Source organism: Rhinopithecus roxellana, chromosome 3, assembly GCF_007565055.1.
Source record: "Rhinopithecus roxellana isolate Shanxi Qingling chromosome 3, ASM756505v1, whole genome shotgun sequence".
Taxonomy (NCBI): Eukaryota; Metazoa; Chordata; class Mammalia; order Primates; family Cercopithecidae; genus Rhinopithecus; species Rhinopithecus roxellana.
The window spans coordinates 151,474,290-151,762,647 of record NC_044551.1 but is presented as its reverse complement, the minus strand read 5'-3'; the positions used below and the strand labels follow the sequence as shown (position 1 = coordinate 151,762,647).

Here is a 288,358-nt window from a genome sequence, read left to right as displayed (position 1 = left end):
CACTGCACTCCAGCCTGGCGACTGAGCGAGACCCCACCTCAAAAAAATAAAATAAAATAAAAAGATCTCACCAGCAAAAACAGTTCTGAAATTTTCTTCTTTAGGAAAACCCCAGCTCATACTTTACAGAATTTCATTCCCAAGGGATCTTCTGATTTGGGGGATGAGACACAAGGGAGGTTTTCAGGAAAAACTTAGAAGTCTTCAGAATGTAGCTGAGAGTCATCAAGCTCAGGGCCTTGGAAACCAAGCGTCTCCTCCTTTCTTCCCTAATCATCTTGGGTCCAGAAAAGAAAATGTGATCACAAGGTTCAGAAATGTGGCTGGCACCAGTAAACAGAATAGGGAACCCAACTCCTTCCACCAACACACATAGACATACACTCTCTATTTCAGCCTGTCCTTAGCATGCACTCAGATGGAGTGATCTCTGAGCCCTGATCAGCCACAGCCACTTATGAGGCATCCCAGGACATCCATGTGGGAGCCATGAGCCCAGGATCCTCAACTGAAAGTAAGTCAACGATGGACAGAGGGATCATGGCTGTGATGGGGCCCTAATATCATCTCCCTTTGCATGGAGACAGGGATGACCTTAGAGGATAGGCCAGGACTGAGAACAGTTTTTAGGGAAAGGAGTCAAGACACCCTCTGGCTTCCCAGCCCACTGCCAGGGCACAGAAAATCCTGGGGCATCATGGACAAAATCCTGGGAAACTCCATACAGCTCGTAACTGGGCTTCGTCTCCTCATTCCCTCTCCTGGCCCTCCTTCTCCCCTGAAAGCTGCCACAAACCTTTCAGCCTGGACCTCTGAGGAACAGCCATGTTCCTTCCTGCTTTCCCACTTTAAACCCCCCACCCCGGGAAAGAGGCATCAAAACCTGGGGAAAGCAGGGGACAGTGTGGCTAAATGAGAACCACGCAGGAGAAAGACACAGGAGTGGGTGCTTGATGGCCACAATACCACCCAGTCACAGCAGGCTACTCCAAAATACTTTCACTTCCACGTGGCTCAATCACTTCTCAGAAAGCCGAGGGCTCCCTCCCCACCCGAGGACCCCCATTGATAGTCATGGCTCTGGCCCCAAGGGGCATTTGCACAGCCATGGCAAGGCTGCTGTATTGCACAAGATCCAAGTGAAGTTCGATTTGGAATCAAAAAATGCTAAGTTGGAAGAGCCACACCCCCTGGAACATGAGCCCTCCCACCCCAACCTACAATTCCAATTTCCCCAAGAGATAACCTGGATCTCATCTGATGGTGCCATTGCAGGGGTCAGCTCAGAGAGACTGAGGGTCTTCTGTAAGATACAACAGGTCCCTGCATTGCTCCTGTCCCAGAATGAAGAGGCAGCAGCCAGGAAGAGGCACAGGCCTTGCTGTACACAGAGAGACAGCCTTGCTCCCATCTCCCCCACACACATGCAGCACCCCCAAAGCAGCCCTATGTTCCCCTCGAAGGACATCCAGGTAAGATGCTCAGGTCCGAGAGGGGTGAGCACATCAGTCTGTCCATTCAACCTGTTTGCTCAGCTTAATCTGCCCTCCCCATTTAACAAGGGTTCAAAAGAGGTTTCACCAGCTCCCACCGCCCAATCGGGCGGGCGCCTTTCTCAAACCCCACACTGGCAATTACTTCCAATTACACGATGTGACAAGGCTTTGGGGCCTGGGCTCTTAACTCAGGCCCTGCATTATGCAATGTTTTTAATCCTCTTACTTAAGGTGGAAAACCGATATGGTGCTCTGAGTTCACGTGAATGACTAGAAAAAAAATTCTAAGAAATAAAAACATCGCCATTAATATCACCTTACAGGCTCCCTGAAAGGATTAAAGGATGCATACTTTGAATTTTCAAACACCCCTGCTGAACTCTTTTGCAGCCTTTTTGATGCAAACGTTCCTCAGAGGGAGACGGACCAAGTGGGGATTCCCTGGTGAAGAGAGTAGTCCCTCCATGGCTGTGGGGTGAGGTCCATTAGCAGGAACCCTGGATCCCACCAGCCTGTGCCCACGGCCAGAGCCAGGGCTGCGTGGGCCTCGCGCTACCCCAGAGCAGCCGGGGTACACAGACTGGAGCTCCCCTATCCATGCAAAGCTGCCCAGAGCCAAAGCCTACACGCCCCTTGTCCCTAAGGCAGGTCCCACCTCACTTGGCTGGGAAAGATCCCTACCACCCTGCCCCCAGAATGCCCAACCCTCTGGACATTCCCACAGACCCCACAGGCCACTGAGATAACCCACTCAACAAGGATGGAGGAGATTTCTTGAGTAGCTCAGGCCCTGACAAGGTGGGAAGGCCCCCGCATTCCCATTAGCAGGTCCTTAGCACACAATGGGCTCCCTGATTTCTTCACCATGAGCTCTGCTATCAGTCCTTGCCAGGCTGCCATGCCACAATGAAGTCATGCATTGGCCAACCAGCAATAGGTGGGCAGGGCAGATGGACAAGCACCCAGGACCTGCCCTTCAATGCCCAAACCCAGCCCAGGGCCTGGCCTTTGAATGGAAGGGAACAGCCCAAGACCAGCAGGTACAATTACAGTGGCTGGGCCCATTAAACCCTGGGAAGAAAGAGCTGCCTGGTAATTACCCCTAATCCCCTTCGAGTCTTTGTCTGCTAGCAGCACTGCTGTAAGCCTAATGGTGTGAGATAAGTGGCCAGACTCCCCAGCCTTCCCCAGAGCTGCCTCAGGCAGGGCTAAGGTGGGGGCACCCATCAGCACAAGTCCACCAGGATGCCATTCCTAAAAGGCTCCTGTGACAGGACCCTCCACGAAGAGGCAGTTCCCACAGGACAACGAGGTCCCCGGGGCTATAAGATGGCGCCAGAGTAGGAGGAGGGTCCCAGACCCTGGAGGGGCCAAGTGTTTGAGCAAACAAGACTCACGTCACCTGGACTCCACAGCCATTTCCAAAACCATATTCTGATTATGCTGGGACCTAAATCCTGTACTCCAGGAGCCATACACAGGATGAGGCTTGTGGTACGGGGCAATTCACCAGAACAGTGTGCGGCCCTCAGAGCTTTGAAGAGTGAATGACCTGCCTGCCGCAAGTCATTCAGAGGCTTCCACAGGTGGGAGCTGGCCCTTCTGCTCTTCATAACAACCCAGAATAGAGGGGGTACTTATGGACACATAACATGCCCTTTATCCTCTGGCCCCCATGGCCCCATTCAACACTTGCATACTGAGGTGCAGGGGTCCCAAACTCAGAAGCTCCTGGGCTCAGCTGTGACACAAAGAAGTGAAGTCAGCCCAGGGTGCATCTCAACACTGGCACAGGAAAACATGGCTCTACATGTACTGGCTCGTTTCCCTGAAACACAGTTCTCCCAGCCTCTCCCTTCTTCTCTAATAGAGATTTTGGTCCATGCCCATTTAAAGAAGGTTGCTCTTGGTGACTACCAAATCTTATTTCTCTAGAGAAGTCAGAAATCTAAATTTCTAGCCAATTATCTCATAGCTTTTTTTAAAAACAGATTCCAATAATTTTAAACACTGGATGAACCAATCAAATGTGTCTGCAGGACCCTAGTTTACAAGCTCTGCTGTCCTGGATTTGCCCGTTTCGGGGTCCCTCTACCCCTACCTCAAACCAAGCTCCTTGAGAAGAAAAACCACATCATGTTCATCCTTATAATCCCACCACCTAGTCTAGGGCCTGGCACACATCGGATACTCATTAAATGTTAGGTAACTGGTTGAATGAATAGTGAGGAAACTAAGGGCAGAACAGTTAACTCATCTGTGCAAGGTGACCCAGCTGGTGAGCACAAAGCAGACATGGGCAGCCAAGCCCAGGCCCCTGGCCCAGTGCACCTGCCACAGCACCTTGTTGCTTCCCTCAGCCCTAGTCATTCACATTCCTGGAAATAGCCCTTCTTTCAGTCCACAGTTCTTATCCACAGTAGTTTAAATTTTGATGTTTCAAATGATGTTTTACACAGCACCCCTCAACCCACCCCACCCATTGACAGCTTGGCTGCAGACCCCTTGCAAGCATGACAACTGGGGGTACATGCATAGTCTATGCGTTGGGCAAAAAGGTTTTCAGACCTCAGCAACCCTATGATGCAGGAAGAATGACCCCTCATGAGGGAGAGTACCTCCCTGAACCTAGGAGGCCCCTCTTGTCCAGTATTCTGAATTCTGTAAGAAGAAATGTAAATGAGGCCTTGGGACAACAGAATCCTGAGAAGTTCACTGGGGCTGGACATTCCACTACACATGGTTACCAGGCCCAAGAAGCCAAAGCACTAGGGCTAAACTTCCAGTTCAACACAGCAGTTCATCTCCTGCCTATATTGGTTATCTATTGGTGCATAATAATATCCTCACAAACATGGCAGCTTAAAACAATACACATTCATTGTCTCAGTTTCTAAGGGTCAGGAGTCTGCTCTTTCTGGGTCCTCTGCTTCAGAATCTCATCTGAAAGCTACAAAAAATATGTCAATGAGGCTGCAATCTCATCTCAAGGCAGAATATGGGGAAGGATTGAGATTGGCACCACCAATCTCATGTGGGGTTGCCATAATTCAGTTCCCGATAGCCCAAAGAACTGAAAGTTTCCTGCTGGTTTTCAGCTAGAGGCCACCCTCAGCTCCTCGCTGGGTGGTAGGTGGAGACTGCCCTCAGGTCCTTGCCATGTGGGCCTCCCACACTGCTGTTTGCTTCATCAAAGCCAGCAAGGGAGGGAGTCTCTGAGCAAGGCTGATGTTATGATCTGATGTAACATATCATGGAAGTGACAAGATGTTCTACTGGTTAGAAAGAAGTCACAGGTTGTGACCACACTCAAGGCTGGGGGAATTACACAAGGGCATAAGTACCAGCAGGAGGAGATATTGGGACCATCTCAGAGTGTCCACCACACTGCTGATATGGTTTGGCTGTGTCCCCACCCAAATCTCACCTTCAATTATAACTCCCATAATCCCCACGTGTTGTGCGAGGGACCCAGTGGGAGGTAATCAAATCATGGTGGCAGGTCTTTCCCATACTGTTCTCATGATAGTGAATAAGTCTCATGAGATCTGATGGCTTTATAAAGGGCAGTTCCCCTGTACATGCTCTTGCCTGCCGCCATGTAAGACGTGCCGTTGCTCCTCCTTCGTGTTCCACCATGATTGTGAGGCCTCCCCAGCCATGTGGAACTGTGAGTCCATTAAACCTCTTTCCTTTATAATCTACCCAGTATCACATATGTCTTTATTAGCAGCACGAGAGTAGACTAATACAACTGCTAACACAAAGTAAAGGGATTTTTTTGTTGCATAAGTCCTAGAGGATCAAGAGAAAGGAAAAGAAAACAAGAGCAGATAAGCGATATCAACACTATTGTGGAAGCCAGCAGGTAAATGAATGAGTGATACTGACTTAGATTCCAGCCTGCTATACCTCCAGTGGGTCAGCCTTCAACAAGCAAGCGGCTATGTGTGAAGAATCTCACAAAAACAAGAGAACTGGAGCCAATAGGTGCTTGGAAGGCAGAGGTGCGGCTGGAACAGAAAACAGACTGGCTTACAATCTTTAGAGTAATCGTTAGATCCCCCAGGTGCCTTCCCTCAGCCCTGACAACCAAGTAACAATTTATTCTTCAAACTTGCAGGAGAGATCCCTCTGGATCCAGGGGAAAAAAAAAAAAAAAACACTGAAGACTATGGTGAGATGCTATAACCGGGGATTCTATGAAAATGAACATACTCAACAACAAAATCCCCCAAGTTCCTTTTCTCTTTGGTTCTAAAAGTTATACGCGTCAGGCAGAAGACTGGATGATCCCTCTTCAGAAACTAACCAGTCCCTGAAAAACTCCTAAAGATGCCATTATTATTATTATATATATATATATATATTTTTTTTTTTTTTGAGATGGAGTCTTGCTCTGTTGCCCAGGCTGGAGTGCAGTGGCACGATCTCAGCTCACTGTAACCTCCGCCTCCTGGGTTCACGCCATTCTCCTGCCTCAGCCTCCCCAGTAGCTGGGACTACAGGCGCCCACCACCACGCCCGGCTAATTTTTTGTATTTTTAGTGGAGATGGGGTTTCACCGTGTTAGCCAGGATGGTCTTGATCTCCTGACCTTGTGATCCGCCCGCCTCGGCCTCCCAAAGTGCTGGGATTACAGATGTGAGCCACTGCGCCCGGCCAAGATGCCATTATTTGAGTGTTCCTCATCAAAAGAGGTGGCTTCCTATCCAATACCGTTATGTAGAAGCCCATTAGCCAACAGGTCCTACCCATGCCCAGAGAGCTTCCAACTAGCATTTTGGTGCCTTGTCTCAAACACAAACCAAGAATCGTTAGACATTGAGAAGAGTCTCCAACACAAAAGATAAGACTAAAACCAAGAGGAAATAAAAAGAACCCAGAGGAAAGATACAATATAGGGAGCAAAGGAAAACTTCAGAAAAAACTACAATATCTTCAGAGAAATAAGAAAACATAAAGCATATATGAGAATTGAAAGTCATGCAGAACAAACAAAAAGCTCTAAGAATTTAAAACTATCAAAGCAGGAGAAAAAAAAAAAAACCAACAGAAGATTGTAAGATAAAGTCGAAGACTTAGTCTAGAACAACAGTTCTCAAAATGTGGTCCTCAGACCCCAAAGGGCCCTGAAGCCCTTTCAGGAGGTCTGCAAAGTCAAAATTATGTTCATAATAATACTAAGCCATTATTTGCCTTTTTCACTGCATTGATATTTGCACTGATGGCACAAGAGCAATTGTGGGTAGAGTTGCTGTAGCCTTAACAGAAATCAAGGCAGTGGCAGCAACTGCACTCATAGTCACTACATTCTTCACTACCACACACTCACAGTAAAAACAAATCAGTCCCACTAAATTATGTACTTGTTGAAGCAGCAAAAGTTATTAATTCTATTAGATATCAAACTTTACACATATTTTTTACTATTTTATGTAACAAAATAGAGGACATAGAAAGCACTCCCATAGCACACCATGTAGGATCAATAGCTATCTCAAAGCAAAGCACTTTAGCGACAGATCAAGTTGCGAGATAAACTAGCCACTTTTATCACAGGGTACTATTTTTACCGAGAAAACAACTGACAGTCAAGTGACAGTTATTCAGACTTGGGTATTTGGCATATATTTTTCTAGAAAATGAACAGCATACACCTGTCAATTTCAAGGAATGTAATATTTGTTACTTAATGTAACTGTAGTATTTGTTACTAATGATAAAATTTGAGCTTTCATGCAAAATTAAAGCTCTGAAAAACTTATCTGCCACAATGAGCTTGAGAACTTTCAAATATGTGCTTTTCAGCTGAGATCAGGGGCAATATTTACAAGTCTGATTGTTTGATATTGTATCAAGAAATGTGTCAACATTTGAAAGATCTGTATAACTCAGTGAACCAATATTTTCCAAATGACCAATGAATGTTACAAACACAGCCAGTTAAAATTCTATACCACAACTAACCTTTAAGAATGTACTATTGTTGAGTTCTGGTGTGGTATCAAAGGATATCTACAATTAACTTAAAAGCTTATTAAAATACTCTTTCCCTCTTACAACTACATATCTGAACAAAACCAGAGTTTCTTCAGATACTTCAAATCAAAACAACATATCACAATAGATTGAAAACAGAAACAGCTGAAAAGACAGCTGTCCTCTATTAAGCTACACATTAGGAAGAATTGCAAAAATATAAAACTATTTTTTCACTAAATGTTTTCTTTGGGGATGTGTATCTACCTTTTTTTTTTTTTTTTTTTTTTTAAGAGTCTTGGGCTATTGCAAAGGCTGGAGCACAGTGGCACAATCTTGGCTCACTGCCACCTTTGCCTCCCAGGTTCGAGTGATTCTCATGCCTCAACTTCTCAAGTAGCTGGGATTACAGGCGTGTGCCACCAGGCCCAGCTAGTTTTTTGCGTATTTTTAGTAGAGATGGGGTTTCACCATGTTGGCCAGGCTGGTCTTGAACTCCTGGCCTCAAGTGATCCCACTGCTTCAGCCTCCCAAAGTGCTGGGATTACAGGCATGAACCACTGCACCCAGCTTATATCTAAATTATCATAAAATTATATATTTATCTTAACATATAATTGGTTTATTATTTTACATTAATATTCTAAGATGTTCTCAGTATTAATCTCTACTATAGTAAATATCAATGGATAGAATCCACAGAAGTTCTTCGGGATTCTCAACGATTTTTAAGAGTGTAAAAATGTCCTGAGACAAAAGAAGACCTGAAACCAAAAGATATGAGAACTGCTGGTATCAAAATGACAAAAAGATGGAAAAGAGAAAAGGTTAGTGAAACAATCAATTCAGGAGGTTTAACATTAAAAAAGAACAACTCCAGAAAAAGAGAAAACAGAGTGCATGAAGGGGGCAAATTTTATCAAATAAATAAGACAAACCCCTGGAACCGAAGTCTGGAGATTTAAAAGGAGCTGCACCAAGTGCCCAAAACAATGAATTTAAAAATTCATCTTGAATGATGAAAATGCTATATTTCAATACCCTGGTTATAAAGGAACTCTCAGAGTTTCTGGGTGGGGGTGGTGTAGAAATTATCATGTTCCAAACATATGAAAAAAAGCTCATTATCACTGGTCATTAGAGAAATGCAAATCAAAACCACAATGAGATGCCATCTCATGTCAGTTAGAATGGTGATTGTTAAAACGTTAGAAAACAACAGATGCTGGTGAGGCTGTGGAAAAAAATAGGAACGCTTTATACTGTTGGTGGGAGTGTAAATTAGGTCAACTTTCACGGAAGACAGTGTGGTGATACCTCAAGGATCTAGAACCAGAAATGCCATGTGACCCAGCAATCCCATTACTGTGCATATACCCAAAGGATTATAAATAATTCTCCTATAAAGACACATGCACACCTATGTTTATTACAGCACTATTCACAATAGCAAAGACTTGGAACCAACCCAAATGCCCATCAGTGATAGACTGGATAAAGAAAATGTGGCACATATACACCATGTGCATATTGAATACTATGCAGCCATAAAAAAAGATGAGTTCACGTTCTTTACTGGGATGAAGCTGGAAGCCATCATTATCAGCAAACTAACAGAACAGAAAACCAAATACCACACGTTCTCACTCATAAGTGGGAGTTGAACAATGAGAACACACGGACACAATGAGAACACACACAGGGGCCTGTCGGTGGGGTGGGGGGCAAGGGGTGGGAGAGCATTAGGACAAATACCTAATGCATGTGGGGCTTAAAACCTAGACGACAGGTTGATAGGTGCAGCAAATCACCATGGCACATGTATGCCGTGCCTGCTACATAACAAACCTGCACATTCTGCACATGTATCCCAGAACCTAAAGTAAAAATTAAAAAAAGAAATTATTACATTCCAAAGACTGGGACACAGAGCAGCACGCAACTTCTCAACAGTCATGCAGGAGGCTGGAAGACCAGTTTCTAAGGGAAAGTAATTTCAACACAGAACTTTACATTCAGCCAAACTATTAATCAAGTATAAAAGTAAAACAGGCTGGGCATGGTGCCTCGTGTTGGAATCCCAGCGCTTTGGGAGGCCAAAGCAGGAGGATAACTTAAGGCCAGGAGTTTGAGATCAGCCTGGGCAACCTAGCCAGACCCCATCTCAACGGAAAAAACTTTAATTATCTGGGTGTGGTGTTGTACACCTATAGTCCCAGCTACTTAGGAAGCTGAGGCAGGAGGATGGCTTGAGCTTAGGAGGTCAAGGCTGCCGAGAGCTAAGATCACACTAATACACTCCAGCCTGGATGACAGAGCGAGGTCCCATCTCATTAAAAAAGAAAAAAAAAAAAGTAAAATAGATTTTCTTTTTTTTGTTGTTATTGAGACAGAGTCTCGCTCTGTCACCCAGGCTGGAGTGCAGTGGTGCTATCTCGGCTCACTGCAAGCTCTGCCTCCCAGGTTCCCGCCATTCTCCTGCCTCCGCCTCCCAAGTAGCTGGGACTACAGGCACCTGCCACCACGCCCGGCTTTTTTTTTTTTTTTTTTTCTTTTTGTATTTTTAGTAGAGACGGGGTTTCACTGTGTTAACCAGGATGGTCTCTATCTCCTGACCTCGTGATCGGCCCATCTGGGCCTCCCAAAGTGCTGGGATTACAGGCGTGAACTACCATGCCCAGCCATAAAACAGATTTTCAAACATGCAAGATCTCAAAGATTTTGCCTTCCATGGACCCTTTCTTTGGAAGACACTGGAGGATGCACGTCTTAAAAGTGAGGGAGTAAATGGAGAGAGAGAAAGGCCCAGATTTCAGGAAATGGGCAATTCAACAGGTTTCCCCGGATGATGGCGAAGGGAGGACTCAGATGAGTAGCTGGGCCCAGAGAACAACTCCCACCCAGGGAAAAAGGAGCCACCTGATGTGTTTGAACATATTCAGAAAACATCTCCAGTTCAGCCAGAATGGGAGGATAAATACGTAACAGAAAACTAAGCAAATGACAAAATCAGGTACTATGTACCTAATTCCAAGGAAAACAAAACATCTTTGAGGAAAAAGAAAATGTGATTCCAGTACACTACACAGCTCCACCGTGGGTACTTGCACAGTGAGGGCTGGAGGCAGCTGTGCTTTGGGGAAGGGGGAGTGTGTGGGTATCTATTTGGTCAGAAGAGAACTGGTATGAAAAACTTACTCCCTGTCCTCCATAATGGAAAGTCCATCGAAAATAACTAAAATGTAAAAATCAAGAAAAAGGTGAGATAAGCAATCTTTTTTAGAAATATGGTAAACGTCAAAAACACTAAAAGGATTAAAAAAAACTTAATTTAAAAAAAGGATTAAACAGTTACCTATAGAAAGCAGAAACCAGGCAGGGAGGGGCAGGGGCCCAGCGGGCGGCTGCTTCTCATGAGGAGGTTGTTGCCGCTGGGCTATGAATATGTACTCCTTTGACAAAAATCAAAAACTACTAAGGCAGCAGAGGAGCCTAACTTTCCTCCTCACAGTCTTAGCCTAATAAACATTCAGTGGGTTTTTACTTACTTCTACCCACTAACCACAGGGCCAGCCAGGACTGAGTAGAAAGTATGGCATGATTGGGAGTGCAGGAGTTCAAGTCTCTCATCTAAAGGCACCGCCTCCTGCGGCTGATACCTGCAGCCGCCCAACAAGCCCTGTCGTCATCCTCACCCTTAACTGAACTCCAAATACAGGGCTGGCTCATAGCAAGTACCCGGTAAACATGACATCACCCCAAGACCTAGGCACTATTGTTTATCTTTTTCCAGGCGAGGCTGATACTCAGAGAGGTCAAGAAATGTGGCCTGCCGTCTAGGCTTACTGAGTTTGCAGGTTTCAACCTAGGTACTCAGTGTATCTCTCAGAACCACGTTAAACTTCAGAGCTGGTCCCTGCCCCTCCCTGAGGCTTCCACACCCTCACCTCCAAACCTCAGGGCCACCTGCTCGCCGGACACCCTCAGCATCCCAGGCGCCCTCAACAATTCACGCACGTGTGGGAGAAATTGAGGGCATGTCCCACTGGAGCTTCCCCATCGTGAGAGGAAAGGGGCAGGACAGACATCATCACACCTCATGTGACAGAGGAGGAAACTGGGGCCAGAGAGAAGGAGCCTGCCTGAATCATGTAACAGGAACCCAGGCGGCCTGACTCACCTTCTGGCACCCCTTCAGTGATCCTCCAAGTAGGCTCCTCCTTGTCCCCATCTAAGCTCTGGGCTTGGCCTATTTTCAAGGAAGAACTGCCCACAAGTCCCCAAAGTCCAGCTGTGTTTACTCTTCAGTGAAAATGGTGGCAAATGTATGCAAAACAGATACTGTGACGTATGGTGTGTTGTCAAGAGCAGAGGTCAGAGGGCAGTAGGACTTGTTTGCAGGGGGCAGGACTGAGGTCCAGTAGCCAAGACATTCAGGGTGGGGAGTCTGCTGGTACCCACAAGTTTTAAGGGAAACATCTTACTTCCCAGAGGGGTACAGAGCTGTTCCTGGAGACCAAGGTGGAGCCAGGGATCGGCAGGTGGGGAGGGCACAGATGACAGCCAGCATCCCCATGCCAAGTACTGTGTCATGTCTCCGTCCCATACCCCCACAGCAGCCAGCCCAGCTGAGCACAAGGAAGTACCCCACCCCCACCCTTGTTAGAGTCACTGGTGCTGGAACCATTCCGCCTGAGCGTCTTTCCCGATGCTGAAGACACGTCATACCCAGGGCTGGGCCCAGAGTAGATGCTGGCGGATGCCTGCTGAATGAATCTGCAAATCCACAAAGCCAGGCACTGCTTCGTGTGGCAGCAAGCCGGCTCTGCCCATATTATAGGAGGCTCCAGCTTCCTTCTCAAAACAAGGAAGTGGTTCCGTGGATATCGTGAATCCACTTTCATCCTCTCAAAGGCATGAATTACAAGTTCTCAGACCCAGCAAAGTTGTGTAAAGGATTCCCACCAAAGCCCATGCACTTCCCTCTGTCGATCAGTTGTCCTCAAAGTGCGGTCCCTGGACCAGAGTCAAAATGCAAATTTTCAGGACCCACCCCAGACCTAATGAAGCAGAAACTCCAAGGGTGGGTGGGGACCAGTGATCTGCTTTAACAGGCCCTGCAGATGGTTCTACGACATGCTAGTTTGAAAACCACTGCTCTGAATAAAATCCCCCAAAATAATACCCCTTGTGCGAAACAGGGTTCTTGCTTCAAACAAGTGAAAAAATAGCCGATATCCCAGATCACTCATCATTAGCATCAAATTCCTCCAAAATCAGTTATTCAGCATCTGTTCTGCATGTATCTGTGTAAACCTACACAGAAATGTGAGTGCATATAAGATACGACAAAGGGAGGGAAAATAAATGAGTTCACAACTTGTTACAATTAGGCATGTATGTTTATGTTTGTGTGTTTTCCTATCTATTCACTGAGATCTCAAACTTCCTGAGCATAGGACTCAGCTTTCCTTGGAACATCAGCCCAGTCCTAGGGACTTTGCAGAGAGGGTAGCTCAGTCCACTGTAGGGGACCCAGCAGAGTTCCAATCCAGACCTTGCCCCGAGGGGCTTACACCAAGTCTTGTCTGAAACTCCTCCAGAGGATGTACGACTCTTCCCTCCTCAACATTTCTTGCTGCACTCCTTTACCGTCTTCCCACTCAATGAGTCACATCACATACCCTGTTATTGTGAAATCCCAGAGCGTATTTCTCCTGTTCCACTTTCCATCCGCAGCCTCTGATTGGGCCTCTGCACCTGGCTCCTCCCACCTCTCTTCCCTGACCAACCTCTCCCCGTAAGCTTCAAGAAGCTCGTGGTTCAGGGTGCTTCACTGTCCTAGGGTCCAGCATTGTATATCCTTGTTCCCATTTCACACTCTAATCCATTACAAACCCATGGGAATTGGAGGAGGAGTCGGCCCCCCGCCTGTGTTTTCCAAGTGGGTCCCCTCAGGAGCATGCCACAGGCAATCCCGGCTGGAGACCTGCGCCTGCACCATGGACCCCTCTGAAAGCCTCATGAAAGCATTCCAGGATGTAATAAACCCGTCAGGCCCTGGCTAATTTATATCGAAGCAGATGATTTCCCATTTTTTAGAATGTAAATGTTTAGATTGCAGCATTCCCCTGCCTCGGCATCCGGGGTCCTGGCACGTAAGTGATGAAATCGGCCACTTTTCCAGAGGGATCCTTAGATGGAAGAGCCACCCATGGGAAAGATCCAGCTCTCAACAGGCACATGTACAAACCCCACACCAAAATCAGTACACCAGCATTTGCTTAATGTCAAGAAGTCTCATCTGGCTTTCGCAGAGAATGGGAGGAGAAATGGAGCTTTCAAAGGCAGGGCTTCAGAGCAGAGACAGCAACTCAGATTAGCTAGGTATTCCAAGATCTCGTTCCTTTTATGCTTCTTTCCAAAAAGTTCCTCATTTACTCTGGCCTCAGATACATGTTATTAGATCTCTGTGTTGTATAAACAGGCAAGAGGAGTAGATTAGTGGAAATAAATATAACACAACCCAAGAAAACAGTCCAGCTTGGCCAGTCGAGCCCTGCGCATCCCGCTGTTCACTCTGTCCTGGGCTGTGTGCACTGACCCATGAGACCCTGCCACCCAACACCCTGGGTGGTCCATCCATGAGGCAGCCTCCACCAAGGGAGCTGCTAGCCCAGGGAACCACAAGTGTCTTCTTGGGTTCCAGACACAGGAAAACCAGTTTCCCAAGACCAAGGGAACTCAGAAATGGCCCCTGTAATGAACCACTAGCATCCAAGGACTCCAACTACTTCAACCAAAATACATCCATTGTCCTGGCACCATTTTCTATAGACAAGTGCCAATTTGTGTAAAATGTGAGCCCTACAAGCCACTCAGCCTTTTAGCTTCTTCACTGGCCAAGTGAAGCTATCCTCTCCATCTCCTGACAATGATGTAAGAAGTCCAGATATGCTGCAAGGAAGGCTTGAGGGTCCTAGAAGGAACTCTAGGCTCGGATGGCTGCTTCACCCATCAAGAAGGCAACAGAATGCAGTACTTGGACTTGGAAGTGAGTCACACTGCTGAGTTCCAGTCCACTGCCTCTAGGCTATATGTCTTTGGGCAAGTCACCTCACCTCTCTGAGCCTGACTTTCTTTATCAATAAGATAGAGATAATATAGTATCAGTCTCTTAGGTTGTTATCAATAATTAACATGTATTGAGTATTTACTATCCTAATCCAGGTTAGATCACCTGACAGCAGACTTCCTGCCTGGCCAAATGATCCACTTTCTTGAGCTCTGGATGGTGCCAGATGGTGCCAGGCAGCATTTGAGCAATATTTTCCAACATGAGACCTGCAGTATACAGCTGGGCTGGGAGGAGGGCAGACACGAACCAGACCTGCTCCTTCATTTAAGCAACAAGCTGTGATTCACCTAGAGGGCCAGGACTCAGCCCGTGGCTCTCAGCTCCAGGCCTCTGCCGCCCTTATCAGGAGTAGTAGTGGCAGAAGGTTGGTAAAACAATCACTATGATCTACACAACCAAGGTGCCCCACCTGTCCTCAGGACCTATGACAAAAACAGGAGTCAAGGCAAGTTTGGGCTGCCCATTTACAGACATAGCACCTGAGCTTCTCTGAATCACCTGAGGGCAAGGTTTTCAGGCAAATGCTCAAAAGTCCCTCAAGTTCCACCTCAGCTTTGCCCCAGGTCTGAGCTCACTGGCAGCCTCAAGGAGCTGAAAGGCTCACATCCACCTCTGCAGGATGCCAAATCCAATGCCCCTCCAGCCCTGAGGTTGACGAGGAAAACAGTGCAGCCTGGGGGTCCTACAGATTCGCCCTGAGCGGAGGCAGGAGGACTTGGTGGCAAGTCTCCTAGCTTGAGTCTCTGCAAACCAAGCCTTGTCCAGCTTCCCGCTCAGGCTCATTCCCTCCTGCTTCTGAGTCAAGGGGGAAATGCTGTGAGAATTAGCAAGGATCCGTTCTGGAGCCCCAGCCCATCATTTGCAAACAGGCAGGGGCTTTCTCCCTTCCTTCCAGTATGACTGCCCCAAACAGCTCCCGGCCAACCCTGGCCATGCAGGAAAAGCTCTGCCTACTCCATCATTGGGCAGCCTGGCTAGAGATTTTATTCCATTAATTTTCATCCTGATAATTGGAAGCAGCTCTCCTCCCTGCTTCTGTAGGGTTTAATGAGCTACATAACGTCACATTTCCCACTGAGGCTGCTTAAACCTGCATTTCACTCCAGGGACACTGCCACCCCATCCTGCCCTATCCCAAGCTACCCCAGGCCCTGACGGTAGCCGGCTCTTCTTCCTCCCTGGGGTCAAGCCTCCTCAGAGCAGGGCCAGGAGCTCCAGCCTCCACAGGGGCCTCCGACAAACCCCTTGGTAGAAAGCAGAATCGAATCCTCTTTGGACCCACGTCTACATTATGGGTAATAAAGGCCTTTATGTGCCTATAAAGCAAAATTCCTGCAAAGCCTTTCCATCTCAACATGCCACGTGCAATAAAATGACTGCTGCTTGCACACAGCCCTTACACGTGCCAGGGTCTACCCATATGCACTGCGACCAGGTGATGCCTGCACCCACCTATGTATGCATGGGGTGCCAATCCCAGACCCTGGGGCCTACCAGCTAACTAACATGAGCCCATCACTTCATCTCACTGAGCCCTATTTTCCTGCTCTGGAACATGAGATAACGGAAGCACTTAATCCACCAGACTGTTGCAAAAGTCCAAATTGCATTTTATTAATTCATTCCATTATTGAACAAACACCTGGTGAGTTCCTACCCTGTGCCATGCATGTTCTGGGCACAGGAAATACCACACTGATTGTCAAGATCCATGCCACCACAGTGCTTCCATCCTAGAGGGAGGAAACACACACAAAACATGGAATGAATGAATGAACTTATATCTGAGATAATGAAGAGTGCTATGAAGACAATGAAACCAGGGCCAAAGAAATGTGGGGGGGTAGAGGGGGGAAGGGGGATGGGGGGCTACTTCAGACTGAGGATTAGGGTCACATGAGTTTATGCATGGCTAGAACAGATATCTACTATAACAGTATACTATTATGCTGTAGATGAGGTGCTATCCTGCATCACAGCACAACTAGGCTTACTGAATTGGGAGGTGCCTGCAAGACCCAAAAACTCGGGACGCCTCGTGGGAGCTGATGGCATGCCTAGGGCTTTGCTACTGCCACTCCATTATCTGGAATGATTTCTGGGGGGTTTATCCCAGAGATATATTATACTCCTCCCACCCCTACCACTGCCACCAAGTCCTCCTGCCTCCACTCAGGGCGAGTCTGTAGGACCCCCAGGCACTCCCCTGGTGATCCGTAAGGGCCAGGCCCATGTCTGTCCTGCTCAATGACCAAAACACAACAGGTGCTCTGCACAGGTGAAGGAGCTAAGCTTGACTCAGGTGGTGCTGCAAGTGTGACACAGCTCAGTCCCCAAAACAGACCCACCCCAGATGCAGGGACAGAGGAAGGAAGCCACATTTTGTCCAGAACAACTGTAATACCCAGATAGGGCAAGAGACTCATGTCACATCATATGCTGGTTGCAGTGCCAAGTCCTTCTGGCTCCCCTTTCAATAATCCAGGTTACTTCTGGCCCATCTTTCTTGTTGAGTCAAGCACCACCCCCCTCCCACCCATTTCCCACTCTGCCAAGACCGTGTCATCCACCTCAATAGCCAGCTCTGACGGCCCTCCAGCTCACCACACCCCAGCAATAGGCAGTGGGCCAGACCCACTAACCCCATGCAGCAGCTGATGCAACAGAGGTAGAGCAAGGTCACCAAGGAGCCACACCAGCATGCAGCATGTCCCAAGGGAGATGCCTTGGCCCATCTGAATCTCATCTCCTGCAGCATCAGGTAGGTCCATCTGGCCCGGAGTGGACAGACTGGCCCTCCACTGCATGTTTGGCCATGGGCTGAGCAGCACGACAGGCATGGGGCAAAGCAGCTCTGCTCCTGCTGTCAGTGGGGGGAAGATGGCGATCGTGCCTTCATTTGGCAGACATCCTAGATCAACATCACAGGGTCCCTCTGCCAGGGGAAGTAATGCACAGCAAGAGTTACCTGTGAGCAGACCAGGAGAGAGTGTAAAAGGTGCACAAGTGGAAAGAAAGGGGCATATTTAGGAGGTAGGGGTGTCTAGGCTGGTGAGAGGAGGTTAAAGGTGGGATTGGCACCCCATGCGTACACAGGTCAGGTGGGTGCAGGTATCACCTGGTCGCAGTGTGTGTGGGTAGACCCTGGCACATGTAAAGGCTGTGTGTGAGCAGCAGTCATTCTATTGCACATGGCATGTTGAGATGGAAAGACTTTGCAGGAATTTGTGGGCCACCAACAATGCTGGCCCCAGCCTGACAATGCTGACAAGGGCTGAGCTGGATGTGGCATGTCAGGATGCAGCCACCCAACAGTTAACGCAGAGTGAGCCAGACAGGGGACAACAGCACAACAGCACAGGAGGACAGGAGAAGCCTGTCCTGAAGCCACACACAGAACTGAATCCCAAGAGTCAAGAGCACCAGTCTTCACAGAGCCTGGGGCGTGGGATGTGTGGTGGCACCGAGCCACAGGGATGCTATCCTGTGCCAGCCGCTGCTGTGTTGGGACGCTCTTCCTCTCCTGCCCTAGTGACCACTCAGAAACCCAGAACCAGGGGCGGGACTACAGCTGGTCATCCATTTGCCAGGGGGACCCCCAGCTCAGTGGGGAGAATAGGGTGGCCACTTCCCTCAGGAAACCCCACCAGGGCACAGGAGAGTGGATCTACTAAAGGGCACAGGGCCAGGGCATGGCATGGCATGGCCCTGCCCAGGTTGCCCAACCTGCTGCAGAGGACACAGAACAAGCACTGTCACAGCCTCTGTGGGTTGGGCACCCTTCCTTTCCAATTTCCAGTGCTCTGGACAGTTTGACAAAACTGCCTCACCCCAATTTTCAATGAGGTGAGGCCTCATGTGTCAGGGCACAGGCACCCATCAGGGTTGGACCCTCAGACCACACCCCTGTCATCTGGCAAACACCTGAAGCCCCTTGACAGCCACCTCAGGTCACAGCTGCTCTAGACCCCAGTCTGCAGGGTTCAGAGAAAACTCTAACAACTAACTGGAAAAACCTACACCTCCCCTTTGTTTCTGGAATAGAAGGGCTGGGGTCAGGCCACCCCTACTAACACACTCCCAGAGATAGGAGGTGGCCCCAAAATGGTCATGCCCATGGATGGATACTCTGATGGGCAGAGGTTCCTCCTCCCTGTGAACTGGCATCGGTCTGCATAGAGCTTCAGCGAGGCAGCCTGCGTCCTGCCCCTGAGGCCACAAAATCTGCAGCTTCCTCTTCCAGCCGAGAGCCCTTCAGCTCCCTAAAGATTCTGTGTCCCTTATCGCTCCATAATCATTGACAGGGTAGGGGCCACGTGCCGGGCAGTGAGTGAGGAGACACAGGGAAGACAGATAAGGGCCCTGCCCCAACCGTCCGGCGGGGAGGACATGAGCCAGGAAGTAACGCAGGTTGGCAAGATAAGCACGCCCACATACAGTGACCAACACCTGTGGGAGCAGAGAAGGGAGCCACAGACTCCCAGGGGTCAAAGGTGGCTTCACAGAGGCAGCCACACTGGGGGTGGACCTGAGTAAAAGGAACAAGTCACCACGTGGCAAAAGGAAGAGCAAGTATGCAGCCAGGGCTGGTGGGGGAGACTGAGAACCAAGATCAGGGGCCAGGCAGGAACAGGCCTGGGAGCCCCTGTCCCTCCTCTCACTCACCACACCTCTGCACCACTGAGTCACTGCTCCAGGCCCCTAACCCTTCTCCAAGGCTCCTGATCAGCCAGAGATCCTCCAGGGGTGGAGTTTACTAGCTGTGGTGGTGCCCGGCATTCATTCATTCACTTGCTCCCTCATTCATTCACTCACACACACATATTCAATCTCTCTCACCCGCCAGAACTGTCACAGGGCCCTGCTTCACAGCCTGGGAGGCTTGTCCAGCCTGTCATGCCTCCTCTGTCAGCTCTCTGGTCCCTTGTGACAGCTAAATTGAGATGGGGTGGAGGGAATAGTCCAAGTCACCACCCTAGTCACAGCAGCTTTTCTGGTCCTTGCACTTACAGAGCTAGCTGGTGGCAGAGAAGAAAGCAGGGGCACTGCAGCTCCTGCCTGTGGGCAGCACGTGGTCTTCTCCCATGTTCTGAATTGGCACCACCCCCTCCCTGCCAGAGCTCATTCACTCAACAAGTATTTATTAAGTTCCTACTCCATTGTCAGCACTGAACAAGTATGTTTTAAAGTTTCCACCCTTAGGTCACTGCAGTAAAATCTCTCTGCATCCTCACACCTTCCAATCTAAGTAATCATCAAATGCCTACAGGCCTCCCGTCACTGGGCAGCGCTGCTGGACACACCACCTGTGCAGCTTTGAACCTGGTGACTGGGGTCCTGGCTGTCACAGAACTGAGTGTCTAAAGGGGAGACAGACAGTAAACAAGTGCACACACCAGTGCTATGAAGGCAAAATAGGGGAACTTGACCGTGTGACATGAGAGTGGGAGCGCTTTATACTGGGTGGTCAGGACCAGGCTCTCTAAGAGGTGATGTTGAGCTGAGACCTGAGTGGAAGTGACACATGTCTGTTCATGCTCTGTTGGCCCACACCAATCACATGGCCACACTCAACATCAAGGTGACAGGGAAGTAGAATCCTACCATGTGGCCAGGAGGAAACCGAGACATTTGGTAGGCAGAACATTTGTTGGTTGAATGGACTCTTGGGGTCAATGAGGAAGCAGGCCTATGATCTGAAAGAACACCCTCGTCATGACAGGTGCTGATGCCTCTGAGGGAAGCCAAGACTCGGTTTGGAAATGGGAGTGTAAGTGGAACCGCACACCAAGCGTAGCTCCCCATTCTTTCCCACTGTGAGCATGGCCTTTGACCAGGTCTTCTGCTGTGATTCATACCCAGTCACGAATGCCCTACCTTGGAAGTTCTACACATATCAGATTCGTGTCCTCCAGCCTCTCCCCCCTGCCTGGATTGGCCTCCAAACACACCATCTCAATTCTTTCATGAGGCACAAGGTGCCACAAAGCAGCAGCCTGAGATTAGAAAGGTGTCCCATTTCCCCATCCTTCCTCAAAGGCGCTGGACTAGATCTCTTTGCTCTTCTCTCCCTCTGGGGCCATGAGGAAAGGACCTCAAATTCTGATGCAACCATGGCTCCTCTGGGCGAGGCCAAGAAACTTCCAAAACCATAAAGATGTCCAAACATTGGCCCAGCTTCCTCCAAACAGACATAAAATGCCTCGCTCACATCCGGGCCCACCACACCCCTCCTCCGGGCTCCAGGCACCATCTGGCACCTCCATCCTCATAGCTGCATGGGCGGCAGAAAGTGGGGCCCAGAGAAGAGGGGCTCAGCCACTCCCAACCCCAGCTCCCCCATGACTCCAGGGGTGGGAGGCCTTTGATGCCTATCTTCACCCTTTGGCTGAGCAGTGACAGCCTGCACGCTAGATTTGGTGCCAAGCCACCCCAAATCCAGTTATTTTTAGTCTGTTTATTTATCCCATTTCAAGCTAACTCTGTGTCACCACTTGTTATCATAACAGAGAGCACCTGGACGTGTCTCGGAAAAGCAACAAATAAGCTTTGGAGAGTGCTGGGGATTGCCGGGAACACCAACTGTGCTTCTAGCCTGGTGCCCAGTTGTGACAAGGCAGATTCCTTTCTTCCCTCCACATGAAGGGCCTAATCCAGATAAGCCAGGCAACAATGGCTGCCTGGCTTCCCAAGCCCTTCCTTCCCGCTCATCACCCCGTGCCTAGTGGCAGGATTCACGCTTGGTGACATCAGCCCCATGGGCCTGAGTGCAAGTCCTGGCCAAACACCAGGTCCCAAGAATATCTTAACACTGAAGGCACTAGCTTAGGCCAAGAACAATCTTCCCTTCCACATGCCAGCCTCAGGCCGGCCTGTCCACCAATAGCCAGAGCAGCTGGGTACTGGGTCAACGTCTGGAGGGGCAAGTAAGTCGGTGACATGGTTGCCCATTTGGATAAGCCAGGAGGGCACAAGAATCATCATCTGACCATGTCCTGCCAACCCTGTCCACGGAGAGGTCACAGAAAGTTACAGCACAGCAGGCCTTCTGCTAATGTGGCTGGGTGCTGGAGGTCACACAGCAACCCCAGAGGGGCTGGGCAGAGCGGATGGCTCTGGGGGCTGATCCAGAGTCTTATCCTCACTCTGATTTGTCCTTTCTCAGCATGACTTCTACCATCACCATCACAAAGCTTCTATTAGCTAAGCACTCCCCACACCCAGACTGCAGGCTAGGCTCTGTACACATAGTACCTTCAGCAATGCTCATGGTAATCAGCATCATCATCATATTAGACAGACTAAACAACTTTCCATGGCCACCATGTGGAAGCAGCATCCAAACCACTCTGCCTGCAAAGCCACCATCTCTGTCCTTCTCTACCTGGTTCTCACCTGTGATTGAAGAGAGGGAAGGATGACAGAGTGCCCACTGGGAATGGCTTTCCACCCAGTTCTCACCAGGATTCATGGCCCAGGTCAGCTCTAGGCCAGCATCCCCTGAGCACCTGCTGTCTACTGGCCTGTGTGAGCTGCTTTACAGAAGGACACACCAATGGGAAGCAGCAGGCCTTCCTTCAGGAGGGCCCAGCCTGGGACAGAACTGTGCCTGGCACTCGGACAGAGAGGCCCGGGAGGCATCAGGTGGAGTGGGCCCCTCCTTCCTACCCCCACTGTCCTCCCCGACCCAGGCCCTCCTTCCCTCAGACTCTCTCACTGCCTTTGAAATGGATTCCTCGTTTCTAGTTCCTCCTTACCCAGCACCAGTGATTCTCTCTGATCTGTCACTCTCCTGCTCAGAACCTTCAACGCTCTCATCATCCCCTTGTCCATTCACGCAGCAGTTACCGAGTGCACACACGTGCTGGGTATATGCCAAGAGCTGTGGCCGCAACAGCAGGCAGGACCTACAAAGCTGATGTGGGAGGTAAGGAGGCAACCCTTGCTCCAGAGTGAAGTTGGATCTCCAGCATCCAAAAGCACCAGTACTCAGGCAGACCCACAACTCTGAGTCTCACTGCTGCCGCCCAGCACACACGCTGACCATCACCGCTGCAACAACCACCACCTGTACTAGTTCCAGGAACCGCGGACACTGACCCCAGAGCAAACCCTGGGGAGAGAGCACATCCGTGACTGGGGAATGGCTCCATCACAGTCTGTGACCTCAGTCTCCAGCAGTGGAGAGGAAACTGAGAGAGGAGAAAGATCCCAGTCTAGGTGAGTGGCTTGAACAAAGGTCACAGAGGCCAAAAGGCACAGAGTCTGTCTGGGGGAGGGTGAGTGGGTAGATATGGAGGGAGACTGGATTTGGAGACCAGAGCAGGAGGCAGGGGCCCCTCACAGAAGTGACCGTGACTGGGCTTTGTTCTCCTGCGAGGCAGGAGGAGCAACACCCAGAACTGCTATGAAGGGGCAAGGAATTAGCCAAGGCAGCTGTAGTGGTTAAGAAGGATGAGCTAGGGAGAGACTGCAGCCCGGGAGGTCAGAGAGGAGCCTCAGGTGATGTGCTAATGCGCTGCCCTTGCATTGGCGCACGGGGAACAGAGGCAAGGAGGCAGAGCATAGAGAACCGACGGCTCTTAATGAGATTGCTCACTAGGCCAGGGACAGGGAGAGCAGGTCCACACATCGGGCTGACACCAAAGAGGCATACCACCCCGTAGGCACCGCAGCACAGAACGCCGCGGGCTGCGAGGATGCCCGGGCCTGGAGCCCAACAGCTCAGAAAAGAGCTGTGTTCCACAAGCAGCTGCCCTAGCTGAAGTCCTGAGGGTGAGAACGCTCTGAGAGACAATGCAGCATCTATTCCCCTGGCCGCAGGTGGGACTCTCCTCCAGGCACCGCAGGGAGATGGCTGCCTCACTTTCTTTCCTTGGTCTGGGGGCTACTCTGTTTCTCTGTCACCATGGACAAGTGGAATCACAGCCATGTCCTCCCCAGCACTCCAGGCAGCAGCTTCTCACCTGGCCCTTGGCCTCCTTGGCCCCTTCTTGCTGCTCAGCACATGTTGCTGAGTGCACATGTACTGGTGAGAGCCCTCTGGAGAGTGCCGACCCACCTTGCAGGCCAGTCACACAGCACTCCCTCTGAACCCGCCTCGGGAACGGCACATGTGTTCACCACACAAGCTGTACCCAGCCACACACAACCAAATCAATGCAAAACAAAACCACAACGAGATACCATTTATCATCTATCAGATTGGCAAAGATCCACGAGTCTGATAGCACTTTGTGTAGGTGAAGATCTGGGGAAACAAGCCACTCATACCTCGTTGGTGAGGAAAGAAATTGCCTCAGTCTCCTGGCAAGGCAATAGGATAGAATCAAACCAATTTAAATGTGCATATACATTTTGACCAGCATTTCCACCTCTAGGAGTCTCTCCCGGGTGCATGTGGTTACTGAGACATTTGCTGCAGCAGCATTATTTATTATAGCAAAAGACGGAAAGCAGCCAAAAAGCCCATCAATAGGGCACTGATCAAAAACTCATATGGAGGCCAAGGAGGGAGGACCATGAGGTCAGGAGATTGAGACCGTCCTAGCTAATACGATAAAACCCCATCTCTACTAAAAATACAAAAAAATTAGCCAGGTGTGGTGGCGGGCACCTGTAGTCCCGGCTACTTGGGACGCTGAGGCAGGAGAATCACTTGAACCTGGGAGGTGGAGGTTACAGTAAGCCGAGACTGGGCCACTGCACTCCAGCCTGGGGCACAGAGACTCCATCTCAAAAAAAAAAAAAAAAAAAAAAAAAAAAAAAAAAAAACTTGTATGGTCCATCTACAATGGAATAATATACAGCTGTTAACAGGAACATGGTGGCTCTATATAAGATTATACGAAATGAGGGCCAAGATATACCAAATGCTGAAAGGAAACAGCAGGACAGCTCAGCATGTGGAGGGCACGGATATTCACATAAAAGCAAAACTTTGGGTACATGGAATATACGCTTAAGCACTGACCCCTACGTGCTTGAATGAGCACACCTCTGGGAGGGCACAGCCGATGCACTGGTGACAGTGGTTGCCTCTGGGGAGGGACACTGGTGGCTGGAAACAGGTGGAGGGGTACACACATCACCACATACCCTTTTGTAATATATACTCTGTGACAGTTTCACCATGTGTCTGTTTTACTTTAAGGAAATCAACACACAGGTCTGCTTATGGGACAGTGCTTCTCCTGCCTACATCAATTTAGGTTAGATTATTCCCACCCCTACCCCAAGATCCCTGACAACTTACCCATTGTGCTATTTTCCCTGAATCCTCAGTTCCCAACACTGTGCTTAGCAATGAGGTACTTGGAAAGGGGATTAGTGGGGAGGGGCCAGCACTTCCTGTCCAAGGGTCTCCACTTCTCCCTGGCGTGCTGGAAGAGGCCAGAGCTCAACTGTCCCACCCAGGATCTATGGGACTAGGTGTGGGGCAGTGGGCCAGGCCATCAGCCCCCAACTATGTGGCTCTGCAATGAGCACAAATCCCAGCCCTGGAAGCGCACGCCTGAATCGAATCCCGAACTCGGTGTCCGAAAAGACACTCCCGGCAGGCACGGCGCCTGCGCAATGCCTGCAGTCAGCTGCCTGTGGTCCCGGGAATGGCCTCTGTTGACTAATTTCTGTACATAATTCCACCCAGGATGAGTCAACAGTCAGGGCAGGCAGGACTCTTCACAGGCTGGCCCCAAAAGCCTTTGAGAACGATGAAAAGCAGAGCACAAGGTGCCTGAGCCACTGAGATAGAGGATGGGCACCCCCTCGTTGGATCAGGCAAGCTCCCTCTGCAGGGGCTTTTGAGAGACTCCCCAGGCCCCACCAAGGCGTCAACCATGCAGGATGGGGACAGGGGTACCACAGCCTCTCATTCTGTCCAGGGCCTCTGCTCCATCTACTGGGTTGGGTCAGCACCACCCCACCTGATTCTTATTAACCACCCTCTACAGGCAGCCATCAATTACACAATGCTGCCATTTATCAAGCCCCTTGTCCCCACACAAGTCACCGTGACCTGGCCAGGGGCCCAGGGGCTGACCCTTCCCATCCCTGCTAGGCACCTGCCTGAACAGGCAGGCTTTTCCAGTCTCTCAGATCCCACCCCATCACTGACTGGGTCACCTGGGGCCAGTCATGTCATTTCTTGTGCCCTTGCCTATAAAATGGGCCCATGACACATCTCCCTCGGGGTTGCTGTAAGGATCAAATGGGATGACCCCAGCACACTCCACACAAGATAAGGGCTCAGGAACTGGCAGCTGCCATCAGAATTGTCATCGTAAGAGGCCACAGGAAACCCATTCCATTCCATCCCCCAGGCCCTTCCCTGCAGGCAGCACTTGGTTCTGGGCAGGGAAGGGTGAGAGAAGGTTCAAGGAAAGGAGAACCACTCCCGCGTGGGCTTGGCACCCTGCAAAGACCAGTAGCAGCACCACCTCCCCCACCTTTGTTTGCTCTCTCATCTCCTCTCTCCTGTGCAGGCCTTCCCATCCCCAGTCCCTGCTCCTGCAGCCACGGCAAATCTTTGTCAGCAAACAGCACATTAATTGCTTCTTGGCCACATTTCAAAGGATATCACAGAAGCAGGCTGCTCAATTTGAGCGAATGGAAAGGAAGAAAGAGGGGCACCCGGCAACTCACACAAGAGCCAGGGATGATGGGTAGCTCTAGTTACTAATTAATTGACTGCTCAGATAGAATCAATCTGAAACCCCAACAGGTCGGGCTGGTGAGCCCTGGGCTCCCCGCCAGCCCCCTTCATCAGAGGGAAGCAGAGCTCTGGTCCTGACCACCTTCAGGAGGGGAGCCTTGGAGTCCCGCCGCCCACTGCCCAGAAAAGCTAACAGAGGCTCCACCTCAGTGACCACGTCCTGACCACTCACAGAACCACTCACTCACTCACTCACTCACTCAGCCAGCACACCTGAGCTCCCAGGCTACCACTAGACTAAACTCCAGAAGGGTGGGGATGCGAATGCAGGGCTCACTGCTGCACCCCATTCCTAACACAGCACCCAGCATGAAACAAAAACAAGGAGTACCAAGTATGGTGTTAGATTCTAAGGGTATAGCACTGAACGCAAGCCCTGGCCTCATGGCACTCACATTCTAGTGTGGGAACTGCTGCTAACCAAATAGCCAGACAATGACAGCAATATTGCAACCATAATAGATACCATGAAAGGGAGGCTGCCAAAATAAAGAGAGTGGTGACAGTGGAACTTGTCCCCATGTGGTGGCCAGGAGGAGCCACTAAGCGGGAGAGAAGCTTACCACCACCCCAGTGTGCTCATCACATCCCAACTCCCTGAATTCCAACACCCCTGTACCCCATCACCACAGAAGACCACCAGCATCTCACCCACCTAAGGTGGGGCAGGGGGCAGCCCAGGGAATATGGGAATGAGATTGGCTGGAAAAGGTCTCCTAGAGCAATTGTGCCTCCTCCCGAGTACTGCCTGCTGCAGTGGGGGCCACAGGCACTAACAGACACATACAGCCCTGCAATGCCCAGGCCTTGTGGGACCCCAAACTGCCATGCACTTTTCTTCATCTTCTAAGAACGCCCAAGTCACCATGCCCAACTGAGATCTCTCAGCCTCTCGATGCCTGAATGTTAAGATGTGGACACCCAGCCCCATCCACCTGGCACTCCTGGACATGGTGTGTTTCTGAAAGAGCGTATTTGGAGAGGGTGGGACACAGACCTGAATTTGAGCCTCAGCTCTGTTCCTTCCTAGCTGTAAAACCTGGAATAAACTATTTAGCCATCTCTTTTCTGAAAAATGGGGGTAGAACTGTCAGCTGAGGGGCAGCAACCGTGTCATGAATACAAAAATGGCAAAGGCTCATACAAACCCAAGGCTGGCCCTCAGTGATTTTCCTCCCCTTGGCTGCCTTTTCTAATTATTTTTGAGGTAGAGTATGGGAAACCATTCTGGGCCCCAATTTCTGCTTTTCTCTATGGTCTTTCAGCCTGTGCCATCTTTTACTACTCAGGTATATGTAACCAGCTGCCAATCTGCCTTCTTCTCCTGAACCAAGAAGCATGCACCATAGATCCAGGGTCTTTTTCCACCCAGATCTGCCAGACAGTTAAAAAGTGGCAAATTATTTTGAAATGTTATTGTCTACACCAATATTAATCCCTAATGGCTCCACAATTTCTATAAACAGAGGCTCGAAGGTGGCCATCTGCTTAGAAGTAGGGCTAGGAACTTGTCTGGAGGCTGCATTTGCATAGAGAACACACTGTTTTGCATGGATTGTGTTTCTTTGGGATCTCTTTGGTATAATATCAGTAACCACCACTTCCACTAATTGTATCAAGCACTGTGCCAAGAGCTTTACATACATAGTCTCATTTAATCTTCTTCACAACCAGTGAGGTATTATTGTCTCCATTTTACAGATAAGTAAACAGATTTGGAGAGGCTAAGTCACTTGCCTAAGATCTTGCAGTTGGCTCAGGCCAGAGCCAAGACTTGAACCTAGGTCTGTCAAATGCCAACTCCACTGTTGCTATGAAATAAACTGCTGCTCTCCTGGTCACACTCCCTAGCTGTCCCACGCGACACTCTCCTTCCACTCGAGGACACCCACCCCACCCCGCCCGACCACCCAAGCTGCCTGTCTGCAGCTGGAGGGCTTCAAACTTCAAACTCCCCACAAATGGATTTCTGAGCGTGATTTTTTTTTTCCTGGCAGGAGTCTGAAAAGGCCTGTTCCTCTCAGTTACTGCTGTCTAGGGCTTTTGAAAACATTAGGGAGGCTTAGACCAACTCAGGAAGCCAGTATATGCCCGCAAAGGTCTGAGCCCCTTGCTCAGGTACCTCCCCCAAATGGAAGTAGTACAGGGGGCTGCTCCAAATTCCACCCGAAGGAGTGTGCTCCCTTCCTCGACACACCTGACAGATTCTCTTCCACAGATGCCGGCCCAGCCCGAGGCTGCACCTCACAATAAGCCCCCACCTGCAAAGAATGTCTGTAAATCCTGGGGCTCTGCGCAGGGCAGCCAGATCGCAGGGAACGGCAGCAAATCCCAGGATAAAAGCAGAAGCCATCCTGTTGACAATTCATTCGTGTTTCTCCCCCAAATCCATCCACAACAGAACTGTTAAGCTCATGTTTCCTCTCCTGTTGCAAACAATTGTAAAAATGATTGGTATCTGCCCTCAGTGTAGAGCCTGTCTGCTTCTTCCCCAGGCTAAATCTTTCTCAAAGGGCTGCATGTGTGAAAAACACGCATTCCCAAGATGTGCAGATAATGGTTGCTCTTAGAGACCCTAATCACTCAGCTCAGAGAAGAGAAATGCAAAGGCTGGTCAAAATAACCGATGACTTTCTAGAAACCAGAGGTCTGCTGCAGATGCTGAGCTGGGCACCTGAGGGCGGGAAGGCTCAGGGTCACCCTGGAGATGGAGTGGTCCCACAGGGTTTCATTCTGCTACTGGAGCTCCCATGATGAGTCCTCTATCCTCCTGTATTTATCTCCTGTCTTTGTCTATGGCCCTAAAACCTCTTCTCAAAGTAGAAATGGTATCAGGGAGTGGGGGAAGGTATAAGGAAGAGAGCTCAGGCAGTGGCCAGGACACCTGGTTCTGATCCTGGCTTTAACACCAACTGGCTGTGCCTTCACCTCTCTGGGCCTTGGTTTTCTCATCTGGACATCTGGAACAAATGACCTCAAAATTGACAACCCATGAATGTCACATGCAGATTCAGAGCTGTTGAAGTCAGACAGCACTGCAGAGCCCAGTGCCAACAGCCAGTCCCAGTCAAGCCAGGAAGCTGGCATCTGTGGGGCAATATGGCTGCAGCTAGATACACACTACGAGATGACACATATGGGTCTGTGGGAGCTCAGGCAGACAAGCCAAGAGGAAAACATCCTTGCAGCCTGAAGGAACCTAGAATTGATGCACTGATGCACAGATTTTCTAAAATATATATTGTTAGCTATGATGAATATACTTATAGTCCTCCCCATATCCATCTTCCCTTCTTCTAGCAAAAGCTCTAATTTTGTTGGAGAATCCATCGCTCCACATCTCAATCCACTTGGAGCACAAGTCCCACATCTAGGCCAATCAGTACATGGCATTGCCCTGGCCAAGTAATTAGTTCAGAGGCAGGCACATGACCATGCCAATCCAATCAGAGTGAGCCACAGTCCTCTGCTAGGAATGCTAGGATAGAGATTCTCAACCGATCCCACTGGATCAAGTAAGATAGGATGTAGGGATAGAGCTGTGGCAGCCATCTTTTAACCACATGGGGACTGAGAACAGAACCTACTTAAGGGAACCAAGGAATGGGGAGAATTAAACACTGTCATGGAGAGAGTTTGGGTGCTGGATCAAGCCACACCTGATCTATCTATGGACTATTCAGACAGAGCTACTAAGGAAACATCACAACCAATTCCTCAACATTCCCAATCCTCTATTTGAAAGAATCTTTTGCTGATTGAAAGATAGGATAAGACCTAACAAGCACATCCAGCCAATTCTCTGGGTTGGAAATGGATTCATCCAATCATCTACTGATTTGACAAATATTTACTGAGTAATTATCAGCTTTATGCCGTTAATGGTGATCAAGGCACAGACTCTGCCCCAAGAGCTCTCTGATTGTGGCGCCACCACAAATCACATGTTGGTGGTTTTACTTCAGTGTGATGATGACTGTAATAGAGCGAGTATAAGCGAGCTGTGGAGACACTGCCTCTAAGCCACGAGGAGGGGGATCAGGGAAGCCTTCTCAGGAGGCTTCCTAAAGGCAACCATGATGCCCTTTTAGATTCAGCACTGATAAACCTCAGCAGTCGTCAAAGCAACACTGTGTCACAGACTTGGCAGGAATTTCCATCCCTACGCAATAAAGAAAGCAACAGAGACCTAAGGTCCAGGCTCGCGCAGCAAACTGAGGCTCAGCAGAGAGGAAGGGACACAAATCTCCTTGCCACCCTGTGACAGCACAACCCCTTTCTGACTTGATGGCTGCATGGGACCCCAAAGTTGGCATCAAAAGGACCGACACACAGGATGTCTGGGGTGCAGGGGAGGCGCTGCAGGGAGTCAGAGACAGGCACACACCTGCTGGGCCAGGGACAGGGCTCTGTGTGCCCACAGCCACAGCGGCAGCACTTCTGGACAGACCAGGCCAAGCTCCTGGGTAGAGTATCATCATCACTTGGGTCCTACTGGGAAAGGGAAAGTTTTCCAGAGTCACAAATGCTTCTCACACAAACCTCAGCAGAGCCCTGAGCAGTTGGACACACCTCGCATTGTCCATAAGAACGGCAAAGGGCCCGTGGCTGCTGACCGGGGTGGAGGAGTCAGTGCCTCGTCTCAACGCACCATCCTCACTCTACAGGCCACGAGGTCAAGGAGAGCCATGCCATGAAATCCTCTCTTACCTTTTTGTACCCAGATATGATGAAAAACAAGAGAAAATAAATCTCTTAGAAGAGATTAAGAGCATGGACTTCAGAGGCCAGAAGTCTTGAGTTTAACTCCATTTACTAAGTTGTGTAACATGTTTCTTTAAATAATCACAACAAGTAGTAATAACAGTCACTCAGGGTTTCTGAAACTCAATTTCCTTATATGTAAAATGGAGATAACACCTACCTCCTGGGACTTATAGGCAGTACATGCAAAGCACAGAGGCATGCACAGTAAGCGGCATGAATATCTTTTATTTTTTGAGACAGAGTTTTGCTCTTGTTGCCCAGGCTGGAGTGCAATGGTGTGATCTCGGCTCACCGCAACCTCTGTCTCCCAGGTTCAAGCAATTCTTCTGCCTCAGCCTCCCAAGTAGCTGGGATTACAGGCATGCGCCCACCATACCCAGCTCATTTTGTACTTTTAGTAGAGACAGGGTTTCACCGTGTTGATCAGGCTGGTCTTGAACTCCTGACCTCAGGTGATCCGCCCACCTCGGCCTCACAAAGTGTTGGGATTACAGGTGTGAGCCACCGCGCCCGGCCACAAGAATATCTTTTGATTATTACTATTCCCATGTAGAAATGGCCACGCTCCGCCTATCCCCACACATAGCTATAGAATAAAGCTGAGGACACACCCACTGGAGACAGCAGAGAAAGAGCCTAGGGTCTAAAATGAAGCTCTTCCACAAAAGCAAAACACAAGCACAAAAAATATCTGAAAAGCAGCCATGGCCTCAACAAACCTCCAGAGGCCATGACTAGAAAACCGCAGCCTCACTCCCCACTCGAACCCTCTGCACGCAGCCAAATGAAGACCTTTCCCATCAAGAGGCATGAGGCCAGAGCTCAGAACCCTCCCTTTCTTCGCCTGCGAGGGGGCTCCAGGCCGCTTAAAAGAACCCCCCTAATCCCCTCAGGACATTAGAGCCCCATGCCCACTGGTCCTAGGACACGGTAGTGCTGCTGCTGCCCCTGCAAGCATCCCCAACAACCCTGTACCCCCGCCCCCCCAACTCCATCAGGGTAGGGTAAGACCTGGTAGGTTTTCCCACATGAGGCTTCCAGAAGCCTCACCTTTCTCCTTTCAGTTGTCTTCTCGAAAAGCAAGTCTGGCTAGCCATGGTGCCAGCCTCACAGAGGATTCTGCCTGTGGGTGTCAGCCCAGTTCCCACTGGGAACAAAGAGCTCAGCTGTGGGGCCCAGGGCATGGTGGCAAGGGCACCCTTCAGGCCCTGCAGACATTAATCTCAATTCACAAATCATATCACTAGGCCCTGGGAGGGCACGCTGGAGCCTTTGTGGCCCACTTGGGCTAAGCAGGGTAACCCAGACTCAAATACCCACCTTGCCTCTCTCTTCTCACACGTTCCTCAGAACAGGGGTTGCAGGCTCCAGGCAGCCTGAAGTCCCAACACCATCTTTCTCCTGGCCCCACCTCAGATGTCGCTCCCTAAAGCAACCCGAGCTCCCTGGGCAGATCCCCCATCTGCCTTGTACCTTCTTGGAAGGCACCGATTCCCTTGCAAGGGTGGGCCCCTCAGCTCCAAACAGGGCCTGTTTGCACCAAGGATGACTACACATGGTCCCATCCCTCAGGAGCTCATAGGGTGGTTGTAGCAGTACCAACAATGCCAATAACATCACAATAGCTACCACTGAGTGCCTCCTATGTGCCAGTTACTATCCCAGCTGGACCTCAGTTAACCTCGCAACTCCATCAGTTAAGCATTACATTCCCCATTATACAGAAAACTGAGGAGCCAGCTAAGATAACTTCCCCAAGGATACATAGACAGCAAGTGGCAGGGATCATACTGGGGTCATATGCGCACCCAGGATTGTCTATGCAGAAAGAACATTGACTGTGAGCTTGGCCACTTGCACTATGCTTTTTTTCCTTTTTGAGACAGAGTCTCACCCTGTCACCGAGGCTGGAGTGCAGTGGCGCAATCTCAGCTCGCTGCAACCGCCGCCTTCTGGATTCACATGATTCTCTTGCCTCAGCCTCCTGAGTAGCTGGGATAATAGGTGTCCACCACCACACCCGACTAATTTTTGTATTTTTAGTAGAGACGGGTTTTCACCATGTTGGCCAGGCTGGTCTTGAACTCCTGGCCTCAAGTGATCCGGCTGCCTCACCCTCCCAAACTGTTGGCATTACAGGCATGAACCACCACACCCAGCCTGCACTATGATTTGTTCAATGTTTTTCTTTAAATACTTTTAATGAGAGTAACAACAACAGCTAACACCAATCAAGTCCTGATTATATGCCAAGCACTTTGTAAATGCCTCACATGCATTAACTCAATTCTCACAAGAGCCCTAGGAGGTAGGAGCTATTATTATCCCCAAGTTAGACAAGAGGAGAAAGTAAGCCCAAGGCCTCACAATCCATAAGTGGCAGAGCCAGGATTTGAAGCAGGCAGTCCGACCCCTCCCTGCTCTTGCCAGCATCCTCTGCTGCCACTACAGACCTGGGGTCTCATCCTTGGTTCCAATATCTGAGAAAACACGGTCTCACGTGTTGGTTAAAATTTTCTAATAGGCATCAAGCATAACCATAACTATTAACTTCAAAACAAGTTCCCCACAGGACCTCCCAGAGTCATCGGGGGTACTATTGGTCATACACAAACCACACTCCAGAAAACCCTGCCTTGGTGAGGAGAGGGCCAGGTGACAGAGGGTGGCCCTGAAAAGCCTGGAGCCATCACAGGTCCTATCATCACTCTGGTCCTGGGTGGACCAGTCCAGAAGGAGAAAAGAGCCAGGAGGTAGAGACAACGGGCACTTGGCCCAGCAGCTCAGAGAGAAAGCGAGAAATCAAGGTGCTAATGCAACACAGCCCAGTATGCTCTGCCCTTTGCTGGGGCCTTAAAGGGGATTGGCAGTACAGAGGCTGAGTCCAGGAAAGAGATAAACGAGACAGAGGGAACACAGGGCACAGGGCTACCCCTCAGACCTGCCCTAACACCTCCCCGAGAGGAGGTCCCGCCACCACATGCCCTGCCCTCTGGCTGTTTCCATGGCATCAGGAAATGATTCTATGGATAAGCCAAGAATTGTTTTTATTTCTCTTGAAGGACACCTAAAATGAGCTGCCTCTGCCTGCCCTCTGTCCGGGTGATTTTTCAAGCCCTGAAGGCCAGTCGCCACATCACCCAAGCTGACCTTTCCACCTCCACAGTTGAGACACGGGTGTCACATCACACACAAGGGCACCCACTACATCTGTCATCAGCACCAACTGGCAACCAACAGAAACAAATAACGGGAGCTTTGGCCAGGTACTCCTTTTTCCTTCTCCTCCACTGCTTCCCGGCTCAGAAATCACACAGGGGGCCCCTCAAGTCATTCCCTGAGTACCAGAGGGCTACCAGACATGTGACACGTCCCTGTGCCATTCCTAGAGAAGACCAAAACCCTGTTAAAAGGGAGAACATAATTAAGTTGTAAGAAAAAAAGGCAAATGATATTATCTATAGAGCTCTACATTTATCACTTTTCCAGACATACAGATGTCCCTGTGTGTTACTTTATTCTTCAGATTCAACAACTGCCTTCTCCCAGCAAGTCTCGTTTCCCAAGCTCTCCAGGCGGCAGTTCTCACCAGGACTCCATCTCCTTGCCCCACTACAACTCTCCCAACAGCCACAGACCCTAAATTGAACGTTCCCCAATGAGGAGGAATCAATCTGCTTTGACCAAATGTCCCCAAACCACACCCTTCCTACAGATCTGGAGGTTTTCTGGGTGATGCCTCAAATTAGAAATGCTCAAAACTGGCCGGGCGCGGTGGTTCAAGCCTGTAATCCCAGCACTTTGGGAGGCCGAGACGGGTGGATCACGAGGTCAGGAGATCGAGACCATCCTGGCTAACACGGTGAAACCCCGTCTCTACTAAAAACTACAAAAAACTAGCCGGGCGAGGTGGCGGCGCCTGTAGTCCCAGCTACCCAGGAGGCTGAGGCAGGAGAATGGCGTGAACCTGGGAGGCGGAGCTTGCAGAGAGCTGAGATCCGGCCACAGCACTCCAGCCTGGGTGACAGAGCGAGACTCCGTCTCAAAAAAAAAAAAAAAAAAAAAAAAGAAATGCTCAAAACTGGTGTCTCATTCCATCACCACCACGTCTTCCACCATCACACACCCCTCTAGCCTCTCTCCTCCTTCCTGTCCCAGGCCAGGTCCATCTACTCCTCACTGGGCTAATACACCACACACTGGGGTCACAATCCCAGCATGGCCAACTGCTTCTCAGACACAAGTCAGTCAGATTGTCTGCCAGCATTTAAAATAGGAATAAATAATGGTCACAGCAGGGGTGCAAAATCAGAACCCGACTCATTTGAAAGCTTACTGAAGGAGAGCAGAATTAGCAGAATTGGCTTGGGAGAAGGGTTCAACAGCACCTACTTCCTGGAGAGTGGCCCCTGCAAAAGACAGGAGGAGGGCACAGAGTGGCCTCAGTCACTTAACTCTTGCCCCAGCTCTGCCTCCCACCTTAGGATGAGGCTCTTGGCCTTGGCTGGGAGGAGCAGGTGCTACACTTTCCTTAGACAGCAGGCAGCAGCGGTGCGGCCCACAGCTCTGTATCCCAGACTCTGCCTGAGATGAAAGCCTGCTCAGCCCCGGGTTTGGAGAGTGGCAGGTCACATCCCGACCTGCTCCACTCTCTCGGCCCCAAACACTATCATGCTCATCCCTGGGCACAGAAGGAAAACGTCCAGTTCAGAGTGTTCAGCATAATACCAAGTTCCCAGGGAAAAGGCTGCAAAAGGAATAGGTTTAGTACTGGGGTCTTCTTTACACTAATACAGTGGCTAAAGGCCCATACCTCTCGAGCTGGACTGCCTGGGGTCAGAACCCAGCTCCACTGGCCTAACTGTGACCCTGAACAAGATGTTACCCCCGACATTGGTAAAATGTGTCTAATACTATTGACCTCATAGTTTTTTTGTGAGGGTTAAGTGAGTTAATACCACAAAGCACCTGGAACCCTTTCTGGCATATTTCTAAGCACTGTATTAGCTTTATAGTTTTTTCATTTTTCAGCTTAATTATTATTACCACTAGCCCCCAGAGTACAGGGCCCTACGACAAATGGCCTCTGCATTTTCAAAGTAAAATCCTAACTTCTGTCCTCCTCATGAGACATCTTGGAAACCACAGCTGACCTAACTTCACCTCTTTCTCTGCCGGCCTCTGCCCCTGCCCCCACCCCAGCATATCACACAGCTCTGGGCACACAGCTGGTGCCTAGTCAGTGTTTCCTGAATTGAACCAATCAGATTCCAGGTCCCTCCCGCCCCATGAACTTCCTCTCAGTGAGTGTTGCTTTATCTCTGTCCCCTGGAAAAGGAGACATCAAAGCTTATGTGGTTCCTTTATCTCTGGAAGCCCTTAAAAATACTAAACAGAGCCAATGAGGAAATGAAAGTTTGGGAAACAAGATGGTGATCATGAACAGAGCCATGGGGACAAACCCAAAGTGTCCTCTTTCCACTTGCAGAAGTCACAAGGCCCATCTCCTTACAAGAAAGACACGTTTAGGAACTGAAATTGAAGTCCCAGGAGTCAGCCTGCAGCATCACAGAGACCCCCTCTCCACCTACCATAGGCTCATCACCCAACAAATCATGCCAGGGAAATGGGGCTGTGGGCGGTGCAAGTAACACTCCCAGAACCACTTCCCCAGTGGGAGACACACAGGCTGGAAGATGCCAGAAAGAACTGCGAGTGCCCACATGTCCACACCCTGAAGTAGTAACAGAAACAGAGCCTGCCGGTGTCAAGGCCCCACATTTGTACAGACAGGCACCTGAGTGTTTACATAAGGCCTGCAGGCCCTCCTTGCATAAGGCAAGATGCCACCAGCAGTGGAGGTTTCCATTGCATAAGAATTCTTAGGGCTAGACCACAGGGGCCCACATCTCTCTTTTCCAAGGGGGGGATCCCTCAGGGAGTCACACAGACTTTGGGTTGGGTGAGCCTCTTATAAAGCAGCTGGAAGGCAACTGCCCTGAACGAGGGACCTCTTTCCCCTTCCCATGTGCCTTTATAGGGGCTCCTGCCACTAATGAGCATTTGAGTAGAAGAAAATACGAAAAAAGAAAGAAACCACATTGAACTTCCCAGAGCCACAGACTAGTTTCTAGACCAGCCAGAACCCAGCACATCAGGGACGTGAAATCAAGAACTTGGGCTCAGAGAGGCATCCTTGATAATAAGAACTTAACCTTAACCCTTGCTGAGCCCTCAGACCACGTGATAACTCCTAAGAAGTGCCAGTTAAATACGTTCAACTGAGAAATTGCAACTAGTAGAACCAAGTCTTTGCCATTTTATTCAAAAATGTTTACTTCATGTTTCCCTATTAAATATAAGCAATTTCCCCTTGTTTATATTTGCGCCACATTCACACAATGTGTTCCCCATCAGCATTTGAATTATGGGTACAGGCCCTGAAATGTTAGTTTTGTGCTAAGATAAATATTGGAATAATATTCCCTCTGCTTTTTTGAAGTAGTCAACATTACAGTTTGTGAGTGAAGAGCAGAGGCCCCGTTTGCTTTGTTAAATAACAAAAGGATAACCAAGCAATCCCCTTGGGGAAGACAGATCAAAATGGCCCCCCAGAACACTTTCACTGCCTTTGTCATTGCTTTATCTGCTAACAATAGACTAGTCCCAGCTTCTCTGATGGCACTGGGCAAACACCTTGAGCTTCCAAGCCCAGCCCTGTGAGGATGATGGTGTCCACTGTGTGCCCAGCACCTGGCACCACAAGCCCTGACACCATCACCAGCACCCCACATGGAAGCCCCAGCACCATCACCAAACCCAGTATGGATTTCCTGGCAATATTGCTTGGAGTTCCAGAAAGAAAAAGGAAGAGAGAAAGTAAAAGGAAAAGAGAGAGGGTGAGCTTACATAAGGCCCTGGGGATGAATTCCTATTTGGGGCACACTGGCTGGAAAAGTGCTGGTCCTCCCTTCACACAGTCCCATGCCTCTCACAGATGACTCACCTGAAGGTTTGCCTCCATGGGCTGAGGAGAACAAGAACCACTGGGGAACAGCTCAGAAACACAACATTCTCAGCTCTGCCACACAAGATCCATACAATGGCCACATCTGGGGAAAGCCCCAGAGCTCAAATCTAGGCCACCCCCAGTCAGAAGCCCCGGTTCTGGTGATCCTGATCATGCTGGCCATTTTGAGAAGCTCAAAATGTTTTTGGGGTTGAGGCCAGCAGCTTCCCATCACAGGTGAGTGTGCCCTGGGCTGATGATCCTGACACCCTGGCAGCAATCTGTGGGGGCCCTCTCCCCTGCATTAATTATCTCTCTGGTGTCACAAACCAACTCTGGGGGAAAACAGGGGAGGTACCAGAATCCCCATTTTACAGATGTGAAAACTGAGCCTCAGAGAAGCTTACCTAAGATCAGTTGGCTGATGGCAGAGGTCTCCCAGTCCCCTCCAGAGTCTGTCTATGAATGGCAGCCCTGGAGCCTTCCCCTCTGTGTTCTGAGAAGGCCGAAAATCTGGATCCAAGGCCTGTCATAAGCCATCTTACAGCCTCTCAGAAGCTCAACTGTAAATTAAGGGGGCTGCCCTAATGATCACTATGACTGTTACTGCTATCAAAAGTATTAGCACTTGGTGGCCACTTCCAGCTCCAGCTTTCACTCTTGCCCTGAGTGTCCTTTTACAATCCAGACAGCCATGCCCAGCTGAGAGCTATGGATCACAGCTAGGCAGCACCTACTGTCTGGCCCCCTCCTCACAGCCCCTCAAGGTCCCCAGCCACATGGCTGCAACCCCTAAAACTCAATCAACAGGACATTGCAGTGCATGAGGTTGGTGGCTTCTCTCTGCCCTGCCAAATATACTCACTTACCCATAGGAAAAATGTGACGCAGTTGGATCTGACTTGGAGAGCATTAGGTTATGATAATTTGAGCTGTGTTCAATTATTGCTATTAAATGCATGAGCAGACACTGTAGCTGGTGGGCTGGATTCTCAAGAAAAATAAGTGGGTTTATATTTCAAGCTGGAAGACATCTCTAACCAAAGGATCCAAACGAATGAAGTAACTTTAGACCTTTTCCTCTTCGGCCATGCTTTGCTCTGAAGAGAAATGTGCCTTTCAAACCAGAATTCCAGGCCTATTCTGGTGATCTGCTCGGCTTCAATCCAGCTAATTAAATTAAGCCACAGCCACCTCACTCCTAGCCGGGCAAGAGGGGGCCCATAAATTACGCTGCCCTGAGCTCCCCAACAAATTGCCTCTCCCCAAAGAGGGTTTCGCCATTTGAGAAAATGCATCCATAGGCAGTGCGTGGCGGTGAGGCCCTGATAATTGGTCTTCCCACTCCCCCGCCAGTGGAGAAATAATGAGCGGCCCAAGCTTGAGGGAGCCCAGCCAACAGGGCGAGCAAGGTGTTGGGCTCCAGAACTCAGGCCAGCTGGTTGGCCAGACTTATTCCAGCTAGCCCAAAGCACCACAGGGCAGGGGCAAGGGCAGAGGTAGGCGCAGGGCTGGACTGGGATGGAAGGACAGGAACCTCCTCCTGGGGGGTGGCCTCCCTGCTCTATTTTAGACACACTTCTTGTAGCCTATGACCCATACCAGCAGGTGGTGACCCAGACAGTTGGCAGACAGCAGATCCTATAGATATCTCCTCCAAGCCCAACCAACTCCTCAGACTGCACACATCCAGGGGTACCACATGCAAAGTGTTCCTAGAGTTATGCAATAGGAGGGCCCTGATACTCTGAGTCCCAGAGTGGCAGCTCCAACTCTGCCCATCAACTCTCACAAATTGCTACGGAGTTGGGAGCCGAGGTGGGCGGATCACCAGGTCAGGAAATCAAGACCATCCTGGCTAACACAGTGAAACCCCATCTCTACTAAAAATACAAAAAATTAGCTGGGCGCGGTGGTGGGCACCTGTAGTCCCAGCTACTCAGGAGGCTGAGGCAGGAGAATGGCGTGAACCCGGGAGGCGGAGCTTGCAGTGAGCTGAGATCCGGCCACTGCACTGCAGCCTGGGCAACAGAGCGAGACTCCGTCTCAAAAAAAAAAAAAAAATCGCTACGGAGTAAGTAAAGCAGGCAGCACTTCCTGGAGGATGAGGAGGAACAGAAATGACCCTTGGGAGTCCTGCACAGTTACCTAGAGGGACCTGACCCTCCAAGGCACCCTCACTCGGCTCTTTGCAGTCCTTCCCAAAACACCCAGGGGAACAAAGCAGAGGGAGTTGTTGCAGCTAACGTCTCTGCCTCTCTGTCTTTCCAGCAGAAGTTACTCTTTTCCTGCCAGAGCAAAGGAAAAACTCTCCATCATTTTAGCAATGGGAGTGGCCCCTATTATGTGTGGGGAAATCCCCTGGGTGTGTAGGGAAGAAGATCAGCAAGAACCGTGCAGCAGGGAAAGTAAAAATGCAGGCAGGCCTGGGATGGGAAGTTTGCAGAGCGCTAATCCCCCCGCACCAAGGGACTGATTTTAACAAGGCAGGCTGTTTGCGAGGGGATTCGGGCTGACTCACATGTGCTGTTGTGGCAGGCTCTTCTGCTTTGTTCTGCATTCAGAAATTTCTCATTTTAGGCTTTCTTATCCAAAAATGACTGTGCTGTGAAAACCAGCTCCATATTGGACAACTCCTCAATTTAAGGAACATTTTTTAAACGTCACTTCTCTGTAGCACACTGTCACTCAAACAGGCAGGGTGGAGAGGGTAATTTCAGTCTAACTCCCCAACCACATCTGTCTCTGCTCCCTGATGAGCTGGGGCAAGGACCCTGGGGAGGAGGCTGAGCTCCTCAGCTAAGGAGCACACCAGGTAATTGGGCTCTGCAGTTACAAAACCCTGAAGGCCACAGGGGAGCTGAGTAGGTCCCTGCCCACACTGTTTCTCAGACTGCTCTCCCAGGATTTGGACGATAGCTATAATAGCGAACATTACTGAGCACCATGCACCAGGCACTGTGCCAGGCCCTTTACATGCACCGTTTCATTTAATCCTCACAGCAACTCAGTGAGGTGGGCACCATTATCCCGTCTTACAGACAAAGAAACTGAGGCTTAGAGATGCGAAGGAAGTTGGCCAAGGGCCCAGAGCTGACTACAGAGAGAGATGGGTTTCCAACGCAGCGTGGGCCCCCAAGCTCCTCCCCTTCTTGGGCCCAGCAGGCATCTGCTCTGCCCTGTGCTCAGGTTTTGGAAGGCAGAGTGCAGGATGCCGGACTGGGAAGAACTGGTGAACATAGACAAAGAAACCTAAGGCTGCTGGGTCTCCCTGCTTTCCTGGTAAGTCAGTCCCAGCACATTGCCAGGAGGGTGGATTCCCACGTGTACCTTAGACAAAACTGCCACAGTGTGTCAGCAGAACCAAGACCCAAGTCAGGGGGCACTGTGAGACCTTGCACACAGCCTGAGGGGTGGCGTCTGATGAAGTGCCGGAAGAAACTGGGACATTAGAAAGCCCTCCCCCTGAACCACCCAACAGGTCTACCAGAGTGCTGGAGGCAGCCGGCTGGGCCACTTTCTGAGTCACAGAGGGGTGTGAGTGATGCCAGGAAGCCGAGCTGAAAATTGACCTTCTCCCTGAGGTCACTGCCAACACAGCGCTCGTCACATGGCAAGCATTCACCAATGGCTTAACCCGCTGCAAAGGGGAAGAGGGCAATTCGATGGGCATGTGATATGAGACTAGCATTGGAAAATCCACCAGGCCCTCTCTCCTAGCAAGAAGGACCAGCAGACAACATCCCCAGCAAAGCCAACACCACATGACAGAGGCCAAACCCAAGTGCGGGCACCCATTCCGACTGTTCTCAGTAGCTGGCACGCCAAGATGAGGCAGCCACACCTTCCCCCGCCAGCATCACTTCTCAACTCCCCTAGATAAACACATGCTGATTGGCACTTGCTTTGAAATCTGAATCTCCGAGATGGAAACCCAGGTTGTAAGCGATCAGACTTTGTTAATTTTGCCAGGCATCACCCACAGGACTGAGCGCGGCTCTCAGGGTGTGGCCACCATCCGCCAAACCAGCCACATCTGCTTGCATTTCATCACCAACATGGTAAAGCTTGACTTTCAGCTGACCTTGAAATTCACAAATTCCAGCAGGGGAGGGGGTGGAAATGGGGGGAATAGGAGCCAAGTGAAAGCCGCTAAAAGGAAGCAGAAATAAAACAAGCTGGTGCTGCCCTGTGTCCCCCCAAATTAAAACCAAATGAACATATCAAAGGACACTTTCCCCAGCTATTTCAGCTCTAACACTCCTCAGCTTTAATCAAGTCGCTGGGAGAGAAAGCCTCAAGTGGCTGTAATTTCCTACCTGCCTTCACCTGCATAGCTCAGGACTGAATCTGGGAGTTATTTGGGGCTGGTTTTCCCTAAATGCACAAGCCCTTCCGAGATGCTGTCTCCCCAAGCCAAGCCTGGTTCCCTAGGCTCTGACAGGGCATCTGCTGGCCCAGGCTTTCTCAGCCCTAAGCAAAGCAGCAGGATGAGGAAGAGGTTTGCAGTTGCCTCTAGGGTGTCTGGAAGGACCTCGATGTAGGCCCTGGCTCAAAGACTAGGTTGTTCAGACAAAGAGGACGCAGTCGCCACTGGCAAGGGCAGGACATCAGACCCCAGGGGTGCTAATAGCTGTGGATACACCTTTGTCTTCTACCTCCTGGTGCTTGCAGAAAGTAGAGGCAGGGAGAGCACGTGGGGAAAAAAAGGCTGCCTCACAATCCAACCCCTACGTCTCTCTCCTTTCTTGTGGGACCACAGGCCAGCCCCATCTCTTTCAGAGTCCCAGATGCCCCCTCAGCAGAATAAGACTGGAAAATATAATAAATGCAGCTTTTCCCAATACGGTTGCACATATGTTAGCAAACATACTTACAGCTTTTCACTTCACAAAGACTCATTTCAACTTCACAAGAGCCCCAAGGGGCAGAAACTGTTGAGCCTGCTCAGAGAAGGGAGGTGGGCAGCACCCCAAGGCCACACAGCTGGCAGCTGACAGCTGAGATGAGACTTCGGTCTGTCTGGCTCCTCAGTCTATGCCCGTTCCATGCTGCTTCTGCGGACCTCTCCAGCACTGGCGTTCTCATGTCTATTTAAAGACGTCCCTGAGGTTTGCTCCTGGGGAATCTCCTCCAGAGAAATTACACTGCCTGTATTCTAGAGCGAGCCACAGAGGCCCAGGTGACAGAGCAGAAGCTAGAACAAGCAACACGCATTGTGAAAGGGGAAGGGGAATGTGCTCCCCAGCTCCATCTACAGAAAGAAGGGCCACCTGCACTTACTGAGCTCTCACTGCATACCAGGTGCTTTCCATCCTTCATCTTATTTAATCCCCCCCAAGCCTCTGAGATAGGAACTATGGTAACTCTCACTTTACAGATTTGTTCTTTACTCACTCAATAAGTGTTGGCAGTTGCTTACCTGTCAGTCACCAGATGAGAAAACTGGGGTTCAGAGAGAAGCAGTGACCTACTTACCCCAGGCCCACTTCAAGTTGTGGTATAACCCCAAACACACTGATGGCATCTGGGTGTGGGGCCCCACCAGTACTCCATCTTTCCTTCCGGGGCTGGCCTTCCCTCACCCTGGAAGCTGCCTTTCTGATGGTGCATTCCAGGGAGTATGCACTGTCCATGGAAGGAACTCTGGGTAGATGCACATGGCCTTGCCAGCCTCAACTGGACTCCAAGGCCGCTGGCCTGCCCATCGACTGCCTCTGGGCTGGCGGTGGGACAGCTACTCTGCCATGGGGTGCAGATGGACCGTGTCAGGTTGGCCTTATGGCTGGCCAGCCTGATGCAGAGCCCCTGCCTGGCCTCCTGTATTGCAGCACCATCAGGGGGCAGCCCCAGCACAGCAGCCCTATGGGGCCAGGCCAGAACAGCCTTAGAGCAGCAAGGCCAGCCGCAGAGGGTGAGGGCCCCTTACTCCTCCCTGGCAGGCCTTCCTTCTCCAGCCTATCCTCTCCCTGCCAGGCACCCTGAACTGTGGGTTACATGGGAGCATCTTGGACCTTCTTCACAGAGGACTTGACACCCACAACAGCCAAATGATGAAGACTCTCAAGGTTGGCAAGACCTTCAGGCTGACAGAGTCCTCACCCCTAAGCCCAAACCTGTCACCCCCAACATGTAGCCCTGCCAGAAGGAGAAATACGCCTGTTTGAGGTCAGACTGCCTGAGCTTAAATCCTGCTCTGATCTTAGCCTTTCTGAGGATTGGTGTTCTCATCTGTAAAATGGGGATGTTGACGGGGAGGTGGGGTTGGGCTGGCTAAGCCATCAGCCTCGGGGAGAGGAGCTGGGAGAGAACAGGCTGCAACAGGTGAGCAAGAAAATCAGGACACCTGTGACAGAAATGGAGGCTAGGCATGTGCAGTGCTGGACCTGCCACCAGTGTTGGTAGGTGGCTAAAAGAGGCCCCAAGCGGGTGAGACCACCACGAGGGAAGAGGAAGGAGTAAGGCAGTCTAGCAACAAGCACTCATTAAGCATCTGCCAAAAACAAGGTGCAGTAAGAGGACTAGAGAGAAATCAAACATTCAAAAGCAACAGCCAACGCTGTGGTGCTCCTGGCTCAGTGGCGCCTCCCTGACAAAGACAGATGCTCAGCCTGCCCCACAGAGCCTGGAACCCCACTCTGAGGCTCATTTTAAAGAGTCCAAAGCATTGTCTGACTCCCAGTCAAGGAAGACCCTGAGCTAAGCTAGTCTCCCACATGGCTCTGCCCTCCTTGGCCCAGCCCTGGTGGCCCAGCCCTGGTCCCCCAGCTGCAGCATGAGCCTCAGCAGGTGTCTCCAAGCTCTGCGGTTACCTCTGCCCAGCTCCAGGACAAACCCCTGCCACACTCATGGAACACTTCTGGGCACTCGCTGCCTGCCTGGGGACCTCAGTCTTGAGGCAGCATCAAGAGTGGAGTGGAGGTGAGGACATGGTGGGGGGCAGGGATCCTGTGGGTCATGAGAGCTCTTAGAGACCCAAAAGGCCCCACTGCATACCCAACCAAGACCACCTTCCTACAGTCAGGAGACCCCGCAGATCCCTCAAGGTGGCCAGAAAGGCCTTGATCTACTGCAGGAAATGAAACAGTCCTGTCCTGGGTTCAAGTTCTGAGCCTGGCACTTAACCAGCTTCCAGTAGGCCCCTGGGTTGCAGCTTCCTTTTCTGAAATTAGTGGGGTCGGGCTGCACAGGGTTTCTGTGAGGAGCAGAGATGAAGTGATCATCTAGGGGGTATGTCAGACCCTTCTCTCCGTGCCTGAGTCCTCTCGCTGCCCAGCCATGCTGGAGGCAGAAGGTCACTGGCCCCAGAGCCAGGGCAGTGCTCTTTTGTAAGGTGAACAAGAATCAAACCAAAATCCGTCAAGTGGGAAGATTCCTGGCAGGAAGGAGGCCCTTGCATCCCCCTATGATGGGGGCCAGGAGGAACATCTTTCCCAGGTGCCACCAGGACAGAATTCCCTCTTTGATTAAACTCTCTCTAGGGGAGGAGGAAAAAACCCGTCTCCCCTCAGGCCCCAGCAAACAAGGTTGTGCCAGCCAGGACATACTTCCACAGACCGTAAACCACAGCCCAACCTGCTGCAGAGCAGGGCATGCTGCAGTGCGGGGCGAGGCGACCTCGACAGCTGGATGGCTTCTTGACAGTTATTGGCAGGGCCTTGCTACTGAGGACGAGCGGGGGGAAGGGAAAAGGAAGAAAGCCAATTTTGTTTCGATTGCTGCTGACAGCTGTCCATAGGAAAGCGGAGGCGCGTGCCCACGTAATCTAAACTCAAGCAGCCCAGGTCTCCCCTCAACCCAGAAATGAGCTTGTTAGAAGAGCCTGGATCCCGGCCGTTTCCCTTGACAGCTTCCTTCCCCTAATACACGCAGCAAATTGGCAACCTGTCCTCGGGCATTTGCATCCCGTGTCCCTGGAGGGAGATATCTCTATTATTCTGTTTTGGATAAAGGAGGCTGTTTGAGATGACAGGTAGCAAAGGCCTCTTTAATAAACCACGCAAGCAGCCACAGAGAGCTAGGCTGCGGAGAGGGACTTGACAAATAGGTAGATTTGCAACCCGGGAGCATTAGCAGGGCCAGTTGGAGCCATGAGCAAGGGAATGTTGGGGCTGAGATAAATCACCCCCTTGTTATTCTGGTTTAACCCTCTCACTGCTGGAGCCTCTGTCCACTCCCACCTCCATGAGGCAGCCTCAGGAAATGGACTCACACATTGCTTTCTGGCCCCAGACGTGCAAGCTGCAACTTGATTCTCTGAGCTCATCTCCTAGCCATGGTGTGGCAAGACTTCCATGGCAGTCTGCAGATCTTTAACAAATGGCCCCTGCCTTTTCCTCATCTCTATCCCAGTCTCTACTACTGCTAAATCTGTTTTTTCAATAATCCCAATTTTAAGACAAATAAACATTTGCTGAGCACTAATCACGTTCCTCTTGTCTTGCCTTAAGTCACAGAAGCTCATTCCCCTCTCTTGTTTCATTTCCCTTGATGCAACTATTTACTCCATTGTACAAACAGCTTCTCGTTCAATTTTCTCTTTCTGGGCCCCATCTTCTCCCCCTTTCCTTAATCCAAAGGAGCTGGGCCTAGGATTTGGGTTCCCTCCAGTGGCGTGCTGGTAAATGTTTAACAGCCAGCTTTCTGAGAAAATAAACACCTGATTTGCAGTGTTTGCCAATTTCTGTGGTGTAAATACTCCCACTGTGGCTGGTTTCAAGCTTCCAATGAGATGTCACTGAACTCAGAGATGGGAAGAAATATGCGTAATCTACATGTGAGAGCTGGCTCCAATACCCAACTGATTCTGTTTCTCCTTAGTCCCATCTCCTTCCCATCAGCCCACAGAAAAACAGCCAACCCTGGAATTCAGTGAACACACACACACACACACACAGAGAAACCTCTTCTGCCAACCCCAGCCATATCCTCCCACAAATGACTCCACCCAAATGAACAACAAGCCCTTCACCAGTACCACATGGAGAGCTCCTCGCCTCTGACATCCCAGATTCAATTCACTGCTCTATCACTTAAGAACATCGCTGTGACTTTGGGTACATTCCATAACCTCTCTGTGCCTTAGTTTCGACACCTCTAACGGAAATCTTAGCTCATGAGGGAATGTGAGAGTTAAATGAGGCCATGCATGCATGGCACAGTGCCTGGCACACAGTAGGTGCTCAAGAATGTTGGCAATCCTCTTCGCCTACCTGAAGATGGTATCTCTGATCTGAACACAGCAGGATGCTCCCATTTCCTTACCCAAGGGGTTTGCCACAACCCTGCCAAGGGTTGCCCAAGCAGGACCACGGGTTTCTTTGCTTCTCAAGGGCAAATAGATGCAGTTGTGCTTGGGCCCAGGGTTGAACCACGAATTCCTGCTCACCTTCACTTCCTACAGTACCCACTCTCCCAATGTGGCTCTGTGCAAGGTGCTCACCATGGCTGTGCATTGCAATCACCTGGGAATCTTGACAAACTACTCATGCCTGAGCTTCCTATCCCCGCCCCATTCTGATTGAATAGGTCTGGGGTGCTGTCTGAGCATCGGGATTCTTTTTATCTCTCCAGCTGATTCTCATGTGCAGTCAGTCAATGCTGAGAACCTGGTGAAGATTGATGTGCAGGACTACTCAAAGTAGCAGCTTGACACGGCTGGGAGAGGTTGGCTTTTGCTCCCAGCAGGCTCTGGCCTGAGGCCACCTTTGGATGTCTTCTTCCTAGTGCCATAACTTCAGGCCAGTGGGCCCCTGTGGCATGGACCCACAGATGCTATGTTGCAGACGAGATTCCAACAACCAATGGAGCCCAGGAACGGAGGTCTGTAAGGACTCCCTGACCAGGAATTCTGGGGCTTCATGCAACCATCCGTGTGTGTCTAGCTCAAATGCCTTGTCCCTTTCCTGCTCCAAGAACCAAGGCTGGGCTGTAGTGGTGTGAAAGTGCTGTGGGGAATTATGCCTGCCCATCCTACCTGACTCTATACTACGGCCTCACTTAAGGGCAGCAAATACAAATACAGGAGACTGGGGCTAATTTTCCAAACTCAACCAAGAACAAGTCTTCCAGAGTCCTCCCGGACACTGTTTGGGCAGTTGGCCAAAACTCAAAGTGTCCCCTGTGAAAAAGGGAGTAGCATTGTTGGTGTCCCATGTTTTCTACAGATTGCTATAGTTCTGTAGATGGTCGTCAGGGATACAGGATTCAAATATATTTGAAGGAAGCTAGATAAGAGAAAGTTAAATCAGTTTCTTTACTGCAGGACTTCTCACAGTCTTTGATATAATAATGTGCATGAGGACTCTCCAAGACAGTAGATAAGATACAGTATTTTCCAAACATATTAGACCATGGAACCCTTTTCCCACATAGTATCTCCCAGGACCAGTGACCCACAAAACATCTGTGAAAGGCTCAAGAATAGCTAAGGTGGGCCGTGCGTGGTGGCTCACACCTGCAACCCCAGCACTTTGGGAGGCCGAGGCGGGCAGATCATGAGGTTGGGAGATTGAGACGATCCTAGCTAACACAGTGAAACTCCGTCTCTACTAAAAATACAAAAAAATTAGCCAGGCGTGGTGGCATGCGCCTGTAGTCCCAGCTACTCGGGAGGCTGAGGCAGGAAAATCGCTTGAACCAGGAAGGTGGAGGTTGCAGTGAGCCGAGATTGCACCACTGCACTCTAGCCTGGGTGACAGTGAGACACTGTCTCCAAAAAATAAAATAAAATAAAATAAAATAGCTAAGGTGGCTAACACAGGCATCGCCGTGGCATCAGGCAGAAGATGAGCCTGACTGTCCTCCTCCCCACCAAAGGACAGTCACCAAGAGGAGAAGCTGCTCTGGAAGCACAAGGGGAAGACTCTAAGGCAAGGGTCCACTCCAGATCCCACAAACAGGCTTTCACAGGCTTGCGCAAAGTGTGGATTATGCAAATATGTATTTAGGGACTTTTTAAACACAGATTATTCACCCAATTAACTCTAATGGCCCCTTGGAGCTGAGAGAAACTATTGTGTAAACATGTAGGGCTGAATGTGGCCTCAGCCCCAAGATTTTCTCAAAAGACGGGGTTTATGAGTCCCCCATAAGGGTTCCCTCTGGGCCCCAACTTGGCAGATAAGTTCATTGCCCGGAAGGGAATTCTTGCCTAAAATTTGAAGAGGGTAAGAATAAAAGAAGAATCCAGTCCCCTGTAAGTGAGCAGGGAGCTCTCTGGGTACAGATTTTATATATATTTTCATTTGTCATAAAACATACATTATAAGACACAGAACATCTGGTAGCCTCTGGTAGTCTAGCTCTTTCCCAATAATGGGAGAAATTGTAGATTTCTCTCCTGCGGCCACTTACACTCACATATTCCAAACGTTTCCTGCTGGATACAACACAGCCGGTAGGGAGGCCGACCCATGTCTGCCTCAGTGAGGTGGTGAGAGCCCCACACACAGGCGGCTCTGCCTGAGACCAAGGAGGCCAGCACACCAGCCCCAGCATGGAGCCCTGGAGGAAACCGGGCCTCCTCCAGATGGGCCAGAGGCCAGCCCCCCAACACGACCCCCGAGGTCAAGTCTGACCCATAGTCAAGTCTGCAGACCGACAGGGAACCCGGGGTTAGTCTTCCAATTTCAACCAAGAATACATCTTCAGACTCCTCCTGGGTACTCAAGGGAAGGATGAGAGTCTGAGGGCCGACCCCTCACAGATCTGCAGGGAAAGAGCGGAGGGCTCATCTTCCCACAGCCCCCAATCCGCTCTCCACCCACCCACCCATCCAGTCACACCAGCTGGAAACCTGGGAGTCATCGTTTTCCTCCCTCTCCCTCACTACCATGTCCCACCCCTCACCACGCCTTGGCCTCCTGAACTCCTGAAGTTCTCTCCACGGCCCCCATCCCAACCTGCCAAGTCCCTCCCTGGGACAAGTGCCCCTCCTCACTGGTCTTCCAGCTTCCTCTCTGGCCCTTGTCCATCCATTGTCTACTTTTTCAAATGCACATGTGATCTCGTCCTGCTTTGGCACCGAATGCCCCCTGGCCCTCTCAGGTCGACTTTGCCATGGCTCATGCTGACTGGGTGCCACTCACCCTGCTGCTGCCTCTGCATGAAGTGCTCTTCCCTCCCACTTTCTCCAAATTACCTCCCACAGATCCTCCAGAGCTCAGCTCAAACGTCACTTCCTCCAGGGAGCCTTCCCTGATTCCTGACAAGCTGAGATCTCTCCACCCACTAGGGCTCTCACAGCACCGTGTGCCTCCACAACTCCTTGCTAGCAGACACCCAAACAAAAATTATTCCCAGTGTCCAGTACCTGGCACACTGTTGTTGTTCAATAAACATTTGTGGGGTGAAAGGGCTCCACCGAGAAAAATAAGCAAAGGAATAAGGCATCTCTGTGCCTAGCACTAAGAATGGTGGTAGAAGCTAAGAAAGGAGAGAAGAAAGTACAGGCACACCCTGGGCAGGTGACATCCACAGTCTCCCTCGGTTTAGCCCTGCGAGGTTGATGCTGTTAAGTGCATTGTAAACAAGTGGTCACGTCAGGATTTGAACTGACATCTAGCTGACTCCAAAGCCCATGCTCTTTCTCCTACAGGAGTCTACTCAGGAGTATAACAGGATAACTGGGGCATAGTCCCATGATGATAGGTGAAGAAGACAGGGTGGGTCCAAGCAGAGGACTCAGCATCAGCAAAAGCATAGCAGTGTGAGAAAGGCAGTGAGTTTGGAAAATGCAAGAGGTTCAGCAAGGCCAGAAGAAGTTCTACAGAAGAGAGAGCCCAGAGCAGCCTGGGGTGCCTGGGGAAGGAGGTCACAGCATGCTAGCCTTAGGAACCTGGGTATTATCCTGGATGGCAGAAACCATAACGTTAGACCTCTCCTCCATGCCAGAGACAGTCACCACCTGCTCCAGCCTTGTAAGAAGGTAAGCCCCATTAGAGCTTTTCAGCAGATCAGATCACATCACCAGCCTCGGCACAGAGCGAACAAGCAAGCAATGAACAGCAAGCACAACGTGCTTCTGTCTCAAAAACAGACCCTGGGTCAGCATCAGCAATGAGCATCCCTCTAGGATCCAGGTTAAGTATCCCCTACACCTGGTACAATCTTCTGAGGGCTCACAGGACTGGAAAAGAGGAAGATGTGAGCCCAAAGAGAGTCCTTGAGAATAAAATACATGCCACTGCCTAGCTCGAAACCCTCACTGCTCCTTCTCCAGGTGGGTTTCCAGGTGAAGGGAGCAGCCAAGTTCTCCTAACTTTGCTCTGCCTGGGAGAGCCACTTCCATGCCCCTTTCCCTCTTCACTGCCTGTGCACCCTTTTCCCACTGCACGGGAGAATAAGAACCTGCACTGCCAGGTTTTTAACACCAGCTCCATGTTACCCTGTTAATCCCTAGTCCTCAGTGATCCCCTCTCTCCCATCACCGCTGCGACTCTCTCTTTATCCCTTTGAAAGGGGGCCGGCTTGTGCAGGCAGGAACCTAAAGCCCACTTGGGCCTGAAAGCATTTCAGTTCATGTTTATGTGTTGGCTAACTCCAAATCCACCGGGCCACCAACATTTCCTGAGGGCCTACTATGCAACACACACTGCTGAGAACACAGAAATATGGGAAATCTGAGTTCACCGCCTCATTGGATCAACAAATTCCATCTCATGGAACATTATTACAATATAAGGTGTAAGGGAAAGTTCAGGAGAATGGCGTTCAAAGGCAGCCTGTGCTTAAGGACCACATGAACAACACACAAGAAAGAGATCAGCATTCAGAAGAGGAAAGGAACCCGACCTTTGGATGAGGCCAGGTAGAGAAGACTTCGAAAAAGAGCCAGAGGAAGATTTGAGCTGAGCCTTCAAGATCAGCCAGAATTTCCATCTGTGGAAAAAAGGGAGATATCAGTGCTGCTGGGCAGAAGGACCAAGGCAAAAGCACCGAAGCGCGGCCTACAGTGCAAAGAGGCTAATGATGGAAAGCTGCACCCACAGACCCAGCCAAGTGATTCTACGATTTGGCCCAGAGAGTAGGTTGGGGTCCCAAAGACCAACAGCTCTATGCACATGTATAGAGGTGTGCACGTACACGCATGCCCGTGCACGCGCGCGCACACACACACAGCATCACTGGCCAAGGTGATTATGCAAATAATGGGACACTGGGCTGCTTCTCTCATGGGAACCAGCCTGCGGGCAGTGCAGTACTTGGGGCACTGAAAGTGCAGTCAGGAGGTGCCAATCTCGACAGTGATCCTTATCATGCTCTTGGAAAACACCCATGGTGTCAACCACGAAGACCATAGAACAGGAAAGGCCCAGAGAAGGAGCCTTCCCACAGCAGTTTAGCAAGGCCTATCCTCAGGGCCACCCCAGAGTTCCAGGAGATTAGGCTTTGGCTTTACCTAACACCTCCGTACCACTGTCCCTGGCAGCCAAGAGCTGTCCCGGCTGCAGTGCTTACTCAATAGGCTTCATTCCAAGGTATGGATCTTAGAGTGCGCCCAAGCTCATTATAGCATGTAGGAAATGACATTGCTGTCCACGTGGCAGGGGACTTTGGGAAAGTTCTCTCCCATCTTGGGGCATCAGCTTCTTCAACTAAATGTGGCAGCACTGGACTTTGCGATCTTTAAGGACCAGTGTATTCTACAACTCTAAGACCCAAAGGAATCACTGAATTCCCATCTGCTCAGCAGTGGGGCAAGAGCTCACCTGGGCACCTGCCTGACCTGCTTATTTCTACAAGGGAGACCGTCAGTCAGCCGTGTCTGCAGTGAAATCTTGTGTAACAGCTCTGAGACTAAGCACACATAATCCCATCACCATGCCAAGAGGTCAGCTCTGTGCTGACCCTGTTTTGGGGATGTGAGGTCAGTGGGCTAAGAGTCACAGACCTGGCTCTCCTCTAACCATACCTGTGGTTTGGGGCAAGCCTCTGCTCCTCATGGGCTCAGAGTTCAATGATCTGAAGTGAGGGCCAATTACCTTCCAGCTAGTATTCCCTTTTTTCTTTTTCTTTCTTTCTTTCTTTTTTTTTTTTTTTTTTTTTTTTTTTTTTTTTTTTTTTTGTAGAGATGAAGTCTCACTATGTTGCCCAGGCTGGTCTTGAACTCCTGGCCTCAGTCTCCCAAAGTGCTGGGAGGGATTACAGGCATGAGCTGCCATGCCTGGCCCCAACTGGTATTTTTTAAGCCCCCTCTCCCACATGCCCTGGAAGGTGGGAAAGAGGGGGAGTGGGAAGGGCCCGGCTCAGGGCCCGGCAACAGACATGAACAAGTAATTCATAAAACAAGAAATATCAATGGTTACCAACCATCAAATAAACGGAAACAGACACTAGATGTCATTTTCTACTACCATACTGGCAAAGAATAGGAAGATTAACAAAACCCAGATTGGTCAGAAACAGGCATTCTCTGTAGTCAGTGCCCTGTGTAGGAGCCAAGTTGGTACCATGTAGCAGAATGATACACATGTAACTCTCAGCCCCTGCAAAGAGATACTGTGACAAAGATATTCACTGAAGTTTGTTTATAATAAAGAAAAATTGGAAACAACAACCTAAACAGACATGAAGGGAAAGCTAGCCGAGTAAATTATGATATTCATGAAACACTATAACTCTGCAAACGGGCCATTCTACTTCTGAGGCTGAGATGATGGAGATGGTCACTGTTCCCATTCTACACATCTACGGTAGCACCTCCTTATCAGCAGTGTTACTTTCTGCGGTTTCCATGATCCACAGTCAGCCATAATCTGGAAACGTTAAATGGGAAAATTCCAGAAATAAACGATTCATGATTGTAATCCCAGCACTTTGGGAGTCTGAGGCAGGCAGATCACTTGAGGCCAGGTGTTTGAGACCAGCCTGGGAAACATGGCGAAACCCCATCTCTACTAAAAATACAAAAATTAGCCAGGCATGGTGGCACACGCCTGGAAACCCAGCTACTCAGGAGGCTGAGGCACGAGAATCCCTTGAACCCAGGCGGTGGAGGTGGCAGTGAGCCGAGATCACAGTGCCACTGCGCTCCAGCCTTGGCAACAGAGTGAGACCCTGTCTCAAAAAAAAGAAAACAATAATTCGTAAGTTTTAAATTGCACACTACTCTGGGTAGCATGATAAAACCTCGAGACATCTTGCTCCTTCCCACCCAGGAAATGAACTGTTCCTTGGTCCAGCAAATCCACGCTGCAGATGCTACCTGCCTGCTAGTCACTTAGGAGCCATGTGGGTTATCAGATCAACTGCTGTGGCAGTGCGGTGCTTGTGTTCATGCAACCTCTGTTTTACTTCACAAGGTCTCCAACACACAAGAGTAGCGATGCTGCATATTGTCATAATTGTTCTATTTTATTACGAGTTATTGGTGTTAATCTCTTACTGTGCCTCATTTATAAATTGAAGTATCATAGGTATGCATAGATAGGAAAAAACACAATGTATATAGGGTTTGGTCCCATCCACAGTTTCAGACATCCACTGGGGGTCTTGGAACGTGTTATCCTTGGAGAAGGGGAAAGATACTGTGTATCTGAACATTTTACAGTGGGTGTGTACTATCTTCCTAATCAGAAAAAGATGTTCAAGGTATAAAATACCCATAAAAATATGATCTTAATGAAGATGGACAATCTACCACATAGGTTGTGTGGGGAAAAAAATTACAAACAGCGTAATACACTATATACAGGTGCATGTTCATGGGATTTTCAGCAAAATGTCAACATTTCTGGTAGTGGAATTTCCATTTTGTTTAACTTCCTTATATTTTTTTCCTTCCTTTGTACTTTTACGTATAGTCTGAGAAATTTTAAGTAAGCAGATATCATTTTTAAAAAATAATATTAACTCTCACTTTACTTCCCTAACCCAGGAAAAATCCATAGCAAGGAATAGCTTCCCTTTGGTTGTCTTTTTAGTTTACCATTATAAATTCAGAGTTAGTAAGTGTCTGGTACAGAGTAGGTCCAAAAAGCAGTGGAGGTTTTTTTATTAGCAAGAACATGGAAAGTCATTTTGTATTATTATTATCTTATTTCAACAGCTTTGGGAGTACACGTGGTGTTTGGTTATCTAGTGAATTATGTAGTGGTGAAGTCTGAGATTTTGGTGCATTTGCCACCCAGGTAGTGTACACTGTGCCCAACATGTAGTTTTTTATCCCTCACTCCCCGAACCTTCCCCACTTCTGAGGCTTCAGTGTCCACTATACCACTCTGTATGCCTTTGTGTACCTATAGATTAGCTCCTACTTATAAGTAAGAACATATGGTATTTGATTTTTCATTCTGAGTTACTTCATTTACAATAATGGCCTCCAGTTCCATCCAAGTTGCTGCAAAAGACATTATTTTGTTCTTTTTCATGGCTGAGTAGTATTCCATGGTGTGTATATATCAGATTTTCTTTATCCACTCATTGGTTGATGGGTACTTAGGTTAATTCCATATATTTGCAATTGTGAATTGTGCTGCAATACACATACATACACAGGTGTTTTTTCAATATAATGACTTATTTTCCTTTGGGTAGATATCTAGTAGTAGGATTCCTGGATTGAACGGTAGATCTACTTTTAGTTCTCTGAGAAATCTCCATACTGTTTTCCACAGAGGCTGTACTAATTTACATTGCCACTGGCAGTGCGTAAGCGTTCCCTTTTCACCACGTCCACACTAGCATCCACTGCTTTTTGACTTTTTAATAATAGCCATGCTGGCTGGGGTAAGGTGGTATCTCATTGCGGCTTTAATTTGCATTTCCCTGATGGTTAGTGATGTGGAGCATATTTTCACGTTTTTTGGCCATTTGTATATCTTCTTTTGAGAAAAGTCTATTCATACCATTTGCCCATGTTTTAATGGGATTATTTGTTTTGTTCTTGCTGATTTAAAAAACAGTGGTTTTTGAATGGCTAAAAAATAAAAGTCAACTCTGGTTCTCACATATCTGGGAAGGTCCCCACCCACATCAGTAGTTCTGCCAGCTGGTACGAGAAACACCTGAGCTGCCCACAGGTGCCTGGACACCTGACTCTAAATCACCCCAGCCTTCTCCTAATAGATTCCTCTGATCCTTCCTGGACCCCATCACCACCTTACACTGATTTTGCATTCTGAACTTGGCTCCCAAAAGGAGCTCCCGCTCACCAGATGCTCTGAACACATAAAAGGCAACCTGGTTGGCAGGCCCCAAAGGGGAGATGGGTGGGGCAAGGCAACCACCATCACCACCATTATCCCAGATGCCTGTCACTGAGCACCCGCTCTGTGTCAAGCACAGTACTCTTCATGCACAATTTGTTAGTCAGTATCCCTGTTTAACAGATGAGGATACTTGGGCTTTAAGAAATCAGGTCACCTGCCCAAGGTCACACAACTGGAAATTGGGATTCAAATCCAGACTCCATGACTCCAAACCCTGTGCTCTCAACCACTACTGTCAAAGGATGGGGCAGACAGCTGAGAGGCCCACAGCCCCATCAGCAAACGCCACGAGAGCAGCAGCAAGATGGAATCCTGGGTAGGAGGGGCCCGGGGGAGCAAGTCTGAGCACAACTCTTGGAAAACAATGGAAAGGCTCAACATTGCCCACACTGTGAGAGGTGGCGGACAGAGTGGCCTCCACTGAGCCCTGGGGATCCAATCCAGAAAGGAGGCTGCACATGCCAGAGGGGAAGACCTCCACAGTCTAGGATGGAGGCAGGGGGGCTTGGGAATCCCACCCTGGTTGCCTGTCCTCTCCAGAGTGAGGAGGCAAGGGTGGGTACTGTGACTGTGCCCCAACATCTCAGTCAGGAAGACCCCCCTACCCCCAGGTGAACAGGTAAGCACTGAGGGCTCAGCAACTGGGTGAAGACGCAGTGATTTAGGAGCCAAGCCAACCCCCAGGCAGGCCTCAGTCCACAAGCCACACTCTGGCCAAGACACACACAGGATGAACCTGCTGCACTGGCCATGCCTGACATCTTCAGGTCACCTGAATCCAGGCTTCGGCTTGGGACCCACCACTGACAAAGGACAGGGGTCACCTGGCCTGTGGCACTAAGGGACTGCAGTGGAGGTCAGGGAGAAAGCAAGAAGGAACCCAGGACATAGAAGAATCTGGCAAGGGAGTTTAGGAGGTCAGATTCACTAGCCAGGGATTCTCAGGCCTTCTCTAAGCAGGCCTAAGCAACAGAAATCTGTGTTCAAACAAAAGTTACAATGAAAGCCCAGGAGGCGGTCACACAGGGAAGAAGGCTCAGGGGCCAATGACCTGTTGTGTGCCAGCTCTGAGTTTGTTCATCCCTGAGAAGAGAAAGAGGGGAAGAGCCCTGCCCTCCGGAAGTAGTATAAAACAAGGACTCCCGAGGAGGGCAGGGAGGGGCCAGTGCTCACTTTGGCCCCCAGCTGGCTGGAGTCAGAGTGGTTTCCTGGGCCAGGGAGATGGAGACAGTTTCAGGAAGGTCTGAAGGTCCAATCTGGGGAACAAGCACGTTCAATTTAGGAATGTGGGGAAGAAATGACCATAGGACAAGTCTGAGAAGATGTCCCTTCAAGAAGCAGCTGAGCCTATTCTGGTCAGAGCAGAGGCAGTGACAAGACAGAGCAAGGGAGAGGTAGCAGACCTGGGGAATGGCCAGGAGCTTGAAGGGATCATTGTTTACCAATTCTGCTTTAACTGAGGAGTTCCAGGATTGGACCACAGTGTGTCACTCAGCCCCACACTCTTGTGGCAACCTGTGCACGTGCCAGGCCTGTCCCCAGCTAAGCAGCAAACAGTTACCCCAGCACTCCATGGGGCTGGGCTCTCAGCAAACATGAGGGAGGGGATGTCAACAGTCACAGGTCTGGTGTTTGGGGCCATCCCCAGGCAGTGACATGGGGCAAACAAAGGACAACCCCCACAGCAGGTCTCAACACCTCATCTCCCAGGAGAGCAGGGCCCCTTCCAAACCTGCCAGGGATCCAGAGCACACACCAGCCCCAGGCAGAGGAGGGTGAGGCTACAGGGAAGACACTCACTTAACCCTGGAGGCAGGTGCTGGAAAGCTCCAAAGAGCTTTACAAAGGCTGGCCTGACTTTGGCCAGGTAAAGGCAGGGCATGTGTGAGAGGAAGAGAAGAGGTTTGGCAGGGAGACCACATGGGTGGGTGAGCAGCAGGAGGCCAGACCCAGGCAGGGGCCATGCTTAAACAATCAAGAAATACTTCAGAAGCAGAAGGAGTGGCAGCATCCTCTGCCTGGGCTGGAAACCCAGGCCTTTCTTTTTCTTCCCCATGCCCTTAGCCTAATTGGCCCCAAAAGAGAGCTTTCCATGGGAGGGGCAGCAGACCTGGGGAAGAATGTGTGGACAAAGACTGCAGCGTGAGCCTGGCCCTGGGGAGCATCCACTACTGGGCAGGACACACCTTGTCCTGCTGGGTCACATGTCCTCAGACATCTTGTCCCCTGGACTGTGTCTCCCTCAATGTCCTATCCCTGAGCTGAATGCCATGCCCATGAGAGTACACAGTAGGCACTCAGCCTGAACTGACTGAGTGAAGAAAGGATGCCCAGCAGGCAGCTGTCAGTCTGTCTCTGGAGCTCAGGAGAGAGCTCTTGTCTAGCAAAAGCGCAGGGAATGATCAGCAAAGAGCAACAGTGGCCTGGGCTGAGTGCTGGCTGCCTGTTGGGCACTGTTCTAGGAGCCTCATGTCGAAACTCAGTCAGTGCTCATAACCACCTTAAAGGTTTACAGGTGAGGAAACTGAGTCACAGAGAGGTTAAACAACTTGCTTAAGGTCACACAGCTAGGGCACGAGAGAGCCAGAAATGGACTCAGACAGATTGGCCCTTCTTAATTGCTATGCTAGAAGTTGCAGCCAACAACAAACATGTGAAAAAATGCTCAGCATCACTAATGATCAGGGAAATGCAAATCAAAACAACAATGCGATACCATCTGACTCCTGCAAGAATAGCCATAATCAAAAAACCAAAATATAACATGGTGGGGATGTGGGGAAAACACTTTTACACTGTTGGTAGGAATGTAAACTAATACAACCACTACGGGCAACAGTGTGGAGATTCCTTAAAGAACGAAAAGTAGATCTATCATTTGATCCAGTAATCCCACTCCTGGGTATCTACCCAGAGGAAACGTCATTGTACAAAAAAGATACTCACACACACGTTTATAGCAGCAAAATTCGCAACTGCAAAAATATGGAAGCAGGCCAAATGCCCAGCAATCAACAAGTGGATACAGAAAATGTTTTATATATATATATATATACACACACACACATACACACACACACACACACACACACACACACACACACACACACCATGGAATACTACTCAGCCTTAAAAAGGAACAAAATAATGGCATTTGCAGCAACCTGGATGGAATTGAATATCATTATTCTAAGTGAAGTAACTGGGGAATGGGAAACCAAACATCACATGTTCTCATTCTTAAGTGGGAGCTAAGCCATGAGGATGCAAAGGCATAAGAATGATACAATGGACTTTAGGGACTCGGGGGAAAGGGTGGGAGTGGGGTGAAGGAGAAAATACTACACATTGGGGGCTGGGCGTGGTGGCTCACACCTGTAATCCTAGCACTTTGGGAGGCCAAGGCGGATCACCTGAGGTTGGGAGTTTGAGACCAGCCTAACCAACATGGAGAAACTCAGTCTCTACTGAAAATACAAAATTAGCCAAGTGTGGTGGCGCATGCCTGTAATCCCAGCTACTCGGGAGGCTGAGGCAGGAAAATCACTTGAACCCGGGAGGCGGAGGTTGCCCTGGGCAACAAGAGCGAAACTCCGTCTCAAAAACAAAACAAAACAAAACAAAAAACACTACACACTGGTACAGTGCACACTGCTCGCGTGATGGGTGCACCAAAATCTCAGAAATCACCACTGAAGAACTTATTCATGTAAACAAACACCACCTGTTCCACAAAAACCTATTGAAATAAAATAAATAAATAAATTTAAACTAATCAAGATTTTCTAAAAAAGAAAAGAACTGCAGCCAAGAGTAGATGGAAGCATGAGAAGAGGGAGAAAAGAAAAGGACCAAGGACAGAGCCCAGGGCAAGGAGCAGCCTGAGGAGGTGAGACCCCAGGGAGGAGAAGAGAGGGGCAGAAGGAAGTCACCGGTGTCCCTTTCACAGTGAGCACTCAATAGGTGCTTGAATGAATCAGTGAGCCATGAAGGCTAGTGAATGGGAGTGATGTAGACCACGAAGCAGACCGGGGTGAGGAAGGAGAGGGTGTATGGTCAGCTGTGCCCACTGCAGAGAGGCAGGGGGTCCTCAATTTGGAATTGATTAGCAGCTGCCAGCTCTGGCCTATCCCAGCCCACAGGGCCTGCTGCTCAGCCTGGGGCCAGCCAGGTAAGAGAAGGCCTCAATCCACTCGACACAGCTGCAAAACTATCACTCTCTCCATCCACTGGGACCCTTCCTCTAGGCCACGTTCTTTCAAGTGGGGAAAGGATTCGCTACCCAAGTAGTTCACAGCTATTTCTAAAGCTCACACTGCTAGATGTTACCCATTTATAAACAGAAATTCCTCTATAATCAAACTGGACACACAAACGTGGCAACTCCATATTGCCTTTGATTTTGTTTTAAATAAGAAGAGCTCAGAATTGCGTCCTTGACTGTATCCAAGTTACTCCTTTTCCCCATATATGGCTGGATCCACTGTTTGCCAGGACAAGCCGTGTTTTCCTTATTAAGCAATATACAAAGTTAGCAAACAGAGACTGCTTACTGCCCCACATCCCAATCCCGGCTGTCACCACAGGAGCAAGGGCCTGAGCAGGCTGCAGAGCATCAGAGGGCCCCCGTGACAGTAGGCACAGACCAGAACTCTGGGCTGTGGGTCAGGGAGCCTGTCCCAGTCTGGCCATCACTGACCCAGGTGCAGCCTGGACACCCACAACAGTAGCGCCTGCTGTGTGCCAGACTCCAAGAAAAGTCATGTGAAATCCTCATAACAACCCTAAGGTGTGGGCATTATTCTCCCCATCTTACATATGAGCAGAATGAGGCACAGAGAGGCCACATGGTCTGTTTATGGTCATCCAGCTGGGATGGCAGAGGTGGAGAGGGTCCCGTTCTGTATGACTGCATGGCCCATCTTCACGTTTCTATGGGCCATCTCCTGTTTGCACTCTGGTTTACCTGTTTATTAACTGAGATGGTTGGAAAAAATATTACTCAAGCCCCCTCCAACTCTCCTGTCAGCACTTATTCTGTTATGGGGTATCAGACGTTCCACTGGGCGCTTTGATCAAGGTCTGGAATGGGTAACACAGGTCCTGTGCACTCCAAAGCAGATTCCAAAGGCAGCAGCTTGGGACCTATCTGGAACTCAGAATAGAGGCTTGCTCCTTTCTGCTCACAGGGTTTTCCCAACCCTTCAAGGCCTCCTCCTCCAGGAAGCCTGCACAGGTTTCACCATGACCCTGCACAGCCTGCACCATGACCATGTCCATGGCTGCTGTCTGGGCCTCACAAGACAATCTTTGATGCCCAGGCCTCTGGTATTTGACAGCGGGAACATACAAAGTGGCAGGAAATGTCTATCCTCCCAAGGGCAAGGATCCACTGTGACTGAAGCAGACAGAACCCATTCCCCACTTGGCATCTTTGGAAAATGCACGACTGGGCTGACTTCTCTATGGGTCCCACTACTCCTCAGAACCACCTAGGGTGGGTAGCTGGGTAAACCTGTGGGACTCCAGCCCAGGCTTCTAGGTGTGAATCTTGGGGGTGGGCCCTGAACCTGCAGACTTAACTAGCACAGGATTTTACAATGGCATCAATGAGACCCACTGCCCTAGGACAATACATGCTGGTCTCTTCCCCTGTCCCTCCCACCTCACATCTTTGTTCCCACCTCCTACCTCTTCCTCTATATACATGAATCCAAACATGTAGCCTGTGGGAGCCCCACAAAATGCCACATGCCTATGATTTTCCTTTATAATTGCACTTTTTAGTGCTTTTCACATTAATCTGACAATAATAAACATAATAAACAACCAGCATTTCAAGCTGCTTTTCATACCCCCAGGAACTGGAGGATTTTAAGACACATGGGGGTGAAAAATGCACTGTTTCTGACTCACATCTTCTTGGGACCTGCCTTCCATCCATTGCCTTTTGATGTATGTTTTGCAGAAGTTAATATCAATAGATATTAGCTAAACGAATACATGAATGAATAAATAACCTTTAAGCAAGCCAGTCTCAAGCAGTTGATTTATTTCACATTGGTAGAATTTTAAAAGATTAGCAAATGTTCCAAGAAATGACTGTTACCCTTGGATGGCAGAAGTGTTTTAATCCGTGATGATAGTTTGTCTTGTATTATAACCTGACATACCTTTTCCAACCAGGCGTTGACTGGGTGCTGCAGTTTTTTGAAGACACCTCACTGCCCACTGCAACCAGATACCCCTGACCCGCTACAATTCAGAGTCGTTTCTTGGAGCTTAACCCCACATAGCCCATCACCACCCAGGTACTTCAGACACCCTGTCTTCTTTTTTGTTTTGAATTAGAGCAAAATGTTTATCATTTTAATTAGTAGTATGTATTTTTGTAAGAATGTCAAACGATACCAAAGTAAATGAAGTAAACTATGACAGCTCCAACCCCAGCCTGAGCACTGTGGGCAGACAAGGAGGCCTCCTCCTTTCTTCTCAGGAGACCCTATGGCCTTCAACACTGCTGGCTCATTTGAAGTCACTGAGTACTTAACAGTTAGCACAGTTCAGTTCCACCTGCAACTACCGAGAACCCAGTCATCACCGGGTGCTTGGTGACCCTCCAAACCACTGTCCTCAACACCAGGACATCTCTGCCTGACTCCCCACAGCCACCTCTCCCCCATCCAAACCATCTCACTTATGGGACCCGATCATCTTTCTTCAACTTTGTTTAACATTGACATCAAATATAGCAACACACCTGTTGGCCATTTGTGTGTCCTCTTTTGAGAGATGTCTGTTCTGGTATTTTGCCAGTTTTTAATTGGATTATTTGGTTCTTTGAGTTCCTTGTATATTCTGGATATTAATCCTTTGTCAAATGAATAGGGTAATAGTCTCTTCTCATGCTGCTAATAGAGACATACTCAAGACTGGGTAATTTATAAAGGAAAGAAGTTTAATTCACTCACAGTTCAGCATGGCTGGGGAGGCTTCAGGAAACTTACAATCATGGCAGAAGGGGAAGCAAACACATCCTTCTTCACATGGCAGCATCAAGGAGAAGTGCCGAGCAAAAGGGGAAAAGCCGCTTACAAAAACATCAGATCTCGTGAGAACTCACTGACTATCAGGAGAACAGCATGAAGGTAACCATCCCCATGATTCAATTACCTCCCACTGGGTCCCTCTCAATACACATGGAGATTATGGGAACTACAATTCAAGATGATATTTGGGTGGGGACATAGCCAAACCATATCAAATGGATTGCAAATATTTTCTCCCATTCTTCTGATTGTCCCTTTACTCTGTTGATTGCTTCCTTTGTGGTGCAGAAGCTTTTTAGTTTTATATAATCCTATTTGTGTATTTTCACTTTTATTGACTGTGCTTTTCAGGTCTTCTACATATGGCCAACAGGTATATGAAAAACTACTCAACATCACTAGCCATCAGGGAAATGCAAATCAAAACCACAATGAGATACCAACTCACCCCAGTTAGAATGGCTATTATCAAAAAGACAAAAGATAACAAGTGTTGGTAAGGATGTGGAGAAGGGGGAATTCTTTTACATTGTTGGTGGAAATATAAATTAGTACAGCCATTATGGACAACAGTATGGCAGTTCCTCAAAAAACTAAAAATAGAACTACTGTATGCTCCAACAATCCCTCTTCTGGGAATATATCCAAAGGAAGAAAGATCGGTGTATTAAAGAGATACTTGCATCTCCATGTTTATTGCAGCATATTCACAATAACCAAGATATGGAATCAACCTTAGTGTCCATCAGTGGACACAGAGAAAATGTGATATATATCCACAATGGAATACTTTTCAGTCATAAAAGAGAATGAAATCCTGTCACTCAAAGCGACATGGATAAGCTTGGAGAACATGTTAAGTGAAATAAGCCAGGCATAGGAAAGACAAATACCACATGTTCGCATTCATGTGAGAAGCTAAAAACGTTGATTTCCTAAAAGTGGAGAGTAGAATAGTCATTATTAGAGGCTGGGAGGTGGGGGAGCAGGAGACAGACAGAGGTTGATTAACAGATACAAAATTACAGCTAGATAGGAGCAATAAGTTCCCATGTTCTAAGCACCATAGGGTGGCTATAATTAATAACAATTATTGCAAATTTTCCAATAGCTAGAAGAGCAGACTTTGTTCCCAATGCAAAGAAATGGTACATGTTTGAGGTGATGAATATGCTAACTGCCCTGATTTGACTGTTACTTATTGTATGTGTGTATCAAAATATCATACTGTACCCCATAAATATGTACAATTGTGTCAATTAAAAATAATAATAAAAGCAAAAAACTTGTTAAACATAGCAACACACCTCACTTCTCAACACTGATAAGAGTTCTCCATCCCCAGAAGGAGTTCTTCCATCCCTCCAACACTCAGCCCCTACCTGCTTTTTCAGACAGTCTCCTATTTCACTTCTGCACATCATCTGAACATCCCCTGGTCCCTTCTACAAGTCCCCACTTTCCTGTCTTCTTAAAGTTGCTCAAGACCATCCCCCTGGAAGTCTTTTCCACCCAACTTTGCAGGACCAAATCACTTCCTCATGAAATCACTTCCTCACTTCCTCCATGAAGCCTTGCCTGATGCTACCAGCTGGAAGCAATGATTGATTGCTAAGCAAACCTCACCCTGGAGCAAGGCTCCTGAGACAGCTGTGCTCTCTCACCTGGCCTGCACTATGCTCCTGGCCAATTCAGGTGCTGTGGTTGGTGCCCCAGCATAAGGCTCTGGACCAAGATGACTGATCCCTCTACAACCCCCCTTGCAGGCTGGATCCTCACTGTCAAAGTGGACTCTCCTGGCCAGGCACTGCTGAGGGTTAAGGGAAAAATGCATCTAAAATCTTAGCCCAAAGCCCTATCCAAGGGACTCAACAGAATACGGCTTAACATGGCCAATTTTTGTTCCTCTGAACAGCAAATGGATGCAGAGCCTCCCTCTCTGCCAAAAGCTAAAGCCAAGTCCACAAGTCCACATTGTCCACAGATTGGCAGGAGCAGGGGCCGAAAAGGGGGAGAGTTAAGCTGCCCCACACCCTGTAAGGTCCTAAAACACCACCCACACCTAAATAGCTTAAATTGGGTTTGGCGTGCACTGAATTTCAGCTTGTACCCCAAAGTTCTAGTCCCCCGGGGGATACTGGTCTAATGAGGCAGCCCTCAGGCTAATGGTCAGAACACCATCCCTAAGAGAAGTGAGTCTGTCAAACAATCCAGTCACAGGGCAGAGCCTAGGGGCTGGGACAACCCTCCTCCCCTCAGCCAGTGCCCAGGATCCACCAGCATCCGTGAGGAGCCTAATCCCATGCAGCAAAATTCATCTTTCCGGGGCAAGTCCCTCCTTGCTCCTGCTTGCTCTTCCCTACTCTACGTCCAGCCCCTTCAACCTAACTTCAGCTGGAGCTATGCCAGAGCATCCACTACACACTACACACACATGCACACACCCCACAGGTAGACACAGGTGAGCCGTGGCAGTCTCCTGGGCAGGACCACCCTTTGGCCAGGTGGGGCTGGTCCAGGTGACTGAAGAGCAACAGCTTAGGGGAAAGAGCCAGAGGTAGGCAAGCAGACATGGGTGGCTCCCATGCTGGTGACTCCCACTGCTCTGCCCAGACCTCCCTACCGAGCCCCATCCAAAGGCCCACTCCTCACCTCCTGCTGGATGAACCTCAAACATGGCTCATCCAAATGGAACTCACTTCTCTCCCTTCCAGACCAGCTCCTCCACCAGCACCTCCAACTCTGGAGTGGCTCTGCCCTCACGCAAGCCCCTCCTCCTCCCTCTCCTTTAGCATCCATCCCATTGGCAAGTCCTGCCCTTCCTACCCTGCTTCTCTTCATGCCTCTGCCACTGCTCTCACCAGGATTCCCACAAGAACGACTGAACCAGTCCCCCCTTTTAGACCCTTCTTTCACACGGTGGCCAGGGTGATCTTCAAATGCAAATCTGACCCAGTGTGCCTAAAGCCAAAGCCCCCTCCAGGTACAGTCTCCTGGGCAGCTCACAGGGGCTGCAGCTCCAGCCCCTCTCACCTGCCCCCGCCCCCGCCAGCTCTCACACCTCCTCCTTTCACTCTCTTCTCCAGCCATGCTGACCTTACCTGCACCCCCTCATCACGAGGCCCCTGCACATGCTCTTCCCCTGCCACAGTCAGTCTTCCCAGCCCCTTGGCCTGGCCCGTAGTCTCCGTGCTTCAGGTCTGCGTTCATGCAGGGTGCCTCCCTGGCCACACTGCTCCATGCCCAGCCCCACATGCCGCCCTGCTTGTCCCTCCATCCCCCTCACTGCACCACCCAGTACCAGAGAGACCATCCCATCCTCAGAGAACTTTCCACTGGACTGTGAGCTGCCTGAGGGCAGGCATTGGACTCTGCCCTGCTCCTCGCTGCTACCCCATGCCTGGCTGACAGTAGGAAACTGTGTGGGGGCTGAACAAGTGAAGGAGCCGCTGATAAGGCAGGAAGCGGAAGTGGGCAAGCAGTGTGAGGGCCGAGGTCCATCCACTGTGTGTAGGGGCTGCCCCTCAATGGTCCCGGGCATTCCCTCCTGCAGGCTGGTCACTGGAGGAAGATATCCCCTCTGGGGATGCACCATGGGGCTGGTGCAGCAAATGGAGGTGAACTATGAGACAGGAGATTCTCTCCGCCGGGCCCCAGCCCAGAGTCAGGAGCACACAGCACAGGCAGGTCCAGTCTCCCCTCAGCTGCTCACAGGCCCGTCCAACCCACCAGGAAAATCTTCCGTACAGAGGACACTCCTAGGAGAGGAGGAGGCTGTGCTCACACCACATGGCCTTGCCTCTGGGAGTCAATGCCTTGTGTCTGACCCAAACCCAAACCAACCAATCTGGCCTGCCCCAGAGCTTCCTGCTCTGGATTTCTGGGCTTCTCCTGCTCCTACAGGTTCCACCCAAATTCCTTAGGTCCGAATATTCCTTGAGTCTATCAGGGCACAAGTCAAGAAAGTAGGGCTGAGAGGTAAAGCACAAGTCACAGACTCAATGCCCCTTCCCCACAGACCAGACCCCAGCCCCTACCTAGAGCCCCCACACCTGAGTGGTCCTCCCATGACTCAGGGATGCCCTTCCCCAGCCAGAGACCTGGGGTGGGCTGGAGGGTAACATCAGCCCAACTGTCAAGGGCAAAGTGCCAGCTCCACTTGCCATGGTATTATTAAAAGTCAACTGTCTCCCAGGGTGGTGGTTACATGGTGTTTGCTTTATAATAATTTGTTAAACTGAACATTTTCTGTATGTGTTATATTTCACAATTTTGAAAAAAAAAAAAAAAAAACAAAATTTTAAAGGCAACTGTCTTCATGGAATGTAAACCCTTGTGAATGCCAAAACTCAGGCCAGTGCCAGAACCACCAACTAGGCACTGATGGAGCCATGTGTGGAGCTGCCTAAGAGGGCCACACTGCCCTCAGGGCCTGTCACTGCAGGCCAGTGCTAACAGGGGAGAAGGCTGTGCTGACTCCCGATTAAGCGACTTTGTCCCAGGAAATCAGAGAAATCTGGGAGGGTGGCACACACTGCTCTCTAGACTACCCCACCCCCACTCCATGCCTCTCCCCAGTATCCACGCAGCCTCTGGACCCCAGAGGCCCATGACACCCAGGCAGCAAAGTCAGGGATGAAGCAGGGACTGAGGCCTCCCTTCTGGAAGAGAAAAAGCTGCAGAGAAAGCCAACAGTTCACAGGGGTGTCACACTGGCCACAGACACACAGAAAAAGGCTCAGCCCCACTATTCAAAGAAAGGCAAGTCAAAGCACAATCAGATATCCTTTCACCCAACTAACTGGCAACAACTAAAAGAGAAGTAAAGACAGGAGCAGGAAAGGAGGAAAGCCCTCTCATATGCTGAGGAGTGGAGTACATGCTGGCCCGCCTCTCTCGAGGGCAATCTGACACTACCCTAGCCATGCATGCCCATCCAGCAATCCCACTTCAAGAAAATGCTAAAGGAGATAAAAGGACGGGTTTGCAAAGATATGGGTACACTCACATTCAGAGTAGCAAAAAGTCAAAAGGATCATAAGTGTTCATTAATAAGAGACTAGGCATGTAACTTATGGTATGATAGAACATTCTGCTGCTTATTCAGAAGAAAGTAGTAACTCCTTAAGTATGATTGAAAGATGTCCAAGATTTCGTGTTGGGGGAAAAGACTGGTTACAGAACAGTGTAGTATAATGTGATCTCATGTATATCTGCAAAGTGTATGTGTTTATATATGTGAGTATTCATTTCAGCATACACATGCATATAAGTCACAAAGGCAAAACTATCTGGAAGGATAAATACTTAAGAGTAGCTATGGAGAGGGCATATTATGAGGGAAATTCACTTGCTCTGGATGGTTTTGATTTTTATAATGACCATGTACTATCAAAGAAGGTGATAAAGACATCCCATTAAAATAAAGCACTATGTACCCCCAAAAGGCCTAAATCCACAAGGATAGGAAGAACATAAGAGAAAACCATAGCAACAAAATGTTGGAAACTGGAAAGCAGATGGATGAGGGGAATTGACTTAACAGACCTAAGTAAACTAAATCCTAAGTCAGCAGTGAAGAAAGCCAAAAAGCCACCTGACATTTGCCATAGAATTATACAAAGCCTTAGGAATTAGAGGCACCAGAGACCTGTGGAAGGAGGGGTTGAGAGCAGGAGGGCCAGCTGAAAGCCCTTATCATCAGCCTTTAGAGGTACAGATGCCCTCTCCAACTCCCTGCAGCCAGGTGACTGTCCCCCTCCCTGCTGATAGAAGACTAGAGGATTTTCTGGGAAGAGTTAAACAGAAGGACTCTAGTTTGGGGGACACCAAGCACAGATGAGAGGTAAAGTACCATACTGAAAACAGAGAAATTGAGTGAAAGTTTACATTCTGAATGTCAAGGCCCCCTTGACTTTTTCCCCCATCAGACTCCCATAAGGCTGGCAGCCAGGTGAATGTCCTTAAATCTGCAGAATGGGAGGGGGCTTCTCCGAGTCCTCCAGCCAGCCCTAGAAACGAGTCAGAAGTTCCCCAAAAAATATTGCTGTTCTGTGAACAACACACACACAGTGTTCCAGTTTCTTAGTGAATATGAATGAACAGGCAAGAAATACAAGACATTAGAAGAAATTATCTAATATGAAAGACAGAGAACAAAGAAAACAGAATAACAAAGCAATTTGGAGGAAAGATTCAATGCAAGGAGAGAAAACTTTAAAGAATAATAGTGAATGCAATGAGAAGTGATCTTGCTTCCATGAAACCATAAAGGATGCTACAAGGCAACAACATCATGCAGAGAACCAAAAAGAGTTCTTGGAAATTAAAAATATGATAGCAGAAATGAAAAACTCAGTAGGAGGGATAAAAGATAGTGTTGAAAGACTCTCCCAGAAAGAACAGTAAAAGGAAAATTAGAGGACTATGCTAAGAAGTCCAACATCCAAACAATCAGATATATCAATTATTGCCACAAAAATTCTTAATAACAACAATTTCACAGTGTCTTAAAACAACAAACATTTATTGCTCATGTATCCAGATATCTGCTAATCTTGGTTGCTCCACCTGTCTCTCATACCTTCCTGGAATCCAGTGGGCTAACCTGGGCATGTTCTTCTCACGGCAATGGGGGCAGGCAAGAGCAAGAAAGCTCAGTCACTTTCAGTGGCTTTCAGTCCTCTACTTGTATTGATTACCAACACCCCCTTAGCCCAGAGGAAGACATATGGCTGAGCCCAGAGTCAGAGTAGGAGAGGCCACAAAGTTACATGGCAATGCGCATGTAGACAAGGAACAGGCTGTTTTTGCAATCTACCACATAAGAGTTCAAAAAGGGAGGCAGAAAATAGAAAGGATAGAAAGATAGATAGATAGATACATAATTCTAGTAGATTTCCTAAAACTAAAGGACATGAGTTTCCCAACTGAATAGCCCACTGAGTGCCTAGCAATGAAACAAAATAGAATTATACCAAAATCATACCAAATGTCAGTTTCAGAACATTGGGAACTGATATGATTTGGCTCTGTATCCTCACACAAATCACCTCTCAAATTGTAATCCCCACATATCAAGGGAGGGACCTGATGGGAGGTGATTGGATCATGGGAGTGGTTTCTCCCATGCTGATCTCATAATAGTGAGTTCTGATGGTTTTATAAGTGTTTGGCAGATCCTCCATCATGAGCTCTCCTCTCTTCTACCACCTAGTGAGGAAGGTACTTGCTTCACCTTCGCCTTCTGCCATGATTGTAAGTTTCCTGAGGCCTTCCCAGCCATGTGGAACTGTAAGTCAATTAAACCTCCTTTCTTTATAAATTACTCAGTCTCTGGCAGTTCTTTATAGTAGGGTGAAAATGGACTAATACAGGTCCAAAAAAAGGTCCTAAAAGCCTCTAGAGAGAAAATAATAACAGGTTTCAGTATAGGGGAGTATCATGAGGGCATGGGATGGAGCATGTGGGTGAGAAGTATAAAAGAAAGCTGGAGGCTAATCTCCCACAGTGAGAAGTCAATAGGTAATGCTCAAAACTAAACCTTTTTTTTTTTTTTTTTTTTTTTTTTTTTTTTTTTTTTTTTTTGTATTTTTAGTAGAGATGGGATTTCACCATGTTGGTCAGGCTGGTCAGGCAGGTTTCACACAAAAGATCAGGAATCAAAATAGCATCAGAATTTTCAACAGCCACATCAAAAACTAGTAGGTAATGGAGAAAACCTTCAAAATTCTTAAGGAAAATTACTTCCAAATTGGAATTCTATACCCAGCCAAACTATCAAATTAAGTGTGATGGGAAAGTAAAGAGTTTATAATATGTAAGTGCCTTTAAAAACATTACCTGCAATGCACCCTTTCTTGGGAATCCACAGGGAGTATGCTCTGACAAATGAGGGAGTAAACCAAGCAGGAAGGCATGGGATTCAAGAGACAGGAAATCCTACTTGGAAGATAAATAAAACTAGTTACCAGGATAATGGTGAAGGAAAATCTCAGGAATACATATGCACACCCGGCATAGAGGGCAACCAGCCCAGACCAGAGCAAGTCTGAGTGTTCCAGGTGAGATTTTTCTCAGAAACATTAACCTAGTATATACCTAATGCATCTAAATACATTGACAGGAGATTTATATAGCTGGAGGACAGTGTGCAAACAAAATAATGACAAATACACAGAAAACTAAGCACATAACAATAATTATTAATTATGGAGGAACAAAACATTGTGTAGCCAAAAGAAAATGCTCATAGTCTCATATGACATAGCCCAAATAACTGATTTATCAAAACACAGAACTCTTTTGGGAGTATAGGGGAGTATCATGAGGGCATGGGATGGAGCATGTGGGTGAGAAGTATAAAAGAAAGCTGGAGGCTAATCTCCCACAGTGAGAAGTCAATAGGTAATGCTCAAAACTAAACCTTTTTTTTTTTTTTTTTTTTTTTTTTTTGTATTTTTAGTAGAGATGGGATTTCACCATGTTGGTCAGGCTGGTCTCAAACTCTTGACCTCAGGTGATCCACCCACCTCGGTCTCCCAAAGTGCTGAGATTACAGGCATGAGCCACCGTGCCCAGCCTCAAAACTGAACAATTTAAAAGTAACAATACAAACATGTTTTATAGAGTTATAAAAGTAAATACTCTTAAAAATCAGCTAAAAGGACTGAAATTGCCTTTCTCTGGGAAGTAGAAAATGGAGGTAGATGAGTTGTGTAAAAGTGTATGGCACCTCCCCCATCTCTCTCTTCCTCCTGCTCTGACCATGGAAGATGAGCCTGCTTCCCCTTCCCCTTCTGCCATGATTTTAAGTTTCCTGAGCCCTCCTCAGAAGCTGAGCAAATGGCCAGCACCATGCTTCCTGTCAGCCTGCATAACCATGAGCCAATGTGGCCTCTTTTCTTTATAAGTTACCCAGTCTCAGATATTTCTTTATAACAGTGTGAGAACAGACTAATACATTGTTCTCCAAATATTTATTGAGCACTTAACTATATTAGGCACTATATTATTTGGACTTTATATAGTATCAGCAGAAAAAAATAAAGATTTAGAAATTTAAGAAAATAAACACTGAAATAGCTAATTCCAACATGTTTTCATTTTTAAAAATAAAATGTCATGCAGAGGACATATGAGGAGGTATGGCCCCATCAACCTCAGGCTAGGGAGGGACCATTCCAGAAAGCTGAAAGCCTGTGAGTAGGTCCTCTGCCTGCTTCCTGAGCTGGGAGCCTTGGTCACACTTGCTGGTAGGCACCTCTGGCCCTGTAGGATCTGCCCCATGGGAAATAGGACACTCCTTGGTAGGATGTGATTGTACCCCAGAGGCTCATTTTGGGATCCTTGGCTGGGAACTGCAGAGGGACCTAGCTAGCCTGGGCCTAGTGAGGCTGGGGTGATAGAGACCATTGCTGTTAAGTGGGGATGTTCTCTGGTGCCCTGAAGGTGTCCCTGCAGCCTGCACCAGGCGTGAAGCACTCTTTCGATCTTGACTAACAGATGTTCTCTGGGGATGGGTTTCCAGACTCCTAACAGGTGTGAGCTGAGGGTCCACCTGTCTTCAGCAGCATAAAACGGTAGAAGGAGAACAGGCCCTGAAATCAACTGGCTCTGAGCTCTGCCACCAGCTGGCTCTGTGACTCTGGAAAAGTTCCTCAACCTGTGCAAGCTGGGGTAATGTGGCCCTCATTCCAGGCCTGCTAGGAGGATGCTTGGAGAGATATACTAGCGTAGTGCCTGGAGCGTGGTAAGGACTCCACAAGTCCTCATCCACTTTTCAGAAAGAAGTCGAAGGCTTGCCTTCTGGCAGGGCAGCTCCATCTCCACCCTCCTTCAAACACAGCCAGAGCTAACTACATCTTATGACCTGAGGCACCAGAGGACTGAGAAGTCAGGAGGGTGGGGGGGTGAGAGGAGGAGCCACCAAGTTGAAAGGATGATAACACTGAATAAAAAGACAAAGCCAGGAGGTCCCTTACCAGAAAGTCAGCAGGTTCTTACTGGAATCATGTTCTAGAAGCAAAGGCAAACCACAGGCACGTATCAGAAGTGGGGACACTTCCTTGGGTCACACAAGGCAATCTCCCAGGGGAGATGAGGCTAGTCAGGAGGCCTGGGACCAAGCTTGCTGCAAGGTGTTTGCTAGGAAGCACTATCTCAGCTGCAGAGAGAAGAAATGCAAATTAATACCCAAAAACCAAATTCCTTCTTTCTTACCTAATAAATAGACATTTTAAAATTTATAATCCATGATGGTAGTGAAAGATGTGGGGAAAGAGACATTCTTAGACTCTGCTGGTAAGGGGGTAGATACAGCCTTTCTGTAAAATAATTTGCTGACACATGAGACTATAAAACGTGCACACTGATTTAGCAACGGCTATAAAAACTGTAAATGGACATAACTCTCCAACTCAACAATTCTGCTCCTAGCATTTCTCCAGTTCTGCTGTGCAACGACACCAAGACATAAGGATGTTCACTGAAGCATTTGAAAAAAAACGCTTTGTGGCTGGGCACGGTGGCTCACGCCTGTAATCCCAGCACTTTGGGAGGCCAAGGTGAGCAGATCACCTGAGGTCAGGAGTTCGAGACCAGCCTGACCAACACGGCGAGACCCCGACACTACTAAAAATACACAAATTAGCCAGGCATGGTGGCATGCACCTGTAGTCCCAGCTACTCGGGAGGCTGAGGCAAGAGAATCCTTTAAACCCCGGGAGGCGGAGGTTGCAGTGAGCCGAGATCGCACCACTGCACAGGGTAAGACTCCATCTCAAAAAAAAAAAAAAAAGCTTTGTAATTTTTTTAAAAAAGAGTCCATTGATAAAAGACTAGTATAGCTATATCATGAAGCTGCCATGCTAATGTGGGAAGTTGCCCAGGATACCTTATTATATAGAAAAATCACTGTTCATACTGTTATGAAAGTTATGAATCAATTTATCCTTAAAAGGTACACACATATACACAAGCGTGCACACACACACAACTTCTGGAAGGATACCTAAGAAATTAGCAGTGGTTATTTTAGAGAGTAGAGGATGGAGGAGTCTTCAAGTTCTCACTATATTCCCTTCTGTACTGTTGAAACTTTTTACCATGAATTTAGTAACTTTAAAAATGCATGATTTAGTCCACCAAATCCACCTGCAGGAATTTATCCCATGGAAAACACGCCTCACACCCAAGCAATATTTGTTAAAGAATAAATGTGAGCAGATTTGGCCATGAGGTTGTTCACTGCCAGTGTTGAGGAAAACAGAAGTTACAAGCAGCCTAGGTTCCAACCAATGAGAAGATGGTCTGCAGCCCTAGAGATGATGCTGTTTAGGACTATTCAGTGACAGTCACCGGCATTCACAATAAAATGAGGAAAAATTGGGGTTATAAAAATGTTACATAATTTGTCGGGCACGGTGCCTCACGCCTGTAATCCCAGCACTTTGGGAGGCCTGGGCGGGCGGATCACCTGAGGTCAGGAGTTCAAGACCAGCCTGGCCAACATGGTGAAACTCCGTCTCTGCAAAAAACACAAAAATTAGCTGGGAATGATGGCATGTGCCTGTAATCGCAGCTACTCGGGAAGCTGAGGCAGAAGAATTGCTTGAACCTGGGGGGCAGAGGCTACAGTGAGCCAAGATCGCGCCACTGCCTGGGTAACAGAGGGAGACTCCATCTAAAAAAAAACAAGTTATGTAATTAGCATGATCCCACTTTGTTTTACATACAAAGGTGGTGAGATTATTAGAATATTTTTTCTTCATATTTTCTGCCTTTCCACAATAACCAATACTACTTTATAATAAGTAAAAATTTTTTCTTATAAATAAATGATAAATCTAGAACAAAATCTTGGACAAGAGGCTGCCTCTGTAGCTAACAGTTTTCTTAATCTCAATAGTGATCGAAAGACTCAGTGGTGCAATGCGATCAGGTTTGAATCAGTACCAGTTTGTCCCACAGCACCAGGGGAGTAAGGGACTGGTGTGGTCTCAAACTGCAGGCTGTGGATGTGGTCTCAAACTGCAGGCTCCACATTTCAGAAGGCCCTATGTACCAGCCCTGTGCACCTCCAGGAGGCCAGTAGCACAGAGGGCTAGAGCAGGCTGGGACCGTGGCAGCAAGGAATGGGACTGAAATGCATTGTATCAGTGTTCCAGGTCCGTCCCACTCTGGCCTGCTGGGGAACGGTGCAAGGGCCAACCGCTGTCTGACTCTGTTATCTTTATGAATGACAACAACCCCTGCCCTGCCTACCTTGCAGTAGGGCTGATGGAAGGAGCAAATGAGATGCCTACTACGTGCCAGGGACTGGCAAAGTGCTATGTGGATGTGAGGTTACTCCATGTCCATTCCATACCCCAGAGCCAGGACAGACACCGGAGGTGACCCCAGGAATGTGGTAAGGTGCATTTCCAGCAATGCGCCGCCCCCACTCCTGACCCTTCCCCCCACCACCTTTCAGAGCGCCCAGTCACACACACCTGCCGCTCCCTCCCTGACGCATCTTTCAAGGAAGTCAGAGTCCCAAAGAAAAGCAAACCCCTTGGGCAGCTGCTGGAAGCAACAGTAGCCCTACTGTCCCAGTTATGAGAATCCCTTTGCAAAGAAAGTTTTTATAAAGAGAAAGGCAAAGAGAAAAGGGAGGTTATGACAACAGAAGCACAGAGCAAACCATTTCAAGTCCTGACACAGGCAAACTGGTTCTGAAAGTCACCTGTTTCTGAACAGGAACGCAAAGCCCTGTCCTGTCATGCCACACAGCTGTGTCTCTGTGCATTGCCAACTGACTTATATAAGCTCTTCAAAAAACCCATTCGTTTGAGTTCTCTGTTTGTGCAAATACTGTCAGGGGCGCATCCGAGCACCCCGGCCATCCATCATCACCAGTGCATTTCCCAGGCTGGCAGTGACTCACCCCAGCCCGAACCCACTGTGCATTCTGCAGGCAGCTTCTGTCACCATGAGGCCTTGCAGCCTGTTAATGCCTCTTTCCCATTTATCGGGCCCACAATAGGCATATTAGTGATGCTGAAACCCTGAGCACTCCCATGGAGAAGAAAAGAACGGGGTGACTGAGAGCATGTGTGTGTGTTTATTTTCACCATTCAGCCCAGCCACAGCCTGGGTGTTCAGAAACAATTCCTCTGCTCTGGCAGCACATCTGCCCTGGAGAGGAGAGTCATGGGTCTATAGGCCCCTCACAGGGAGCACTCACACCAGCCCAGAATGAGAATTACAAAGAAGGAAAAAGCTTGGGGACCTTGATCTCTGCTCCCAGGTCTCATGGGGCAGTGAGACCCTAAGAACCCAGGGTCAGCAGCCGGTCAGTGTGAGGGTGGATGAGGCTCACTCAAAGCCTCTCAGAGACTCCCATGTCCATGCCTAGGGTCAGCCACACCCACACCCACAGAAGACCAGGCCTGTCCCAATCAATGCCAAGTCACTTATTTAACCCCCAGGTAGGAATTCTTCTCTAGAAGTCCATTTTAAAGAGGAAATACAGACATACTGGTTTGCAGCCTCAGAGCACAAGTTCCATGAACCAAGAATGGTTCAAATGCACACACACACAGTCCCATTCTGTATTCAAGAGACCCGGCTGCCTTGCATCCAGTGCTCTGGCTTAACACATCAATGGAAAACACACGAACCCCATTTGCATCCCTGAAAATGAGCAACACGCACTTAAGTTACATATTTGACATGATCTCAGATGAGCAAACAGTACAACATGCCCTGTTATGGTACTCTTAAAATGTATGCTTCAGTGAGCCTAGATGGCGTCACTGCACTCCAGCATGGGCACCAGAGCAAGACTCTGTCTCTCAAAAAAAAAAAAAAAATGTTTTAAATTATCAGAAGATATTGATCTTTGCTATTTGTGTACATAAACAAATACAGACACATTTAGACATACACGACTAAGGCAGAAATCCCAGCTAATGTTCACATTAGGCCACTGATGCCAATACTACCCAAAGAGCCTGGGAAGTGTTGTAGAACAACCCACAACATGATCCTTACTAAATCAGCACCCTGAAAAATCAGCAGGATCGCTTCTGCAACCTCCCAGGCAACAGAACTGGGAGGTCTACCCAGGGAGCACAGGTCCTTTTGCTTTCTCCAAAGAGGGTTTTCCAGGAGAGCCTGGGCCCTAGCCACAAATCCAGGATGAGTTTCTCATTCCAACAGGAAAGATTTCAAGCAAACCCAATTATTACTGAGGTTTTTTCCTATTTATCCACTGTCTCTCTGAGCCAGATACTGTTTCAGGAGCTGGGGAAGCAGCAATGAACAGAGTAGATGCATCCTCACCTCAAGGAGCTGACTGTCTACTAAGTCATTTTACTTTTGCTGATTTGTTTCTTAATCAAGGTAGCAATATCCTTTTCACTTCACACTTGTGTTCAGTCTCATTTTTCTCAAATATTTAAACCTTGGCTTCAATTGAGATATCTATGAAAAGAGCCACAGGATCCTGCGGTTGGGTCCACGCTGAATAAAGAGACCTGTGAATTATAATGCTGGGTCCTATTTTCTGTCTCTGAGTTCCTCCAGACAGGTCAGACATCAAAGGTCAGCATACCTGAATTCCCTCCCATCCAGCTGTGAGAAACCTTCGAGCATCAGACCACCTGCCAGGAATCCAGAGAGACCTTCAAACATCCAGCAAGTCTTGAGATGTTTCTAAGGATGCCCTGCAGAAAGTCAAACATTAGAAGTGTTTCTTGGAAAAACACATCACCAGATAAAGATAATTGATTTTGAGGGATCTAATCGTGGGTTCCAGATTATTCCCCAAAAGGGAAATAAGGAGGAAGGGCCATGCTTTCCGGGGCATGAATCTCCAGCAAGGCTCTGATCTGGCAGAGCCCAGGGGAGACACCAAATGAGGGGCAGCTCTGCACAGCTCGAGGACGCAGCTCAGCCAGCTCGACGTGGCCAGGGACAGGCCACACAGCCCTGTCACCAGTGACAAAAGAAGAGAGCAGAGTGGACAACTTCCCCTCTCTGGCTTTGGCCATAAGTCTTCCTGCTGAGCCCCTCACCCGGCCTGACTTCTGAGAGAACACCCCGCTCATCTGAGAAAGGCCAGCATTGCTCCCCCAGCAAATCAGGGGGAGAGGGAGCTTTCCCAGGCTTTTAATCATTCTCTGATTCAGCGCCCAAAAACCCAGGGACAGGAAGCCCAGTAGAGTTTGCTCAGAACTGAGATAATATATTTTCTAACCAGAAAACACATCTCAGCTAGTTACCACCTCATTCATCTTTCCAGAGTGGTTATAATTACAGTATTCATTTCATAATTGCTGCCTATTTGCAAATACAAAATCCCTGAATCTTAAAATAAATTATAGTTCTCTTTTCTATTTAACAGCCATTGTGCTGCCAGTTTACAAAGAGGAGGCGATATCTCCAATTATTATTTTAATAACAAGCCTAAGGTGAACAAGACTTGAGTTTTCAGAAGACGATGTGACTTATTAGCACCAAAGAGAATTACTGAAAATAATTTTATTGAATGGCTCAGTTACGGATTTCTCAATTCTAGGCTCAAGGGCCAATGACAGCAACCTTTGATCTGCCCTTTTTCTGGCTTGCTGCTGACCTTGGCACAAATGATGAGGCGGTCCAACCTCACTGTGGTCAGTGTGCCTCTCCCTGCCACCCGGGACATCTGGTATTACTGACTTAACCCAGTGATTCTAATTCTTTAACGCCTATCTATAAAGGGCTCTGGAGGAAAGTGTGTGTAGTATGGGGTGTTATTTTGTGTCTAGGGGCTATGGGGAAACACATGGTGAGCTGGGTCTTGGATGTTGGCCCTAAGGCAGGCAGAGGACAGAGATGCAGCTGAGGAAAGGGCAGCGGGACCCAGCCAGGCAGAAAGGCAGCAGCAAGTAACAGGTTTAAACCTTACTTTCGACGTGACTTTTGCCTGTGAGTGAGGCCAGCAGCTGACACAGCTGTCAGAGCCCAAACGAGAATGTTCGGAACGACTCCATGCTACTATGCAGAGAGGAGGGACTGACAGAGTCACTCCCAGCCCGCAAGATGTTTGAACCAGGTGTGCCCAACAAAAGGCCATACCACCGTGCTACCACCTACAGAGCCCATGTTTGCTGACAACGGGAGGGGCCTCCCAGCCGACGAGGAGCTCACTCCAGGCTGCAGGGAAAACAAAGCCTCACCTTCTGAGACAGGCACCTCCTTTCCCGTAGGGGGCTGCATGGCAGTCTCCAACCCCCTATCCCTGCACGTGTTCCCAGACAGCACTGCTCTCAGACCAAGGTGAACTCAGGGCTCCATCTGAGGGGCAGAGTCACCTCCAGGAGGCCAGAGACAGGATCATGGGTTTATCCCACGGTGGTCCTCCCTCTGCCTCACACCCCCAGACTGCTGTCCCTGCCTGCCAAGGCCACCTCTGACAGCCATCAACCCAAACACCTCTTTGCAGGGGTTCCTGGTGTGAGATTTAGGGATGTCACTGCCAGGAAATCAAAAACTCCTGGATGTCATTCACAGGGAATGAGCACTTTCTATACCCCATGCTCCAAGCCAAAAGCCAGTGACACATAGAAGGACAAACTGGTCCAAGTCCCTGCCTTCAAAGAGCTTGTGGTCTAATGTGGTCTGGAGACCCCCGCTGTTCCTACCAGTCACATGCCCTTAGCCAAGCCCCTCACCCTTTAGCCTTTAGGGAGACAAAAAGACAAAATGACTAGATACAGGTCCCATACTCTGGAGCACCCTGGAGATGCAGTCTGGCCTAGCATTAAGAGCAGCCCTGACAGACTGCCCGAGTTCGACACTTTATGCCTGTGTTCTGCATGGCAGATGGCAATAAGAAGAGTAGCTGCCTCACAGGGCTGATATGAGAAGTAAATAAGTAAACATCTGCCAAATGCTGTGCACAGTGCCTGGCACAGGCTGAGTGCTTATTGTCATCATTATCATTGTTGTCACTCATTATTATCATATGACATACTGGGGACATGACAGTAAGGACAAGATAGTCCTTGTCTCTGAGGGAGGTGGAACTGCCTATTTGTCTATTTTGCACAGTGTGATAATTGCTTCCTTGAGACCCCCCGCCCCCCTGCAAACCCCAGGCTTGTGGGGATCAGAGAAAGGCCCCAGAGGAGAGACATCCTGTTGCAAGCAGTTGAAGGCCAAGTAGGTATTAGGCAGGCTAGGCAGAAGGAACCACATGTGCAAAGGTACAGAGGCCAGAGGGACAGGGTAGGCTGGCAAGAATGTGTGAGGTGCGGTGCTCTTGCTGGGCTACTGTGAGGATGAAGAGGGTCTGCCCATCAAAGGCCACTGAGAACTTAGCCACTCTGCAAGACCAGGGATTGTCCACTATTTGTTTTTCATTCAACTCCAAAATAAGTATGTGGAATAAGCATTTTACTGAGGCCCCACAGCAGCCCTGGACTGGGTCCTGTGGGGCAGATGGCCAGAAAAAGACCTTGTGCCTGGCTCAGTGAGGCCAGGGTTCCCACGCACACCACAGATCCCAGACAGAGCCTGCCTGCTTCAGCAGAGGTGCTCACCCATGCAGGACCCAGAACTCACGCGGCTGTCTGCTGGGGCCTGCCCCGTGTCTGTGGCAGCTCTTCTCTGAGACACACACAGCAGCCCACTGTGTGACTGACAGGTCATAGGGCCTCCCCACAACACCACCAATGCCTGTCACCTGGCATGGGGACAGCTCACTGGCCATTTCATAGGCAGGGATACCTTCTGCACATTGTAGGGTCCAACTGCTCCTTGTTGGATTGAGGTTGGGGGCTCATGGTTGTAAAGCAGAGTTAGTCTCCACTCTCACGGCTTTCTCGGAGTCCTGCTGCACCTGATATTGCTGGAGGCAGGCAGCCAGGGGATGGGGAAGGAAAGCTGGGCCTGGTGGTCAGGTGGATTGCAGAGTAGAGAGAACTCTGCTTGGGCTTCCCTCACTGGAGCCACAACACCCATCCTGGCCAACGTGGCCAGAGTCTGCCCCTGCACACTCCCTCTGTGGCTCTGGGAAACCAAGGTCCGCAAGTGAGGATGCTGGTCAGCCCTTCCTGGTGGAGACTGGAGAAGGTCTGGCAGCAGACAGCCCCCTTCCCAATCAGGGACCATCACCTCCTCGCTGTGTGATATGAGACACGTCACCCTCTCCACGCCTGTTTCCTCACCTACAAATAGGTTTCCTAATAGTCCCTACCTCAAGACGTAGACTGATGATTAAAATAACACACATCAAGGGCCCAGGAGAGCCTGGCACAGTCTGGCTCTCAGTAATGTTAGCGATCATTTACCCCACCACTTTTCTGGAGAGGAAACGCCAATGGCAAAGCTGTTGTTGGCACTTCTACGCAGCATTTCCTAGCTTCCTCCACTCCAGGCACACTCAGGAGCCAAATAACCCTGAATACCTCCTGTTTCCTGGGGACAACTCTGAGAAAAAGAAAAAAATATATTCCAAATGTGGTGGATACTGTTTCTGAAGAAACAAGTCACGCAAACCATCCCCTCAAATCTATTCTAAATCTAAGGCAAGTAAAACGGCAGGCGACGTGTAGTACAATGCACGTGGGGACAAACACACTCACTAGGAACCAAAGTCAAGGCCCCCCAGAGCTGCTCTTGCTGTATGGTATGCTCACAGCACTGGGGCCCCGTGCATGTGACGAACGTGGGGGGCACACCCACGCCCCTCTGTAGAGCTGGGGATCCACACTTCATTACTGTAATGCACTACAACCGGGGACTGGACGTAATGGGCTGTTCGTCCGTGACATGCTATTGATGGCGAGTCTCATGTGCAACCTCTGTATCTGCCTCTGGGGAACAACAGAGTACCCTCCACAGTCCAAAGACCAGGAGCAGAGGCAGGACCACAAAGCCCCAGAGAGACTCGGCAGGTGCGTTTGACGGCAAGAGCTTCCCAGAACTTCTGGGAAGCACACCGCAACCCACAGAGAGAGTCCACCTCCCGGAATGCACTTCCTCACACCTACCATAGAGCGCTGGTGGGAGCTCTGTTCCCCATTCTGCCTTTTTTTCTTCTCCACAGGTTGCTGCAGCCCATCTCAGAAGCCAACCCAACTTGACAGTGCTTGGGAGGATTCAGACATCTCCCCCATTGATGACCCGGTCACAACAGAGCTATCGTTGAGGCCACCTCCAGCAGGTGGGCAATGTCCCCTTGTAGCACAGCCAGCACAGAGCCTGAGAGCAGGCACAACTCAGCACTACCAGCCAGGGCCCACAGAACCACCACAGAGCCCCACACCTTGTAATTAGTCCATGGGCCCGGGCTGGGGACAATGGCCTAGAAAAGCCAGCAAATGAGATATGTGCATTAAAACCAGGTCTCTGTGCCAAGCATGCGACTTAATTACATATCCCGCGTACTCTCTTCCTTCATGAACTCTTACCCCAACCAGTGACGACACAAAGGAGGGATTAAAGACTGCCTGCCGGGGCCAGGGAGGCTAAGTCTGCATCTTCAAAGCAGAGAGGCTCTGCAAACAACACACAGAGCCAAGAGGCCCTCTGCAGCCCCCGCAAGAGACAAAGGAGGTGGCCAGGTATTCAGCAGCCATGACCTGTGTGAAATTCTGACTCTGTCCATAACACCTTGCAACAACAGTGGCCTTCTAGCAAAGCAAAGAAGCCCAGCCAGCTCCAGCGACGCTCTTGTCCCACGCAGGCCTTCTCTGCATGGCGGGCATGGCCCCAGAAGGTGGCTACCACAGCTCACACTGTTGTTCTCTCCACAACCAGGGCCAGATCATCTAGGCAGAGTAAGCCACTGGCTTTGGCCTGGAAATCTCCACTCTGCAGGGCCACAGCCTCACTCCAGCATCCTCTAGGATGAGGGTGCAAAGCCTTGTCCTAGCAACAGCAATGGGGAACTGGACTGTTGGAGAAGAAAATGTGGTCACTCTCTCCGCTGGACAGGGGGTTAAGCCACAGGAAAGCTCCCTCTATAAAGCTGAGGTCCCAGTGCCCAGCATGGCCATTTCCCCTGACAGCCTGAGCAGAGTACACAACACAGTGAGGCTGGCTCTCACCCTAAGCTGATCCCCTGAACCCCCAGCCCCCTCGGGAGGACCATGGCCCTCCCAAACCACATCTGGAAAAACCTGTGGTCAGCTCCTAAAGAGGTTAAGCAGCAAGCCTCAGAGAGACCCGGCTACCTCTCCTGGGGCCCTCTGCCGAGGTGTGCTGGCTCCAGGCAGAGGAGTTGGGCAAAGGCTGTTGTTACTACGGACTGGGTGTTTCATTTGGGCAATTTCATCCCAATGCTCTATAATGCCCCTTAATCTCAGCCCACGTGTCTAGAGGGAAAGACAGAGATCCCAGCATTCAAGGATCTGGCCTGGTTTACTGACAGCAATAGAAGCACAGTTTTGTTGTTGTTGTTGTCATTGTTTGTTTGTTTTTTGTGTTTTTGTTTTTTTTTTTTTTTTTGAGATGAAGCCTTACACTTGTCCCCCAGGCTGGAGTGCAATGGCACGATCTCAGCTCACTGTAACATCCGCCTCCCGGGTTCAAGTCATTCTCCTGCCTCAGTCTCCTGAGTAGCTGCGATGACAGGCACCTGCCATCACGCCTGGCTAATTTTTGTATTTTTAGTAGAGACAGGGTTTCACCATGTTGGCCAGGCTGGTCTCGAACTCCTGACCTCAGGTGATTTGCCCGCCTCGGCCTCCCAAAGTGGTGGGATTACAGGTGTGAGCCACTGTGCCTGGCCAGAAGCACAGTTTTTTTTTTTTTTTTTTTTTTTTTTTGAGACGGAGTCTCGCTCTGTCGCCCAGGCTGGAGTGCAGTGGCCAGATCTCAGCTCACTGCAAGCTCCGCCTCCCAGGTTTACACCATTCTCCTGCCTCAGCCTCCCGAGTAGCTGGGACTACAGGCGCCTGCCACCTCGCCCGGCTAGTTTTTTGTATTTTTTAGTAGAGACGGGGTTTCACCGGGTTAGCCAGGATGGTCTCGATCTCCTGACCTCGTGATCCGCCCGTCTCGGCCTCCCAAAGTGCTGGGATTACAGGCTTGAGCCACCGCGCCCGGCCCAGAAGCACAGTTTTTTATACCAAGGTGGATGGCTCCAAAGGAATGTACTGGCAGAAGCGAAAGAGCTCAGAGGGCCAGAAGAGCCAAAGAAGGGCCTGCCAAGGAGAAGTCTCTTCCAGCCTGGCCCCCGCCCTGCCATGAAGAAGCAGACAAGGCCAGGAGGACAGGAAGATATAGAGTAAGTCAGACGTCCTGCCATTCCCTGCCCTGCAGCCCCTAAAACACGCTGGGCCTGCACACCTGCCAGCCTCAAGGAGGGACAGCAGCAGAGCCTGGACTGCAAATTTGAGCAAGAGGCTTCTGGACTAATGGCAGGGCCCCTGGAGAAAGAAGGGAGAACCTCCACATTGAGGGGGCTTAGACCCCTCAGCCCCTAAGCCCTAATGGAGGCCCTCACCCATGCTGCCTTTAATGTGCCCGCCAAATCCGGCAGCCTTGAGGCCCTCTCTGCATTCCCAGGCCTGCTGAGGTCCCAGAACTGCACCTGTGCTGTCCGTCATGGTGGTTGGGGCCTGGTGGGCACCCCCATCAGATCCCCCAAGCTGTGGTGGGCACACCAAGCCCAAGAGGCAGAGACTTACCAGGGTCATACAGCTTGTGCTTCTCACTGCCCCAAACACCAGCATCCACACTGCTGGCCATGATGGCAGGGAGGGGAACTCTTTGGGCTGGCAACCTGTTGCCTGTGGTCCAGGCCACTTGGAGAGCCAAGGCAGCCCCAGAACCGAAACAAATGCACTCCATCCACTGGAGACTGTGGCAAACCATTATTCCTGCCACTGTGATGTTAGTGATCAAATAAACTCCTCGGCATCTCTGTTTCCTCATCTGTGACATGGTCCCTCTGCCACCCCCACCTCTAAGGGAGGAAAAGGCAATGCAGTAGAGCACCCTGATCAAAACACACATTTTGACTTTCACTCTGGGGCTCCTTTTTATTAACAGCAGGCTAAATCTGTGACTAAAATTAAGTACCAACATTTAGGAATGATTTATTATCTCTATAGATTTATAGCAGATTTAAAGAGATTTCTGTAACAACATCCCTTTCACGGTTAGCTTTCCAAGGCACTTTCTTCAGGAAAGCAAAGCAAAGAAGAGACTGAGCACTGAAGAAGGAGGGTTGGGAAGGCCTGGCCATGCTGGGGAGGAGGGGTCAGGGAGGCCTGGCCATGCCAGGGAGGAGGGGTTGGGGAGGTCTGGCCATGCTGGGCAGGACAGAGCACTGGGATCAGCCCTGACGCTGCACTGCCAGCACACAGCAGCCTCCACACCACCTGGAGGTGGGCAGGGTGGCCCAGTGGTGAGACCACCCTGGCTTCCTCCATTCCCACCACTTCCCTGCTAGGCCTCCCTGGCAGCAGCAGGCCCACCTCTAAGATGGGAGTCACACTGGCACCCCTCCTGGGGTTGGTTTATGGAAAGCACAGAGCCTAGCGCATGCCCAGGCCGGTGAATGCTGGCTTTCACATCAGCCTTCCCACACCAGCACCCCCACTGCTCCACGGAATGGCCTGTGCTGAGGCTGTCGGTCTGCATAGGGTGGCCATAGGCAGGATGGCATTCTGCAGCCATCCCCCACCTTGCCCATGAGGGATGAAGATCTGCCTCCACACTTTGCCACTCCATTCCCAGTCCTCCCCAGTCCCCAGTTGGCTTTCCTCGAGAGTCAGGATGAGCAGAAGCAGGAAAGGCACAGAAAGCAGGGGTGAGACCAGTCATGTAGGAGAGTCTCTTAGAATCATCCAGCTCCAAATGGTAGCAGTTTAGGGGTCTGGGGGACACCAACAGGCTGGGCCAAAGCCTATGGGAGAAGGACCCAGGGTCCCAAGGCAGGCGGGTCATCCTAGGTTGGAGCAGCTTCATAACAATCAAGTGAGATGGGATTTCACAAAGGAGGAATCAGGCACAGAAAGAGCAAGGCACCTGCCCAAGGTCACACAGCTAAGTGGTAGAGGTGGGACTGGAACCCAGCAGTCTGACCCCGGAGCCCTTGCTCCAAATCACTGCTCGTCTTTCAACCCCACCCTTCCTTCCCACCTCCTTGGCCACACCTCAGACTGCCCAGCAAGGGCCAGGAGGTGCCAGGAGAGCAGCTCTAGCCTCTGCCCTTCCTCCCTGCTGCTGGTTTGCAGACCTCCACAGCCCAACCTAAGACCCAGGCCCAATGGCAGCCCACTCCCACACACTGCCACCTGGGAGAGCTGGCAGGCTCAGCCTAGGAGGAGCGGCTCGTTCATGGGCTGATAAAGGGGTTAATTAAATACCCAGCCCATGCCCCCTGCCATGACTAGGACACCCTGCTACCTCATTGCCCTGCTGCCAGCCAACAGGCTCAGAGGAATGCCACACAGAATTCGGCAGCGGGCAGAGCAGGGCGAAATCCCTCTTTATAGAGTTATTTTTGCTGTGGAATTTTCACTGGCCTGTAAAATATTTTTATATTTATTACACGTTTAACGGGAGCTCCTAGAACCAACAGGGTGTAAATAATGAAAACTAGGGCAGTAAAGGCCCCAATAAACCTCGCACCAGCCCTTTGATGCTCCTGTGAGCTCCAATTTCTCCTTCCTCCCCAGACCCCAACCCTTTGCCCCGGAGCAAGCCCAGAAGGCCAGCGGACCTTCAGGAAGCCCATCTTTGGCTCATAGACAATAGACTCACTCTGTTGGCAGCTGAGGCTGCGCTCCTGGCAGACCCCACTGAATGTGCTGACCAAGGAAAGGCCTACTGTGTGCTCAGCCAATGCCAGTGCTCATGGGAGTTGGGCCAGGAGTCTCCAGTGAGGGCCTCCACCTCCCCCATATTCCCCGGTCCCAACACCAGTCCCAAGAGCACAGACATGCATGGGATGGTCACATTCCTATGCCCTCAGGGCCTCACTGGAGAACAAGAAGTCCTAGGAGAAAGTGCTCCATCCATAAATACCAACCTCCACACCTCTGCAGCACCCTGGCTCAGTGTGTCTGCATCCTATTGCTGCATCCTATAGGCACAGAAGGTTCCCATCTGCACCCTGCTCCCCATGTCCCCTCATATGATCCACAGGAAAAATCCAGGAGGAATCAGGCTCTTAGATCCTGTCCCAGGCAGGAACACAGAGACACAGGAAGGGTAGAGACCTACCCAGAGGACAGGTGCCAGTCAGTGGCAGAGCCAGGGCTAGCCTCAGAGCTAGAGACTCTTCAGTAAGGGTAAGAGATCTCACCCGAGTCCCTCCTCAGGTAGGAATCATCTCTCCACATGTCAACAGCAGCTACCCTACCTCTGCCTGCCAAAATTCCCGATGACCAGGGGTCAGTCCCCAACAACCCAACCCTCTCCATTCTGGGTCATCCAACAGTCAGCAGCCGAGCCCAAACCTTCCTCCCCAAAGCTGAGCCCAGCTGCTCCCACCTCTTCACACGTGTCCTTCCCATACCTGAACCCAGGTAAGCAACCCCTCCCAGACCATCCCCAGCTCTGGGAGCACACTCCCCCAACCTGTGCCCCACCCCAACATGACGAGGTGCCCAATCCTCACAGCACCAGGCTGCCTGTGCCTCTCATAATGGGGACCCAGCCCCAGGAGAGCACCCAGTCCCCTAGACCAACCAAGACATTGAATGTCTGTTTGTATCTGGAGGTGGTCTTCACTGGTATTTTTTAAGCACTCATAGCATGTGACCAGTTGACCCCAACTTTGTAGCCAAAATCCTGGCTATTGAGTCTGGTCTGTCCTACTAGACTCCAGGGAAATGATTCCTGACTCAATGCAAGACTCTGCACCTGTGCTGAGCAAAGTGCCCTCACGGGCAGTAGGCACCCTGCAACCCTCTCCTGGGCACCCATGCAGTCAGGGCTGCCCTTCCCTTCAGAGCAGAAGCCTCTGCACATCTGCAAGACTACAAGAGGGGCCTGTCCTTCCCAGATGCTCAGGAGCAATGCCAGCCACACTCCACACGAATCACATCCCATGTCTACCCCACCAACAGAGGTTGAGCACAACCCCAGGAGCGCACAATCCCTGTGGAGCTGCAGACAAATGTGGGGGTGAAGGGTGCGAACTCCGGCGGCTCCTCAGACACGAGTCAGGCTGCAGGAGCTCCTCTCTGGGGACAGATCAAGCAGCAGCTCCTGCCTGCAGCTGCTGCACCACCAGGAGATTCTTGTCTCTCAACCCCCGATAATTATAGTCCCTGGTGCTCAGTTAACACCCGTGTCATTGCAGGGTGTTGGAACAAGCAGAGTCTGAGTGAAGAAAATTAAACAACAGCATTTGACAAGTGGCCCATCCCCTGTGGCACCGCCCTGAGCCAGGCAAAGGGGACAGTCTAGGCCTTGCTGGCCCACCCGGGAGGAGCCAGCCCCAAAAGGCAGGAGGCAGGAGGCTCTTGGTAAATAGGGGCCACACCCACTTGGAGACCCAGGAGTGGAGAGAAGGGGAGCTACAGGGCCCTGGAAGGGGGGCAATGGAAGACAGTCCTCTCACAGGGAGGCTGCACAGGCCCCATGGCTTCTGCACTCAAGAGGGGCCACCTTGGCCGGGCGCGGTGGCTCAAGCCTGTAATCCCAGCACTTTGGGAGGCCGAGACGGGCGGATCACGAGGTCAGGAGATCGAGACCATCCTGGCTAACACAGTGAAACCCCGTCTCTACTAAAAAATACAAAAAAACTAGCCAGGCGAGGTGGCGGGCGCCTGTAGTCCCAGCTACTCCGGAGGCTGAGGCAGGAGAATAGCGTGCACCCGGGAGGCGGAGCTTGCAGTGAGCTGAGATCTGGCCACTGCACTCCAGCCTGGGTGACAGAGCGAGACTCAGTCTCGGGGGAAAAAAAAAAAAAAAAAAAAAGAGGGGCCACCTCTCAAGGACCTCTGCACATCTGCTTCCTGAGTCTCACTCACCCAGAGAGCAGAGTCAGATTCAGGGGCACGGTAAGGTGCCCTCTAGGAGTTGCCTGGGGCTCTTCATGGCTGAGCAGGTGGGGAAAACTCAGCCTCACTGGATAGAAAGTAGCACCTGTGCAACTACTACTCCAGTCCCTCCCAGACCTCTTGAGGAAGCAGGCTAGGAAGAGATGGGATCGGTCACGAGGGCTGTGCTGGGGCACTTCCCAAGCCTTTGCTGTGTCAGCCCAATAGCATTCCCATCTGGTCCCCAGCCTGGGAACTGCAGCACAAGACGTGGTGCTGAGCCCCCAGGTGCAGGAGTCACCCAGGAGACTCCCACTGAGCCACCAAGTCCCCAGAGGGCTTTGACATCAAGCAATCAACCTCCATTCCCTGCCCACTGAAAGCTCCTGGGTTCCGTGGTCAATGAACAAACAGTAATGAGTGTCAGCTGCATTGGAACAACTTGTAGCAGACTGAGGATGTGCAGAACCACACACACCCCTGGCCCTTGACCCCGCCTACCAGACCTGGTGCTAGTGTCGGCCAGCTACACAGTCCTGCTCCTCATGGTCTTTCTCCACGGGATCAAGCTCAGGCCTCACACGAAGGACCAGTGACACTGATGCCCAAGCCACGCCACCGGCAGCGCCAACCATTTGCACCCACTCTAACAGTTGCTGTAACCTCCCATTTTCATAACTGAGAAAACTGAGGGGCTCAGAGAGGCGAAGTGACTTGTCTGAAGGAGCAGAGATAGGATCTCAGTCCAAATCCAACTATCCAAATCCCAGAGGACATCTGAGGACAGTCCAGGCTCTTTCTAAAGGACAGCTCAAGGGCACCTCCCCAGGCAACCCTCCCCAAGCCCTGCGTTCCCAGCACAAGCGCCGGCTTCCGGCTTGCCCTCCCTGTGTCCCAAGCTGCAGCTAGGAGGAGGGGGTGTGGCTCCCCCCAAATTCCAGCCAAAGAGAGGCGCAGAGCAGACTTCAGCTTCCCGGCACCCGCCATGAGACAGAACACATGTTTTTTGTGTTCCCTCCCTCCTCGAGCTCCCAAACATGCTGGAGATATTATTATTATTTATTATTTGCTGAGTGCTGACAGCGTGCTGAGCATCAGGCCCAGGAGCCCAGGCCCTGCCAACATGGCTTGCAGTCAGACACCCAGCACGACACGGCCCCGGCCACCCAGATACACACGCAGCTGCCGGGGCTGGCTGCCGGGGTCCCCAGCTCAGAGAGCCTCCTCTCCTGTCCTCAGACTCCACAGCCATGCCCCTCGGCCTCTCTCCATCCCAGGAGAAAGATGTCTTTAGTCCCAGGCAGCCAGATGCTCCAAGGCAGGGCCTCCGTCCGACCCCAGAAGGGGTTCCGGAGGATTCATTTGGAGCTGGGCTGGAAGATGCAGGAAAAGCCCCTGCCCCCAGGGCCTACTCAGCCCAGCCCATGCTCACACCTGCCGGGTCACTGCAGCAGATCCCATGAAAAACCAAGACGGCCATGTCACCAGTCCGTCCTCTCCTGAACACCCAGCTCACTCTCGCCTTCCTCCTCTGGAGAGAGGACCAGAGGCCAGAGTCAGCCCCGGCATGGAGATTCCCTGCTCTGTCCTGGGAGGCAGGGCCAGGACTAGGGTGAGCAAGTGAAACTCAAAAGCTAAGGGAGCCAAAAAACTCAGGAATCAAGATAAACAATATTTCCACACAGTATTTGTAAAAATTAAAATTAATGCAAAAATCCATGATGAATAAAACACCAAAATGTTAAATAAAGACAGGATCAGTGGTACTGATATTTCCTTCACCTCAGGCTCCAGGGTGGCTTCCATGGCACTGCTGGGAAGGCCACTCAGTCCAGGGCACTCCCCCAGCCCACCCTCTGCATCGGAGGAGTCTCTGCAACCCCATAGCAGTGTCATGGGTCAACACCCCAGACCTCCTGACTGAGGGCTCCTAGGGAAGGTCAGCACCCACCCCTGAGGGTCCTTCCTGGAGAAGAAGGTACACAGAAGTCAGTGGGAGCCTGCCAGCATCTGGGGTGGCACAGGGAGGAAACGTACCCTGGGGTACATGTGCTTCTCAGTTGCTCAGCTCCAGCTCCTCACTCAGAAATAGGTCCTGGCCAGGCGTGGTGGCTCACGTCTGTAATCCCAACACTTAAGGAAGCTGAGGTGGGTGGGTCACTTGAGGTCAGGAGTTCAAGACCAACCTGGCCAACATAGTGAAACCCCCGTCTCTACTAAAAATACAAAAAACTAGCTGGGTGTGGTGGCAGGTGCCTATAATCCCAGCTACTCAGGAGGCTGAGGTAGGAGAATCACTTGAACCCCGGAGGCAGAGGTTGCAGTGAGCCGAGATCATGCCACTGTACTCCAGCCTGGGTGACAGAGCAAGACTCTGTGGGAAGGGAAGGGAAGGGAGGGGAGGGGAGGGGAGGGGAGGGGAAGGGAGGGGAAGGGAGGGGAGAAGGAAAGGAAAGGAGAGGAAAGGAGAGGAAAGGAGAGGAAAGGAGAGGAAAGGAGAGGAAAGGAGAGGAAAGGAAAGGAAAGGAAAGGAAAAAGAAAAGAAGGAAAAGGTCCCCTGCCTGGGTCCCCAGAAGCCATGGTCTCCCATGGGGATACTCAGTTTGCCCCACATCATAGCAGCTCCCTCCCCCACCAGGACTGCAGCCCCGAGCTGAGGCATGCTGCTGAGAAAGGCTGAGAAGGAGCCCCGCCCCAGGGGCTGGGGCAGGTCAAGGAGGGGCAGGCCTCACAGTCAAGGCGTCCCCACCAGAAGTGACCCACGAAGAAGGGTCCTCCACACCCAGTTCTAGCTAGGGGGCGTGGTTTCTGTAGGTTTGAGTCTTGGGGGACTGCCTACCTTCAAAGCCAAATAAGAGTCACATGCTTCTTTGTCCTTGGCTGCCAAGATTCCTGGGCAGAAGGCTTCCCACCTACTCCAAGCAAATATGTCCATGACCCACTCCCCAGAACCTGCAATGATGTACCTTACATGGCAAAAGGGGTCTTTGCAGACTTGATTAAGTTTGGGGGTCTTGAAATGGGGAAATTATGATGCATTACCTGGGAGGGCCCAATGTAATCACATGGGTCCCTAAAAGTGGAGAGTATTCCCCAGCTCTGGTCAGAGGGAGAAGCAATGATGGAAGGGGGTGTCCAAGAAATGCAGTGTGGCTGGCTTTGAAGATGAAAGAGGAGGTCACAAGCCAGGGAATGCAAGCAGCCTCTAGAAGCTAGAAAGGTCAAGAAAACAGATTCTTCCCTAGAGTCTCCAGATGGAACACAGCCTGACCAAGGCCTTGATCTTAACCCAGGGAGATCATGTCCAGCTTTTGACTTACAGAATTATAAGATAATAAATGCATGTGGACTTAAAGTCCCTTAGTGTGCGGTAATGTGCTTCAGCGGCAATAGAAAACTAACACTGCCCCAGAGACTTCAGCCATCCTGCCCTCCCCTTCCCCAGGCTTCTTCATGGAAGGGCCTGCCCTTGGACGTTGCTTAAGGAGCTCAGCTCTGTGACTGACACAGCCTGCTTTCTAAGTATGGGCCAAGAGTCCATGCTGAGACCAGCACAAGCCCACAGGTAGCCCTGGCCCCCACCTCTTCCACAGGGGCCCCTGGGCAGGCCCACTCTCCATAGCACAGCCTGCTCCCATTAGCCACTCAGCCTCCCACTCCGGCCCCAGGCTGGTCCAGACCCACTCATCCATCTGTTTGGATGACACAGCCTTCCTTTACTGCCACAGCCCCTCTCAGACCACTCTGTTGGGTGCATCATCCTGCAACAACAATGTCAGCTTCTCACTGCCCTGCTGCTGCTGTTCTGAAAGATGCAAGGCTTTTTTGCTAGCCCCCCAATGCCATGATGTCCAAACTGTACTCCCAGAACCTTGGGGCCACTGGGGACTTGGGGAGGTGGTTTGAAGGGCAAGTGAATGGGGGTCAGGAATACACAGCTAGCTGTTCTGCTGTGTACAGACAAACGTGCACTTCACCAAAGGGGTCTCCAGATAAGTGAAACCTGTGAATACCCTGGCATGAAGGGAGAAGTCACGAACCAGTGGCAAAACTCAGCAGAGAGTGCCGTCCCCATGCAGTATCAGCAGTTTTGTGTCTATTGGTGTGATTGCTGGATTGATGCCTGTCTCCCTCTATGGGCTGTGAGCTCCCACAGGGTGGGACCATGTCAGTTTTGTCCCCACCTTGAAACCCCAGAATTAAACATGATGACTGGCACCTTCGAATGAATACATGAATGAATGAATGAGTAAATGAATTAGTGAATACCATACACACACACACACACAGACTACAACCCAAATCACTTCCCCAGCCTCTCAGCACACTGTCTCCAGGACACAGCCCATCTGAGAGCTGCACTTTCTGGGGCCCCTTCAACACGCTCTATTGGAAGTGCTGTGGGAAAATGTGGAGTAGAAAGGCTTTTCACACATCTCCACTCTGCTCAGACCCAGCCCAGCTTAGGGCTGTACCTATCCGAGGTGCTAGCAACACCGACCGGACCTCAGTCATCAAGGCCACTGATGGACCCATCAGGGGCTCCCTGGGGTCCGTAAGTCCCTCCTTGGTTTCCTCTGCACTCACTGCTGCCTGCATCCTCATACAACCCCCAGGTTCAGCCAAGAGTAGGGGATCTGAGTGTACTTGCACAAGTGTAGGCGTAAGTGTTTGCAACAGAAAGGTCAAGTATCCCCCAGGAACCAACACTCACCAGCAGCAACCTGGGCAGTGGGTCCCCATGAGCTGGGAGAGGCTGGTCCTTCTGAGAATGCTAGGAAGGCTGCTGTCGGGGAGGACGAGAAGAGCCCTCGGGTGTCGGGGAGGCCACGTGTAGCTTGTCTAAGCGTCTGAGGCCCACCCTGAGCCTCGCATACTTCCATTCAGTAGACATCAAACACCTACTATGCACAGGCACTCTCGCCCCCACACCTAGCAGATGCCCATGCACAAAGGCGCCAGCTCACTGCAGCAGCTGCTCCCCAAAAAAATTCCCTGGGCCAGGAAGCTGCGTCCCGCACCCTAACAACCAGACAACTCAAGCCTTCATGTGTGTGTGCATCTTCGTACACCAGCAAGAGGCGGTGAGGGCCTCGGAGATACCATCAGGGAGACAATCAGGTCTGTGTAGTGCAGTGAATCACAGCCTGAGACATCCCTCCCGAGGCTACTGCTGAATTATCAGCCCCACCATCTTCAATTACGAGGCTTGTCACTCATCTCCAACCATCAGAAGGAAGTGAGTGAGGAGATTAATGTCTTTTTAAAAACTGCTTTCATCCCTTAAAAGGATTCCTGCACACATGCCATTTACATTTCTAAGAGGAGAGGCAGAAGAGGCACTCAGAGACTCAGCTGCTCCCCTGGCCCCCTCAGCCATCTTTGATCATCCATGTCTCTCCCAAGGCCCTCCCAGAGCTGTGAGGCCAGGCCGGGAAACCTTTCCGCTGGAGCCTGGGTGGGCCGGACATCCACGCCTGCTTCCCTGGGCTCCCCTCAAGAGAAAGAGGACAACTGAGCCACAAGTCCAGCAATCCCACAGCAGCGCCCAGGCATTTCTCTCAGGGAGTCTGTCATGGGTTGAACTGTGTCCCCAAAAAGACATGTTGAAGTCTGAACCTCAGAATGTGAACTTATTTGAAAATAGGGTCATTGTAGATATAATTTGTTAAGATGAGGTCATCCCGGGGTAAGGTGAGCCCTTCGTCCAATATGACTGGTGTCCTTATGAGAAAAGGGAAATTTGGACACAGACACAAGGAGGATGCCACATGATGGAGGCACGGACTGGCATGATGCGTCCACAAGCCAAGGAAAGCCAAGAGTTGCTGGCCATCGCCAGAAGCCAGGAGAGAGGGATGGAACAATGTCCCCACAGAGCCCCCAGAAAAGAGCCAGCCCTGATTTTGGACTTCTAGCCTCCAGGAAGTGAGAGAATACATTTCTGTTGTTTTAAGCACCCAGTTTTTAGTACTTTGTTATGGTAGCCCCAGCAAACAAATACTGAGCTCATGGTCATCCTCATCTCCTTCATCTTAAGGCATCTCTACTCTGGCCCCAGTAGGGAAGCAGACACTGAAAACTAAGCACAGATAAGGACCATGATGGGTCTCAGAAACAGACAGGCCCCTCTCCTCCTGAAGTGCTCTCAACTACTCAGTCAGCTCATTCAAGAGTCACTGCCCCCAGCTTCGACCTCCTCCATAGCATTAAAGATGTTCTCCAGACACTGCACAACAGAGCCTGGACAGACAGAAGGTGGGGGAAGACATGGGGTCCTTAGAAATGCCCCAGGCCACCCCAGAGCTTGGGATAAATGCAGGCAGGGGTGGGCACCACCTGGGATCTGTGCCAGACCTGCAATGTAGGATTAAAATTATGTGAAAGCCATGCCAGCTGACGAGATCATGCTCCACTGAGGCAGGGATCGCTACACCCCCAGTGCCTGGGCAGTAAGTGCATCATAACTGCAAGTAAAATAAATGCACATTGTGGAGAGGCAAAGGAGAGGGGACTTCCATCCCGTGCATGGCAGGCAGTGGGGGTAAGAGAAGGAGATGTAAAAATATGCCTGAGTGTGTCATTAGGATAGAATCAGGAAAGCCCTTACCCCCTGAGGGCATCTCTGACCACCCCCACACCATGTACCTGTGCAAGGTTGCCAACAACCATCAGCACCAGGACCCACCAGGTTACCGGGGTGCCCTTCTCTTCCCAGGGGCCAAATATCACTGCTGTGCCTGGTAGGAAAGAAGGAGTATTGTGCAAGTTTGAGAGCCTGGCTGCAGAGGTTCAAATCCCAGCTCATCTGCTTACTGGCTGCATGAGCCTGAACAAGTGACTTAACTTGCCTGTGCCTCAGTTTCCTCATCTGTAACATGAGGGGGTAGCCACACCAATCTCTTGGGTCGAGGAGGACTAGATGCGTTAATGCATGGAAAGCACCTGGTGCAGTGTCTGGCACATGGTACGTGCTTGGTAAGTGTAAACTGACACTATTTGCTATCATTATCCCATGTCCTTACAACTCCAGGGAATAGATCCTTTCACTTGCTTTGTCGGCATTCACTAATGACTCTTCTCCGTATGACAACACCCAACAGCTATTTAGAGAAAATTATGCGTTGTGCCAGGAGCACAGAGGAAAGTCACCAAGGCCCAGTGGGAAAAGCAGACAAAACACTCCAAGAATATGAGACATAAAACATCATCATCAGTCGAGATGGGATGACCTAGGAGGTCATGCTGATGAGGGCATGTCAGACCAAAAGAAATTTGGGTCTTGAGAGTTGAATAGGAGTTTATCTGGTGAGTCTTGCCCAGTCCCATAGTAGCTATTCCATCAATAAACAGTGACTAAACTGAAGTAGAGTCACAAAAGAAAATTTCAGCCTAAGAGAAACGAGAACGTATGGTGTGTCCAAGAATAGAGAAGGGATAGGCTAGGGTTTAGCTAGAGTAGGGAGTATGTGAGCAAAAAAGCAGGAAAATAGGTTGAGGTCAAGTGACGCAAAGATCTTGAACGCCACACTCGGGGGTCTTGGCTTCATTCGCACCCTCTGCAGAGCCAAGACAGGGGGGAAGGTGACAAATAAGGGCTGGGTTTAGAAAGGTGGCTTGACTTGCAAAGCAAGTGACACAAAGCTGAAGGCAGGAGACCAGGGAGGAGGCCAGAGCATTCCCGTCCTCCCTCACCAACCGAGCCCTGCTCTCCGTTTGCCCTTGAGCCATCTTCCTGGTAGAGATGTCCTCAAGCTCACACTCCTGAAGACCTCACACTCCAGCTATTCTGGCAAAGGACACAGTGCCCACAGCTGCCCACTATCAGAAGATGCCCTCAGCCAAGACCTTTCAGGGAAACGTTCATGTCTCCATGCAAGTCCCCAGCTGACAAATGGAATTTGGCTCAGAGACAAGTTAAAGCCATAAATTGGGAACCCTGGTAGCAGAGTGACTTCTGGAATTCCAGCAAAATGATACTCAGCACTTAAAGCATGCAGGTCTTTCCTCTCCCTCACTCCCCAAAGGCACCCCCTTCCAGTCTGCTCAATCCAAGGATCCCGGCTAGTGGATTTCTTTCCAAATGCAGGCTGTGAGGTTCTGTGTCATGGACACTGAAGAATCCCCCCACACGGCTCTGTGACTTACCCAGCCGGGTCCCAAGCTGTGCTCTGACCTCACCAGCCTGGCAGAGAGGTTGCCGATGCTGCCAACACCACCCTGATCGTCTGCCTGGCAGCTGGGGCCACACTTAGGCAGCTGCCCCAGCATGCACTAAAATTAGGTGGCCCATTAGACCCAGGACATGGTGATCACAGGCATGTTGCCAGCACTGGCTCAGAGGATCATTCCTCCCAGTCCAGGACTCAAGCCAGGGCAGAACAAGAGTAGCCCAGCATCTCCTCTTAGGCCCAGGGAAACTGAGGTCTGAGGAAGAGCAGGGACCACCAAAGAAGTGTAAACTTTGATTTTTGTTTATTTATTCAATAATATTTTCTGAGGCTGAAAAGTAATATATACCTCTAGCAGAAACTGAAAATATATTCCATGAAGAGGTCAGGGAACTGAACAATCAGAATCCCACCATCTGAGCTAACTCACTTACATTCTGCTGTGTTTCCCTCCTTTGTAGATTGTTTTACACAACAGAAAACTTTAGAGACAATTTATAAAAATATTTCTTTCCCCTACTTAGTATCATTTTGGCAAATCATAAAACATTCTTTATACACATTGAGTCAGTTTACAGTATTCCATTTTATTGAGATGCCATAATTAATGTAATAAAAATGTCCTACTGTTGAACATTTAACTTGTTCCTTTTTTTGCTATTATAAATAACACTGCAGTGAACATCCAGGTGCATGAATCTTCGTCTCCATCTATGATGATTTCCTCAGGATAGATTCTAGCCAATGGGTAATGAATGGGTCACCAAGAGAAGCATATTGTAAGGCCCTGATACAGGTTGCCTGCTGCTCTCCAAAAAGCCAAACCACAGGCTAGCTTTTGATAGCAACCTCACATACCTCTGCCTGCACTGGGTGTGGCTCCTTACAGCCACAGTTTGCTCATTCGTGGGATAATTTCTCTCCCAAGGAATCCAGTGTCTATAAAGCCTGCCTGTCTAACACTGCAACCACATGAATCTCTTCAGTGCAAGTCTGCCCCATGGTTCCTTTCCCTAAACTAGCCACAGCATCCAAGAGATACAGGTAGGAATCAAGTCCCAGGCCCCAGGGACTCAGAGGTGCTGCTACTCCAGTGTATGTGGGCCTTAAATTAGGGGTCAATGTGAAACCCATGATTACATCCTTTGAATAGCCCCACGGACCTCTCCTACCTCTCCACCTTTCCCCCAGTTCACCCTGCTGTACTCACACCCAGGAAATGATCCCCTTGAGGGGTGCTATCCCTCCCCAGCAAGGTTAACTGATGACCCAAATTATGACACCAGACCTAAGCCAGCAACCCATAAAGCAACTTGGCCAAGAATCGAATTGCCTTTGCATGTCCCAGCAGAGAAACTAAACTCCAGGCTCAGTGTAAATAAGCTGTCTCTGGTCCGACGTCAGCCCCTCTTGCCTGCAAGTTATGGATGGCACTGCGTATCACCCATCATAAATACAGCCCCTTGACTAAACAAAGTTGACAGCTTTGTGCCAATAACCTTTGAACCACTCAAGCCCAGTGTCAATTGTATTTGTCTTCAAGCTGAGGTTTACTCTAGACTGTTTGCTAAATCAGGGCTCATCTGCAGAGATAATTCAAATATATTACAGGCACCAGGCAGACACAAGGGCCTCCCCCACCTGGCCTCACAAGGGTCGCCACCACAGCAGCCTACACATCCCCTAACCACTCAGCAAGTTATTCTGGGAAAGAACAAGAAACAAGTGGCAAAAAGAGACATGGAGGACAGGATCATAACCTTGGGTCTGCCGCCAGCTCTCTGTGCAACCCCAGCAAAGTCACCAGACCACGTGAAGCCTCTGTTTGTTCCTGAATGAAGGGAGAACCTATTCTCCTAAATCACAGAGAACTTACTTTTGGAGGCCTATTCACAAGTGAAATCAGCCTGCATGAAGGAATCAGCTCCGGAAGTGCAGAAATGCAGAATGAATTCCCACCTCGTGCAGGAGATGGATGTGCCCAGAGCAAAACCAAGTCCTGCTGGGTTGAAGAGCAGCCAATGTAAAAACAATCTTACCTGACTTGGGTGGGGCATGGAGAGAGGTTCTAGATAGATATGGTATAATACATAGATACCTTTAACAAAAAGCGCTATAAAAAAAATGCTGGGGGGAGCCACTCTGTGGTCAAGGCAGGTGCAGTTACCATGGTCACCGAGGCTGAGCTAATTTGTACAATTTGCATTTCCCTAGTGCCTGCTGCATGCCAAGCACTGGGCGCTGCTAGAGAGACAGGGACTCAGGCAAGGCTTATGCTCCCATAGCCAGGGCCCCCACTGCACACCCACTCTGATCACCCCACCCGCCCATCTTCAAAATCTGGGGCCCTCTCGCCCAGGACTCTGAGTTCCCAGTGCTTCCCACCATTTGGGGAGCTTTGCCAAACCCAGCCACGAGCCTCTCACCTGTTAGGACTCCAAACAACCCTCAGGAAGTGGGACCAAGACCCAGGGAAGTACCCTACTCTGCTTCGTCTCATGACCATGAAGCTGTGGGCTTGACAGTTCAGGAGGTGAGGGCAGGAGGACTAGGGAGTCGAGAGCTGTGTTTAGATTACGTCCCATGAGCCGCTCTTGAAAATGAATGAGAAGAAACTCCACAAGAAAAACTGTCAAGAATGCAAGGGCCAAAGAGTGAACACAGCTGTCAACAGAGGCTCCAGCCAAGCTGGCCCCAGGCACCCAGCACCTATGAGCATCAGTTCCTCTTATCTGTAAAATGGGAATCACATGTTTTGCCCTAGGAGTCACTGCAAAGATCAGACAAAATGGGAACCATCAAAGCCTTCTGCATCCTGAAACACGCAGGAGGGATTATTGCTGTTATGGTTATAAGGTTGTGCTTCTTGCACCCAGTCAGGAGGCAAGAGATTCGAGTTCTGCCTCTGGTTCCAGAATTCTGCCTCTGCCTCTGCTTCAGGAAAGTGTCTACCACCACCCCTAGGCATCAGCAGAATAACGAGAGACTTGCACAAGGCAATCTCTAAAGTCTGTTCAGCTCTCATGCCATAGGATTGATTCTGTGATGTGGGTTAACTACAGAGGCCATCCCATTGCAAGATGCCCCCTCCTCAGAGGTCAGCCCACCCCTCAATCCCCAACAATATCATGGGAGGAAGCTGGCAAGACCAGGGTCACTGTCACTCACCTTTGGGAGCCTCACCCCTGTCTGGGATGCCGGACCCCTCCAGGTTCCACATCTCATCTCAGCTGGCACCTGGAAGATGGGAGAAAAAGGTCACCGTGCTCCACGCCTGGACCATCTCTTTACCATCCATGTACCTGGAAGCAGGAAGACAGCAAGGCGGCAGCGCCTGTGCTGAGAAGGAAGGCAGAAGACATTTATAAATGACCCTCTTAGCTGTTTACGAGACACCTTCTGAGAGAAAGCAGAGGAGGAGAAATAAACTTGAAGTAGGGAGACCTGGCGGGCGTTGCGATGCGCTTTGATAAGCCAGCTGTGCCAGCATTTCTTCTCCATTTTTATGACCACCTTTACGGCCCTGTGTTTGGGACTCTTTATCAGGGGCCGGAAGGAGAGCATGAGCAAGATCCAAGGCAAAGAGGCTTCCCCGGCAACTCCACAAGCAGATACAACCTCATCTGGAGATCAAGATAACCCCTGTTTTACTCCCAGTCCAGGCGGCCATCCCCCAGACACCCATATCTGAGGTGGACAAGAAATTCCGGAGCATGGCAATAAATCTGCAGATCCAAGCCCTCCTGGAAGCCCTGACTGAGCCAAAGCCACATGGAAACAAAACCAGGGCTGGGGCTGGGACTGAGGTTCTCCTGAGACCACTTAGCAGCCCTCATCAGGACACTCTGGAGCCCTTGTCCTAAAGCCCACTGAAGTTGGGAAGAGCATTTCAGGGCTCCCCCGCCAAGCAGGGTTTGGGGTCACACCCAGGTTGGAGCTGGGACTCTGCCATCTCCACTCCCCTGAACTTGCCAGGATTGTGAAAAGGCTGAAAGCACCAGGGCAGGAAGCTCTTGCATCAGCCAACCTAGGTATGAATCCCAATTCCTCCCCGTGCTGCCTGAGGCAGTAACTCCCTCTGGGCCTTAGGTTTTCTCATCTGTAAAATGGCCCATGCAGCAGTACCTAACCTTGCACGATGGGGCACACAGAAGGAACTCAGCAAATAGGAGCATTACATTGGATGACTTGATAAAGTAGCCAAGAGGCCAGAACTCACTACCTGTTTTCACAAACTGGCTGTGCCCTGGAAGCCTGAAACCTTCATACCAGCCTCATCTGAATGATGGTGGCTCTAACCCCTGCCCTACATATGTGGCAAACCATGCTGGGCTCCTAACATGTCATTGTGCTTGGGGGAAAGGAAAGTGCTTCAGAGATGGAGAAAGGCATAGTTCTGGAACTCCCAAAAAGCCTGTGACCAAAAAACAAGCCTACAAAGACAGGACATGCTAAATACAAAACTCCAGGATCATGGCAAGGGAACAGGAGAGTAGATATAATCATGGTCAGGGAGGGAGGCCGGAGAAGGCTTCTCAGAAGAGAGGTATCTGGGCAAGGCCTGAACGGGTGAATAGGAGTTTGCCAAAAGGAAGAGAAGGAAGAGGAGAAAGCCTCCTGCAGTCAATTAGGCTGGTACTGGGTCCTTGGTGAGTCCCATGGAAAGGCGGCAGAGATGGCTGGGAAAGGGCAGCAGAGGGAGCACAGAAATGGTGGACCGGCGTCCAATTATCAAGAACCTTGAATGCAGGCTGGGCAAGCTCAGTCTCATGTTGAAGGTGTTGATCTGGAGTCTGGGGCTGGTAAAGGTGTGGGACAAGGCGGCCACATTAGCGTAGATCTAGATCGCTTTGGGGAAACTCCTTTTGGATCACAGCAGAGAGGAGCGTTCCAGGGTGGCTGGCGAAGAGGCCAGAGAGCCGGCGGAAATGTTCACCTAAGGTATCAGCTGTGTGGAATCCAGGGTGCTCGCCTTGGGGTAAATCACAGCCGCCCCAGGAGGCTGGATCATTGCACTCACCGCCTGCGCGCGCCTGCACCAGCGCTGCTGGCAACCTCGAGGCTGGGGACAGACGCCCGAGTGCGGCCCTGGCGGCTCCACGGGTCTCCGGTGGCACAGCGGGCTCCGCGACGCGCGGCTCTGGACCTGGGCGCGAAAACCTGCTGCTGGGCCACCCGGCTCCTCGTGCGGAAGAGTGAAGCCGCGCGGACACCCCGAGTGTACCCCTGAGCGCCGCGCCTCTGCGTCGACTCGCTGTCCCCAAGTGGTCAGAACCCTTGCAGTCAAAACCCACACGCCTCCTCCTCGCCAGCACAGTTCGGGCCCTCTGTGCCCACGTTCTGTGAGATGTGCTCGCGGCCCGCGATCGGCCTGTTGGTCCCAGCAGCCATGCCGGGATGGGCTCCAGCGAGGCTCTGGGCGCTCTCCCTCCGCCTCGCCACTCTTGATCTCCCCCTTCCATTGCCCTAGCCCTTCACCCTCCTGCCTTTCCCAGGTCCAGAGACAGCTCCTGGTGTGCCATGAGGGCATACCCGCTGCCCCCCAAGCAGAACCTCAAACTGCCTATTTATTTACATTTTTAAACGTTTTATTTTGAAATAATATAAATTCACGGGAGTTGCCTCATATTTCCTTATCTGAAGTAACATAGATTCACCCAGTTTTTCCTAGTGGCTATACCTTATTAGCACAATAGCCAAACCAGGCAATTCATTGGCATAAAGTGTGCATATAGTTCCATGTCATTTTATCACATACGTAAACTCATGAGATCACCACCGGAATCCAGACACTGAATCAACCCACCAACACCGAGATCTCCCCACTGCTCTCTCACCCCCCTCCCCACCAGCCCCAGCTCCCGGCCCAATCCGTTTTCCACATTGAAATGTTCGTCATTTCGAGGGTGTTACATAAATGAAGTCAGACAGTAAGTGTCCTTTTGAGATTGGCTTTTTTTCACTCAACATAATGCCCTTGAGACTCAGCCAAAAGGAATCAACTGTTTGTTCCATTTTATTTCTGGGTAGTGTTCCATGGTATGGATGCACCCGTTTGTTTAACCATTCACCTATTGTAGGACATTTCAGTTGTTTCCAGCTTTTGGCCATCACAAATAAAACTGCTGTAAAAACTCAGGTACCTATCAGGAAGCTGAGCATCTGCCCCATTTTTAAACTATTCACATTTCTTCAAAATGTCTTTTTTTTAAGTGGTTTGTGTTTATGATTTAATTATGTTTACATGTTTAGACCCACTTCCTCCCAAAAGGCTTTAAGATGGCCTTTTCTTAAGTATGTACAGTAAAACAAATTTAAAAATCAAATCAAAATGGGGAACGGAGAATGAACTCAAGAGATCAAGCCTCAGACACAGGCTGGTGAAAGGGTCCACACCTAAATGAAGGTGGCTGGGGAAGTGGGGACCACTCTTCACCCATCGCAGGCCCACCAGAGAGTGGAAGGCAAAACAGAAGTGTGAGCAGGAAGCAGGGAACCCAGACGTATGGATCCAGAACCCAGCAACAAGCTTCACAAAGGCCCCAGCCTGCATTCCTCTGTCCTCCAGGAGGGAGGGCCAGTCACCAGCCTTTCCATAAAGCAGTTCCCACACACACTGGCAGCCCCTCTTCCCCCTCCTTGTAGGCTAGGGTGTGGGTGGCTAAAGAGGGTTTCTCCATTGCCATGCTAGAGGCCCAGATGGACCCTTGGCCCGGTGGGAACCCCACAAGGCTGCTGGAAAGAAAGAAAGAAAGTACCTGAGCTGGGGTGAGTCCTTCCCATCATAGGCACTGAGGCCCCAAGCTCACCTCTAAAGCAAGGTACACAGCCGGGGAAGCCTGACAAATGGTGACAGTTCCACAGTAATTCTGGGTGGGCCTGTGACAGAGCCCAGGATGGGGAAAGCACCTGGACTTTCTCTACCAAGTCTCCTGGCCAGCACTCCTCTTCCTGAGGGCCCATGGAGTGGGCGCCTTGAAGAATATTGGACACAGGGCATAGAGAGCCAGTGGGAAGCATGGAGACACAGACTGAGGCATGGAGAGCTCAGGCCACGTCCCCGGTGGGGGGTCCAGGGGCCAGAGCCTGGGGATCTGGACCGCCTCCACTTAGAAAAAAAGGAGGCCCAGCCTTGCTAAGTAGGCTAGATCATCAGTGAACTCAGGAATTTGGCCTTCTCACCCCCTGCCAGGAAACCTCCTTCCCAGCTCAAAGGAGAAAGTCAGGGGCCCTTGGTAGTCCTCCACTGGTCTCTCATCCAGACCAGCTCAGCCACCTCTTACCCCCTTCCCACCTTCCTAGAGCAGAGCCCTGCTCAGGCCATTTCCCAGCTCAGACATCCTTGCCTGAGATGGTCCCCAGGGGGTGGGAAAGGCACCTCATCACACCCCTATGAGCACTCTGGGCTCTGCCACCCTGAACTCAACTGAACTTGCAGGTCCCCAAACAGCCCATCTTCCCCAGCTCCATGTGCTTGCCTATCTGTGCATTCTCCTAAACACCCTCTCACCCGCTCTGAAGGAAGTCTTGCCAGGGTCTCGAGCCCCAGTGCAAAAGGTACCTCCTCTAGGCAGCCTTCTCTGATGCGGTACCTCACCTGATGCTCACAGTAACAGGGGATGAGAAGGTGGGGGATCGGAGCTGGCTGGCCAAGCCATATTACAGCAAAGAAACTGAGGCCCAAATAGGCAAAGTGTCTGGTCTTGCCACCCTTTGCCTCCTGCCCTGCCCTCTTCCTTTGAAGAAGTAGGTGGCCATATTTGTCTGGAATATGGGCAGAGAACTAGGTCCCCTTGAGCCCCCCCAGTTCTGGGGGCGGGAGTATTGGGACCCCTCCCAGCCTGAGTATATCCAGGTGTCACAAGCTCCCAGGTCCTAGGACTAGACCAGCTCTGCCTCTTAGGAAACTTTACCACTGTTGACTTTAGCCAAACTTCCTGGCTAAAGGAAGAGGGACCTTGGGATGTACAGGTCACACTGACCTCCCAGCCTGTCAGGCACCTCAGGTGACCCAGCACCCAGGGACTCCCAAGAAGATACAGCTCGTGGAGCAAGAAGGTTGCCACCAACATGGTCCAAGCTCTGGCCAGCTGGCCCAAAGCACATGGGAGAGGATGATGGCAGCTTTGGCAGAGGATACAAGCCTGGAGACAAGGTCCCATGGAGCCTTCAGGCCCAGGCCACTCCCTTTTCCTTGCTATTTATGGCCCCTTGGAGGCTGCTTTCCCCTTTGTTCTGCCAAACAAGCTCACTCCTGACTCCCAAGCCAGCCAGGGACTTGGCAAACATTTGTCAAGACTCGTCCCCTCACTTTGTGTTTGTCTACGCGGCAAAGATCTGGGCTCTGTGCACAGACAAGTTTCCCCTCCAAGGCTCAGGGGGAGCCCCCATCCTCAGTGACCCCAAGGCCCCACTGCAGGTATACCAAGGTAGGAGTCTCTCTATCCACCAAAAGTTCAGCGTCCCTTCACCCTGCCTGAAATGCCACCATTGTTCCTCAGTACCATGCATTCCCCCTGGGGCAAGAATAGCATCCAGGCTGTGTCACTCAGACAGTCACACCTAAGTACAGGCACTTGAGGAGTTTTGGAGAAGGGGGTGGGGGAGCCTGTGAAGACTTAAGGCTTGAGGTAGAGGGCTGAGGGTGAGCTAGAATCCAACAGGAGGCAAGGGAAGGGAAGACAGGTGCACCCCCAGCTCCAGCCTCCATGGGAGGGGCTGACCCCACCCTGTGTCCTGGACTCACCAGGATGGTTCTGCCCAACCAGTCGAGGTCAATGTGCCCTGATGAATGCTGCTAGACAGGGAGACAGTCCCCAGTAAGGCAAGGTCTCTGGGGAGACGCCAGGTTCTCATTTCATAGTCAGTGCCAGGATGAAGAAAGATGGAGGTTAGTGCCAGATGGAGCCCCAGAGAGCAGACACATTCCAGGGATAGTGAGTCTCTGGGCCTCAGTTTCCCTGCATATACAGTAGGAACACAGAGGGGAGCCCACTATCCTGGAGGCCATGGCTGCAGCTGCCTCAGATTCCCCGGCAAAAGGCAGGAGGGAGGGAGCAGCCCCAGACACAACCCAGACACCAGGCAGCACTTTCACCTCCCTGCAACTTGACTTCTTTGATCCTTGAAGATGGAAACAGTCCCTGCTCTACAGATTTGCTTTGAGAACTAAAGGAGCTAATGTACAGGAAGATGTTTGCAAAGACCTGACACACACCTGGGGGCCTAATCCATGCGAGCTGGTATTATTATTACTGTTATTTGGGGCTTTAGCCATGTCAGCGAGCCTCAACCAATTTGAGTTCCTCGTGTAAAATGAGCTGGCAGCCAGTTGTGATGGGGAAATAGCCTGATACAACGAGCCCACTTCCGACCTAGCACAGAGCTGGTGCTCAGAAAGTGTTAGCCCCTCTGCATGCATCCAGTAGGTATTCAATAGATGCTTGCTGACTTCAATCACAAACGGCTGACAGGACGTTTAAAAGGCACAAGAAACAGGTCCCTGAGGGATAAAGAGGGAGGCTGCCTTGGCTATCCCCAGGGTCCAGGACCCTTGGAGGCTGGGCTGGAAAGCCTTTAAAGGGGCTCCTACAGTTTGCAAACTATGGCTTAGGGAGCTCTGGAGCTCCTCAGGGGTGTCTGTTGCATCAGAAGGAGCTACAAGGGAGAGCAGACAGCAACCAGGGCATCACTTCATTCCTCTGTTTAGGGATCTTAGTAAAGTTTCATCTGAAAAATGTGCCCTGTTGCTAGAACTAACCTCACTTCTAATTTTTTAGGTGAGAAAATAAAGCCCAGAGAGGACGATCAGCAAGGAACCCAGCACCCTGGAGCCATGGAAACCCTTCTTGGTGCCTCTTTAGGCTCCTCATGGTAGCAGGGGTAGGAGGGCACACAGGGTGTTGTGCACCTAGCCCCAGGTAGATGAGAACATCCAGATGCACCTGCCCTTCACTAGCTTTGTCATAGCCCTGCCCCCATCCCAGCTTCAGGGTAAACCCCTGCTACCCTCAGTGCTCAGCCAGTAGGTCACTTCCTCCAGGAAGTCTGCCCTGACCACCGGGTTCGGTTTGCTCTCCTTGTTCTCTGCTCCCATGGCTCCAAACCTGCACCACTTCTAAAGGTGGATTCATCTTTGCATCTGATCCCCTGTGAGGGATTGCACCAGCATTGTCCATCACTCCTGAGTCCCCAGCACCCCACCCGATGCCAGCACATAGAGTGGGTACTTAATTATTGCCTGTTGAATGAACGACTGAAGTTTGGCCTCCATTTTCCTCATCTACAAGATGAATAAATACCACCTTCCAAGGTAAGAAAAGTGGGCCCCTCACTGGGCTGTCTGGTAGGCTGGCAAGCCAAGAGCTCAGACAGCAAGGGTCCTTCTCCTGCTGCCCCGAGCAGCTTCCGAGGTCAGGCAGCCAGGCAGGAACCACCCGCCAGTTTCCTCTGCCATGGCGGAGCCTCAATCTAATGAGCAGAGGCCTGGGCTGGTGGGCATATGGGGTTCCTTACCAAGACTCCAGGGCACCCCACCCACCAGAAATGCCTGCCAGGCTGGCACACACCCTCCTAGCATGAATATTTATTTAGGATTTGCAGAGAAGAGAATAACACAGACTACTACAAAGCATCTGCAGAGGAAAAGAGACCACAAAGCCCTGGGGATGCAGTAGGGGCTCCTGTAGCCAGCCCTGGCCTGACCCTAGGATCTACCAAGGGCTGCTTGGGATGGTCTCGTGAGCTGTGGCTGAGGGCCAGGCCCTCCACATATGGGCATCTCTGTCCCTCACAACCCTGCGAGGCAAAAACTCTGCATTCCTCATTGAATGGCTAAGAAAACAAGGCTCACAATGCTAAGGGGGCAGAACTGACGCTCGCACCCAGGCTGACTCCCGGGAGCCTTGAGTACAGGGAGAACTGGGGCCAGGCATAAACATAGAGCATCTCAAGTCCCCAGGTTCTGTTCCCTCTCTGGTACTAGAGTGAGACTGGAGTGCCAGGGTGCACAGCATGGAGTGAGGCTATAGCAATGCTGGCCCCCAACCACCCTTACAACTGCACAAAATGCACTCCTATCTCCCCACAGGGAGGTGACCCAAGGACCCCCAGGAACAATGGCAGTCACTGTGAAGCCACCAGCCCCGTACTTCCAGGGTTCCCAGGCTAAAGGGTAGCAGCCCACAACACTGAGGAAACATAAATATTTCATGGGTCACTCCCTCCCAGCCTCCAATCCTGTGTTCAATTATCATGAAACAATTCAGAATTTCCAACTCAGGGCTAATAGGCTGCCATCAGCCAGTCAGCCAGTGCAGGCAGGGGCAATTACTTTAAAAGCTTCCGACAGGGTTGTTCACTGTACTGGTTCCCCGAATTGTCTATCTGTGATAGTGGCTGTGCCCCTTCAGGCCCTGAGCACTCTGTGTCCTGTGCAGGAGGCAGACATCTGGAGGGAGGCCAAGGCACTGGCTGCAGAGCTTGTGATCATGAGACTCACTAGGCCTACAGATGGGTAAACTGAGGTCTTCAAGGGGCAGCTCCAGAAAGGCAGGGGCCACAATGTCTCACCTTCATATTTCCCATGCCAAGCTGTGGCCTCCTGCATTCATGGCAGATGAGTGGACAAAGGCTGATGGATTGATGGAGAAATGAAGGGATAGATGGAGAAGCTGGGCAGCTCAGCAAATGATGTTGCAATAATATGCTTCCATCTCACCTCAAATCCATCCTCCTCTCTCCAGGCAGAGTGAGCTTTTAAGATACACATCTGGCCAGGTCTCTCACTGTTCAAACCCTTCACCTGCTCCTGTTTGCCTTCAGGATAACATCCCACCCTCCTATCAAAGATTATGAAGCCCTGTGGGATCTGGTTCCCACTTGATTCTCCAACTTCCTCTTCCCCTATCTGTTGCCCTGCCTTCTCATCTGTTCCAGTACTATTATGAAGCCACGCCGTCTTCCTTTATTATCAAGCATACCACAGTTTATCTCACTTCAGATCCTTTGCACATTATATTTTCCTAGGGAGGGGTCCCCAGGTGGTAGAAAAACTGTTACAGCCAACTCCTCTGTGTGTCACTCAAGATACTTCAACAGCAGGCTGCAGATTTCTCTCCAACACTGTGCTCCCACTATGTAATGGATTTCTGTGTCTGCCTCCTTGACTCAACCCAAATGAACAGGAGCCATCTATCTCTGTATCTCTGCAATCACAGGCACAAAATAGGTGCTCTCTACATTTTTTCTGACCTGAGAGGCCATTCTAGGAGAGTCTCAGGACAGGGTTCTGTCCAGTATTCCATGCAGATGCTGAGAGGACTACAATGAAAACAATACTTCAGATGCCCAAATAGCTTCTCATTTTGCTTTGACTACCAATACTTGCACAGTGCAATAGAATAATGCTCAAATACATTAATATCTTACCTGATCCTAGGAGGTCCTCTCTACTTTTAAAGCCTCAAACTTCCTCCCTCTCACAGATAAAGAAGGGAGTACAAATACATTCCCTTCCTTACTCTGTGGATTCATTTCTACAGGTAATCAAGACTCCCAGCTTCCCCTCCAACTTTCTGGCAGTGCTTCACCTCTCCCCACAGATGAGTCCAGGAACAATTCTGATGGACTTCAGACTCTCCCAACAGAGCCAATCCCTCCCCATCACATTGGACTGGACTTGCTACCCATACCATCAGCAGCCCCCGAGAAACTTCACAGGGCAGAGTCTTCTTTGGAAACCAACCCTTTCCCTCCACCAACTCAGAGAACTTGTTCCAGATAGATGCCAGGATTCTTGGAGGAGCATGGTGATTCTGGGGTGCAGCCTCTGACCCTGGCCAAGCAAAGGCCTGAGCCACTCTTCCCCCACAAAGTGACTGGTGCAGCAGTGGGCATGTAAGCTGTACCCAGTCAATCAGCATAACCAAATCCCTTGCCCACCCTGGGGAGGGTCCTATAGCTGTTGCCAAGAGAGGCTCAGCCCTGTTCTCAAAAAGCTTACAACTGGTAGGGGCAACAGGTTTTAATCTATCATTACACAAATATTTAATTTCAATACTGTTGCAATAAGAGCTATGAAGGAAAAGAATACTCCCCCTAGTTTTACTTGGTATTAAGATTTGGAGGAAAAAAAAAACACTGCCCGAAGAATTGTTATGGTCCTCTGTATAATAGTGGCTGCAGACATTTGGCCATTATGTTCAGCATGAACCCATGTGACAAATTCATCAAAGCGTTTTGCACTAGGGAGAAAAATTTATATTAGAGGAAGCACAGTAGTTTGGACTGAAAGACAAAGAAAATTCAGCCAATTCTGCTGACCTTCTTTGATGGGGCACCTGGAAGCTGAAAAGTAAAGTGATATTCAGGAACAGTGACTGCTACTTCTGTTCCTGGTGAATCCTGCCCCAAATCTCCTCTGATTCCTGATTCCACTGTGCCAGTGGGAATATATGCTCCCCAAGATGTCAAAACTAAAGGGAAATTGCAAAAAAAAAAAATCTTTTTCCTTTTTTTTTTTTTTTTTTTTTTTTTGAGACGGAGTCTTGCTCTGTCACCCAGGCTGGAGTGCAGTGGCCGGATCTCAGCTCACTGCAAGCTCCGCCTCCCGGGTTTACACCATTCTCCTGCCTCAGCCTCCCCAGTAGCTGGGACTACAGGCGCCCACCACCTGGCCCGGCTAATTTTTTGTATTTTTTAGTAGAGATGGGGTTTCACTGTGTTAGCCAGGATGGTCTTGATCTCCTGACCTCGTGATCCGCCCGTCTCAGCCTCCCAAAGTGCTGGGATTACAGGCTTGAGCCACCGCGGCTGGCCTAAAAAAATCTTTTTAGAGAAGGGAAAATAAGATTATAAAAAGTGTGTATTGTACCCCCAAGTTTCACTAAGAACTTCCTGACTTCCAGGCCCTGGTGTGCCCCACCCACCAGCCTGGCCAGCTTTCCTGGACCAAACTTCCTAGCACCTAAGCAGGGGATGAGGGCAGATAAACGAAATCAGAAAAGGGATCTGTTCCTCCTAGACTCAACCAACATGACCACCGTGGAGAAAGAAGGAAACAAAAACAAGAGCAAACTCTCTTAAAGAACAATCTGGCATCTATCACCATTGGCATTCAGCCCCTCTGGCCACAGGACTCAGGACCAAGCCTCTCACCTTCATTATCTCATCCATTTCCCAAGAAGCAGGAATTCTTTTTCTCACATTTCACAGATGGGGAAGCTGAGGCTAGGAGAGGTTATGTTATTTGCCAAAGTCACACAACTAGTAAAAGCCACTGACAAGATTCAGGCTCAGGCCATCAGGTGCCAGAGGCAGCATTTTTTGGCACCATAGGCCCTGCCTGGGGACAAGAGCATACAGAAAATCTCAAAAGAGATGAGAACAAAACTCGGAAAATTGCTAGCATGCAGGGAGGGGGCATGCAGGGAGGGGGGAAGGTGTGATTTCCTGCTACAGAGGCCAGAGTAAAAGCCACTCCAGGAGTGCCTGTGCAGCCCTCCATAGTAAGGTCCAGCGGTTGCATTTATGCCCAAAGATGCCCCTGGTGCTTGGAGTGGAAGGAAGATTCCAGAGACAAGATTGGAAGCTTCTCGGCTTAGCAGTTCTAGGGCTGGACCCTCCAACAAGCCATTTTACACATAAAGCAGTCAATGGGAGGGAATAGACGTAGGGGGCTAAAATCCCCACAGCACAGGGTCCAAGTCGGTAGACTGCACTTTCTCCACGTCCAGGGTCCGCTAGCGCCGGCATCGGGGACTCAACCCCGGGTGCACAGAGCCCGGCACACACCGCTGGAGAGGGATTCCCGCTGTTGAGGGTTGAGAGGAGGGTATGGAGTCCCCCGAACAGCACGACAGGGTTCAGGGGCCACCTGGCAACGCCTGAATGCCGAGGCCTCTGTGAGCTTGGGTCGGGCCAGCTTCCCACTTGGGAGGTTGGGGAGGGCGTCGTGGGTCTCTGCGTTCCCAGGCCAAGCCGCCCTGGAGGCACGGACTAGCAGGACGCCGAGGTGGCGCGGGTCGCGGCCTCTCCCGCAGCAGCTGTCGGCGAGAACCAGGCAGGGAGGCGCCGCTGCTGACTGCACCTCATGAAACATTCACGCCCGGCTGCCGCGCTGCCGTCTCCCGGCACCTTGCGCCCGAAACGGTCGCTCTGGAGCCCGTGGCCGTCCGCGGCCGTCCCTGAGAGGGTCAGGCCACAGCGCGACCTGCCCTGTGGTCCCATCCCAGAATCCCAGCAGCAAGCAGGCTCAGGCTGGGCACTTCGGGGTACCAGGAGTAGGTTCGGCCAACTGGTTTCCCCCATGAGGCTTCGCGCACAGGGTTATCTGGCCACCGGGCAACGCTGGGGAGCCCTGTGGCCTGAGGGTGGGCAAAGGGCAGGCTCGCAGTTCCCTTGCGTCCAGCCCATCTCCCAGTGGCAGCCAGCCAGGAACAGGCCTGCGGGGCCACGGAGGTGGAGGCGTCACCGTTCGCAGGCCCGCAGCAGGATGGCCGCTGGGGGATGTGCAGACATAGGGGTTGGACAAGGGGCCCCAGAAGTGTCTGTCCTGAGGGGTTGGTCTGCCCTTTCCTCACCAGCGCAGCCCCTGAGGAGAGAGAAGGAGGCAATCCCCCAAGCAGGGCAGGTCGGGCTGTTGCCCCTCCCTAGCACCCCCTACCCCCAAACACAGAAACCCTGGGGTCTGTCCTCAAACCTCCCTGGCTGCCACGCTCTGGGCAGCAGACTCTTCCTGCCAACACGCAAGACCAGCTCCCTCCCGCAGGCCGAGCAGAAAGAAGAAAGGTCCAATCTCAAAACCCCCGACTCGACCACCAGCCCCTGTCTAAACGGAAGTAGGGCCAGCCCCTCACGAGTCAGGTGGGAAACTGGGCCCAGGGAGAGAAAGTGCGCCAGGGCCAGGCTGGGACCCGCTGCGTCTTGGTCCGCATGCGGCCGGGCGCCTCAACGGAGGTCCCAGGGCGTGCTCCCGGGCCTCGACACCCGGCCGCCAGCCACGCGGACCCCAGCCTGCGCCCCGAGGGAGGCCGGGACCCCTAGCCGGCGGGACTGCGCGCCGCCCCTCTCCCCGCAGGTCCCGGCGAGCGCCTAGCTTCCCCTCCCCCCCCTTCCCGCCTCCCGGCCGGTGTCCCCGCCTTCCCCGCGGGCGACTGGCGGCGGCGGCAGGAGCAGCGGGCCGAGCCGAGGCAGCCCCGGCCTCGCGCGCTGGGATGTAGCGAACCAGCAGGGGTCGAAGAAACGTGCAGTGCCAGAGCCAGAGCTGGATCCGGGTCCCACAGCCGGAGCCGAAACCTGAGCCAGAGTCCGCGGCGGGCGAGCCCGGAGCCAACGAGCCGCAGACACAGCGCTGCCCAGGTGGGGTAAGAGACGCTGGGCTAGGGGCGCAGGGTCTCCGCGTTGGAGGGGCGCAGGGAGGTGGCGGCCGAGTCCTGCGCAGTTTGCTTCTGGCGTGTGTGGGTCCAGCCGGCAGTGCGGGACAGCGCAAGGCGCGGAAGGTCAGGAGCCTTCGAGGCAGCGTGAGGAGCTCGTTCCTGCACCCAGGGCACAATCATAGCCGCCGTCACCGGGTGCTACCCCACCTAACTGGTGGGATCAACCCTCTGCTTTAGCTCCGGGCACCCCAAGAGGGTAGCAGCCTCGGGGGCATGGGCCACGGCCCCGCGAAGGGCACAACCTGGGAAGCTCGTGGCAGCCCCTCGCGGCGGCGCGGGACGCAGGGCCCCCATCCCCACCCCCAGGAGAAGTGAGCAGGAGAGAGGGCCGCCCGCTGCTCCCCGCTGCATCCAGGGATAGAGTGCCCCACCACCCATGGAAGTGCTGGCCCCTCTGCGTGGCCCGGGACTTCGGCCGTGGCTTCGCTTCAAGAGGGTATTTTTCCTAAACGAAACCGCTTCATTCGTTCGTTCGTTCGTTCCGGCAGCAATGCCGCAGAAAAGCAGCAGACATCGGTCCGCACGCTGGCTCTCTTGGCCCCAGACCCCGACATGCCGTCGCAGCGCTTGGAGGTGCCCCCAGCCCATGGCGGCCTGCCCTCGCCGGCACAGGTCGGGCTTTTTCTTCCCAGGAGAGAAACCCCAGATTCCCTTCGTAACGTCCAATAAAGACATTCCCGCGGCTTCTCCCGGGTTTGGTTGTTGACGCAGGGTCCCAGAGCACTGCAGCCGCTTCTCAAGAACCGGGTCTCGGATTTCTGAAATTGACCAGCTTCGTAAATTGGAGCCTATTCTCCCGCAGCAAAGGGCCCCAAAGCCGGTATCGCAGTAATGGGAACCCCAGGCTGGAATCCGGGTCCCAAGCTTTTCCGATTTAGGAATTCCCTGAATCTACAAATATTTAGTCCACTTTTCTGAAAAACTAAGGCTTGTGTATTCTCTTGATATCCCTGTGACCTCTGAAAGCCACCAGGGTCAGAGGGAGGAAATCCCAGGTTGCTGTCCACTGGGGGAGGATTCAGGTCTAGGGTTCAGGTCTAGGGTAGTCAGGGCAAAAGCTACAGGCAGCAGGGGCAGCACAGAAGACTTGCTGTCCCCGTGCCCTTTCCCGGGGCTGCTTTGGGCCTCCCGCCTCTCTTCCAGGGAAAGGAAAAGAGGTGGGCTGGGGCGGGGAGACCAGGCTGTCTGGACTCTAGGATGCAGAGGCCTCTAGACAGGCTCAGGGTGCTCTTCTCCCATGAAATCAACCGCTGGGAAGAGGAGACTATGGTGCATCCGTAAGTTGCCCCTCTGCTCCCGAGTTGTGCGACCAGCTGCTACCACCTCCTTCCTAGTCTTCTTCCCCACAGCTCAGCCATTCTCAGGAACCAGACAGCGTCCATGGACTTAGGTGAGAGATGGGCTGGAGAGAGCCACAGGTCCTACCAGCCGCTGACTGAGTGGCCCACAGCACAGAGTCCTGAGTTCCATATTCCCATCTGTGCTTCACTGGCGGCAGTCCTGCCCAAATACATCCTGGCTTTCCCCGGGACAGGCTGGGGATCCTCAATTGGCAGGAAGCCTCAGACTGGGGTCCCAGGAAGCCTAAAGGAGCCACTGAGGTCTTTCCAGCCCCTACCTGAGCACCCTCCTCCCCACTTACCCAGTAATTGCTGTATTCAAAGAAACAGGAGCTTTTATTGGGGAGGGGGTATTAGATCAGGCAGAAAGAGGTAGGTGGTCCAAACCTGCACTCCCAAAACTGGGTTTTCAAGTTTGAACTTCTCCACGGACTAAGAGGCTTAGGGCTGGAATGTCCCAGAGAGTCATGGATAGCCCTGGTGGCAGGTCATGGCACATTCCTTCCTTTTTCCTAAAATACCTTGATTCTGGGAGCAAGATTAGAGCAGGGTGCCCCCATGGGTGGGTAGGATGCCCCCCACCCATAAGAGCCTTCCAACCACCCTTCCCAAATTACATTACTAAACCATTCTTGGGCACAGGCTGTTTTTAGTGAGCTAGGCTTCAGGAAGGGTCCTCGTGGTGACTACTTCAACCCCACCACAGCCCAGGTTCTTCTGCTCCGCCCAGCCAGGACCCTAAACTCCAAAATTCTTGAACATCACAGAATCATTGCTGGCTTTGTGTGGTCAGGGAGAGGTGGAGAACAGGGCACATGGTTCCAGTTCCACTAAGCCCCCTTCCCTCCTCTATTCCTGTCCCATCAGCAAGTGAGCTGGACGCTGAAGCAGCAGGCAGAGTCCGGTGTTGGACGTGGGAACTGAGGCTCAAGGCAGATCAAGCCTTTACCTTGAGGCAAACACAGGTCACCCAGCACAGGTGGGGGAACACAAAGCCTCTGCTTACTCCTGAAAGAGTGCTGTTTTCTGTCCTGTGTGTGAGACATGTCCATGAGTGTGCAAGAAGCCCCTATCTTGACTGGGACAATGGCCAGTGAGAGAGTGTAGCTGGGGAAGAACAGAGAGCATGTCCAGGTCCCTTCCCCAGCCAATGCCCAAGATCAGGTCACAGCCTCCTCACAATCAATTGCCTCCTCACTCCTTGATCACTCCGTGCTGCCCAGGCCCAGCAGAACAGACTGCCAGCAGGCCCCACTAGCCCCAGCCCCTCTTTGGGTCTCAGGTCCCCTGAGGATACGGGGCTTCACCTGAAACAGTCTGAGGGCTTTTCCATCTACACAGCAGGCATCAAGATCACCAAATAAAGGGACTATTGTGCCTGCCTGGAGCCCTGCCAGAGGTTTGGGCCCAGAGGGGCACACAGCAGGTGCTCAATAACTGCATTAAATGCATTAACAGTGAGGATACGGCCCCTCAGACTAAGCAGTGAGTGCTGCTCACAAAACAGTCCCCACTGGGGGATGGCCCAAAGAGTCACTTTGGTCCCTCTGGGAAGTGAGGGGGCTATGAGTCCCAGCCTCCTCCGGATGCCCACAGACAGATCATTCATTTCTAAGTCTCTGCCCAGAGACACACTGTGCTTCCCACCTTGGCCTGACATGTGGCGGGGTTAGAACACACCTCCTATCCCGTGCCAGCCGGCGTTCATGCCAAGTAGCACACATATGCCTAAACTCAGCACTTCCATAGTGCAGTGAGTACATGTGTGTGCACAGCATCTCCGCATGGATGTATAGGATGTGCGTGTGCGCGCGTGCCCCCATGCTGTCTGCATTCAGGCTGTTCTATGGGATAAGACAGCTAAAAGGAGAATGGTGTGTGAAGAGACACTCCCTAGCATGCTGCAGCACCTGAATATCTCCTTGAAAGGAGGGATTTTCTACTGGAGACTCCAAGAAACGTGGTAAAGGTGGGGCTGAGGGCAAATGCTGGGCAACTGTGCTTCCCCATGTTCCTTTGCCCATGACCAAGACTCATTTCATGGAGGGAGATCTCAGCTTGGAAGAAGGCAGAAGTCACTGAGCCTCCCCAACCCAAACTCCTGGGAAGTGTCCTCCGTCTGGCCTCAGACCCTGTATCCTATGGTCACAGACTCACAGTGAGAAAGGGCCAGGCCCTAAGGAGCTGTGCTGTCTCTCCATGGCCCAGAGTGGGGGATGGGGGTAGGGGTGCTTTGGACTAACATGGAGGGAATGGAAGGCAGGCCTGGTTCCAGCCTGCGTGCCTGCCCCTGGCCCCAGCAGCCCTCACAAGGAGCTCAGCTGACCCTGGCTGTCTCCTGTGATGGGAAGGGGTAAGACGAGGACTCAAAGGCAGAACCTGCAGAGTGCCCCAGATGCGGACACCTGCGCAGTCAGTGCCACCCACCCAGGAGTTGAGGAGGCACTGGGTTTTGGGGTGAGGACACTGGACACCTCCCTGCTTCTTTCCCAGACCAACAATCTCCCTGGCGCTGCTCCCTTGGGTGTCTGTGTCTGGTGGAGCTGGTCACAGGTGAGGGGCAGAGGGCAGTCTGGGGTCCGCCTATGGCCAGAGAAGCAGGTCAGGGCGGCGCCTTGTCACCCCAGCTGTGGCCTGTTTGCTCAAGACGCTGAGGTCTTGGGGCCAACTAACAATTGTTGAGCAAAATCCTTCGACAAACTTCACCTACGTGCAAGGATTTGAGGAGGGAATAACTCTTGGGAGTGGGAGAGTAATGTCATTGCCTGTGCCCAGTGAAGGCCCATTGGAGCTGCAACTCAGCTACCACTGTGTGGGAGAGAAGCTGGAAGACTGAGGGCTTCCTGGGCTGCTGGCCCAGGGTTAGGAGACAGCAGTCACCTGGCCTACCAGGCCTGTGCCTGAAGCCCTGGGAAGCCAGGATGCAGGCCCCAGGCTGGGACCAAGCTACCCTGAAGGAGGGTAAAGGCTGCCAAGGCCAACCCCATGCCTGCCAAGGCCAGGCCTAGCCCATTTGGCCAAAGCGTAAGGTGTAAAACAAGGGGAGAGGTAGAAGAGGCTGTAGGGCCTGGCTGGGATTCTGGGGTCTTCCCTCTGCATTCTCCAAACGCCTAGAGCCAGCAGAAACGTTTCGTCTGATTAGAAGCCATCATTTCTATCCCAATCCCGGAAAATTGACTGCGGTGCAGAGAGGGAGGCCTGAGAAGCAGCCTTAGGGGAGAAGGTCCAAGCTAATTAGGAGGCAGCATCCGGGGGCCCATTAGAGCGCAGGCTGCTGTCACTCAGCCGGGCTGAGTTCCCGGGAGAAGAGGCTGGAGAAGGAGGGGCAGGCGGCCCCTCGACGAGGACACCGCTGGGAGCTGCCGGAACGGGCCCCGGGCTCTGCCCCCGCCCCGGCGCTGGCTCGAAGGCGTCCGCTCGGTGCGATCCTGCTCGGCAAACATTCACTTATCCTGGGCTGTTCTCGCCAGGGCTGGGGACTTCGAGGCGGCCGAGATGGGAGTTGATTCTAGGCGAAACAAGTCATTTGGAGCCTGAGGTGGGCACGAGCCGCCCGGGACTTGCAGGCCAGATGCGTTTCTTTTGTGAGGCCGAGGGAGAACTCGGTGTGTCACCGGGGAAGGAGGGAGAGGCGCGGCGAGGCCGCGGGGGGCGGGGAGGCGGCGGGAAGGTGGCTGCGGAGGGGGAGGGCGCGGGCGAGGCAGGGAGGGAGGGAGGGCAGCAGAGAGGGCGCGGCGGCGCGGGAGGCTCGGGGCTGGATTCCGCCCGCGCTCCCTCGCTCGCTCGCTCCCTCCCCAGCCCCCTCCCACCCAGGCCCACCCCACCCAGCACCCCTGGCGCAGGGACTGCTGGAACCTGGCTGTGCGCGCTGTCGCTTTAAGACAGACTCTGCCGGCGCCGTCCGGAGCCTTAGAAACCGGCCCCGGATCGCGAGCCGGAGCCGGAGCCGGAGCCGGGGCCGGCCCGGCTGCTGAGGCCCCAGCGGCAGAAGCGCAGCGCGGAGCGCTGAGCCAGGCGCCCGGTCGCGAGAAGCTGCCGCCGCCTCTGCCCGCCCGGCCCCGCGGTCCCGGGCGGTCCATGGGGCGGGTACGGCGTCGCTGCGGGCGCCGGCAGCCCTGGAGGGCAGCCGCTTAGGCGCTGCGCTCTTGTCCCCGCAGGTCGCAGCCAGGGCGGCGGGGCGCGCCCAGCCCCGGCCCCTGGAGCGCCCGCCGCGGTCCCCACCTCCATGGACGCCTTCAAGGGGGGCATGAGCCTGGAGCGGCTACCGGAGGGGCTCCGGCCGCCGCCGCCGCCACCCCATGACATGGGGCCCGCCTTCCACCTGGCCCGGCCCGCCGACCACCGCGAGCAGCTCGAGAACTCCGCCAGCGAGTCGTCTGACACGGAGCTGCCAGGTAAGCGCCGTTGCCCGCGCGGCGCGCACGGAGCCTACTTGGGCGCGGGGCACGGGGAGCTGGGAGCAGGGCCTGACGCCCGCGCCGTGCAACCAAGCTCCCTCTCCGCCCCAGAAGCGTCAGGAGCTTTCTTTTTCCCGTTCTCGACCTGACGGTGAACGCGGAAACTTACGCACACGCGAAGGCAGTTCCACGCGGTCCCCACGCGCCAAGAGACTGGCAGATGCATGAGCCTACAGCTGGAGGGTTGGACTGACAGCCCCTCTTGATCAGGAGTAAATAGAACGGGGGAAAATTGGATTTGCGCAACTGGGCGCTAAGAAGCGACTCGGACGAAGGGAGAGGAGCAGACCGAGAAAGGAACGGGGGTGACGGGCGAGAGAACGCGCTCAGAGAGACAGAGAGGGAGGCTAACACCGTGACAGTAGGCGACAGAATGAAAGAGAGAGGCCAAAGAGAAGGGGCGGGCGGGAAGGGTAAATGGGGAGAGAGGGGTCATCAAGTAGAAGGAAGACACAGAAGACGGTGAGGGCGAGCGGGCCAAGAGGCGCGGCCGGACTCCCAGCAAGGCCAGCCCGAACCCCGATCGAGGGATCCGGCCCACGTGTGCAGCCGAAGCCCGGAGCTGCCCGGCCCTGGCCCCTGGCTCCGGCGCGTCTCCCTCCGCGCTGCCTTTTTGTCGGAGCTAGAGCTTTTTTCCAGCAGCTAACTGGGCCCGGGGGTGGCCGTCGCGGGCAGTGGGGTAGCGAATCCGCTGCCCAGCGCAGCCGCCCGGGTCCCCGAGGGGCTCAGAGCTCCCCGGCATGGGCGCCTCTTCTGCTCATCTCTTATGTTCATTTCTTAATACACAGCTGAGTGTTTCTTTACACTTCCTTAATCTCTGTTTGTGTCTCTTTTGCATCCCTAAGTGATTTTTCTGAGAGGTTCTCTTTGCTTGGTTAAAACACCATCAACGCTGAACTATACTTTTGTTTTCAAAAGTTTTAAGTGCGGTCTTTGGTTGGTTTTATTTTTAAAACCTAGAGAGATATATAATCATAGATTGATTTTTTGAACCAAATCTATGAGGATGAATTAACAATTTTAACTTTATCTTTCGATTTTGAAAGAATTCATATACTAAGTGTAGGTCTCTGGAATTTAAAATATCTACATGCAACATTATTCTTCCGGAGATTTTAAACAGTCAATCCAAAATGGCGCGTTTCTCCGGAATTTTCTCAAAATCCATTTACAGTGGTGTTATTTGGGGAATTTAAATTATCTAACTATAATGTGTTTCTCTGGGATTTAAAAATTATCTCTGTAAGGGCCTTATTGGGAGGGAGTTAAAAATCTATCTACAACGGTACATTAGTTTTTTAAATCCCAAAGAAATAAATGCTTCTGTCAGCCTGGAGTCAATACACTTACGGATCTGTATTTAGTTAGGGGTGTGTTTGTACCGAGCTTTCTGGCTTCTTAATTTACATTTGCTCTGTGTTTCTTCCTGTCTGATTTTGAGAATTTGTGGCCCTTTCTGTGTCTTTAGGCATAGAGCTGTGAGCTTTTCTGGGCTTCTGTGTTTTGTTTTTAAACTCTTTTTCTTTATGTATCAATGTTTCTATGGCTGCGTGTGTTTTGTGTAGCTTCAAAGAGAGACAGACTGAAGCCCGAGGTCACCTAGACAGAGTCTGTCTGTCTGGGCTGCAGTTGGTGGGGTTTTCTAGGCTTTGGGACTGGAGGCCTGGAAGCAAGGCCGAGAACCGGCTGTGTTGTGCCTGCCCAGTGGGGCTCCCACACATCCCTGAGGAGAAAAAAGTGGAGGAGCTTTAGGCTGAAAAGATCTGCTCCTAGTTCAGAAAAGCAGAGACCCCCTCAGATTTAGACCCCCTGAGAGCTCGCAAAACAAACAAACAAAACAAAGCATACATTTGCTCCGAACATCAGCAGCAGGGCAGTCTGAGCCGAGCTAAGGGTGCAGGCCCTGCCCAGCCAGGAACCCAGGCCCGCGGCTCGGGCTCCGATTCTTGGGCTCTTCCCGTGGTACACCAGACTAGAGGTGCCTACTGACGACCAGCACCCGGCGGGCGCTTTCCAGTGGGGACAGTTCCCAGGGACCCTGGAGGGAGGGAAGGAAGGAAGACCTCCAGCGCTGGTGGCTTGGCGGGCGCTTCGGTGGAGCCGGGACGGGGTGCAACGGGGCGTAAGCCAGGGTGACCTGCTCCACTTCCTGCCTACTGCAGAGAAGGAGCGCGGCGGGGAACCCAAGGGGCCTGAGGACAGTGGCACAGGAGGCACGGGCTGCGGCAGCGCAGACGACCCAGCCAAGAAGAAGAAGCAGCGGCGGCAACGTACGCACTTCACAAGCCAGCAGTTGCAAGAGCTAGAGGCCACGTTCCAGAGGAACCGCTACCCCGACATGAGCATGAGGGAGGAGATCGCCGTGTGGACCAACCTCACCGAGCCGCGCGTGCGGGTGAGCAAGGGGTGCGCCTAAGAGCACCCGCGCAGAGGGCTCTCGGACCGCCTCTGCTGCAGCCCTCCAAAGCTTAGACCCACAAGCAGACCTTAACTCTCCCACCATTCAGAACTGGTCCCTCCCACCACCTGCGATCCCCACCTTAGGCCCTGGCCCACCTAGCGTCTGCCAGGCCTCCAGGCTGCCGTGGACCTCCAACCCCTCTGACCCTCATCCTACCTGATCCTAGGACTAAGGCAGCCCCAGCCCAAAGACCTGTGCCCTCAGGGGACTCCCCCATGCCCTGTGGGGCCCAGGACCCACTTGGATGTTAACAGGATACCCTGGGCCAGAGACTGGGCAGTGGATTCCCTGCCGCTGGGGACCTCGGGAGCTGCTGGCTTTACCCCGAAAACGAAAGGGAAAGGCAGGTCCTGCCTGGCTGCCTCGGAGAAGCCAGAAAGGTGCCTGGGTTTGGGGCTCTCAAAACTTCCTGGAGCAGTGGTCCCATCTCACAAGCAGATTCTCTAAAAGCTCAAGATATTCTCCACCCTCCCCAGCCGTCAGTAGGACCCTTTGCCTTCTGCCTTTTCCAGAAGGTCTCCCGTCTGGTGAGGTGGGGGGCGGCTCTGGGACCCAAATATCCTTCCCAATCACTTTTGGGATATGCCATCTCAGACCCAAGACCAGCCTGCATTCTCCCTCTTCTCACCCGTTTGGTTTCAAGTAAAAGCAAGGCTTTCCTGCCAGGGTAGCAACAGAATCATTTCTTCCCTGGGGGCGCAAATATTTAATCAGATATTGGGAGCACTTCCCAAGTCGACCAAAGTCCCACCTGGCCCACAGACTCCTTACCATAACCCGCACCCCTCCCTAGGCAAGCTGGCCAGCCCAGTGGGACTTGGAGTGAAGACACAGCACTCAGTAATCCTGAACTCACTAATCCTGCCCAGGTTTATGGTGGTAGGGGTGAGTGGGGGTGGAATCAGGCAGTGTCAGTGCTGGGGACTAGGGAAAGCTGAGAAGCAGGAGTCTGGCAAACTAGCTCAGGAAACTCCACTCAGAACTGGAGGAAAATCCGAGAGGGCAGAGAGCATGCCGTAGGCAGATAGGTAAGGATGGGGAAGGACTAGGAGGTTGTCACCAAATTTGGGGGGAGAAAAGGAAGGGCAGGAAGATTAGAAGAAACTAGTAAGAATAGAAAAAATTAAATATTTGTGGAGAAACATATTTGGCATATATTTAGGCGGCAGGAAAGAAATTAGGAAGCAAAAAGATCAGGTATTTGAGAAAAACAATCAACTGTTTAAGGGGAACAGTAGAGGTCAGATATTTGGAAAGGATGAAAAAGCCTAATATTTGGGGACGATTCAAAAGGATCAAAAATGGGGGAGAAACAAGAAAACAGACTGAGGGAGAAGAAAGAGGTTCAGACAGCGGGGTGGACTGAACGAAAATAAACATTTGGAGCCGAAAAGAAAACATCAAATATTCCGATAAAGATGATAGCAAACTATTTGAGCAATGAAACAGATCGAAGAATTGGGGGAGTCGGAAAGTCCTATGTCTCAGGGAGGAAAAATACCTTTTGTATTTGAGGGAGAATAAAAAGACTGAAATATTTAGTAGAGCAAACCCGTTTGGGGGAGAAGGCAGAGGTGAACTGGTTGAGAGAGGAAGAAAGAAAACGAATATCTGTTCACATAAACGAGAATCTGTATTCGGAGAAGAAAATGGATATAATTTGGGAGAGAGGATAAAGATTGGAAAAAGAAAATAGTATTTTCTGGGGACAGGAAAGGAACCATTGTGGAGGGAATGCAGGAGCGGAAATATCGGTAGAAGGAGAGAAACGGCAGTTCGGAGGGCAGCGGGCGGATGAAGGGCTCCAGGCGGTGGGGAGCCGGGTGGGGGCCCTCCGGGCCCACAGCAGCCCTGACCCTTCTCCCGTCCCCTCCCCCAGGTCTGGTTCAAGAACCGGCGAGCCAAGTGGCGGAAGCGTGAGCGTAACCAGCAGCTGGACCTGTGCAAGGGTGGCTACGTGCCGCAATTCAGCGGCCTGGTGCAGCCCTACGAGGACGTGTACGCCGCCGGCTACTCCTACAACAACTGGGCCGCCAAGAGTCTGGCGCCAGCGCCGCTCTCCACCAAAAGCTTCACCTTCTTCAACTCCATGAGCCCGCTGTCGTCGCAGTCCATGTTCTCGGCACCCAGCTCCATCTCCTCCATGACCATGCCGTCCAGCATGGGACCAGGCGCCGTGCCTGGCATGCCCAACTCGGGCCTCAACAACATCAACAACCTCACCGGCTCCTCGCTCAACTCGGCCATGTCGCCGGGCGCCTGCCCGTACGGCACTCCCGCCTCGCCCTACACCGTCTACCGGGACACGTGCAACTCGAGCCTAGCCAGCCTGAGGCTCAAGTCCAAACAGCACTCGTCGTTCGGCTACGGCGGCCTGCAGGGCCCGGCCTCGGGCCTCAACGCGTGCCAATACAACAGCTGACCGCCCCGCCGCACTACGCGGGCCGGCTGCCGGCGCAGGGAAGGGCTCGGGCGCGGAGGACACGCGGGACCCCGGCTCGCAAGCCCTGGCTCACCGCTTTGCGGACCTCGCGCCTGCGCAGCCCCCTCCTCCCACTTCCCACTCCGGGTTGGTTTTGTGTTTGCTTTTCCGGATCCCACTCTGCCCTCCAAAAAGACAAAAAAAAAAAAAACAAAAACAAAAAACAAAACAAAAAGACGTCGGAGAAAAGTGCCGCGAAAAAAATGGATGAGTTGCAATTTTCCTCGGGATGGCGCGGGTGGTGTGTGTGTGTTCCCACGGGCCCCGGAGGCCCACTCCGCGGAGGGGATGCGGCGCGGTAGGCGAGCGGGCCCCCCCGGCGAGAGGCCCAGCGGCCGGGGGAGGACGCCCTCGTAGCCCGCGTCCCCGCCGCGCTGGACCCGGACTGAGCGGCCGGGCCTGCGGACTGGATGTACGGGACCTGGACTTGCCTGGGATTTCCCGACCCCGTACAAACCAAGATGCCCTCTCCAAGCTGAGCCCGGCCGAGAGCGCCTTAGCTCGAGTCGGGATCCGCGTTGGGGCAGGCGTTGGATTGGGGGTGACGGTGCCCCAGCCCAGGATCCGGCACTTGGTGGAGCCGCACTCGGCTCCGGCGCGCCTGGTAGAGCCCCGCTGGCCCTGCGCCCCGGAGCCCTATATTGAGGCTACGGAGCTGCAGCGGGCAGTGCGGACCTGGCGGGAGGAGGGGGAGGTCCGTCTCAGAACACCCCAGCCTCGAGCTTAGCCGCAGGCCCAGGCCCTCTGCTCTGCTCCCGGGCTGGGAGGCGGCCCCCTGTCTGGGCGAACAGCCCCCTCCTCACCGCCAGCCGTGCAAGAGTCGAGCCGGTAGAGCAAGGGGCGCGGCCCCAGGGCCCTGCGCCCACTTTGCACACCCGCTCTCCGGCCCGCGCCCCTGTTTACAGCGTCCCTGTGTATGTTGGACTGACTGTATAGAATTATAAATCTGTCTATATCGACTTGTCCATGTACGTCTATTAAAACCATAGTCCGAGCGTGCTAAGCACTGCTGAGCCCCGACTGCTTCATTGGGCTGAGGAGGGAGGCGGATAGAAAGGGAACTGTGGGTAGAAAGGGAGCCGGGCCCCTTGGGTAGGAGGGGAGCACCAAGGCAGCCCCCGCCGAGGTCTCCCTACCCCGCTTCCCCGCCACCATTCTTGACCTGCTCAGCCTGGCTCCCATGAGGGCACCGACCGACGTTGCGAGCCCGCCCGGTGCGCACCCGCAAAGCTGCACCTCTCGGCATTGTGCGCGGGATGCCTTAGCGAGAACCCCCTCCCTCTACGGCTGCCGGACTCTGCAGGTTCTTCCCTGGTGACCCTCGAGGTCCCAGGGTGCAATGGGGCCCTTGCCTGCCCAGAGCGTTCGGGCAGGGGGCTGCTGAGAGCCTCTTTAGACCTGGGGTTGCCTTTTCTTCTGTGGGTCCGGCAACAGCCCCTCTTCTCTCCTCGGAGCCAGGGTCAGGCTGTTCCAGGACTGAGGGAGCTGGATCTATCAGAGTCTAGCGAGGGCCTCCCGCTGCCTTTCTCCCTAATGCCCACAACGTGCCAAGAGCCCACCCAGGGGCGTGCGGCTGTGCAGGAGAAAGTGTCCGTCACAGAGGACTCACTTCTCACTTCCAATACATCTCAACTTGTGGGGACTGCTGGCCGCCTCCGCCCTCCCCTGGCTTTTGGAAACTACTGAACAAGACCAGCCTGTAAACTGCCTGTAAAATTCTGCTTCCCTTAAGTAAGTCATTTCTAATGGCAAAACAAAATGTTTGCAGCTGCAGTGGGGGAGGAAGGAGGGGTTGATATTCTGCTTTAGAATCACCTTATGATGGGGGTTGGCACTGCCCTGGACCCAGGCAAGCCCTAGCTAGGAGTGGGGCACAGCCACAGGCTTAGTCACGAGCTGACAGCTGGAGAGCCCTGTGCACACATTCTCAAGCCAGGTCAACACAGCCTTTGAGGTCAGGAGTGTTGTCCCTATTTTACAGATGGAACCAAGGCTCTGTAACTGGGCCAAGGTCACACTGAGCCAGTAGGTTTTTAGATTCCAAAGCCAGGCATCTTTCCACTGATTTTCTCACCTTCAGATGAGGAATGAAGAGAGGTCCTCTCTGGAGGATGGTCAGCCTGATGCTGTGAGCCCTGGAGTGTGGAGCTCTGAGATGGACAGGGCCAGATACACAGGCTAGTGGGGGTGGGGTGGAATAGGGCAGGGGGCTGGAGCCAGACCACCCCTCCCCTAGCAGCTCCAATCCAGAGCGCCGACCCACTCTCTGGGAACATAAACACAACCACATCTGGACTCAGAGGGCCTCCCTCAGCCTCACACATCTGCCAAGGCCAGAGGGCCCTGGTCTCAGCTGAGGGCAGGAGTCAGGGGAGACCTAGAAGGAGGCGGGCTGGAGGAAAGTGAGGGGCAAAAAGGAAGCCTCTCTGAAAGTCAGGTCTAGCACCAGGTGCGAGGGGAGCCACACAGGGCTCAGGTGGAGATGCAGTGTGGCTGTGGGGCCACAGGCCAAACAGCTGCAGACGGGTCAAAGGGTAGAGGTAGTCCCAGAATGACCCCATCATCCATCAAGGACTGTGGCCAACCAGGTGAGTGAAAGACCCAGCCGCAGGCCCCTCCCAGCTGTTCCCACCCAGCTATTCTGTGGCTGGCAGAGACGACAGCATGCAGCCCTTTCCCGCTGCTTCGGCTGCAGGGTCATCTCTGAAGGGGGCTAGGGACCGTAGGGGGCTCTGAAAGCCCAATCCTCTGAAGAAAAAAAAAAAAAAGGCAGAATTCCTAGCCAGCTCTGCCTGAAGAAGATTGGGGGAGGGGACCGCCATTCATTCAACACTGACCGTGCCCCTGCTCTCAGTGCTAGGATGGAGCAGTGGAAACAGACACAGCCCCCGCTCTGCTGGACAAGTAAACAAACGTGTGTAATTACAACCTAGGCTGAAGAAAAACAACAGGGTGCTGTGAGAGTAAATGGGGTCTTGCTTTAAACAAGGCGGTCAGGCAAGGTCCTTCTGGGGAGGCGGCTCCATCCCTATGTTCAGTACCAAGCTCCAATGCTGACAACCTACACAAGGCCCCAGGCACCAAGCTAAGTGTACACTCCTCATTCATAAGCCCCTTCACCTGCACACAGCCCTGTGAGGCTAGTATTGTTATTCTTTTATTAAAGTGAAATGCCCTGGCTCTCCTCTTGAGGTCCTATTCCCTGCTTTCTGCATTAATAGGACTTCCCTGTCAAAATTTCTCAACAGGTCACTTTAGATGTCATTTGGGGTTTTCCCAGCTCAGCTTTCCCTCCCTGCCTCTGCAGAGTGTCCTGAATATGAGTCATGATTGACAGTTCTCCTGGCCACACCCCCACCCCACCCCAGGAACTATCCTCGATTCTGGGCCCTCGGTCACCCAGCCTATTGTCCTGTGGTACAATCTTCCCACCATCCTCTGTGGGCCAGGCCCTGGGAGAGGAACCAGGCCCAATTCCTGCCACCCACTGGGCCTCTGGGGAGAGGCAGAGCCCAGTCAATACCCTAAGAGATGACAGGACGCAGGGTGGGGTGGGGGGCAAAGCAGGGGTACTCACCCCAGCATGCTCTTCTAGGGGTGTCCTGCGCCATGGAGCAAGGATGCCTGGACACTTCTTTTTGTTTGCATATCATGTTATGAGTAGCTAACAGCAGGCTCTTCCTGAGCACCAGGCCCCAGCAAAGCTCCTCACAGCAACTTCATGACGGAGGGATATGTTATCCTTATTTTTCACAGGAAGAAACTGAAGCTCAAAGGGAATCAGTAACTTGCCCAACATGGCACAGACAGCTAATGATGGCTAGAAGCAGCACCTGAACTCAGACCCTCTGACCAGAGCGTGCGCTCGCACCCACCGTGCTGTACACTACCCTTACATGAATCACATTTGTATTCAGGAGGGAAAGGAAATAAAAAATTAGATTTCTCTTCAAGAAGCTAGACAGCTGGGCTCCAGAACCGAGACAGAAAAGGCCCCAGGGCCTAGGATTTGCCCGCCTAAGCTCCAGGCTATGTGACAGCAGCAGAGGGCACAGGTAGCGGGGACAGAGGAAGCCCTGGGGTGGGGGCAGGCAGAGGCACAGAGCAGCTTTTTGGTGAAGAAAGGGCCCTGAATTCTCAATCAGGAAATCCAAGCTCCCAGGTCAGTCTGGATTACAAGCTTCCTGTTTCCGAGATAGGGAGAACCCCCCCACCCCGAGGCCACCTCCCAGCCCCTGCTGGTGCCTGCCTCCTTGCCCCTCCCATCAGGGGAACCCCACTCTTCACACTCCCACGTTGCTTTTGCAGGTTCCTGGGTCCTGCCTCCTGACTGGCTGGTACTGCCCAGGACAGGTGCCTACCTGTCAAGCAGCTGCAGAGCACTCAGGAGACATGGCCACTGGGGCCCTGGCTGGAAGGGCTGCAATTCCATGAATCAGACCACTGCGGAGGAGCAGGTCAGGGTACAGGAAGCTGCTCGTGGAGCAGGGAGGAGGCAGAGGGCAGGATGACCCTCACATGAAAGCTGCTCTGGCTGGCTGAGGCAAATGTCTCACTCTGTGCTGTCCCCTACTGCACTTGACATGTTTCATTTATCTTATTAGCTTCATTTTATAAATGGGGAATGTGGAGCTCAGAGAGGTCATGTAACCTGTCCTAAGCTGCACCACACCACTTTAGGGACTCAATCCCTAGCCTGACTGCAGAGTCTATGGGCTGTGACTATAAACACTGCCTCCCGGAGGCTGGCCCTGGCAGCTGGACAGGATCAGTGTAGTCAGAGAGCCAGCATGGTGAACTGAGTCAAACAGGTATAGACAGCATCCCCTCAGAAGTGTCTGCACATAGTAGGTGCTCAATGAACATTTGTTAAATAAAAGAATTGAGGCACTTTGGGAGGCCAAGGTGGGCAGATCACGAGGTCAGGAGATCGAGACCATACTGGCTGACACGGTGAAACTTCGTCTCTACTAAAAATACAAAAAAACATTATCTGGGTATGGTGGCAGGCGCCTGTATTCCCCAGCTACTCGAGAGGCTGAGGCAGGAGAATGGCGTGAACCCGGGAGGCAGAGCTTGCAGTGAACCGAGATCGCGCCACTGCACTCCAGCCTGGGCAACAGCGCGAGACTCCGTCTCAAAAAAAAAAAAAAATTTGAGGGATGGCCGTCCCTCACCCCAACACTCCACAAAACATATCTTGACCCTTTCTCCCTCTCTGCACTCCTTTCTGTCCTCTATCTTGCATCTTTCCTTCTTCTGCTACTCACTTGCTCACTCCTTTTCAGCACAGGCAGCTCTTGGCACCATTTTTAAAAGTGCTTCTGAACAACAAAGAAACCAAATTCAAAAATGGGCAAAGGACTTGAATAGACATTTCTCCAAACAAGATATACAAATGACCAATAAGCACATGAAAAGAGGCTCAAAATTGCTAGTTATTAGGAAAATGCAAATCAAAACCACAATGAGCTACCACCTCACACCCATCAGGATGACAATTATCAAAAAAGAAAATAACAAGCGTTGGCAAAGATGCAGAGAAATGTGCACTGCTTGTGGGAATGTAAAATGGTACAGCCACTACAGAAAACAGTATGATGGGCCGGGCGCGGTGGTTCACGCCTGTAATCCCAACACTTTGGGAGGCCAGGGTGGGCAGATCATTTGAGGTCAGGAGTTTGAGACCAGCCTGACCAACATGGTGAAACTCCATCTCTACTAAAAATACAAAAAAATTAGATGGGCATGGTGGCACGTGCCTGTAGTCCCAGCTACTCAGGAGGCTGAAGCAGGAGAATTGCTTGAACCCAGGAGTCGGAGGTTGCAGTGAGTCAAGATCGTGCCAATGCACTCCAGCATGGGCGACAGAGTGAGAGTCTGGGTATATACTAAAAATAAATGAAAGCAGAGGCTCAGAGAGATATTTGCATACCCATGTTCGCAGCAGTAGCTAAAACATGTTTACCGCAATAGCCAAAAAGTGGTAGCAACCCCAGTGCCCATCAGCAGATGAATGTATAAACAAAGTGTGGTGTATACATATGGTAGAATATTATTCAGCCTTAAAAAGGAAATTCTGACACAACTACAACATGGATGAACCTTGAAGACATTGTGGTAAGTGAAATAAGCCAGTCACGAAAGGACTAAGATTGTGATTACACTTATATGAAGTTCCTAGAAGAGGCGAATTCATAGACAGAAAATAGAATGGTGGCTGCCAAGGGCTGAGGGATGGGGAACGGGGAGCTACTGTTTAATGGGTACAGAGTCTTAGGAAGGATGAAAAAGCTCTGGAGATGGATGGTGGTGACGGTTGCATAACAATGTGAATATACTTAATGCCACTGAACTGTACAGCTTAAAAGGTTAAAGTGGTAAATTTTATGTATATTTTTACCTCAGTTTTATTCAGAAACTATATCTGTGTTCATGCCCTTCATTACCCAGAGAGGCATTTAGAGGCTGATTCCCAGGACTCCCAGAGGCTGTGTTCACTGTTTGGCAAACCATTCCCTAGAATCCTCTTCAACCAGCAGTCCCTTGGAGGCCCCAGCAATAGCTGACCCGTTGCATGGCCCTCATCCTGACTTTTCATCTTTCTATGCAGCATAGCAGTGGGACCCCATTAAGGACACTTCCTTTATTGAGCGTCTACTATGTGGCCACGAAAGAGCAACCCAGGATGGATGACTTTTCTTTGTAAGTTTAGTATAAAATTAAATGTAGATTCACTATTGTCCTTTTTTTAACCGAGCTTCTCTGTCAAAAAGGCTAAACTAAGGCAAGCAACAAAACAGTCTTAAGCACAGTACCATTTTTGTTCTTATATATGCACAGAGAAATTTATGGATATGTACAAAGTGTTAATAACAGCTACCTTTGACAGGGGGAAAATGAACATTTTTAAAATTTGTCCCTTTCAAGGTCTTTTTGCACTGACAATGTATCAGTTTTGTGATGATGAAATAAAATAATGATTATTTTAAAAATACAAAACCCTGTGACCTGCAGGACAGGGAATAACCTTCTGCCCACTGCCCCTGTCCTCCCACTGAGGTGCCAGTCATCAGTTACCTGGGATGCAGCCTCATTTGAGGGAGGCTAGTATGACAGCTATCAAGTAAACCTTTACAGATTTTGACAGAAATGAAATTTTTGTTTTCAAATACATTCTTCTTTGAACAAGTGTCAAACTAGTAGGTGCCATTAAGAGTGGTCAGTGAGAAGAATTTGTAATGATCTTTGATTACGAAGCAGAAGAGTTCAGTGTTTGAAGCAGGTTCTCCTAAGAGGGAGTCCTTCCCTTTTCCTTCCATCCCTTGTTGCACTCTCCCCTCTCCCCAACCTCCAACTCAGCAACCGATCTGCACCCCTACCTTGCCCTGACACACACACAACACACACACATAGTGTGTGCCTGCCAGCCAGCATGATCATGGAATCTTTATTAAAGAGGTCCAAATTACCAAGGTTTTACTACACTACTAAAAATAGTCATGCTTACTTAGCCTGTTTAATAAGCACTCCATTTCTAATTTTTCTGCCTGAGTAAACTGAAACATCATTCCAGAAATACATTTTTCCTGAAATAAGAAGGCTTGCTTTTTTCTTCTTCGTCCATAGACCGTTCTCCCTCCTCCCCTCCTCTGCCTCACCTCCTCTATCTGTCCCCTGTGTCCCCTCAGCTCCCACACCTACCCTTTTTAAAGTTTCCAACATAAAGGGTAAAGGAACAGTAATTTGAACTTGGCTTTCACGCAGAATGGACCAATTTTTTTTAAGTGTTGGTAATTTGTCCTGAAAATGGATATCGGGAGTTGGGCTGGAAAGGCTTTGAAGAATGGGGTTTTATGAGTGGAAAACGCAGCCTGAGCATGCGGGAATGCGAGCTGCACCCCGCTCCATGCCTGGGACAGTGCAGCGCGTGTGATAATCGCAGCTAATAGCACCATTATTGCTATTATCACATTATATTACCATTCTTCATCAAAATCAGACAATGCTTATTAACCCATTTAATTGAACCAAGGGTTTAACATCCCAATGACTTCACAGAAAGTGCTTGGCAAACTCTCTAAGACATCATAGCCACAAAGTGGCTGGCCACTTCACCGCCTGCCAGACTGTGGCGGGGCCCAGCAAGGGTTTCCCCAAACTGTTCCCTCCTGTGGGCTATCTGGGAACTTTCCAGGACACACTGGGATGGATGCTCATCCCCACCCAGACTCCAGCCTCTTCATGCACACACATGCCCACACAGGCACACACACACACACCTCTCTCCCTCTGGGTAAATGCAATTCAATAAAGGATACCCTTACACGAAAGACCCCACCCCAGGCACTGTGTGGCCAAGGATCCTTCCTCCATCCCCCAAGCTGACATTCCTATTGTGTCACCAAGGCCGGAATGAGTACAGGCACACAAAATTCATGGTGAACCCCTGGCTTCTCCCAATCTTGGCACTAACTCCACCAAGGCCTCTCAACTCTCCCACAATCCAGAGCCCACAGTGGGGCTACTGAAGCCCACCGAGCCCCCCAGGCTCACAGAGACTCACCCAGCCCCTCCAGGCAGGGATATCCACTGAACCCAGGCTGGTGGAGGGGCCTGGAGGAGGGCACGATCCCCTTGAGGAGTCAAGGAATCCAAATCCTAGCCCGTGGGCTGGGCTCTTCCCAGGGCATGACCTCACTTCACAGAGCCTCAGTAACCCTCTGTCAAGCGGGCATTGAACCCACCTGCCTACCTCTACCTCCGAGGGCTTCCTGTCAGGGTTTGAAAAGACACTGGATGTGACCATTAAATATTGCTGTCAAGTGGCCTGTTGCTTCAGAGGCACAAAGTTACTCATTTTCATCTCACTGACCTCGTATCGCTGGAGGATTTCTGAGTGAAGACGCTCTTTCTTGATCAACGTGTCCAGCCTCCCTCCCCTCCAGACAGGTTCCCCAGGGAAGCCTCTTGCTTTGCTTCCTTGGGAGTAGTGGCACTTCCAAGCCCCCAGCAGGGATGCTACACTGCCCCAGATCCTCCACCAGGTCAAGAGCTCCCCCTTGGGTGAAAGGGAACCACGTCCCTCTCTGAAGTCCCTTAAGTCCTGGGCTTTCACCAGCCTCCTGCTCTGGCCAGCAAGGCCTAGGAAGGCCCTGCCTCAGCCCACCCAGCCCAGCCTAACTCTGGGTGTGGTGGGGAAGTGAGGGCCAGAGACAAGATCATGGAGGTTAACAGCATGAACTTTGGAGTTAGGCAGAGCCTGGGTTTAACTCATAGCACCACCACTCAGTCACTGCCACAGAACTTCTCTGAGCTTGTTTCCTCATCTGTAAAGTGGGGAAAATGTGAAAAGTTATATGTGGTGTTTGGCACTGTGCCTGTGACAGGCATAAAATAACTGCTGGGTCTCTTTGCTGCCCTCCCCCTGCCTCCCTCCATCAGGATTCTAAAGCTGGCATATCTCAGGCAGGCTGATCACTGGCGTCCAGGTGTCAGGGATGACCCTGCAGTTCACAGCCCTCCCCAGCTGGTGCTAGGAAAAGAAATATCTATGGATAGAGGAATTAAGGTCTGATTTAATGTAGGATTCAAAAGATCAAAGGTGAGAGTATGAGAAAGGAGAAATCAAGGCTAACGGGAGCAATCTGGGAAGGCTTCCTGTTAGAGGGAGCCTGGTACTCAGCCTTAAAAGACAGGCAGAACTGGGATGGGTATGCAGGAGCAGAGGTGAGACTGAGCCAGGCAAAGAGGATCCCTGAGAGGCATGGGAAGAGGAAGGAGAGACAGAATAGGGAGAATAGAGGAGCCTTAGATGCCAAGTGCAGGGGATACAGCCACCCTCAGAGGCAGTGGGAATGAAATCTGGCCAGTTCATTGCTTTGCTTACCACGATTCCATCCCTTAAAGGCCAAACTGCCCGGCTGAGCGTGTAAGCCCTCAGGATGTGGCTCCAGTCTACTGCCCTAGCCTCCAGCCCCTCACTGCCCACCCCACAGCATAGGCTGCAGCCACACTGATTTCTCGGCACTCCCTAAACCCTCGCTGAGCTCCTGCCCGCTTTCCTTTGTGCATTTGGTTCCTTCTGCAGAGAATGCCCTTCCACCTACCAGGGGGACACACATACAATGTTTTCAAGGTAAAAACTGTTGTTTTTCCTGATCATAAAATACATACTCATTCTTAAAATTCAAAAAGTCCAAAAAAGTGTGAGGACAAAAGTCAAGATCCCACAAACCACTATGAATATATATATATATATATATATATATATATATATTTTTTTTTTTTTTTTTTTTTTTTTTTTTTTTTTTTTTTGAGACAGAGTCTGGCTCTGTCACCCAGGCTGGAGTGCAGTGGCATGATCTCGGCTCACTGCAACCTCTGCCTCCCAGGTTCAGGTCATTCTTCTGCCTCAGCCTCCCGAGTAGTTGGGACTACAGGCGCCCATCACCACGCCCGGCTAATTTTTTGTATTTTTTAGTAGAGATGGTGTTTCACAGTGTTAGCCAAGATGGTCTCGATCTCCTGACCTCGTGATCCGCCTGCCTTGGCCTCCCAAAGTGCTGGGATTACAGGCGTGAACCACCGCGCCCGGCCCACTATGAATATTTTTACGATTATCCTTGCAGATGTCCTTCATCAGACATGTATGTCTATATGCTCATACATTCTATATGCTCACTCACTATTACATAAAGGATGCCAGATCCCATGATGCTCTAGAAAGCCACTTTTTTCACTCAATAAAATATCAAGAACATCTTCTCTTATCAAGAAATCATTACTTTTAATGGCCACAAATATGGATTCATAATAATATAGCCAGTTCCTCACCAATGAGCATTTAGGTGATTCCTTATATTCCTATTATAAGAAGCCACAGTAAACATCCTTATCCATGCATCTCTGTGCATTTGATATTTATTTAGCTCCTTGAGATAATTTCAAGAAGTAGAATGATTGGGTCCTAGAAACACACATATAAAATCTAATCCACATTGCCTTATCAGAAGGCCACACTTATTTGCATTGCCAAAAGTGGACAAAGGTGTGCATTCTCCATACCCAGGCCTATCCTAGGTTTTTTGTTTGGTTGGTTTTGTTTTCTGAGACAGTCTCGCTCTGTTGCCCAGGCTGGAGTGCAGTGGTGCAATCTCGGCTCACTGCAACCTCCACCTCCCGGGTTCAAACAATACTTCTGCCTCAGCCTCCCAAGTAGCTGGGACTACAGGCGTGCGCCACCACGCCCGGCTAATTTTTGTATTTTTTTTTTAGTAGAGACTGGGTTTTACCATATTGGCCAGGCTGGTCTTGAACTCCTGACCTCGTAATCCGCCCACCTTGGCCTCCCAAAGTGCTGGGATTACAGGCGTGAGCCACCGTGCCCAGCCTGATCCTAGGTTTTGTCTGTCGTCTTTGCCACCTAAATAAGAAAAAAACAAAACCTCTCACTGCCACTTTATGTGTGGTGTTTTATTTATTTCTCCTTTTTTTTTTTTTCATTTTAACACAGATGGTGTCACATATGTATAGTTCTGCAGCTAGCTTTTCCCACCTGATAATGTTTTCTCTCCTTTTCCACTTGCCCTTTCAAGGGTCAGATTAAAAACTCCAGCCAAGAGTCTCTCAAGGCACCGCTTCCAGGTGCCCACAGCTGCCACTCTTGCTGATCAAGTTATGAGTGGGTGCAAGAGCAGGCGGAGGAAACTGCCTGCAAGTCGCCACCCTAGAGGGCCAGCTATGTGGGCATCTGGACACCAACCAGGCTGGTGCATCCTGCCTGCTGTGACCCAATCACGCCTGCTCAGCACATCCCATCTGCAGCCAAGCCTCCATGTGGGCCTGCTGTACTGAAGCCCAGGGAAAGGCGATGTCAAGCCAAACCTCTCTCTCTGCCCAGGCTGTAATTTCCTCATTAGGCGCTGCAGTCACCACCCTTTCTGCACACAGATTGCTTCCTGCCGTCCTCCCAATCTCCAGGCTCCTGGGGCTCCGAGGGCCAGCAGACTTCAGAGCCTGGACTAAGCGTTGAGAAGGTGCCAGTGAACTCACTGGCCAACCGAGACCCGTCTGTGCAACCACCGCCCCCTTTTCAGAGTCAGGCCCCTCTCAGAAGGGAATCATGGCTTGGTTTTTAAAATTGAAAAAATAGCTGCTTCAATAAGAAAGAACAAGATTGCTATGAAGCAGTAGAGCAGAGGGGCCTGTGTTCAAATACTGACTCTGCCCTTTAATGATGCCCTTGGCCCAGTGAGTCTCTGAGTGCTGGCTTGCCTGCCTATAAAAGGGGACAATTCCTTGGAAGGTTGTTGTGTGGCACCATAGCAGTGGCTAAAGAGCCAGACACACTTGGTTGTGAATCCTGGTTCTTCCCCCTTAGTTGTACAACCTTGGGTAGGTTACATCACCTCTTCGAACCTTAGTTTTGCCACCTGTTTAATGGGAATAAGTGTTGTTATGTGATTGAAAGTCATACATGTGAAAAAATCTTATAAACAGAAATACTGGCAAAACAGAAGGCAGTATTTCCACAGTCAGTAAGGAGAACAGGCTGTGTCGTTGAAGCTCTGGCCTGACCTCTGTTTGGATCCCTCCTTCTCTGGGCCAGTGTCAAGTTTTCTTGTTTACATTTTAGAGATGGGGTCTCACTATGTTGCCCTGGCTGGTCTCAAACTCCTGGCCCCAAACTCTTCCCGGCTCAGCCTCCTGAGCAGCTGGGATTAAGGGTGTGAGCCACCACACCCACCTCCAATGTCAAGTTTTGAAGAGTTCTTTTTATCTCAGGCCCTGATCCCAGGAATTGAAGTAGCACTGGAGAGAGAAGAAGTCAGGGGCAGTGGTCCCCAAATGCCAAGCTGGAGGGGAGCGAGGTTCTGCTGCTGTGAGAACACCACCACGGTCCATCACCAGTTCACACAGCTCCCAGTCACTCTGCAATTTCCCAAGAGTTTTGAAACAGGCTCTTCATCACCTTCTGGTTTCTTGCACACTTCCCTTCTGATACTTTAGTTTCATCTTGCAAGAAGACAGTCATACCTGGTGCCACCACCCTCTGGTATGCTTCACCTGGAGGCCCCTGATCCAGCTAAGGGCTCAGTCCATGGAAAGCCCTCTTAGCATTTCCCACTGTTAACCCAATAGGTCCCTATTATGCAGGGTGATCTTTTATATAACCCAAATATAACCCAGAATCCACATGGTCTAATCTATCCATGGGGCTTCATTTTTATTTTTATTTATTTTATTTTATTTTATTTTATTTTTTTTTTTTTTGAGACGGAGTCTCGCTCTGTCACCCAGGCTGGAGTGCAGTGGCCAGATCTCAGCTCACTGCAAGCTCTGCCCCCCGGGTTTACGCCATTCTCCTGCCTCAGCCTCCTGAGTAGCTGGGACTACAGGCGCCCACCACCTCGCCCGGCTAGTTTTTTGTATTTTTTAGTAGAGACGGGGTTTCACCATATTAGCCAGGATGGTCTCGATCTCCTGACCTCGTGATCCGCCCGTCTCGGCCTCCCAAAGTGCTGGGATTACAGGCTTGAGCCACCGCACCCGGCCGGGACTTCATTTTTAAAAGGTAGAGCAATTAAAATAAAATTTAAAAATAATTTTAAGATAATTCCAATCATCATTTGCCTCTCTCAAAGAACACCTATAGGGATCCCACTGTTAACCCACAAGGACACTTAACCCCTCTTTTGTCCTATCTCCAGGGCACACCCACCAGCTATGTCATAGCTGCTGTCCACAATTCCCAGACTCTCAGTCCTCAGATTTTGCGTCCTCCTTCCCTCCCTTTTCCCAGCTCCCTGTTGTGTTTTCATCAGCCTCGCTGGTCTTTTAATTTTCCCTCTGTTTTGCCCATTACCCCGATTGACCAGCATGGAGGAGAATGCAGGGGCTGGCTGAGAAAGCACAAATACTCCCCTTTCCCTCCAGCTCTGCAGGCCTGGCTCTCCACCATTCTCCTAATGCCACATCACACAAAGCCTACAATAAAGTCAAACATAGAACTTGGGGCAGGTGCAGCCTGTGGCTGACCAAGCACAGACAAAATTCTTTGTAGCACAGTATGGGGAAGAGTGGGGATGCCCATGTGTTGATAGATTTTGCACCATCACATTTATCTCCTTCCCCTCTTTCCAACCCCTGTGACTATAATCAGAACAACCACCTCTCCTTTCTGAGTAGCCTAGACAGGAATTCAGAACCATCTTCTCTATTGAGGGCCTGTAGGACGACACAGCAGACCCATTTGGGGCCAGGGACAAAGCCTGACACAGGCAGAGATGCCCGAAGAGCCCGACCTGACCTGCTGAAGGCCAGTTTGCTCTAGGAGGTGTCCTAAAGCATTTGAAGAAAGCCTCAAGGGGCACAGTCTCCAGAGTCTCAGTATCAGATTTCTAGGGGCTGTTGGAATGGGCAGGAGCATTCACATTATCAGTCACTGCCTCGATCTCCACAATACAGGGCCTGCTTCCTGCTGGTGGAATGAGAAAACAGTTTTAAAAAAAGAAAATCCGGCCACCTTCCAAACACCTCCAGCCTTGAATTCCAGATCCGTTCCACAAGAACTGGGGGAGGGCTTGGGCATGACCAGAAGGAGACTCGGGCCCCCAAACCATCAAACTGGCAGGCTGGAGATGAAGGAGCCATTCAGGGTCAACCCTACTAGATTCCAGCGTCAGGGGAGGATGAGGAGGGTCCTGCTTTCCACAGCCAGGCATGGGTAAGCAGAGCCACTTCTGCCCCAAGCAAATCAATTAAAGGTCTTGGCCAAGCCTATTTGAGTTGGTGAGAGCCCAAGTGGGGATTCCAATCTGCCGTGTTTGCTCTGCAGGCTAGTAGAGCCAAACAGAAATGCTGCTTTGGGACTTTGTGCCAAATATCCATCAGCTTGCTCTGCCAGCAGTGCTGGGCCGGCCCTGTGCACGTCACCTCTGCCCCCACCAGCTCTTTGCTGTCTGAAAGCCTTCTTGTGCTCTTAAAGGCAGCTTGCCTTTTGATATAATTTGGATGTGTGTCCCCTCCAAATCTCATGTTGAAATGTGACTCCCACTGTTGGAGGTGGAGACTAGTGGGAGGTGTTGGATCATGGGGGCGGCTCCCTCATGAACGGCTTGGTGCCCCCACTTCATGATGAGTGAGAGCTTACTCTGTTGGTTCACATGGTAGCTGGTTGTTTAAAAGAGTCTGGCAGCCCTCCTCCCCTCTCTCTTGCTCCTTCTCTCACCACATGACACACACGGGCTCCGCTTTGCCTTCCACCATGAGTAGAAGCTTCCTGAGGCCTCACCAGAAGCAGGTGCTGGTGCCATGCCTCCTGGACAGCCTGCAGAACCATGAGACAAATAAATCTCTTTTCTTTTAAATTGCCCAGCCTCCAGTATTCTTTTACAGCAACACAAGATGGACTAATGCACCCTCTCACACCACACCCTGGTGGCTGTGCCCAAAGTCTGTCTTCCTAGGCATGGGATCCAGGCCTTTCAGATCTGACGTGTCATCTGCCCATTCTGAACCAGCTCCATCCCAGGACCCATTCATACCCCTGTACAGTTCCTGACCTCTGCGTCCTGCTCTCAGCTCCATACTTTCCCCACCACCAGCAGCATCAAGCCGGCCTCATCCCTCTCAGCCCCTGACCAGCACAGCCCACCACAGGTGCCCCCAGCAGAGGTGAGGGCTGACAGTGGGGAAGGGTGAACCATAAGTTAACTACCTCTTTTCTCACACCTTACAGAGATTTGATCCTTGTACCGGGTCAGTTTTATTATCACATTTCTCACAGGAAATAGGTGAGGCTTGAAAGACCAGACACTTTGCCCAAGGTCTCCCTATGAGGGAACACAGGTCTCCCAACTCCAAAACCATGGCACTTTCTACCTTGCCCCACTGCGGCCAATTTTTAAATCTCTGTTCACTCTCAGATGCCTAGGGCAATTCCCAGGATTCCTGATGAGAGTAGCTGGATATGTTTTAGCGTTTCCATGGCTATGTTGGCACACCCTGTGTGAGCAGCTGGCAATGTCTGCTTTGCCCCGGCCCTGAACTGGAGCCACTGCCTGGGGCCTGCCTGCCCTGCTAATGGGGCTGCACCCACAAGAGCACCCCTGGAAGCCCCGAACCTGGCGTCTTCCCTAGACATGTCAGACCCAGAGCAACTCCCCCTGTCATGAGGGGCACAAACACCCTATCTACCCCAGCCCAGCTTCAGGGCATGGACACAAAGCTGTCTCCGTGCAGGAAGTGTCCAGGCTGCATTTCCTGCCCTCAGAGGATTCCCCCATAGCACCTCAATAGGTCTCACCCTGAAGAGCCATCCTTCTTCCACACTGTTTTCATGATTCTCAATGTGTCCCTGATTCTCTCTACGCAGTCCCCACACTCTGAATTCAATGATTGTCACTTCCTCAGTGGCTGGATGACTGTCTTCCCTACACAACTGTGAGCTCCAAGAGGGCCAGGGCGAGACCATGGGTTTCTCATCATAGAAGCCCCAGCACCCAGCATAGCTCAGTAGATAGCAGTTGGATGTATAGATGAAACCAGGAGGACAGGTTCCTACAGCCCCTGTCCTGTGGCTTCAGGGGTGCCACCACCCAGGCCTGCCTCTTTGTGTAGCCACTCTCCATGCTACCCCATGCATTTTCTGCTAACCTGAATCCCGAGCGTGGGTATGGGGACTTTCTGCACCCAGCTACAGGTGCCAGTCCCAGAATACACCTCCTCCTCTGTGTGAGGTGGCACTGCCAAGGTGACAGCCTCAAGCATACTTCCCAGCAATGGTGTAGAGTGGGCACTGCCAGGCCTCTGGGCTGGCCATTCTGGAGCAAGGAGTGTCATCTGTGCTGTGCTGTCCTTCTGGGGCCTTCAGATGGCTCCATCATGGCTAAGCCAGAGTGGTGCCAGGGCATTGATGGCCCTGGTAGTCATATGGCTAGGAATAACAGAGAAAATGCCACCTTTTAAGTGAAGAGTCCTACTTAACCATATGAGGCAGCAACACACAGTGCTGATGATGCCACCTTTCCCAGGCTCTGTGCAAGGTGCCCTGGCATTGCCAGCAGGCTACTCCCCTAGATTGAGCTCCAGACCCACACAACAGAATCCTGCCAGTCTTAGCAGCACCCCTTGGGGTGAGCCTTGGGGAAATCAGAGTAGCCTTCCAAAGAGGGGTCTCTGCAGCAGTGGGTCCACAGAGGGAGATGTGACTCTGTCAGTATGAGAACACCCGCACCCAGATCAGCAGGGCCACACCAGCTCAAGGGGGCCATGTGCTTTGGAGGGTGGCTGGAGGTCGTCTTGGTCTGTGGTCCTCAGGCAGCTTCCCCAGGTCCTTGCTGCTAGGTCCAGGGAGCCTAGAGCCAGCACAGGCCCTGGATGTGGCCTCTGGCCAGGACAAGCCTTGAGCCTCCTGCTCCCCATTCCCTAGGTCTGCATGTCCTGTGGTGGGGGATGGGAGATTGGCTCTGGGGAATCACACTTCATGAGCACCTATCCAGGCCCAATCTCAAAGGTGGGGAAATGCCATAATCACAGCAACTCTGGAGGACAACTCAGAAAGCCTGTGTTTAATAGGCACCTGTCATAGTCTGCAAGGCTCTCAGCACATGGGTGTCCCCATGCCCAGCTACTTCTCATCCACCTTTTCCAAGGACTGGGGCTTCTCTTGGGGCAAGTCTTCCAGCATTAGGCCCAGCACATGCACGATCTCATAGTACAGCTCTTGAAGCCTGCAAAATGGAGCAGGAGGAGATGAGATCTGAGGTCAGGGGCAGGCTCCAGGACCCCCTAGCCCCACTGACCACACATTTGCACCTGCACAGGTATAGGGTCAAAGAAGAGCAGGGACTTCAGGCCAGATCAGGCTGGGTTGGAATCCTGGATCTGCCAGTCTGCCTGGGGTCCCCTGGAGCAAGGGATTTTACTTCATGTGTCAGGTTGGAAATAAATTCTTAGGTCCTGAGAGAAGTAACTGTGTGGAGTTGCCCAGACAGTGACTGACCCCCTATTGGGCCAAAAGTGGGCATTCCCCAACAACTCCTTCCTTTTTGGTTTCTCCCATCTCTAAAGCCCTCCAAGAGGCTTTCACTGAGAAGCCAAGCTAATTATATCTGTCCTCGCTGAAGAGCCCACTGTAGCTCCCTAGTGCCCACAGCCCACCATAGCTCCTGATGCCTACAACCTGTCCAGCCATCAACCAGGTTTTTACATCCTTCCTGCTCAGTAATGGCTGCTCATAATCCCAGCTGACTCACACTGAGCACAAGCCCTGGGCCAGGCCAGGTTCAGAGCTTCACATACACTGTTTTCATTGAATCAGCCCAGCAGCCCCTCATGTGACAGATGGGAAAGGGGCAGAGAATTGTCCAAGGCCACACAGGAAGGTAGTGGCACAACCAGGCCAGAAGCTGAGACTACCTGGTGGTCTTTCCTCTGCACTCTGGAAAGGGGTTAGTGAGAAGAGGCCTGGAGACTTTAAGGAGCTGGCATTTACATGCAAGTCAAGGTGGGTTGGGGAGGGGCAGGAGGGGCAGATTCCCCCAAGCCACAGCCTGTCCACACAGCAGCCCAGCCCCTGTGTATACATGGAATGCTGTACCCCCAAGAAAGCCATGTTCCACCCACCCACTGCCCATCAGCACTTCAGTCATCATCCCCCTCACCTCCCAGGGCACCTGACATAGCCCGACCTCGAGGAAGCCCCAGTGACCAGGGAAGGCTAGGGCTGGAACTGACTTGCGGACAGTTGTGTCCTGATAGTCCAGAGTGGAAAAGTAGATATCAATGAAGGGTAGGCTAGTGCCAAAATCATCCAAGACCATGGGGTCAGTGTGGTGCAAGGTCTTCTTAAAGTTCTCCACCAGCTCACTGAAACTTTTGCAGTCAGCATTTTTCTAGAGAGGAAAGCATAATGAGAGAGCAGTGATGAGAAGGTGACAGTGGAGCTGCACAGAGGCATGGAGAACCTCCAGGATGGGCACCAGGCAGCGGCCTCACCCTGGTCCTGGAAAGAAGCTTCAGCCTGATCACAACTTCATCCTGACCCTTCTGAACCTGGACTCCTGGGTGAGGCAGTCACCATTGAGGACAGGCAGCACATGAAGTCCAGCTGAGGCTCAGCGCAGCCTCTCCCAACCCTGGGCAAACCTTGGGCACGGTGAAGACAGGCACATGTCTCCACCCCAGAGAAGAGGCCAAGGAGGGATGCACCCAAAAAGGGAGGGAGGCCTAGCAGAGCACCCGAGGTTCAGCATGGGAGGCTCAGAGCACTCAGGCTCAGAGGGAAAATTCACCCTGGTCCCTCATGGTTGCATCATGCTTGACAGAAAATCTCCTGTCTGGTTTGCTCATTCTTGTTCTGGTTTAAGGAACTTGAGAGAACCAAGGTTGTCTAGCACTCTATCAGAGCCTCCGCATCCTCGTCCACTCAGTGGCCTGGGGCCATGGCTGCCTGGCACCCAGTGAGCCCTCAGGAAGAAGCCTCAGCACAGACTGCCTGGCTCCAGCACATACGTGATGGCCTGGGAATGCAGAGCACACCTGGCTGGGGATACTACTGACCAACATGCAGTATAGTTCTGCCCACAACAGAGGGAGACATTATAATCACAGCACTCAACACTCTGAGAGGTCCAGAGAAACACAAAAATGCCAACAGTAAAGGCTGATTCTATAAAACATGGGAGGAACGTGGCTGTCTTACCTAAGGTTGCAGGTGCCTGAGGCCACCTGCTCTCTACACAGGTACCACGGTCCCTCCTCCTCGCCATCCCATCAGCCTGATGATCCATCCACCCATCTGTCCACCTGCCTGTGGGGGCCACTCACCTGTATATGCATCAGCCTGCTGATCTCCTCCTGCTGCCGCTGCAGAATCACCTGCTTCTCTCCCATGAGCGTCACCTGCCGCTCCAACATCCGCTCTCGCTCAAACTTTTTGATGGAGTCCTCGAGAGTCAGACAATGGAGGTCAACTACAGGCTCTTGCTACATGCCCAGACCCAGTCTTTCCTCTTCCTCAGCCTTGCACCACTGCTCAGGCCCTCAGCAGGAGCACTTTTCCCCACACAGTGCCAGCCCCCACTCAAGCTGCCAACTGCAGCTGCAGAGGCTTCCTAGGCCCCACCGTCCTGTTGACCACCAGCAGCAGGCAAGGCAAATGCACTGGCTCAGGGAGGAGAGTTGGGCCGGGTGAGGTACAGGCCCATCTGGCCTCCTCTATGCCACTTCATTGGGAAGAAACAGCTACACAGCTCCGGGTCCTCCCTGGAGACTTGCCCTACAGCTCCACGTGCCACACCTGCCCTGACCTCCGATCCTCACAGGCGGGGCCTCACCTCTGTGTGCATGATCATCACACCCACGAACATGTTGAGGAAGATGAAAGAGGCGAGCAAGATGAAGATGATGGTGAATGCCCGGCTCAAAGCAAATTCCCGATTGTCCAACTGCTTCTGCAGGTCTGTCCAGCCATCAACCTGCTCAGGCAGGGCAGAGTATGCTGAGGGCCCAGGCCCAGTGGCACAGGCCTCCTTTTCATCTACACTAGGGGAGTGCCAGGCCCACTGAGGAGGAGGGTGGCTCTGCTTCCACGTCATCCCCTCAACACCTCTCAGTCCACTGGCTCCAGCACATACGTGATGGCCTGGGAATGCAGAGCACACCTGGCTGGGGATGCTACTGACCAACATGCCTTGAGGTCTCTTTTCTCAAGGCCTCCCAACCCTCCCAGAAAGACACTGCCTCTCTGCCAGGCCCACCTTTGAAAAGACCCCACTCTTTCCAGAGTCCAGCAGAATCTAGATTTCTAGATTTGGGTTTTACATGCTTCTTCTAGGTGGATTTGTGACAGCCGGTTCCCCAAAAGGCTATGTGACATGGGTTTCATTTATAAATTAAACTGAATCCAAATGAATTATTATTTGAGAACTCTGCAAAGTTTGATGACCCTGTGAGACATGTAGAAGCACTCTAAGGAATCACGGGCCTAGAGTGATGGAGCCCTGTGCAGGGTGCTGGCTTGTGATGGGGAACAGACCCCAGCTTCCCTGGGCCCCACTGAGTACCTGGACATGAGGAAAGCCCCATGTGAGGCCCCACATGTCCACACACTCACACCACCTAGGCTGTCCCTTCCCAAGGCCCCTGCCCTCACCACTGTTCCCAAACACAGTACCGTGGCCAAGCTGAAGAGGGTGAAGAAAGCCGCAGCCAGGTTCCCCCAGTTATCATGGTCACCCTTGTCTGCAGATCCAAACAGGCAGAAGCCCAAGATAGCAAAGATGTACATGAGGAGGAAGAGCAGGAGGAGCACAGAGGCCACAGTGTAGACTGTCTGTCCCACAGCAATGATCAGCGTCTGCAAGGCAGGGACACTGTGGTAGGTGAGGGTGCCGCTGGGCTGGGTGGGCTCCAGGGACAGAGGTCCATTCTGCCCAATTCACAGCTATCCCCAGCAACTGGTGCCATGCCTGGCACAAGGCAGATGCTCAATAAGGGTGGGTGGGTGGGTGGGTTGGTTGGTTGGTTGGATAAACTAATGAATTAATGAAGTGAATCAGAACTGTGCCCAGATTGAGGGCTGGATCCATTTAACAGTGCTTCACCAATGTCTGACATCCACTCTCAGTCAATTCTCTCAGGTCTGAGGTGACCACTCCACTTGAACCCCAACCTGACTGTGTGGTCATCTCAGGGCATCCTGCTCCTGCTTCTCAGCTGAGGACCAGCCCTGAATGCTTTCTGCCCCAGGCCCAGGAGGAGCAGGGGAACGACCCTGGGAGTGAGTATACAGAGGGCCAAGAGGAATGTGGCTCCCTGGTCCTTGTCGGCCCCATCTTCACACGTAGGTCCCTGTCTTGTAACCTCAGTCTTGCCCCATATGACATGTGCATTTGTCTTATCTCCCCACTACATTGCCCATTTCTGGGAGCACCACGTATGACTCCTTATTCATTCTTCTTGCTCTGGAGTCTTGCATGCAGTAGGCACTCAATGCATGTTCACCTACCTAGACGTTTCACAGACATAACCTCAAGGTAGGTAGGTGTTATCATTCTTCCCATTTCAAAATGAGCGGTCACAGGCTCAAAGAAGCAAACTGTCTTGGCCAGGGTCACACTCCAACACAATGGCAGAGCTGTGACCAACTCTCAAGGCCTTTGCCCCATGCCACCACCTTCAACCACTAATGACCCTGAGCACAGAGACTGTTTACTGGCTTAGTACTAGGAAAGGAGGTCCTTAGAGCTAAGAAACAAGGCAGTACAGTTTGGACAGTTTGGGGTAACCTGGGAAACAGAGAGACAGTCCAAGAGCCCTGGGCTGCCCTGCATGCAGAACAGTTTGGCGCTACCTGCAGGGGTGAATGCACCCCAGATGCCTCCCATCTCTCCCTGGGAAAAGAAAGTAAGTGTTTTTGGATTAATTGCAAAAGAGCTGAGATTTTTGTTTGTTTGTTTGTTTTTTGAGACAGAGTCTCGCTCTGTCGCCCAGGCTGGAGTGCAGCGGCGTGATCTTGGCTCACTGCAAGCTCTGCCTCCCGGGTTCATGCCATTCTCCTGCCTCAGCCTCCTGAGTAGCTGGGACTACAGGCGCCCGCCACCACGCCTGGCAATTTTTTTTTTTTTTTTTTTTGTATTTTTAGTGGAGTCGGGGTTTCACGTGTTAGCCAGGATGGTCTCGATGTCCTGACCTTGTGATCCACCCGCCTTGGCCTCCCAAAGTGCTGGCATTACAGGTGTGAGCCACTGCGCCCGGCCGAGATTTTTTTTTTCTTAATGCCTTCCTCCCCACTAAACAGAGGCAGAACTTCTTTCCCAAGGACTAAGACGAAAGCAGTAAATCCTCATAAGAAAAGCTGTGATGAGATGTGGTCTGCAGATCAGGTTTTTAGTGGGAAGGGAGGAACACTGGGTGGTAGAACCCAAAGCCTGTGCAGAAGGGTTGCGGGGAGGCCTGGCTGGGCCTCCCACCTCCAGGCCAGCCCACAAGCTGGTGCCACCTGAGGTCCAAGCTGAGCAACCTTTAGAGCAGCAGTGGAGGAACAGACACGCTGTCCTGGGAGCTCCATATAGGACCCATGACAGCTGGATTTGGCCAAGTTCTTTAAGCACAATCCACGCAGGCCCTCTAGAGCACAGTCCAGAAAGGTACGCAAATCCAGTCCTAAAAATGGGTTGCCCAGTTCCCCTTAGGCCAGTAGCTCCCTCCTGAGGAAGTCCTAAGCTTTTGAGGCCCATGGTGTGGCCCCCATTGGATGTGTGATTTTGAATTCCCAAATCCTTTTGCGGGGGGCAATTCCCTGTACCCAGTTCAGCTCTCCTGGGCTCTGGATCAAGCCACAGCCCTGGGGCATTCTAGATGTGGAAACGAGCTCCAGGCAAGGCAGGTACCCAGGCCCAGTGCTTGGAGGGAGCACTCCTACACAGCCCCTTGGATGTGTGGAAGATGATCCGGCCCCAGGAGGAGGAGGCAGGGAGGAAGGGGAACTAATGCTCACACCACAGCCCAGCATCTGAAGGTTGTTTCCAGGCTGAAACGCAGATGAACATTTGCGCATCTCTGTGCAAAACAACATTTCCTCATGGTGCAGGTTTATTGTCATGAGGTAGAAGGCAGCGTGTCATTTTAATCAATCAGGGGTCAGGAGCCAAGAAGGTGCCAGAGTGTCATCTCTGGGCTCTGAGATTGTAGCCCTTTATTTAAGGGCTCCTTTAGACTTGAATTAATACAAATTAGCTCAGAGGTGCAAGTGCCAACCATGGGCAGGTCCAGCTCCCCCTGGCCAGCAGGCCAGCCAACATTCAGAGGGCATGTTATCCAGGGTCACTTCTGTGTCTCTGGGGCTCTGAGGTCCTATGACATCCCAAGGCTACAGGACAGCCACAGCTCAGGGTGGTTGGTGATCCCCAGGGAATCACTCTAGGATGCAAGGCCCTGCTTAATGACAGAAAACCCATGAGGCCAAACCTGGGGTGCATGCGTGTGTGCCTGTTGCCTCTGCATGCCCAGGGTCTCTGTGCATGCCTACAAGGGCAAAAGGCTGAGCAGTCCCCAAGCAGGCCAGCTTGCTCTGGGATACAGCCCTTGGCTAGCAGGAGCCTCTGCCACAACACAGCAAAGACAGGTGCACTGAGCCAGCAGCCAGTGTCCACAGCCTTGAGGTGCCAGTCTAGTCACTGCCCCTGCCCCTTTCTTCCAAGATGGAAGCCCTCCCTGCCACCAGTCCTTTCTGCTTCCCTCCTCTCCTGGCCTCACCTGAAAGTCCTCTATCAGCAGAGGACATCACAAACCAGCTCCCCTCTCCAAGAAGGCTGCCTATTCCTAATAGCCCTCAGATCCAGGGGGCCACCATCTGCCTTATCCTGGGACCCTCTGTTTTCACAGGCACAGTCCCAGCTTTTGGGCAGGGCCAACCTTCCAGCTTCCCCCTCTCCCTCATGTCTTAAAATCTCTGCCTCCAAATTCAGTACCTCCTTCTCCAGCCAACCCTGCTGTCAGCCTGGGGGCCTTCCACATCTTTATGGAAGATGCCAGGGCTCTTTACCCCTGGGCTTCCCTCTCTAGTGACCCTGGTGCCACTCCTGGCCCCTGCTCCCTTGGTGCCCAACACCTGGAAAAACCAGATCACACTTCCCACTGCCAGATCCCGCCCTTGCTCTGGGGTGCCCACCTGACCATGAACATCTCGGGCCTCCAGTCTTCTTTCCCCTCCGCCTTCCTTCCTCTTGTCCCTGCTGACTCCAGTGCCCAGCACCTTACATACTCCCTTCCTTCTAGGACACACTGCAAGGTCTGTCTGTAGCCTGAAAAATGGGGAGCCACCTTCAGGCTTGAAACCTAGGGTGCTGCAATTGGATGTGCACTTTCAAGATCCTCCCCACCCTGCTGCGACATTTCTGTTCCAGGGCTCCCAGTAGCGTGGGATGCCATTGCAGGAATCCAGGTAAGGCTGATGGTGACAGGGATGAAGAGATGTGGACAAGTCAATAACCACCGAGGAGGTCACACAACAAAGCTTGAGAGAGGAGTCTAAGTAGACAGTCAAATTTATGACTTGGCAACTGAATGCGGGTGGGGGACCCCTCTTTACCAAGAGATGAAATACTGGAGGAGATGATGGCCAAATAGGAAAAGCTCCAGTCTATAGCTCCCAGTGTGAGTGATGCAGAAGACGGGTGATTTCTGCGTTTCCAACTGAGGTACCAGGTTCATCTCACTGGGGCTTGTCAGACAGTGGATGCAGGACAATGGGTGCAGGCCACTGAACAAGAGCCAAAGCAGGGGGAGGCATCATCTCACCCGGGAAGCACAGGGGTCAGGGAATTCCCTTTCCTAGCCAAGGGAAGTTGTCACAGAGAGCACCTGGAAAATCGGGTCACTCTCACCCTAATACTGTACTTTTCCAATGGTCTTACCAAATGGCACACCAGGAGATTACATCCCATGAGTGGCTCAGAGGGTCCCACACCCACTGAGCCTCACTCATTGCTAGCACAGCAGTCTGAGATCGAACTCCAAGGTGGCAGCGAGGCTGGGGGAGGGGCACCCACCACTGCTGAGGTTTGAGTAGGTAAACTGGGTGGAGTCCACTGCAGCTCAAGGACGCCTGCCTGCCTCTGTAGACTCCATCTCTGGGGGCAGAGAATAGCTGAACAAAAGGCAGCAGAAAATTCTGCAGACTTAAATGTCCCTGTCTGACAGTTTTGAAGAGAGTAGTGGTTCTCCCAGCAAGGAGTTTGAGATCTAAGGGACAGACTGCCTCCTCAAGTGGGTCCCTGACCCCCAAGTAGCCTAACTGGGAGGCACCTCCCAGTAGGGGCCGACAGACACCTCACATGGCGGGTGCCCCTCTGAGATGAAGCTTCTAGAGAAACAATCAGGCTGCAACATTTGCTGTTCTGCAATATTTGCTATTCTGCAGTCTCCGCTGGTGATATCCAGGCAAACAGGGTCTGGAGTGGACCTCCAGCAAACTCCAACAGACCTGCAGCTGAAGGTCCTGACTGTTAGAAGGAAAACTAACAAACAGAAAGCCAAAACCCCATCTGTATATCACCATCATCAAAGACCAAAGGTAGATAAAACCACAAAGATGGGGAGAAACCAGAGCAGAAAAGCTGAAAATTCTAAAAATCAGAGCACCTCTTCTCCTCCAAAGGATGGAGAATGACTTTGACGAATTGAGAGAAGAAGTTTTCAGATGATCATAATTCTCCGAGCTAAAGAAGGATGTTCAAACCCATCACAAAGAAGCTAAAAACCTTGAAAAAAGATTAGACGAATAGTTAACTAGAATAACCAGTGTAGAGAAGTCCTTAAATGACCTGAAGAAGCTGAAAACCAGGCACAAGAACTATGTGAAGCATGCACAAGCTTCAGTAGCTGATTTGATCAACTGGAAGAAAGGGTATCAGTGATTGAAGATCAAATGAATGAAATGAAGTGAGAAGAGAAGTCTAGATAAAAAAAAAAATAAAACGAACAAACCTCCAAGAAATATGGGACTATGTGAAAAGACCAAATCTACGTCTGATGGGTGTACCTGAAAGTGACGGGGAGAATGTAACCAAGTTGGAAAACACTCCAGGATATTATCCAGGAGAACTTCCCCAACCTAGCAAGGCAGGCCAACATTCAAATTCAGGAAATACAGAGAACAGCACAAAGATACTCCTCAAGAAGAGCAACTCCAAGACACATAATTGTCAGATTCACCAAAGTTGAAATGAAGGAAAAAATCTTAAGGGCAGCCAGAGAGAAAGGTCGGGTTATCCACAAAGGGAAGCCCATCAGACTAACAGCGGATCTCTCGGCAGAAATTCTACAAGCCCGAACAGAGTGGGGGCCAATATTCAACATTCTTAAAGAAAAGAATTTTCAACCCAGAATTTCATATCCAGCCAAACTAAGCTTCATAAGTGAAGGAGAAATAAAATCCTTTACAGACAAGCAAATACTGAGAGATTTTGTCACCATCAGGCCTGCTTTACAAGAGCTCCTGAAGGAAGCACTAAACATGGAAAGGAACAACTGGCACTAGCCACTGCAAAAACATGCCAAATTGTAAAGACCACTGATGCTAGGAAGAAACTGCATCAACTAACAAGCAAAATAACCAGCTAACATCGTAATGACAGGATCAAATTCACATATAACAATATAAACCTTAAATGTAATGGGCTAAATGCTCCAATTAAAAGATACAGACTGGCAAATTGGATAAAGAGTCAAGACCCATTAGTGTGCTGTATTCAGGAGACCCATCTCACATGCAGAGACACACATAGGCTCAAAATAGAGGGATGGAGGAATATCTACCAAGCAAATGGAAAACAAAAAAAAAGCAGGGGTTGCAATCCTAGTCTCTGATAAAACAGACTTTAAACCAATAAAGATCAAAAGAGATAAAGAAGGCCATTACATAATGGTAACGGGATCAACTCAACAAGAAGAGTTAACTATCCTAAATATATATGCACCCAATACAAGCACCCAGATTCATAAAGCAAGTCCTTAGAGACCTACAAAGAGACTTAGACTCCCACACAATAATAATGGGAGACTTTAACACTCCACTGTCAACATTAGACAGATCCACAAGACAGAAAGTTAACAAGGATATCCAGGAATTGAACTCAGCTCTGCATGAAGCAGACCTAATAGACATCTACAGAACTTTGCACCCCAAATCAACAGAATATACATTCTTCTCAGGACCACATTGCACTTATTCCAAAATTGACCACATAGTTGGAAGTAAAGCACTCCTCAGCAAATGTAAAAGAACAGAAATTATAACAAAATGTCTCTCAGACCACAGTGCAATCAAACTAGAACTCAGGATTAAGAAACTCACTCGAAACCACTCAACTACATGGAAACCGAACAACCTGCTCCTGAATGACTACTGGGTACATAACGAAATGAAGGCAGAAATAAAGATGTTCTTTGAAACCAATGAGAACAAAGATACAACATACCATAATCTCTGGGACACATTTAAAGCAGTGTGTAGAGGGAACTTTATAGCTCTAAATGCCCACAAGAGAAAGCAGGAAAGATCTAAAATTGACACCCTAACATCACAATTAAAAGAACTAGAGAAGCAAGAGCAAACACATTCAAATGCTAGCAGAAGGCAAGAAATAACTAAGATCAGAGCAGAACTGAAGGAGATAGAGACACAAAAAAGCCTTTCAAAAAATCAATGAAACCAGGAGCTGGTTTTTTGAAAAGATCAACAAAATTGATAGACTGCTAGCAAGACTAATAAAGAAGAAAAGAGAGAAGTATCAAATAGATGCAATAAAAAATGATAAAGGGGTTATCACCACCAATCCCAGAGAAATACAAACTACCATCAGAGAATACTATAAACACCTCTACGCAAATAAACTAGAAAATCTAGAAGAAATGGATAAATTCCTGGACACATACACCTTCCCAAGACTAAACCAGGAAGAAGATGAATCCCTGAATAGACCAATAACAGGCTCTGAAATTGAGGCAATAATTAATAGCCTACCAACCAAAAAAAGGTCAAGACCAGATGGATTCATAGCCGAATTCTACCAGAGGTATGAGGAGGAGCTGGTACCATTCCTTCTGAAACTATTCCAACCAATAGAAAAAGAGGGAATTCTCCCTAACTCATTTTATGAGGCCAGCATCATCCTGAACCAAAGCCAGGCAGAGATACAACAAAAAAAGAGAATTTTAGACCAATATCCCTGATGAACATTGATGCAAAAATCCTCAATAAAATACTGGCAAACCGAATCCAGAGCACATCAAACAGCTTATCCACCATGATCACGTGGGCTTCATCCCTGGGATGCAAGGCTGGTTCAACACATGCAAATCAGTAAATGTAATCCATCATATAAACAGAACCAAAGACAAAAACCACAAGATTATCTCAATAGATGCAGAAAAGGCCTTCAACTAAATTCAATAGCCCTTCATGCTAAAAACTCTCAATAAATTAGGTATTGATGGGATGTATCTCAAAATAATAAGAGCTATTTATGACAAACCCACAGCCAATATCATACTGAATGGGCAAAAATTGGAAGCATTCCCTTTGAAAACTGGCACAAGACAGGGATGCCCTCTCTCACCACTCCTATTCAACATAGTGTTGGAAGTTCTGGCCAGGGCAATCAGGCAGGAGAAAGAAATAAAGGGTATTCAATTAGGAAAAGAGGAAGTCAAATTGTCCCTGTTTGAAGATGACATGATTGTATATTTAGAAAACCCCATTGTCTCAGCCCAAAATCTCCTTAAGCTGATAAGCAACTTCAGCAAAGTCTCAGGATACAAAATCAATGTGCAAAAATCACAAACATTCCTATACGCCAGTAACAGACAAACAGACAACCAAATCATGAGTGAACTCCCATTCACAATTGCTTCAAAGAGAATAAAATACCTAGGAATCCAACTTACAAAGGATGTGAAGGACCTCTTCAAGGAGAACTAAAAACCACTGCTCAACAAAATAAAAGAGGACACAAACAAATGGAAGAATGTTCCATGCTCATGGATAGGAAGAACCAATATTGTGCAAATGGCCATACTGCCCAAGGTAATTTATAGATTCAATGCCATCCCCATTAAGCTACGAATGACTTTCCTTGCAGAATTGGAAAAAACTACTTTAAAGTTCATATGGAACCAAAAAAGAGCCCGCATTGCCAAGACAATCCTAAGCAAAAACAACAAAGCTGGAGGCATCATGCTACCTGACTTCAAACTATACTACAAGGCTACAGTAACCAAAACAGCATGGTACTGGTACCAAAATAGAGATATAGACCAACGGAACAGAATAGAGCCCTCAGAAATAATACCACACAACTACAACCATTTGATCTTTGACAAACCTGACAAAAGCAAGAAATGGGGAAAGGATTCCCTATTCAATAAATAGTGCTGGGAAAACTGGCTAGCCATATGTAGAAAGCTGAAACTGGATCCCTTCCTTAAACCTTATACAAAAATTAATTCAAGATGGATTAAAGACTTAAATGTTGCACCTAAAACCATAAAAACCCTGGAAGAAAACCTAGGCAATACCATTCAGGACATGGGCATGGGCAAGGACTTCATGTCTAAAACACCAAAATAACTGCAACAAAAGCCAAAATTGACAAATGGGATCTAATTAAACTAAAGAGCTTCTGCACATCAAAAGAAACTACCATCAGAGTGAACAAGCAACCTACAGAATGGGAGAAAATTTTTCCAATCTACGCATTTGACAAAAGGTTAATATCCAGAATCTACAAAGAACTCAAACAAATTTACAAGAAAAAAATCAAACAACCCCATCAAAAAGGGGGTGAAGGATATGAACAGACACTTCTCAAAAGAAGACATTCATGCAGCCAACAGACACATGAAAAAATGCTCATCACTGGCCATCAGAGAAATGCAAATCAAAACCACAATGAGATACCATTTCACACCAGTTAGAATGGCAATCATTAAAAAGTCAGGAAACAACAGGTGCTGGAGAGGATGTGGAGAAATAGGAACACTTTTACACTGCTGGTAGGAGTGTAAACTAGTTCAACCATTGTGGAAGACAATATGGCGATTCCTCAAGGATCACGAACTAGAAATACCATTTGACCCAGCCATCCCATTACTGAGTATATACCCAAAGGATTATAAATCATGCTGCTATAAAGACACATGCACACGTATGTTAATCACGGTACTATTCACAATTGCAAAGACTTGGAACCAACCCAAATGCCCATCAATGATAGACTGGATTAAGAAAATGTGGCACATATACACCATGGAATACTATGCAGCCATAAAAAGGATGAGTTCATATCCTTTGTAGGGACATGGATGAAGCTGGAAACCATCATTCTCAGCAAACTATCGCAGGGACAGAAAACCAAACACCGCATGTTCTCACTCATAGGTGGGAATTGAACAATGAGAACACTTGGACACAGGAAGGGGAACATCACACACTGGGGCCTGTCGTAGGGTGGGGGTATGGGGGAGGGATAGTATTAGGAGATATACCTAATGTAAATGATGAGTTAATGCGTGCAGCACACCAACATGGCACATGTATACCTATGTAACAAACCTGTACATTGTGCACATGTACCCTAGAACTTAAAGTATAAAAAAAAAGAAAGAAAGAAAAAAAAAAAAAAGAAAAGAAATACTGGAGAAGCCAGGGTTTGGGATTTGAGGTTGGGGATGAGGGTGAGTGACAAGTTCAGTTTAGACACATCAAATTTGAGAAACCTGTGAGATGCCCAGGGTGCAGTTGGGTCTAAAGGTCAAAGAGAGAGGGGTAGGCAGGTGGAGGTTCCTGGAAAGTGGAAAAGATCACCCAGAGAGGATGTGCAGAGGGAGCAGAGGAGGAGAACTCAGGGACCATCCTGAGAAAACAGCGTGTATGAGCCAGGCAAAGGATAAACACTCCTGACAAGTCAGGCTGGAGGAAAACCAAGAGAAAGGAGTGACAAGGATGCTAAGGGAACTGGCCACTGGATTTGAAGACAAGGAGGTTGCTGGCAACCTCAGAGAGGCTAGATATTCTGGAGTATAGAGAAAGCAGCTAGGGCATAAATGACGGACAGGGAAGTGGGACTGGAAGTACAGACACTTTTCCCCAGAAGGTTCGCCATGAAGAGAAGGAGAGGGAAGGCTGGATTGCGTTGTTTGAGAGGGGACACACACAGGCAGGCGCTTGCTTACATGACAGCAAGAAACAAACGAAGGTGTGTGCGTGGCAGAGGAGACCTCTAATGCTCCCCTTCTCTTCTCTACCCAGGCCTGGGGCTCCCAGAATGTGGGGCCAGGCCCTAGACAGCAAGCCACTCAAGCCCAGGCGATGGGCAGCCCCTGGCAGGACAGGTCAACACACCCCGACTGAACACAGGAACCCAGACCAGCCCCCGCCTGGAGAAGCATGGACACTGGGTACAGAGCTAGGTAAACCTACTGTGCACAGGACAAGTGCCTGAGGGCACGATTCAGGGCAGGGGGGCAGCCCTGAGGTTCTTTCTGAAGCCTCTGAGTCAAGGGAGTGTTGGTCACTCCATGGTTTTCAACAACCCAGAAAGACTTCTCAGCAGCAGTAGCCCTTCCAGAGCCACCTTACAAAAGCACAGAGACTATTCCCAGCAAGACAGCAGCAGACTCTCAGCTGTTTGGGGAAAGCAGCTAGTGGCCTGGGCCACCAAAAAGCTGAGGCGTCCTGGGTATGTAGTTCAAAGGATGTGTAGCATAAGAAAATCAGGCACTTCGCAGCACGAGAGAGAGGAAAAGTTCAGTTGTGGCCTCTGGAGTCAGACACACCTTTCAAATCTCAGCTCTGACATTTCACCGCTGGGTGACCTCAACTTCCTCATCTGTAAAATGGAGTTAATAATACCATTCTTAGAATTGTTTTAAGATTAAATGAGATAATATTGGTAAAGATCAACCTGCCACACACGTTGGACTCAACAACTGGAAGATGGTAGAACAGTCATTATTTCCTTAGGGTCTTCGGGGCAAATGGGCCTACAGCCTGCCCTCCCAGCACCATGGCACCCCCAGCGCACTCACCCGGATGCCCCGGCTATAGCCGATAAGCTTGAGGATGCGCAGGGACTGCATGCCATCAGCGATATGCACGTAAGTGAACTGTCTGCCCATGAGCTCACGGACGGTATAGGGGAGAAGCATAATGATGATAACGATCACATCCAGCAGGTTGTAGCCGTTCTTCCAGTAGTTGATGGGGTCCACATAGAGCTTCATGGACAACTCAGATGTGCAGATGGACACAAAGAAGATCTCCGAGAGCTACAGGGGTAGCAAGGGTTGGAGAAGTCAGACCGAGCTGCACAGCCCTAGAGCTCTGGCCTGCTCCCTGCCTGAGCCCTGGAAGGGGTGCTCCTAAGTCACCCATGTAAGAGAGAAACCCAGGCAGAGTTCCTGGCACACAGCGGACGCTTAGTGTGCCTGACTCCCTTCCCCTTCTCTGTCCTTCCTACCCCGTGGCCCTATGCCTGGGGCTGGGCGTGACCCTGGGTACTTGGGAATGACTGCCTGGCAGACAGAATGACTGTATAGGCTCTAGCATACTGCAACTCCACCTGAATATAAGGTTTCCCAAGGGAAGGTCCCAAGAGTTTTCTGACCAACCTGAATATACAAACTTTTAGGAATATAGATGAAATACACAGATATCTACTTATGTTTAATCTATTAACTTAATCATACATATTCAATCTGTTTCTGAAGAATATCTTTTAGTTTATGAACCAATCTTCTTCAAATTCTTTTCATGCATCTACAACTCTAATGGCTTTGTTTTTACCAGGAAGTACTCTTTGTGTCATCTAAGTGTTCCCTTCCCATCACATCTTGACTATCACGCATTATCCATTCACTCACTGGAAGAGCTGTGATTGAGCACCCACCCTGGACCAAGCAAACATCATTTTAGGCACTGGGAAATGCAACAATGAGTAAGACAGAAAATGTCCAGCCCCCAGGAAGCTTACAGTCTAGTAGGAGAGACAGAAATAAATGCTGGAACAAATGTATATAGAATATAATGTCAGGCAGGAAGGAAAATAAACGAGCCAAAGGAGATAAAGGGACTCACCAGGTTGGAGGAGAAGAGGCAGTCCTAGCAGCTATTTTAGAAAAGATGGAAGCAACCAAACACAGAAGGACAAATATCACATGTTCTCACTCATCTGTGGGAGCTAAAAAAAGTGGATCTCATGAAGATAAAGAGTAGACTGGTGGTTACCAGAGGCCAGGAAGGGCAGGGAATGAAGAGAGGTTGGTTAATGGCTACAAATATACACTGAGAAGAAATAAGACCTAATGTTCAATAGATCAATGAAGTGACTATAGTTAACATCAATCTATTGTGCATTTCAAGATAACTAGAAGAGAATAATTCAAATGTTCCTAGCATAAGAAAAAGATAAATATTTAAGGCAATTATCCTGATTTGATTATATGAATGTATCAAGTTATCACATGTAGCCCAAAATATGTATACCTAATATGTATTGGAAGGAAAGAAGGAAGGAAGGAAGGAAGGAAGGGAGGGAGGGAGGGAGGGAGGGAGAAAGGAAGGAAGGGAGGGAGGTAGGCAGGGAGGGAAAGAAAGGTGGTCAACAGAGGTTTCGCTGAAGCCAGGAATCGAGACAAAATAAAAACTGGGGGGAACACTTTGGGGAAGTGAAGGAATGGTGAGTCCAAGAGCCCTAGGGAGAAAAAGACGCTGTTCAAGGAACAGCAAAGTCAGCAGGGCTAGAACAGAAACAGGGAGAGCAGAGCAGGAGAGGTGGTTAGACAAGCAAACTGTCATGCCTTGTAGGCCTGGTGAGGACTTTGAATTTTAATCTCAGCCTCGGAGAATTTTGAGGAAGAAAGTTATCTGAACTAATTTACATTTTTAAGATATCTCAAAACGATTCTCGTATGTTTTATTGTACACATGTCTAAAGTAACTGTCAGATACATACCTAGGAGTGGAATTACTGCGTTGTAGGATATGAATGTCTTAACTTCACTACATATTGGCAAATTGTTTTCTGAAGTTATTGAACCAATCTACTTTAATATCAGCAATGTTCCTCCTGTTCTACATCCTTGCTAACACTTTGACTATCAGACTTCATCAATCTGATGAATATGAAATAGTACCCTATTTTTAAATTTTCATTTCTCTAATTATGAATAAACTTGGGCATTTTTATATGTTTAAATTATGAATTGCCTGTTTCTAATCTTTTGCCAAATTTTCTGCTGGATTGTTTTGTCTTTTTCTTATTGATCAGGAAGACATCTTTTATATATTTTGAATCCTAATGCTTTGCCTATTGTATGTGTTACAAATATCTTCTCCCACACCAACTTATCACATTGACTTTTGACTTTTCACCTTTTTTATAGTTTTTGTTTGTTTGTTTGAGATAGAGTCTCACTTTGTCACCCAGGCTGGAGTGCAGTGGCATGATCTCAGCTCACTGCAACCTCTGCCTCCCAGGTTCAAGCGATTCTCTTGCCTCAGCTTCCCAGGTAGCTGGGATTACAGGCGCCTGCCACCACGCCTGGCTAATTTTTGTATTTTTAGTAGAGATGGGGTTTCACCATGTTGGCCAGGCTGATCTCAAACTCCTGATCTCAAGTGATCTGCCCGCTTCGGCCTCCCAAAGTGCTGGGATTACAGGTGTGAGCCACCACGCCTGGACAGTTATATATGTTTATATCTTCCACACAGGTAAACCATATAGTCCAGGTTTGTTTGTTTTGGGTAGTAGAAATTTTAAACTAAGACAATGCTTTATAGCCATTAAAGGATACATAATTTTTATTTCAGGTTTTTGCTTTCTTATTGAGAGTCAGTTATATAATTTTTTTAAGAAAATTATCTATGTCAGCTAGGTTTTCAAACTTATTGGCATAAAATTGTTTGATTTCTGCTATCTACTGTATCTATACTTCCCTTTTTAATTCCTAATTTAGGGCTTCTATTTATTTTGATCGTCTCATGAACAAAGTTCTTTATTTTATAATTATTTTCTGAGAGCTAACTTTTGGTTTTGTTGATACTTTCTAGATATATTCTATTGAATCTTCATTTTCTCTTTCATCAATTTCTACTCTTATCTTTACTATTTCCTTCTTTCTACTGTTTTTGGTGTTATTCTGTGGCTCTTTTCCCAACAGTTCAGCTCATTAATTTTTAAAATTGAGATATCATTCAAATACCACAAAATTCACTATTTTTAAGTGTAGAATTTAGTAGTGTTTTTTTGTTTGTTTTAGTTTTTAGTATTTTGTACCTTTTTATTGTGGTAACATATACATTAAATGTATCATTTTTAACCATTTTAAGGTGTACAATTCAGTGGCACTAAGCACATTCACAATATTGTACAACTATCACTAGCATTTCCAGAAGGATTTCATCATCCCAAATGGAAACTCTGTACCCAATAAACAGTAAGTTCTCATTGCCCTCTCCCTGCAACCCTAGGTAATCTCTAGTCTACTCTCTAATGGTATGAATTTGCCTATTCTAGGTATCTCATATGGGTGAAATCATACAATATTTGTCCCTTTGTGTCTGGCTTATTTCACCTCATGGAATGTTTCCAAGGTTCATTCCACCTTGTAGCACAGGGAATAGAATAGCAGAATTCTATTTCTAGCATGGGTTGGTTTCTGACTTAAAAATATAATTCTATTCCTTTTTAAAGATGAATAATATAGCATTGTATGCATCTACCATATTTTGTTTATCTATTCATCTGTTGATGGACATTTAGGCTGCTTCCACCTTTTGACTATTGTGAATAATGCAGTTATGAACATGTATGCACATACAAGTATCTGTTTGAGTCCCCACTTTCCAATCTTTTGTGGATATACCCAGAAATGGAATTGCTAGATCATGGAATACTCTGTTTAACTTTTTGAGGATCTGTCAAACGGTTTTCCACAGTAGTTGTCCCATTGTTACGCTCCCACAAGCCATGCAGAATAGTTCGAATCTATCTACATCTTCACCAACACTTGTTATTGCCCATTCATTGCTGTTGCTTGTTTGTCTTTTGAGATGGAGAGTTGCTCTGTCGCCCAGGCTGGAGTGCAGTGGCATGATCTTCTCACTGCAACCTCTGCCTCCCAGGTTCAAGCGATTCTCCTGCCTCAGCCTCTCGAGTAGCTAGGATTACTGGCACCCACCACCACACCTGGCTAATTTTTGTATTTTCAGTAGAGAGGAGGTTTCACCATGTTGGTCAAACTGGTCTCGAACTCCTGATCTCAACTGATTCACTCGCCTCGGCCTCCCAAAGTGCTAGCCTTACAGACGTGAGCCCCTGCACCCGGCCCCATTTTTTGTTGTTTTTTAATAATAACTATTCTAATAGGTGTGAAATTGTATCTCATTGTGGTTTTCATTTGCATTTCCCTAATGACTAGTGATGTGAAACATCTTTTCATGTGCTTATTGGCCATTTGTAATACCTACTTTGGAGAAATGTCTATGTAAGTCTTTTGCCCATTTTTAGATTGGGTTGCTTGTTTTGTTGATGCTGTTGAGTTGTAGAAGTTCTTTATATATTCTAGATATCAATTCTTTATCAGATATATAATTTGCAAATATTTTCTCTCATTCTATGGATTGTCTTTTCACTTTTTTTTTTTTCTCAAAACAGGGTCTTGCTCTGTCACCCAGGCTGGAGAGTAGTGACATGACCATGGCTCACTGAAGCCTCAACCTCCCAGGCTCAAGTGATCCTCACACCTCAGCCTCCTAAGTAGCTGGGACCATAGGCACATGCCACCACACCTGGCTAATTTTTGTATTTTTTGCAGACAGGGTTTCGTCAGGTTGGTCCAAACTCAAACTGGGCTCAAGCGATCCTCCCACCTCGGCCTCTCAAAGTGCTGAAACTACAGGTATGAACTACCATACTCAGCCTCTTTTCACCTTCTTGATAGTGTCCTTAGATGCATGAATGTTTTAATTTGATGAAGTCCAATTTGTTTGTTTTTTCTTTTATTGTCTGTCCTTTTAATGTCATGTGTAAGAATCCATTACCAAATCCAAGTTCATGAAGATTTACCCCTTTGTTTTCTTCTAAAAGTTTTAGTTCTTATATTTAGGCTGTTGATTGAGTTTGTTTTTGTATATGGTGTGAGGTAGGTGTCAAACTTCAATCTTTTGCAGGTGAATACCAAGTTGTCCAAATACTATTTGTTGAAGAGACTACTACTTTTCCCCATTGAATGGTCTTGACCCCCTCGTCAAAAAATCAATTGACCATAGATATTTGAATTTATTTCTAGATTCTCAGTCCTATTCCCTTGGTCTATATGTCTAACCTATTGCTAGTACCATGCTGTTTTGATTGCTGTATCTTGGTAGTCAGTTTTGAAGTCAGAAAGTGCAAGTCCTCCAACTTTGTTCCTTGTTTTCAATATTGTTTTAGCTATTTGGGGCCCTTTCACATCCATATGAATTTGAAGATCTCCTTTTCCATTTCTGCAACAACAAACAAACTATTTGAATTTTGACAGAAATTGCATTGCATCTGTAGATTGCTTTGAAAAGTATTGCCATTTTAACAAGATTAAGTCTTCTCTTCCACGAACACAGGATGTCTTTTCAGTTATTCAGGCCTCTTTAATTTCTTTCAGCAATGTTTTGTAGTTTTCAGTATTCATCTCTCACTACCTTAAATTTTTTCCTAGGTATTTTATTCTTTTGGATGCTCTTGTAAAGATAATTTTCTTAATTTCCTTTTCAGATTATTAATTGATAGTGCATAGAAATACAATTGATTTTTTTCAGTTAATACAGTACAGAGAAAAAAAGAAATATAATTGATTTTGTTGTTAATCCTGTATCTTGCAACTTTGCTGAATGTGTTTAATACCTCTTGTGTGTGTGTGAGTATATGGATTCTTTTAGGATTTCCTATATATAAGACCAAGTCATCTGCAAATAGACATACAGGCATGTCTTGTTTTATTGCACTTCACTTTATCGCACTGTGCAGACGCTGCAAGTTTTTCACAAATTTAACTTTTGTGGCAACCCTACATTAAGCAAGTCTATAGGTGTCATTTTTCCAACAGTATGTGCTCATTTCATGTTTCTATGTCATATTTTGGTAATTCTCACAATATTTCCAAATTTTTCATTATTATTATATCTGTTATGGCTATCTGTGATCAGTGATCTTTGATGTTACTATTGTGAAAGGAAAATATCCTGGGCACTGAAATCACTAAGCTAAAGGGAGAAGTCAAGCTGAGAACTGCCTAGGGCAAACCTGCCTCCCATTCTATTCAAAGTCACCCCTCTACTCACTGAGATAAATGCATATCTGATTGCCTCCTTTGGAGAGACTGATGAGAAACTCAAAAGAATGCAACCATTTGTCTCTTATCTACCTAGGACCTGAGAGCCCTTCTCCCTGCTTAAGCTGTCCCACCTTTCCAGACCGAACCAATGTTCATCTTACATATCTTGAATGATGTCTCATGTCTGCCTAAAATGTATAAAACCAAACTATGTTCTGACCACCTTGGGCATAAGTCATCAGGACCTCCTGAGGCTGTGTCACAGGCATGCATCCTCAACCCTGGCAAAATAAACTTTCTAAATTTGTTGAGACCTGTCTCAGATTTTCGGGGTTCACACTATTTTAATTGCTTGGGATGGCATAAACCGGATCCATATAAGACAACAAACTCAATACATGTGCATGTTCAGACTGCTCCACTGACCAGCCATTCCTCCATCTCTCTCCCTCTGCTGGGGCTCCTTATTCCGTGAGACATAACAATATTTAAGTTAGGTCAGTTAATAACCCTACAATGATCTCTAAGTGTTCAAGTGAAATGAAGAGTCGCAAGTCTCTCACTTCAAATCAAAAGCTAGAAATAATTAAGCTTAGTGAGGAAAGCATGTTGAAAGCCTAGACCTCTTGCACCAAAAAGTTAGCCAAGTTGGGAATAGAAAGGAAAAGTTCTTGAAGAAAATTTAAAGTGCTATTCCGGTAAACACATAAAGGATAAGAAAGCAAAACAGCCCTATTGCTCATATGGAGAAAGTTTTGGCGGTCTGGACAGATCAAACCAGCCACAACATTCCTTATAACCAAGGCCTAATCCAAAGCAAGGCCCTAACTCTCTTCAATTGTTTGGTCTGAGAGAGAGAAGGAGGCTGCCGAAGAAAAGCTAAAAGTTAGCAGAGGTTGGTTCTTGAGGTTTGAGAAAATAACGTATCTCTAGAACATAAAAGTACAACATGAAGCAGCAAGTGCTGACAGAGAAGCTGCAATGCCTTATCTAGAAGACCTAGCTAAGAGAGTTGATGAAAGTGGCTACGCTCAACAACAGATGTTCAATGTGACAAAGTAGACAAAAAAGCTTTATATCTGAAGAAGAAGCCATCTAGGACTTTCCTAGCTACAGGGGAAAAGTAAGGCCTGGTTTCAAAACTTCAAAGGACAGGCTGAATCTCTTGTTAGAGGGTAATGCAGCTGGTGACTTTAAGTTGAAGCCAGTGCTCATTTACCATTCCAAAAATCCTAGAGCCCTTAAGAATGATGCTAAATCTACTCTGCCTGTGCTCTAGAAATGGAACAACAAAGCCCGGATGACAGCACATTGGTTTATAGCATGGTTTATGGAATATTTTAAGCCCACTGTTGAGACATATTGCTCAGAAAAACAGATTCCTTTCAAAATGTTACTGCCCATTGACAACGCACCTGGTCACCTAAGAGTTCTGGTGGAGATGTATAAAAAGATGAAGAAGTTGTTTTCAGGCCGGCTAATAAAACATCCATTCTGATCAAGGAGTCATTTCAACTTTTAACTCTTATTATTTAAGAAATATATTTCATAAGGCTATAGTGTATGTATTTATAGTAGTTATACACAGTGATTCTTCTGATGGGTCTGGGTGAAGTAAATTGAAAACCTTCTGGAAAGAATTCACCATTCTACATGCCATTAAGAACATTCAGGACTCACAAGAGATCAAAATATCAACATGAACAGGAATTTGGAAGAGGTTGATTCCAATCTTCACGGATGACTTTGAGGGGTTCAAGACTTCACAGGAGGAAGTAATTGCAGATGTTGTGGAAATAGCAAGTGAACTAGAATTAGAAGTGGAGCTTGAAGATGTGACTAAACTGCTGCAATCTCATGATAAAACTTGAAGAGATGAGGAGTTGCTTTCCATGGGTGAGCAAAGAAACTGGTTTCTTGAGATGGAATCTACACCTGGTGAAGATGCTGTGAAAGTTGTTGAAATGACAACAAAGGATTTAGAATATTCCATAAACTTCATTGATAAAAGCAGCAGCAGGGTTTGAGAGGACTGGCTTCAACTTTGAAAGAAGTTCTACTGTGGGTAATAAGTTAACAACCAGCATTACTTGCTACAGAAAAATCTTTCATGAAAGGAAGAGTCGATTGATGTGGCAAACTTCCTTGTTGTCTTATTTTAAGAAACTGCCACAGACACTCTGGCCTTCAGCAACCATCACCCTGATCAGTCAACAGCCATCAACATCAAGGCAAGACCCTCCACCAGCAAAAAGATTATGTCTTGCTGAAGGCTCAGATTATGGTTGGCATTTTTTAGCAATAAAATAGTTTTAAATTAAGGTATATACATTTTTTTTAGATCTAATGCTACTGCACACTTAACAGACTCAGTATAATGTAAACTTAACTTTTATATGTACCAGGAAACAAAAAAAAAAATCACATGACTCACTTTATTGTGGTCTGAAACTTAATCCACAATATCTCTGACGCATGTCCATAGCTTTACTTCTTTCTTTTCAATTTAGATGCTTTTTGTTCCTTTTTCTTGACTGATGATTCTGGCTAGAACTTTCAGTACGATGTTAAATCGTGGTGAAAGCAGTCATATTAGTCTTGTTCCTAATCTTAGGGGGAAGACTTTTCGTCTTTCTCAATTAAGTCTGAAGCTAACTGTGGGTTTTTTCATAAATGCCCTTTATCAAGTTAAGGAATTTTCTTTCTATTTGTAGTTTACTTTTTTATATATAATGAAAGAATGCTGGATTTCATCAAATGCTTTTTCTACATCAACTGAGGTGAACTTTTTTCCTTCATTCTACTGGTGTATTACATTGACTGATTTTTGTATTTTGAATCACCCTTGCTTTCCTGAGATAAATCCCACTTGATCGTGGTGTATAATCCTGCTAAGTATGCTTCTGGCTGGCTCCAGTTTGTTACTCTCTCAATGACAATTTTTGCATCTATATTCTTAAAGAACATCTGTCTATGGTTTTCTTTTCTTATGATGTTTTGTGCTGGTCTCATGGATAAGCTCAGAAGTCTTCCCTCTTCTCTTTTTTGGTAGAGTTTGGGAAGAATTGGTGTTAGTCTTTCCTTAAATGACTGGTAGAATTCATATGTGAAACTACCTCGTCCTGAGATTTTCTTTGTTGGGAGGTTTTTGATTACTGATTCAATCTTTTGTTATCTGTTCCGATGGGTCAGTTTTCTATTTCTTCTTGAGTCAATTTGTGTGCTGTCCATTTCACCTAGATTATTTAACTTGTTGGCGTATAATTGCTTATGGTATTCTCCTATAACCCTTTTTGCTTCAATAAGGTCAGTAGAAATGTCCCAAATTTCATTTCTGACATTAGTAATTTGAGTCTTATTTTCTTAGTCAATCTAGCTAAAGGCTTGTCAATTTGTTGATCTTTTTAAAGAACCAACTGTTGATTTTGTTCATTTTCTCTATTGTTTCTCTACCCTCTATTTTGTTTATCTCATTCTAGTATTTTTTTATTTCCTTCCTTCTGCTAGCTTTATCTGCTCTTCTTTTTCTAGTTCCTTAAGGCATAAAGTTAGGTTACTGGTTTGAGACCTTTCTTCTTTTCTAATGTTAAGCATTTATAGGTACAAATTTCCCTCTGAACACTGCTTTCACTGCATCCCGTGAATTTTGTTATATTATGTTTTTTATTTTCATCTTATATTTTCTAATTGTCCTTGTGATTTATTTCTCTGACCCATTAGTTAAGAGTATGCTGTTGGCTGGGCACGGTGGCTCACGCCTGTAATCCCAGCACTTTGGGAGGCTGAGGCAGGTGGATCACCTGAGGTCAGGAGTTCGAGACCAACCTGGCCAACATGGTGAAACCCTGTCTCTACCAAAAAATACAAAAATTAGCTGGGCGCAGTGGCATGTGCCTGTAATCCCAGCTACTTAGGAAGCTGGGGCAGGAGAATTGCTTGAACCTGGGAGGCGGAGGTTGCAGTGAGCTGAGCTGAGGTTGTGCCATTGCACTCCAGCCTGGGAGACAGAGCAAGACTTGGTCTCAAAACAAAAAAAAGAGTATGCTGTTTAAGGCCAGGCACGGTGGCTCACACCTGTAATCCCAGCACTTTGGGAGGCCAAGGTGAGTGGATCACCTGAGGTCAGGAGTTTGAGACCAGCCTGACCAACATGGAGAAACCCTGTCTCTACTAAAAATACAAAATTAGCTGGGTATGGTGGCACATACCTATAACCCCAGCTACTGAGGAGGCTGAAGCAGGAGAATCGCTTGAACCCAGGAATCGGAGGTTGCAGTGAGCTGAGATTGCATCATTGCACTCCAGCCTGGGCAACAAGAGCCAAACTCTGTCTCAAAAAAAAAAAAAAAAAAAAAAAGAGTATGCTGTTTAATTTACACATATTTGAAAAATGTAGTCTTCCTCTGTTATTTCTAGTTCTGTTTTATTGTTGTCAGTGAAGATATTTCATCCAATTTTATGTATATGTATATTTAAGTGACTGGTAGAATTCATTATATATATGTATATATATATGGCTCTGTGTGTGTTTCGTGTGTGTGTGTGTGTGTGTGTGTTTCCTTTTAAATTTTTTTTTTTATTTCAATTGTTGTTTGGGGGGATTCTGCCTGTTCGTTTGTTTGAGACAAGATCTTGCTCTATCATGTAGTCTGGAATGCAGTGATACAGTCATGGCCCACTGCACCCTTGACTTCCTGGGCTCCAGTGATCCTCCCACATCAGCCTCCCAAGCAGCTAGGACTGCAGGCATGCATTACCACTCCTTTTTTTTTTCTTAATAGATGGGGTCTCATTATGTTGCCCAGGCGAATCTCAAACTCCTGGACTTAAGTGATCCTCCCATCTTGGCCTTCCAAAGTGCTGGGATTGCAGATGTGAGCCACTGCCCCTGGCCTATTTCAATACTTTTAGGGGTACACATGGTTTTTGGTTACATGGATGAATTGTGTAGCAGAGAAGTCTGGGATTTTAGACTGCCTATTGGGTGCAATGTACACTACTTGGATGCACCCATCACCCATGTAGGTGTGAATTGTACCCAATAGGTAGTTTTTTGTCCCTCACCCACCTCCAAACCTCCCCCTTCTGAGTTCACTGTCTCCCTACAATGTCCATTATACCATTCTGTATGCCTTTGCATACCCAGAGTTTAGCTCCCACTTATAAGTGAGAATATGCAGTATTTGGTTTTGCAATCCTGAGTTACTTCACTTAGAATAATACCCTCTAATTCCATCCAAGTTGCTGCAAAAGACATTATTTTGTTCTTTTTTAATGCGTGAGTAGTATTTCATCATCATGTGTATATACCACATTTTCTTTATCCACTCATTAGTTGATGGGCACTTAGGCTGATACCATATCTTTACAACTGTGAATTGCACTGCAATACACATATGCATGCAGACCTGGCACCGTGACTCATGCCTGTAATCCCAGCACTTTGGGAGGCAGAGGTGGGCAGATCACTCAAGGCCAGGAGTTTGAGACCAGCCTGGCGAACATGGCGAAACCCTGTCTCCACTAAAAATACAAAAAGTAGCCAGGCGTACTGGCTTATGCCTGTAATCACAGCTACTCAGGAAGCTGAGGCAGGAGAATCACTTGAACCTGACAGCAGAAGTTGCAGGGAGCTGAGATCGTGCCACTCACTGCACTCCAGCTTGAACAACAGAGCCAGATTCCATCTCAAAAAAAAAAAAAAAAATGCACGCAGGTGTCTGATACAGTGATTTTTTTTTTCCTTTGGGGAGATAGTCAGTAGTGGGATTACTGGATTGAATGGTAGATACACTTTTAGTTCTTGGAGAACTCTCCATACTGTTTTCCTATAGAGGTTGTCCTAATTTACATTCCTACCAGCAATGTATAAGCGTTTGCTTTTCACCACATCCACTCCAACATCTATGTTGCTTTTTGACTTCTGAATAATGGCTATTCTGGCTGGGGTAAGGTGGTCTCTCACTGTGGTTTTAATTTACATTTCCACGCTGATTAGTGTCGTGTGGAGCATTCTTTCAAATGCTTGTTGGCCGTTTGTGTATCTTCTTTTGATAAATGTCTATTCATATCCTTTGCCCATTTTTTAACGGGATTGGTTTTTCTTGCTAATTTGAGTTCTTTGTGGATTTTGGATATTAGTCCTTTGTCAGATGCATAATTTGCAAATATTTTCTCCCACTGTGTATGTTGTCTACTTACTCTGATTATTTCCTTTGCAGAAGCTTTTTAGTTGAATCAGGTCCCATTTATTTAATTTTGTTGTATTTGCTTTTGGGGTCTCAATCGTAAACTGTTTGCCTAGGCCAATGTCCAGAAGACTTTTTCCCAGGTTGTCTTCTAGAATTTTTATGGTTTCAGGTGTTAGATGTAAGTCTTTATTCCATCTTGAGTTAATTTTTGTATATGGTGAGAGGCACAGATCCAGTTTCATTCTTCCACGTGTGACTAACCAGTTCTCCCTGCACCATCTATTGAATAGGGTGTCCTTTCCCCAATTTATGTTTTTGTATGCTTTGAATATTGGTTGGTTGTTAAGTATTTGGCCTTATTTCTGGGTTCTCTATTCTTTTCCATTGCATCTATGCATCTACTTTTATACCAGTACCATGCTGTTATGGTTACTATAGCCTTGTAGTATAATTTGAAGTTGGATAATGTGATGCTTCCAGATTTTTTCTTTTTGCTTATGACTGCTTTGATTTCAATATTTTAATTTATTGAGATTTGTTGTATGGTCTAATATATAATCTATCCTGGAGAGTGATCCTTGTGTACTAGAGAAAAATTGTTTTTATCTTCCTGATGAATTGATCCCTTTGTCAATATAATGTCCTTTCTTTTCTCTTAGAACAGTTTTTGCCTTACTATCTATTTTGTCTGATATTAGTATAGCCACCCCAGATATCTTTTGGTTTCTATTTGTTTGGAATATCTTTTTCCATTCTTTCACTTTCAACCTACTTGTATCTTTGGTTTGTTTGTTTGTTTGTTTGAGACAGAGTCTCACTCTGTCACCCAGGTTGCAGTGCAGTGATGCTATTTCAGCTCACAGCAACCTCTGCCACCGAGTTCTAGCGATTCTCATGCCTTAGCCTCCTGGATAGCTGGGACTACAGGCGTGCACTACCACACCTGGCTAATTTTTGTATTTTTAGTACAGACAGGGTTTTTGCCATGTTGGCCAGGCTGGTCATGACTATTTGTACCTTTGAATCTAAAGTGAGTCTTCTGTAGACAACTGTTAATCTCTGCCTTTTAACTGGAGAATTTAATCCATTTATATTTAAAGTAATTATAGATAAAGGACACACTTCTGCTGTTTTGCTATTTGTTTTCTATATGACATATATTTTTGTTCCTCAATTCCTCCATTACCGCCTTTTTGTGTATATACCTGATTTTTTTGTAGTGTGCCACTTTGATTCCTTTCTCATTTCCTTTTCTGTATAGTTTTTTTGGTTGTTCCCTTAGTGTTTACCCTTTGGATTATAATTAACCTCTTAAATTTATAACAATCTATTTTTAATTAATACAACCTTAGCTTCAATAGTATATAACAATTCTGCTCTATACAGCTTCATCTCTCCCCCTTCATGTTTTTGTGATTATAAACTACTCCTTCAAACACGTGTGCCCATTAACTATAACACTGGAATTTTAAGTCATATATTTTTAAAAAGAGTTACAAACCAAAATATACAATAACACTAGCTTTTGTATTTACCGATGTAGCTGCCTTACCCGAGTTCTTTATTTCTTTGTATGAGTTCAAGTTACTATCTTGTTCATTTCCACCTTCAAAGCTACTTTCACCACTTTTTTGAGGGCAGATTTACTAGCAACAAACCCTCTCATTTTTGTTTATCTGGAAGTCTTTACTTCCCCTTCATTTTTGAAGGATAATTTTGCCGAATATGGCATTTCTCATTGACAGTATTTTTTCTTTTATATTTTAAACATGGCATTTCACTGTGTTTTGGCCCCCCAAGTTTCTGAAGAGAAATCAGCTGTTGATCTTATTGAGGTTTCTTGTATGTGACAACTTGCTTATCCCTTGCTGCTTTCAAGATTCTCACTTTATTTTTGGCTTTCGACAGTTTTATTATATGTCTTAGTGTGGCTCTTTTTATGTTTCTCCTTTTTGGAATTCATTGGAATTTCTGGATGTATATATTCATGTCTCTCATCAAATTTGGGGATTTGGGGTCACTATTTCTTTAAACATTCTTTCTGCCTCATTTTCTCCTCTCCTTCTGGAACCCCTATTCTGTGTATGTTAGTATGTTTTATGGTGTCCCACAGTTCTCATAGGCTCTGTTCATTTGTCCTCAATATTTTTTCTTTCTGCTTCTCAAACTGAACAAGCTCAATTGACCTGTCTTCAAGTTTACCAATTCTTTCTTCTACCTACTCAAATCTGTTATTGAATGCCCCTAGATAACCTCCACCTCCTGGGTTCAGGCAATTCTCCTGCCTCAGTCTCCCGAGTAGCGGGGAATACAGGCCCCTGCCACCAAGTCCAGCTGATTTTTGTATTTTTAGTAGAGGCAACGTTTCACTACATTGGCCAGGCTGGTCTTGAACTCCTGACCTCAAGTGATCCACCCACCTCAGCCTCCCAAATTGCTGTGATTACAGGCATGAGCCACTGCACCTGGCCTCTTTGAGCATTTGTTTTTAAAGCCTTTGTCTAGTAATTCCAATGACTGGGTTTCCTCAGTCATTGAACGGAACGGAAGAGTTTCTGTTCATTTAGCCTGTGTGTAAGTCATACATCTTTGTTTCTTTGATTGCTTTATAATATTTTGTTGAAAACTAAATGTTTTAAATATTGCAATGTGGTAAGTCTGGAAATCAAATTCTTCCCCCTCCTCACGATTTATTTTTGTTGCTTTATGTGAGTAGTATTTACTTGTTTAATGACTTTTCTAAACTATTTTTGCAAAGAACTATATTCTTTGTTGTGTGTGATCTCTGAAGTCTCTATTCCTTTACTTTCTGGTCAACTAGTGTTTTGACAGGGATTTTCTTTCTATCTATTTTTTTAGATGGAGTCTCACTCTGTCACCCAGGCTGGAGTGCATGGCATAATTTCAACTCACTGCAACCTCTGCCTCCCAGCTTCAAGCAATTCTTCTACCTCAGCCTCCTGAGTAACTGGGATTACTTCATGCCTGGCTAATTTTTTTTGTATTTTTAGTAGAGACAGGGTTTCACCCATTTTGGCCAAGCTGGTCTCGAACTCGTGACCTCAAGTGATCTGCCTGCCTTGGCCTCCCAAAGTGCTGTGACCACAGACATGAGCCACCATGCCCAGCCAACAGAGATTTTCTTAAATGTCTCAAGCAAAAAGAAAGAAGGAAAAAAGAAAGGAAAAAAGGGAGATACAGAGGGTTTGGGGGGAAAAACGGAGGGAAGAAGAGGGAAAGAAGAAACAAAATAAGGAAGGGAGGAAAGAGGAAGACAGAAAAAGGAAAAATAAAGAGAAATAAGAAAAAGAGAGCAAGAGAGAGAGAGAGAAAGGCCAGGCACTGTAACTCATGCCTGAATCCCAGTGCTTTGGGAGGCCAAGGCAGGAGAATCTCTTGAGGCCAGGAGTTTGAGGGCAGCCTGGGCAACACAGTGAGATACCATAACTACAAAAAAAAAATTTAATTAGCTGGACATGGTGGTGTATGCATGTAGTCCTAGCTACTCAGGAGGCTGACACATGGGGATCTTTTGAGTCCAAGGGTTTAAGGCTGATTGAGCTATAATCAAGTCACTGCACCCAAACCCAGGCAACAGCGTGAGACCCTGTCTGATAAAGAAAGGAGGAAAGGGGCCAAGAGTGGTGGCTCACGCCTGTAATCCCAGCACTTTGGGAGGCTGAGGCGGGAGGATCACAAGGTCAGAAGATTGAGACCATCCTGGCCAACATGGTGAAACCCCGTCTCTACTAAAAATACAAAAATTAGCTGGATATGGCAGTGCATGCCTGTAATCCCAGCTACTCGGGAGGCTGAGGCAGGAAAATCATTTGAACCAGGGAGCTGGAGGTTGTAGTGAGCCAAGATCACGCCACAGTACCCCAGCCTGGCAACAGAGCAAGACTCCACCTCAAAAAAAAAAAAAAAAAAAAAAAAGAAAGAAAAAAAGAAAGGAGGAAAGTAAGGAGGGAAGGGGGGAGGGAAGGAAGGAAGAGAGGAAGGAGGGAGGGAGGGAGGGGGGAAAGAAAAAAAGAGAAAGAAAGGAGAATAAAGGAGAGGATAGAAAAAGGAAAGGAAAAAGACAGGCTAGGCATGGTGGTTCATGCCTGTAACCCCAGTGCTTTGGGAGGCCCAGGCAGGAGGATCTCTTGAGGCCAGGAGTTCAAGGTCAGTCTAGGCAACATAGTGAGAGCCCATCACTACAAAAAATTTAAAAGTTAGCTGGGCGTGGTGATATATGTCTGTAGTCCTAGCTACTCAGCAGGCTGAGATAGGAGGATCCCTTAAGTCCAGGAGTTTAAGGCTGCAGTGAGCTATGATCATATCAGTTCACTCTAGGCCACAGAGTAAGACCTTGTCTCAAAAAGAAAGAAGAAAGGGAGGGAAGGGTAGGAAAGGAGGGAGGGAAGGTTGGGAAATGAGGGAGGGAGGGAGGAAGAAAAGTTCTCCTAGTTTTTTTAGATTGGTTCTGTGTTGGGGTACTCTTTCAGTGCTTAGCAAAGCCATTTACAACTCCACAATACCCCTAACTTCCCGTTTTTACTGAGCCTAAAGATCAGCTAAAGTTGAAATCTTGAGATCTTAGGTCTTTTTGAAACATTTATCCTGCCCTGAGCATGAATGCTTTCTAAATTCCTCCATATACACAGGAGCTTCTCAATGTCCTACTTATCCAAAGAATCTCCCTTCTAGGTCTTTCTTCCTACACTTTAGTATGTCCGTTGTTTGCTTTAACTTTTTTTGTCCCAGGCAGCAATAGACTGTTCATATGCCTTTTAATGTTTGTAAGAAATTCCCTCTCCATAGCCACCTTTCTGCTTTGAGAAAATTCCAAGCTAGGCGAAACAAAAGCAGTCAACTTCTGTCAGTCCTTTGACTGGCTCTCAGGTCAAAATGGACCAATACAATTCCTTAAGAACAAGGTCTGGGTTAGTGCATGGTGGCTCATGACTGTTGGGAGATCCAAGGTGGGTAGATCACTTGAGCCCAGGAGTCTGAGACCAGCCTGGGCAGCATAGCGAGACCCTATCTCTACAAAACATACAAAAATTAGCTGGGCATGATGGTGCATGCCTGTGATCCCAGCTACTCAGGAGGCTGAGGTGGGAGGACTGCTTGAGCCCAAGCAGCTGAGGCTGCAAAGATCTGTGATCATGCCTCTGCACTCCAGCCTGGGCAACAGAGCAAGACCCCATCTCAACAAACAAGTAAGGTCTGCTCTGGAACCAAGGACCAGGGTTCTACATTAGGAATGTGAGCTGCTGTCTTCAGGATCATCACCATGCTGGGGAGGGGAGTGGACAAGGCAAGTGAAAATATAACAAAACTTTCCCAACTTTTAAAATATGTATGTGGACAAAGACAGTTTTATTTCTTCCTTTGCAGTCTTTACATGTTTATTTCTTTTTCTTGTTTTACTGCATTAGCCATGACTTCCAGTATGATGTTAAATAGGAGTGGTGAAAGTAGACATCCTTTTCTTGTTCCTGATCTTAGTAGGAAGGCATCAAGTTTCTCATCATTAAGTATAATGTTTGCAATCCGTTTTTTTAATAGATTGTGTTTTGTTTTTTAACTTCTATTTTGTTTTTAACTGACATATAATAATTGTATTTATGGGGTACAGTATGATGTTTCAATACATATATACAATGTGTAATGTCAAATCAGGGTAATTAGCATATTCATCACCTCAAACACATCATTTCTTTGTGATAAGAACATTCAAAGTCCTCTCTTCTAGCTATTTTGAAGTATACAATGCATATTGCTAAATATCATCACCCTATTGTGCAGAACACCAAAATTAATTCCTCCTATCTGTAACTTTGTACCTCATTAACCAACCTCTCCTCCTCTGCTTCCTCCCTACTCTTCCCAGCCTTTAGCAACCACTATTCACATAATATGGTTTGGATGTTCGTCTCCTCCCAATCTCATGTTGAAATGTGGTTCCCAATTTTGGAGATGGGGCCTAGCAGGAGTTGACTGGATCATGGGAGCAGATTCCTCATGAATAGTTTAGCACCATTCCATCAGTGATAGGTGAGTTCTCACTCTGAGTTCACATGAGATCTGGTTGTTTAATAGTGTGTGGCAGTTCCCCCCTCTCTCTCTTGCTCTCTCTCTCACCATGTGACATGCTGGCTCCCCTTTGCCTTCTACCATGTAAGCTTCCTGGGACCCTCACCAGAACCAGATGCCAGCACCATACTTCCTATATAGTCTGCAGAACCATGAGCCAAAATACAACCTCTTTTCTTTATAAATTACTCAGCCTCAGGTATTTCTTTACCTCATAGTTCTTTACCTCAGCAACACAAAAACTGACTAATATGGGAAAAATGGTACCAGAAGTGTGGTACTGATATAAAGATACCTGAAAATGTGGAAGCAGCTTTGGAACTAGATAACAGGGAGCATGGAAGAGCTTGGAAGTCTCAGAAGTCAGGAAGATGAGGAAAAGTTTGGAACCTCTTAGAGACTGGTTAAATGGTTGTGACAAAAATGCTGATAAAAATATGGACAGTGAAGCCCAGACTGATGAGGTCTCAGATGGAAATGTAGAATCTATTGAGAACTACAATAAAGGTCACCCTTGTTATCCCTTAGCAAAGAACTCGTTTGCATTGTTTCCATATCCTAGGGCTTTGTGGAAGGCTAACATAAGAGTGATGACTTAGGGAATTTAGCAGAAGAAATTTCTAAGCAGCAAAATGTTCAAGATGTGTCCTGGCTGCTTCTAACAGCCTTTGATCAGATATGGGAGCAAAGAAGAGGTTAAAGTTGGAACTTATATTTAAAAGGGAAGCACAGTATAAAAGTCTGGACAATTTGCAGACTGGCCATTTTGCAGAGACAGAGAAAGCCCTATCAGGATGGAAATTCAAGCAGGCTATGAAGCAACCATTTGCTAGAGAGATTAGCATGACAAAAACAGAGCCAAGTGCTAATATCCAAGACAATGGGGAAAAGGCCCTGAAGGCATTTCAGAGATCGAGGCAGCCCCTCTCATAACAGGCCCAGGGGCCTAAGAGGACTGAATGATTTCTGGGGTCAGGTCCAGGGTCCTGCTGCCCTGAGCAGCCTTGGGACACTGCTCCCCACATTCTGGCTTCTCCAGCTCGTCTTAGCTCAAATAAAGTCTGCTCTGGAACCCATATTGCTGGGGCCATGACTTTGGAGAGCACAAGCTGCTGCAAGCCTTGGTGGCTTCCACATGGTGTTAAGTCTGTGGGCTTAGGGAATGCAAGAGTGAAGGAGGTTTAGCAGCTTTCCCCTAGATTTCAGAGGATGTATAAGAAAGCCCAGGTGTCCAGGCAGAAGCCTGCTACAAGGCCAGAGTCCTCACAGAGAACCTTTACTAAAGCAGTGCAAAGAGGAAATGTGGGGCTAGAGCCCCCACACAGAGTCTCCACTACGACACTGCCTAGTGGAGCTGTGGGAAAGGACCCACTGCTCTCCAGACCCAAAAATGATAGAGCCATGGGCAGCTTGCATCCTAAACCTGGAAAAGTTGCAGGTACTCAACTCCAACCCCTGAGAGCACACAGGGAGTGCACCCTGGAAGCCACTGGGGTTGAGCTCCCCAAGGCCCTGGGAGCTCACCCCTTGCACCAGCTTACATTCCCAATGTGAAACCCTGTTCCTTAGTTCCAGAGGCAACAGAACTGACCTTGGGTTTTTGGTGGGGGTGTGGGGGGCGGTGGTGGTGCTGGGGTTTTATTTTTGTTGTTTTGGTATGGGGTGTTGCTCTGTCACCCAGGCTGGAGTGCAGAGGTGTGATCACAGATCATCACTCAGGCTCAAGCAATCCTCCCAAGCATCTGGTGCCAGCATCACCAGAAGCCGATGCTGGTAGTATGTTTCCTGTACAGCCTGCAGAACCATGAGCCAAAATAAAACCTCTTTCATTTATAAATTACCCAGCCTCGGGTATTTCTTTATAGCAATGCAAAAACTAACTAATATACTACCTCTATGAGTCAACTTTTTTAGATTCCACATGAGTGAGATCATGTAGTGTTTGTTCTTCTGTGCTTGGCTTATTTCACTTAACATAATGTCTTCTAAGTTCATCCATGTTGCTGTAAATGACAGGATTTTGTTCTTTGTTATGTATGAATAGTATTCTATTATGTATATATAGCACATTTTAAAATCCATTCATCCACTGATGAACACTTAGGTTGATTCCATATCTTGGCTATTTTGAACAGTGTTACAATAAACATGGGATCGCAGATACCTCTTCAATATACAGATTTCATTTTCTTTGGCTATATACTCCTCAGTAGTAGGATTGTTGAATCATATGGTAGTTCTAATTTACTGAGGAACCTCCCTAATGTTGTCCATAACAGCTGTACTAATTTACATTCCTGCCAACAATGTATATGAGCTCCCCTTTCTCCACATCCTCACCAGCATTTGTTGTCTTTTTTTTTTTTTTTTTTTTAAGAGACAATATCTCACTCTGTCACCCAGGTGGGAGCACAGCGGTGCAATCATGGCTTACTACAGCCTTGACCTCCTGAGCTCAAGCAATCCTCCTGCCTCAGCCTCCTGAGTACCTGGGACTATAGGCACATGGCACCATGCCTATTTTTTTGTTTTTGTTGTTGTTTTTGTTGTTGTTTTTTCCCCAGAGAGACTGGGTCTCACTATGTTGCCTGTGCTTTCCTCTTTTTTTTTTTTTTTTTTTTTTTTTTTGTCTTTTTTATAAGCTTTCCTACATTTCTGAATTTGCTCCTTTCTTGATTCAGTATTCACTGGGTTGCTATAGACCTTTGGCTATTTTCCGGAGCTCTGGCAGTTCTTGCTCCTTTTTTTAGATGTTTCTCTGGATAGACAAACCTTGGAGTTACCTACTCTGCCATTTTCACTGACATCACACCCCTCTTTCATTTTTGAAGGATAGTTTTTCTAGATGTAGAACTTTTGATTGATACTCTTTTTTTGCAGCACTTTATGACATCCCACTGCCTCTGGCTGCCATGGTTTCCGGTAAGAAATCAGCTGTTAATCTTACAGAGGATTTCTTTTCTGTGATATGTTGGTGGCCTCAAATTCTCTTTTTGTCTTTGTCTTTCAACAGTTTGAATATGATGTGTCTAGGTGTGGATCTCTGAGTTTATCCTACTTGGAGTTCATTGATCTTCTTGGATGTGGAGATTAATGTCTTTCATCAAATTTGGGAAGTTTCTGCCCGTTATTTCTTCACATATTCCTTCTGCCCTTTCTCTCCTACTCCTTCTGGGACATGTATTACATGTATGTTTTTATGTTTGATGATGTCCTACAAGTCTCTGTTCACATTTTTATTCATTCTTTTTTTCTGTTCCTCAGATTGGAGAATCTCAGTTGATCTATTTTCCTGTTGATTTTTTCTTCAAACAGCTCAGATCTGCTGATAAGTTCCTCTAGCGAATTTTTCATTTCTATTATTGTATTTTTCAACTACATAATTTCTATTTAACTATTTTTAATCATTTATATCTGTTTATTCATATTCTCTGTTTGGCAAGACACTGTTCTCATATTTTCCTTTAATTCTTTAGATATGATTTTCTTTAGTTCCTTGAACATATTTATAATACCTGGATTTGGGGGGCTGTTTGTTGTTATTGTTGTTGTTTTGAGATGGTTTTGCTCTGTCACCTAAGCTGGAGTACAGTGGCATGATCATGGCTCACTGAAGCCTCAACCTCCTAGGATTAAGCAATCCTCCCACCTCAGCCTCCCAAGTAGGTGGGACCACAAGCATGCACCACCAGACAAGCTAATTTTTAAATTTTTTGTAGAGATGGGGGTCTCCCTATGTGGGCAGGTTGGTCTTGAACTCCTGGGCTCAAGCAATCCTCCCACTTTAGCCTCCCAAAATTACAGACGTAAGCCATAGTTGCCCAGTTGCTTTAAACTTTTTGACTAATAATTCCAACAAATGAGCTTCTTCAAGGATTTTTTTTTTTTTTTTTTTTTTTTTGAGACAGAGTCTCACTCTGTCGCCCAGACTGGAGTGCAGTGGTGCAATCTTGGCTCACTGCAACCTCTGCCTCCCGGGTTCAAGAGATTCTCGTGCCTCAGCCTCCCAAGTAGCTGGGATTATAAGTGCCCACCACCACACCCAACTAATTTTTGTATTTTTAGTAGAGATGGGGTTTCACCATGTTGGCTAGGCTGGTCTCAAACTCCTGAACTCAGGTGATCCACCTGCCTCGGCCTCCCAATGTGCTGGGATTACAGGCATGAGCCACTGCGTCCAGCCCATTAATTGCTTTTCTTCTTCTTGTGTATAAGCCATACACTCTTGTTTCTTTGCATGTCTCATGATTTTGTTGTTGAAAACTGAACATTTTACATAATATAATGTCGCAACTCCGAAATCATACCCTCCCCTCTCCCCAGGGTTTGTTGTTGCTGTTCTTTTTTCTTTTCTTTCTTAAATTGACTTTCCTGAACTGATTCTGTAAAGTCTATATTCTTTGTCATGTGTGGCCACCAAGGTTTCTGTTCAATTTAATGGCCTACTAATAATTGGACAGAAATTTTCTTAAATGGCTGAAATCAGTAAGCCTCTTGCCAAGGGGGCTCTGTGGGGGCACATGTTCAATGCTCTAGCAACTTACCACTCTGCCTCAGCCTTCATTTCCTGTTTGCACAGAGCCTCAAGGTTAGCCAGAGGTGAGAGATCAGGGCTCTCTCACATCTTTCCCTGCACCTTCAGTGGAGTTCCCAGAAGTGTTAATAATTTCTCAGTTTCACAGTTAACCAGGGGCTTTCATACATGTTATTTTCAATGGCTGCACCACCACCCCGTAAGTTGTATATTAATTATATCATTTTACAAATGTTACAGACAAACCACAGAGAGCTTAAGTAACTTGTCCAAATTCTCACAGTTAGTAATAAGGTAGGAAGCTGGGGCTTGAACCCAAATCTGTATGACCCCAAAGTCTGCACATCACAGAACATCTCCTAGGCTTGCAAACCAGGTCCCTAAACCAGGATACATGCTTAGTGACCCTTATGGCCTCAGGAGGGCAATCAGAAGATTTAGGCTCCTCAATTTGTCTCTTTCCCTGACCCCTGCCATCATACCTAACGTGATGTTCCGCAGACCATGGCCAATCTCTGGATTTGTAGTGTGGAATTCACTGCCATACCAACATGTTAACAGAAGTGGTGCCGAGTGGATCTGACACATTTTAAGCATTAATTGTGGTATCCCACCACCTCGACTGCCTCTGATACCACACTAAGTTTATGCTAACCTTTTCATCCCCAAGAAGGAAATTTGTTATTTATCCTAAAGGAAGTTAAGAAAAGTATATATTTAACCTTTTTATTGCAAAATAAACACATATATAGAACCACATGAACAAATATATAGCCTAATAAATTATTTCAAGGCCAATATCCCTGTAACTACCACCTAGGTCAAGAAATAGAACTCTGCCATCCCAGAAGCCCCTCATGTGCCCCACATCCCAATTACAACTCCCTCCCTCCCCCCAAAATTAACCACTATCCAAATTTTATAGTAATTAATTCCCTGTATTTCTTTATAGATAGAAATTCATGTATGTATCCCTAGAACTAATAAGTAGTCGTGCCATTTTATAAATTTTTAAAATTTTGGTGTATCTTTTAATTCCCCCATTCCTTTTTCTTTCCTTACAATTTATCTGTTAAAGAACCTTGGGAGTTTGACTTGTAAAATTTCCCAGTCTGGATTTTGCTGAGTGCACGCTCATGGTACAGTTCAGCATATCCCTCTGGCCTCCATATTTCCTGAACTCTTTGGCAAGATTAGAGGTGCTGTTCTTTTATAGATGGCACATAATTTCTGGTTGTCTATCTTTTTATGATGGTAGCAGCCATTGATGCTCAGTGCCTAGATCAATCACTTCCTTGGGCGTTGAAAAACTGTGATATTCTATCATTTCTTTTTCATTTATTAAGGAGGACACATCTATAAAAAGATGTTTCCTTTCACCTACTATATGCTTACTCAGTACTGCAGTTCACATAAGGTCTGTAATGCTTGACTCTTTCCCTTAATTTACTAATTATCAAGATAAAGGATTATTAGCTCCTTGTCATCCTCCAAAAGTGGACAGTTTGTTTTGGGGTATCATTATAACCTCACAGATTATTTGATGACTTTCAATACATGGCAATTATTATTCTTATTGGAGTTCAAACTGTCCCATCTTTGGCCAACAGTATAACCTCACAGATTATTTGATGAGTTTCAATACATGGCAATCACTATTCTTATTGGAGCTCAAACTGTCCCATCTTTGACCAGTAGGACTCTTCACACAGTCTCTTGAGACTTTCGACATGACCCCAGTAGTCTTTGATAGCTTCCTTGCTATGTCTATGACAAGATAATCCTGGCTCATCTCATGTACCTCCTGCCCTAGACCTGGAATTGGTTATTTCTCAAAGAAGCCCTGGGTTCCCTCTTCCATGAGTATCCTGGTTCTTAAGAACACAGGAGGTGACAGAAATAAACTGTCCCATAATTACTCAATTGCCTTATCCTGTATTACAAACATACGAGTCTCAGAATAACACTACTAATAGTGTTGCCACTAAGTTGATTACTGAAAATGATTTTGAAACTTTTTATATTGGCTTTCCCATTGTCTCCCATTTTTTAGTCATACTCTTAACTTCACTGTCAGAGGATATACTCATTATATACTATATTCTCTCTACTGAACTACAATTAATATTAGTTCTACAAATAACTACATATTTAATGCTCATCTTCAGTCCTAACATTGATGCTTCTCTAGTCATTTTGGTTGGCTGAAACTTATTCTTTAGTAAATTACTACGGAAAGGCTCATAGAAACAATACTCCCCAAGTTTTTGAATATTGATGAATTTGTCTGTGTCCTTTATACTTGCAAGTCAATTTTTCTGATCTAAAATTCTTGGTTTACATTTTCTTTGCTGAAGTATCTTAAATATGTAACTCTCTTTTCTTTTGGCATATTACCATAGCAAAGTCTGATGATAAGTAACTGTCCTCTTATAAGCCACACTGCCTTGATATGTAGTTTCCTTCACCCCCTCTTTCCTTTAAAATCCAATAATTTTACTAGAATATGTTTCGGTGTTTATTGTTCAAAGTCTATATTCTCAGGTATGCAATGCGTGCTCTTTCAACACCTAGTTCCAAATCTTTTGCTTCAGGTAACTTTTCTTGGATTATAGATGTCAGCGTTTGTCAGCGTTTGTTCTGCTCCTTTGCTTTGTTTCTGTTTTGCTTCAAATTCAGGGGCTCCTATTGTCCTTATGCTGGATTTTTTTTCCCCCATGTTCGATGTTCATCATTTTCTCTTGAAACCTTTTCATCTCTTCATTTCTTATTGATTTAAAAAATTTCATACATTTAATCCTATATTTCTCTTAAGTTATTATCTGTTGCAATTAATTGCTTAGTCTATTTTAGTCTTTATTCTTGAAAGTGTTCTTTTATTTCTAATTCTTTCCTGAGTTTTGTCTTTTCACTTCTATTCTTTCCTATCTTGTATCACTTTCTTAAACATCTGGCTTGTTTTAAAATCATACGCTAGTCTTTCCCTGTTTTGTAGGCATGTCTTTGTGGTGGGCTTTAATTATCTATGGGTTAAGTGTCTCTTATCTGAAATGCTTGGGAACAAAAGTGTTTTGGATTTCAAATTTTTTTTGGATTTTGGAATATTCGCATTATCTTTACCAGTTGAGCAACTCACATCTGAAAATCCGAAATCTAAAATGCTCCAGTAAGCATTTCCTTTGAGTGTCATGTCAGTGCTCAGAATGTTTCGTATTTTGGAGTATTTCAGGTTTAAGATTTTCAAATTCAGGATGCTCCGCCTGTATAAGGGGATTATTCTCTACCTTATTCTCGTTTTTCTTACAGTAATTTTGTATGAAACTTTATTTCAACCCTTTTTTTTCCTAAAAACAACTATAGCAGCATCAATCCTTTTCTATTGTGTGTTTTACATAAAATCTGTTTTCTTGATCTTTTAGAAGCTTATGTGGTTCTAACCTCACTGAGCTCATTCTTCTGCTTTTGTGTTGTATTTAAAAATGCAGTAGCTTGATTTTTGAGGTATCCTGGATCCTCCTCCAATTTTATCTGAACCTTCTCTTCTTTCATGTCTATGTCTCTAACCTGCTCAAATTTTATTCCATTTCCAATATTTATCCTAACTGTGGAATCCTATCTTTAAAAAGACCTCTAGCTGGTCCGCTTTGAAACTTCATACCATTTGCTGCTCTAGCCCCTTCAAAAATTACCAGAACCTCTTGATCTAGCCCAGTATTGGATTAGGCAGTACCGTTCCTGATATCAAATGCTGTTCTCACATCAGCCCATCACACTTTCTGATGAAAAAATAATGGCTTCCCTCTGTTTCTTCCCCCACAGAGGTTGTTAATACTATTCAGTTCTTGTGGCTTGTAGTAAGGAAACTACCTAGTTTTGTCATAAATGCTGCCTATGGGTTCATGGCTTTGCTACCTAGTTGCTCTGGGTTTTTTTGGTCGGTTGTTTGGGACAAGGTCTCACTCTGTTGCCAAGGCCAGAGTGCAGTGGTGCAATCACAGTTTACCGCAGCCTCGAACTCCCAGGCTCAAGCAATTCTCCCACCTCAGCCTCTAGAGTAGCTGGGACTCAAGGTATGCACTATCATGCCCAACTTTTATTTTTTTTAATAGAGATGGGAGGGGCCGGGCGCGGTGGCTAACGCCTGTAATCCCAGCACTTTGGGAGGCCGAGGCGGGCGGATCATGAGGTCAGGAGATCGAGACCATCCTGGCTAACACAGTTAAACCCCGTCTCTACTAAAAATACAAAAAATTAGCCGGGCATTGTGGCAGGCGCCTGTAATCCCAGCTACTCGGGAGGCTGAGGCAGGAGAATGGCGTGAACGCGGGAGGCAGAGCTTGCAGTGAGTCGAGACTGCGCCACTGCACTCCAGCCTGGACGACAGAGCGAGACTCCGTCTCAAAAAAAAAAGAGAGATGGGAGTTCCACTTTGTTGCCCAGGCTTGCTCTGTTTCTGAGAGGAGATTCAAGGAGACTTACAAACCATGTCACTGGCCAGGCGCGGTGGCTTATGCCTGTAATCCCAGTACTTTGGGAGCCCAAGGCGGGCAGATCACTTGAGGTCAGGAGTTCAAGACCATCCTGGGCAACATGGCAAGACCCTGTCTCTACTAAAAACACAAAAAGTACCCAAGCTTGGTGGTGTGTGCCCGTGATCCCAGCTACTCAGTCAGCTGAGGCAGGAGAATTGCTTGAACCTGGGAGGCAGAGGTTGCAGTGAGCCAAGATAGCACCATTGCACTCCAGCTTGGGCAACAGGGCAAGACTCCGTCTCAAAAAAAAAAAAAAAAAAAAAAACCCCACCATGTCACCACTGCTGCTCTTGCCACCCTCTTCCCAGATCTGAGAGTATTTTTAGAATTCTATGGGAAATTTCTTGAAGCAAAATACCTTAAAAATCTTATAATGGGCCGGGCACAGTGGCTCACGCCTGTAATCCCAGCACTTTGGGAGGCTGAGGCACGTGGATCACGAGGTCAAGAGATCAAGACCATCCTGGCCAACATGATGAAACCCCGTCTCTACCGAAAATACAAAAATTAGCTGGGCGTGGTGGCATATGCCTGTAGTCCCAGCTATTCGGGAGGCTGAGGCAGAGGAAAAGCTTGAACCTGGGAGGTGGAGGTGGAGGTTGCAGTGAGTCGAGATCACGCCACTGGACTCCAGCCTGACAAAGCAAGACTCTGTCTCGGGAAAAATAAAATAAAATAAATAAAAAATAAAAAATCTTATAATGTTTCCAGAAATAAAGCATGTTTTAAAAAATAAGAAAATGGACCCATTTTGTCTGCTTACCTCTAGAAGTCTGAACAAGCGGTATCTTATGTCATAACTGGTCCACAAGGCCATAAAAAAGCCATTCGATGTGACAGTGCTAATCATAATTATCTTAAAGAAACGGCTCATTATGACTCTCTTCACAAATGCCCGACACTCATCATCTTTCCTCCTGTCAAAAAGTTGAATATGAAGTACGGTTACAGCACAACAGAGCTAGATCCCCACATAATGCATACCTTTTTGTAGGGACAAGGCTCTGCTTTCTCCCTTGTACGAATATAAATTTACATATACTTTTAAATAGCAATGAAATGTTGAATCAATGACCACTGACATACATATGATGATCATGGATGCTCTGTCCCCACTCAGTTACTTAGTTCCCTCTCCCTGGACCTCTGAAAAAGAATGGTCACCACGCCTTCTCCAGCAAAACAAAGCGTCATCTTCATTTACTCAACAAATCTTTATTGAGTGGCAACTACATACCAAGCAATATAGTAGGCACTGGGAACACAGTGTGAGCAAGACTAAATATTGCCAGTCTATTAAGCAAAACTGATAATCATCAAATAATCATCCATACACATGCTCACATCAATAAAAAAACTGAACACCCCAAGAGAAAATGGGCACACAATCTATTTGTGAAATAAATACCAAAGACCAATAAACTTCTCCAAATATGTTTTATAGCAATACTAACCAGGGAGATGCAAAGTAAAACCATTATTTTTATTTATAAAATTAGCAAAGACTTAAACATGATAAGATCTAATGCTGGCAACAGTGTAGCATGATTAAGCACTCTTAAAAACTTCCAGAGGCATAAAAACTGACCAGCTCTTTTTGAAAAGCCTTAGAACCATTCATTCTCTGACCCAAGAGAATATAACCTGAAATGAAATAACTTCAACTAAAAATGTCTATCTCAGTATTATTTCCAGTACTGAGAAGCCTGAAAACAATTTAAACATCTAACAAAAAGGACTGGGTAAGTAAATTATGGTATGTCCATCCCGTGAAATACAGGCACTAAAATATGTCTATGTATTTTTCAGGATTTAGAAAAATATTTATGATCCATTTTTATATCTTGTTTTGTTTTTGTGTGCAGCAAAACACAAAAATCAAAGATAAAAAATTCTCTGTTCAAAATTATCTCACCTGTACAAAATCAGCAGGTAGAAAAAAATCAGCAGGAAACATGCCAAAATTTTAACAGTGTCTGTCTATGGATGGTGAGGTTATAGGTGATTCTTTTTCCTGTTTATTTCCATTTATCTGTGCTTTGCAATTTTTCTCAAAGAGTACGTATTACTGTTTCCCATTATATGTTACAAATGATATATTCATTCTCATAATAGTTAAAAAATATAGAATATATATACTTTTCTTTTCATTCTTTTTTTTTTTGAGATAGAGTCTCGCTCTGTCACCCAGGCTGGAGTGCAGTGGTGCAATCTCGGCTCACTGCAACCTCTGTCCCCCCAAGCGATTCTCCTGCCTCAGCATCCTGAGTAGCTAGGGCCACAGGTTCACACCATCACTCCCAGCTAATTTGTATATTTTTAGTGGAGATGGGGTTTCATCATGTCGGCCAGGCTGGTCTCAAACTCCTGACCTCAAGTGATCCACCCCAGCCTCCCAAAGTGCGGGGATTACAGGTGTGAGCCACCGCACCCGGCCAGAATGTATATACTTTTCTAATATATCAAGATATGTAATTTTCATTATCTGATTTCAGATGGGGTCTATTACAAAAAAAGAGAAAAGCCTTCAGATTATCTAACAGTCACAATAGAAAAGGACAAAATGGGTCAAACTGGTCATTCAAGTCTACAAGGCACATAACAGTATGCGAACCTCACCAATCACAGACTCCAGATTGTTAAGGACATGCAACTTATTTTTAAGTGTCTGAGGGAAAAGGCTGAGAGAACGCTGACACCCTGCCCTCACACTTCCACTTGCACATTTCTTAACAGGCAACAGAGACAGATAATATTTACTTAAATTTCTTGAATGTTGGGCAAAATCCCACCGATGTAGTATCAACTGGTGAACTAGAAATGACTCTCGACTGCCTCTGGTGACGGTGTTGAGACATTTTCCAAATTTTTCAACTTCTATTCCTTGCTTTTGGCATCCAACAAAAAATCTCTGCTTAGGGATTTTCCTTAGCGTCTGGATTCTGAGAGGCAGCAGAGAAGGGGCCACGAAGGGAATCCTTGCTTTATGAGGTCACTCTTGGGCATTCGGTTGCATCACCAGTCTGCAGGCACCTGAAGTGGGGAGCTCCCAAGTGGGTCTATCATGGATTCTCTCTTCCCAAGGAGATTGTGCCTCCATTCAGCAAGAAGGCTATGGGCACCCAGCAATCACGAGGCTCTGGGTTAAAGCTGGAATTCACTAGAAACAGACCACACAAAGGCCCTCACTTCAAGAAGTGCCCCCAGCTGATAGACACAGGCCCTTAATAATGTGTTAGAAAAGGTTAAGGGTCATATAAGGGGGAAAAGCAAGTTCTCTGGGCTCTAAGGGAAAGAGAGCACATCCAGGGCACAGCACTGGAAACACCTGGAAGGACAAGAAAAGATTGTGATGAGTTTGACTTAGAACAAAAGAAAATAAGAGAAGTAAAGAAGGTAATATTGAGGTAGGGACAGTGGCTCACACTTATAATCCCAGCAACTTGGGAGGCTACGGTGGGAGGATCACTTGAGGCTAGGAGTTTGAGATCAGCCTGGGCAACATAGTGAGATCCCTGCCTCTGAAAAAAAAAAAAAGAAATAAATATTAGCAGCGAGGCACAGTGGTTCACGCCTATAATCCCAGCACTTTGGGAGGCCGAGGCAGGCAGATCACTTGAGGTCAGGAGTTCAAGACTAGCCTGGCCAACATGGTGAAACCCCGTCTCTACTAAAAAAATTACAAAAATTAGCCAGGCATGGTGGCAAGTGCCTGTAATCCCAGCTACTCAGGAGGCTGAGGCTGGAGAATCACTTGAGCCCAGGAGGTGGAGACTGCAGTGAGCTGAGATCGTGCCATTGTACTCCAGCCTGGGTGACAAAAGCAAAACTCCGTGTCAAAAAAAAAAGGAAATAAAAATTAGCCATGGGAGGCTGAGGCAGAAGGGTCACTTGAGCCCAGGAGTTCAAGACCAGCCTGGGCAACATAGTGAGACTGTCTCTACAAAAAATAAAAATAATAAAAATTAGGTGGGTGTGGTGGCAGGCACCTGAAGTCTCAGCTACCAGGGAAGCCGAGGTGGGAGGATCACTTGAGTCCAGGAGTTGGAGGTTACAGTGAGCTGTGATCACACCACTGCACTACAGTCTGCATGACAAAATGAGACCCCATCTCTAAAAAAAAAAAAAGGAGGCAGTATAAACCCTGAGTTGGCTAACTGCAAGCATGAGATGGGATGTGCACATATAAACCACCTAAACAGGATATAAAGAGTGAGTCCATCAGGCAGAGATGTTTTAAGTACAAAAGTAATAGGGATTTTTGCTCTGTTCAACTCTCAGGATTAATATATTCTCCCCACTCACCTTCTCCTAACTCCTTTGCCTTTCAGGGCAAATCGGGACAGTGGGATCTGGGTAGCCCTGTGTTGAATTAAATGTTCAGTGGCTAAATTGGTCAATTTCCTGGACAACAAAGTTCTTGGGCTGTAAGAAAAGGAAGTAACCGCCCCACCATCTCTGCTGTCCCTGGTATTCTACACCAAGTATATATGACCATTCGTGGTAGGAAAATAGTCTTGTGGGCAACCAATATTTCCCAATACTGAACTGGGAAATAACATCTTATGTACTCATTTTCTCCGTTTAAAATCATCAACAGCAAAGTTGTAAGAATCACTGTGATTAATGTCCCCACAATTCAAACTTTAGCCCCATCTTCTCCCTCTACATTGTTTCCCTCAGGTATCAGCTCCTCCTATAACTCCTGCTATATCCTTTAGTTATATGCCCCCACTGTCTCAGGGCTCCTGCCCAACATCCATCCACAGGGGCCTCCTGGGGCAGCTGCTCCAAGAGAGCCCGCATCAGCTCTCCATCTGTTTCCACCTGCCCTGATATGTCACTGTGCCCAATCCCCTAGGGCACACAGAAGGCCCTCAGTAAGTGTGTGCTGTATGAATATACAAAATAATGGCATCAGGGATCCCTGTGCTCACTCAACGTAGCTAGGCACAACAGGATTTCATCTCCACGAAACTCAGTAGTACACTTTTGTGACTTCCCTCTTTAAGCACCGAAACATACCTTCAGGGAAAAACAGAAAAGAGATTAAAAATGTAAAGAATTATTTCATGCTGCTTGGAGATGTGAGGGGAGGTAGCCCACTGAAAGTGACAGAGAAGAACCCAGTTGTTCTTGGTGTACTACATCAGCACAGCCACAGATGAATGCTGTTTCTGAAGCCAATGATGAAGACTTTAGTCTGAAAATGAAACTCCAGCTGAGTGAGTGGAAAGAAACAGGAAATCAGGTAGACAAGCTGATCCAGGGCCTACTGAAATCATACATATCTTCTCATGGATTGGTGGGCAGCATGGGCATCCTAGGATGAGAAGCCCAAGGGCCATCTCCTGTGCCCTTTGAGCAGCAGCTCATGCTCTGCATGACCTGGGCAACACCACCTCAGCCACAGATAGCCAGGGAGAGTCAGCCATTGGCAGGCGCAGCAGCTTGGTGACTCTTAAGTCCTCTGGACAGTGTCATTAATTTACTAGTAACTGGCATTGAAACACAAAGCTCACATATGATGGCCAAACCCTACTACAGCTCCAGATATTTTGCTGATAACTACAAAACTGAAAGCTACAGAGTCCAACTAGAATGTTTCTGAATGCTGTATCAGAAAGTGTACAGACTGCTCCCTACTAATCCTAGTGGTCCAATAGTTTAATATATTAATGGAGGCAGGCTTGTGTCCAAATACAATGTACATGCTGCTGCCTTTTGTCTATAGCAAAAACATAAACAGCCATGCTTAAGCTATTTATCCAAAGGTTTTCTAAATCCTATCAATGTCAGAAAGTAACTATTATTTTCAGAACTTTCATTAACTTCATTGTAGAAAAGGACATCGTCAACCATGTTGGCCCAGTTTGCTATCTGTGGAGGTCATGCAAGAGGTAATAGGTCATGTCTGTTTAACTCCTCTCTACTCCAGTGATCATTTAGAAAGAAAATAGAGGGAAGCCAAAGCTTACCACATCAGAGAAACCACTGTCATCACGCAAAGATTTGGAACAGACGGGAACCTAGGGGCCTCCAACTTTGACAATGTCTCTTTTAAGTTGAAACGTGAGTTACTTGAAGCAAGTTTGGTGTTTCATTCTGTCGGAATTTACCACCATGAGCATTTCCACAGACTTTGGATATGGGATCTTTGATTCTCTATAGTAAAGTCTGTGAGTTCCAGCAGATGCAGTGACCCGTAACATAGACCTATGTCAAACCCTCATGTAGGTGATAACTAGCAACATCATTCTCACCACTGTAATTATGAGCCATATCCTGCTTTCTCCACTGTGCTACATGTGACATATGTTAACACAGACATCAAGTTTAGCCTCTGAGACTTCCACTCAAAACAGAGGAAAAGGGTTCTCTTTAGAGTATAGTAAAACAAGTTAAATGACACTGCAGAAAGAAACAAACAAATCCAGAAGGCAGAATATTCTACAGCACAACTGACCCAATTTTTACAATAAATAAATTACACGGGGAAATGAGGAAGGGAGGGGAGCTTGCTCCAGATTGAGAGACTAAAGAGACACAACAACCAGGTGCAATGGGTGGGCTTCATATAGATCCTGGATTAGAACCAAATTACTGTCCAAAGACACTCATGACCTTCAGGACAATTTGATTTTGCCTAGGTATTAAGTGTACCAAGGAATCACTTTGTTAGGTATAAAAATGGTACTGTGGGCCAGGCGCTGTGGCTCACGCCTGTAATCCCAGCACTTTGGGAGGCCAAAGCGGGCAGATCACGAGGTCAGGAGTTTGAGACCAGCCTGGCCAACATGATGAAACCCCATCTCTACTAAAGATACAAAAAAAAAATTAGCCAGGCATGGTGGCACGCACCTGTAATCCCAGCTACCTGGGGGGCTGAGGCAGGAGAATCGCTTGAACCTGGGAGGCAGAGGTTGCAGTGAGCCAAGATTGTGCATTGCACTCCTGCCTGGGCAACAGAGTGAGACTCCTTCTCAAAAAAAAAAAAAAAGGTACTGTGGTTTATACAAGAAAATGGTCACATTTTCCATAGAAACTTACTGAAGGATATGGGGTGAAATGATAAGCTATCTGGAATTTGCTTTTAAATACTTCAGCAAAGAAGGAAATGGGGAAAATGAAGCAACTGGGACAAAATCTTGGTAATTTTTATATCTGGGTGATCTGTAAATAAGGCTTCAGTGTATTATTCATGTACTTTTGAATATGTTTAAATTTTTTCATGCTTAAAAAATTCCTGTAAATCCAGGTGATGATTCTCAAAAGAAAATTTTTTAAAATGTTGCAAATTGAAGCACTTAACTAAAAATATTTGGTAATAAACTGTATAAAAGTCCAAATCTGCACTATAGGAAACAGCTTATAAAAACACACAGCTTTATCTTTTCCCTTGAAAGAATGCTAAGAAACAGAAGTTCTAGTGCTAAGAGTCTGGATCCCCTGGCAGCCAGAGAGCCTGGGTGGCTCTCTTCCCTCTTCTCTCCCTGCACACCGCATGTCCACAGGGCAACTGACCACACCTGCCTTTCCCTGGCCAGCAAAACCAGCCAGGAACTGGCTTCAGAGAGCTCAGCCTCTGTGCCATGTTCCCGTATGTTTCTCAGGTTTGGGACAAGGGTGACATGGAAAGGGAAAGGTTTGCTTGCTGTAACAAAGAGTGATTTCTCTGGCCCCTAAAGAGAGGTGGGTTTACAAAAATGATCCGTGTTAAATTCCACTACCATGATGCTTCAAGGGACTAACAAATGCTTCATGGATGGATATATCTGCATCATAATCTCATTAGTAGTATATTCCTGAATTCCTTCAAAGAACACTATTATACTTTCTAAATAATAGATTACTTGATATTGCTTTTTATATCTGTCAGTGATACATGGAGTAAGTAGAGCTCACTATTGAATAATACCCAAGTAGCTTCTAGCTTCAGTGGCTGTAGACCCTCAGTTCAGGAGTCACAACATGCAAATGATGGGGGAAAAAATCACCCTTAGTTCCTCCTTAACTCAGTAAGTCAAATAATGAGCTGGTGAGTTGGCTGTTCTAACAGTAAATCTTGTATTGCCACACATTCCTGGAAGCCACGGACAAGACACTTGTCCTCTCCTTCAACTCTCTGTTGAAAGAGAAAAGTAAAGAAAACACACCAAGATAGCTCATCCAATTTTTGTGACTTGTTTAATCTAATTAATTATTTAAGTAGTAACAGCAGCTAAAATCCAAATTAACTAAGAATTGTTATAGGGGCCAGGTGCGGTGGCTCAAGCCTGTAATCCCAGCACTTTGGGAGGCTGAGACGGGCAGATCACGAGGTCAGGAGATCGAGACCATCCTGGCTAACATGGTGAAACCCCGTCTCTACTAAAGAATACAAAAAACTAGCCGGGCGAGGTGGCAGTCGCCTGTAGTCCCAGCTACTCGGGAGGCTGAGGCGGGAGAATGGTGTAAACCCAGGAGGCGGAGCTTGCAGTGAGCTGAGATCCGGCCACTGCACTCCAGCCTGGGTGACAGAGCAAGACTCCGTCTCGAAAAAAAAAAAAAAAAAGAATTGTTATAGGCCGAGCACAGTGGCTCACACCTATAATCCCAGCACTTTGGGAGGTCAAGGCAAGAAGATCATTTGAGCCCAGGCGTTCAAGACTAGCCTGGTCTTGAACATAGTGAGACTCCATCTTGTATAATTATTAAAAATAAATTTTAAATTTTAAATAATTGTTATGACACAGTGGTTCACACCTGTAATCCCAACATTTTGGGAGGCCAAGGCAGGAGGATCACTCGAGCCCAGAAGTTCTAGACCAGCCATGGCAACATAGTAAGACCCTGTCTCCATAAAAAAGTTTTAAAAATAAGCCAGGTGTGGTGGTGCATGCCTGTAGCTACAGCTACTCAGAAGGCTGAGGTGAGAGGATCACTTGAGCCTAAGAGGTCAAGACTACAGTGAGCCATGGCCACACCACTGCACTCCTGCCTGGGCAAGAGAATGAGACCCTGTGTCAAAAAAAAAAAAAAAAAAAAAAAAACTGTTATACTGTTGGGGTGCAGTGGCTCACACCTGTAATCCCTGGACTTTGGGAGGCAGAGGTGGGAGGCTTGCTTGAGCCCAGGAGTTCAAGGCCAGCCTGGGCAACACAGGAGACCCTATCTCTACAAAAAATTTTAAAATTAGTCTGGCGTGGTGGCACTTGCCTATAGTCCCAGCTACTCAGGAGGCTGAGGAGGGAGAACTGCATGAGCCCAGGAGATTAGGGCTGCAGTGAATCGTGATCCTGCCACTGCACCCCAGCCTGGGAGGCAGAGGGAGACCCCGTCTCAAACAAAACAAAATAAAAGAAGAATTGTTATTTAAAGTTAAAACTCACTATCTGTCGAGTTCATAATTCTTTTTCCACCTTACAAATATTCTCCAACACAGTGCATTTGTAGTCACCAAAATTGCTTGAATTTCTGGGTTGTAAAATGTGTGAATACTCCCCACCCCAATTTCTTAAATTTAAGAATGCCACTTCTGGCCAGGCGCAGTGGCTCATGCCTGTAATCCCAGCACTTTGGGAGACCAAGGCAGGCAGATCACGAGGTCAGTAAATCGAGACCATCCCGGCCAACATGGTGAAACCCCGTCTCTACTAAAAATACAAAAATTAGCTAGGCGTGGTGGCACGTGCCTATAGTCCCAGCTACTCGGGAGGCTGTGGCAGGAGAATCGCTTGAACCCGGGAGGCGGAGGTTGCAGTGAGCCAAAATCACACCACTGCACTCCAGCCTGGTGACAGAGCGAGACTCCGTCTCAAAAAAAAAAGCCACTTCTCCTTCTGAATATTATCAATATAAGTAACTAGGTTGGTTTATCTTAGGTATATGATTAGATAGCATGAAAACTACCTCAAGTTCAAGTTTAAATCATTGCATATTTAAGCACTGATTGGCCGGGCGCGGTGGCTCAAGCCTGTAATCCCAGCACTTTGGGAGGCCGAGACAGGCAGATCACGAGGTCAGGAGATCAAGACCATCCTGGCTAATACGGTGAAACCCCGTCTCTACTAAAAAAATACAAAAAACTAGCTGGGCGTGGTGGCGGGCGCCTGTAGTCCCAGCTACTCGGGAGGCTGAGGCAGGAGAATGGCATAAACCCGGAGGGCGGAGCTTGCAGTGAGCTGAGATCCAGCCACTGCACTCCAGCCTGGGCGACAGAGCGAGATTCTGTCTCAAAAAAAAAAAAAAAAAAAAAAAAAAAAAGCACTGATTTTACCAAATGTAATATATAAAGGTAAACTAAATTTACACAACATAAATTATTTTTCTTTTTCTTTTTTTTTTTTTTTTTGCTTCTAGATATGATGCCTTAAGAACAACTCAACAGCCAGGCGCGGTGGCTCACGCCTGTAATCCCAGCACTTTGGGAGGCCAAGGTGGGTGGATCACGAGGTCAGGAGTTCGAGACCAGCCTGACCAACATGATGAAACCCCGTCTATACTAAAAATACAAAAATTAGCCAGGCGTGGTGGTGCATGCCTGTAATCCCAGTTACTAAAGAGGCTGAGGCAGGAGAATAGCCTGAAACCGGGAGGTGGAGGTTACAGTGAGCTCATATCAGGCCACTGCACTCCAGCCTGGGCAACAGAGCAAGACTCTGTCTAAAAAAAAAAAAAAAAAAAAAGAACAACTCTGTTCACATAAATTTCCTTCAACATACATTGCAGCTAAGATGTATACAAGATTTTACATGTATTTTGGAAGAAATCACACAGAAGCAGCTGCTTTCTCAATAAACTTGGCCAGCTTCACATCTTTTTTGGTCAGTTCACCACAGTCATGTGAGGTGAGAGTTATCTGGACCTAAGAAAAAGAAAAGCAGTTTTTAAAACTCTGAGCAGCAAATCATGGTTATTTTCCTTTGGCAGTTCAGAAATCAGTCTATTATTCAACATTCATATTTGAGAATTAGGGGGATTAAATGATCTAAAAACTACTACATTATGAATAAGCAAAACATTTCCAAAACCCAGTGAACTCCAGGGGCACAGTTTACATCAGGCTTGGCTCAACAGCAACCTTGAAATAAAAAGTTCTCTCCCATGAAGAAGCAATGCAGCTGCCAGAATCTCAAATCTTATTTCTTTAACTAAAAAGAGAGACTGAGGTTCCACTTGAACTCTCATTACTTTAATTACACCAACTATTTTCAGGCCACTGAGAAAAACCAAGCTATCAAATGTAATATCTTAGCAGCAACGTTTAAAAAGCACATTTTGAGGCCGGGCGCGGTGGCTCAAGCCTGTAATCCCAGCACTTTGGGAGGCCGAGACGGGCGGATCACGAGGTCAGCAGATCGAGACCATCCTGGCTAACACGGTGAAACCCCGTCTCTACTAAAAAATACAAAAAAACTAGCCGGGCAAGGTGGCGGGTGCCTGTAGTCCCAGGTACTCGGGAGGCTGAGGCAGGAGAATGGCGTGAACCCGGGAGGCGGAGCTTGCAGTGAGCCGAGATCGCACCACTGCACTCCAGCCTGGGCCACAGAGCAAGACTCCGTCTCAAAAAAAAAAAAAAAAATTAAATTAAAATAAATAAATAAATAAATAAAAAGCACATTTTGGCCGGGCGCGGTGGCTCAAGCCTGTAATCCCAGCACTTTGGGAGGCCGAGACGGGCGGATCACGAGGTCAGGAGATCGAGACCGTCCTGGCTAACACGGTGAAACCCCGTCTCTACTAAAAATACAAAAACTAGCCGGGCGAGGTGGCGGGCGCCTATAGTCCCAGCTACTAGGGAGGCTGAGGCAGGAGAATGGTGTAAACCCAGGAGGCAGAGCTTGCAGTGAGCTGAGATCCGGCCACTGCACTCCAGTCCAGGCGACAGAGCCAGACTCCGCCTCAAAAAAAAAAAAAAAAAAATTAAATTAAAATAAATAAATAAATAAATAAAAAGCACATTTTGGCTGGGCACAGTGGCTCACACCTGTAATCCCAGCACTTTGGGAGGCCGAGGCAGGCAGATCACCTGAGTTCAGGAGTTTGAGATCAGCCTGGCCAACATGGTGAAACCTCGTATCTACTAAAAATATAAAAATTACCCGGGCATGGTGGTGCACGCCTGTGATACCAGCTACTCGGGAGGCTGAGGCAGGAGAATCACTTGAACCTGGGAGGTGGAGACTGCAGTGAGCTATGATGGTACCACTGCACTCCAGCCTGGGCAACAGAGCCAGACTCCACCTCAAAAAAACAAAAAGGAAAAAAAAAAAGCACATTTCCAAATTAGGGAAGTGGGAGTAAAGGGCAAAATTACGAGCTAAGAGAAGCAACTAGCAAAGAAAAGTTTCGCCTGGTGCGAAGGTGCTCTGGATTATTCTAATAAGTCACGTGAGTATTGTGAAATTCTCTTTCTTCAAAGATTTTCATAGAGAAGACGTCACAGAAATCTAGATAAGACATTCCAAATGGCATGACCGTAAAGGCAAGGATACTTTTGGAGGAACAAGGCTCTTCTCACTGTGCCCCCTCAAAACTTTTTAGTCTGTCCTTTGTCTTAAATAAGGTCAGTTCCTACACAGGATACAAAATTTAACAGTTCTCAAAGCACAGTTCTTGAGCAAATTTATTTCAACGAGATAAACAAGACTATATTTATCTGATTTGCTACCATTTCTTTCAATAATTTACCTTAAGTTTTGAAACGTATCTGCATGGCTGATACTCCAGTTTAATTCAGGAGCCTCATTTGGCCCAACTTTCTCATATTAGCTTCAGCAGAAAGACAAACATGAAAATAAAGAGCTTATTCACTGTTCTTAGGAGCAGATCTGAAAATGTGTTACTAATTTGCAATAATACACAGGGATTCTGAGAGAAAGGATAAGACTTTCTTAAGCTCGATGACATTTAGCTGCACAAGATGACAAGGAAGAAAAAGTTTCTTCAACTCCGTAATTAAGGTGATTCCCAAATAAGGCAGTTTAGTTACCTTGTTGTATACATTGAACCATTCTGGGTGATGATTCATCTTCTCTGCTTGTAGGGCAACTCGGGACATAAAGCCAAATGCCTGCATAAGATGAAGTCAAGAGTAATTACTGACATTGTCCTCTACCCTGAGCCTGAGAGACACAACAGAGCAATCCAACCAAATAAAGACATGCAAGGATCCTTAGGGAAGCCTGTGGAAATCAAATATGAAAGGACTGCTCTCTGCAGGCCTCTGGGGTCACAGTGCAGCAGGTCTGTGACCTACTGCTGGATGGTGAAAAACTATCAGGCTCAAGTAAACAAACCAGGAAATTGGTCTCACCCAGTGACCCGTCTGGACTATTTAATTATCCTCAGGACGAGACTCTACAAAATAGCATGGGAATAATTTCCCTTCAACCCAGTGCTCCAGGTCTCACTACCTGGCTCCAAATATTAGGAGCCAGTTTTCTTGCAGCTCTGCTCCTTTTGTTTTTAGTGATTGGGTTGCTACCTAACACAACCCACAAGACTACAGAAAAAGGTCTCCTGAGGGTGTCTTAAGCAAAAGCACCAGCAGAAATGAACAACTTCTTCATCTCACCTCCCATGCAGGACAAGAACAAATCAAAGACTATTGGCACCTAGAGTGAAACAAAAGCCCAGCTTGCCTGCTTGGGTTCTTCCTGCTACTGCCTCACACTGTCATTTCAAGGTGACAGTGCACCCACCGCAGGGCAGAAGGCAAGCCAGGAAATGAGAAGAGGGCTGCAAACCAGTAACATGATTAAGTGTGGACTGACGGGGCTCTGTCTTCATACCACAGCGGGAGTGGAAACAATTTTGTTAAGCAGAAGGCAGACTTATCTTGAGAAGAGGGAAAAAACTCATTTTTTTGTTTGTTTTCAATTTTTATGAAGGTAACTGCAAACAATAGGAGAGTCTGTCCCTGTTGTTCCAGAATGCAGAAATACTTGGTAAGACTCTTAGGGTAATGGCACATGAATTACAAAGTTACAGTGGAATTAACAGGGCAGTACCCATTACACCCACGTAAATAAATATTTAACTTCATTAACCCTATCCAGAAAAACCAATATGATGTTAGCTGAGCTAACTAAATCAACTAATTTTGGGATCACCAAATGACCGAAGTGTGCATTTCCTAGTTAACAGTGAGAAATACAGAAGATGCCATTTTAAACAATTCTGTATCATTGACTATGGTACCTCTCTCGGAGCCAATTTTATTTGGGATAAAGATTTCCATGTTGATATTTAAGGCCTGAAAGTTTTCCCTATAGGAAAAGGGAGAAAGTTCAACCAAAATCCATTTAACCACGTATGGAATTATCTGTGGAAAAACAATATTCACTTTCCCAGCCCTTCTCATCTCATAATCTGATTCTCTAGATTATGTGAAGGGAAGGAACAAAAGCCTGGTTTTTGTTTTTATAGAGACAGGGTCTCACTATGTTGCCCAAGCTGGTGGAATGCAGGGACTGTTCACAGGTGCAATCATAGCTCACTGCAGCCTCAACCTCCTGAGCTCAAGGGATCACTCAAGGGATACTCCTGCCTCAGCCTCCCAAGTAGCTGGGACTACAGGTGCACGCCACTATGCCCAGCCAAGAAAGTCTGTTCTAATTATTCAAACACAGAGTTAACCCACATTAAACTACACGTAAGGAGAATTTCTACTCTGCCTATAATGCCTTATTCTTGTTTAGCATTAGAAGATGTACAACGCTAATCAATATCACTGATATACAGCAATGCAATTGTTAAGGGCATGGCCTTTTGAGCCAAGGAGTCCTGGATTCAAATCCTGATTCTACCACTTAATTATCATGCAATTTAACTATAAGTCTCAGTTTTCTTTTTTCTTTTTGAGACAGAGTCTCATTCTGCTGCCCAGGCTGGAGTGCAGTGGGACGATCTCGGCTCACAGCAGGCTTTGCCTCCCGGGTTCAAGCGATTCTCTTGCCTCAGCATCCCAAGTAGCTGGGGTTACAGGCACCTGCCACCACGCCCAGCTAGTTTTTGTAGTTTTACTAGAGACAGGGTTTCACTATCTTGGCCAGGCTGGTCTTGAACTCCTGACATTGTGATCCACCCGCCTCAGCCTCCCAAAGTGCTGGGAATATAGGCATGAGCCACTACGCCTGGCCCTCTCAGTTTTCTTATCAGTAAAATGGAGATAATAATTTTAAAAGTCATGTGATTACATTCTAATAAACAATGAGATAAGGTATATAAAGGTACTTAGCACAGCACTTGGTACAGAATAAGAGCTCGATAATGGCACATACTGCTGTCACTACTGCTTCTGACCAAACTACACAAGGTAAACCTCACAAAACACAATGAGCAGTGAAAAGCTCTCCATGGGATTGAGAATCTAAGATTCTAGTTGCTGTCTCCCAGCAGAATGGCTCTTTCCTTATTCCAGTTGTCATGAATAGAGACTCACACATGTATAGCAAACAAATAGATAATACACTGTGGGGTAACATCCTGATGCACACTGACTGGGGAAAGCAGCTTAATGGCAAGAAATTATGTGTGCACAGTCACTACCCAAGTTCTTACACCCTGTGGTCACAATTTCTTTGAACCATGTCATTCTAAAATGTCTAAAGTGATGCCTACAATTCCTTGCCATTTCCCATTAGCCAAGTGGATCAAGTGGATGATTGGAACACAGTCAGAAGTGGTCCTCAAATCTTTGACCGCTGGCATACCATCAGTACAGTAGCAAAATCTATTCCATCACAGATATAAGGCTTGAAAGGAAACACACCCACAGTCGAAGAGGCATACTGATCAAAGAAAAAGCATCTACCATATCTACATACAATTAAAAAAATGTTAAGACACATCAAAACACCCTCAAATTTGTATTTTCCTCAGCTTTGCATATTTCCCTTCAACCGTCACATAATATTTGCATTTAATAAAATACTACAAAGCCTGATAAACCATTTACACAGGATTTATTCCTAATTCTTCCTTGGGGAAAAGAATACTCAGTCTGCTCTGGAAGCAAAAAGACAATTCCATAATCCTTCTTCCATGTAACAGAACCAACCAATTCCCAAAATATTTATTTTTAAATCTACAAATTAAAAACATCTATCAAAATATACACTCAAAGAACTACTTCAAGGAATTTAGATGACTGAACAGGAGAGAAAAAAGGCAAAACTCAAACTGAAAGTTTGATTATCTGGAATACAATGAAGAAGATACAATGCCAAAAAGCTGACTTAGCAGATGGTGAAAAGCATCTGCTTCTTTCAAAGATTTCTTTTTACAGTCTTAGCTACTTGCTTATGGGATTCCAGCTGGAATCTAAAGGCTTTGAGCCAACTAAAAGTCAGAAAAGCTAGAAACAGCCAGAAGCAGAACAGACATCACTAACAACCCCGTAAGAGAGCCAAGAGGACAGGATCCAGAAAATGGGCAAAATGAAATAGAAGTCAACAAGAGTTTAGAAGAACTAGTACAGAATAAATGTATAGGACAAACAAAGGAGATCTAACCTAAAGATTGTTGTTGGCCGGGCGCGGTGGCTCACACCTGTTGTCCCAGCACTTTGGGAGGCCAAGGCGGGCAGATCACCTGAGGTCAAGAGATCAAGACCATCCTGGCCAACACGGTGAAACCCCATGCCTACTAAAAATACAAAAATTGGCTGGGCATGGTGGCGTGTGCCCATATTCCCAGCTACTTGGGAGGCTGAGGCAGGAGAATCGCTTGAACCCAGGAGGCAGAGGTTGCAGTGAGCCAAGATCATGCCACTGCACTCCAGCCTGGTGACAAAGCAAGACTCCATCTCAAAAAAAAAAAAAAAAAGAAGACCATGTTGCTACTTAACTGAACAAAAATATGAAACCCTCCAAAATTAGAGTGTAATTTAAGAAAACTACATGACTCAGAATACTTGGGGATAAGAATTTTTTAAAAAATAAGTTTTCCAAAAATAAAGGGTTTAAATCTATAAATTGTAAGAATTCAATCATACATACATACTGTAGCAAAGTTAAACTCGGAAAATTAAAAAATCCTTTTGGCATCTAATCAAAAAGATCAATTCATCTATAAGGATGAAAAGAATCTGGCGGGGTGCAACGGCTCATGCCTGTAATCTCAATACTTTGGGAAGCCAAGGCAGGCAGATCACTTGAGGTCAGGAGTTTGAGACCAGCCTGGCCAACAAGGCAAAACTCCATCTCTACTAAAAATACAAAAATTAGCTGGATGTGGCAGTGTGCACCTGTACTCCCAGCTACTGGGGAGGCTGAGGCAGGAGAATTGCTTGAACCCAGGAGGCGGAGGTTGCAGTGAGCCAGGATCACACCACTGCACTCCAGCCTGGGCGACAAAGCAAAACCCTGTCTCAAAAAAAAAAAAAAAAAAAAAAAAGAATCTGCTGACCTCAAACATTCTCATACCAACATTCAACATTGTAAGTCAGAGGAGCAAGACCTACAAAAACTTTAGGAAATGAAAGTTGAAAACCAGGAATTTTATACCCAGCTAAGCTGTTGTTCAATAAATACAAAAGACAGACATTTTAGAAATGTAATAACTCAGGGAATAATTCTCACTCATCCTTCTTGAGGAAACTATTAAAGGATGAACTATAAGTAACTATGAGATGAATGAAGAAACTATACCAAAGGTATTAGCAGTAAGCAATACATTTACTTTTTAGGAATACATTTAAAACAACTGTGGGAATTACAGTTACAGAATGGAATGCATATGTTATGAACTATTAAAGGAGTTTAAAAGAGAAAGGACAAGATGAGGAAAGTACGTAAAAGTAAACAAAATCTTTGAAAGATGAAAGATCAAGTTAGAGACATAAGTATATTTAAATGTGTAAAACTTAAGTACTAAGGCTGGGCACAGTGGTTCATGCCTGTTATCCCAGCGCTTTGGGAATCCAAGGTGGAAGAATTGCTTGAGGCTAGAAGCTCAAGACCAGCTTGGGAAACATAGTGAGACCCTATCTCTACAAAAAGCTTTTAAAAAATTAGCTGGGCATGGTGGCATGCACTTGTAGTCCTACCTACTCGAGAGGCTTAGGTGGGGGGATCTGTCAAGTCCAGGAATCTGAGGCTACAGTGAGCTATGATCATACTCCACTGCACACCAACCTGGATGACACAGCAAGACTCTGTATCTGATTAATTCATTAAACATAAGCACTAGGACTGAAAAATATAAACTAAAATTAAATAGTGAATGAAAAGTAGGAGAAAATATTATTTCAATATTGCTTTGTGGGGGGGACCACAAATGCTATCTAAAGAAACAGAAGACTATATTTTCTTTTTTTGTTGTTGTTATTAAGATGGAGTCTCACTCCGTCGCCCAGGCTGGAGTGCAGAGGCACAATCTCAGCTCACTGCAACCTCTGCCTCCCAGGTTCAAGCAATTCTCCTGCCTCAGCCTCCCGAGTAGCTAGGATTATAGGCACATGCCACCACACTTGGCTAATTTTTGTTTTTGTATTTTTAGTAGAGACAGGATTTCGCCATGTTGGCCCAGCTGGTCTTGAACTCCTGACCTCAAGTGATCCACCCACCTCGGCCTCCCAAAGTGCTGCGATTACAGGTGTGAGACACAATGCCCAGCCAGAAACAGAAGACTATATTTTCTATGTAAAATTATAGGTATATAATTTTAGGTATATACCCATAATTTTATAGGACCTTGTAGACACTATATATAGGTATAATAGTACATATATATGTATATAATACTATATATAGGTATTATATATGTATACAATATACTATGTTATCCATAAGGTATTATCAAATGATAGTATCCACAAGAATCAAAATAAAAATATAAACATTTCCAGTTAAGTAAAGAAGTAAAGAAAAACACAATTAAAATGAAACAAAGAAAACACAGTCCATATCATAATTTAAAATAAGGAAGAAAAAAGTATTTTGGTTCTGCCATGTTTTATAAGACTAAACCCATCTGTCCAATCAATAAATGTAAAGAATGTAAATCCAACCAATCAAAATAAACAGAAAACTTTCACACAGGATCACAAAGCAAAATTCAATCATTAAAAATAAAAGCACATAGCAAATGCAAAAAAAAAAAAAAACTTGTTAATAAATTATATTGAACAGGCTGATTTAGGGCAAAAGTCCTGAAGTGGGTAATTTGCATTTATAAATCTGCATCCACCAATGAAGATTAAATAATTATAAATATCTACACTACAAAGAATAACATGCATTTAATAAGCCCATGTAGGAAATATAGGAATAAATAGAAAGAAACATTTATAGTTGGAGACTTTAATTCACTTTTTTTTTTTTTTTTTAAAGAGACAGGTTCTCTCTGTCTCCTAGGTTGGAATGAGTGGCACGAATATAGCTTACTGCAACCTTCAACTCCTGGGCTCAAGGGATACATCCTATCTCAGCCTCCCAAGTAGCTAGAACTACAGGCAAGTGCCATTATGCCTGGCTAATTTTTTAAAATTTTTGTAGAAATGGGGTCTTGTTATGCTGCCCAGCCTGGTCTTGAACTCCTGGCCTCAAGTAATCTTCCCACCTCAGCCTCTAAACCTCTAAGTGGCAGGATTACAGGCATGCGCCACTGCACTTAGCCTAACTTACATCTCTTAACCCAGGACAGATTAAACAAACAAACATAATTTTAAAGGTAGAGATAATTGCTACACTTTAAACTCTAAAAACTGAGAATAACACTTTTAAAGCGCTCATCAAACATTCACAGAAATTAAACATATATTAGTCCACAAAGAAAATCTCAATCAATTCCAAAAAGTAGAAATAGTACTGACAACATTCTCTGGAATGCTGATAGACAGGAATAGATGCACCCTTCCTTAACATGATAGAATACATTCTCAGTCCAAAGGCAGCATCAGTTTTGTTAGCATCATTCTCTATAGGGAAACACCAGAATTCCCATTAAAGTCAAGAATGAGACCCCAAAAAAAAAAAGTCAACAACCTTCTCATACAAACAAAAACCAATTAGAAAATATACCGAAGAAAAGATACCATTTAAAATGGCACCGAAAAACAATCTAGGATTAACTTAACAAGAAATTTATGAATTCTATTTCCAGAAAACTTTAAACTACTACTAAGAAATAGATAAATCTTACTACATTAAATTTTTTTTTTTTTTTTTTTGGCCGGGCACGGTGGCTCAAGCCTGTAATCCCAGCACTTTGGGAGGCAGAGACGGGCGGATCACGAGGTCAGGAGATCGAGACCATCCTGGCGAACACGGTGAAACCCCATCTCTACTAAAAAAATACAAAAAATCAGCCGGGTGAGGTGGCGGGCGCTTGTAGTCCCAGCTACTCGGGAGGCTGAGGCAGGAGAATGGCGTAAACCTGGGAGGCAGAACTTGCAGTGAGCTGAAATCCGGCCACTGCACTCCAGCCTGGGCAGCAGAGCGAGACTCCGTCTCAAAATAAATAAATAAATAAATAAATTTTTTTTTTTCTGTACTCCAGGAAGAAGACAGGCAAAAAAAATTTTTTTTCTGTATGGTAATAAAATCCAACAAACAAAATCAAAAGATAAACAACAAATTATATTTGCAGTATATACTTCCTTAGCATATAAAAAGCTCCTACATATTAATAAGGAGACCAACTGCCCAGTATTTTTTAAATGAGCAGAGGACATAATAGACAGATAACAGAAAAGAAATTCAAATGGTTCTAAAACATAAAAACTGCTAAATCTCAATCATGATAAGTACAAATTAAAAACTAAGTTAAACCTAGTAGCTTGACAAAGATCAAAATATTTGCTAATATTCTGTTGGTGAAGATATAGAAGAAAAGGTATTCTCATATACTGCTGGTGAATATAAGTTGATATAATCATCATGGAAGGCAATCTGACAGTATCTGTCAAAACTGAAAATGTCCATGCCTTTAGACCAAACAATTCTACTTCTAGGAATTTGTCCTGCAGACCCACTCACAAATTACAAGAAAGGTCATTGCAGCACTGCCTGTAATAATAATAGACTTGAAACAGCAAAATCTCCATCAAAAGGGAATTGATTAGAAAGATTATGGTACATTTACACACTGGAATACTATGTAGTCATTAAGCAGAACAAGGAAACCATTTATCCTCTGATATGGAGGTACCTCTAAGATACATTACTAAATGAAAAAATATGCATAACAATAGTTCATGAAGCATATAAAAAGGAAAGAAATTATATGCTTGTGTATGCATTAATATCTCTGGAAGGATATACAAGAATGATGGGAGCAATGGGGAATGATGACGAGGAGAGTGTAGACTGGGAACTGGATGGTTGAGAATCACAAACAGGAAGACTTCCTATATTCTTTGGTACCTTTTGAATTTGCACCATGTGTATACCTAATCTATTTTTTAAAAATTAGTTTGGGAAAAAATGAACAAACCATGCAAATGAAGTTCCCACTGTAAAAGGAGCTGGGATCCTTTAATGTACATAATCTGGTTCATATTAAAATATTTTGGCTCACGTTAACTTCTTAACATATGCCTACCTGTTTAGGTGGGTTTTTAGTGCCAATTTACAGCATAGTTTGTCTATGAGCCATGTTCTGTTGAGCCACGGCCATTTCAAACAAACATATGGCCAACAAATAACATATAATGGCTGATAATAGTTTCAGTCTTTCCTCTACTGCAAATTACAAACATTTTATGAACAAGTCAATGAATGTATGATGAAGTATGACTCTTTAAGTTACTCTACCATTTTAAGGAATGTAAGCAATACAATCACAGTAAATTGGGCCAATGAAGTTTGTCATTTGGAAATCTCCAAAGCACCAGCAATTAAAGATTTTTCCATGAACCCCAAATCAAGTATTCTTTGGGAACTTTAATTTTTCTTAAACTTCCTTTCGTTTCATTTTATTCCATGAAACTATGAAAGACTATCAGATGCACGTAACCAAGACAAAAATCCTACATCAATCTGTGAAACGTTTAACAGCACCTTGAATTTAAAATATAGCTTCAGTCAAATAACATGTATGATTTATTAAAGTTCTAAGACTTCTAGCACATATTTACAATACAAATCTTTCATTACACAGAGCAATTCTCTTTGATATACATTCTTAAATCAGCTGCCTTTTATATTTTGATTAGACTATTTCAATTATGCACTAAAAAAGAACATATCTCCCACCAAGAAAATGAGCACCAGCTACTCCAAAGTAATTTCCCCAGTACAATCTCCATTAAGCCTCTAAATACTTCCTTTACTAATTCAATGAATTAGACCTCTATTGTTTATGAATCACCATTATGTTTGTAGGCCTATAACCCTTCTTTTATAAAACACAATTGCTATGGAAGGAAATGATATTTATGTCTGATTAGAAATGAAAACACTATTACATAAATCAGTTTGGGCATTTCTTCACGTCTTGAAACATGATCAGCAATTTACTCTAATTGGTGATCAAGGAAACTATCTTGTGATCAATTAAAGTAATTACCAGATTCCGGCAACACAACCTACCTTAATTTCAGCTAGAGTCTGCACTTCTTCAACTTTAATTAAAAATAATGAAAATTATTAAGCAAAATGCAAGGCAAGATCATTGCCAAGCACGCACATGTCACAGGACAGGACCTTCCCCTGGTGTTGGTGACTTATCAACCACATAAACACTTTCTACTGCACCAAGTAAAGGCGTTCTTTGCCACAGAACATGATTACACATCTCACCAAGACTTTCACATGGAAAACACTGTTAACTGTTCTAGTCACCGTAAAGGAAACGTCAGATTTTAATTTGTAGGGAACACAAGAATATTCTCAACTAAATTGTGAGGAACAAATCCAACCAAAGATGTATTTGATCTATGCTTTTTTCCTCTGGACTGTCAGACATATTTTGAGCACATTGATCAACTGGGTTCAATTCCTAGCTCTGCTATTCACTAGCTATATGACCTCAGAAAAGTTACTTAACTTTTTAAATGAGTTTCAGTTTCCTCATATGTAAAAGGAGCTAATTCATGTAATATACTTTACAGTATGCCTGGCACTCTATTAAGCACTCAGTTAATGCTAGTGATTATTATCATCATCAACAACACTTTGATATTATAGTGTCTGTGGCCTGGAAAGGAAGAATTCCTTTCCAAACCTAGCAGAAGACCAATTTGAAGGCCAAAGAAATTCACCTTTACAAGGCTCAGAAAACCAGAAACATCTTTAGCACTGTTTCTCTGAGTGGGTGTCAGCATGGGAAGATTTCCTTGCGGAACTGGCAATCTGTCAGCGAGTATCTCAGCCAAGCAGGTGACTCATGTCTCCCTGAGGATGTGGGGCTAAAGGCCTGCTTGAGGACCATTCCCTGTGCAGTCCCTTGTGTGTCTGGGGGCAGACACAACTCCCACCAATCCTAAGCCACTAGTCTACCTGCCATCTACTTGATCCGCCACAGAGCTCAACATTTCCAATAACTAGGGCCAAGAATATCCAACTATGAAATTAAAACTGGCTTCTCCACGCACTGAAGACAATGTCCACAAGCTACTGAAAAACCTGCCTGCTCTTCCAGGCCCTAGAAGAAATGAGTCCCCCTTAGCTCATGGTAATAAGTACATTTTTTAAATGTCACTGAACAGGTCACCACCTGTGAGATAGCATGCTCACTTCTAAACATTGCTTTCAAAAGCTGTTTTCATACTGTAGCACCTTGGAGCCTTTAAAAAAAAAAAAAGTTTCGGCCGGGCGCGGTGGCTCAAGCCTGTAATCCCAGCACTTTGGGAGGCCGAGACAGGCGGATCACGAGGTCAGGAGATCGAGACCATCCTGGCTAACCCGGTGAAACCCCGTCTCTACTAAAAAATACAAAAAAAAAAACTAGCCAGGCGAGGTGGCGGGCGCCTGTAATCCCAGCTACTCAGGAGGCTGAGGCAGGAGAATAGCGTAAACCCGGGACGCGGAGCTTGCAGTGAGCTGAGATCCAGCCACTGCACTCCAGCCTGAGCCGACAGAGCAAGACTCCGTCTCAAAAAAAAAAAAAAAAAAAAAGTTTCAAGTCACTACTCTTGGCAATTGCCATAATTGCCTACACAGCCAATTGGAAAAATATGGCAACTCTTTAGCTAATGACATGGTACCATCTTCAACATTCACTGTTAAATGAAAAAGCAAGGTGCAAAACAACTTTCTTTTGCAGAATTAGGACTTACCAATACATCAGTAAATTTATACTGAATTCCCAGGTTAGGAAAACTCCTCTTAAGATAGCAGTATACTAATATAAATCCACTCTTCTCCAGGTGGTAGGGTTTACACCCACAAAAAAACCTCTACACGTGATTTTACCAAAGGGTTCTTCATTTCTGTTCCATCTTTAGTGGAAGTTCTCTAACTAGATAGAGTTCACAGAGCTGATGTATACCAAAAAGACATTCTGGTCAAGGTGATCACTCGCTATGAGTATCTTTTCCCTGAAGAGATACTACTTGATTCCAAATCCCTCTGCACCTAAGTTTAAATTCATTTCCCCATATCTTCATCAGCTACTATTGGGCAGACCAACTGCCCAGTCTGATTAGCTCTTTCTTAAATTTCTCACCATCTTTCAGTTTTGCTGTCTCAGAATTAGCAAATTTCACCAGTTTTCTACCCATTCTTTCCTCCTAAAGCAAACCGAAGCCCTGGTTTTAAAACCACCCCAAGAGATGCCCCTTACCAGAGTTCCCTAGTGTCAAAAGAATTTGTGATGCTTTGCAATTCACGGGGGCTGTTCGTTATTGCCAACCAGCTGCCTCAGAAAAGTCCTGTTGGAGGTTTTCTTCCCTAATCTGCAGATAATCCTTATTTGTTGGCTTTCATAGTCTTATGAGGTGAGAGGTATTGCAAAGACTGCCAAAGTTTAGTTAGTTTTGTTTTAGCAATCCTTTTAAAAATTGAATTTAAGTTCCTTGGTTCTGTCATCATTACAAAATTATAAAAAATTCTACTTCATATAAAGAAAAATGACCATAGGCTTCAACTTTGTGCTTCCAAACCACTAAGATAAACAAAGTACCTGGCCAAATACATTTTTAAAAATTGAGTGGCCGGGTGCGGTGGCTCACGCCTGTAATCCCAGCACTTTGGGAGGTCCAGACGGGCAGATCACGAGGTGAGGAGATCGAGACCATCCTGGCTAGCACGGTGAAACCCCGTCTCTACTAAAAATACAAAAAAGTTAGCCAGGCGTGGTGGCGGGTGCCTGTAGCCCCAGCTACTCGGGAGGCTGAGGCAGGAGAATGGCGTGAACCCAGGAGGCAGAGCTTGCAGAGAGCCGAGATTGCACCACTGCACTCCAGAATGGGTGGCAGAGTGAGACTCCGTCTCAAAAAAAAAAACAAAAACAAAAACAAACAAACAAAAATTGAGGCCGGGGGTGTGGGCGCAGTGGCTCACGCCTGTAATCCCAGCACTTTGGGAGGCCGAGGCGGGTCGATTATGGGGTCAGGAGATCAAGACCATCCTGGCTAACACGGTGAAACCCTGTCTATACTAAAAATACAAAAAATTAGCCGGGCATGGTGGCGGGCACCTGTAGTCGCAGCTACTTGAGAGGCTGAGGCAGGAGAATGGCGTGAACCCAGGAGGCGGAGCTTGCAGTGAGCCGAGATCGCGCCACTGCACTCCAGCCTGGGGGACAGAGTGAGACTCCATCTCCAAAAAACAAAAAACAAAAAAAAAAAAAATTGGGGGCCGGGCACAGTTGCTGTAATTCCAGCACTTTGGGAGGCCAAGGCGGGCAGATTACCTGAGGTCTGGGGTTTGAGACCAGCTTGACCAACATGGAGTAAACCCTGTCTCTACTAAAAATACAAAATCAGCCAGGTGTGGTGGCACATGCCTGTAATCCCAGCTACTTAGGAGGCTGAGGCAGGAGAATTGCTTGAACCCAGGAGGTGGAGGTTGCAGTGAGCCAGTATCACGCTATTACACTGCAGCCTGGGCAACAAGAGCAAAACTCCGTCTCAAAAAAAAAAAAAAAAAAAAAAAAAAAAAATATATATATATATATATATATATATATATTATATGCTCAAAAAAATATATATGCTATTTTTTTGAATAGCATGCAAAATGACAGTCTACTCCCTAACTTTTCTTCTTTATAATCAACTGACTCCTTTCAGGAGACATAACTATTACTAACACTACATAATTCCAGATTACATATGACATGAAACTATCTTGCCCTATTACCGCAATAAAAATAATCTCTATGGATCTACTTTTAAAGAGAGAGAGAAGGCAAAAGAGCTTCTGCTCAAATTGGGATGTGTTAAGCTGAAAGTCAAGATCCTACAATAATAACCAAAAGGGTGGAGGAAGAGAACAAGTGCTCTGGGCAGGAAGAATGCCCACTCCCCCATCATCTGTGGGGCAGCCACAGCTACCTAAAAAATATTTTAAGGAAACAAAGCAACACCTAAGTTTGGCTTAGTGGTACAGTAAATACATTTTTTATAAGTAGCACACATTTTGTAAAATAGAGTATTATCCCATTTCACATCACAAAATATCTAATGGTCTAAAGCAGTTGCACATCAGTGAAATAATGTTTATCCTTTCTTTTGCTTATTTTTAAACTAGGAATCCATTCCCCTTTTAAAAGTTTTTAAAGCACAGTTTCTGCAACATTTGCTAATATTTTCTGCAAGAAAAGTACATCATCCAAATACTAGCGCCTGACTGGACATCCTGATAACTCCATAGAGGAACTCCAGTCATAGACGGCATCAATGCATCCATGGAAGAAAAAAGCCTGCCAGAGCCATGTTTCAGAAAACTGTGTCAAGCAAGAAACCCAGCAAAGAAACCATCTCATAAGTTGTCTATATTTGTTTCAAAATCCACACACAGGTTGCAAACTTGGAATAGTCCTTGAACCTGTGAGAATCTTCAGAAATGGAGCTGAAGGAAACCACAAATACATTCAGGATTTATCCTCAACCTGTTATTTTTCTCTCCTTAAGCCTACCCTTATAGGTTGGGTAGACTTAAGGAGAGAAACATTCCTACCCTTATAGATGGAAAGTAGGGATTTTTTGCTTTTGTGTTTTAAACAATCTTATTTAATTATATTTATTTATTTAATAATAATTTTAATTATTTGTTGAAGAAAAATACCAGGGCTTATAGCCACATAGAAAGTAAAGTAAGCTTAGCACTTACCCTATTTTTGGTATCAAAGACAAGGTATGGTGGGTAGTATCCTCATATCCTGAAAAATGCTAATCCTAGCTATGTCTCATTCTATGGCCTTGAGCAAATCCTAAACCTCTCTTGCCTCTACTAGTCTGTAAATCTGAGGCTCTACTACTTCTTAATATCATTATTGGGTGTAAGGTCTCACAAAAGTGCACAGAGTGCTTTGCACAGAAAATGTGCTTCTTTGGGACACTGAAGCGGTTCCAATTTGCTTGAATCATACATAAAGTAATTTTATGTCACTTTTTTAAAATCTAGAAAATCTGTTCTGTGTAGCCAAACTTAGCTGTATCTTGAATACAAATGAAATATTTTAAGTCTCTGTGTCAAAAATTCACAAATTATGCTAGTAACTCAGAAAATAGCAATGAAGAGAAAACATTTAAAATAATAAATTCTTAAGTCAAAATTTTCAGCATTTCTATATAAATTATCTTCAGCTGTTGATCTAGGAAGTTTCTGGAGGGGTTGGTTTTTTTATATATGTAATTCACAATACCCTGAAAGAAAGAAAAATGGTTTGTTTTCATGAGTGTATATAAACAAGACCGTTTGATTTCTCCTCTTTAGAGCAGGCTCCCATTCTGTTCCACCACAGAGCAATCACCTTCTCTGTGCAGGTAGGGCTGATGGGCAGGCAGCACACAGCAAAGCTCCATCTCTGCAAAGACTGCTCAACTCATTTGCAATCCCATCAGAGGAAAGTCATGCAACTGGCTCTAAACCATCAGGGCAAAAAAAGTACACTGCTGGAGCAGGAGTGAGCAGGAGTGTGCTGTCATTTGATGCAACTGCTACAGGGAAATTCTTCCCTTTTGTTTTTAAAAGTTTATTATTTCATACCTTATGCAAATCATACTTTATATATTAAGCAATAATATTTGAGACATACTCAAGTCAAATTAAAGGCTTCAATAGCCTTGCCAAAAGCACAGTGATTTTCCTATAAAAAATTATTCCAATTTGTTGATCTTACATAGGATGAAACATACTGTAACAATCTTCATAATTTATGTCCTGTTGGGACACAATGATTTAAAGTAACATAATACAGAGCTGCATCACAGCTAATCTAAACCACCTGACCAGATAAACACCAGCTTCCCTTCTCTCTTCAGCAAGGGCATTTCTGTTTATTGTCATATCATTTCCTCATTCTAGGAACATGCAGAATAAATGCAGCCAACCTACATTTCAGTGGGAGGCTGAGCCGGTCTTTCCCATGTCAGGAGGTTTGTGAGCACACAGGTACCAGTACAATGTCAAGGGTTTATAAGACAGAAAACAATCCAAGAATTCCACCCTCAAAATCATTTATGGCGAAGCAAATACGGATTCATCCAGTACAATCTGGACCAGGTGTGGTGTTATAAACCACAGTCTTTTGGTTGTTGTTTTTGGGTTGTTTTTTTTTTAATGTCACTGAAGACGTAATTCTTTAAAACAAATTATAGGGCTTACTCTGAGCCAGATTTTTATAACTGCTTCAATCATGCCTCATGCCATGCTCACAGGCACTCATGATCTGATTAACCAAACTGAAATGCCTATATTAACCAATGTCTCTTAGGGGTGAGAAATCTTGGTAGAAGAAAAAGACAAAGAGCACAACATGGCACTGACCATGTTCATTTCTGTTGTACAACTGCATAGGCAGATTTCAAATTGCAAGATTTCTCCAAGGTCCAAATACCTTCGCCCTCCTCACATATGCAAAACCTTACTAGGCACAGGGAGGTTTTTAGGGGAACTTAAGGGAAGGGTTTAAAGTTTCAATCGTGAAAGAAAAAGTGCAGGAACACATGTGCATTCGGCAGATAACAATTCACTGAAAATATTTTAAATCAAAACAAAACGCCTGTCTGACCAAATTTTTATAAACTTGGTTGGGGAAGAGGAAAACAATTTTTTAAGGGTGGTTTCAAATATTGCTTTCTGCTGTTGCTGAGAATTTTCAAAGCTTTTCATGCTCCATTGGAAACAGCTCTCTTCACAAACTGTTCTAGTAGGTCCTGCCAAAGAAATGGTCTGATACACTTTGTTACAAGTTTATCAATTTGCTTACCCAGGCAAATATATATAATTATCTTTGCCCATAAAGATCAGTGTAAAATAGGATCCCTCCACTGAAAGCAATGACATTACTAAAACATAAGTGGATGAGACAGTACTAGCAGACCAGGCGTTTGCTCCCCAACCCCAGTTCCACTGCAGTCCACACCGCATTCCTACCGCTCCTGGAAGGCATAGAACCTAAGACAACTTGACGAACACCATTTTTCAGTCTCTTGTGGGTCTCTGTACAGGAATGGAGACAGCAAGTAGTGACATTTCTGTCACAACCTGGAGCCTTTTGATTCACTAAATTAAAGGGAAAATAAAATTTTGAGGTATCCTTTTCAGGCAATAGACATTCAGTAACTTGGGTGTGAACCTGACACCATGAGCATTTGTAAAAGTTTAAGGTAATAGATTACAAATCTGTAGTACTGGTGGCATTCTGAGTTAGTGCTATCAATGGTGACTTTTCCTTAAAAGTGATTCTTTTTTGTCCTAAAGCACTCGTAACCTAGACTGAGGCCCCACTTGCTAATTCATGTTTCCATGATCTTTGCACCTTATATATACCGCCCCCAGTTTTCAAACCACTTCAAAATCAGATCACACTGCTCCGAAGTCACAAGGGCTTCGGTCGCCACGGGTTACTATGGCCTCATGAATGGAAGGGGTTTTCTGATGACAAAGAGCCTGTCCCTGGGCTGTAATGTGAATGTCATCAAGCCCAGATCTTCTCACAATCCTGGTTTTTCATTTTTATTAATCCCTGTACCAGAAGTTATCCCAGCAATTCCATTTCTAGATTTATGCCGTATGGAAACTCTTACACTTAAGCACAAAGAGACACAGGATGCTTGTTACAGAACTGACAGTAATAAAAAACATCTAAATGTCCATCAATAAGGAAATCAATAAATGATAATTTATTTATGTATTTGATTTGCAAAGGAATAAGACATTTTTAAAACACATTTACTGTATCAGAAACAGTGCAATATGATGGAAAGAACATCAGACCAGGAATCCAAAACCTGGGCTCTCAACCCAGACCTTGAACAAGCTATATGACTTGGCTGGGCTGTGTTTCCCATCTAGGTAAGATGAGATGATATGAACCAATCACACAGCACAGTGCCCTCACATACACAGTAATGTTCAATTTTTTAAAACTAATAATAATATTATCATCTAGTATACACAAGGAACAGGATATCTCTGATTACTTTCTATTTTGGTATTAATCATAAATTACTTTTTCATTTGCATCATTTACATGGCAACACCTGAATAACATCTTTTCTGATCAAGTAGCACCTCCTGAACATAACTCGATTCTTGGTGACTATGGATCTGAGTGTATCTCACCGCCATTACTCTGACCACTGATTCTCATCGTTCAGTTCTAGGGACTAAGAAGAGGAGGGGAAAATATAATGTGCATTTATAAAATAACTGCTCTGGACCAGGCACTCGCTGCAGCCCCGTGAACAGGTTTGTCATTTCTATTTTACAGAGGAGAGAACTGAGGCCCTGAGGGGTTAAATCACTTGCCCAGAGTCACGCACCTCATAAAAAGTGAGGCAGGGATGCAAATTCAAGTCCCGTATGTCCAGCTCCAAAGTCTCCATGTGTGCATGTTTAGGTACAAATTCCTGATGTCAGATTATACTTTTTCCTTTTTTTTTTTTTTTTTTTTTTTTTTGTTGAGACGGAGTCCCGCTCTGTCGCCCAGGCTGGAGTGCAGTGGCGCGATCTCGGCTCACTGCAAGCTCCGCCTCCCGGGTTTACACCATTCTCCTGCCTCAGCCTCCCGAGTAGCTGGGACTACAGGCGCCCGCCATCTCGCCCGGCTAGTTTTTTGTATTTTTTAGTAGAGACAGGGTTTCACCGTGTAGACCAGGATGGTCTCGATCCCCTGACCTCGTGATCCACCCGTCTCGGCCTCCCAAAGTGCTGGGATTACAGGCTTGAGCCACCGCGCCCGGCCATACTTTTTCCTTTTTTTTTTTTTCTTTCACTTAAAAGTAAATTTTAGGCCTGGCGCGGTGGCTCACGTCTGTAATCCCAGCACTTTGGGAAGCCGAGGCGGGCGGATCATGAGGTCAGGAGATCGAGACCATCCTGGCTAGCACGGTGAAACCTCGTCTCTACTAAAACTACAAAAAAATTAGCCGGGCGTGGTGGCGGGCGCCTGTAGTCCCAGCTACTTGGGAGGCTGAGGCAGGAGAATGGCGTGAACCCGGGAGACGGAGCTCGCAGTGAGCCGAGATTGCGCCACTGCACTCTACCCTGGGTGACAGAGCTAGACTCCCTTTCAAAAAAAAAAAAAAAGTAAATTTTAGCAAAAATAAGGTTCCTACAATTTTTTTTTTTTTTTTTTTTTTTTTTTTTTTTTTTTTTGAGAGAGAGAGTCTCACTCTGTCACCCAGGCTGAAGAGCAGTGGCGCGATCTCGGCTCACTTCAAGCTCCACCTCCCGGGTTCACGCCATTCTCCTGCCTCAGCCTCCCGAGTAGCTGGGACTACAGGCGCCCGCCACCTCACCCGGCTAATTTTTTTTTTTTTTTTTTGTACTTTTTTAGTAGACACAGGGTTTCACTTTGTTAGCCAGGATGGTCTCAATCTCCTGACCTCGGGATCCGCCTGCCTCAGCCCCTATAATCTTATTTTTTAATTTAATTATAAGAGATAAATAAAGTACAACAGGTTTTAGAAAAAGAAAAAATTATGTAGTTTTTTTCCCTGTGCCCTTTTTTCCAAAACTGTTATAGTATTCATTTAATTATGTATCCTGAATCACTTTATAACATTAAAACATCCTACTCATTCTCCATGTGGCACCATGGTTTTCTTTACTTATTTTTAGAAGCTTCACAGTCTCACATAGCACGAGTGATTGTCTCTTTTAGAAACCATTCTATGGTTTCATGTAGAAGAGAGACATGTATACATCTTTTAAAGTCAGACCTTCTGAATATAAAGATTCTTTGAACTCTCTACCAATATACATTGCAGTTTCAGAGACAAAATTAGAGAAGCAATTCTATACTTGGGGATTTACGGAATAAATGAAAAGGTTTTTTAAAATCCCTTTGTTTCAACTCCCAGGGGAAACATTAGATAATATGACAAAGTCCTCTTTAGCTGAACACCTATTAAAGCAACCAATTAATTCAGATCTAGTGTGCCAAACCAATGACAATTAAACCTGTCAGAACAAACAATCTACCTACCAAAACTGAAATGGCAAGGATATCATCATCAAACCCTCCAAGGTGCAGGCAGTGTGTGCTGTGGAAAGATCCTCAAAGTAGACTTCTCAGGAACCAAGTTCTTTTTTTTTTTTTTTTTTTTTTTGAGATGGACTCTTGCTCTATTGCCCGGGCTGGAGTGCAGTGGCACGATCTCAGCTCACTGCAACCTCCAACTCCCTGGTTCAAGCGATTCTCCTGTCTCAGCCTCTTGAGTAGCTGGGATTACAGGCAAGTGCCACCATGCTAATTTTTTTATTTTTAGTAGAGACAGGATTTCACCATGTTGGCCAGGATGGTCTCCATCTCCTGACCTCGTGATCCACCTGCCTTGGTCTTCCAGAGTGCTGGGATTACAGGCGTGAGCCACTGTGCCCAGCCAGGAACCAAGTTCTTATGCTCAAAATACTTCTTCCTGTCACATTTGTCTGTGGACATGACACTCAACCTCCATACTCAGCCCCTGCACTTGTCCAGAAGAGGGCCACTCACCAAGGGATTGTGAGGAGGCTGAGAAGTCAGGAAGAAAGAGCTTCATTCATTTCTATCTTTAGTGCCTAGAGAACAGAGTGTTGCTCTGAAATAAGTCATATCTTATGTTTTCAAAATTATGATATTTAAAGAGTTTCATAATGAGGTCAAAGTCTCCACTACCCTCTGGGTCTGCCTAATCTTACCTCAAGCACCCAGTGCAAACTTCGGAGCCATTCCTACCCTGGTGTTCTGAGATACATTCTTTACTGAAACCTTGGGAAATATGACCACCTGCACATCCAGGGTTATAAAAAAACAAATATGCTGCACCATGACTATGGGGTATGGGCGCAAGGTCAGAAATAAACTGGGGTGGTTCTAAAAGAAATGTACAACCCAGAGAACCAGGCCTCAGGAGACCAACAGGGTTGGAGCCGGCAGGAACCACAGCAGTTACTTGCCCTAAACCCCGGAGGCTTGGAAAATCATGCCTTACAATTGTTAGAGTTTGAATTCATTTTATTTACAAGAGTGGTGCTCTGTTTTAACTTTAAATCTCTCTGGGCCATGCAGAATATAATGGAAAATTACTCAAATAGTCCTGTGACACCAGAAGTCCACAGATAGAGAAAGGAAGGTGTGCCTGGGTGCAGGTCTAGCTCTCTTGCCTGGGAGAGTTACTTCTCCCTCTCAGCCTCAGCCTTCCCATAATGGGAAGAAGTAGGTGGACCAATGATAGGTAGAGTTCTTCCCACTGTGTGACCTGATGGCCAACATAAGGAAAAAAGTGCCATGTTCCTGATGATTTAAAAAATTTCGTATTACAGAGTGGGGGTCTCCTTAAGCCGGCAATCATATTGTTTAGAAAGAGAGGGCTAGTTTTTCATGGTGGTTGGGAAAGAATCTAGAGTGCTCTATCTGGCACAAAGGACCTATTTGGGACCTCAGAAGTGTCTTTACAAGTTCCAGTAAAACTTCAAGGTAGTTAAGTGTCCAGTCTATCTTTCAGTTTCATATACTGTGAGGCAGACCCCAAGTCACAGATGTCTGTATCAACCTTTCCAGAAAGAGTATTTTTGAACCTTCTTGGGTGTTTCATGTGAAGCTATTGCTCACTGCAGGCAGAAGGCTGTCCCCTCCTTAGATGCATTTAAGGTTTTAAGCCTGGAGATTGTTTGTACGTGGGAGATGCTACCCATGATTTTAGAAGCCTCTGGTTTTTTTTAACAGACGGGCACTATGCACCATTCTTTCTCCTGACTGCTTCCAATTTCCCTAAAAACATTCTCCAAAAATGAAGATTCCTCCTATGGCCCAGCAGATGCCCCATATGCATTACATGGGCTTGAAAAGTTATAAATACAAACTTCTGAAAACTTCAGAATCTCAAAAAAAAAAAAAAAATCAACAAAACATCAAAACCTGAAAATAAAAAATGACTACATTAACATGAGCTTGAAATAAGATACAAATTCTGCACCTTCTGTCTGAGTACCACTTTTTAAGAAGACAGGTCGGTACTGAATGATGACAGGTAAAAGAAACTTAGGAATGTCTATTTTTGGAAGTTTACATGTTGGGATTTCTTTCAAAATTTAATACTATTCAATATTTTCTTTAAATATATTTCCTTTAAATAGTAAATATAGTCAGGTATATTCCAAATATGATTTCTAAAAAAGTAAAAAACAATTATAATAGATTTAAGAAAGGAGATTTATGCCTGCTCACAAATCTGACAATATGAAGACTATATTAATATAACCAGTACTTATGTTATCCCATTTAAGTAAAGTCTTTGGACTTTAAATGTGCATCTAGGCCCTACTTTATTAAAAAGCTTAAAAAATTATAGCTAAAAAGGTTTTTTGTACAACACCTTTCTTTTACCCCTTGTAACTTTATGAGTTTGTAATAAATGAGTTTGGTTATGTCAAAACAAATGGGAAATGGTTTGAGTTTTAATGCAATATTTTAAAACCTGGTAAAAATTATTTTAACAGTATTCTAAGCATATATTTTTTTAAAGTAATTAAAATTTCTAAACCTCTCAGACAGCATTCAAGCACTCCTAACTTCACAGCCTCCTAACTCTATCCCCTTCCCCGCCTCCACTCGCACACACAATTAAGTCAAAGGTTAATTTCCATTCTAAGTCAAACTCTAATCCAAACTCTAATCCTGTGTTCCGAAAGCACCCCACCCAACACATAAAGCTCCCAAGCACACAGACTCTTCTCCAGAATAGGAAGGTCACAAAAGGGTGAGAGGACACCCTCATCAAATAGTGAAAATAAGCTATAAAACTCAGAAGTTCCACTGATACCCACATCACTTCATAGACAAAAGATGGTCATTCCGAGAAAAAGTTCCTTCAGTGTCTCTGCTGCTGTTCCTTAGTGAGAAAATGACTTCTAAAAGGAAGGCAAAGAGGCATGAGAGGCAAGTCTACTGAAGCAGGACTGGTTTCACTTCTGGCACCAATGACGGATCTGGAGACAATGACGGATGGCAACAGTGACGGATCTGGAGACATGCCTTATGATAAATACCAAAAGGCAGCGACATCGTAGGCATGGAGGCTACAGGCACTGCAGACCAAGAAGCAGAGCTTCAAATGCCACACTCACAAGGCTAAAACGTTTCCTCGTGTGAGAAACAGAACCACCACTAACAATTTTTGGAAATAATATTTGAGTCTTGGCTCCCAACTGGATAATTTTGTTCTACACCAAAAGCAGCTTCATTCAAATTCCTAAAGTCTTCAAGCAGCTTCAGACTAATTTCAAGACACAGTTTCCTTCCAAACCCAATGAAAGGCAGAAACCAACAAAAGAAAAAAAAAATTAAATAACATGTATAAGATGGTTTGCCATTTTATGAAAAACAAATGAAGAATTACGCTCGCATCACACTGATAAACTGAGAGTCTGCCAGTGGTTCTCGGGGCAGATGTAACATTTTAACAAATGTGATTGTTTGTGAACGAAATAATTCTGATCAAAAACTTAATTGCAGCCAAAGTGGGCCCTGGGCTGTGTCACCATAATCCATTCTGACAGGAAGCAGTGAGTGGAGATTCCTACTGTGAACGGAGCACATGTGAAAGGTCAGCTTTGGCCTGGAACTTCAAAACCGTTAACGTGTAAAACAGTGTGCATTAGAGCCCGGAACAGCTAACCACTGGATTAGCGGATGTCCGCTGTGTGAGTCTGATGTGCTTTTGGCAGGTAATGGTTAATTGGTAAATAGGCAATGTATTGTAACTTTCTTCTTTGCCTCTTCCCAACATTTACCAGCAGAACCTATTCTTAATTATAGTCCTAAAACACTGTAATATTAGATTTACAACTTGGTCTCAGAATACCAAAATAACTGATTTCTCAAATAAAATTCATCTTTTTTAGTAAGGAAAAAGTTGCATGTATTTTAAAAAGAAATATCTGTAGATAGAAGAAATGAAAAAAATATTTTCATGTAAAATGGATATCTGTTCATCCAATAGTAACCATCTTATTATAATAGCCAAAATTTGCTAAATAAGGATTTCATTAGAAGAAATAAATGTTTATTATAATCTGAAGTCTGAAAAAGCAAATACACAATACTATTTTACATAGCTTAAAACAAAATTCTAAATAAAAATAAAGTCATACCAGTTTTCATTTTTCAACATGGAATGTTAATTATGAAAGAACCAAGCTAAACACTGCCTTTTAAGTCAATGGATGCAGAAGTACTTTATACCTATTTAGTGCTATAAAATTGGCTCATTTGGTTTTAAATTACAGGCATTTTTCCTATACCTAAGGTATTAATGAGTGACAAAAGCTGGCACTGTGCACTTCAACGATCATTTTAGGATTTAACTCATCTCTGAATTGAAGAGAGAAATAATGCTTCTCCCTGAAAATAAGCAGGTCTTCTCTTCTCAAAATCAACCTTCTAAGGTTCTGTCTTTGGCCATTGGACAGATGCAGCTCCTGGGCCCTTTTAGGCTAAATTCGGGGATCTTAAAGGTAGCTACATGGCAAGCAGCCTTATCACCAGCACTTCATGAATCCCGTCCCCTTCAGAACATCAACTGATACCTTTAAAAACAAAATCATACTGCAATGGATGACCTGAAGAGAAAAAGAATCATGGTCAGCAAAACAAGTTATCAGTTTCTTACGTTTCTACTTTCCACGCAGGATCTGAAAATCTTAACATGTTTGGAAATCCCAGAATCTTCCCAATAGTCTGCTCCTGAAAGCATGTGATACACATCTGCTGCTCTGTACCCAGCACCTTCCTGGGCTCTGGCCCTGGTCACAGCTCCTGTCCCTCAAGGAGCATCCAGGGCGGCTGGGGAGGACAGAAAGGTCAACCATAGAGACCTGTTAAGGAGTGAAGGAGCAGAGGGAAAGCAATCCAGAAGTCTGTGTGAGAGGCCGGGGCTGGGCACAGCCACCTCCTTCTCACTCTTCCTCTCCACGGATGTCCAAGGGGAATCTGCACAGCAAGTCAGGGTCACAAACAGGGCACCCAAGTTACCCACGGTGCTCCACTGATCCTAGGTACACAAAAAAAGACGCCAAAATTCGCCAAGAAATATTTTACAAGGTTCCAAATCAGTTATTAATGGTATTTTCTTATACTGTTAAGTGACTAATTATACTTGGTAACACATTAAATTATAATTTTAGCCTCACTTCTAATCATCTTTTCTGTATCACCACAACATTTTCAGCATAATAATTCTTGGCTGCCGTTCCACTTCCTTAGTGAGACCCAGGCCAAAAAAGCTTATAACTGCCCTCCAGAAAGATCAACAGAGCAGAAAGAACCTCCACACTGAGTTCCAGCTTAAAGCGGGCATTTGCACTCAGGGCTATGCACGCTGCCCTAGCCTCAGCACCAACACTTAACATGACAACTGTCTCATTCAGGAGCAAGACGACTGCCAAGCCAATCGCAACTCTTAATGAGGAAACAGACTTTGCTTATTTCTTAACTGGTTTATATTTTTTAACATGTTTTAAAACACAACATTTTCAGAAAGTTGAACTTATACTTTAATTCCATTCTGGACTGCTAGCTAAATTTTACAAATACAAAGAAATATGTTACCAGTTTCTTTTTAAGGACCCATGTCAAATGAGAGGACACCAAAGAAATTCATCATTCAATTCTTATGTGCAGGAGCAGATTCTCTGTAACTTGTAAATGATTTTGATTTACAGTAAATCATTATTGTATTCATAAATGCTGGAAAGTTGGTGAACAACATGATATAATGACACCCCAAAATAATTTTATAACTGCAGGTGTGCAAATCGTAACATGTGGGAGATGACTCAAAGGATAATGGGGAATAAAGGAGTTTAGGAAGGTCATATAAGGAGGGAAAGGGATGAGAGCATGTACCCCAATTTTCTGAGATGTCTTCAAACCCAAACCACTCATGTTTAGGCAGATGCAGTGGTGCAGTCAGGCACGGGCAGCAGAGTCAACAGTTACATTTAAACCCGCAAAAGCAAAACGCTTCATAATTTACAACAACCCAATCAGATCGCTCATTCTTTTGAGGTTAAATGCTACTGACATAAGCTACACCTGAATCCAATCAGTGCAGAAACATTGAGAAGATTCACACGAAAGGACTAAATTTGTCACAAATGGGTTGGTTTCCGATCTTAATGTAGCCAAGTTGCTTTACTCTGACCTCCATTGAACAAATCAACTTAATGGGCACTAGGAGTGCTATAAAACTTAACAATGGAGTGATTTTTAACTTTTAAAATATAGTTATGAAGCAAAATGTTGGATAGCTTCTACAATACTGGAAATCAAATTAAATCTAGATGTTTTTTAACAGTCTTGACAGATATAATCCTAGTTACCATGTAAATTTATGGTAAGCTGCTGTGATATTAGCCACAGGTGCTACTTTTAATATATGAGCCGCATCTGGCTGGGAATAGAATTTCTCAGAGGACTGAAAATGACCTCACTATCAGACAATGGAAGGGAAAAAAACAAGACCACTGTGGCATATAAAAAGCTGAAGATGTGGTCCACAACTAAATATTTCACATAAAATTCATTTTAACTCTGCAGTTGTAGGTTAAAGGATATTATGCTTTCAATATTTAAGAGGCGTAGATGTATTTCAACCAAAAAGCCAAAAGATTAAGAATGCAAGACAGTTATGAATACCCTGGCTACAAATATAATACTAGTTTTCCAATCTTTGATCAATGTCGGAAAAAATGATGCACTAAGACTTGAAAAGAGAATTATTTCATGGTTCCCAAGCACACGACCTGATTAGACACCACTGAGCATACCAAACCATGATGTAACAATTACTGATCTCTAAGCGGCAGCCACTCTCCAGCGCCTGCCCAACCTCACTGGTTGTGTTGTAAAAGTTCTTTGGGATCATTCATCAGGTCCAAGAAAACATTTTCACCAAGTGAAATTTTTTTTAAAAAATCATTATAAGTAATTAATTACCATTCTGAGTTTGAGAACCAGCAACATCACCCAGAGACAAATACAAAGGGAAAGTACATGTCTTTTAACTCATCCAACTCAAAAATAAAAACACAAATACATATAAAACATGGAATTGTTTGCTTTCAAGAAACCCTTCCTGAACCACTTGAAAGCCATCATTTGCCACAGAACTAGCAAGTGTGGAAATGTGATAGAGGATTTACAAAGATTTAATTTCCTATGAAATAACTCTTCCTGAATTAAACAAGCCTTCTTTATCTGAAAAAACTCTCTAAAAGAGAAACATTTCTGTGAAAATATTTCCTACACCATTGCACTAAGCTGTGAGAATGGTGGCTACAAAGCCCTATAACATAACATTTTCCTTCTGGCTGTCTCAAGTAACTTGAAGGGCTTGATTTTTTAGCTTCAGTGGATCAATTCTCTCTAGGTGATGATTTCTATTTACTTTTTTAACAAGTGAGTGGATCTATGCCTGATCTCAATGGGCATGGAGATCCTGAGTATCTTTAGCAAGAACCACCTGGTACAGCTCCCTGACACTTTTGTGTCCAACTGACAGCATTAATACGGAGCATTTAGAAAAGGTGGACTCACAAAGCCTCTTCTGTGAGGATGATTACTGTAGAAAGGGATGGGCTAAACGAAATACGGCTTTTTTGTTCAATGGAATAATTTATATATCTCCCACCATTCAAAATCATGTGGTAAGCCAGCCACAGTGGCTCATGCCTACAGTTCCAGAACTTTGGGAGGCTGAGGTGGGTGAACTGCTTAAGTCCAGGAGTTCAAGACCAGCTTGGGCAACATGGCGAAACACAGTCTCTGCAAAAAATATAAAAATTAGCCAGCTGGAACACGCCTGTAGTCCCAGCTACTCAGGAGGCTGAGGTAGGAGGATCATCTGAGCCCAGAAGATAGAGGATGCAGTGAGCCGAGATGGCGCTACTGCACTCCAGCCTAGGTGACACAGTGAGACCCTATCTCAAAAAAGAAAACAAAAAATCATGAGGTAAAATATTTTACTGATGTGAAAATATTCACTATACATGAAATGAAAAAAGCAACTGACCAAAAAGTATCTATAATATGATCCCAAATATATATACATACATAAACATTCACACAAATACACATTCACAGGTACCATTTTTAAGTGAGCAGAAAATTATAAAACATATTATGCAATCATAAAAAATTTTATTTACCAGTCAAACATGCCACTCAAATGTTAACAGGAGGGTATCATTCCTATTAGAATGAGAGGCCTGGTGGATCTCTGTGGAGTATGAGTAACCTATAAATGCTAAACCCTTCTATTCAAAGCTTGCAGTTTTTAACACATAGAAAAATGGAAGAGACTCACCCACAAGCTTACATAACAGAATCATACTTTAAGAAACTCTGAATTGGCCAGGTGTGGTGACTCTCGCCTGTAATCACAGCACTTTGGGAGGCCAAGATGGGAGGATCACTTGAGGCCAGGAATTCAAGACTAGCCTGGGCAACACAGTGAGATCCCATCTCTGCAAAAAAAAAAAAAAAGTAAAATTAAAAAATTAGGCCGGGCGCGGTGGCTCAAGCCTGTAATCCCAGCACTTTGGGAGGCCGAGACGGGCGGATCACGAGGTCAGAAGATCGAGACCATCCTGGCTAACACGGTGAAACCCCGTCTCTACTAAAAAATACAAAAAACTAGCCGGGCGAGGTGGCAGGCACCTGTAGTCCCAGCTCCTTGGGAGGCTGAGGCAGGAGAATGGCGTAAACCCGGGAGGCGGAGCTTGCAGTGAGCTGAGATCGTGCCACTGCACTCCAGCCTGGGAGACAGAGCGAGACTCCGTCTCAAAAAAAAAAAAAAAAAATTAGCCAGGGCTGGGCATGGCTTATGCCTATAATCCCAGCACTTTGGGAGGCCAAGGCAGGGGGATCATTTGAGGTCAGGAGTTCGAGACCAGCCTGGACAACATGGTGAAACCCCGTCTCTACTAAAAATACAAAAATTAGCTGGGCGTAGTGGCACATGACTATAATCCCAGCTACTTGAAAAGCTGATGCAGAAGAATCGCTTGAACCCAGGAGGCAGAGGTTGCAGTGAGCTGAGATCACACCACTGCACTCCAGCCTGGGTGACAGAGCAAGATTCCATCTCAAAAAAATAAAATAAAATTAGCCAGGCAATGTGGCATGCACCTATAGTCCCAGCTACTCAGGAGGCAGGAATAGGAGGATCGCTTGAGCCCAGTAATTTGAGGCTACAGTGAGCGATGATCACATCACTGCACTCCAACCTAAGCAAGAGACCCCCTCTCTTAAAAAACAATAAAAAGAAACAAAAAAAAAAATTTTTTAAAGAAACTCAGAATTAAAATGGCCCTCTCTTCTATACATCTGTATCCACTGGTTAGTGGCTTCGGTATTTATCTTCTCTATGCAGAGTTCCAATTCTCCAAATAGTTTTCAGCTGCCTATCTGGAAGTGACTTTCCCCTCTAGGCAGAAGCTCACCTCTGTAATAGACTTAGAACTGATCACTGATCAATCCAGTATTATAAACTAATGCTTTCAGGGTAGGGCATAGGGAACCATGTATCAATTTACAAGTCAAATTCCTTTCAGTAGCTGGCAATCCTTTTCTTCAAAACATGAAAATAACATACAGTCTCCTTTAAGCACTCCAAAATAAACATTTCTTCCTAAACAGAAGAAACAGACTCAATTCTGAATAGCAGAGTTGCCCATTCAAAGCTCCAAGACATTCCTAAACAAAAGTGCAATCCACATCCTTTGTTATTCTACAATCCTTCAAAACACAGACTTGTGTTAAGAAAAGAGGGGGTCACCCTAGCGTGGGGCATCTGGCCTTGGAATGATGGTCCCACTGCCCACTTCCTCTGTAAGTTTGAGCAAGCTCTTTAACTTCCCTGACTTTTCCACCGTTAGCAAAATGGGGATACGAACACCTAACTTTAGAAGGCTGCTGGGAAGCTTCAATGAAACAACCTATGTTATTTCATAGGTCACCTAACAATGAGCTACTACACCCAATAGACACTCAAACACTCATTAGTTTATAAAATACTTTGTAACCCTCTAATCTGTCACAAAGAAAACTGATTTGGCTGCATTTCAGATAAATGATGCAATATTAAGGGTTACCTGTGTACAGAATGACCTTAAAGCAACATTTTTATATCCAAATTTCTAAAATTAATTCCTCAAAAATACTGCCAATATATTTTAGCTTTTCTTTACAGCACACCACCAAGTTATGGTTTTTTAAAAAAAAAAGCAAAAGAAGGCCAGGCGCGGGTGGCCAAAGTGCTGGGAGGCTGAGGCGGGCATATCACGAGGTCAGGAGATCGAGACCATCCTGGCTAACATGGTGAAACTCCGTCTCTACTAAAAATACAAAAAAATTAGCCAGGCACAGTGGTGGATGCCTGTAGTCCCAGTTACTCAGGAGGCTGAGGCAGGAGAATGGCATGAACCTGGGAGGTGGAGGTTACAGTGAGCTGAGATCATGCCACTGTACTCCAGCCTGGGCGACAGAGCGAGACTCTGTCTCAAAAAAAAAAAAGAAAAAGAAAAAGAAAAATCAGCCAAGAATGCTGAACCAGTGGTCACAGAAAAGGAAAAGAAAAGAAAGAATTTGAGATTAAAGAATTGTCTTGAAACAGAAATGAATGTCTAATGGATAGCCAGCAAACAGGCCTGTGGCAGCCTCCCAGTGTGGTATTTGGTCGAGTCTTAGAAGAATCTGCCACGGGTCCTCAGGACATCAATATTCTCAACTGATTATGACTGCTGCGGTTGTGGGTGGCTGAAACTGTGGTGCTAAAATACTGGATGCCAGTCTTAAGTCTCTCATGGTTGGAGGCTATTGACTAGAGACACCATGAGCAGCCCATTTTCTTCTCTGATGTCTCAATACTGCATGCAGAACAAAGGCACAATCAATGCTGCAGTTCTCGGAAGCGCCCTGTGGCACTACAGAGCACTCTCTCTCATCTCTCAGACACAGCAACTTAGTAGCCAGATAAGCTGGTCACCATTAGGAATCATCGATGTCTAGGAGTAAGGAGATGAGGGAGAGGAAAAGTCCCCAGTGAGAGAGGGTTGTATGTATCCTGTAGGGAAAAAAAGATGAAACACTATGTTCCCTTGGGGCTAAGTACACTGACTAGGATCATCCATGGTGAAACAAATCAGGGGCCCTCATGCATTCAAAATACAACTAGGTAACCTTGGGCTAGGTACTATAGGAGATGTACACAGGTACAACCCAAGTCTCTGTCCTCAAGGTGCTTACACCTTAGCTGGAGAGAGACACAGGTAAACAGTTACATGACCCTGTTCATAATCTAAGTTGCATTTAGTCTCGTCCTAACTTTGCCACTAGTTCGTTGTCACCCTGGGCAAACCACATTACCCCTGGACTTCAGTTGCCCCATCCTTTCTAGCTCTAACATTGATAGGCCCTATATCAAAGCTCTAAGATGTTTAATTAATATCAAAACAAGGCTGGCCTGGGAACAATGGCTCATGCCTATAATCCCAATACTTTGGGAGGTTGGGGTGGGAGGATTGTTGAGGTCAGGAGTGCAAGACCAACTTAGGCAACATAGTGAGACTTTGTCTCTACAAAAAATGTTTTAAAAATTAGCCAGGCATGGTGGCATGTGCCTGTAGTCCAATCTACTTGGGAGGCTGAGGCAGGAGGATCACTTGAGCCCAGGAGTCGGAGGCTGCAGTGAGCTACGATCACACCACTGTACTCAAGCCTGGATGACAGAGGAAGACTCCATCTCTAAAAACAATTTTTTTAATTTAAAAAATAAGCCTGAAAGAACACCATAAACAAGTATAAGAAAACTCTAGGAGTGAATTCTGAATGGAAAGAAAGACAACAGACTAATGTCTGAGACTATCAGATCTGTATAAAGCATATGCGCTCTACCTCTTCTCCAGGCTGGCCTGTGCCCCAGCCACCGAAACCATGTTTGCTACAGTCACTGATGTCCTCCATGCTGTCCTCTGGTACTCATCTTTGTTGGTATCTCAACAGAATTGATACTTCCCTCCTTTTGAAACACCATATTCTTTTGGATTCTGTGACATGACACTGACCTGATATTCTTCCTTTTTTTTTTTTTTTTTCTGAGACAAGGTCTTGCTCTATTACCCAGGTTGCAGTGCAGTGGCACAATCACAGCTCACTGCAGCCTCAAACTCCTGGCCTCAAGTAATTCTCCTGCCTTGGCCTCCCAAAATGCTGGGATTACAGGCATGACCCAGCAGCCTTTTTCCATTTCTCTAACAAATCTTTCTTGTCTTTGCCAGCTCCTCTTCTTCTAACTCACCCCTAAATGGACCAAGTCCTGAGCCATCCTCTCTTCTCACACTATAATTTCTTCTTGAGTCATCTCATCTATTACCTTGGCTTTTTTCCATACATACCTATGATTCTCCAGTTATCTCCAACCCAGACCTTACCTCTGGCTTTCTAATTCAGACATAAACTTTCTGGAAGCTGACATTTGGAAGTCTCACAGCACTCCCATGTAACAGTGTCCAAACCAGTAATCTTGATCCCTGCATCCCATTCCTCTCCCACACTTCCCCAGCTCAGTAAATATCACTTCTAGCCACCTGTTTCCTCCAGGCCCGAAATCTGGGAGTCATTTTTTTTTTTTTTTTTTGAGACAGAGTCTTGCTCTGTCGCCCAGGCTGGAGTGCAGTGGCGCTATCTCGGCTCACTGCAAGCTCTGCCTCCCAGGTTCATGCCATTCTCCCGCCTCAGCCTCCCAAGTAGCTGAGACTACAGGCACCCGCCACCACACCCAGCTAACTTTTTTGTATTTTTGTATTTTTAGTAGAGACGGGGTTTCACCACGTTAGCCAGGATGGTCTCGATATCCTGATCTCGTGATCCACCTGTCTTGGCCTCCCAAAGTGCTGGGATTACAGGCTTGAGCCACTGCACCCAGTCTAGGAGTCATTCTTAATACCCTTCACTCTTCTTCCTTACCATCCATTACCACTCCTAGCTAGTCAGAGAAACGTGAGTATTCTCTTTATATCTGCATTTTCTATAAGAATTATGTGTGCTACCACCGGTTTCTGCTCATGTAAACTCCTAAAGCTCCAGTCTCTATACTTCTCCACTTCTCCTCTGTCACTGTCCCAGTTTGCAGTCTCATGCTATGTCCACCCCAGTGATGATCTCTCACCTGGAAAGATGTGACAGCCTCCTTACTACTCTACTTGATTTAACTTCTTTCCCCTCTACTCTATCCTCTGATTGGTCTTTTTAATGCATCAGCTTATTCCTTCCCTGACCATGCTCCTCAAAGAGAATTAGGTCTTCCCATTATTCTCTCTCACAGCAGCCCTTTCTGATGCAGAGGCAGTATCTGAGCCACTAACAGTATGGATGCCTGGAATCCAATCCTGACTCCACACTTACTAGCTGTGAGATCTTGGGCAAGTCGCTTAGTCTAAGTCTCAGTTTCCTCCTCTGTAAAATTTGGGAAATCTATTTCATAGGGTTCTGTGAAGATTAAATGAGTGAATACATGTAAAGTCCTTCCCACGGTGCCATGGCCCATAGTTTAAGTGTTCACTAACCATTTGCTGTTAATATTTTCCTTCCTGGCACTTAGCATAACTTGTAATTATATATTCACTTTTTTCTTTGTTTACATTCTCCCTCCCCCACCACACTGTATACTCTGTGAGGACGGGGACAGTACTGGCTTTGTTAACTGCTATACCTCAGTGTCTGGCACAGTGTCTAGCCTACAGTAAGTGTTCAATAACTCCTTATTGTTAAGTGCATAAAAATCAAGAAAAACTTTCTAGAAATAGGTGGGATATGAACAGAAGGGGCAGGATAGGGTGAGATGGAGCATGGGAAGGAGAAGAACAGTTTGAATAAAGGAAGAAAAGAACTGAACTGAGGAGCTGGGTGTGGTGGCTCACACCTGTAATCCCAGCTACACAGGAGACTGAGGCAGGGGGACTGCTTGAGCCCACGAGTTCCAGGCTGCAGTGAGATATGATTATGCCACTGCACTCCAACCTGGGTGACAGAACAAGACCCCATCTCTAAAAACAAAACAAAACAAAAACAAAAAAAAACACGGAACTGAGATGGAAAGGGTCTTGGCTCCACTTCCAGCACGGCCACTAATTTTTGTGGCCTTGAGCCTTGTTTTCCCCACTTCTTCAGTTAAAGGGATGACTAGGTGACCTCTCATGTACATTACAGTTCTAATCTCTGAGGAAAGAGGCTTCTTGCAGAGTAATTCGAGGCAGGCTTAGGGCTGGGCTGTGGGCAGCTTTGAAAAGCTCTGAGAAGATGAAGCATGCCCTATAAAATATAATCGGAAGGCAGTGAGATTATCTGAGCAGAGACCCACTTGGTCATGACAAAGTGGCACGTAGGCCAGTGGGGGTAGGGAGAGCCTAAATGTAACATGTGGCCAGGAAGCTCCTACCAGAACTCTAGAGGGAAGGCAGCTGTATTCAGGCCAGCAGCAGTCCTGTGAAAGGCACTACAGGACAACTGACCAGTTCTTGGTAACAAATCACTAGGATAATTGTTCCGTTTCAGGTCTAGGAGCTTTAGAGGACGGTGGTGTGGCTCCTGAGAGGAACAAGCCATTTGAAGGACAGTTAGAGAGACAAGAGTTTGCTTTCAGACACCCTAAACTGGTGGGAAAGCTACCCCAGGAGAGTACACCACAGGAACCCCCGCACCATACTCTGTAGCCCAGCTCACTGAACCCATCTTAGGACCCTCATTTCCCAGCACACTGCAGACAAGGTACGTCCTCTTACTCCCCATCCCTGACCTATGCCACCTGCTAACCCCTCCCTTAGTGCCTTCCCTTACAACCACATATCGGACTTTCAAGAACCAACTCGAAATCCCCCTTCTGCAGGCAGCAGCCACCCTGGAGTGTACCTCCTGGGGCTCATTAGCACAGCACTTCACATTTTAGTACCTGACTAACATGGTGAGCTGAAAAAATCAGTCACCTTGTGCAATTCAGATGTGCCACCTCCCCAATAAAACTAGGAGATCTTCTGGGCAGAAATGAAACCAGGTCCTTCTGTTGCATCTTCCTCCTTCCGCACCTTGGATCCAGAGCAGCACTAGCCCCTCAGTGGAAGCAAGCCCAACAGCTCCGCTGGGTTCACTAATCCTGACAGAACCACACCATGTGACTCCTGGCCCAGCCAGCCTGGGGCTGCTCCACACACCTGGTGCATGTCCACAGACAGGGCTGCGATGGCAAGGACAAAGCACTTGAAGTCAGTTTGATGTATGATATAGCAAAAAGCCTCAGCAGCTGGGCTCATGCCTCTAATCCCAGCACTTTGGGAGGCCAAGGCAGGTGGATCACTTGAGCTCAGGAGTTCAAGTCCAGCCTGGCCAACATGGTGAAACACCATCTCTACTAAAAATACAAAAAATTAGCCAGGCTTGGTGACGGGTGCCTGTAATCCCAGCTACTTGAGAGGCTGAGGTGGGAGAATCGCTTGAACCTGGGAGGTGGAGGTTACAGTGAGCCAAGATCACACCATTGCACTCCAGCCTAGGTGACAGAGTGAGACTCCATCTCAAAAAAAAAAAAAAAAAAAAAGCCTGCATCCCGCCCTGTTGGCAGAGAGCACGCGAGCAAACAGTCAATAGCAGCATTTGCTGTTTTGATAGGATTGATTTTAATGATACAATTAAATGACCTTTGATTGCTCAACAGTGATACCTGGGCTACTCCCACACAAGTACAGCTTTGTTTGTTTCAGCTGGCGAATATGCCCTTCCTCTGGGAAGTACGGTAAAACCCATTTAAGGGAGAAAACTAATCCAGCAAGTAGTCCTTGGAAAACAAGATCTCGCCTAAAACAACAAAAACAAAGAAACAACCTTTCTATGTCACAGTAGGATCTAAAAATGTTGCTGTGGGAACCAGAGATGTGAGTCTGGCATCTGGTGACTGTGACATGACCCAGTATGACCACAAGTAATTCCATGATCTCAATCTGGTTTAGTGTCCTTCTGCGAAATTCAGTAAATGAGTCAGAATGCCCCACTCCAACCTAGATCAAAAGCGCAATATAATAGTAATTCTCTGCAACACAGGGGAGAGAATATTACTGCTTTGTTTTGTTTAAAAGGATGTAAGAAAAAGAGCAGAACACAGAGAGCTCAGAGCCAGGAAGAAGAACCTCAGCCACCTGTCCACACTGCTGGACCAAATCCCTCCTGAGGGCAGAAAGCAACTGGCCGCTACCCAGCCACAGGAATGTGACTGCAGCACTGTTTCTGCTAAGAACATAGTGGCTGTTCAGCTGCTACGGCTGCTCCATCAGGCACCCAATATTTGTATTCTGACACATCTAAATGCAAGTTCTGTGTCACGGCCCTAACGCACCACAACTATTGACAAAACTCCTGCTGTGCAAACTCGAAAGCTGTTGAAAATGGCAGTACTGAAGCGGTGGGCAGGCATACCAAAGAAAAACAGAAACAGAACAGAAAAGAGCAAGACCAAAATACTTTCAAGTTATTATTTAAGGTCTCCTTTCAATTATTTTCTGCAATTATTGAGCCAGCAGTCTATTGTAATTAATTCATAGTCAACCCATTTAAGCGGTACCAGCAATGCAGGCAAATGCCTCAGTAATTTCCTAAGTTTTGAGTGTTATTTTCTTGTCAGTTAAATTTAAAGCAACCCATTTGTGACCACTTTATACCAAGTTAATCTCATCTAAAGTGCTTCACAAACCCTAACAGCTACACTAAGGTTTTATACTAATGAAAGCAATTTACATAAATGAAATTTATGTCACTGCATTTCATGACAAATTTTTTATTTTATAATAATTATGGTATTTATATGATAACATCTGTTGATATTCACAGTCTAAACCTGGCACAGATTTAAACCCACAACATTTTCCATGCATCGTGTACATTATCTGTGAAAAGCAATAAAAAAAGGCAGTGAATGCATTAATCATACCAATATCATCTGCAAAGCATAAATCTGAAATACCTTTCACGTCAGCTCAAACTGCTTTTTTATTTTTTACACACCTGATTTTACTCCATCTGTAAAAGGGCAAGACAAAGACTGTTGAGGAAATTATACTTCTTGGCTGCTTGACTTTTTCAAAATACTCAGGCTAAGTTCTGTAAACAGAAGATTTACTACACGACTAAGAGAAAATGATGCAGTTAAAAGTCCGTTTTTATTAAAGGATGGTGTAAGGACCATGGTGTTTTCACACTGCTGTGTGGTGTCATATTTGCATTGTTGACACCTGTTTTACATTCCTCCTCATCTATCTATTGCATGCGTTTTTACAAAAACACACCAGGTCTAGACCTATTGTACGACACAAACAGCAGCAACAAAGCTCCAAATGATAACATTTCAGGCTCTTATTTCCCTACCCTGGTGGACGCCAACACTGACATTCCAGCCACCTCCTAGGAGCATCAACATGGTCCTGCTCAGGAAGAACTCCAAAGGGAACACCAACATGAACACTACACAGATATTTTTACTAGCTTCTCACATTTTAGGTAAAGTTTGCTAAAATATGAGTGTTTCTATTCTATTCCAATGAAAACTATGAACACTTTCTCAGGTTTCTAGTCTGCTGTGGTTACAAAGCCAATCATGGGCACATGTTAAATGCAAGCTAGTGTGTGTGATAGCCATACGAGTTTTCACTTTACCTGGTGCCGGACACACAAACATTAGATTATACTTTAAAATCAAAACAACATTTTATTTTATTTTATTTTTTGAGATGGAGTACTCAGTCGCCCAGGATGAAGTGCAGTGCCGTGATCTCTGCTCACAGCAACCTCCGCCTCCCGGGCTCAAGTCATTCTCCTGCCTCAGCCTCCCAAGTAGCTGGGATTACAGGCACCTTCCACCACACCCAGCTAATTTTTGTATTTTTAGTAGACAAGGGGTTTCGTCATTTTGGCCAGGCTGGTCTCGAACTCCTGACCTCAGGTGACCCACCTGCCTCGGCCTCCCAAAGTGCTGGGATTATAGGTGTGAGCCACTGTGCCCAGCACAAAATGACATTTTCTAATCTATATGACGCCCAGGCCACAGGCATCCTCTTTGGGAGTGCTTCTCTACCCTCCACAGGTAGAATATCCTCTTTCAAGAATGCACAGATGCATTACTCACTCATAACTTTGATGTGCACAACAAAGAACAATCAAACCCAAACTAATTCATTCACAATGAGAGCTATCGAGACCTCCACCAATATCCTGTGGAGGATTGTTAAGACTTTCATCAGCAGTTGTCTTTCTTCTGGTATCATCAAGCCTTTGACTTCACTAAGTGTTTCAAAATGTTCAACATAAGCCTATTATCAAATTCCTCAATAAAACATTTTTATAAAGTAAGGCAGCAACAGTACTTTGAACTGCTCTACGCAGGAATCTCTGTGGGCACAGGAAAAGAAACATTTTACAAACCCCAAAGTCACATATGGTGCTACTGCTGCTAGGATGTGCAGAGTACCACCAACCCAGCCTGTGCGCCCAAAGGACTCTTCCTTCCTCCCACTGTAGCTCCAGAAAGCTTCAGTGGCAGCAGCACAGCAACCAAAAGGTGAGGGTGTCGAACAAGATACAGAACCAAAAAAGCTTGGACCTTGCCCTGAATATCAACCAGCTCATCTGATTCCATCCAATACAACTGAATGCCCTGCTGGGCAGGCCCACCAAAGAAAGCAGAGACAGGGCCCAGGAGCTCCTCTGCAGAGAACCACAGCTGATTCTCATAAAGCTTGGTCCCTTCCTCCTGAATCACCACTGGAAACTCCTCATGTCCTACACACAAAATGTATCATTCACCCAGGTGCCCAGCCACTGCCACTTACTTAGTCCTGATCCTGAGCTTATTTCCATGCTGAACAAGGGTGGCCCCAGGTATTCAGGAGTGAAAGAACAGGGACAGCCTTCTGCAGGGCAGAAAGGGGTGTTGCTGCCTGGCCTGGCTGGGCTCCTGCCCTGGAGGGCTCCACCTGCTGGCACCTGTAGTAGTTATTTCCTAGGTTCCAAAGCCTCACCTTCTGCACCTACTTTTAAGCTTAAAATTTCCTCAGATTTTGTAAGCTTCCAGTTCATCCCATACATGTCAATGCATAACAAAATCTGTCTTTATGGGACACTTACACCCACATTTCTACCTGACATTTTGTTCTTTCAACACAGACATCCTGCAGTTACCAAACACCTAAGTTTATATGTCACTTGCAGACCTCTCCCACCTTCTGTCTACAGGAACAACAAAAAAAGCAAAGTTCCTTTACAAATGCCAACCCCACCCTGTCTGGGTCCAAGCACTCCTAGTGTGGAAACTCCCTGCCTGGAGTCCCACCACTGCCATGCTCTGTCTGCTTACGGAGTCACTGTCTGTCACCAACATACTGCCCATTCACCCATGATGCACTGTGGAGCCCATGTACCACCATCGAGGGTAGAAACAGGAGGCTAACAGCAACTGATGCCTATGGCTACTTCACCCACCTATGCTAGGAGAAGCCCTTGAAAATTCTGTATTTATAATCTGCAAGTATCTGTATCCATCTGAGCTATCCAATGAATTTGGATTATTTGGAACTAATCATACCTTGGAATAAAACTCTGAGAAAAAAGAAGTTCAAATGTGTTTTGTTGGCTATTTATTATTACAGTAAACCTGAAATAACTCAAAGCTTCAGGAAATAGGTTTTTCATCCAGGGTCACTGAAATATTTCCAACATAGTTCTTTTCTATAGCAGTAAAAGAAATGAAGACTAAAGCAAACTTGTGATATCACTGTACACAAACTACATAAGCAAACCATTTCATTCTAACACCCACCCAAGTATAATCAGACTCCTGAAATTTTTATTGAAAATAAAATGAAAAGACTAAAGAACTGAAAAATGTTCATAACCTATTGAGCAACAGAAACAAAATGAATTTTTTAACCCTATATTCAGCAAATTTTTTTTTTTGAGATAGTCTCACACTTTTGCTCAGCCTGAAGTGCAGTAGTGCAATCACAGCTCACTGTAGCCTCTACCTCCTGGATTCAAATGGTTCTCCAACCCCAGTCTCCCTCCCACATAGGTGAGACCACAGGTGCGTGCCACCACTCTTGGCTAACTTTTTTTATTTTTGTAGAGATGGGGTCTCCCTGTGTTGCCCAGGCTAGTCTCGAACTCCTTGGCTCAAGCAACCCACTCACCTTGGCCTCCCAGAGTTCTGGGATTACAGGCATGAGCCATCATGCCTGGCCACCCAGTTTTTTTCAATATGACACCACCAAGTGTGGGTCACACTCTTTCAGGAGAGCGTGTCTTTAGTTCTGATTGTGGCTTTGTCCAGTCTGTAGAGCTCAGGCCAGGAGAGGTGATGCCGTTGCCATAAGTATATGGAGCACAGCAGGCCTCCCTTTAAACCCCGCTGAGGGCAGGGTTGCAGCAAGGGAGACATGTTCTCACCAGGGTGTGCATATGCTCATGGAAATGGTTGCTCACAATAAAAAATTAAAGGCCTGGTGTGGTGGCTCATGACTGTAACCCCAATACTTTCAGAGGCTGAGATCACTTGAGCCCAGGAATTTGACACCAGCCTGGGCAACATGGCGAAACCCCCTTTCTGCAAAAAAAAATTCAAAAATTAGCCAGGTGTGGTGGCACACACCTGTGGTACCAACTACTTAAGAGGCTGAGGTGAGAGGATCGCCTGAGCCCAGGGAGTTCAAGGCTGCAGTGAGCCATGATCACACCACTGCACTCCAGCCTGGGTAACAGAATTAGACCCTATCTCAAAAAAAAAAATCAGAGGCCCACAGGGCTTTAAAGGACATCCCCATATATCCTATTTGCATACATGCAGAACAATATTTAGAAGTTAAATTTCTAGGTTAGGAAAATGGATATGTGAATTTTTTTTTTTTTTTTTTTTTTTTTTTTTTTTTTTTTGAGACAGAGTCTCACTCTGTCACCCAGGTTGGTGTGAAATGGCATGATCTCGGCTCACTGCAACCTCCGCCTCCCAGGTTCAAACGATTCTCCTGCCTCAGCCTCCTGAGTAGCTGGGATTATAGGCACACGCCACCATGCCTGGCTAATTTTTGTATTTTTGGTAGAAACAGGGTTTCACCATGTTGGTCAGCCTGGTCTCGAACTTCTGAACTGGTGATCCGCCTGCCTCGGCCTCCCAAAGTGCTGGGATTACAGGTGTAAGCCACCGCACCCGGCCCTGGTATGTGAATTTTAAAAGTTGATAGACATTGTTCAATTTCCCTTCAAAAAGATGATGTCCACTGGGTTTACATGCAGTGGCTCATGCCTGTAATCCCAGCACTTTGGGAGGCCGAGGCAGGCAGATCACCTGAGGTCAGGAATTCGAGACCAGCCTGGCCAACATGGCGAAATCCCGTCTCCACCACAAATACAAAAAATTAGCTGGGCATGGTGGGGTGCCTGTAATCCCAGTTACTCAGGAGGCTAAGGCAGGAGAATCACTTGAACCTCGGAGGTGGTTGCTCTGGCATACATGCTCTGGCTTACTTGGCAAACAAACATATCCATGGAGAAAGACCAGAAGAGAACAGAGAAAAATAAAAGTAGTTGCAATTGGAAATTTTTTTATTTACACCATCCTATTTTAAATGTTATGCTGTTGTTACAATAAAAAACAATAGCTTTTCTATCCTAGATGAAAGATGAATGATGACCTGTCAGTGCCAGAGGGTCACTACTCTACTCACTAGTTGTGAGCAAGAGAAAAGCAGCTCCTGATACCTGGGCGCTGGCCTGGTACTATCAACCAGTCCTTGGTCCTCTCCTTTCGAACATCAACATCAACATCAGACAAGGCCACTCTGTGACCATGATGGATGAAGGCAAAAACAAGACCACTCTGCAATATCTGAACACAGACAAAACATGAACACTGTCCAAGCCACAAAATACCAAACATCCTCCTCTCCCAGCTAACGAGTGACTATTGCTTCTTCTTCAATTTCAGCTTTGACACCACTTTAATCTACTCTCCCTATAGATACAATTTATTAAAACACTAAATGACAGAATTACCCATTTCCTGACAACATCTAATCCAGAGCAAAGTCCCCAAATCACTACACAAGCCCAAACCCTATACTGGCTCACCCCATGGTGCCCTTCGGTGTGCATTCTCCCTCACTGCAATAAGCAATAAACTCAACTTGTTTGACTGTAGGTGTGCTCCTAGTTGTGTTTCGCTGGAGGGCACTCACAACTGTCAGGACACCGGTACCACTACAGGCCATGGTACATGCAGAAGTCATAGGAGCCTGGCTGGAAAACTGACCCCTGGATATAATCTCCGTGTTGATTCTCTGAATACATTCCCTGACATCAGCTGATTTTCTGGTCATTTGCCTCTTTTTCCTAAAAGTTGGGAGAATGGGAAAAAAAGTCTACTTAATTAAATGCCCCAGTATGCTTCCCTATCATTGCTGAAAGTCACCCTGAGCGCAAGGTCAGAATGGTGCTGGAGGACTGAATCATGGGCAGGGCCTGAGGCAACACCACTCAAGTACTTTAAGCCACATGTTCAAGCCCAATAAATTAGGCCAGGTTTAAAGAAGTCAAGCTGTACACATGTAAGAATTTTAATAAGCTTGGAAAATGCTACCTAGAGCTTATGCACAGGCTTACTGTACCAATGGGATTCCCTGCCACCAGCCACAGCGTGCTAAGCTCCTGACAAGAGCTGTCGAGCACGTGGGGCAGCAGGGACAGGGAGTCTGCTTGGTCCAGGTTTCCTTAGGAGTTGGAGACTCACAGCAGAGGCTGGCAGCCAGATGGATAGAGAACAGAATCGGGCATGCAGCTCAGAGGAGCCAACGGCATTTACTAGCAAAACATGCCGAAGGTTTCTTTGCTGTGAATCTGGTCCTCACACACCCTTCGAGAAACTAGCAAACACTGTAATCAATGTCTGCATTTATCAAATGCCTGTTTGTACCCAGAACTGTGTTAGGTACAATACAGAGTTATTTAAGCAAACATGGTCTCTGACTTCTAGATGCCGACACCCAATATAAATAAAAACAATAAATCTGTCCAAAGGATTACCAAACTAACTGAACAAACAAAATAGTCAAAAGTGTTTACCTTATATAAATGCAGTGGTGTAGTAACTGAAGGTTAAGTCACGGGAGATGACTTTCTAAACAGGGTGGGTCCCTAATGGAACAGTTACCTTGTGAAAGCTGACTTTCCAAGGGGGAGGGCAGGTTTTAAGAAAAGGTTCAGGATCTGGCTACTGGGCTGGAGAAAAATAAGCCAATCAGGGAAAAGGGTGCAGCCTGGGAGATGACTGAAAGATAGAAATTTAACTGCAGGAAGAAAGAAAAATTACCAACGGCCCAGAAAAAGTAGGGGAAAATAAGTCAAGCAGGTACATCTTCCTCAACCAGTTTTATTCATGCCCCTTTCGGTTAAGTATAAAAAGTTTAGCCGGGTGCGGTGGGTCACGCCTATAATCCCAGCACTTTGGGAGGCTGAGGCGGGCGGATCACGAGATCAGCAGATCGAGACCATCCTGGCTAACACAGTAAAATCCTGTTTCTACTAAAAATACAATAAATTAGCCGGGCGTGGTGGCAGGCACCTATAGTCCCAGCTACTCAGGAGGCTGAGGCAGGAAAATGGCATGAATCCAGGAGGTGGAGCTTGCAGTGAGCCGAGATCGCACCACTGCACTCCAGCCTATACAACAGAGCGAGACTCCATCTCCAAAAAAAAAAGAAAAAAAAGAAAAAAAAAGCTTAGGCTGGGCACAGTGGCTCACACCTGTATTCCCAGCACATTGGGAGGCCAAGGCAGGAGGATCGCTTGAGGCCAGGAATTTGAGACCAGTCTGGGCAACATAGCCAGACCCTGTGTCTCCAAGCAATACAAAAATTAGCTGGGCATGGCACATGCCTGTAGTCCCAGCTAGTTGGGAGGCTGAGGTGGGAGGATCACCTGAGCCCAGGAGGTAGAGGCAGCAATAAGCCACAATCATACCACTGCACTCCAGCCTGGGCAACAGAGCAAGACCCTATCTCAAAAAATAATAGTCAATAATAAAAAGCTGATGCTCTCTTTTAATGTTATTTGAAATTTCAAAAGAAACTACATATCCTAACCAACACCAAATCAAAGCAATAGTGGTTTCAGAATTTGTATTCCAAATAACACAAACAACCCTCTTCCCCCAGAGCTAAACATCACCCAGGTGGGTGGTAGCAACTGTCAACAAGGATGTCACTCCATCACTGAATTCTTAAAGAAGGGAAGAGTTGAATCCTGGATCTGCATGGGACCAGACAACTGGCAGAATCAGAAAGAGTTACAGCCTACGGTGACCAAAATAGACCACAGCTCTAGCAAGAATTTGTAACAATTACCTGATTAAAACTGTGGAAGGAGAATTCTTTGTAGATGGCATCTCTCTCACTTAATTCCGACCATCCTGCTGCTTTAAGGTCAAGTATAGCTTGGTTCCTCTCCTCTGCAGTCAACCTGTGAGTACCTGACGACTATGAAGAGAACACATTTCATATCTGAAAATGTAGAAGTTTACTCAAACTCAAACTTACGGCTCCTTACCTTAAGCAGAGAAGTAGAAAAGTCTGAAAGGCAACAAATTCTAACCATCTTTCATTCCTTTGTTCTCACAAGAGAGACCAAAGCAAAGCTAGCTCTGTGCAAAATAAGCTGCCTCCATGGTATGTAACCTCTGGCCCACTTACTGCTGCCTCAACCTTCACAATTCAGCTTCTCTGGTTGGTTGGTTGGTCGGTTGGTTGGTTGTTTTGAGACAGGGTCTCGCTCTGTCGCCCAGGCTGGAGCGTAGTGGTGCAATCACGGCTCACTGCAACCTCCGCCTCCTGGACTCAAGTGATCCTCCCACCTCAGCCTCCCCAGTAGCTGGGACTACAGACGTACACCACCACACCCAACTAATTTTTTGTATTTTTGGTAGAGACGGATTTTCACCATGTTGCTCAGGCTGACCTTGAATTCCTGAGCTCAAGCGATCCGCCAGCCTGGACCTCCCAAAGTGCTGGAATTACAGGCATGAGTGACCGTGCCCAGCCCTTCTGTGGCTTATTACAGACACAACAAAGATCGACTATTACCACTGGCCATCTTGGACACTGCAGAATTCCAGGACTTGTGGCAAGTCTATTGGCAGGACCAGAATTCGAACTCAAGGCTCCAAACTCCTGGTCTATTGCTCTTCAGATGGCCCTACATCACCTCAGTAGTCTTCACTACTCTCTGTTGTATCTGTAATAAGCCAGAGAAGCTGAACTGTGATGTCTGAGGCAGCAGTAAGGGGGCCAGAGGGAACATACCATAGAGGCAGTTTATTTTCTACAGAACTAGCCTTGTTTTGGTCTGTCTTTTGAGAACAAAGAAATGAAAGATAGTTTTAAGTATTTGGAATTACCATCTCCTGTCACATCTAATGAAAACCAATCCCTGGATGGGGGAAAAAAATGCACAATTACATATGATTTTATCTAACTTCTGGGGGTCCACAGATCCTCTGGACTTCAGGTAAAAAGCCCTGGCCTCAGTGGGGTGAGTTTATGAAGCCCTTTTCTCAGAGCACCCGTCAGACAAACTCTCTCCATAGTTCGGCCAGAGTACTGCCCAGTCCAAAGCACTTGTGTGCACTGTCTGGCCTGTTTCTACTCACCATGGGGATGACATTCACAAAGCCAGGTTCTGTTGCTTAACAGGCCCACACTTCCCATGCTATTGGATTTTTAACTAAGTAACTTCAAACATCAGGGTCAGAGAGAAGAGATGGACACTCGACTAGAAGTCAGGAAAGCAGGGTTCTCATTCCAGGCAATACTTCCTGCCTTAACTACTTGCAGAGTTTCTGTAGGCTCAGGTGAGAGAGACGCCGTCACCCAGAAAGATGAACATTAGTGAAGGCTCCTCATCAAGGGCAACTGTGGGCTAAGCTGCATTCCCTGGATTCTCTGCCATTAAGCTGCAACTCACTCCCACTTCAGAAATCCTAAAATCTTCTATCACTAATATGAATTAAGAGATCAAAAAGATTTTACCTTTAGACAACTTATTCTATGAAGATGAAGAAAAAAACACTAATGAATCAGTTTTCTAGTTTTTCTTCTTTGCTAGGTCAGCTATTCTTCCCCACAACTAACAAAAGAATGAGAGTACTTTTGTTGTTGTTGTTGACACCAAGTCTTGCTCTGTCGCCCAGGCTGGCGTGCCGTGGTGTGATCTCAGCTCACTGCAACCTCTGCCTCCCAGGTTCAAGTGATTCTTCTGCCTCAGCCACCTGAGCTGTGATTACAGGTGTATGCCACCACATCCAGCTAATTTTTTGTATTTTTAGTAGAGACAGGGTTTCACATGTTGGCTAGGCTGGTTTCAAACTCCTGACCTCAAGGGATCCGCCCACCTCAGCCTCCCAAAGTGCTGGGATTAAAGGCGTAAGCCACCGTGCCCAGCAGAGAATACTTTTTAATTAAACAAAAATATGCAAAAGCTTGTTATTAAAAACCACTTACTAGATTAGTTGGGCATGGAGGCACACGCCTGTAATCCCAGCCATCCAGCCTGGGCAACAGAGTGAGACTCCATCTCAAAAAAAAAAAAAAAAACATTTACTAGGGCCAGGCACAGTGGCTCACATCTGTAATCCTAGCACTTTGGGAGGCTGAGGTGGGAGGATCATCTTAGGCCAGGAGTTGAAGACTAGCCTGGGCAACACAATGAGACCTCGTCTCTACAAAAAAAATTTTTTTTTAATTGCTGGGGTGGTGGACCATGTCCATAGTCCCAGCTACTTGGGAGGCTGAGGTGGGAGGATCACTTGAGACCAGGTGACTGAGGCTGCAGTGAGCTACGATCACCACTGCATTCCAGCCGGGGCAACAGAGTAAGACCCTGTCTTTTAAAAAAAGGAAAAAGAAAGAAAAGTAAGTAATAAACAAACACCATTTACTATTAAGAATCAAAAGATTCATTCATCAGTTTTTCAGTGACAGTTCTGAAAAACTTACACGTACATCTGTCATAAGAAATCTAAAATTCTTGGCCAGGTGCGGTGGCTCATGCCTGTAATCCCAGCACTTTGGGAGGCCAAAGCGAGCAGATCACAAGGTCAGGAGTTCGAGGCCAGCCTGGCCAACATGATGAAACCCCATCTCTACTAAAAATACAACAATTAGCCAGGCATGGTGGCGCGTACCTATAGTTCCAGCTACTAGGGAGGCTGAGGCATGAGAATCACTTGAACCCAAGAGGCGGAGATTGCAGTGTGCCAAGATTGCACCACTGCACTCCAGTCTGGGCGACAGAGCGAGACTCCATCTCAAAAAAAAAGAAAGAAATCTAAAATTCTTATTAAATTAATTTCTTATTAAAATTCTTATTAAAACACTCATTTTGTCAACTCGGAGGATTTTGGAAAAGAAACAGAATTATACGTGCCCACATTGAGCAGCTGCAAAGAAAACCATTAAACATGCAGTGGGGGCAGGCACCTGGAGTCTGTGGAACACACTCTGAGCTGTTTTCTCTGAGTGCTGGACCATCCACATCCCCACTAAGCTCAATGGTATGCACTTTATGCCCACAACAGACACCTGCCCAGCAGCAGGGACCACGCCGAGGACTGGGAAATGGAGCCACTTCATCTACATAACATCAAAGGCCCCCATGAGGGCACATTCGCAACGGAACCCTTTGTGGTGGGCTTAATTTTTCAGGGGGTGGGGAGTAGGCTAGGATTTGAAGAGAGTAAACTAGATCCAAGGCCTTTGTTACTTTTAGCTATGGGATGCTAAACTTCGCTTTTCTGAATTCCGGGATCCTTCTGTCTGTAGTGGGAATTTTATAATATCTACCTGCCAAGATTTTTTGAAAGGCTTAGATTACAGATCTTGAATGTGAGGGTACCTAGCATTGAGCCTGGCACGTGGCAGCGCTCATATCATGTCTGTTGATTCATTCCTTCCCGGAACACCCTAATCTTACTGGATCACTGGCACCTGGGGCAGAGTATGCCTGAAGACACGCCTAGGTGACAGTAGGCACTCAACTTGTGTTCTCCCCTTCGTGGCCAAGAAGCGGCGAAGTGCTTGTCTTCCTCCGTCTTCGAGCTATTTTAAATTTCTTCTATTAAATTTCTTTTATTCTATTAAAGAATTTCAGGCCAGACGCAGTGGCTCGCGCCTGTAACTCCAGCACTTTGGGAGGCCGAGGCAGGTGGATCACCTGAGGTCAGGAGTTCCAGACCAGTCTGGCCAACATGATGAAAACCCCTCTCTACTAAAAATGTAAAAAATTACCTGGGCATAGTGGCACGCGCCTGTAATCTCAGCTACTCGGGAGGCTGAGGGGGGAGAATCGCTTGAACCCAGGAGACGGAGGTTGCAGTGAGCCGAAATCGCGCCACTGCACTCCAGGCTTGGCGATACAGCGAGACTCGTCTCGAAAAAACAAAACAAAACAAAACATTTCAAACTGAAATGGGCGGTTAAAATGCAACGTAAAATGAGATGGTGAGTTTAACGCACCACTTTTCCACTAGGTGGTGCTGCATGTTAAAACTTTATTAATTTCTACAGCAGGAAAACTGACGGCCCCTTGGAAGAGGAAAGAAAAGCCAGTATGTCACCAAAAAAAGACAATTTATTAATAACTCCTCCAAAACCTCTGTGGGCTCCCCTTGGAGTGAAGCGCGAACAGGGAGTCGCCATAGGGAGCCGGGCCCGCAACGCAGTTCGTCCTCAGCACAACGAGCGGCGGCGGCGGGCACCGAATTGTTCTGCAACTATTTTTCACATCTGCCTTTTGTAGTTGAACAAAACTCATTCCCATTTGTTTCCGGTTGGCAAGTTCGTAGGTTTCGGCGGAGGTGTAAAACCAAAGGGCAAGTGGCGGAGGCTGCGGACACCCTGGTCTCTGAGCTGCGCGCCGAGCAGGTGCTCAGTCCCAGGACGCGGTGACCCGACGCCCGAGCTTCAAGGCCTGGTCCACGCCCGGGCCGCCCCAGTCCCGCTGGCCCCTCAGCCGACGCCGCCGGGCCTCGCCCCACCCCCCAGACCCCGGACCCCTGAATCCCGGTCCCGCGACCGCTAGACACTCACCACGGCCGCGAGCCGTAGGCTCTGGCCTTGCAGCGCCGCCAACAAGCGCCGCGTCGCCCCCCGCGCCCCGAGCGCCGCCGCCATTGGCCGTCTGCCGAGGGCTGCCCGCGCGCTGCCTGTCGGCAGCCCACAGCAGCCCCCGACCCGGCCCCGCCCACCTACCACCGCCCCGGTAGTCTCCCTGCGGGGCTGGCCTGGAGCAGGGGCTGCGTGTGGGCAGCGCCCAGCCTTCCCGCGGGCACAGGCGCAGCCCGGACCCCGAAGGCCCCCAGGAGCTTCAGTGGTCGCCAGCGCTCTTGGCCGCCAGGTGGACTCTGCGCGTCCTACAGCCGCAGGCCCAGCAGCCGCACGCGGTCCCCGCCCAGTGCGGGCCCGTCGCGTCTGTGCCCCGGACGCAAGCCCGCCGTCGCGCGCTGGCCTTGCCCTCCGGTCCTCGCGGCGCTGGGAGGAACTTTGCCCCGCCTCGGGCGCCGGCCTCCTCCGCTTCGCTGGCGCGGGCGCTGGCACCCAGCTGGGCTCCCCGCTGGGCGGCGCTGCGCGCAGTCCCTGCGGGTGGGAAGATGTCGCAGGCCAGGGCGGGGCAGTTGAGCGGCGGATGCTCGGGGACCACCCCTCTGTCGTTCATTCAGTACTCCCTGGGTCAGTGAACCACGGCAGATCCCATCGTGGGCTCCTAAGTCTTGCAGCCGTGGGTTCGAACGTAGACTCTGTTCAGTCATCGCGCAGCTGCCAAGTCCTTGAGCCAGCTGGCTCGTCTGGGTTTGCCTGGATCAAAAAGTGTGGAAACCTGGCCTGCCAAACGTGTCCGTGCCCTGTGTACCCTCAGGTTCAGCACACAGTAGGAGCTCTGCAGACAGCTGTGAACAGATTTAGGTGAATGTTTTCTTGTATCATTTTTGGGGAGGTATTCTTTTTATTTATTTTTTTTTTTTTTTTGGTCTTTTTTGAGATGTAATTGACATACTATTAAGAATATTCACTTGTATCTTTTTTTTTTTTTTTTTTTTTTTGCTAGGCGGAGTCTCGCTCTGTCGCCCAGGCTGGAGTGCAGTGGCGCGATCTCGGCTCACTGCAACCTCCGCCTCCCGGGTTCACGCCATTCTCCTGCCTCAGCCTCCCAAGCAGCTGGGACTACAGGCACCCGCCACCACGCCCGGCTAATTTTGTTTTTGTATTTTTAGTAGAGACGGGGTTTCACCGTGTTAGCCAGGATGGCCTCAGTCTCCTGACTTCGCGATCCGCCCGCCTCGGCCTCCCAAAGTGCTGGGATTACAGGCGTGAGCCTCCGCGCTCAGCCTCTTTTTTTTTTTTTTTTTTTTTTTAACTGAATAGTTTAAGCAGGCTGGGCATGGTGGCTCGCACCTGTAATCACAGCACTTTGGGAGGACAAGGAAGGAGGATCACTTGAGGCCAGGTGTTCGAGATCTGCCTGGGCAACATGGCAAAACCGCGTCTCTATTAAAAATACAAAAATTAACCACGCGTGGTGGCACGCGCCTGTAGTCCCAGCTACCCAGGAGGCTGAGATGGGAGGACGGCTTGAGCCCGGAAGGCTGCAGTGAACCGAAATCACCCTACTGCATTCCATGGACAGCAAAATACCCTATCCCTCACCCCCCCCCCTCAAAAAAAAAAAAGTTTATGCAAATTAATAAGCAATTTTGCAGAGGATATATCAAAAAAAAGTTTGTTAAGAAGAGTCCATTTAACTTCAACTTAGCAGTTGTTAGCGGTCCATCCATATGGACGTAGAAAAAATAAAGCATTTTGCCTCAAAGTAGCCCAAAATTCCTGGGCTTCTGTTCTTCCCATTTGCCTGCTTGACAAAATGTAACCATTTTGCGGGCGCGGTGGCTCACACCTGTAATCCCAGCACTTTGGATGAGGTGGGTGGATCAATTGAGGCCAGGAGTTCAAGACCAGCCTGGCCAAAATGGTGAAACCCCGTCTCTACTAAAAATACAAAAAGCCGGGCATGGTGGTGCGTGCCTGTAATCCCAGCTACTGAGGAAACTGAGGTGGGAGAATCGCTTGAACCCAGGAGGTGGAGGTTGCAGTGAGCTGAGATTGCACCACTGCACTCCAGCCTGTGCGACAGAGCAAGACTGTTTAAAAAAAAAAAAAAGATGTAACCATTTCAAATGCAAAACTCGGAATCACAGTGGGGGCCCTGATCAAATGTCACTGGTCCTAAAGAATTAAAAGTTGTATTTCCAACATTTACATTGAGTGTTTATGATCATGAAAACTACTACTCAGATTTGCTCATTAAAGAAAGAACTGAAAAATGAACCGGTGGATGTGAGTTAACAAGTGAACCTTCCTAATTTTCAGTAAATTTACTTTCATCGTTTTCCTTCCTTAATACCACTGTATGAAACCGTGGCACTTCGGATATAGTCACTGGCCAGGCGAAATGGCTCACGCCTGTAATTCCAGCACTTTGGGAGGCTGAGGCGGGCAGATCACTTGAGCCCAGAAGTTTGAGACTAGGCTGGGCAACATGGTGAAACCCCGTCGCTACAAAAAAATATAAAAATTACTCGCGCATGGTGGCACATGCCTGTAGTCCCAGCTACTGAGGAAACTGAGGCAGGAGAATCTCTTGAACCTGGGAGGCAGAGGTTGCAGGATCGGGCCACTACACTCCAGCCTGGGAGACAAGAGCGAAACTCCATTTCAAAAAAATAAAATAAATTTGATCACTCAGATCTACTCAAAAAAGCAAACAGCAGATGCTAAGGCCCAGGGAAATGATGATGTCCACTGATAGGGGCTGTGAATTGTCTGCCCACACATGTAGCTCCCCAATTAATAGGATTTAAGTCCCTTAGCAAAGATTTACTGGCCACATCCTCTGTAGTGGACACCATGCTTAGCTTGGGCTGTTTAGCTGGTCTTTGGTTACTTCTTTCCCCCTTTCACTTTCCCTCAACACTACTGGTGTTTTTTGTTTTGTTTTTCTGATATTGGGGGGTTTTTTTGAGAAATGATCTTGCTCTGTCACCCAGGCTGCAGTGCAGTGACACGATCACGGCTCACTGAAGCAGTCCTCCCACCACAGCCTCCCAAAGTGCTAGGATTCCAGGTGTGAGCCCCCGCACGTGGCAGCACCAGTGTTTCGAGGCTGATCCTCTCTATACTTGAACCTCCTCTCCAGGGAATGGCTCTGCTCCACATTTCCCTCCAGGGGAACCCCATGTAGCTGGGCCATGGTGCAGAGGCAGGGCAGGGTGCCAGCCCACATAAAGGTTTTGGAGTAAATTTAAAGCGTGGTCCAGCCACTAGAAGCTGCATGAACGAAAGCAAGTTATTGAGAGCCTCAGGTTTTTTCTTTTGCTTTAAGACAGGGTCTCAATTCTGATTGCCTAAGCTGGAGTGCAGTGGCATGATTACAGCTCACTGCAGCCTCAACCTCCTGGGTGATTCTCCCACCTCAGCCCCCCGAGTAGCTGGGACTATAGGGACACACCACCATGCCCAGCTAATTTTTTGTATTTTTAGTAAATATGGGGTTTCGCCATGTTAACCAGCCTATGCTCGAACTCCTGAGACTCAAGCAATCCACCTGCCTCAGCTTCCCAAGGTACTGGGATTATAGGCGTGAACTACTGCGCCACGCCAGTTTATTCTTTAACATGAGGATATTAAACAAAATAGCATATGTAAAGCATCTAAAACAGTACTTGGCACTCACACAGTAATAACAAATGTTATTATAAGAGGTGGACTCACCAAAGTTTTCCTCACATTTGTATTTATAAGTACACATGTGAAGATTCAAATCCCAGCTTCATCAACTTACAATCTGTGTAACCTGGGCAAGTTATCTAACTCTCTATGCCCCAATTTGCTCATTTGTAAAATAGAAATAATGGGCCATTCTGAGATATGGTCCCCTCCTGCCAGCGACCACCCCAACCACAGCTGTTGGCAACATGACACATAAAAGTTGTAAACTCCCATTCATTATAACACTCTAAGAAGGAGACTCATCCGAGGTTTTATTTCTATAGAATTTAGGGTGCCTTATGAAATAAATGTTCAACTACTCTAAAACCCTGGAAACAATTAGTATAAAAATTTATGATGTGATAATTAGCTGTCATATCTGAATTTAAGGGATCTTTTAAAAACAGCTTTTCAAAAAGTTTGTTTAAGCCAGGCACGGTGGCTCACACCTTTAATCCCAATACTTTGGGAGACTGAGGCAGGTGGATCACCTGAGATCAGGAGTCTGAGACCAGCCTGGACAACATGGCAAAACCCTGTCTCTTCTAAAAATAGAAAACTTAGCTGGGTGTGATGGCGCATGCCTGTAGTCCCAGCTACTCAGGAGGCTGAGGCTGGAGAATTGCTAGAACCCGGGAGAGGTTGCAGTGAGCTGAGATTGCACCACTGGACTCCAGCCTGGGTGACAGAGCAAGACTTCATCTTAAAAAATAAATTTAAAAAAAAAAGTTTGTTTAAATTATATGTTGTCTCTTTACTAAATGTGTCTTGAACTAGACTAGAATCAACTTGTGGGCAAGAACAGTGTTTGTTATACTTTAATACTTCTTTTTTATTTGATACGGAGTTTCGCTCTTGTTGCACAGGCTGGAGTGCAGTGGCACGATCTCGGCTCACTGCAACCTCTGCCTCCGGGGTTCAAGTGATTCTCCTGCCTCAGCTTCCCAAGTAGCTGGGGTTACAGGCACCCGCCACCACACCCAGCTAATATTTTGTATTTTTAGTAGAGACGGGGTTTCACCAAGTTGGCCAGGCTGGTCTCAAAACTCCTGACCTCAAGTGATCCTCCCACCTTAGCCTCCCAAAGTGCTAGGATTACAGGCATCAGCCACTGCGCCCAGCCTGCTGGGAACATTTTAAGGTTCAATTAATGTATGCTGGTTACATAACTATGATTACAATGTATACATTACATCGAACTGATAATACTTGAGCTTTAGTTACAGCATTTCCTTTCTCCTAACATCTCCCTTACCCAGAAACAACTTAAAACACTTCAAATTTTTTGAGTGGAAGTAGAGATCACAAACATCAAGGTATTTGATTCTTTTATTTTCCATCACTTGCTACTTGAGGGGGTCACACTAACCAGTTCTCGTTACATAGTTTCCTGCTCTGGAAAGAAAATTTGGGCTCTGGAAGAAAAATTGCAAAGAAATAGAAAACTAACCTTCTTAAACATATATAAGAAATCAAGGGTTTCCTAAAACTATTATCTGAGAGTCCTATTTTTGCCTTCTGTATAGTAAGCATGTCATTCTACTCACTATTCTACCAGAATACATCTTCACATCTCAAACTGGATTACTTTTCAAATACTGGATTAAGTTCATGCAGTAAAAACAAGAATAGTCCAATCTATTGAATACGTTTGCATTTGCTTATTGCAATACTAGTTAAAACACCAGTTTATAATTTTTTTATACATTCAGTTGTTCAACAAATGATTCTTTTAATCTGCCTGAAGTTTCAAGTCAACACGTCACTGGAGAAAATGTATGAAACTGTGGCACTAATTTCTGAAACGAAGGATTGAAGTTCCTCTTTCCAACTTCTTTCAGTCCATCACTACTCCACATGTTCCTGCTCTTGTCCTGGAATTAGCCACCGAATACTCTCAGTTCGAATGGTAGCATACATAATAAAACTAATTAAAAAGAATAAGGAAAATACAAGCAACCAGTCCACACTTTTTATCAAAGTGCTGGGAAGAGGGCCTATTTGGTCAGCTTGAGTAACCACCACATTCTTCTTGGCTTCTATACCTGAAAGAAAAATCATTGGTTTCAAATCAGACAGAAAAAGCACCCACCACAGACTTTTTCTCAAGTATTATGCGTGGTATGCAAAATGACATGCAGTCCTAAAATGAGCACTGCCACTAGTATATATATTAATATCTGTGATGGATTTCACTTGCCTGTCAGTGTAATTTGTAGGTTGCCTTTCTCCCCACCACATCAAAGGATCAGGAATCCATTCAGCTGTTCACAACTAAAACACTAGAATTTCTGTGAACTCATCAGCAGTTTATTACTCAGTGTGTTTATAAGAGTTGTCTTTTGGTGTCTTGAGACCAAAGTTCAGTAAGTAACTAGTAAAACTCCTCTCAGGTGTCTACAGAATGTTTTCACAGGTTAAGTAATGCTAAATGCAAAATGTTTTTTGTTTTGTTTTGTTTTTTTGAGATGGAGTCTTGCTCTGTCGCCCTGGCTGGAGTGCAGTGGCGCCATCCTTGGCTTACTGCAAGCTCCGCCTCCTGGGTTCAAGCGATTCTCCTGCCTCAGCCTCCCAAGTAGCTAGGATTTGGCTAATTTTTTTTGTATTTTTAGTAGAGATGGGGTTTCACCATGTTGGCCAGGTTGGTCTCGAACTCCAGACCTCAGTTGATCCGCCCACCTCAGTCTCCCAAAGTGTTGGGATTACAGGCGTGAGCCACTGCACCCGGCCCCAAAATGCTTTTAATAATTTACTGAAAGAACTGTTATAAAAACAAGCCACCACTGGGAACAGGGATTACCAAAGATGCTCTGACTCCCAGATTTGTGTTCTAGGTTTTCTTAGAGCATTGAGCAAAATGGCTCCCTCTCCACACATCAATCGAAATGACAATCAGGGATCCATGACAAGACTTGGACTAGCTAACCACCTTGTAATATCCTACTTTTACTCCTATCAGCCAACTCAGCTCTTTTTTCTTTAGTGTTAGCTAAAATGATTATATGCACCTTAATATATATGCAATGTGTGTTATAGTTTGTATTTATTTCCAGGGAGTACACTTTGGGAAGAGTGGGATGCTCACAAGTGAGACAGTGAGGCTTTAGAGGAATGAACTTTTCCAATGGAGGTAATTTTTTCAATTTACAGTGCTTTACAATGTTTTACAAACAATAAAAAATAAGGCCATATGTTTTGGCAAATATTAAGGAATTAAAATAGCATCCACAAATGGATTAATAAATGGAACAGTAGCAGCAAAGAAAATGAACAAAACGGCCGGGCGCGGTGGCTCAAGCCTGTAATCCCAGCACATTGGGAGGCCGAGGCGGGCAGATCACAAGGTCAGGAGATCGAGACCATCCTGGCGAACACAGTGAAACCCCGTCTCTACTAAAAATACAAAAAACTAGCCGGGCGACGAGGCGGGCGCCTGTAGTCCCAGCTACTTGGGAGGCTGAGGCAGGAGAATGGCGGGAACCCGCGAGGCGGAGCTTGCAGTGAGCTGAGATCCAGCCATTGCACTCCAGCCTAGGCGACAGAGCAAGACTCCGCCTCAAAAAAAAAAAAAAAAAAAGAAAATGAACAAAACATAACTATACATGACAATGCAGGTACGTTGGATGAAAAAATCAGACACAAAAGAAAAATATCCTGCATGTCTCCATTAATATGAAGCCCAAAATAAGTAACACTGTCTATGATATTAGGAGTCAAGACTGTGGTTATCTTGGGGAAGGCAGGAGCAGTGGTGCTGAAGGGAGGCTGGTCATGTTCTGTTTCTTTCTTTTTTTTTTTTTTTTGAGATGGAGTCTCACTCTGTCAAGCAGGCTGGAATGCAGTACTGCGATCTCAACTCACTGCAGCCTCTGCCTCCTGGACTCCATCAATTTTCATGCCTCAGACTCCCGAGTAGCTGGGACTACAAGCACCCACCACCATGCCCAGCTAGTTTTTGTATTTTTAGTAGAGACAGGGTTTCGCCATGTTGGCCAGGCTGGTCTCGAACTCCTGGCCTCAAGTGATCTGCTGGCACAGGCTTCCCAAAGTCTTAGGTTTACAGGCATAAGCCAACGTTCTGTTTCTTGATCAGAGTGGTTACCCAGGGTATTCACTTTGTGAAAATTCATCACCCTGTACACTCATGATTTATGCATACCTTTGTGTAAATATTAAGTGAAAAATGTGCATTAAAAGTTATAAGTAAAGTGTATGGTATGTGAATTATATTTCAATAAAACTTGTTTTAAAGTGTCTATAATAGGCCAGGCATGGTGGCTCACACCTATAATCCCAGCATTCTGGGAGGCCGAGGCAGGCAGATCACTTGAGGTTAGGAGTGCAGGCCCAGCCTGGCCAAGGTAGCAAAACCCTGTCTCTACTAAAAAATACAAAAATTAGCCAGGTGTGGTGGTGCCCACCTGTAATCCCAGCTACTAGGAAGGCTAAGGCAGGAGAATCGTTTTAACCCAGGAGGCAGAGGTTGCAGTGAGCCGAGATTGTGCCACTGCACTCCAGTCTGGGTGATGGAGCGAGATTCCGTCTCGATCAATCAATCAATAATCTATAATAGATCAGGCACAGTGGCTCACACCTGTAGTCCCAGCACTTTGGGAGGCAGAGGCGGGTGGATCACTTGAGACTAGGAGATTGAGACCAGCCTGGCCAACAAGGCGAAACCCTGTCTCTACTAAAAATACATAAATTAGCTGGGCATGGTGGCACACAACTGTAATCCCAACTACTCAGGAGGCCAAGGCACACAAATCACTTGAACCTAGGATGGGGAGGCTGCAGTGAGCCGAGATCACACCACTGCACTCCAGCCTGGGCAACAGAGACTCTGCCTTAAAAAAAAAAGGAAAAAAAGGCCGGGCGCGGTGGCTCATGCCTACAATCCCAGCACTTTGGGAGGCAGAGGCAGGTGGATCACGAGATCAGGAGATTGAGACCCTCCTGGCTAACATGGTGAAACATCATCTCTACTAAAAAGACAAAAAATTATCTGGGCATGGTGGCAGGCACCTGTAGTCCCAGCTACTCGGGAGGCTGAGGCAGGAGAATGGCATGAAGCCAGGAGGCGGAGCTTGCAGTGAGCTGAAATCGCACCACTGCACTCCAGCCTGGGCGACCGAGTGAGACTCCGTCTCAAAAAAGGAAAAAAAGGAGGGGGGAAGTATCTATAATAATTAAAATTACCTATTCATGTTAAGCTTCATACTGATTGGGAAGTATTTAACAGGATTATAACAGTTCATTAGAAGAGCGGTTTTACAACTCAAAGTCAGTCTTGAATCCTTCACTTAAGGATTATAGCAGATCAGAACCCACAGAAGGCACAGACCCCCAGCAATAGAATATCTTCTTCCTTAGCACATTACTTCCACATACCTGTCTGATTAAAAATGAAGATTTTCAGTGTTTCCAGTGTTCGATCTGTATGATTAAATCTAGCCATTGGTTTAGCTCCTTGAAATAATAAAATATTAGGAACAGCTACGGTGCCAAACCTGGTAGAAAGGCTACAAGAGAAAGAAGTGAAAAAACCTGAATTCATTATTAATAGAGGGCTTTCTCATACAACTACCATCTCAGAATGGACAAAAATAAATGAGGAAGTTGCATGTGACCTACGGAGATTTCTGACACTGGAAACTTTCGGCTTTTTCATTTGTTTCTGATCTCTTTGCTTATGGGTCATGGCTGGGGGCACTCCTTCTCTGCAATCTGAGTTGCCTTCAATTATAATATGGATCTACCCATGGCACAGTTATTCCACTAGTTAAGTTCATGTCTACACAAACCAGACCAGAAAACTCTAATTCATGGACAAAGCACACTGTGTCAATTTACTTGACAGAAAAAATTTCCAACTCTTCAGAATGCCCATCCCTGTCCCTCAAAAAAAGATCAACTTACAGTAGGCAATTAGTTTGGTAAGCTGGCACAAAGGAGTATATGATCCAACAAACACACCAGGATGTTCACAATTAGGGCAGGATGACTTGTTTGGAAGTAATATAACTGAGGGGGCTTATTTCACCTTTACATAATACAGACTAGTGGTGATAAGCTCCCAAGTCAAAACACTCTGGGTTGAAGCCTCAGTTCTGCCACTGAACCAGTGTGAACTCTGGGCAGATTATTTAACCTCGCTAAGCCTCAGTTTTCCACATTAGTAAAATAGTAATATTGTATAACTGGGAATTTTTTCTTTTGTATACATACTGTAACTTAAATATTAACATAAGCAGCAAACATGTCCCAGCCCATATAATAAACGCAAGAGCCTTAGTCTCCATAATTAAGGTGCCATACCAGGTACAACATGGAGCTGAAGGAAAAAAGAAGAAAGCAGGTTGGGGAGGGAGTTGTGGGAGAGGCAGGAGGGACAGTGTGAGACCCAGAACCAAAGAGCACTGAGTATGCCTGGGGGCAGTGGAGGCCCCACCAAAGCTGACACTGACGTGATCTGTCCTTCCAATCAGTCTGCTCCCTTGGGCCCAGTCACTTAGATATCACCCAGAAGCCTATATGAAAATTACTCATTTGTTGAGCCATTTCTTTCTCCATAAACAGTTTCAGGTAAACATTGGCAATTATATTCCCACAATGAAAATCAGTGGAATACAATTTTTTTTTTTTTTTTTTTTTTTTTTTTTTTTTTTTGAGACAGGGTCTCACTCTGTCGCCCAGGCTGGAGTACAGTCTCACTCTGTCACCCAGGCTGGAGTACAGTGGCAGGATCATGGCTCACTGTGACCTTGACCTCCCTGGGCTCAGGCAATCCTTCCACCTCAGCCTCCCAAGTAGCTGGGGTACCACACGTGTGTGCCACCATCCTCAGTCAATTTTTTGTATTTTTTTTTTTTTTGTAGAGATGGGGTTCTGCCATTTTGTCCAGGCTGGTCTCAAACTCTTGGGCTCAAGTGATCCTTCTACCTTGGCCTCTCAAAGTGATGGGATTACAGGTGTGAGCCACTGCACCTGGCCTCAAGTACAGAGTAACAGAAGTTTACTCAACTTCATTTTACCACCAAGTGACCATTTTTCAGATGTTCTAGATTTATTTACACACAACCTCCTTGTTGAGGCTGACCTGCTAAGAAGCATCTGATTTGGAAGAGAAGAACAGTTTATAACTCATGCACAATCACGGCACTTAGGAGAAACATATACCATCTCAACAAAGTTCTCTGTAACTTACTTTACTAAACATTTAAAAAAGACAGACCTCGGCCAGGCACAGTGGCTCACGCCTGTCATCCCAGCACTTTGGGAGGCCGTGGCGGGCGGATCACGAGGTCAGGAGTTTGAGACCAGCCTGGCCAACATGGTGAAACCCCGTCTCTACTAAAAATACAAAATTAGCCACGCATGGTGGCAGGTGCCTGTAATCCCAGCTACTCAGGAGGCTGAGGCAGGAGAATCACTTGAACCCAGGAGGCGGAGGTTGCAGTGAGCCAAGATCACACCATTGCACTCCAGCCTGGGTGACAGAGCGAGATTCCACCTCAAAAAAAAAAAAAAAAAAAAAAAAGACAAGCCTGTCATGGTGGCGCATGGCTTTAGTCCTACTACTCAGGAGGTTAAGTCAGGAGGATCCCTTGAGCCCAGGCGTTCAAGGCCAGCCTGGACAAAAACCCAGTGATTGATACACAAGAAATACAAAACAAAGCTAAATGTCATGTTAAAGAGCTAAATTAATTCATTACTTGATCGAGTGCCTACTACAGAACATGACTGCAAGAATAAGTACGGAGGAAAGAAAGAAGGAAAGAGGAAAAGGGAAAAGAAGGAAAGAAAAAGAAAAGGAAAGGAAGAAATCCTGAGTAGACACAAAACAGGGATGCTGGGAATTAGGCGCTTGGGATGGGGATTGAACCTGCGCGTTAAAGTCACAAAGGAATATCCCACTGTGATACCAATTGTGCTGATTCGGTCTGGCTACAGCCCTCAAAAGTCTTCTGGCCCCTCCCCTGCCATCAGGTGCTATCACCTGCCACCTTTACATCCACCACACAGAGAACAGCCCACTTTCTTTAAAGGGCCTCCACAAAGTGACAGCTCCCTCAGGAGTATGACAATCCTCAATATTCACTCTTGCCTTGCCTTCAATCCCAGGACAAAGCTCATGCCCCCCTCCTCTGCTTCTAACTTAACTAATTAGGACCTCCAAATAACTGCAACCATCAGGCAGGCAGGCAGGAGGATGGACGTAAACCCCACCAACTGAAGATACCTGCTATGCTGAGATGCATCCAGTGCCAAAAAGTGAAGAGCTGGAAATGCCCGGGGCAGAGAGTTAAAGTGAGGGGCCAAATTGGCAGAAAAGCGGCACCACGGGGTGTAAAACAGGACTAGGGTGCAGTCACTACCGTTTGGGTTCAGAAAATCCATAAGGTCCTGTGGTAAAAGAAACAAGCGTTAAAGTCAGCAGTAACAGTACATTTTTCTGAAAGGATACCCAAGAAACAGGACACACTGCTGCTCCAGGGAGAGGAACGGGTGGGTGGGAGCAGCGAGAGGAGGGACCCTCAGGAGCCTTTTGGATTTTGAACCATATGAATCCAGGAATCAGCAAAAAAGTATGATCAAAAACTATCACTTTTTTTAAGTCTTGCTGAATTAAGCAGAAAGTTTTAAACTTTCCTCTGCACTTTCCTAATATTACAACAGTTATTTTAATATTTTTCATAATTTATAATTTCAAATACAGGCATACCTCATTTGACTGCATTTCACTCCACTGCACTTTGCAGACATTGCATTTTGTGCAGATTGAAGGTTTGTGGCAACACTGCATCGAGTAAGTTTTCCAATAGCATGTGCTCAATTTTGTGTCTGTGTCACATTGTGGTAATTCTTGCAATATTTCAAAGTTTTTCATTATTATTATATCTGTTATGGTGATCTATGACCAGTATCTTTGATGTTACTGTTGTCATTGTTTTGGGGTGCCACAAGCTGTACCCATAGAAGATAGTGAACTTTATCCACCGACCAGCTGTTCCACATCTCTCTCCCTCTCCTCTGGCCTCTCCCTCAGACATAACAATATTGAAATTAGATGAATTAATAACCCTACAGTGGCCTCTGTTTAAGTGAAAGGAAGAGTTGCACAGCTCTCATTTTAAATCAAAGCCAAAAATGATTGATTAAGCTTAGTGAGGAAGCCATGCCGAATGCCAACATAGGATACAGGCTGACAGCTAGGCCTCTTACACCAAACAGCCACGTTATAAATGCAAAGGAAAAGTTTTTAAAGGAAGTCAATGTGCTACTCCATCCAGTGCAGTGACCTCTGCTACTTAAAAATAAAAATAAAAATAAAAATAAGTGCTACTCAGTGAATACACAAATGATAAGAAAGCAAAACAGCGTTATTGCTCATATGGAGAAAATCCTAATGCTATGGATAGAAGATCAAACCAGTCACAACATTTAAGCCAAAGCCTAAATCCAGAGCAAGGCCCTAACTCTCTTCAATTCTACAAAGGCTGAGAGAAGTGAGGAAGCTGCAGAGGAAAAGTCTGAAGTTAGCTGGGGTTGGCTCATGAGGTTTGAGAAAGAAGCTGTCTCTAGAACATAAAAGTGCAAGGTGAGGCCGGGCACGGTGGCTCAAGCCTGTAATCCCAGCACTTTGGGAGGCCGAGACGGGCGGATCATGAGGTCAGGAGATCGAGACCATCCTGGCTAACATGGTGAAACCCCGTCTCTACTAAAAAATAAAAAAAAAATTAGCCGGGCGAGGTGGCGGGCGCCTGTAGTCCCAGCTACTCGGGAGGCTGAGGCAGGAGAATGGCGTGAACCCGGGAGGTGGAGCTTGCAGTGAGCTGAGGTCCGGCCACTGCACTCCAGCCTGGGTGACAGAGCGAGACTCCGTCTCAAAAAAAAAAAAAAAGTGCAAGGTGAGGCAGCAAGTGCTGATAGAGAAGCTACAACATACTAACATCAAAGACCAATGAAAAAAAAGAGAAGCTGCAACAACTTACCCAGAACATCTAGCTAAGAGAATTGATGAAGGTGGCTATACTCAATAACCAGTTTTCATGTAGATAAAACAGCCTTCTATCGGAATAACATGGCTTCTAAGACTTTCATAGCTAGACAAGAGATGTCAATGCCTGGCTTCAAAGGACAGACGGACTCTTTTTAGAGGCCAGTGCAGCTGGTGTCTTATTTATTTATTTGACAATAAGTCTTATTTATTTATTTATTTGACAAGGTCTTGCTCTGTCACCCAGGCTGGAGTACAGTGGCATAATCATGGCTCACGGCAGCCTCAACCTCCTGGGTTCAAGCAATCCTGCCTCAGTCTCCCAAGTAGCTGGTGCCCACCACCACGCCTGGCAAATGTTTGTAGTTTTTGTAGAGACAGGGTTTCACCATGTTCCCCAGGCTGGTCTGGAACTCCTAGGTTTAAGCAATCCACCCACCTTGGCCTCTGAAAGTACTGGGATTACAGGTATGAGCAACCGCAGGGCCAATGCTCATTGCTCATTGCCCATTCTGAAAATCCGAGGGCCTTTAAAAATTATGCTAAATTTACTTTGCCAGTACTCTAGAAAAGGAGCAACAAAACCTGGATGACAATATATCTGCTTACAGCATGGTTTCCTGAGTATTTTAGGCCCAATGTTGAGACCGACTGCTCAGAAAAAAAGATTCCTTTCAAAATATTACACTCATTGACAATGCCTCTGGTCACCCAAGAGTTCTGGTGGAGATGCACAAGCAGATGAATGTTGTTTTCAGGCCTGCTAACACAGTATCCATTCTGCAGCCCATGAATCAAGGGGGGATTTCAACTTTTAACTCTTATTATTTAAGAAATATATTTCATAAGGCTATAGTTGCCATAGATAGCAATTCCTCTGATGGATTTGGCAAAATAAACTGAAAACCTTCTGGAAATGATTTACCATTCTAGATGACTTTAAAAACATTTGTGATTCATGGGAGGTGGTCAAAATATCAACATTAACAGGCATTTGGAATAAGCTGACTCCAACCCTCATGGATGACCGTTGAGGAGTTCAAGACTTCAATGGAGGGTGGAATTGCAGATGTGATAGAAATAGCAAGAAAACTAGGATTAGAAGTGGAGTCTGAAAATAGGATTGAATTGCTACAATCTCATGATAAAACTTGAAGAGATGAGAGGTTGCTTTTTTTTTTTTTTTTTTTTTTTTGAGGCGGAGTCTCGCTCTGTCGCCCGGACTGGAGTGCAGTGGCCAGATCTCAGCTCACTGCAAGCTCCGCCTCCCAGGTTTACGCCATTCTCCTGCCTTAGCCTCCCGAGTAGCTGGGACTACAGGCGCCCCCCACCTCGCCCGGCTAGTTTTTGTATTTTTAGTAGAGACGGGGTTTCACCGTGTTAGCCAGGATGGTCTCGATCTCCTGACCTCATGATCCGCCCGTCTCGGCCTCCCAAAGTGCTGGGATTACAGGCTTGAGCCACCGCGCCCGGCTGACTCCAAATTTGAAAGAAGTTCTACTGTGGGTAAAATGCTATCAAACAGCACTGCATGCTACAGAGAATTCTTTCATGAAAGAAGAATCAATCAGTGTGGCAAACTTCAATGTTGTCTTAAGAAACTGTGGGCCACAGGCCAGGCGTGGTGTCTCCTGCCTGTAATCCCAGCACTTTGGAAGGCCAAGGTGGGCAGATCACTTGAGGTCAGGAGTTCGAGACCAGCCTGGCCAACATGGTGAAACCCTGTCTCTACTAAAAATACAAAAATTAGCTGGGCATGTGGTGCACACTTCTAATCCCAGCTACTTGGCGAGAGGTTGCAGTGGGAGAATAGCTCGAACCTGGTAGACGGAGGTTGCAGTGAGCTGAGATCAGGCCACTGCACTCCTGCCTGGTTGACAGAGTGAGACTCCATCTCAAAAAAAAGAAAAAAGAAAAAGAAAAAGAAAGAGATAAACTATGGGCCAGGCATGGTGGTTCACAACTCACAACACTTTGGGAGGCCAACACAGGAGGATCACTTGAGCCCAGGAGTTTGAGACCAGCCTATGCAACATAGTTTGACCTCATCTCTACAAAAAAAAGAAAAAAATTAGCCAGATATGCTGGCACATGCCTGTATTCCCAGCTACTCGGGAGGCTGAGCTGGGAGGATCACTTGAGCCTGGGAGGTCAAGGCTGCAGTGAGCCATGGTCTCGCCACCGCACTCCAGCCTGGGTGACAGAGCAATACTCTTGTCTCAAAGAAATTGCCAGAGCCACCCCAACCGTCACTAACTACCATCCTGATCAGTCAGCAGCCATCAACATCAAGGCAAGACCCTCTACCAGCAAAAAGATTACAACTCACTGAAGCCTCAAGTGCTCGTTAGCATTTTTTAGTAGTAAAGTATTTTTAAATTAAGGTATCTACATTTTTTAAACATAATGCTACTGCATACTTAATAAACTACAATATAGTATGACTTCTGTATGCACTGGGAAACCAAAAAACTCGTGATTTGCTACACTGCAATATTTGCTTTATCACAGTGGTCTGGAACCAAACCTGTAGTATCTTTGAGGAATGCCTGCACTAAGTACTCACAGGGTCTGGGCAATTGCCCCCACCTTTGAATTGTGCATCTCAAACCATCTAAAATGGAATTATTAGAGGACTATGATCTCAGATTCAAACTATCATCTCAGCAGAGCTAAATCTGAACTAAGCAGTCATATCGATGTATTTGGCCAAAGGTTAGATCAATTAAAGAGCACACTGTTCTAGCAAGCCGCAGTGTCTCACATCTGTAATCCCAACACTCTGGGAGGCCAAAGCGGGCAAATCAGTTGAAGTCAGGAGTTTGAGACCAGCCTGGCCAACATGGTAAAACCTCGTTTCCACTAAAATTACAAAAATTAGCCAGGCGTGGTGGCATGTGCCCATAATCCCAACTACTCGGGAGGCTGAGGCAGTAGAACCACTTGAACCCAGGAGGCAGAGGTTGTAGTGAACCCAGATCCTCCCATTGCACTCCAGCCTGGGGGACACAGTGAGACTCGATCTCAAAAAAAGAAAAAGAGTACACCATCCCTGCCACCACCTGTGTAATCCATAACTCAGACTGTTTAAACTGCTCTCTCCCAGTCATGTGAGTGACACCTGTGAGAGTCCCATAGACCGCAGCATCTACAGGCACTCAAGAGTGGATGCAAAGCCAGCGCCAAGCACTGCCCTTGGAGGAGCTATGTGCACTAAAGGTGCTGTGCCCTCATTGACAACAAGCAATCACAGCTCTTAGAGTCAGGATTTACCTGTCTTACATAAGCAGCGTGAATGCATCCTACCCTTCTGTTTTCAGAACCACCCCACAGAAACTGTCAGTCATTGATGAAAGAGAAACTTTTCATCAATATAACATATTTTCCAGGGGCATTACTAAATAATGGTAAATTATCATTTTAGTAATCCAGATATGTTTAAGTTGCCTGTATAATAAATAAATATTTCATTTAGAAGAAGAAAAATGGCCGGGCATGGTGGCTCATGCCTGTAGTTCCAGCACTTTGGGAAGCCGAGGTGGGTGGATTACCTGAGGTCAGGAGTTTGAGACCAGCCTCGCCAACATGGTGAAACCCATTACTACTAAAAATACAAAATTAGCCAGACATGGTGGTGCATGCTTGTAATCCCAGCTACACAGGAGACTAAGGCAGGAAAATCATTTGAACTCAGGAGGCAGAAGTTGCAGTGAGCCAAGATCATGCCATTGCACTCCAGCCTAGGTGACAAGATCAAAACTCTGTCTCAAAAAGAAAAAGAACGCTATGATTTTGGTGCCAAGCAACGATCTGTCCACTGGGATTTTTATCATGAGGTTTGGTGGTGGGACTGGCCCAAGGATAACTAGGTTTAGGCCACCTGAAAAGCATAATCAACACTAGTTATATCTCCTCATTTCCCTATAAACATCACAGAGGCAAAGTCGATTTTCACTAAAGCAGCCATTAAATGCTATCTCGCTTACAATATGATCAAGATCATGACTTTCCATTTCAAAGTTGATAGGGTATTAATCATAAAATAAATGTACTGAAAAGGAGAAAAGCACTAAATGATGTTTCCTTACCTGTGACATATTTAAAATTTTCAGAGTGAAATTTTCTAATCCAGTAATGTTTCTCTCCTCACAGTTCACCTTTGGGGATTTCAGACTTTCAGTGTTATTGGAGTCCTCTGTCGGGGCTGCGTCCGATTCCGCCACTTCTGGCTCTGTGTAATACTCCTCTTCTCTATCCAGGAAGTGTGCTCCAGCACCATCCAGAGAAAAAAGGCTCTCTCGGAGGTTGCACCTTGAGTCCTCCCCTCCTCCAGCGCCACAGGTGCCGCCGCTAGGCTCTGAACTCACTTTGTCCTCAGCTTCCCCAGGAATCACAGACAGCATCACCATGTGATCGCCTTGAGTGTCCAGCCCCAGCACCGCATTGGCCTCTTCTGCCGCCCTGTCCTGGCCCATCGGGTCATGTAGGAGCTCCTCCTCACCCAGGTACACAGCCCCCACCTGAAGAGGGTGAGCAGGCTGCTCGTCTGACCATAAGCGACCACTTTCCTCTGCAACTAAAACATGCCAGCACATTCAGAGTCATACTTGACTTCAAAACAAATGAACCCCAAAGAATTATAGTTCCCCTCTAACATGAAATTTTCCCCTCTGGAGACAAAAAGGTCTCCTTTCGTTAAACTATCAGAGAGCTACCCACCATTTCCCAGGTTAGGAAGAAGGTCACGAGCAGGTACTATTAATAGATTAATGAATGTCAAAGAAGGCCGGGCACGGTGGCTCACGCCTGTAATCCTAGCACTTTGGGAGGCCCCAAGGCAGGCGGATCACTTGAGGTCAGGAATTCAAGACTAGCCTGGCCAACATGGAGAAACCCTGTCTCTATTAAAAATGCAAAAATTAGCTGGGCATGGTGGCAGGCACCTGTAATCCCAGCTACTAGGGAGGCTGAGGCAAGGGGATTGCTTGAACCTAGAGGCGGAGGTTGCAGTGAGCCAAGACTGTGCCACTGCACTTCAGTCTGGGTGACAGAGCAAGACTCCGTCTCAAAAAACAAACAAAATAATGAATGTCAAATAATAGACAAACACACAGCTCTGCCCTAAACTTGCTGCTTGCCATGTGGATCATAACCAAAAACATCCCAGTTAGATATCTAATTAGGAAAACAGAATATAAACACTTACATTTTTTGATAAGATTTTCATTTGTTTGATAGTATCCAAGAAAATGATCATAGTTTTATGCAAGATTCTACTAGAGCAAAGCATCTTTGCACACATTATAACCATTCTGTGAGATGGGCAAGACAAGGATTATCAAGCCCACTGAACAGGTAACTAGGCAAGGCACAGAGAGGCTCAGCACAGTGTCCGATGGCACACAGATAGTAAGCAGCAAAGCCAAGTCTGGGAGCAAAGTATTCTGGCTGCTACTCCAGAACGAGCCATAGGCCCCCTGCCATGATACCTCAGGGATGCTGAGCCAAAATGCCTGAAGAACTGCTCAAGCTACACAGCAGCTCCTTCCTGAGGTAGCCTCTAACAACTGGACTCTGCTCTCCTGCCTGCTACCCTTGGGAGTGCTGGGAGATGGGTTTGGCAGTGCAGAGGCAGCAGCAGGAGGAAGAAGAAGAGAACTTTCTCCCACTTTGGAGCTAAAGGTGGATCTTGAGCATAATGCTCAGATAATGGAAGAGTCCCAGGCAGTCTCATACATCCATTTACCCATCTCCACTCATCTCCGTAGCAATGCCTCCTGCCCTCCAACTCTTATCAACTCAACACCAGCTGCCAGACTTTGTGCCAGGGACCAACCAGCAGAAACCAATGAGGCCAGCAGCCCTCAGGAAACCTCACCATGTGGTTAGGAAACCACCGGCTGGGTGATGAGCTCTGCGTGCCCACAGCATGTCACTGGAGTGTCAGTGACCAACTGACTTCAAAGTTGGGAAGGTCTGGGGGCTTCCTAAGGTATGCACATTTGTATAAGATCTCAAAGAATATCCCTGTAGAGTTTTTTGTTGTTGCTGATTCATAATAGATGTACATAGTTTCAAAGCACATGTGATAATATATTCATGCAATTTGTAAAGATCAGATCAATGCATTGGGGATATCCATCACCTTAAATATTTGTCTTTTCTTCATGCTAGAATCATTCAAATTCTTCTCTTCTAGCTATTTTGAAATATACAGTAGGCTATTATGAACTACAGTTACCCAACGGATCTACCTCACACTAGGGCATAGAGCTCTGTGGATTCATTCAGAGATTCAAAAACATTATCTGGGAATTCTGCTTCTGGCCAAGATGGAGTAACAAGAACCAGATTTACCATCCCTCCCGAAACAACCAAATAAACAGATAATATATATAAAACAATAGTTTCAGGAAATTAGTTATCAGGCAACAGAGGATTGTGACATCCGAGAAACAGGTGACAAATGAAGAGAACCCTACAACTGCTCCAACTTACTGCCTTGACAGCGTTCCCACTGTGGCTCAAGGAGGGGAAATCCCGGCAGAGCCCAGCAGACTCTCCCAGTTGAAGAGATGGAGCGAGCTAAGAGTCCAAGGAGACCAAGAAGCAATAGTTTGCAAAACAGAATACTGCAGATGAGCTATATAGAGAGGGGACTCCAGAGATCTGTAGAGGCCCCCTGCTAAGTATACAGCAGGGTACTGGTCAGTACATGCATGTGAGTAAACTACCCAATGCCAGAGAAAGAACTATTAGAAAGGATGAAAAGGAACAGTATCCAACATTCACTCAGAGCAGGGAATGGTACCTCTTCTTACCAGCTAGACTGGAAAACTTCGTAATTCACAGGGCACTGAGTAGAGTATACAAAAGGCCCTGCCTCAGTAGTGGGACACTATTAACCCTAAAGAAAATATAGCTTGCTTGCTTAAAAGCAAAACCCGAAAGAATCAAGCTGTTCTCAAGTAACTTAACTGTACCCCAGAACAAAGCTCGAGAATACATATAGGGGGTCAGGCACGGTGGCTCACGCCCGTAGTCCCAGCAATTTGGGAGGCCAAGATGGGTGGACCACCTGAGGTCAGGAGTTTGAGACCAGCCTGACCAACATGGTGAAACCCCGTCTCTACCAAAATACTAAAAATTAGCTATGCGTGGTGGCGGGCACCTGTAATTTCAGCTACTCAGGACGCTAAGGCAGGAGAATTGCTTGAACCCAGGAGGTGGAGGTTCCAGTGAGCAGAGATCGTGCCATTGCACTCCAGCCTGGACAGCAAGAGCAAAACTCCATCTCAGAGAAAGAAAAAAAAAGAATAGGTATAGGGAATCTAAAATATCCAGCATTCAACAAAGTAAAATTCATGCCTGGCATCCAATAAAAACTTATCAGACATATAAAGAAGCAGGAAAATAGGACACATAATGAGAATAATCAATCAAGCAACACCGACCCAGAACTTGCACCCATGTCAGAATTAGCAGACGAGGATATTAAAACAATAATTATAACTGTATTACATTCAAAAAGAAAAGTAGATATCAAGATATAAGATATTAAAAAATATAAAATCGACCTGGGAGGCAGAGGTTGCAGTGAGCCAAGATCAAGCCATTGCACTCCAGCCTGGGCAAAAGAGTGAGACCCCATCTCAAAAAAATAACTAAATAAAAATAAAAACGATCAAACTGTACCTTTTTTTTTTTCTTTTTGAGACTGAGTCTCGCTCTATTGTCCAGGTTGGAGTGCAGCGGCATGATCTCAGCTCACTGCAGCCTCCGCCTCCCAGGTTCAAGCAATTCTCCTGCCTCAGCCTCCCGAGTAGCTGGGATTACAGGTGCCCGCCACCACACCCGGCTAATTTTTATATATTTTAGTGGAGATGGGGTTTCACCATGTTGGCCAGGCTGGTCTCGAATTCCTGACCTTGGGTGATCCTCCCACCTTGGCCTCCCAAACTGCTGGGATTGCAGGCGTGAGCCTGCCGCGCCTGGCTTTCTTTCCTTTTTCTTTCTTTCTTTCTTTTTTTTTTTTTTGAGATAGAGTCTCCCTCTATTGCACAGGTTGGAGTTCGGTGACACGATGTGGGCTCACTGCAACCTCTGCCTCCCAGGTTCAAAGGATTCTCCTGCCTCAGCTTCCCAAGCAGCTGGGATTACAGGCACCTGCCACCACGCCCGGCTAATTTTTGTATTTTTCAGTAGAGATGGGGTTTCAACATATTGGCCAGGTTGGTCTCAAACTCCTGGCCCCAAGTGATCTGCCCACCTCAGCCTCCCAAAGTGCTGGGATTACAGGTGTGAGCCACTGAGGTACCAGGCCTGGCCTTTTTTTTTTTTCTTTTTTCTTGAGACAGGGTCTCATGAATGTCACCCAGGCTGGAGTGCAGTGGCACAACCACCTCCCAGGTTCAAGCAGTTCTCCCACCTCAGCCTCCCAAGTAGCTAGGATTACAGGCGTGAGCCACTGCACCCGGCTAATTATTTTGTATGTTTGCTAGAGATGGGGTTTTGCCATGTTGGCCAGGCTGGTCTCAAACTCCTGGCCTCAAGTGATCTACCCGCCTCGGCCTCCCAAATCCTGGGATTATAGGCATAATCCACCGCGCCCATCCCAAATCGTACTTTTAAAGATGTAAACTACAATAACTACATTGTCTGAGATGAAAACTGCACTGTATGAGATTAATGGCAAATTAGACAATGCAGAAGAAAATAGTCAACTTGAAGACAGCAATAGAACCTATCCAAAATGAAACACATAGGAAAAAAAAAGAATGGAAAGAAATTAAGAGCATCAGTGGGCTGTAGGACAATTTCAAGTGGCCTAATGTACAGATAACTGGAGTACTGGCAAGAGAAGAGAATGGAGGAACAGAAAAATATCTGAAGAAATCATAGCCAAAAACTTTCCAAACTTGGTAAAAACTATAAATCCACAGATCCAAGAAACTCAACAAAACCCAAACTCAATGAACTACAACAAAGCACATCACAATCAAATTGCTCAAAACCAGTTACAAAGAAAAAAATCTTAACAGCAGCCAGAGGGGGGAAAAAAACATCATGTAGAGAGGAACAAAGGACAACAACAGGTTTCTCACTGAAAACAAAGCAAGCCAGAGCGGCATCTCTGACTACAAAAACTACAACGTCTGAGATTTAAAAAAACCTGCACTGCATGAGATTAATGGCAAATTAACATCAGAGAAGAAAAAACCTATAAATCTAGAATTCTGTATACAGAAAAAGTATCTTTCAAAAATGAAGGTGGCATACGTCAGTAATCCCAGCTACTCAGGAGGCTGAGGCAGGAGAATCACTTAGACCCAGGAGACAGAGGTTGCAGTGAGCCGAGAGATTGTGCCACTGCACTCCAGCCCGGGCAACAGAGTGAGACTCCGTCTCAAAAAAAAAGAAAAAAAAATTCTTTTGGCTGGGCACAATGGCTCACACCTGTAATCCCAGCACTTTGGGAGACCGAGGTGGGTGGATCACTTGAGGTCAGGAGTTCCAGAAGAGCCTAGCCAACATGGTGAAACCCCGTATCTACTAAAAATACAAAAAAAAAATTAGCCAGGCATAGTAGCGGGCGCCTGTAATCCCAGCTACTTGGGAGGCTGAGGCAAGAGAATCGCTTGAACCCGGGAGGCAGAGGTTGCAGTGACCTGAGATAGTACCACTGCAATCCAGCCTGGGCTACAGACGAGAATCCATCTCAAAAAAAAAAAAAAAAAAAAAAAAAAAGGTGAAATAAATACTTCTTCACGTCTTCAGACATACAAAAGCTGAAAGAATTCATCGCCAGCAAACCCACCCAACAAAAATCTTCAAGGAACTCCTTCAAGCAGAAGAAAAATGTTAACAGTTGGAAATATGGATCCACATAAAGAAATAGAGAACCCAAAATGGTACTACATGGATAAATATACACAATTCTTTCCAAAAATCTAGCTACAAAGGAGGTAGGGTAGATTCGCTACAGGCAGGGAAGACTAAGGGAGGTTTCTATTTTGGTATTCGGAACACAGGAGCAATTTGAGGATACCTAAAGCTGATAAGAAAGCAGGTAAGAAGGGGCCGGGTGCGGTGGCTCACACCTGTAATCCCAGTACTTTGGGAGGCCAAGGAGGGCAGATCCCTTGAGGTCAGGAGTTCAAGACCAGCTTGGCCAACATGGTGAAACCCCATCTGTACTAAAAATACAAAAATTAGCCAGGCGTAGTGGCATGCACCTGTAATCCCAGCTACTTGGGAGGCTGAGGCGGGAGAATCACTTGAACCTGGGAGGCGGAGGCTGCAGTGAGCCGAGAATCACACCACTGCATTCCAGCCTGGGCGACAGAGCGAGACTCTGTATCCAAAAAAAAGAAAGCAGGTAAGAAGGGAGAGGTGGCAATGGAAGTTACATAGGACAGAGTTTAGGACTTGGGCAGCAAAGTGAGTCTTTAGCAGAAGGTCAAGCACTTCTGTGACTACGATCCAGAGAAGGGGTTGGGTGCCTGGGAAGGGGGCTTTGCCAATTCGGTGGAGGGGCGGGATCACGTTGGCAGAATTTCTATAGCCTTTTATTTCTGTAGCCTTTGGTTAATAAGTGTGTATTGCCTGTATGATCAGAAGAAAAAACAAACACACGTGTTTTCTGTGTCATCCACAAGACAAAGCAGGAAATGAAGCCAGAGAGGCTAAGAGTCTGGAAAAGAAAGGATGCCAGGTTCGGGGTCCAACCCTACTCCCAAACACCGCAGCTCTACAGAGATTTGCTCTTGCTACCTAATCAACATTCTAGGTTCCACAAGTAAATGAAGAATGCCAAAACGAAGAACCTCAAGAGAAAAAAATCAGGGCACAAGTTATAACCTGGTTCTGTCTGATCACCCTCAGATAGCCCCTGCACAAAATCAAAATGGAGTGTAAGTGGTGCATGGAGCTGGTATTTTAAGTTCAAGAGTGTTGTCCCCTCCACCCCCCGCACCTTGCAAAAATATTTAAGCACCACAGTACAGATTAGGAACAAAAAAACTTACGCCTTCAGGTACCAGTGTTTTCATTTAGGAATTAGGAAGAAAAGAAACACTGAATTATTCCCCAAGAAGATAAAAATGTCATACTATATGACAGCCATTGAACCCTCCCATGCTAATGTGCCTTTTTTTGTTGTTTTTTCTTTGAGACAGAGTCTTGCTCTGTTGCCCAGGCTGGAGCGCGGTGGCATGATCTCAGCTCACTGCAGCCTCCATCTCCCGGGTTCAAGCGACTCTCCTGCCTCAGCCTCCCAAATAGCTGGGATTACAGATGCACACCACCACACCCGGCTACTTTTCTTATTTTTAGTAGAGATGGGGTTTCACCATGTTGGCCAGACTGGTCTCAAACTTTTGGCCTCAAATGATCCACCCACCTCGGCCTCCCTCCCAGTGTGCTGGAACTACAGGCGTGAGTCACTGCACCCAACTGGTAATGTGCCTTTTAAGAGACTGCAGTTTGAGCTATACATAAAGTGATAATTATTGCATCACTGGCAGCAAAGAAGTTGTCTGGACAAGTGTGAGGGCACCATGCCAACTCTGCCAGGGAGCCCTAGCCTAGGTCAGCACCTTCACACCCTTCCAGCTTTTCTCAGAAGGCTCTTTACCAGCTGCAGGTGTTTTCACAATGGCTTCTCCCAGGAAAGCCAAATGAGGAGGGACCAAAAACAGCGAGGGGTTGGAGGGACAGCAATCCATATTTTCCATAGGCAATACTGTGTGCTCATTTAGCAAATAGAGACAATACCACCAAGATGTAGAAAATTCCAAGGCTACTGTGAAGATTAAATGAGAAAAGATGTGTATGGTTCCTGTAGGTTAAGCACTCCATAAATGGCTGTGGTGATGTTGATAACGATGATGATGACGACGATGACGACAACGACTGGTGCTTACAATTCAAAGAGATGGAAAGGCACAATAACACAATAACTAAGTTCTATTAATTCACCTGCAGGCCAGGCTTGCTGGTTCATACCTGTAATCCTAACACTTTGGGAAGCCAAGGCAGGCAGATCACTTGAGGTCAGGAGCTCGAGACCAGCCTGGCCAACATGGTGAAACCCCATCTCTACTAAAAAATACAAAAATCGGCCGGGCGCGGTGGCTCAAGCCTGTAATCCCAGCACTTTGGGAGGCCGAGACGGGCGGATCACGAGGTCAGGAGATCGAGACCATCCTGGCTAATACGGTGAAACCCCGTCTCTACTAAAAAATACAAAAAACTAGCCGGGCGACGAGGCGGGCGCCTGTAGTCCCAGCTACTCGGGAGGCTGAGACAGGAGAATGGCGTGAACCCGGGAGGCGGAGCTTGCAGTGAGCTGAGAGCCGGCCACTGCACTCCAGCCTGGGCGGCAGAGCAAGACTCCGTCTCAAAAAAAAAAATAAAAATAAAAATAAAAATAAAAAAATAAAAAATACAAAAATTAGGCCGGGTGCGGTGGCTCACGCCTGTAATACCAGCACTTTGGGAGGCCAAGGCGGGCAGATCACCTGAGGTCAGGAGTTCGAGACTAGCCTGGCCAACATGGTGAAACCCCATCTCTACTAAAAAATACAAAAATTAGGCCGGGCGTGGTGGCTCACGCCTGTAATACCAGCACTTTGAGAGGCCAACGCGGGCAGATCACCTGAGGTCAGGAGTTCAAAACCAGCCTGGCCAACACGGTGAAACCCCATCTCTACTAAAAATACCAAAAATTAGCCAGGCATAGTGACAGGCGCCTGTAATCCTAGCTACTCAGGAGGCTGAGACAGAAGAATCACTTGAACGCAGCAGGCAGAGGTTGCAGTGAGCCAAGATCGCGCCATTGCACTCCAGCCTGAGCAACAAGAGCAAAACTCCATCTCAAAAAAAAAAAAAAAAATCAGCCAGGCGTGGTGATGCATACCTGTAATCCCAGCTACTTGGGAGACTGAGGCAGGAGAATCATTTGAACCCAGGAGGTGGAGGTTGCAGTGAGCTGAGATGGTGTCACTGCACTCCAGCCTGGGTGACAAGAGTGAGACTCTGTCTCAAAAAAAAAAAAAAAAATTTACCTGCTAAACACATTCACAATCCATCTACTTTCCCCATCCCGACTAACACTTCTCAGCAAAGGCCACAGCCAGCTCTCGTCTGGGCAACTGCTGTAGCCAGCTAAACTGTTCTCCCTGGTCAGCCTGCTATCCCCACTCCAGACCCTGATCTACACAGCAATACAAGTGAAACTGAAAGATAAAAGGCATATCTGATCATGTCACTCCCTTGCTAAAACTCTTTCAGCAGCTTCCCCGACCCTGTGAATGCATCTGCTACCAGGCCGCAGTGTGGCCTCTATCTGCACTCTCACCTGTGGCCATCAGATCTCTCTAGTCCCTGATCATTTATACTCCCCCTATCCCCACCTGCCTTAGAGCCTTCCTGAGGGTTGTTTCTCTGCTGGGAAGCTTCCTCCTGCTTAATCCTTTATCCTCCTCATTTAGATGTCACCCTAAATGTCACCTCTGTAAGGACACATTCCCTGACCCTCAGACCAGGGTGGGAGGTCTCCCATTACAGCTCCCAAAAATGCCCTGGGACTCTCCTTGATGCATTTCTCAGTCTTGCAATTTTCTTAGTAATTTGTAGTTATTTAGTGGCTGCCTTCCCCAAAGGCCTGCTGCTCTGACTCACCACTGGATCCCCAGTGCCCAGCATAGTGTTTAGCATATGATAAGTGCTCAGTAAGAATCTGCTAGCTGACTACCTAGGTTAGACTGGCATAAGGATATTGAAGCCAGGAGTGTGCTTCCATTCCTAGACACCTGGATAGCATTGCTACCTCCAGGTTGTTTAGTCTCTCAGGGCCTCAGCATCTGAGGCCAACATAATCTGCCTGTGGCATCCTCTGCTAAAAAAACAAACAAACAAAACACATCTTATATTTTCAGCTACTCTGAGAAGAAATCTGCGGGTGAAGTTCCTTCTGTCTTCACCCCATTCATGGCCTGAGCATGATGACCAGAGACCCAAGCTGAACCCTGAATCAGCCAGGGTTCTGCCAGGAAGCAGAACATTTAACTTGGGCAAGTTGAGGAGAGTTTAATGAAGGGACCACTAATGTGTAGGCTGGGTGGAGAGAAATGAAAAGCAATGGTAAGGAACTCCAAGGCCAATAACAGGAGAGGGGGAGCCAGCTACCACTCACAGACCTTAAGAGTCCAGAGAGAGAAGTAGTCACAAAACCTTGAAACATCAAGGGTAACACAGAGGGCAGCTTTCTAGAATTCAATGCCTTCCACTGGGGGCAAAGCCAGCCTGCAATAATCTCTCAGGGAGGGAGCAGAGAGCATCAATACCCTGACCTCACTCTCCCCTCATTCCAATGCAATGGAAGGAAGACGGTAGGACAGTTGGTATTTATTCCACACAGGACAGCCACACAGGGCACAGAGAAGGGTGGAGGGGCTGAAACACAAGATATCCAACACATGCCAGCACCTCTGTGAGGCTGGCAGTTGAGTGTAGTGAAAATGCAGAGGTTGGGCTCTGAAGTCAGGCAAACATGGGCTTGAATCAAGGCTCCTCAACTTCTGGCTGTATGACCTTGTCATAGGACTTACTGGCTCTGAGTCTCAGTTTACTTCTACAAAATGAGAACAATAACATCTACTGCATATGCATTTAAAAATTACTAAGGCCAGGCACGGTGGCTCAAGCCTATAAACCCAGCACTCTGGAAGGCTGAGGCGGGTGGATCACCTGAGGTCAGGAGTTCGAGACCAGCCTGGCCAACATGGTAGAACATCATCTCTACTAAAAATACAAAAATTAGCTGGGTGTGGTGGCAGACGCCTGTAATCTCAGCTACTTGGGAGGCTGAGACATGAGAATCGCTTGAACCCAGGAGTCAGAGGTTGCAGTGAGCCAAGATGGCACCACTGCACTCCAGCCTGGGCGACAGAGCCAGACTCCACCTCAAAAAATAAAAAATAAATAAAAATAAAAATAAAAATTACATAAACCAGGAGCAGTGGCTCACATCTGTAATCCCAGCACTTTGGGAAACAGGTGGGAGGATCACTTAAGCCCGGGAGTTCAAGGCTGCAGCGAGCCATGATCAGCCACTGCACTCCAGCCTGGGCAACAGAACAAGCCTTCATCTCTTAAAAAAAACAAAACAGTAAAGATTCCAAAAGATGATGCTTGTAAAGCACTGAGCACAGCACCTGGTACACAGTGAGTGCTTTCATTCATGGTAATTGTGTTACTAAGACTCACCCTTCTCCACAACCCTCTGCTATCCTGCCTCCATCCAGGACACCCCAGGGAAAAGAAAGACCTGCCTGTTCCTGTTAAGGCCTGAATGACAAGCAAGGCCGAGGGTCTGGACTTTAACAGGACTGTGAGGAGTGGGGTGAAGGGGCATGAAAGTAAGGCCTCCACTCCCCACCCTCGCCATGCCTCCAGGGTGGCTGCCTTCCCCACCGGCAAGCTGGGGGTTACCGGGAGTCTCCCGTGTTTCTCGTCTGTTTTTCATGCAGCGATTGAACAAGGGTGGCCTCTTAAGACAGTGGTCCAGCAGCGGGGACTCCAGCGTGGGCTTTGGCGTCAGAGGCAGGCTTCTGCCACTTACCAGAAGCGCAAACTTAGGCAGGGCCTCAGCATCTTCATTTGCGAAATGGAGACACTAAATGGAACCGAGGGTTTGTGGGAGCATTAAATGGGATAATGATGTAAATAAAGCACGATGCACAGTTCCTGGCTCCTAATACAGCCACAACAAATGTCGGTATTTGATATGATGTTATTAATAATAAAGTGCTCATCACCAGAGGGTGTGCCTCAGCAGCACTTACCGCACTGTCCCTTTTGGCTACCAGCCGCCAGCTGAAGGCGGCCTGAACGCGGCCCAACCACCTCCAGGCTCCAGCCCACCGGCCCTCCGCCCCCCGGCCCCTTTCCACTGGCCACGAGCAGGCGGTGCGCGGGGAGAGAAGTTGGGGAGACGCGCCTGGGAGAACACCAGGAAGGGGTGAGCCGCGCACCGCCGGCCTTCGCGCAGGTCCAGAGCGTCGCCCGGGTGGACCTCAGCTCGCCCCGTCATCTCATGCACCGCCCCCGGCCCACACTCACCCTCCACGCCGCGGACGGGAAGCCCTAGCACCCACAGCAGTACTTGCCACCAGCCGAGGAGCCGCATGACGCGGGGCGGTCGTCGACCGGCAGCCAGGACCACTGTCCAGGCCGAAAGGCAACCTGCGAACGGCTACGCGAGTCGTGCTACCAGCCCGAGGAAGGCTGGGGGAGGAGAGTGTGGGAGCGCGGGCGCGGCCCCGCGCCGCCATCTTAACACCTGGCAGCTGTGGCGGGCGCCATCTTGGAGTCGGGCGGATGGCGTCTAGCCGCTGGCCGTCGCCGCTGGACTGGAGACCCCATTAGGAGCTAAGCGCCAGACGATGCAGGTCGTTTTGAACTCTGCTGACCCTGGAGTCCAGAGCAGGGCTCTGGCAGAGGCCCATGGCCTCCTTTCTTCCCTCGGAAGTCAGGACTTGGCTGCTTGAAGCACTGCGCCCGCGTAAGGAGGGTTTTCCACGCTTCATTCCCAGAGCCAGAAAGGCCCAGAAGCCTTCCTTTCTAGTGCCCCATCGAGATGCAGAAACCTTGGAGGCTGCAAATCTAATAATCTCTTGCCTTACCCGTACTCCCCTACCTAGGGTTGCCACATAGAATACCTGACACCCAGTTATATTTGAATTTCACATAATGAATATTTTTTACTATAACCCTTATAGAATAAGGGATATACCCTACAACTGAGCATCCTGTAACTTTGTGATATCTGGCAACCCTAACCCTATCTATCAACTCAGGGCAGGAGAGGTTGATTTTAACTGATTTACCTTACAGGGCAATCTCTATCTTTAAGTGTGGTTGGGGCCATGAGCATCATTGGCTCTGGCTCATGGTGGAGGTGGAGCCACCTCGAACATGAAGTACATAGGAAAGGGCTTAGAATGAAGAAAGCATAGATGGGGAGATGAGGACAGGGCTCTGCCTTCCCAAGCAAACACACAGAGCAGGAGTCTTAAGAGAAAATTCTCGGAATAGAGAGGATGACACCAGTAATTAGGGTATTTTGGTGGGGAGGGCAAGGCAATTTTTAAGCAGCCACCAGTGCTAAATCAGTGCAGAGTGCAGCTTTTCAAACTTACAAGGTTGGAAAAATAGAAAGTGATTTAAAATACATCAGTCTATTGGTTAACATAGTAATGGTAAGGGAACCTGGGTTTTTTGGCCACTTGGTGAATCCCAGCTTCAGCACATGTGATAGTACACACTCAGCAGGTTATGTAACTTAAAGTTCAGTTTCTTCATCTGTAAAGTGAAGATGAAGTTGTATAGAGTCTTATAGATGAAATGAGATGTAAAGTGATGAGCACAGTGCCCTGGGGCACAGGAAGCATTTCCAAGTGGTAGCCATTATTAACTGAATAATACAATTATGATGGAGTAGCCATAGTCCCCTTATCTCTATACCCATCAAAGAGACACTGTTAGGCCAGAAAGATGCATCATTAATCTGACCCTGTGGATGATTCTTTTATTCTAAATACGTTGGTATGGTTTTGCTGTTGTAGATCCTCAAGTGCCATCTTGTGGGTCCAGAAGAATATGAAACAATGAACATGGATAAAACGGCCCACAGTTCTAGAGCTTATTACTAGTCATCACTTGGCTAAGTATCTCCCTCACCCCTAACGGTGGAATAGCAAACCTTTCCTTTTTTAACTCTCTTTCTCACACCCCCATACGTGATTTGAAGGTGCATGAAAAGCCAACAGGAGAGAGCACCAGGGGATTTATGATTAATTAAAAGGAAGCTGATCTGGATACTCCAACATGGATCCCCTGTGGTTACTGTCTGGACGGAGGGAGGGAGGGAACAAAAATAACAAAGGGACTAAAATGGCGTATTTCCAGGTTCTTCATTGTTAACTTTCCCGTGCCGGGGAAAGACACGGGTTGACTGCGCAGGCGCAACCCGACCTCCGACGGAGAAAAACCGGAACCGCCTAGCCACGCCTACCGCTCCGCCCCTGACTCGCTTATGTCCTGCCCACTGCCCTCCCACTCTGGGGCCCAGAACATAAAAGCCACTCCCCCGGGAAGCGGGTGCGAACTTCCTTGGCCCCTGCTCCTGCGCGGACCTGGGAACCTCGCCGGAGAACACTGGAGCGACTTCGTCGGCCTCCACCCGGAGACCGGTGAACCTCGCCCCTCCTTCACATTGGGTTGTAAATAAAGTTTTCTTTTACTTTGCCTACTTGCCTATTCTCTGGCATTTACTCTGGTGGTTGTCTGGAGCAAATCAGTTACTACGCCTTCCTTTTTATTGTGCCCTTTCCTTTCCTGTGTGTTTGATTTTTTGAGACAAGAGTTTTGCTCTCATTGCCCAGGCTGGAGTGCAGTGGTGCGATCTTGGCTCACCACAACATCCACCTCCCCAGGTTCAAGCAATTCTCCTACCTCAGCCTCCCAAGTAGCTGGGATTACAGGCATGCGCCACCACGCCTGACTAATTTTATATTTTTAGTAGAGACAGGGTTTCATCGTGTTGCCCAGGCTGGTCTCATGAGCTCAGGCAATCTGCCAGCTTCAGCATCCCAAAGTACTAGGATTATAGGCCTGAGTCACCGCACCTGGCCACCCCCTGGGTTTTAAGTGATTCTCCTGCCTCAGCCTTCCAGGTAGCAGGGATTACAAGCATGGGCCACCACGCCCAGCTAATTATTGTATTTTTTAGTAGAGAGGGGGTTTCATCATGTTGGTCAGGCTGGTCTTGAACTCCTGGTCTCAAGTGATCTGGTCACCTCGGCCTCCTAAAGTGCTGGGATTACAGGCCTGAGCCACTGCGCCTGGCCCAGAGATGTTTGGATACAGGCATGCAATGTGAAATAAGCACATCAGGGAGATTGGAGTATCCATCCACTCAAGAATTTATCCTTTGATTTACAAGTAATCCAGTTGCATTCTTTTTTTTCTTTTTTTTGAGATGGAATTTCACTCCTGTTGCCCAGGCTGGAGTGCAACCTCCGCCTTCTAGTTTCAAGCGATTCTCCTGCCCAAGCCTCCTGAGTAGCTGGGATTACAGGCATACAGCCACTATGCCCTGCTAATTTCGTATTTTAAGTAGAGACGGGTTTTTCCATGTTGGTCAGGCTGGTCTCAAACTCCCGACCTCAGGTGATCAGTCTGCCTCAGCCTCCCAAAGCGCTGGGATTACAGGCATGAGCCACTACGCCTGGCTGACTAGTTTTAAAAATTTTTGTATCAGTATGAACTCATAGATAGTAACATATGCAGTATATTTCAGTCTACTGAAATTTTTCATTTTTATGCTCAAATCATCCCATCTTTGGCAAGTAGGAGCCAGTTTGGTTCTTAAGTCATTCTGAATGACCCTAGTACCCTGGTATTCTTTTATTTATTTATTTTACTTATATATTTGAGTTTTGCATTTTGATATAAGACGTCTCAGACTCTCAGAAAGGCCTTTTGAGATAGCAAGACAAATTTGGCGGATTTAATTTCAGCCAAAGGAAGAGAATGTCAGCTTCTCTCTCCTCACGCCCAGAAACTTGAAAGAAACCAGGACAATTGTGAAGGCAGTTTTCTCACTGAAAAGAAGTGCACGTTGGTGGTGAGACAGTCAAATGAGGATTCTAACCTGTGGACTGCATTGGTTGTCACTAGAGGGGGTACATACAGTATTTATTCAAAGACGTCCAAGCCTGTAATCCCAGCACTTCGGGAGGCCGAGGCGGGAAGATTGCTTGAGCCCAGGAGTTTGAAACCAACCTGGGTAAAACAGTGATACCTCATCTCTAGAAAAAAATTAAAAAATGGGGTGGGAAGATCGCTTGAGCCCAAGGGGTTGCAGCTGCAATGAGCCATAACTGAACAACTATACCTGGGTGACAGAGTGAGACTGTGCCTAAACAAAAAAAATTAAAAAAAAAAAAAAAAAGGAAAGACAATTCTAACATCCAATTCTAACATCCGTAAGCGTATCTGTCCAAGCACAGAGCTAAACTAAAAACACAGAAAGGGCCTGGGTGCAGTGGCTTACGCCTGTAATCCCAGCACTTTGGGAGGCCAAGGCGGGTGGATCACCTGAGGTCAGGAGTTTGAGACCAGCCTGACCGACATGGTGAAACCCTGTCTCTACTAAAAATATAAAGTAATAAGTGAGTTTTGGAAGGTTGCCAGATAGAATGTCAATATGCAAAAAATAGACTGTATTTATATATGCCATCAAAAATCAAAAAGAAATAATTCCATTCACAGTAGCATCAAAAATAACAAAATGCCTAAGATGGAATTCAACAAAAGAAGTGCAAGGTTTGTACACTAAAACATATAAAACACTGCTGAAAGAATCAAGACAGATGAAAATCAATGGAGAGACATACTATGTTCCGGATTGAAAGACAATATTGTTATGATCGCAATTCTGTCCAAGTTGATCTATAGATATAATACAACCCCTAACAAAATCCTAGAGATTTGTAGAAATTGACAAAATCTATATGAAACAACCAAAATGATTTTGAAAAAGTAGGAAGACAGCCAGGCACGGTGACTCACGCCTGTAATCCCAGCACTTTGGGAGGCCGAGGCGGGTGGATCACGAGGTCAGGAGATCGAGACCATCCTGGCTAACAGTGAAACTCCGTCTCTACTAAAGAATACAAAAAATTAGCCGGGCGTAGTGGCAAGCGCCTATAGTCCCAGCTACTCGGGAGGCTGAGGCAGGAGAATGGCGTGAACCCAGGAGGCGGAGGTTGCACTGAGCCAAGATTGTGCCACTGCACTCCAGCCTGGGCGACAGAGCAAGACTCCATCTCAAAAAAAAAGTAGGAAGACTTACATTACCTGATTTCAAAACTTTAATTAAACTTTAGTAATCAAGACTATGGTATTGGCATAAGTATCAGCAGACAGATCACCAAATTAGACAAGTTAGCCCAGATATACACCTACACATCTACAGTCAACTGATCTTCAGTAAACATGACAAAGCAATTCCAGATGGAAAGAATAGCCGGTGCAGTGGCTCACTCCTGTAATCCCAGCACTTTGGGTGGCCGAGGCAGGAAGATCACAAGGTCTGGAGTTCGAGACTAGCCTGGCTAACATGGTGAAACCCTGTCTCTACTAAAAATACAAAAATTAGCTGGGTGTGGTGGTGGACGCCTGTAATCCTAGGTATTCGGGAGCCTGAGGCAGGAGAATGCCATGAACCTGGGAGGTGGAGCTTGCAGTGAGCTGAGATCGCGCCACTGCACACCAGCCCAGGTGACAGTTTGAGGCTCTGCCTCAAAAAAAAAAAAAAAAAAAAAAGGAAAGGATAGTCTTTTCACCAAATTGTGCTAGATTAATTGGATAGCCACACACACACACACACAATTAACAATAGGTGAAATTTATGATATGTAAATTATACTTCAATAAAAAGAAGTAGCCGGGTACAGTGGCTCACACCTGTAATCCCAGCATTTTGGGAGGCCGAGGTGGGCGGATCATGAGGTCAAGAGTTGGAGACCATTGTGGCCAACATGGTGAAACCCTGCCTCTAGTCAAAATACAAAAAGTAGCTGGGCATGATGGCCTACACCTGTATTCCCAGCTACTCGGGAGGCTGAGGCAGGAGAATCACTTGAACCTGGGAGGGGAGGTTGCAGTAAGTGGAGATCTGCCACTGCACTCCAGCCTGGGTGACAGAGCAAGACTCCCTCTCAAAAAATAAATAAATACAATAAAAAGAAATAACAACTAAAAATTTTTTTTAAATGCTGGAACAATTAGGACAAGTTTCACACTAGATGCTTGATATTTACGAACATTGTTGATTTTTTAAAGTATAATAATGGTATTGTGCTTATGCTTTGAAGAAAGTCTTTAGGCTGGGCATGGTGGTCACGCCTGTAATCCCAACACTTTGGGAGGCTGAGGCGGGCAGATCACGAGGTCAGGAGTTCAAGACCAGCCTGGCCAACATGGTGAAACCCTGTCTCTACTAAAAATACAAAAATTAGCCAGGGGTGGTGACGGGCACCTGTGATCCCAGCTACTCGGGAGGCTGAGGCAGAATTGCTTGGACCCAGGAGACAGAGGTTGCAATGAGCTGAGATCATGCCATTGCACTCCAGCCTGGGCGACAGAGCGAGACTCCGACTCAAACAAAACAACAACAACAAAAGTCTTTATTTTTAGATATATGTACTAAAACATTTTAGGATAAAATATGACTTGGAGAATTTGCTTTAAAATAACTGAAGGGGACAGGGAGTGGGTAGGGTTATACATGAAAATAGATAGGTCTTGAATTGTTCTTTAATTTTTTTCCGGTTTTTATTTCAAAAGCAGGTATATTCATGAAAGGTCTTAACTTTTTAATTGCTAAAGCTTGGTGATGGACACATAGAAGGTCATCATACTCTATTTTTACTTTTTGAATATGAAGTTTCCAAAAAAAATTTTTAACACAACTTTTTAAAAAAGCCTTCTTGGCTGGGCGCGGTGGCTCAAGCCTGTAATCCCAGCACTTTGGGAGGCCGAGACGGGCGGATCACGAGGTCAGGAGATCGAGACCATCCTGGCTAACACGGTGAAACCCCGTCTCTACTAAAAAAAAATACAAAAAATTAGCCAGGCCAGGTGGCGGGCGCCTGTAGTCCCAGCAACTCGGGAGGCTGAGGTAGGAGAATGGCGTAAATCCAGGAGGCAGAGCTTGCAGTGAGCTGAGATCCGGCCACAGCACTCCAGCCTGGGCGGCAGAGCAAGACTCCATCTCAAAAAAAAAAAAAGAAAAAAAAAAGCCTTCTTTTTGGCATTTTTCTGACAGCCCTACAGTGAGTTACTCTGAAAAAATCATAATCTGCTTCAGTCATCATTCATTCTGCACCTGGCATAATGAGGATGCAATAGCACTTTGTAGTTATTTGTTTTTATTTTTATTTTTTATTTATTTTTTATTTTTGAGATGGAGTCTTGCTCTATTGCCCAGGATGGAGTGCAGTGGCACGGTCTCAGCTTACTGCAACCTCTGCCTCCCAGGTTCAAGCAATTCTCCTGCCTCAGCCTCCTGAGTAGCTGTGACTACAGGCACACACCACAGTGCCAGGCTATTTTTTTTGTATTTTTAGTAGAGACGGGGTTTCACCATGTTGGCCAGGTTGGTGTTGAATTCCTGACCTCAACTGATCCTCCCACCTCGGCCTCCCAAAGTGGTGGGATTACAGGCGTGAGTCACTGCACCCAACAGTTATTTGTTTTTATTATGTGACAGGAAGCACACCAGCCAACATGTAGCTCGCAACATGATTTAAAAGCCACCATCAGCTGGTCAAGGTGGCTCATGCCTGTAATCCCAGTACTTTGGGGGGCCCAGGCAGATCACTTGAGTCCAGGAGTTCGAGACCATCCTGGGCAATGAGGCAAAACACCCATCTCTCCAAAACATACAAAAAATAGCCGGGTGGGGTGGTATGTGCCTGTAGTCCAGCTACTCAGGAGGTTGAGGTGGATAGATTGCTTGAGCCCAGGAGGCGGAGGTTGCAGTGAGCACTCCAGCCTCGGTGACGAAGTGAGATCCAGTCTTAAAAAAAAAAAAAAATCCACCATCATCATGATTTATGAATGATTTTTTAATCTGATACTTCTGAACTTAAAGAGAGAAACACAATAACCAGCTTTTTTGGTGAAATCGTCTAAAAATTCACCTAAAGCTTAGGAATAGGCAGATGGACTGTAGTTTCATTTGCTATGCACTAAAATCATTAGCTAATTTATGAGATAAAGCATGTTTAAAATATCAGAGTGAATAAAAATTGACATTATATGGTTTAAGTTTTACACATTTTAAGACGTTTGTTTTCTCTTTTTTCTTTTCTTTTTTTTTTTTTTTTTTTTGAGACAGAATCTCGCTCTGTCTCCCAGGCTGGAGTGCAGTGGCGCGATCTCGGCTCGCTGCAAGCTCCGCCTCCTGGGTTCACACCATTCTCCTGCCTCAGCCTCCCGAGTAGCTGGGACTACAGGTGCCCGCCACCACGCCCGGCTAGGTTTTTGTGTTTTCTAGTAGAGATGGTGTTTCACCGTGTTAGCTAGGATGGTCTCGATCTCCTGACCTTGTGGTCCCCCCACCTCGGCCTCCCAAAATTCTGGAATTACAGGCCTGAGCTACTGCGCCCGGCTGGCATTTGTTTTCTAATACAAGTGCCTTGAGGATACAGACATGTCTTGTTTGGTATGGTAGCTGCCACATTGTAGAACAGATGCTCAGACACTATTAAGGTTTGTTTAATTTGTTAAGTCAACTGAAAACATAGAAAACTATTACTACTAATTAGGATGGGCACGGTGGCTCACGCCTGTAATCCCAGCACTTTGAGAGGCCAAGGTGGGCAGATCACGAGGTCAGGAGATTGAGACCTTCCTGGCTAACACGGTGAAAAGCCGTCTCTACTAAAACTACAAAAAATTAGCCGGGCGTGGTGGCACATGCCCGTAGTCCCAGCTACTCGGGAGGCTGAGGCAGGAGAATGGCGTGAACCTGGGAGGCAGAGCTTGCAGTGAGCCAAGATGGCGCCACTGCACTCCAGCCTAGGCAACAGAGTGAGACTCCATCTCAAATAAATAAATAAATATTAATTAAAATGGGTTTCTACTTAAAACATATCAGCATCTCTATGTATAAGAGTAGTTCCTGCCGGGTGCGGTGGCTCAAGCCTGTAATCCCAGCACTTTGGGAGGCCGAGACGGGCGGATCACGAGGTCAGGAGATCGAGACCATCCTGGCTAACACGGTGAAACCCCGTCTCTATTAAAAATACAAAAACTAGCCGGGCGAGGTGGCGGGCGCCTGTAGTCCCAGCTACTCAGGAGGCTGAGGCAGGAGAATGGCGTGAACCCGGGAGGCGGAGCTTGCAGTGAGCTGAGATCCGGCCACTGCACTCCAGTCCGGGCGACAGAGCGAGACTCTGCCTCAAAAAAAAAAAAAAAAAAGAGTAGTTCCTTTTTGCCCCATACCCTCCATCAGCTATAAAAATAATGTCCACTTTCATCTATAAAGGGTAGATTTTGGGCTGAACTAGAAAAAAATCATGTCTTTATATAGGCAGGAGTCATCTTAACCTGTCATATTTGGCTTGGATACACTCCTAACCACCTCCCCTCACCTTCTGTGCACATGCATGCAGGTACACACACTGCTCTGTAGACTAGTTAATACTACGTTGCTACTCAAGTCAGAAACTGGGCATCATCTTAGACTCCTCTTGTATTTATTCCTGGCACCAAGTTTTATTACTTCTATATATCTCAGATCACAATTTGTTCACTTCTTTCTTCCTCACTGTCCCAAACCTAATCTGAGTAGCTCATCCAAATGAGACTTTACTACTGTGCCTGACTCTGACCTCTGCTCCTCCAAGCCAACCTAAGCTATAAATAAGAGCAAGTCATGACCTTACTTAAATTCTTCCAATGGCTCGTCATTTGTCCTCAGAAGAAATCAGAAACTCTTTAGACTGATTTTCAGGGCCCTTCTATGATCTAGTCTGTTTCATCTCCCCTTCCCAGCGCTTGTTCATTACCACCACCTACCATACACATTTACTTGCTGAAAGAATGTCGTGCTTTCCAGGCTTTTGCGTGTGTTTCCTTTCTTTAACAGTCTCTTCTCTCCATATACCAATCTCTACTCTTAGCTTAAATGTTATTTCTTTTTAGGTACTGTTGGAACCCCCACTCCCACCCACCCCTCATTTACTCCAGAAATGGTAGTAGTCATCATATATATGTTTTTTGAGACAGAATCTTACTCTGTCACTCAGGCTGGAGTGCACTGGTGCAATCACAGCTGGGCTCACTGCAGCCTCAACCTCCCAGGGTCAGGGAATCCTCCCATCTCAGCCTCTGGAGTAGCTGAGACTACAGGCACAAGCCACCACGCCCGGCTGATTTTTGCTGAGATGGGGTTTTGCCATGTCACCCAGGCTGGTCTCGAACTCTTGGGATCAGGCAGTCTACCTGCCTTGGCCTCCCAAAGTGATGGAATTACAGGTGTGAGCCACAAGCACCTGGCCTTTCATATTGTATAAATTCTTCACTTGTCCAAACCTTTCACTAGACTATAAACCAGGAAGTAGTCTAGTGTACTCAGAATAGTGCTTGGCTCAAAGATGATATTCAAATCTTTAGTGAATTAACAATTTTTTAAAGGTAACTAGTGACAATTTAAATTAGTTTCAAAAACCTGTTTGGTTTCATGTAACCTGTAGGTATGTGTGCTGCTTCATTCCACCCCAGCCTTCACCTACAAACCTTTACCTACAGAGATATGGTAGAGATTGCCACTAAAATCCATTCTCTCCCTCCATATTAATAACTGGACCTGGTTGTTCAAATAGGGACTATGCTTCCCAACACTTCTTGCAGCTATATGTAGCTTCGCCTTATTTGCCTAAAAGGGCTTGGACTTCCGTAACTCCTCCCTTCAGACTGGGTAAAATGAAGGCAAATAATCTTGGAAGCCATGTTTTTTGTTTTGTTTTGTTTTGTTTTTTGGTTTTTGTTTTTTTGAGACAGAGTCTCGCTCTGTCTCCCAGGCTGGAGTGCAGTGGCGCCATCTCGGCTTACTGCAAGCTCTGCCTCCCGGGTTCACGCCATTCTCCTGCTTCAGCCTCCCGAGTAGCTGGGACTACAGGCGCCCGCCACCTCGCCCGGCTAGTTTTTTGTATTTTTAGTAGAGACGGGGTTTCACCATGTTAGCCGGGATGGTCTCGATCTCCTGACCTCGTGATCCGCCCGCCTCGGCCTCCTAAAGTGCTGGGATTACAGGCATGAGCCACTGAGCCCAGCCTGAAGCCATGTTTTGAAATTGGCAACATCACTGTGAGCTTAGGTCCTTGAAATTCTGCATGGAAAGCATAGGACAGATATATGAGAAATATGCAAATTTTATCAGAGCCACAGCATTTTTTTAATTAAGAGAAGGGGTCAGCCGGACGCAGTGGCTCACGCCTGCAATCTCAGCACGTACAGAGGCCAGGGCAGGTGGATCACCTGAGGTCAGGAGTTTGACACCAGCCTGGCTAACATGGCAAAACCCCGTCTCTACTAAAAATACAAAAATTAGCCGGGTGTGGTGGCAGGCACCTGCAGTCCCAGGTACTCGGGAGACTGAGGCAGGAGAATTACTTGAACCTGGGAGACGGAGGTTGCAGTGAGCCGAAACTGCGCCACTGCACTCCAGCCTGGGTGACAGAGTGAGACTCTGTCTCAAAAAAAAAAAAAAGGAGTCTCGCTCTGTTGTCCAGGCTGGAGTGCAGTGGTGTGATCCCAGCTCATTGAAGCCTCAAACTCGTGGACTCAAGGAGTCCTCCCACCTCAGCCTCCCAAGTAGCTAGGACTACAGGCATGCACCACCACATCCAGCAATTTTGGGGTCTCTTTGTTACAACTATAATTACCATAAGGACTAACTGCTACACAGGATATAAACAGGCAAGTGAAATGGAAGACTTAAGATATTCAGAAACACTATGTTAATCTAATAAAGATTAAAATTTCCCATAACATGAAAAACAGCATTAGTAGCAACCAAGGGTTACACAAATACCGAAATTAGAAAATTTCAATACTTAAAAATATTTTCCTTGCTTTTCCAACTCGGGCCTGGCAGAATAGCTCCTGCAAAGAAGGGTGGTGAGAAGAGCTGTTCTGCAATCGAGGTGGTGACTTGAGAATACACCATCAAGGCTGGGTGCGGTGGCTCAAGCCTGTAATCCCAGCACTTTGGGAGGCCGAGGCGGGCGGATCACGAGGTCAGGAGATCGAGACCATCCTGGCTAACACGGTGAAACCCCATCTCTACTAAAAATACAAAAAACTAGCCGGGCGAGGTGGCAGGC

At 47.2% G+C, this 288,358-nt stretch overlaps 4 protein-coding genes across 11 annotated transcripts; 1 reads left to right on the top strand and 3 right to left on the bottom strand.

Moving 5' to 3' along the window:
- Positions 1-113,718: 113,718 nt before the first annotated feature.
- PITX1 (paired like homeodomain 1) lies at positions 113,719-125,689 on the top strand. Its single transcript, XM_010359918.2, has 4 exons — positions 113,719-113,874; positions 119,444-119,680; positions 121,906-122,138; positions 124,084-125,689. Exons 2-4 carry the CDS (start codon positions 119,512-119,514, stop codon positions 124,624-124,626), a joined length of 945 nt encoding a protein of 314 aa, XP_010358220.1. The 5' UTR covers positions 113,719-113,874; positions 119,444-119,511; the 3' UTR covers positions 124,627-125,689.
- A 16,546-nt stretch (positions 125,690-142,235) lies between these two features.
- Positions 142,236-187,771, bottom strand: CATSPER3 (cation channel sperm associated 3). The gene is made up of 8 exons (XM_030927631.1): positions 187,668-187,771; positions 185,671-185,824; positions 157,285-157,524; positions 145,868-146,050; positions 145,029-145,169; positions 144,520-144,639; positions 143,428-143,585; positions 142,236-142,421 (listed from the first exon to the last, which is right to left on the bottom strand). Exons 1-8 carry the CDS (start codon positions 187,763-187,765, stop codon positions 142,319-142,321), a joined length of 1,197 nt encoding a protein of 398 aa, XP_030783491.1. The 5' UTR covers positions 187,766-187,771; the 3' UTR covers positions 142,236-142,318.
- A 336-nt stretch (positions 187,772-188,107) lies between these two features.
- On the bottom strand, positions 188,108-247,190 carry PCBD2 (pterin-4 alpha-carbinolamine dehydratase 2). 5 transcript variants are annotated; one of them, XM_030927633.1, is made up of 5 exons: positions 246,659-246,990; positions 241,922-242,053; positions 197,881-197,961; positions 195,611-195,753; positions 188,108-188,235 (listed from the first exon to the last, which is right to left on the bottom strand). In XM_030927633.1, exons 1-4 carry the CDS (start codon positions 246,740-246,742, stop codon positions 195,658-195,660), a joined length of 393 nt encoding a protein of 130 aa, XP_030783493.1. In that variant the 5' UTR covers positions 246,743-246,990; the 3' UTR covers positions 188,108-188,235; positions 195,611-195,657. The 5 variants fall into 5 exon arrangements, with proteins under 5 accessions (XP_030783493.1, XP_030783494.1, XP_030783492.1 ...); XM_030927634.1 differs by having other exon boundaries at positions 188,125-188,235; positions 195,641-195,753; XM_030927632.1 differs by lacking the exon at positions 188,108-188,235 and adding an exon at positions 188,374-188,428 and having other exon boundaries at positions 195,641-195,753.
- Positions 247,191-251,686: 4,496 nt separating this feature from the next.
- Positions 251,687-277,301, bottom strand: TXNDC15 (thioredoxin domain containing 15). 4 transcript variants are annotated; one of them, XM_010359920.2, is made up of 5 exons: positions 276,516-277,301; positions 264,479-264,966; positions 258,633-258,796; positions 255,782-255,912; positions 251,702-252,435 (listed from the first exon to the last, which is right to left on the bottom strand). In XM_010359920.2, exons 1-5 carry the CDS (start codon positions 276,580-276,582, stop codon positions 252,239-252,241), a joined length of 1,047 nt encoding a protein of 348 aa, XP_010358222.1. In that variant the 5' UTR covers positions 276,583-277,301; the 3' UTR covers positions 251,702-252,238. The 4 variants fall into 4 exon arrangements, with proteins under 4 accessions (XP_030783416.1, XP_010358222.1, XP_010358223.1 ...); XM_010359921.2 differs by having other exon boundaries at positions 276,563-277,301; XM_030927555.1 differs by lacking the exon at positions 276,516-277,301 and adding an exon at positions 276,239-276,448.
- Between the last annotated feature and the right edge of the window lie 11,057 nt (positions 277,302-288,358).

What these genes read in the sequence shown, in the direction of transcription:
- PITX1 (XM_010359918.2), top strand. Translation starts at nt 119,512, where the DNA reads ATGGACGCCTTCAAGGGGGGCATGAGCCTGGAGCGGCTACCGGAGGGG. An exon ending in GTCTGACACGGAGCTGCCAG is followed by an intron (nt 119,681 to 121,905) that starts GTAAGCGCCGTT and finishes TGCCTACTGCAG; the next exon opens with AGAAGGAGCGCGGCGGGGAA. An exon ending in TCACCGAGCCGCGCGTGCGG is followed by an intron (nt 122,139 to 124,083) that starts GTGAGCAAGGGG and finishes CCCCTCCCCCAG; the next exon opens with GTCTGGTTCAAGAACCGGCG.
- CATSPER3 (XM_030927631.1), bottom strand. Translation starts at nt 187,765, where the DNA reads ATGTCTCAACACCGTCACCAGAGGCAGTCGAGAGTCATTTCTAGTTCA. An exon ending in GCTATAGCCGGGGCATCCGG is followed by an intron (nt 146,051 to 157,284) that starts GTGAGTGCGCTG and finishes CCTGCCTTGCAG; the next exon opens with ACGCTGATCATTGCTGTGGG. An exon ending in GCAGGCTGATGCATATACAG is followed by an intron (nt 143,586 to 144,519) that starts GTGAGTGGCCCC and finishes TTTCCTCTCTAG; the next exon opens with AAAAATGCTGACTGCAAAAG.
- PCBD2 (XM_010359919.2), bottom strand. Translation starts at nt 246,742, where the DNA reads ATGGCGGCGGCGCTCGGGGCGCGGGGGGCGACGCGGCGCTTGTTGGCG. An exon ending in GCCTACGGCTCGCGGCCGTG is followed by an intron (nt 242,054 to 246,658) that starts GTGAGTGTCTAG and finishes TTCTCTTCATAG; the next exon opens with TCGTCAGGTACTCACAGGTT. An exon ending in GGTTCAATGTATACAACAAG is followed by an intron (nt 195,754 to 197,880) that starts GTAACTAAACTG and finishes TCTTTTTCTTAG; the next exon opens with GTCCAGATAACTCTCACCTC.
- TXNDC15 (XM_010359920.2), bottom strand. Translation starts at nt 276,582, where the DNA reads ATGCGGCTCCTCGGCTGGTGGCAAGTACTGCTGTGGGTGCTAGGGCTT. An exon ending in TCCCGTCCGCGGCGTGGAGG is followed by an intron (nt 264,967 to 276,515) that starts GTGAGTGTGGGC and finishes GGCATGTTTTAG; the next exon opens with TTGCAGAGGAAAGTGGTCGC. An exon ending in GATGCATCTCAGCATAGCAG is followed by an intron (nt 255,913 to 258,632) that starts GTATCTTCAGTT and finishes TTTCTCTTGTAG; the next exon opens with CCTTTCTACCAGGTTTGGCA.